A 224,422-nucleotide genomic window follows, 5' to 3' on the forward strand; every position below is an offset into this window, starting at 1 on the left:
AAACTTCTGCTATTCGATTTGCTTTATACATACATGTATTATGTAATCAGTTAAAATCAGCTGGAAAGTAGGATGGAATAACATTTAAAAATTGTTCTGCTTCACATACCCCATCCCCAACTACAATATTACACACGAATGATCTTGCAGCCATCATGAAGTTACTAGACTGCTTTACTAGACTCCTTTCATAGAAAGCAGTCTTAATTCAGTTGTCCACAGACTTGAGCTGGAGGACGTTAAGTCAGATCTCTCCTCTACTACCATTACCATCCCTTCTCCCTCTCTCCCCCGATCTCCATCCATATATCTCTCTCCCTATCTTTCTCAAGTTGTCTGTTTCTGACCATCTCTCCGTCTCCCTGTCTACTCCCTCTCCCTCTGTCTGTCTCTTCTCTTTTCCCCTTTGTCTTCCCTATCTCTCTCCCTCTCTCATCTGCCGGTCTATTCACGTATTTGAATCAAGAGCATATAACTGATACAAATCACTCGATCATTCGATGATTGTTTTATTGAATTGTCCAGTTATCATATCTAATCTAACGTATACACGCATTCAGATGATATGGCATATATCAAGAGTTCATTATAACATGCTGATATGGTGTAATAACATCATGATTCACATACATGAATCGTGCAATATGTTAATGGGTACACAAACTGTAAATATTCGATGAGGAAGAAAAAATGCTCAGTTGCAACTGAAGAAACCTGGCCACCAGTGCATGCATCCCAACATTTTTCTTTCTTTTACAACCTGATGCAGTAACATGAATACAGTATACCACCAGCCCTCATATTGTCACAATTTTTAAGGTTTTCTTGAAAAGACTGCCAAGCACACATTTGGTGTATTTTCCTTGAAAGCAGGAGAAAAATAGGAAAAAGATGCTTGACAGTCTTTTTTTTTCATATCATAGTGATTTGATAAATCACTTAAAGACAATGATGAGCAAAAATGTATGTCACTCAAAATTTATTGATGTTGACCACACAATTGCTGTCCCATTCTTCATAGTCTACACATTTGTACATGTATTGTGAAGTATGGTCCCAACAGGTCCCATATGATTTGTGATCAAGAGCAAGTTGACACCTGCATTTGACTTTGAGTCAGCACAGAATTAATACTGCAAGTTTATGTATTATTTCAATGATACTCATCATCCAGAGATAATCACCTCTAATACATGAAAAATTAACCCTATTCTAACTGGGGGGGGGGGGGGTCAAATTGACCCCCCCCCCTCGACGTTTCGCGCCACGATTCCGCAACGCGCAAAGATTTTGCCGCGTTGTTTCATGACTTTTTTCATTGAAGTCTCCCGCATATTTTGAGACCAAATTTGCGACGTCCGGGTACACCGTTCTGAAGTTATGCAATGTTTTGCATATGCATGTCAACCCGAAAACCGATCAAATTCATGATTTCGTGTGCAAATCCAAAGCAAACTGTGTTTTTTTGTTTAATTAATATAAATTAGATTATTCCAACTTTTAATAATTGAAATAAATCAATTTTAATGTAGATAAGCTTGAAAAAGTGCCTCCAACAAATTTTTGCAAAAAAAACAATAGAAAACAAAAGATCGAAAAAACAATAAAATACATAAGAAATTAACAAAACAATAAAAAACAAAAGAAAATGATTTTGATTGCACTATTTTTTTACAAGAAAATTGTTTGATGTGTCTTGAGGAACTCTGACACAAAAATTTAATAATCCTTCACAGTCTTTTTGATGGAGTTATAGGTAAAAATATGATTTCATGCGTTAATTTGCATAATTAATTTATCAAAAAATATGAAATCAACATTTTTCTATTGTATGACCATGTAATCTTGTAGTTGACATCCGGCTCTATGTTCAGGCAAAATTTTGCGGCGATCGCGCGATCGGCGGCCGAGATCTGAAGGGGGGGTCAAATAGCCCAGTTAGAATAGGGTTAACTAAGATGCTTTCTAAGCATAAGAAAAAATATGCTATCATCTTCATTGAAGAAAAATATATTGTTTAATTAGTGTCTCTTAAAAATGCAGTGTTTTATTTAAATCAAAAATTAGGATTGGTCACAAATTCCCACACGACACTCCAACTCTTTAAATACAGACTGTACATGACATTCTTTTTGAAATGAGTATCAAAAGTACTGAATGCTGTTCTTTCAAGAAGCATTTCCATTGAAAGCAAATATGGCTGTCTTATTTAATAAGTTACCATCTCCAGTAGGGATCAAACTTTAATATGCATGCCCATGAGTTGTAACACTTAACGATACAGTACTTGCAGCAACTTTTAATTCCTTTTCATTTTGTTTACTTTTGTTTGTTACCAGTCAGGGATCATACAAATGGCCCATTCTCAGTAAAAGCGTTCAAATACGGAATTTTGGTGTCGCCGACATTCCATGACAGTTTACGGTTCCCTGAAACCTATTAGATACTATTTAAATGTTTATAATATATCACGAGGACCTTATTTGTTAAAATTAAACACGATCAAATGCGGTTGTCTGCCTTTTTGTACAAAATTTTGCTGTTAAACTTCGTTAAGACCCCCAAAACGCAGTGTCGCCGGCTATTTTAGAATTATGTTTTATTGCTCCTCTCCGTCCACAAACACACTTTCCAAATATCATTTTCATGGACGATGAGCATATCATATGTGCTAATCACAATACTCAAAAAGTTCCAAAATTTTTATTGACTTCTTTTTTATAGCCTTTTGAAACCTGTCGCCAAGTTCACCGCCAGATACGTTACCAGTTTCTTTAGTGTTACAGCATTGCGAAAATAACAAGACTATGCAATGACCCTGTGTATATGAAACCCTGAGGATATACTTCGTACATTGCAAGTACTTAGATTTTTTGTGCAACAGCTATTTATTGAGAGTACGGTACAATGTTTGAAATATCGGTTTTCTACATTTTTATTTGGACAGATACGTTACATACATTTCACGCCACCCACTGCGACAGATATTGCAATGTCAGACAAATTGTATGTTACACATTACTCCTCGGAATGACGCATTGATTCAACATTAAAGTTTAGTACAAGTGAGAAATATTTGGTAGATATTGCTCTCATAATAACATCATCGACCATATACGTTACCACAGATACGTTACCGCAGATACGTGACCGAATTTTGCTCATTGGTCTTGTGCTTTCAGGGGATCAAATCTGGTCAAAATTCATCCCTACACATTACATGCTTCGTTTTGTTGGACCTCAGGATTATATTCTTACACCAAAAGGACAGAGAGGTGAAAAAGGGCAACGCTTCCACATGATTTTTCTTTCTGCGTTAGTGTCTCACAACTTAATGCCACGTTTTCCGACAGACGTTACCACATAATCAAAATGCTGGAAAAAAATTGTAAATGTTTTGACAAGCAAATCGTTGTGTGCTCACAAACTCCAAAGTTCTATTCTATAAAACCCAGCCACTTTCATATTCTATGCAACAACTTTGAACGTTTATTTTACAAGACGAAGCTATGATTCAGCATATCAGTTTTTTGCTTTTCAGATTTAGCAGATACGTTACGTATAATTCAGGGCACCCACGGTGACAAATAATGTTATGTAAAACAACGTGTTCATAAAAAAATTCTGCATAGAATGACACTTCCATAAAAAATTAAAGTTATGTTCAAATGAAGAATATTCAGTAGAAATTGCTCTGTAACATCACCGACAGATTCATTTACGGTATGCCAGATACGTTACCAAACTTTGAAAGAGTAAAAAGTAGTTTATGAAAAGCTTCCGAGAAAAGTTTCAGTGTTCTGTTGCATATTTATTCCAGTGTTTTTCAACATATGAAGAACTACTCAAGATTCATTGATAAGTTGAACAATTATTTATTAATTTTCATTAAAAGGGGTGAGCCAAATACGTTACCATAGGCCAAACAACTTTTTAGTATATCGAGTTCATAGAGACTGTACCTACTTCCTTCTAAGTGCCTGCAAAAATATATTTTTTAAACCTTGTTTGCATTATCCATCAAAACTTAATGAATATTTACAGTCAGATGGATAAATACATTCAGACGTAAGATGAGAATATTCTGTGAATGAAGAACTCAGCTTTCACATTTAGGCCTCTTTTCCACTACATTTCATAGTTTAAATATTACGTACAATGTTTGAAATGGTTAATTTTGGCTTACATCATTCATTTTTACATCAATTCATAAGGTAAATAATTAAACAGGTGATATTTATTAATTCATACACAACTAAAATTATTACTTATATTTTACCAGATACGTTACCAAAGGCGATTCGATGTTTTTCAATAGTTATTTCCCAAGGAAAGCAATTCATATTTGTTTCCTGTGGAAATTCCAGATCGGATCTTTCCCTTTGCATGATTTGTGGGATTCGAAACTTAATTTGTAAGCGAAATTTGTTAAAAATACAAAGTGAATCTTAAGATTATATTTCATTTCAGCAAAAAACATATTTCAACCTTCCAAACAGAAATAATTTCTACCAATTAGCAAGGGATGACAACATCTTTACCTCTTGAAAAACCCCAATATCTTTAGGGGGGACAGATGTCTTTTCCTGAACAGAAATTGGATCAAAACAATAAATTTAATTCAAAGTTAGGAGTCCATTACAACATGTAAATTTGCGGTAACGTGTCTGATTGGTGATCAAAAATCATATATGATGCTCTATTTCAATTCATTTTTACTCAATGAATGGCCATCATTTAGCATGTTCCACTTTTTGTTTCGTATTTGACCGGTTTTGAAGTTACCGAAAACACATCTTTCAATGTATTACTTTGTGGTTGATTTTTCGGTTTTACTCACATGGAATTGAACACTTAATCTGAGAATGGCCCAAATACATGTATGAAAAGTTGAAAGGAGTCTTTAAAGAATCTAATCCTCTTACTTTTCTACAAAAATTCCTTTAACAACAAGGACAACACAAAATGTTACAGGAATACACCATGCAGTACAACTGTACTCCCTTTACAGAACAAAATTTTTGTTTCCATCAAAATTTTGATGACTTACATTTCTGAATTCTGATCTTGTGTAGCCTGCCAATTTAAACTTAAATAGGGTATTGTCTACAATTTCTGCCACATTTCAGAGACCTATCAATGGCAATTACATAAAAAAGCAATTTCCCAAAGGAAAGTATTAAACTTCCAGGCACATTTCGAGTAATAGAAGAGAATAATGATAATCTTCCTAATTGCTATATGGACGTAACTAAGGTTTGATGTTGGCAGATCCTCTGTAATAAAGCTGCGTACATTGTAGAAGGTATTCATGACTAAATGGGAGAGTGAGTGGACAACTGAACTGTAATGTCAACCTAGCAGTAAATCACTAAAGCTGGTGCAATTCAGTTGCAAACATTTACATTATAAGAAGCATAACATGATCTTAATGTAATAATATAAAAATAGGCATGCACTAACAATAGAATAATTAGATTATACATGAACGTTTAAAGGTCCTGTTTACCTTTGGGAGCAGTGATTTAAAAATTTTTCAAGGTATCACATTTGATGCATATGTGTAGGTCAGTTGTATCACAAAACATCCTACCACATAAAATTTTTGCAATAAAACCTAAATTATAAGGAGTTATCACCTTTTTTCTCATTACACCATAACTGTACATGGTTTAGTCTGGAAACATTTTCATTATAACTATTGTTTACATTTTGTATATTTTACAATACTTAACATCACTTATACTAGTTCAAATTTCTACATTGGTTGTTTCTATCCCTAATTCACATTTTAAAACTACATGTATTTTGAAGCACTAATGCTGGGCTTTTGTTTTATATGCAAATAGTAAATCATTCTTTTAACATAAGATTAGTTAGCTACAGTGTATGTGTAACTCTATCCAAATCTCATTTTAGAATGGAAATAGTGAAAGCAGAAGAGTGAAATCTAAAGAATGATTTCAGCAAAGATGAAAATATGTGCAGTTTTACCTGATGAAGGGCCTTATTTCAGTTGAAGTACAGCTGAGAAGACTTGTGGTAATTGATACCATAATACACATGCCAAATTGTATGACAGTGGAAAAGGAAGAAGAGCTGGTATATGAATCTACTCATATCTTCCGTCAATGTGAGCTTTTGCAGAACTTTCATTACTTTTTAATCTACAGTTGAACAGTACATACAAAACAACAGGCACAAGAAAGCCAGAAAGAAGCTTTTGCTTTATATAATAAATTGTCTAAGCAAAAGCAAAAATCTGGTGAAATAATATTGTCTCAAAGTGGAGAAGGAAGAGACCTGGGTCCTGTTTCATAAAACTTGTTATCAGTGATGATTGCCACATTTCTGTGACAAATTTGCTCTTAGCCAATCAGATGTAAGGATTTCAGTAGCTTATAACAACTATGACAACTTGTCACTGATAATAAGTTTTACGATACTGGGGCCCTAGTGTGTAAGAATCTACTCAAAGTTCAACTAATGTGAAAAATATTTCAGTGAAGGAAAATGAGACTGCTAAAAACTTAAAGAAGAAAGATACATGCATTACAGTTTGTGTCATTAAAATTTCATGAGCAAGAATGAGTTTTTCTTTTCCTGTATCAATACGTTGCTGAGAGCTTATATTGGCTTGTCATGCCTGAAGAAAGCACATACACGCGTACCGTCATCAAATTTGGTTCAAGTATGTTTATTCGTTTGTTTGTTTTTTTTTTGCACCATTTTATGCCTGCTTAAATTTAACCTTTGAGTATGACATGGAATTTCAACCCACTGTAATCAAACTACAAAGAGATATCATGATCCCAGTGGAAAATTGCCTTCTCAAATAATACTCTTTTGAAACATTTTCCTCTTCAGGTGTGCTCAATCTGGTACTGTATACGCCATATATTTCGCGAATCTAAATTTTCGTGAATCTGAAATTCCCGACGAGTTCGCGGGTGGTTAAATTCGCGATCGTTGAGACTTGTACTGAATGGAGAAATGTACACGCATACGTCACATCCACATCTCGATCAGAGTCAATATTTTCGCATGTCTTTAATTTCGTGAATAGCACCCGACTCGCGAAATTTGCGAAAATAAAAACCTCGAGAAATATTCGGCGTATACAGTACTTGCCTGTAACTTTCTAAGCTTTAACATCAGTATTTATTCAATCCCTCTAAGAAAACCACACACAGAATAGGTTAAGGGCACAAAAGTCACTTGCTCCTGTGGTAAATTAACAGTCACAGATTAATGCTTAGAAGAATGCAAATATGATGACATATTTGAAAAATGCAAATTCACTTTTCCTTTGAAACCGAATTTCACTACAGTATCTCCTGTATAAAAGTTTAGTGATAAAATATTCTTAAGAATGAATAATAGAAATTTTTAAACACATTGCTATGGTATCTGGAAAGACTTATTGTGACAGAATGCCCAATATCCTGAATGAAGTCGGGCGATTTATATGCCATTAAAAGGTTCAAATCCTGGACAGCTACTTAATGACAAACTTCAGAAAAAAGAATAATAATGTTGGGTGGAATCTCAAGCCCTTCATTATCACAAGCTGTAAATAGACTGTTGATTGTGGGGAGGTTACTTGAGGGTCAGGATACGTATATGCTGTCTCATCCACGTGATGCTCCGCTCCTTGAAGACAGGATTCTTTATCAGATTATCAGCATCTCGCAGCAACTCAGTAGTCATCTTCTCACCTGCAGGACATCAGGTTTTAAGGAGGACACATGCAAAATCAAAGCATTCACTTGTTTCTCTCCTCGAAATCATATTTTCTTCCTGTCCATTAGCCATTTCTTATGTCTGTAAATATAAGTACTAAAATGCTGAGCATGGATAACACAGCCCATCTTTTGGGGAAAAAGGAATACTTTTTATTATTCATGATAGGAAGAACAAAATGTATATATTATTCTGTTTTTGTCAAGATTATTACTTCAATTCATTCTGTCAATCCTTTCATTTTCCCTCTGTGAATCAAACATCTCATAACATGCTGGTTTCACCATTAAATCTCCATGTACGGGAAATCTTACCAAAATAATACCAGCATTAAAATCAAGACATTACATGTAAATAAAGCAACAACAATAAAAATAAACACCTCAAAACACAATCATGGAATGTCCCATACCTTTTCACGCCAAACCTTCTCATACTGAGTGTAATGATATTTTCAACAGTTTTATCATTACTAATGATATTATTAATAGCTTTATCATTCTGTTGCTGTTGTATTGAGGCAAAATCCTTTCTTGGTCATTTCACAATTCTTATTTTTAATAAGGACTCCAAAAATTTAGGAACACATCTCTTTATGATGATTGTGTTAATGATATTTTCAACAGTTTTATCATTACTAATAATATTTTCAACAGTTTTATCATTCTGTTGCTGTTAGTACTGTGGCAGAATCCTTGGGTGATTTCACAAATCTTCCCTTATGGACTCCAAAAAGTTATGAACATTTCTCTTTAAGATGATAACATAAACACAATTGATACTAAATATATATCCCGGTACTTTGGGCAGTCACTTCTCTTATCCCACGGCATTCAACCACTAGTAGTCAAAGAGTGCAGTTCACACTGCAAATCTACTCACCATACAACTTCTCCACATCTTCTGGTGGCACACTGTGTGGGGGACCTGTGGGTGAACAAAGATACCATGGCAGGTGGTTGACAAGGCATCAAACAAGGGAATTATGCCTTTACACAGCAGCCTTACTTAAGGGCAAAATATTTCATGTATTCACAGCTTGCGCTATCATTTACTATTTTTACACATAATACATCACAAAATAGAGATACAAATCATACTTTGCCAGATGATTCATCACTTTCTGTGCAAGTTACACAGTATAATGCAATGTAAGCTAGAAGCAACCAACACTGCCTGGAAACCACATTTTCACAATGTTTTATCGAGTAGTGTCTTAGAGTTGGAGGCAAGGTTTGTATATAATTGTTGCTGTTTTGTCCACTGAAAATATTGTAACTTTTTGTAAAATTCATGCACCATAATTGAGTATGCAGCTTAAAAATAAGTCATACAAAGTGTGCTACAAAGTAAAATAGCATTAGAAATCATACAAATTAAAAAAAAAAAAAAAAACCTCACAAAAAACAAACCAATTAATGGCTTCATCATAATTTCATCTTACCCCGGGCGGCAGTCAGATGGTAAAACGGTCTATCTCGAAAATTGCTGTTCTGAGAAAAATGACTTTAAAGTTTAGAGGTTTGAGCTTTTTTAGGAGATGGGTATAATGCATTTTTAGCAATGGGACAAGAAGAAGCATATTAAACACTGATAACTGAAGAATTTTGTGCTTACTTGGGGTTTTAATTATAAAATAAATGAGATTTTTGTGCAGATAGACTGTTTAACCACATCACATGTATACATTCCCGCTACACATCATAAGATGGTAAAATGGTCTATCTTCTAGATAGACCACAAACACTATAGGCGCGGTCAGACTGGCAAAAGATCGCGAAGTTTAAGATCACGATCTTTAAGATCTCGAAGTTTTGCCAGTGTGACCGCAAACTTCCCGCGAAATTTCTCGATCTGTTTGCGGGTGGTGCCTCCGAAGCGCGAGGCCATTGTCATGCACAGATGTGCATTGTTACGTCACAATCACTAGCCATCGGACGGCGCACTCTTGCTTGCGCGCATACCAATGGCCCAAACTTCGCGATCTTAAACTTCTCGATCTTTTGCCAGTCTGACTGCGCCTTATGTAAACTGGTCTAACTCGAAGATAGACCATTTTACCATCTGACAGCGATGATTTAAAAAATCTCAGTTAAGAAGGTTATATGGTTTATGTAAAAGATAGCTCGTTTTACCTCCAAACGATATTACCGACAATGGGCTAACTCAAAGATAGACTGTTCTACCATCAAATCTGAAGGAAAAATACAAAAAAAAAGTACCAAGATAGCGGAAATTATCTCTAAAACAAGACATGATGGGATTTTCTCGATAGCACCATTAGAAAGAGCACCCTTACATGTCCCGGAAAGTGAATTTACCTCAAAAAGTCAAATTTTCGAGTTAGACCGTTTTATCATCTGATGGCCGGGCCCTCCCCCTTTACACAAAACACTTGACATTATACTAACCTTTCATTTCATCTGTGTTGTAATAAAATACTTCATGCAGTATGCGTCCACCTGGGGCTAGCATTGACAGCAAAAGATCACTGTACCTGTTAAAACAAACAAACAAACACAAAAACAACTACTATGGAACCTGTTTAAAAGGTCATCAGATGAAGACCAATATACAGATACTATGCACAGGCAGTTTTTATGGGTACATTCATTAACACATAAAAAGTTCCAAAGGGGAAACAAAGTCAGAGGTCTTTGTAGACAGATGGTCTTTTCAAACAGGTGATCATTAAAAGCAGGTTTGACAGTAGATTAAGTTGACATGTTGAGAAGTAGAAGCGTGCTACACAGTTCAAATGTCTAGTCATGCTGATATGCCTATATGCATACTTCAGTGACCAGAAACAGTTGAAGAAAAAAACAAAAACAAAACAAAAATATTGCTCTGCTAGAATAGTCAGGAGCAGGGAAATGACAACTGTTACAACAGAGATGTTGCAATTTTGCACTCATGACAAATATCACCTGGCCGGTAGCCATAATTCATTATTTGCACAATGCATTATGCTTGTGGAAGCAATTACCAACACATCGTGACTGAGTAATTAACTGCATAATTGACACAACCCAGACCTGTTATTCAGTATAATCTTTGATAAGGTCTTCTTTGCAAACTCTCCAGACGTAGATCAAAGTTCAAGTGAAGATGAGGCTAGGCGTCAGAAAGTCCTTCCACCAAGTTGAGGACGATTCATGCCAGTCTGAAATAATGAAGATTGTACTGGACTCTGCTTGAAGATTTTTCTTTTTTTAAAAATTTGTTCAAAGATCACACACACCCTCTCATATTCACTGATTAAACTGGCCAAGTCTACGAGGTAAGCATCATGCCTGCCATTAGAACTTCAACATGCAGACACATTACTTATTACATTCATACATTGATTTATAACACATAGGGGTTTATTTGAGCCTGAGACAACTTCCTCCACCTAATCCTGATGGTGCTTTGCAATAGGAGCTGGCATCTCGAATCCCTTTGACCCGTTAAGTCGAGTCCCAGGTAAACTCAGGCAAGCGTCTATGGGAAATGCGTGTTGTAGCAATTAACGGGTTAAGGAAGAGAGCCCACACATAATACTTCAACCATTTACAAACCTCGTGACTAGAGATTTTTTTATTTTTTGGTGTCATAATTTTACATGGTCCACTATCTGAAGTTTGACTTCATTCTAATCTAGATGAAAGATGCAGTTCAAGAAGTGTGTGACGAAAACCCCACCAAACATAATCACTTCACCAAACATTATCACTTCACACTCTGAAGTTAACCCATTCCTTACGGGCACCTGGTATACCAGGTTCATGTGGGAGCAACTGATAAACGGGAACCTGGTATACCAGGTTTCCAAAATGAAGACAAGAGTGTCTGCTTTACTGGCCTAAATTCATGTTTCTTTGTGTTAAAATGCCCAGAAAAGTGGGTTTGATAAAAAGATCAGAGTTTATAGTATCAGCATTTGTTCCCCTTCTGTTTGAAAAATGTGTATTTCACAGTATTATGTACCTTTTTCCAGATTTAGTTTTTCGCTTGTTCTGCTATAAACTTGTACGAACATGTACACAGCGATCAAGGCTGAGATCAGTTAGATATCTGAGTTCGCTGACCCCAGTCACCTCATTCAGGTACCTGGTTTTGTGTAGAACAAAAGATTCTGTGAGCTCATCAGCGCATGCTCTATTCATACTTCGCACCCGATCGATATTTCCATTGTTCACTGGCACATGTAGTTGACCGTGGAAATGAGGATACAATGTACTGCTTGACTGCCTTCACACAGGTGGATTACCAACCTGTCTGCCTCTCTGTCGACAGGCAATAAGAATCTCGTTTGGGGGCATTAAAGGCACTCAGAGAATTGCGGAATGAACGGGTTAACTTGAATTCAGATAAAAATACTGCATCTCTAAATTCAAAAATAGAAAGAAACTAGAGAAGCACTCTGAGAGCGCAGACCTCCGCCAAGCATGCAGCTCATTTTCCACCACTAATCTTGTTCTTCCATTAGAGATATCAGTGATTTCCACCCATACGTACTTACAGCATTGTGTGCTGAAAGTCGCCTGATTTCCCAACATAGAAGCCTTTGTTACATCATAAAACCTCAGCTGCACCGCGCGCCTCGCCCTAGCAGAAACTAGAGCACGCAATTTAGTGCGCGCATGCAAACCTAAACTATGCGCAGCCTGAACTCCCAAGTTCATTGACCCTATCTGCCAAAATATCAAAAATCCTACATAAATTCCCCCAAAATTTTCGGATCACTACCAAACGTTAACTGTTTGTTACTTGTGTCATTCTCAACCTTTCCTGCAAGTTTCATCCCAATCCGTTCACTACTTTTTGAGTTATTTTGCACACAGTCAAACTAACTAACTAATTAACTAACAAACAAACAAACAAACCAATGGTAACGAAAACATAACCTCCTCCCTTGGCGGAGGTAAATATAGGAAGATTAAATAGATAGCAAGAATTGCTCACCTCTGTCTGTCACAGGGATCAATGGCAACCAAGGAACCCCTGTCCCACACTGCATCAAAGTTGCCAGCAAAATCCCTGCATAGATTTATGAAATTCGGGATAAATGATATCAGAACATGAAATTCTAGTCAGAAGTTCAAGGCTTAAGTACTTGCTTATAATGTTCATCAAAAGCAACAGTTCAAAACTGGTTTAGAAACAAATACACACAGTGACTCATTACCATAATTCCAAGAAAAAAAAAAACAAAACAGTTATTGAAGCCAAGAAAACTGGGATTCAGTGAAAGACATATGAAATTTGTTCTACAATCATACTACCTCATGTCTGAATTTCAAAGTATTACACAGACTTAAAGATTTTTCTTTTGATTTGTGAAGCATTGGACTTTGGGGCTTTTTCACTGACCTTCTGCAATAAATTCTTGGTCTCCTTCATGCATCACCACCTCCAACCTTCAAAGCCAATTTTTCTGACAATTGAGCGACTTTGGTAACCAAACTTCTATATGTTTTTGGCAATAATGTACCGACTTACTTGCTGAAGTGAAACAAATCACACTTGAACAACTTGATCTTGCCATCTTCAGTCTACAGAAAAGAGAGGAAAGAAAAAAAATAATCTTTATTTACAATGAACTGGCACAAAATTATTTGAAGTCCATTCAACAAACACATGCAGTTGAGTTGAGAAATAATATGTTGAGAAATTAATATTCTTGTCAAGTTCAGCATTACAATCTTATTGAATATTGTCTGTTGCTTACTTCCATCTTACTTTCCCCCTAAATGCAGGCAAAATCTAAAGCTATTCTTTGCACACTTTAACAGTTGTAGTTGGACATAAACATAATGCACAAACACACACACGACACACATGCACAGTTGTACCATACCCACACACAAACTGTCAAAAATGAAAGGTGATAGAACACTGTATTGCACTAATATCTGCTATAAAAGTGCACGAAGAAAATATTGATGTCTTACTGGTATAGCATGGGTCCATACAGATTAGACTTGGAACAAGCTCACTGCACATTGATTTCAAACCTAGATCCCAAACATAGTGTAAATGTTGCAGAAATTACCTAACTTCCCCCCCCCCCCCCCCAAGTACACACAAATGTATGTGAAGTACATTTCACAAAAAAGATGGTGGAAAGACTGTCTTATGTTATCCTCATTAGAAAACATAAAGGAACCTCTAAAATTTGACACCTTTGGCACTGGAATATTAAATCAAGTTAACACAATGGCATCAAACCATCATTTATTTCATACCTGGTACAGCTTTCCTCCTTCCAGTCCTGGAACATCGCTCTCTTTGAAGGACAGTTTCTGCTCATCAAAGAACTCCTTGATAGCTTGTTCTACTCCCTCCAACCCAACCACCTCATGACCTTCATCCACCAGCCTGTATATTCATGGACAGAGAGCACAAATAGTATGATTCATTTAAACACAATAAAATCTAATCACCCCAGCTGGCTGCTTGTCTACTAATCTGTCAATAGTTACGTTCAGACGGCGGCCCCTAACCTCGAGGTTTACTCTTGCCCCCTAACTACGACGTGTTTCCACACGACGAATCTTAACCTCGAGGTTACGAAACCTACTAATCTGTCAATAGTTACGTTCAGACGGCGGCCCCTAACCTCGAGGTTAGGAAACCTCGAGGTTTACTCTTGCCCCCTAACTACGACGTGTTTCCACACGACGAATCTTAACCTCGAGGTTACGAAACCTCGAGGGTAAGCTTCTGCCCCCCCCCCCCCCCCCCCCCCCCCCCCGTAACTACGAGTGGGTCCCACTCGATGTTAAAACCGAAAGTTTCAGCCCACACTGCTAACAAGGTGTGTATTTCTTCTTTATTCCAACCAAGGAGCTTGTTCCAACCCTGTCGGACTCGCTTACCGGTACTCCTTTTCCCACCAGCGGCACCAGCTTCCTCTGTCATGGTATGCCTTTATGAAGATATTCGTCGAAAACAAATTTTTAGCGTCGGAGAAGAAAATAGAATACAGTAGCGAGTTGTTCAGTTTCAGAGATCAAGCGCAAGGGAAGAAAAGATGATGTTGTTGTGATGTGCGTCATAGGTTTTTCACCTCGCGCGCACGTGTAGTGTATTTGTGGTGTATTTACGTTTGGGAGGTTGACCTGGAAGCAGAGGGAAATTGTGGGGGCTGGAGTTCACAGCTAGGTCACTCTTAAAGGTAGGGAATCCCATTTGCATGCCTTAAATGAAGAGTTGTATAAATACAGTGGCATGTTGAAGAGAGTATCATTTTAGAAACTCCTATAAAGTATTGAAAGTGGAAGGTAACATGTAGTACATTTTTATTGACCGTTAGATTTTAAATTGAATTTTTTTCGGGGCTCACCGTAAATTCCAGTACATTATTAGGCTACCTTTGCAGACCCATGCACTGCATGTGTGTCCATCATGTATATTTTGTGAAGAAAGTTCATCAAAACTTACAAACATTTCTATATACATTCTTGCCACACACTCTATATGTTATTACATCAGCTCTTATACTTTTAGATTTGTGTTTATAGATAAAAAATACAGAAGACTGCAACAAAAAGGCTTAAGTGTGGCTGACACACAGAACTACTGAGAAGTTGTGTTCTGTGCATTATTCAAATTGTAGATAACTGTAGACTTCCAAATTTCTCAACAGTGGCCTAAACAAGTCCCCTAGCTGGGGTTCATATTCAATGTTTTGCTGCATGTTGGGAGGTCTGTAAAAGGTATCCCCTACCTTTAACTTCAAGTTTGTTGTTTTCTGTGTCCACACGGTGCTTAACTACGAGTGGGGACCCCCCGCGGCTCATGGTTAGAGCGCTAACCATAAGATTTCTCGTGGCTCGAAACATCGAGCAAACCTCGAGGTTTCCTAACCTCAAGGTTAAGGGCTCCCGTCTCAACATAACTAATGAATTAACAACTTATATAGTCCATGATATGTGCCACAGGCTTCAACTGCACCACTCACTGATGGTGACACACTAACCTGCTCAAAATGCAGAACTTGGAGTGCACCTTACTGATGATGTTTTCTCAATCTTTGTAAAAAAAAAAAAAAAAAAAAAAAAAAAAAAATCCTTAAAGCATGTCAGTGTTGCACTCTTAATTTCCCAAGCCCATAATTCATATTTCTCTTTTTGTGTGTCTTTTTCCTGAAACATTCCTCATAATAAATCTGCCTGCAATATTGTCTGATGCAAATTATGGGGAAAAGCAGTGTAAATATAACTATGAATACATTAATTGACTTCATATTTTGGAGATGGACCACAAACACTAGGTCTGCCTTTTGACAGGCAGAGTATTGATTGCCAAAGACTAATTATGAAGCTATAAAGCTTGCTGCCCCAGAGTTGACAGTCAACAAATATGTCTGAAATAAAGTGTAGTTTCAAGATATCAGGTAATAATCTCAGTGCCCATGTAGTTGCCTTACAAATGAAATGAATTTTGACAACAGAAGTTGTTAAGATTGTCTGCTCAGATTTGATTGAGATCTGGTAATGAAGAAGTTTCTACAGTGCCTCGCATCACATACCATTTCATGTCCAGAGTCTTGCCACAGAGCGGCACAAAGACTCGGCTAGGTGTCTTCACAAGGAGTTTGTCCTTGAAATCCAGTAAGGCTCTGGCAGAAAACAAAAACAATAATAATTATACACAAATAAAGAGCAACATACACAAGTAAACCCAATCATTAAGCCAACATTTTCCTGTTTTACAAATGATGAACATTTTGATATGAATGTCCTCGATTGTATTTAATCAGCACTTACTCATATTAAGAAATATATAACTTTACGCATAGAGAATGTGCATTTTTGACGACAGAATTCATTTTGGACTCACTCCTAATCAGAGAACAGGGGTTGTTATAATGCCAATCCATTATGAATTAAAAAAAAAAAAAGTCATGCAATATTTGCCAGATTGAAATATCATTTGTTCAACATGACAGTAACTGAAATTAAAACAAAATAGAGAGAAGCCAATTAATGGATCTGCTTTTCACTTTGAGCAAACTGAAAGTTTGGGCTCTACTGTGATTAGTCAATACTGCACAGTCATCCCAGGTCATAATTTTGAGAGGGTTTGAAAAAAGGACAGAAAAATTACATGATGTAATGAATTGGCAAATCTAGTTTCAGTCCCACTTGAACACATCAAACATCAGTGGCAACTGTTCATTTCTACACAAAATTGATGATAGTTCTGTATTTGTTTTGGTTTTTTTTTTGTGTGTGTGTTTATTAATAGATGGCAGGAGAAAGCTGCTGATAAATCAACTCACTCGTGGATGTGGCTCCGATGAAAGCCAGTCCTCCCAGCGGCCCATCCTTCCTCCCATTCTTGTAGCTGCGGCATGAGTACAGACGTCTTTGTCCTGATGGCCTAAAGATGCAAAGCTCCTGCGGACCATAAAAAGGACAACTTTAGGCATTCTCACGATAGAGGTCTCCCAACATCCCAAAATTTCTGTATGGGTCTTGTGATCATTAATCATCCATCACCCACTACCCAACCTTACTTGCATACTGTGAGGTACTTATAATTTCTTGACCAACATTTCATGAAAATGATTGTCCCTGTACTCCGTATGTCTGGCTTCAAAAACCAAGTATACAGAACCAGTACAAACATGTTATGAAACTCCTCTAAACAGACATATTTTTTTTTTTTTTTTTCTGTCTAAGCTCAATGGTTACTGTTTTCTCTGGTAGCCCAATAGGGCTACAAAAATCATTAAATCCGATATCTCGTGGACAGGGGATAAAGAAAAGTAGTGGCCTGAAATAAACAGTAAACATAACAATTTACTTTGAATCTTAACCATTTGAGGACAAGTCCCAAGTATAATCGGGCAGGTGTCTATGGGAAATGCGTGTTATTGCGAAATCAGTCAGTCCTCGATGGGTTAACCCAATGACGACGGTTTGATTTTGCTGCAAAACACATTTCCAATAGACACCTGCCCAAGTATACTTGGGACTCGTCCGATCAACGGGTTGAGTGCCAGATCAGACCACCAAAGCACAGGATAGCCTTTACCGGTATTTAAATTTGGTGGCTTAACACCACTTTGATTTTATATTGGCCCTCGTAGCTCGGCCACCAGACACCACTAATACTAGTGTATCCCTGTCATTGTAATGTCACCCCTGCACTGGTTAAGTGTAGCCTGTATTGACTGAAAGATCGGTCTGCATCTGGTCACTGGGGATATGTTCCGCGGAGACTCCCGCAGAATCCCCTCCTATCAGAAGAGAGCAGAGTAAGTCAAAAAATGATAAAAGACTCCTCCAGACAGACGGCTTTTTCTGTCTAAGCCTGTAGCAGAGTAGGGCATTTCCGGGCCTACTACTACACACATACATATGTGACCCGCTACAACAAAAAGGTCCTAAAGTCGCGCACGGTCGAAGCCGTGAAAATCGAGTTTGAAGTCAGAGCATTAAAATTGGTCAAAACTTACGATTTTCTGATTTCGATATATTATTGGAGTCTAACATGTCTTCTATCATCTGTCGAAATTTTGAAGCAAAATGATCAAAGCAAAGACCAAAAACTAGCGTTTTTCTGAGCCATATTTTTTGGCGTTTCAACGAAGCAGAAACTGGTTCGAAAATTTGGATTGAGCGCCACAGATAGGTTCCGCCCCTAACAACGACCAGAGTGATCTCATTGGTCAGTTTGCTGCTTGCTGCTAACCGAAGCGTGAAGCTCGCACACTGCCCAGTCGACTGGTGCGTGCGGGCGGGGTGCGCTATGCTCAGCCGCTTCTCACATCCTGGTCACTGATTGGTTGGTGAGGAGACCGCCGACGCTGATGTGTTTGAATGAACTCTTCGGGGGTTGCTAGGGCTTACCTTCTATTGTTCAGAGGTGAAAACTGACTTGCGTGTCCCTGATCGCGATTGCGTCGAAAGGAAGACTTTTAGGGCGCTTTTCTCGAAACAGTGATTTTCCAGACGCCTCGACATGCTCTCTTTTAAACATCGATATCTCCGCAGCCGATTATTTTTATAAAATATGTTATATATCAATTTAAAGCAGAAAGATTAGGAAATTATATGATGCAATTTTCAAATAAACGACCTCCCCCGACTTTAGGATCATTTTGTTGTAGCGGGTCACATATATTGTGCATTTTAATTGTCATATTATTGAAAAAACAAAAACAAATTAAACAATTAGAATACTATTTGACATTTCACGCAGTCTCAAAGTACAAAATTATACCGTGTATTGCCGTACCGCAGTGTGGGGATACCCCGGTATAAAACACATCAACATGTGCACAAACCTGTAGAGGAACCTCCTTCTCTTGTCTGATGCTGATGTTTACTGTGTGATTGTGAAAGCTTCACGTTACTTTATTAGAATCAAGCCCGAGTCAAATCATCTCAACTCACGATGAGTAACGGTGTATCATAATCGCATGTTATAGAAAAAATGGCTATCCTGGGTTTTAGGGGTCTAAATTATTTTGGGCTTCTAACTTCAGCACAGGCATAGATACGGACTATGGAAAGCCAAATAGGATTAGGGTTAGGGTTATAGGGTTAGGGTTAGATCTATAGGGTTAGGGTTAGGGTTTAGGTTAGGGTTAGGGTTATGGTGAAACCATTTTGGCTTTCCATAGTCCGTATCTATGCCTGTGCTGAAGTTAGCAGCCCAAAATAATTTAGACCCCTAAAACCCAGGATAGCCCCTGAATGACCCGAGTCTTGACCGACGAGACGTAAACAATGTCTAATTCCGCGAAAAACTTCTCATTTATAGTAGGGTAGCCTAATGACATTTGCTGGGTCAGTTTCAAAAACTGACCCAGCAAATGTCATTACTATAAATGAGAAGTTTTTTCGCGGAATTAGACATACTTGACGGTCACACCTGAGTCCTGACATCCGCGGGGCCGGGGATTAGACATACTTGACGGTCAAACCCGAGTCCCGACATCCGCGCGGCCGCGGGGCCGGGGAGTAGAAAACCAATCGACAATCAACGATGGCCACAGTGAGCCAGTCCAGGCCGACCAGACTCCGTGCCAAGCTTCGCGACAGTAGTGCTGTGTACGAATCGCAGTTACAAAGTTACGCAAAGTTATCAGAGAATAGGCTACCTCGCACCGATAATATACATAGGGCTGGAAAGTGCACAATTGCTATGGAAACAGCACATAATTCTCCTCCTTTAAATTAGACACACTGTACCTTATCCGAGCAATCACACAGTACGAAGAGCAACGTCGATATTCAGGCTGGTTGAAAGCAGCTTGTGTCGTTCGGTTTCGTTATGTTGCATAACATAATACCTGTCTACGTCGTCTATCATCTCTCCCTCTTGAACTCCGCATGTAGGTGTGAGCCTGCGCCATGCGCCTTTTTTGGGCCTTGAGCTCCTAGCTAGCTAGGCGCTAGCTCGCGGCGCGTTGGTCCTCCCCCTGCTTCCCCGCCGGCGCCACGCTCGGCTAATTCGCCCGTACTAGTATTACTAGTACACAAAATGTGCGCGCGCCTAATGTAAACAGTTTCGTACCCTAGAAATTTTAGCCAACTCATTGTCGAGACATCAATATACACGTTATGTAGACCCCATAGGACCTACTGAGTACCAGTACTGTATGGACACGATGTTGAATATGAAAATTATTAGGACGGATCGCGGAATAGATCTGATAGAGGTGGTGATATACCCTGGGGTGATACGCAGGGACAGAATTCCGTAAAGGAAGGGGGGGGGGGGGGGGGGCGGGGGTGGGGGTGGGCGGCACCTCCTTAACAAAATTAAAGGGGCGGGCCCGCCCTCTCCATTGTTTTCTTTGTATTGTAGCAGAGCTGTACTGCGTTACCATGGTGACAACAGTGCACTGCTCCGTCCCTTGTCCTGAGAGTGAAAAATGTGCAAACCCTCCTGCAGCTTGTGTTTACATTGATTTAGGAAAAGAGAAGGAAAGTATGTTTAAAACTAGGACGGGTGCCTGATATTGTATTTGTACATTTTCTTATTATGATATAGGCAGTAGAAGTGGGCACTGCAAAATGTCATATTGCAGCACAGCACCACAGCTGACAGTTGCCCGCTCTGCCTGACCTTTTGATAAAGTACCCCTTTGGCCCAAAGCCTCATTATCACTATGATCATAACAAATCACCACTTCTTAGGGAAGAACACCGTTACTGACCCCTCACTCTTTAGTGTTTCCGGGGTCGTTTTTTCTTCCAAGTTCAGGGCAAATAGATCTCATTGTATTCCTATGCATGAATGAAAATAGGCATAAGATGACAGGGAAATATACCAGTTGCTGTCTAATTGACGCATCCTAAAGCCAGGCAGCTAAAAACAAAATCTGACCCCAGACTGGACGGAGACTTCGTGTGCATCTTTGACCCCTCAAGAGGAAGTGAGTTTGACCACGACCTCCACTTCGCTGTCATGACCGAGCCATATAAAAACCCTGAAAACTTGGACATTGACTGCAGATTATGCTTCCCGATATCAGCTCGTCTAGCTGATTTTTCTCCACAACTTCATGACTTTTTAGCTGAAAACTTTTAGAGGACTTTGTTTCGTTTGGCAGTCCTTGCTTTTCTGCCCATGCCTCGACAGCCTGGAGATAAGCATTTTTCCTGGGAGGAGAACAGCAGCGCAGCCCAAAATCAGTTTATTACAATCGGCAATTGGAAACTGTTGACTCTACATAATAACACGTGTATTAAGAGGATAATGTCCGCTCAATCTCTTCCGATGACTGCCACGATGCGGCACCTACATCGTTTCAGTCAACTCTGACTCTTTGCTCCATAGCCTCGTTCACGTCGAGCATCCAGTCGACCGTCATCTTAGCTGTTCCGGCCGCTTCATCTCGATCCGGACCCGTCCTGCTCGCGTTTTCGCCCGATCTCGCTCATCTTTGACGATGCCGTCCTCGCACCTTTAGTGACGCACGCCATTCAGTGGACTTTCGCAGAACATTCCGGACTTAACATAAACTGGAGATTTCTCTCCCCGGTACACCGTGTTAGATTATTGGTGGTGAATGTTTATCAATATTTGGAATTTCCTAATTCGGATAATATCTGTGGATCCACATTATTGAGCTTGATGTTGAACAAATCAAGAGGGGTAATGTACATCTGTTCAATTTATACCTGGTTGTAAGCATTATTCTGAATGCCAGAATAATATAAGAGTTTTGTCTGTCACTACAACGCTATAACTGACAGAATGTCGATACAGGTATGATCCTGATCGATTGTAAATAAAGTCCGTTCGATTGAGAAGGCCATTGCAAATGTAAAATGAACTGTCTAATATGCGATATGTGTTTGCTTTAACCTCGTTGTCTCGTAAAATATATATATATATAAAAAATAGGGGAATTGGTTATTGACCCTTGCGCATGCATCTTAAGCAAAACAATAATAAGCACTTACACAACTACAACAATACCAATTCTTCCTAAAGTATTCTTTTGTGTTAGATACAAATAGGGGGGGGGGGAGCCTAAATGTGAAATGGGGGTGTAAAAAATGTAATGAGCATGCACATCTTTTATTGTTACATAGAGTTGTTGAATCCTAACTAACAATGTCACGGTCTCTTAGGTTGAGTTTGTATATCACTGAGCAGAGAAAGCCAGAGGATTTTTGTAACTTTTTAATGTTACAGCCAAAGAGTTGTACGCTTACAAAGTGGGTGACATTTTAAAGGGATCGTACAGTTTTGGTTGAGACCTAATTTCAGGTTTCTAACATTTTTTGGTGAGATAATGAGAAACCTCTTATGAAATATGAAAGAGCATGTAACTCCACGAGGAATTAAAAACGTTAATTTGATGAAAATTGGTTTTGAATTGGCTGAGATATCCAAAACAGAGCGATTCTCAAAAGTGTGGGACACACCTTTCATTACGATCGCTTTGTCTTACTTTGTTTTTGGATGTTTCAGTCATTCCGAAAACGATTTTCATCAATTAAACTCTGAATTCCTCTTAAAATGGTATGCTCTGTACTATTTCATAAGTGTTTTCTTGGTATCTCGCGAAAAGTTAAAAGTCCAATTCTCATCTCCACCAATACTGTACTATCCCTTTAAGAGACTAATATTGTTTTGTTTTGTTTTGTTTTGCACGTGTTGCACGTAAAATCATGTGGAAATATAAACTATCATAACCTTCTAATTGCTTTTCAATAAAACTTTTACCCCTCTGTTTGTATGTCTTTTATCATCATTAGTCAAAATGAATAGATACATGATCATTAATGCCCTATTATTGTTAATTCTGTTTTATTTTGTCTCATTTCTTAACATCTTAACTATTCTTCCGTCGCTGAGGGTCGCTGGGGGCATGTTTTTCTGGTCGTCCGTCCGTCATAACTTCCGTCCGAAATTGGTCGTGTGGATAGCGTATGAGGTGTATGTGACATGATTGGACAAAGCTGCTCTTATCAAGGTTGAATACACACGCTCAAGGTCAAAGGTCATATGTCATGGTCAAATTCTTAAAATTTCACTTTTCCCCATTATTTCAAGCATGCAATTTTCATAAAACGTCATGACTACTCTCTAAAAAGAGAAGCGTGACAAATTTCACTCTTGAAGGAGTGAATAACAGAATTGAGTGAGTTTCGAGTGAAATTGCAGTGAATTTTGAGTAAAAATGTTCATTATCACTAATTTTGGAGTGACCTCAGGGATCACTCCAAAATCTTCGAGTGATCTTTGAGGTCACTCCAAAATTGGTGAAAATGAACACTCGAAATTCACTCTTTTCTGTTATTCACTCCTTCAAGAGTGAAGGTTTTCACTCTTCTCTTTTTTAGAGAGTACAAGTATTATGCAAAGTAAAAATTCTCCGATTCACTCAACTCCATTCAGGTAGGTATAAGTTAGACCCCCCCCCCCCAAAAAAAAAAAAGAAAAAAGAAGAAAAAAAAAGAAGAAGATATTTATGTAGTAAAATAAACGCCAGCATGCATATTGTTGTTGAAATGGGACACTTTTAGAGGTGCCTGAAAATGACTTCCTTTTTTTTCTCTCTCTCTCTCTCTCTCATTGTACCCCTCAGTCGGTCAGGGCAACTGTACAACGGAGCGCCCGGGGTTAATCCAGGAGCAGCTTTGACTTTGCATAATGCTACCTCAATTTTGAATTCTATTTCTTGTACGCGTATGGTGCATGCATGGTGCATATAAAGGTGGGTACACTTCCACTTTTATAGGGACCACTTTCTTTTACTTTGTTATTAGATATCTGTCTCAGCCATTTCAGGAACGACATTCATCCAATAAACCTTGAACCTAGAATTGCATTTTCTTTAATATTTCATATGGTTTCTAATAATCTCGCAAAAAGTTAAAATCTGTTTCCCCATCTTAACTTAAAATATACCTTCCCTTTAATGCTGTGTACTATAATATATATATATATATATATATATATATATATATATATATATATATAGGTTCGATATATGAAATACCAAAGCATTGGCCAAATCAAACAGCGACACCCCGCCAGGAGTTCACTTAGCCGAAAATTGAATTGTAAATGGGAGAAAAAGGTTTGTCCTAATGCCGCTCCCTTCATCAGTGTCCGGGAGCGGAAGGTAAAAAAAAAAGGTTAATTGTTCATTCTTTTATAACGCAAGTTGCGGAAATAAATGGCATGTAATGAAAGAAATGAAATCATATGAACAATGAATATGGACTTGCATTTTACTTTATTATAATAACTGCAAACGCTTAATATTTCACCCTTCTACTCACATCCAGGCAACTAGTGGCTGTTAATGCGGATTGTCCACATTCTCTGTAAGTCTTTCGGATCTAGATTCAAGAACAGAAGTGTTATGTCGTATTATCTTTAACTGCCTATATACTGCAGCAGCGAAATAAAAGTACATTAACATGATTAAGGAAATGCGATGAGGGCATACATATTTTAAGAAGTATACTTTGGGGTATTTTTCTTTTCTTCACTAGATAACTTTGCAATACTGATCGTGATATCGTATGCGATTGTTATTAGCAGATAACGACTGTTCTAGGACTCGAAAGCTAACGAATACGTAAGTGATAGACGTCGAAGGACTTTTTCTGATATTTCACTTCCCATTTTCACAGACTTTCGCAGGAAAAGGAGTATAACCTTGAACAGGCAAAAATGAACTTTTATACTGCTTATGCGCATGCATTGAACTTTGTTATCTGGTAAGACTACGCTAAGCCAAACCATATTCTACCCATAGATATAACCCTAACCTTAATCCAAATCCTCACATCAAACTAAACCTAAAACACTATCACAACCCTAACCCTATAAGTCCTTGGAGAATTTTGGTAATACTGAAGCAATTGTCGCAAATTGGAGCAAATGTGTCACCGCAGAGAAAAAGATATTTGAACCCTGATGGACGAGGTTAATAAAAGAGTCTGTGAAATAACCTTTTTATAAAAAAAAAAAAAATGAAATATAGTACATATAAATACACACTAACTTGTCTATCCCATAATCTATATTTAAGGATTATGAAACAACAACAACAACAACAACAACAACAACAACAACAACAACAGCAACAACAAGAACAACAACAAATAAATGGATGTCTGCTGAGTGTTCTTGGCAAGGATTAAGTTGGAGCTATCGGCCGACTAATGCTGACCTTACTCCAGTCTTGGACTAATCACAGGCTACACCTCTTTCTTTGTTGGCTCTGCATTACTTACAGCAGCACATCAAGTGAATGAAAAGTTTGAGAACAAAGTATTCCGGCGGACAATGAGAGAGGCTTTGACAGCTTATCTTGCCGATATAGGGGAAAATTTGACGTGATTCAAGTTATCCTCGTAGCTTGGTCCTTAACAAGTGAAGACCATAACATCAGAAGAGACCTCCACCAACAGCGTCTATTCAGGCGAGTATACCACAGACGTAGAATAATAATAATGTATAGCATGAATGATTTAAAAGGGTATCGTAACCTGTGTTGTGTTCCATCCTGTACAAACCATAAGAAAATCACAGCATTTGCGTTGTTGCTAGTACTAGTAATCAGGTATCATGGACAGATGATTACACTATGAGAAATCGTCAACCGATGCGTCTTTGGCGTGAAGTTAATGGAGACCCTCCCTCCTTCAAATCAATGCAGACGGATCATTACCCAAATTGAACCTTATAATTCCACATAGCTCATCATAATATTTAAAACATAATTACGTATGTACAACCTTACTTTTTCAGAACCCGCAATCACCAATCACATGAATATTCTAGTAAATTTCGGGGAATTATCCAAACAGTTAAAGCAATAAGATTATAACATCAGTAAACTCTTTCATACAACTCTAAATAACATACTAATACATCTTCGACGCCCGAGCTTCGACGCTCTTTTACAATTCAATTTTCTGTGTTTACTTTTGTATGTCAAAATCTCAATTTCCAATTTACTACATGTATTTTCTATTGTACATGAAAACTGGCCGAAAAGAGCTATCGAGTGATTTACTAAAACCTTAAAAAAACAAGAAAAAAAAAAACCCCACAATCACCATTCTAATGAAAATTCCTGGACATTTCTTGGCATTACCAAACAGTTAAAGCAATGAAATCATAACATCAGCAAACTCTTTCACACAACTCTCAATCAGTATACACCTTCGATGTCCGAGCTTCAACCCTCTTTCACAATTGAATTTTCTGTGTTTCTTTAAGACAGATGCCAACATCTCAATCTCCAATTTCGTATGTGAAAATTATACACGAAAACTGGGAAAGCACTATCGATTGATTTATGAAACCCCATAATGCAAGAACATCAGGACAGTTGAGACCTTTCCATTCGCTTTCACTAACTGGCCATCAATGCACTTTTAAGGAATGGAAGTCTTGATTCAGTGATGTCCTCGAAAATTTTACAATGACATGATTTTGTTTTTACATATCTTTTATGTGGTAATTTTAAACTGTGGTTGTTATTGTGTGTGTGTTTTATTCATTTTTTTTTACTGAGTTTCCTTATAGGGAAAATATTTGAATACAGTTTTGTTGCAATACCGAATTACTTTGCCAAACGTGAATAACTATTGCCGAAATGGCACTACTGACTTTTGAAGTGCATTTCTATGCTGTTTGCCTATTTCTAGTAACCCAAGTGAGCAACAATATGCATATTAGGTAATCATTCTTGTTTGGCCTTGATCTTTGCCAAACGACAGGAGTAACTAAAACAGCTCCTAATTCCACAGCAGAGCAGAACGGAACACGAAATCGCAACACACATAATGTCAATCATGTAAATCTGGAAGAAAGACATGCTTTGAGTCCGAGGACGCAGGTGGTCACCGCCATGTTTGATCACGTGCTCGACCCAAAATGCGGCAGTCTCGGCGGGACTCATTGGTCGGTCTCGAAAGATTGCAGACAGTCGCCTGGCGGTAGCTTGATATGCAGGGTTAAATAGCACCTCCTCCAGCTGCTCAATGATATGGTCCGGACTGAGTCTGTCCATGTCTATTTGGGTGCCGAGGCCGCTGCTCAACACTCTCACACCGACATCGTGCTGGTCGCCACCTAGGGGCACGACAACGAGAGGAACGCCGTGGTAAAGGGCTTCGTAGAAGGCGTTATTACCGCCATGGTATAAAAGAACCCGGGTTTTCGGGTGTCCAAGGAGATCGTTGAGGGGTAACCACGGTAACGCCATGATGTTGTCCGGTAGTTCACGCGGAGGGAGTTCCTTCAGTTGAAAAATGATTTTCTGGGGCAGTCGACTGAACGCCTCTAAGAACATGTTGATAAACTTCGGACGTGTCGACGTGATTTTGGCAAAGTATGAACCAAGAGAGAATATAATGACCCCATACTGTCCTGAACTCATCATGAACTCTTCCAAATCATTGTCCAGAGAATTTGCTGGTCTGGTCGTTAGACCACCAACTGGTATGATATTTGGCATCAACGCAAATGGAAACTCCACTGAGAAATCAGAGTTAATGAAGTATAGATCGACATGATTGCTTATTGTTGACGTTAGATCATTATGCAGGTCATACCTAGACACTAAGTCTGCAAAAGGATCATGGAATACCATTTTGTCGAACATGAAGACGAATGATAGGTAGGCAAAGACATTTCTGCATCTCTCGATGAACGACATGGAGGAAGAATGCATGGTCTTCAGTAGGCTCACTGGTTGGTAGGAAGGTACAAAGGGGGAACCTGCTTCCTTGAAGATGTACGGAATGGGTGTCATCGGAGCCAGAACCAAAACAGGTACATCTTTGGTGCCCCTGTGCCTCTCCAAGTATGATTTTATGTAAACTCCACAAACCCATACAACGTCAACGACGAAGCCGTCATACTCGCTCAGACGTGTGAGTAGCTCCTCGTCTATGATCACAGCCTCGCATGCCTCGTGGTTAATGGCACTAAGAAGATGGAGCAAGCGCATCATCTCTGATAATTTGGAGTCGGCGAAAGCGATGTCGCACAGACGGGCATGGCTATCATCCACTTTTTCCTTCAATCCGGGCAAGTGGAAGACCTCAAAATTGATGAGGCTGGAGTTGGCAAGTTTGGCGGCGGGCTCGAGATACGCGTCAGCTACCATGTACTTCACATCGTGGCCTCTGCTTGCCAGAGTCTTTCCCAGGGGTACCAACGAGAGGAAATGGCTTCCGTCGCCGAAGCCTCCTGACAGGAGAATCTTGGCCGTTTCCGAAGGAATGCAGCCACATATTAACAACAAGCAGACGTTCAATGAAGCTCTCATAATGGTTGAAAGATACATTTTGTTATATTTGGTATGTCTTTGCACTTATATCAGAATCCGAACACTATCGCAGGTATATGGCGGAATAAGGCGAGATTTTCTCGACGACATATAAAGAGGCAAGGCTGATGTCTTCATCTTGATACAGTGTAGAGAGTTCAAAACATATTCGGAAACGCCAATACAATGTATTCTGCTTATAGAGTAATCCTCACTGTGATATATGTTACTCTTTGCTGCTCGCAAGGCAAGCAGATAATGGGAAAAGGAACACAAACAGCCAACATACCAGTTACGTAATCGTGGTATTCATGTTGGCAAACGCTTTGGTTGGCCAGAAGTGGAACACTGCCAAATGATCAAGGTGATAAGACTAAGGCACCGAGTGGCTTTAGGGTGGAAGCCAAAATGGTTAGAGAATGGTAGCTCAATGTACATATAGCTTTTAATCATATCCCTCCTTTATAAGCTTAGATGAACTTATTGTTGGGTTTATTTCCTCTTGCACATGTACGTAGCATGGGTCAAGCTTTCATTCGTGTAATCTGGATAAGAATGCTCAACTAGAGGTATTAAGATTCTATACAAATCTGATCACTCAACGCATATATGCCTACTCTAACGAACAAGACAGGTTCCTGTACATGCTGTATGCCCATGCTGTGCGTCTTCGATCTATAGACAAGCGTATCAATGAGATTGTCCAGATACATGTACACTCAAATACACACACACACACACACACACACACACACACCATGAGGATTACAGGTGCAGATGGTTGTACACGGTATACTCACTTACACACATTGCATAATTAAATACATAATATGCCATAATATATATATATATATATATATATATAAAGGCAAATAATTTTATCACATTATCATGTAAATAAGTGTACCGTGTACAGCCACCTGTACATTACTTTCCTCATATTTTCGAAAAATGAAATAAAGTTTGAATTGAATTGAATTGAATATTCATCGTTGCCATTGTTATCAATAGCATTGATCAACCAACTCTTTAATGCTAGCTGAACGATTTTGACTTGGTAAATATAATTTGTGTCTTACGTAGCTTAACAAAAGCATCATGCCTCGGGATCCGGGCGCCAGCCGACATAAGTGTGTTGTGGAACCTCGGTGGAGCGGTACTTTGCCCGAACCACACACTAGTACGTCTGCGTAGCGTGTCCACGCGTTTTTTTTTTTTATTTTTTTTTTATTTTTTTTTTAGCAGTCACGTACAAATTTTATCCAATCATCGTTGATACACCACCTTGTATCGTGTTATGAGACAAGTCGATATAAATGTCATTGCGCCAGTACAACTGTCCTTGTGGCTGGTATATATTTTAAGCACTTACAAAAATCATCTTCCTTTGGTCAATAATGTACATTCTATAAGCTAATTACTATAACAAGAGACGATATCATTAAGTTTATTGAAATTTCTTGAAAGGGATAGTGTCATGTTTACACCCGTTACTTTATTCTGCATGTTAGGAATACAGACACGAAAATTTAAAGTTGTCATTGGGAAATTTCGAGCACCATGACATCATCCCCTTTTTTGTTCCAATAAATTTGCATACTCATTATTGATGTGACCAACAGAGCTTTCTTATGAAGATTATACATTCTATAATGTTATTTTGTTGTCTCCAGGAAACATTCTGTTTGAGTAACTTTACACTATTGAGGCAACTGGGTGAACCTGCTAAAACGTGAGTCGACTTCATGTTCATGATTCCATGCAGACAAAATTATTCCTTAATTCTTTGGCCTCCTCCCTCATTTTTTTCTTTCTTTCTCTCTCTCCATATTCCAAAATTAGTTCATAATATGAAAAATAATGAATGCGCAAATGTATTCCAATCTCTGCCTTTAGCTTATCAATCTTTCATTTTTCTTCTATATTAGCAAAAAAAAAAAAAAAAAATCTTTTTGTTCAGATTACACCTAATGACAAAGTGGGAATTGTTGAACACATCAGTGACAGCGAAATTTGAGTTAAGTACAGGCAACCCGTTCAAGAGTGTTGTGCTGTGCAAGAGTCATGCAAGAGTGCTGTGCTGTGCAAGAGTCATGGATCCCACCGGCAGGGGTCCTATAAGATGAATTAGCTCTCTTGCTTTTTGTCCGATTTCAATGAAACTGTTACTCCTCTGCACTTTGTTTATTTATTTGTTCATTTGTTTGTTGTTTTCTTAACATCATAACAATTTTGTCTGTTTTGTCTCACTTTCGGAAATGTCAATTGTCAATTAACTTTTTTTCTTCGTTTCTTTTCAGGCCGGGGAGTGCCGTTTTGACAAATATAAGTCATCGGTCTTTGCTTCTTCCTCATGCACAGGCCTATATATATATATATATATATATATATATATATATATATATATATATACATATATATATATATAGAGAGAGAGAGAGAGAGAATCTGTGAATGTCTTATACTTATGAAGGGTGCATACGTGCATATTGTGCATTAGATAATGCTTCGATGGCCCCTGTAATGTCGTAAATTGTATACCTCTCGATGGTGTTTTGTTACTTTTTTTTTTACTCAAGTTGTGGAAATAGATGACATAAAACGAAATTAACAATAAATAGTAAAAAATGGTAGAGTTGTGTTTTAATCTAATTCACTTTAATTTCATACAAATTCTTAATTTCACCGTCCACTCACATTCAGTTGACTTTGAAAACGGAAAGATTTTGTCCACATTCTCCGCAAGTGGTTTGGATTAAGACTTGAGAACAAAAGTACTGTTGTTGTAGTGTCTTTTTCTGCTTGGATGTGCTGCTGCGCAGAATCAAAGTAAAAGGACACAATAGAATGTAATGGTGATATATATTTATATAATACATTTTTTTTACAGTCTTTTGGATACTTTTCTTCTCTTCACTGAGCAGCTTTACAATCCGTGATAGCTTGCCGAATATGTCATTGTTATGATTAGACAGCAACAGTTCTGGAGGAATCGAAAGTTAAGCGATAGATAGGCGAGTGTCGTCGAAGGACTTTTCCGATATAGATTTTCTTAATATAGGCGTTACATTTTCACACGCTTTGGGGGGGGGGGGGGTGGGTGGGGAAGGAATAGCACTGAATAGACCAATAAACTTTCTTTTTGCTTTTTCTGCATGCTTGTACGCATGCTATGGGGTGTGTAGATTGGGTGAATCGAATTTTTGTTATGAAAGACCAAATTCATTGTGTGTCGGCCTCTGTATGATTACAAAAAGATGTTTGCTTTTCTTCACCTATTGTAGAGAAGAGATATTTGACCTACAAAAAAAGAAGTGTCTGCGAAACAAGTTCTGCATGAAAAGACAACTGAATGATATGAAATATATCATTTATCACACACACTTTTGTTTGTGTGACAATTCATATTCAAGGATTTTGACACCTCGAAGACAACATAAAAATTCCTGCGTGACTGCTGGGTGTTATTGGCAGGGATTAAGTTGGAACTATTGTACGACTAATGCTGACCTTGCTCCAGTTTGGGGCTGCACGGATACATCTCTTTCTTCGTTGATTCCCGGATTCTTTACAAACCAATTATTACTTAACGGGGATAATTATGCTCTCACGTAAGCTGTAATGATTACCCGTGCTGTATATACGTCTTCTATAGTGAGGAAAAAGGGTCAATGCAACTGCCCAAACACACACACACACACACACACACACACACAAACGAACACTCGGCATAAGTAGTGCAGATGTATGTGCAGATGGTTGTACACAGTAATACTTATTTACAATGTGAATGTTTGTTTTTACTCTTTCCTCAATCAAACAAGACTATATATCATTTGACATGACAACAAAAACAACGAAAGGAAGTTTGAAAGACGTGCTCCAATATCTCATTTCTATTCACTGTGGTTTTGATCACTGTTCGCGTTGCGTGAGTCTTTTATTGTTATAGTCGTTAGGTTTTATGTCGTTGTACTTTTTACATAGTTTTTATCATGCTGTTATCATTATTGTCTTGATTCTTACAAGGGACATTGATGTATCTGTGAATAAATTCTTAATTATTCTAAACATGGATTCAAAAGTTAGTTCAGAATTGTTCTCTTCTAAGGAAAAATATGTGCTCTAGCCAATATTTCATTGTATAAAAACAGCAAAATGTATACATGAATAAAATTGACGTATACCGGAACTTTCTTCATACTGTTTTTGCCATAACATTTGCCATAAACAAAGCATATTTGAAATATCGTTGTCCAGACCTTTATGTACAACCTAAAGTAGTTTCATGAGGACGACAAAAAAGTCAAAGCCTGTTTTTTAATCTAATTAATAATTAAGATAATTTTTTTTTATATTAACTTACTCGCGAGTTCTTAATTCAAGTCGTTTGTTCGACTACTCGGAGATTAAACATGCACAAACAATACTGAAAGCGATGGTAATGCTTATAAAGACCTGGCAAATGATGAAAAGTGCCTATTACGCCTCTGCGGGACACATAACACTCATAATGCTTATTTCAAGCATTACTTGTTTCAAATGACACCATGAAATCAGCTCGTCCACACAGTTCACTTTGCCACAATATGTATAACATCATTTAAATCACATAGAATCACATCATATCACATTAAAAACAGAAAATGTTTTTGTCTTTACATTTAAGGTCATCATCTCTCCCAATCGACACTCATCAAATGTCAACTTTATAATAACTGTTTCTTGTACATTCTGTTGGGAAAAAAAAAGCGAAAATAAAGTTTAAATTTGAATTTGAATTCGAATCATCACTCTGCCTTCATCACTACGAGACTATAGTTATAGCTACAACTGCTAGATTATTTCAGTCACATACTAAACATTTTCAAATATTTTTAGTGATTAAACTTTGAACGAATCCGAAGTGACAAAACAAACCTTTGGAGTATTATGAGTAAAATATCAGAATCACTTTTGCAAGCAGTTTTCGTCCTATAAATCATTTTATGATAGTTTATTAAGACGTAATTTACAAATGATGACAAAAAAGAGAACTTCATAAAAAAGTGTTTATTTCAGAATTTTGTTGTTTCACAAGATCAACTGCGATTACCCTGAAAAAAGAGACATTATCGCAATGAACTTGTTCAGAAATCCTTGCCGTTTGATCCCCGTACAGCAATAATGTCAAGCACCTTTCTTTCAGTACAATTTTCATCATGAAGTATTGTTCTACCATTCGTTTTATTATTCTCATGAGAACATAAACTTATTCAAGTGTCATTCCCGCTTGGCTTTCAAACGATTTTTAGAACAACAGCAATACCTAATTGCACGGATAACTATGAAAGAAATTGTCATTATACATATAATGGCAGCAGTGGCAATATCGAGCATGTAAATCTGATAGAAGGGTATGTCAAGGGTCGGTGGACGCAAGTGTTCCCCTCCATGTTTGATCACGTGCTCGATCCAAAATGCAGCGGTATCGGCCGGCTTCATCGGTCGGTCTCGGAAGGTGGCGGACAGTCGTTTGGCGGTAGCCCGATACTTAGGATTGGACAACACCTCGTTGAGCTGTTCGTATATGTGTTCTGTGCTGAGTCTGTTCTTATCTATTTTCGTGCCAAGACCCTTGCTTAGAACCCTTACTGCCACGTCGTGTTGGTCACCTGCCAACGGCATGACAACCAGAGGAACTCCATGATACAAAGCTTCATAATAACCATTGTTGCCACCATGGTACAGGACTGCAAGTGTTTTGGGATGCCCCATGAGATCGTTGAGGGGTAACCATGGTAACGCTTTGATGTTGTCAGGTAGTTGTCTCGGAGGAAGTTTCTTCAAGTGCATGATGACTTTCTGTGGAATTTGACTGAAGGCTTCTATAAACAGGTCGACCACGTCAGGGTGTGTTGTTGTGATTTCGGCAAAGTACGAACCGAGTGAGAAAACAATAACTCCATGTTCCCCGGAACTTTCCATGAATTCCTCGAGATCCTCGTCTAGAAGATTCGCAGGCCTTGACGTCACCCCACCAACTGGTATGACGTTTGGCATTACTGAAAACGGAAACTCCACGGAGAAGTCAGAGTTGATAAAATACAGATCTACGTGCACACTTATGCTCGACGTAAGCTCGGGGTCCAAATTGTAGTCAGACACCAACTGGAAGTAAGGACTCAGGAAAATTTCTCTGTTAAGTGAAGTAATAAAATAAAGATAAAAGAATGCATTTTTGCACCTTTCCAAAAATGACATACTAGCAGAAGAAGAGAAGCTTGTCCCAGCTACGGGTTGATAGGAAGGTATGAAAGGGGAACCTGACTGATCGAAGATAAACGGAATCGGAACCATTGGCGCGAAAATCGCAATTGGGATGTCTTTGGTGTCCTTGTGCCCCTCGAGATAGGATTTGACGAAAACTCCACAGGGCCAGGCGACATCAAGAACGTAGGCATCGTACCATCGCATTCGCTCAAGGAGTTCGGGATCCTCAAACACACCCCTACACGCTTGACCATTAATGATATTCATCCGTTGAAACAATTGCTTCTGTTTAGAGAGCGTTGACTCTGTGAACGTGACTTCACCCAAGCGACCGTACATCTCATTCATTTTCTCTTTCAGGCCAGGAAAGTGGAAGACTTCAAAGTTAAAGAATTCCGAGTCAGAAATATCGACTGCTTTGTGCAGGTATTCATCGGCCACCAAGAAGGTCACGTTATGCCCTTTTTGTAATAGGCTCCTACCGATTGGTACAATGGAGAAATAGTGGCTGCCGTCACCAAAAACGCCGGACAGCAGTATGTTTGCCGATTCCACCTGCAATGATGCACATACCAGAACCAGACTTTTCAACAAAAAGCAGTTCCAAGTTGATGTCCATCTGCTCACCACAGACTTCATGATGCTTGCTTTAAACTATCTGAGCTGACAGGATACAAGAAGATACTGTACGTTGTCTCGAATATCACTGGCGAAAGCGTGATAGGATGTATGTGATTAGAAACTGTATTCTAACGTTCTTTTATTATCCGTACATCTTGGCGTGAAAAAGCATTCAGTGACCAGACTTTGAACTTGCTGTACTTTGACCCTGTAAATATACGTATACGATCTCACTCTACAAATTTACACGAAAAAATATTCGGATCGTGACATTGTTGTACTTGGTAAAAAAAAAAAGAAGCAAAAAAAAAAAACAAAAAAACATCGAGAGAAAGGCTAGCTATTGAGTTCGTTTATGATAAATGACGTTTATCTGACCTTATATCTCTTATTAGGTCACGTCACACGGGGTAGACGTGCAAAAAAAAAACAACAACCTGCGGATATGATAATTATGATAACATGTAGGTCTACTTGTAATTTTATCTGCTGATTTGTGTGCTCGTCCGATGAATCTTATATTTTTGTACAGTGCGTATTGTTCCGACTGATGGCTTGCTTTGCTAACAGTTAATTGACTCTTCGCAATTGGTTGTTTTCACCTTTTGAAAATCCACCTATATCAATTATTTTCACGGCAATACAACGAACGTTTCATTTCTATTCTTTTGATAAACATGAGTTGTTCTGCATTTGCATTATCTGACAACTCGACAAAGAACTAGTTTGTTAGTCTTATGTTAATCATGTATATCGTTTGCATGATGTATTAGTTGCCAGATATTTCGGCTTAATTAGAAGTACATAATCCGTGTGTGAAATCTGAAATGTGCTTAACTCAACCGACATTCTCTTCATAATTATCGAAATATACTATATACAATAGAATTATACAGAACCTTAAGTGAAATTGGACATAATAAGAATCTAAGAATTCCAAAGGGTTATGGGCTGTCTTTTCACAAAGCCTTTACTATCGGTCACAATCGCATAAAATTACGGAGACTTGGTGACATCAGTGCCTCACTGGGTCTCCCATGCCGACCTGCGACAGAATTCATTGGATCGACATCGAAAGGAAAATATTGAATTCATACCATCAAATGAGTGTAGAATCATAATATGATGGAAAAGATGACTATAAATATGAGGGGATGCTATTACTGAGTAATGGACGCAGGTGTTGGCTCGGTCGGTGTTGTGTAACACCGCCCTCAATCAAATGGCTCGGGTTCGGGGGCACGGGTTCGAATCCAAATGAGTCTTACAGAGCAATGTTGTGTGTTATCATCGAAAGGAAAATATTGAATTCATACCATTAAATGAGTGTAGAATCATAATATGATGAAAAATATGACTATAAATATGAGGGGATGCTATTACTGAGTAATGGACGCAGGTGTTGGCTCGGTCGGTGTTGTGTAACACCGCCCTCAATCAAATGGCTCGGGTTCGGGGGGCACGGGTTCGAATCCAAATGGGTCTTACAGAGCAATGTTGTGTGTTATCATAATATTATGTCGTCCTCTCTATCTAGCAGAGGCAAAACACTGTCCCTCGGACAGGAAATAAAATGGAGGTCCCCTGTGTGAGTGAATCACAACCCATACAAGAAAGATATCCCTTTAGGGCGGACGTCCACTTGGGAGCGGACAAGCCCCGGAAGGGTTGCGGAAGCAAATTTTGTCATTTCGGCATCCTGTCCGCGACAGACGCGGAATAACTTTGTGAATCGGCTTGTCCTGGGACATTCCTAGGACTGTCCGCGGACTGACTGCGGACATTCCTAGCAATCACTCCGGAAGAGCGCGAAATACCTCGGAATATGCTAATCGTAGCCGGGCAGCGCGGAAACATCTAGGATTACACCAGGAATGAACGCGGACAATCAGGATGCCTTTCGGACAACACAAGTTAGGCATGCGGACAAACTGCGGGCAATACCAGGAAAATGGAAAAGTATAAATTTGGCGCTGAATTTGACTTTTCCTAATTGATATATGGACTGCCAGCCGTCATTGATGCTCCTTGTTGTGCTTCCGCAGTAGCTGTTGATATTATATTGATATGATTTGTCAATATTATTTTATAAATGTGACCACCAAAAGTCGAAGAATAGGATTGTCTGCAAGTTGGCTGACGACTCATTTTTTTTTGTTTTAATTTGTCTCATCTCGGAGAACAATCTTTTCTCTGCCTACAGTCACATGGATGATATTCGCAAACTTTTTGAACCATATATACTCCCTAAAAAAATCGAGTGAAAATATTCACTCTTAAAGGAGTGAATTAAAAAAAGAATGAATTTAGAGTGAAATTGGAGTGAATTTTGAGTGAAAATGTTCCTTTTCACTCGTTTTAAAGTGACCTCAGAGATCACTCCAAAATGAACATTTTCACTCAAAATTCACTCCAATTTCACTCTAAATCCACTCTTTTTTGAATTCACTCCTTAAGAGTGAATATTTTCACTCAATTTTTTTTAGAGAGTATATATATATATATATATAGAGAGAGAGAGAGAGAGAGAGAGAGAGAGATTAGTCCACGTGTTGGCAAGATAAAAAGATAAGTAACAAAACTGCAGCAGAGTTCATGCTGTATTCACCAATGGTTTATTTCTTCACAAGAAATAAACCGTTGGTGAATACAGCATGAACTTTGTTGCAGTTTTGTGCTTTATCCATCGTGAAGTATATACATGTTTTGTCTGATACTTCTGCAGAGCTTGCCAGAATGATCCTAATCATTAAATTTGTTTTTCTTTCTCTCATTTTTACCCTTGTGCATCTCTAACTCTCTCTTATTTTGATCACTTGTGAACATTTTGCAATGATGCAAGTCCGAGAATTTTTTTTTCATGCTTAGAGCTTACTAGCCTATTGTCAATGAAATGTAAAAATGGGGAAATATCTTCAACCTACTTTAATTTACTGTCAAATAGGACAATCGAGTTTATTTGCAACTAAAACAAAAAGAGAAGATAAAATTATTAGGTTATAACAACTACGAAAATCATTCATGTAAAGAACATTTCTAAAATGATTTGTGATGCTTAATGTGTACTTAAATATATACACTCAGCAAAAAAATAAGACAGAAATTCAACACTTTTTCGAGTTCATAATTTATTGCTTTTTCTCTCATTTCACTTGAATTTTGAATTGACAGAAAATTCTTCATTTTCCTCCGTCATCTTTAGCTTTCATTGTTATTTTGGGCTTCAAAGATATTACATTGTAATGAGACCACAGGTATATCTTTGCAATTAAATTCATGCTTTTTAGTGTGAGGAATTTGTCTTTTGTTCTAATATGTTGTATCATTAGAAAGCATTTACGTGTGAATAACAACTTGTTCATGTTTATATAATATATTAACATTTCGGCAAAAATTCTATGCTTTTTTTTTTTCTGAGTGTACTTCCACCTACTTTTGTGATTTTTCAGCTGGGCTGTCACATGGGACAACCTAGTTCGTTTGCAAATAAAATACGAAAACAACATAAAGGAAAATGTACCATAGTAAGTAACAGGAACCAGGAAAGTCACTCAGATGAAAAATAATTTCTGAAAAGATCAAATCAACATAAACTTACTAGGAAGTTAGGGGGCTGATTTCACTTCTTTCTGGTTGCTTTTGGCACAGTCTCTACTACCTTCTTCTTTGCCTTCTGGGACCGAAAATCCTTAGATTTAACTGTTCTTCATCATTAGAATAAAGGTGTGCCTGTGATGGGGATATTTGCATGGGGGCCTCGCCTCCCTTCTTGCTCATTTTGCGTTTCATTGGCATGACGCTCGCTGAAAGTGTCGACATTTTCGTGTCTGGATCACAAAATTTCCGCATCGGTTCCGGACACTTGCATATATAGATCCGCATCGGCTCCGCGCTGTCCTAAAACATTCCTGGTGTCTTCCGCTTTCATTCGCGAAGCTTCCCCACACCGCGGGATTCTTTCCGGAGCGTGTGCGGAAGGAGCGGAAGGGTTCCGGACAAGCGGGACATCCTCAGGACATCGTCAGGACAAGTCGCCGAAGGTGTCAGGAAGTTCATTTCCGCGTCCAAATTTTGGTCTCGATCAAAATTTGGACGCGGAAATTTTTCTCTCTCCCAAAGGTGCCGAAACGCCCGGACATGTTTAGGACAGTGAGCGGACACGTTCAGGAACGTGCGGACAGGTTGCCGAAGGAGTGCGGAATACCAAATTTGCATTCCGGGTCTTGTCCGCGTCTTGTCCGCGCCCTAGTGGACGCCTGGTCTTCTTTGTCCGCGTCTTGTCCGCGCCCTAGTGGACGCCTGGTCTTTAGACCAGGCGTCCACTAGGGCGCGGACAAGACGCGGACAGCTCCGGAATGCAAATTTGGTATTCCGCACTCCTTCGGGAACCTGTCCGCACGTTCCCGGTCCCAGAAGGCAAAGAATAAGGTAGTAGAGACTGTGCCAAAAGCAACCAGAAAGAAGTGAAATCAGCCCCCTAACTTCCTAGTAAGTTTGTTTTGATTTCATCTTTTCAGAAATTATTTTTCATCTGGGTGACTTTCCTGGTTCCTATTACTTACTATAGTACATTTTCCTTTATGTTGTTTTCGTATCTTATTTGCAAACAAACTAGGTTGTCCCATGTGACAGCCCAGCTGAAAAATCACAAAAGTAGGTGGAAGTACACTCAGAAAAAAAGCATAGATTTTTTGGCCAAATGTTAATGTATTACATAAACATGAACAAGTTGTTATTCATACGTAAATGCTTTCTAATGATACAACATATTAGAACAAAAGACAAATTCATCACACTGAAAAGCATGAATTCAGTTGCAAAGATATACCTGTGGTCTCATTACAATGTAATATATATCTTTGAAGCCCAAAATAACAATGAAAGCTAAAGATGATTGAGGAAAATGAAGAATTTTCTGTCACTTCAAAAAAATTCAAGTGAAATGAGAGAAAAGGCAATAAATCATGAACTCGAAAAAGTGTTAAATTTCTGTCTTATTATTTTTTTTTTTGCTGAGTGTATATATTTAAGTACACATTAAGCATCACAAATCATTTCAGAAATATTCTTTACCTGAATGATTTTCGTTGTTGTTATTATCTAATATTTTTTCTTCTCTTTTTGTTTTAGTTGCAAATAAACTCGATTGTCCAATTTGACAGCCCAGCTGAACCCCCCCCCCCCAAATAAAAAAAGTAAATTAAAGTAGGTTAAAAATATTTCCCTATTTTTACACTTCATTGACAATAGGCTAGTAAGCTCTAAGCATGAAAAAAAAATTCTCGGACTTGAAAATGTTCAAAAGTGATCAAAATAAGAGAGGGTTAGAGATGCACAAGGGTAAATATCAGAGAAAGAAAAAAATTATTGATTAGGATCATTTTGGCATGCTCTACAGAAGTATCAGACAAAACATGTGTATACTTCACGATGGATAAAGCACATGTCTTAAAAAAAGGGAATAAAGAATATATATATATATATATATATATATATACATATAAGTAACAAAACTGCAACAAAGTTCATGCTGTATTCACCAACGGTTTATTTCTTGTGAAGAAATAAACCGTTGGTGAATACAGCATGAACTTTACAAAGTTCATGCTGTATTCACCAACGGTTTATTTCTTGTGAAGAAATAAACCGTTGGTGAATACAGCATGAACTTTGTTGCAGTTTTGTTACTTATCTTTTCATCTTGCCCACACGTGGGCTACCTTATCAGCATGATTATATATATATATATATATATATGTATATACATTTACATTTTTATGTATATATATATATATATATATATATATATATGGTTCAAAAAGTTTGCGAATATCATCCATGTGACTGTAGGCAGAGGAAAAAATTGTTCTCCCAGATGAGACAAATTAAAAAAAAAAAAAAAATGAGTCGTCAGCCGACATGCAGACAATACTATTCTTCGACTTTTGGTGGTCACATTTATCAAATGATATTGACCAATCATATTAATATAATATCAGCCGCTACTGCGGAAGCACAACAAGGAGCATCAACGACGGCTAGCAGTCATATGAGGAAAAGTCAAAGTCAGCGCCAAATTTATACCTTTCCATTTTCCTGGTATTGTCCGCAGTTTGTCCGCATGCCTAACTTGTGTTGTCCGGAAGGCATCCTGATTGTCCGCGTTCATTCCTGGTGTTATCCTAGATGTTTCCACGCTGCCCGGCTACGATTAGCATATTCCGAGGTATTTCGCGCTCTTCCGGAGAGATTCCTAGGAATGTCCGCGGACAGTCCGCGGACAGTCCTAGGAATGTCCCAGGACAAGCCGATTCACAAAGTTATTCCGCGTCTGTCGCGGACAGGATGCCGAAATAACAAAATTTGCTTCCGCAACCCTTGCGGGGCTTGTCCGCGCCCAAGTGGACGTCCGCCCTTATGGGGAATGAATAAAACTTTGAATGTTATCTCGTGAATGTTTTGCAGCATTCCGGTACATACCACAGGAACTGTGCCAAGGTGTCCCATCTCTTGCGACAATTACCTCCGAATAGTCTGTCGGTGTTGTTTATCGCAACAAATTGACAGTGAAAGATCAAATTCTCTAACAAGAATTGCGAATGCATTTGAACTCCAATAGTATTTAATGAAATGTATATCAAATGCTGTGGAAAACGTGTTTGTACCTAGCCACACTAGTCACAAAACCTCTGTCATGTTATCGGACCCTAAAATTAACCGATTTGTGTATCATTAACCTCTGCTAACCTCAGAGAGAGTCGATATAAAGAAAACGACGACCAAATTTCGAAATTTGATATGTAATACAGCTAAATCTTGAAGAAAAAACACAAAACAAACTAAAGTATACTCGCCCATAAGTTCGCAATAGATAGAATATTTTCAAGGGCCCGTACAGGGCGTACTTACACAAGTCATCATTTTACCATGCGTGCATGTTGTTGTTTGTTTTGTTTGTTTGTTGTTGGTTTTTTTTTTCATTTCCATCTGAGGAGATGGCTGGATAGCCCATATTCAGCTATGCTAAGTTGGTCTTCCATAGGGTCCAGTTGGATGTGAGTTGGGACCACTTCACCGGGTTAAACACCCTGCTCTTTGCGATGAATGAATGAAGCGGGATCTTTTACGTGCACGAGCTGTGACTCTCTCAGACACGGGACCTCCATTTTATGTCCTATCCGAGGGACAGAGTGTTTTGCTTCTTGCTAGAGGGGACGGTATGTTTACACACACCATCGCTCAGTCCAGACTCGGGTTCGAACCCGGGTCCTTAGGATCATGAGGCAGACGCGCTACCGACTGAGCGAACTCACCGCCCGTGTGTAGACGATCCCAAAGATTTTGTCTATTTTTGCATTTAAGCTCGTCCACGGTGTTATTGTTCGACATAGAGCAAGTACTGAGAAGAAATAAGAGCCATAGAGATGTATCATAGTACAATTGTAGTGGTGTTTTGGTACTGCAATCTGTTTTATTGCAACGCATTGATGCATATTTCATTGCCATACATTGCGTTTAATCTTTGTGTTCGATCGAAGTTTTCAACATCAATCTCAAATCACAATTTTTGCAAGAGATCCCAGATATCTTTGATGAAAGTAACCTTGCACATCGCTCATGAAATATGCGCATACTACTGAAAGTTCAGTATAATTTGTTTCATATATCTTGAACGGCTTCATCGTCTCTGTTTAAGTTTGTTTCAATTTCAAAGCTACGCTCGTCAGTCTGCATGTAATCTTAAATACTGTCAAGAGGAAATCAGCGATTTATTGAACTTAAAATTTATGTTTCATTAAAATAAACATCATAACACTTGTACATAACAAACAAGTGCCAGAGAACGAGTAAACCAACATGCAATACAATGTAACATGTGAAGGTTATGAATGATGCATGACAATTACAAAAGACATGTCTTGTCAGGGTAGTAAGAAGCTAGTCCACGTAAATATCAATATCGGTACTTAAAGCATGTTGGAATATCACTCTCGCTTCACTTTTCCGTGTCGAATTCTACGGCAACAACAGCGTTCAACTAAACAAACAATGAAATAGTACACAACGGCAACGAATAGAAAAGCAACACCAGCTACATCAAGCATGTAAATCCGATAGAATGGCATATCAAGAGTTGGTGGGCGCAAGTGTTCCCCTCCATGTTTGATCACGTGCTCAATCCAAAATGCAGCCGTATCGGCCGGCTTCATCGGTCGGTCTCGGAAGATGGCGGACAGTCGTTTGGCGGTAGCCCGATATTTAGGATTGGACAACACTTCCTTTAACTGTTCGTATGTGTTCTGTACTGAGTCTGTTCTTATCTATTTTCGTGCTAAGGCCTTTGCTGAGGACCCTTACTGCCACGTCATATTGGTCACTTGCTAGAGGCATGACGACGAGGGGAACTCCATGATACAAAGCTTCGTAATAGCCATTGTTGCCACCATGGTATAGGACTGCTCGTGTTTTTGGATGCCCCATGAGATCGTTGAAGGGTAACCATGGTAACGCCGTGATGTTGTCAGGCAGTTTCCTTGAGGGAAGTTTCTTCAAGTGCATGATGACTTTGTGAGGAATCCGACTAGAAGCTTCTATAAACAAGTCGACCACGTCAACAACTCCATGTTCCCCGGAACTTTCCATGAACTCCTTCAGATCCTCGTCTAGAAGATTTCCAGGTCTTGACGTCACACCACCAACTGGTATGACGTTTGGCATATAACGAAAATGGATACTACCCAGAGAAGTCAGAGTTGATGAAATAGACATCTACGTGCTCACTAACTTATTCTCCACGTAAGACCGGGGTCTAACTCGTAGTCAGATACTAACTTCTTGTAAGGACCCAGGAAAAATGTTTTTACTTACTGCGTTGGTTAAAAAGTAGAAGAATACACTTCTGCATCGTTCAGAGAATGATGTCAAAGAAGAGAAAGTGGTCACAGCGACGGGTTGATAATAACGTACGAAAGGGGTACCTGATTGTTCGAAGATAAACGGAATCGGAACCATTGGAGCGAAAATCGCAATTGGAATATCTTTGGTGTCCTTGTGCCTCTCGAGATAGGATTTGACGAAAACTCCACAGGGCCAGACGATATCCAGAACGTAGGCATCGTAAGATCGCATTCGCTCCAGGAGTTCGTGATCCTCAAACACAGCCCTACATGCCTGACCATTAACAATGTTGAGAGGTTTGCGCAATTTCTTCTGCTGAGATATTGTAGGTTCTTTGCTGAGCACAATATCACCTAAATGACTGTAGCTGTCATCCATTTTTTTCTTAAAGTCCAGGAAGGTCGAAAACTTCAAAATTAAAAAGTTTCGAATCGGAAAAATCAACAGCTTTCTGCAGGTACTCATTGGCCACCAAGAGGGTCACGTTATGCCCCTTTTGTAATAGGCTCCTACCGATTGGTACGATGGATATAAAATGGCTGCCGTCGCCCAGACCACCGGAGAGTAGAATGTTTGCCGATTTCACCGGCAAAATTGAAATGAAATACCACACCCAGCAGCAATAACCCATCGCATGCTGGTATCCGTTCTCCCAAATCAATCCAGTGCATTATGACTGGCACCTTATACCATTCAATCTGGCATTAATCAGGTGGATTAACTAGATTAATATTTCAGATGTTGTGATGAAATCTACGTTATTGCAGGCTGTTTTTATTGTATATTCATTTTATAGTTGCCGTCGTTAACCGAGCAAAGTTTCGACCCTTTGTACAAACTCACCCTACTCTAAATAAATGGGGGAAAAACAAAACTAAATGAATGAAATTCTGCCATTGAACTGGAGGTCACTTTGTGTGCATGGCCTTTTGTGCGTGTTTGTGTGTGCGTGTGGGTGTGTATTTATGTGTATTCATTGTACAAGACAATCCGATCACGGGTATGTTGTATACTATTGCGATAGAGGCTATTACGTTCAATAAAATAATCATAAATGTGCTGCTACATGTACTTAATAATTGTAGCCAGGCTTGTACGTACAAGTAAATTGTACGTCATTCTCTCCTTCGCATTGTTATGGTCAAACATCCGGGTATTAAGCGATGGCTGGAGTGCAAAACAAACTACAGTGTAACAACGTAATTTCAAGACGAAATTATCAACTTTTCTTCTCTATAATTGGCTTTGAAATTCCATGAAACTGTCAGAAATAGTAAATCTTAACATTTCTCCTCGCCACAAAGAAATGTTATTAATAAATTACGTAAAGAATGGTAAATCGGGGATTTTGAACGCCGACGGACGCCGTGTCGTCTAATCACCACGTAGATTTGTAAACTGCTGCATGCTTCATGCACGCATGGCATTTACACCCGTCACATCTCCGCACATGTACAGGAGAGCTATTTGCTTTCACTCCAGCTACACCGGAAGTGACGTATACACAACCATGTGAATCCTTTTGTAAGGGGGGGGGGGGTAACATCTTCAGTGTGAGTTTTCCTTCATTACATCGTCAAATATATAAATTGTAAGCAAATTACAAAATGAATTGATTGTCAGTCAAATGGAAATACGTGTTTATATTTTAGTGAAGATGAACGATCAAGCACAAACGATCAAGCCAAACTTTTCGTGCTGCTTTGTTGTTATATTCAGTCAAATTTTGCATCGAGTTTTTAATACAAGAGGGCCCCAAACTCTACAAGCATTGTCTTTTTAGTGGGTCCCTCCTTTTTTTCACACAGTGCATATTGACAATTCTTTCATTTTCGTTACCTCTGCAACAATTGCAATGTATTGATACTGTTAGTTTTTCCCATTATTGTCGTTTTCTTTGTACAAATTTACATGCATTGTTTCTGTCACTCAAGAAAGTGAGATTTATGTTTATATTACTTTATTGTGGAAAAACGAATAAATTCGAACTTGAACTTGAACTTGAACAAAGTAATCTTTACGTTACGTAATATAGGGTTGTGTAACAAGTCCTTGCCCCCCCCCAAAAAAAAAAGAAAAAAAGAAAAGGGAAAAAGATAAAAGCCGAAATATATCAGGATTAATGCTAATGGTGAAAGAAATATTTCATCTCATTTCATTTATTTCCCATTTCGAATACAAAATCAAGAACAATCATAAACGGGTCCTAGTTATTGTCTGAATAGACATCAACATGTGACTTAGAAAAAGGTAAGAAACTTTATTCAAAGTTAGGGCCGTACATGGTACTTAATCAACGTTTATGAAATAATGGGTCATTACGTTGGCTGTATGAAGTGGAGGGTTCTGCTAAAAAACTTAGCTTGTATATTACAGTCCCGCTCTTTGAAGCAAACACACACACACACATCCAAGGATTTTAGCAACCCTTGCTGCTCATTATATATAACAAAGAAATAAATGAGAACAGAAGTCGAGATCTAATATGCCACATTCAGGAAATGCGGAAGTATATGATCGATGGGGGGGGGGGGAATAATGGAAATACAAGACAAATCAGAAGTTAAAAATAAGAAAACAGCAACAAGTTTAACATAATCTTCGCAGTGCATGAATTGCTTTCGGCCAGTCAGGAAGGCCATCAATGATGAGAAAAATGTATGTACATGTCAACTATCAACAACGGGACCAGAATATAAGCAAAATCGCTTGTAAGAGTATTAATGATGAATGTATAGTGTTAAAAAGAGAGGTGTTAAAAACATTCAGATGATTAGATCTGATAACATTCTTATTAAAAAGAACGTTTAAACCGGCTTAGTGTAGCTGAATGGCCTATCCAGCCATCTTCTCAGATGGAAATGAACAAGCAAACCTTATTTCATTATAAATTAGCTGACCCTTCAGAAAAATGAACTATTAAATCATTTTCGGATTAACGAACCTTCGGAATACCGAACTTTATGTCCTTTTCTGATTAGCGAACATTCGGAGATCGCAATAAATAACATTACCCGTTTTCATCAGTCTCAACAGTGTTGATTTTCTGTCAATGCAAATAGAACATCGAATACTAATTCCGCTAAATCGAATAGTATAGCGTGCGAGTGAGTTTGAACGTCAACAACAATGGTTTTAGTGTCTTCAGACACGAACAGAAGAGAATCAGATGATTCATTTTCCCAGTATAGAACTTCTTTGTGAAACCAAAGACTATTTTGTCAACCACGACGATGTCCCTTTAACATCTCTTGCGTGCAGTTCTGTTGAAGAACCTGAATGCCCCCCCCCCCCTTTTTTTTTTTCCTGGTCTGTTTGTGTAAGCATTCGAGGTGACTTTGCTGCAAAATCTAATTAGTTATTGCGGACACCTTTTATGACGCAAATATTATTTGATCACTCTGGATTGAAGAACAAAAGAGCTAGCTTCCCTCTTGCCTTTACTGCATTGTGTCCGTAGGTGTTGTTCTGCAAGCTTTATACCCCCTAAATAGATTTCCAGCATCCATCCTTATACTGCAGTAAATCGGGAATATTTTCCCAAATTGAATGATACTAGCTTGACAAAAATCAATACGTTGTGGTAAATGAGAGAAATATCTTTGCAAACTTAGAATCATTTACATACAGAGGGATGCCAGCGGTAAAACTGTTGTCGTCCTTCAATCTTGATTAATATATCAAAAAAAAAAATAACGCATGCACCATAACACGACTGTTCAAGTGACACGAATTCTTTATGTGGATATGAAACACGATATGTATAGTACAAAGACGCTGTGTGGTGTATTTCAAAGAATTTTGCTTGATTGTTTATCTTCATTTTCGTTTTTTCGAAAACTTATTTTCAGATGTGAGACACACATAGTACACTGTATAGACATAGATTGCACTTAATTTGGTTTAGGTGGTTGGCGAAAATTTAGACATTGAAAGTTTGTGACATCAATTCACAAAAACAACAAAATAACTGTAACATCCCGAAATAGAACGCGCGTATAGTTTCGTGCAGGATCACATTAAGATTACCCTTACAATATACATGAATATTGTGCTGATCCCGTGTCAGGCTGTGGTTAAACTGCCCCAGACATTGCGCACATTCACTATATAGTCCCAAACATTCTTTTTTTTTTTTTTTTTGATAATGGCAATTTGTTATCAAAAATAGGTTACGAATTGTTCATTGCTCGTCTGAATACATTCGTTTCTGTGAATGGGGTTTAATAACTTGCTTTTTCAGTCTTGTTTTGAACAGGAAAAGGCTTTGTCGGAGTATGCCACGCAATGCTAGTTATTTGCTGGTGTGTGCACTGTACACACTAAGACACGGGGCTGGAGGGTTGATAAGGGCTGGTTGAAATAAACACACCGCATTGTCATTCCTTCACAAACCTCTCCCGTTCCTACTGCAGTTGCATTAATATCATAATTATTATTGTAATACAATCTAAGTAACGAATATATTGATGATAACATTATAACATCATTATTATCAGTGATGATGAATGCTTCCTTCAAGACATCATTGACAATGACACCAAAATTACATTATGGTCTGTGGTGCTCAAATAAATGCGGATTTTCCCCAGATCACATCTTTGCTGGATGCAAGCCCATGGCATGCTAATTTTGGGACTATTTATAGTAACACAGCTAGGTTGTTTGAAATGCGACCATAATAAGCATGCACATGATTACTCAATTTTCATTCCTGCTTGGGTTTCGAACGATTTTTAGAACAACAACAATATTTTATTGCACGGGAAACAATGAGAGAAATTAGGAAAATGCATGCGAAAGCAACACCAGCAATATCAAGCATGTAAATTTGATAGAATGGCATATCAAGAGTTGGTGGGCGCAAGTGTTCCCCTCCATGTTTGATCACGTGCTCGATCCAAAATGCAGCCGTATCGGCCGGCTTCATCGGTCGGTCTCGGAAGATGGCGGACAGTCGTTTGGCGGTAGCCCGATACTTAGGATTGGACAATACCTCGTTGAGCTGTTCGTATATGTGTTCTGTGCTGAGTCTGTTCTTATCTATTTTTGTGCCGAGGCCCTTCCTAACCACTTTCGTTGCCACGTCATGCTGGTCGGCTGCTAATGGCATGACTACGAGGGGAACTCCATGATACAAAGCTTCGTAATAGCCATTGTTGCCGCCATGGTATAGGACTGCACGTGTTTTGGGATGCCCCATGAGATTGTTGAGGGGTAACCATGGTAACGCTTTGATGTTGTCTGGTAGTTCCTCTGAAGGAAGTTTCTTCAAGTGCATGATGACTTTCTGAGGTATGCGACTGAAAGCGTTTAAAAACATCTTCACGACTTCAGGGTGCGTTGTCGTAATTTCGGCAAAGTACGTTCCCAGTGAGAAAATAACGACTCCATGGCGTCCGGAACTCTGCGTGAATTCTTCTAGATCCTTGTCAAGTGGATTTGCCGGCCTTGACGTCACCCCACCAACTGGTATGACATTTGGCATGAGTGAAAATGGAAACTCCCCGGAGAAGTCAGAGTTAATGAAATATAAGTCCACATGCTCACTGATTCTTGACTGAAGATCGGGATCCAAATCGTAATCAGACACCAAATTGTGAAAGCGACGTAATGTCTCTTTGTTTAGTAAAAACGTGAAAGCTAAGTAAACGAATGTGTTTTTGCACCTTTCAAAGAATGACATAGAGGAAGAGAGTGCAGTAGTTGGGACAGGTTGATATGACGGTAGGAATGGGGAACCTGCCTGTTCGAATATGAATGGAACAGGAACCATCGGCCCAAAAATCGCAATAGGAATATCTTTTTTATTTTTGTGCTTCTCAAGATAGGATTTCACAAACACTCCACAAGGCCAAACAACATCAACAACGTAGGCATCGTAGCAATGCATTCTCTCAAGGAGCTCGGGATCCTCGAAAATACTCCGACACGCTTGACCATAAATGGTGTTGAGACGTTGGAATAGTTGCGTGTGTTGAAATATGGACTGTGCAAAAGTAACTTCGCCTAGGCGATCGAAGATACCATCCATTTTCTCTCTCAGACCAGGAAAATGGAAGACTTCAATATTAAACTTTTCTGAGTCAGTGATATTGGTAGCTTTACGGAGATACTCATCTGCTACCAAGAGGGTAACATTGTGCCCCTTATGCAGTAGGCTCCTACCGATGGGTATGATCGAGAGTAAATGGCTTCCCTCGCCGAAAGCACCGGACAACAGAATATTTGCCGATTCCACCTGTAGAGAAGCGTATAAAATTGCAAGACCCAGAATCAACGAGCGATGATACACTGGTATCGATCCTCTTACTGTCAAGTGCATTATGCTGGCAGTGCTGTACAATCTGACATGGAAAAGGTAGATAGACCAGAATATGTTATACGAAGTTGCGATAGAACGTACAGTATCATTACAGGCTGTTAATTCCCGCATTCATATGCTTATGCGTACATTTCGAAGTCGGTATTATTGAACAGACTTTGAACCCACTATACTGTACCTCAACTCTGAAAAGATTTCCGGCGGTGTTTTGAAGGTCGATCTATGCAGCCTTTTGTGTGTGTGCGTTCAGTGTACACAGGGTTTGGGCATACGAACGTTGTGCGATTGTACTGAGATAAAACATCAAAAGGAGGCTATCATTTTTTTTTCAGAATTCTGTGCGGTGCTGGTGTGTCTATGTCACTCTTTCCTTCTCTGCATAATATTTGTGTAATGAGACAGATTTGCCTTATCTATTTATGCCACAGGTCCTCCCTTTATAAGCATTAATTGGCAGTACAAATGACCCTCTTTTATGATTATCAATACTATAAACAGCGTGAGAATAACCAAAGGTAAATCCCCTCAAATGCAATAGAAAATACAGCATTGCATGGAAAGAAAAATAAGTATGAAGTAAGCCTAACTGCTCCTAGTTACACTTCAAAATGTATGGTTTGTCGAAGTGACCCCCCCCCCCAAAAAAAAAAAAAAATCAATATAAAACGGAAAGGTAATATCGGAATTTGTTATCAAGGGCAGGCAAAAGAAAATATAAGATAAGAGTATTGTATTGGAGGGTGGTGTTTATTTGCAAACGCCAGGAATTTGAAAAAAATGGATGATTCTATTTAAAAAAAAACAACAACAAAAGTTGTCCATTATTTCAAGTACTCACCAACTTGAAAAGATCCATTAAGAGATTGGGAATTTTACATCATTTATCTCCATTCAATTTTCCCTCTTTTACAATTATGACAACTTGGTTTAGAAAGAACCAGATTGTTACAGAGATATGAAAGTGAAATCTAAAATATACTGGAAGTTGTCCTCGAACTGTACTGTTTTTGCTGCAGTAAATGCAATAACACAATAAGCCGATCCCAACAAGGCATATTGCATGGGATAAAATTCCCGGAGTGGCCGGATTTCATGAAGCAGAGTGTGATCATAACTTTTTCCAACTTGTAGTGGAAACATTGAAAAATATCTTTGCCAGCCTTGTCGCAAAGAATGTATAACCTCTCGCTAGGAATATGCCAAGGAAGAAGGAAGGGAAGTGGCATGGGGAAAGGTTGATAGGATAATACAAATTGTACAAGCCTTTCTGGTCCGTCTCAGAATGTGTCTCTGAGTTTGACATAATGACGTCATGGCGCAAAACAATGGAGCGATACAGAACACCACAACGAAGATCTGCTTTCTGACCTGACCATCGAACCAGCAGGCTTTTATTTCCCCTAAGCGGGTCACGCTTAATCGCATACAAATGTATATACCCTCCAAAACACAGCTCACCACCTTTTCAAGTGGAAGATGAAAGACAGCCCTGTTTCTGATGGCAGTCATGAAGATCAGACAGTAAAGCACATTGTGAACGAGTGACCACCCCGTCGCTTCCACAAGAGACTTGGCAAAATGCGCTAGACAGCTGGGGATGCACTGGACTGGCTGACCAATCTCGACTTACATCTGTAGTTTTAGCCAAACATTTACCTGACTACAAGTCATGTCAAAGAAGAAGAAAAGAAAAACGCAATGAGAATGTCTTTGGTGTTTCTGCGAATATCGATATAGGAGTCCACAAACGTTCCGAAAGGGTAGATGACATCAAGCTTAATTGTCCTAAACTTCACGGATGCATACTTCAAGGGCGGTGTTGGTCACACAAAAGAGAACGAAGCTGTAGTTTCTGTGCTGGGAGCTGTAGCTGCAACCATGGATGGAATGCTGATGATGCAACAGTGCCAGTGATGCACAAGACACACCTACTGATTTCTTGACTAACTTTCTTGACTGTGTACTTCCAAGAGCGATTGATGCTGTCTGCATGCGACGACGCAACCTCACCTCACCCTTGCCTTCTATAGACTCTACAGAAGATTTAACTGGTGTCGTCATTTTAGTGCCGCCAAGGAAAACCATGAAAAATTGCCGAGAAGAAAAATGAAGTGTCTCATAGAAAGAGGAGAGCCAGCATGTTAGACAGCAAAAAACCTTCAACACCCGGTATTCACAGGCATTTTTGCATGCAAGTAGACGACACTTGTCATGCTTTTACGCCAAGGTATGCAAATGCCGCGTTTCGACATCGCACCAGAACTAGTAATCACCCGTTGAAAAAAAAAAGGAACTTACGGAGTCATGGCCCATGGGAACAAACAGAAATATGTACATAAAAACAAAACACACATACACACAAAAGCAAACAGACAAACAAAAAACAAATTACAACAGTAAAAATAAAACAGCAAGCAAATTGGGAAAGTAAAAAAGAAAACAGGCACACACGAAACAACTTAGCTAATCAACAAACAGAGAAAACGTCAAAAAGTAATGAAACAGTAACAGATATCAAATACATATCAAACATAAAGAAAGAAAAAAAAACAAAGAAATAAAACAAAATGAAAAAATGAACAGCGAAAAACAACACAGGCGGTCAGAATAATGTATAAACAACAAACAGGCTAGCAAAACAGACAAATAGACAAAATACGCACCCAACAGAAATATGCAGAAAAAAAAAACCCGGACATGGGTCTATTTACACGCTGGTTGTATGGCACTTGATCAGCGTATGGCGTGCTCCAACATTGGGCGAGTTGGTGGGGAGGCGTAGTTCTTGGCAATGTCCCTAGCCGATGATGAGCGGTGTGCACGAAAGCCCAAGTTTCCTGGCGAGGTCGTAGGCTATGATTAAAGTTTGTATAAGCGAGAAAAATATCGCGAGAGGATACAAGCATGCGACATGGTTCGACTCAGGCCGCAGAGGAACGGCGACATGAAAGACGCGAAGGCGGTGGTCACAACACCCGATCACCACGAAGGCGGCGGTGATCGAGCTTCTCACCCACATCGCGCTAGTACCCAGGGGGGGGGGGGGGGGTCGTTGCCCATTCCCAAGTGGTCTCCCATCCAAGTACTGACCAGGCCCTACGCTGCTTTACTACGGTGTTCGGACGAGAACCGGTATATTCAGCGTGGTATGGTCGTAGGCAACATACCTACAGAATTTAGCTCATTTATACTTGTCCTCAACCTCACGGACGAACGGATTGACAGTACGCCCCGTCTCTGCCACCAGAGGGAGCTTGAAGGCATCGGCCAATGAAAGCGAAGCTGTAGTGACTGTGAAGGGCTGTAACCATGGATGGGATGCTGATGGTGTAACAGTGCCTATGATTCACACGACACACCTGCTGATGGAGGTGTGGGCCTGATTTTCTGGACTGCGCGTTCTACGTTCCGAGGTGCCATGGATGCTGCCCGAATGTCACGACGCGGCCCCGCATCAATCTTGCCTTCTAGAGAAGGAAAATGATGATGACTGTTTTGGGAGTCATTCCAAGCATATGAATTCTTGCTTTGTTTGCTATGAATTCACTGCCAGAGAAGGCTGAGAGATGGCCAGGAGTGCCACCAGCTTCCCCGGCCGAACATTCCATGTTGATAGCTGTCCCAGGCACGGGCCAGCGCCTTGCAATTTTTCCTGGTGACAGTTACTACCGTAACAGCAGTTATAACTATGCGTGACGCCATAATCGTGCTCTGACAGTCTCCGGTGGGCTGTCTTGAAGTGGATCCTGATTCAGGCACCAAATTGTCTGCCATGATGCCAAAACGTCTGCGATGATGTGTCCACAGGACGAGGCGCAGGAGGCGATTGGGCCCCTTTGGACTTCATTCAAAATAATTAGGACAGGACTAGACTGGTGTCTTTATTTTATTGCCGACTAGGAAAAACCATGAAAAATTGCCGAGAAGAAAAATGAAGTGTCTCATAAAAAGAGGAGAGCAGGTAGTTTAGACAGCAAAAAGCCTACAACACCCGGTATTCCCAAGCGGTCTCCCATCCAAGTACTGACCAGGCCCTACGCTGCTTTACTACGGTGTTCGGACGAGAACCGGTATATTCAGCGTGGTATGGTCGTAGGCAACACACCTACAGAATTTAGCTCATTTATGCTTGTCCTCAACCTCACGGACGAACGGATTGACAGTACGCCCCGTCTCTGCCACCAGAGGGAGCTTGAAGGCATTGACCAATGAAAGCAAAGCTGTAGTGACTGTGAAGGACTGTAACCAAGGATGGCATGCTGATGGTGTAACAGTGCCTATGATGCACACGACACACCTGCTGATGGAGGTGTGGGCCTGACTTTCTTGACTGCGCGCTGTACGTTCCGAGGGGCCATGGATATTGAACAAATGGCACGACGCGGCCCCTCATCAGTCTTGTCTTTTAGAGAAGGAAAATGATGATGACTGTTTGGGAGGCATTCCAGGCATATGAATTCTTGCTTTGTTTGCTATGAATTCACTGCCAGAGAAGGTCGAGATATGGCCAGGAGTGCCACCAGCTTCCCCTGCCGAACATTCCATGTTGATAGCTGTCCCAGGCACGGGCCAGCGCCTTGCAATTTTTCCTGGTGACAGTTACTACCGTAACAGCAGTTATAACTATGCGTGACGTCATAATCGTGCTCTGACAGTCTCCGGTGGGCTGTCTCTAAGTGGATCCTGATTGAGACATCAAATTGTCTGGCATGATGCCAAAACGTCTGCGATGCTGTATCTACAGAACGAGGCGTAGGAGGCGATGTTGTCCCTTTGGACTTCATTCAAAATAATTAGGACAGGACTAGACTGGTGTCTTTATTTTATTGCCGACTAGGAAAAACCATGAAAAATTGCCGAGAAGAAAAATGAAGTGTCTCATAAAAAGAGGAGAGCAGGTAGTTTAGACAGCAAAAAGCCTACAACACCCGGTATTCCCAAACGGTCTCCCATCCAAGTACTGACCAGGCCCTACGCTGCTTTACTACGGTGTTCGGACGAGAACCGGTATATTCAGCGTGGTATGGTCGTAGGCAACATACCCACAGAATTTAGCTCATTTATGCTTGTCCTCAACCTCACGGACGAACGGATTGACAGTCTGCCACCAGAGGGAGCTTGAAGGCATTGACCAATGAGAGCGAAGATGTAGTGACTGTCAAGGGCTGTAACCATGGATGGGATGCTGATGGTGTAACAGTGCCTATGATGCACACGACACACCTGCTGATGGAGGTGTGGGCCTGATTTTCTGGACTGCGCGCTCTCCGTTCCGAGGGGCCATGGATGCTGCCCGAATGTCACGATGCGGCCCGGCATCAATCTTGTCTTCTAGAGAAGGAAAATGATGATGACTGTTTTATGAGGCATTCCAAGCATATGAATTCTTGCTTTGTTTGCTATGAATTCACTGCCAGAGAAGGCTGAGAGATGGCCAGGAGTGCCACCAGCTTCCCCTGCCGCACATTCCATGTTGATAGCTGTCCCAGGCACGGGCCAGCGCCTTGCAATTTTTCCTGGTGACAGTTACTACCGTAACAGCAGTTATAACTATGCGTGACGTCATAATTGTGCTCTGACAGTCTCCGGTGGGCTGTCTTGAGGTGGATCCTGATTCAGGCACCAAATTGTCTGGCATGATGCCAAAACGTCTGCGATGATGTATCTACAGGACGAGGCGGAGGAGGCGATGTTGTCCCTTTGGACTTCATTCAAAATAATTAGGACAGGGCTAGACAGGTGCCTTTATTTTATTGCCGACTAGCAAAAACCATGAAAAATTGCCGAGAAGAAAAATGAAGTGTCTCATAAAAAGAGGAGAGCAGGTAGTTTAGACAGCAAAAAGCCTACAACACCCAGTATTCCCAAACGGTCTCCCATCCAAGTACTGACCAGGCCCTACGCTGTTTTACTACGGTGTTCGGACGAGAACCGGTATATTCAGCGTGGTATGGTCGTAGGCAACATACCTACAGAATTTAGCTCATTTATGCTTGTCCTCAACCTCACGGACGAACGGATTGACAGTACGCCCCGTCTCTGCCACCAGAGGGAGCTTGAAGGCATTGACCAATGAGAGCGAAGATGTAGTGACTGTCAAGGGCTGTAACCATGGATGGGATGCTGATGGTGTAACAGTGCCTATGATGCACACGACACACCTGCTGATGGAGGTGTGGGCCTGATTTTCTGGACTGCGCGCTCTGCGTTCCGAGGGGCCATGGATGCTGCCCGAATGTCACGATGCGGCCCGGCATCAATCTTGTCTTCTAGAGAAGGAAAATGATGATGACTGTTTTGGGAGGCATTCCAAGCATATGAATTCTTGCTTTGTTTGCTATGAATTCACTGCCAGAGAAGGCCGAGATATGGCCAGGAGTGCCACCAGCTTCCCCTGCCGCACATTCCATGTTGATAGCTGTCCCAGGCACGGGCCAGCGCCTTGCATTTTTTCCTGGTGACAGTTACTACCGTAACAGCAGTTATAACTATGCGTGACGTCATAATCGTGCTCTGACAGTCTCCGGTGGGCTGTCTTTAAGTGGATCCTGATTGAGGCGCCAAATTGTCTGGCATGATGCCAAAACGTCTGCGGTGCTGTATCTACCGGACGAGGCGGAGGAGGCGATGTTGTCCCTTTGGACTTCATTCAAAATAATTAGGACATGACTAGACTGGTGTCTTTATTTTATTGCCGACTAGGAAAAACCATGAAAAATTGAAGAGAAGAAAAATGAAGTGTCTTATAAAAAGAGGAGAGCAGGTAGTTTAGACAGCAAAAACCCTACAACACCCGGTATTCCCAAGCGGTCTCCCATCCAAGTACTGACCAGGCACTACGCTGCTTTACTACGGTGTTCGGACGAGAACCGGTATATTCAGCGTGGTATGGTCGTAGGCAACATACCTACAGAATTTAGCTCATTTATGCTTGTCCTCAACCTCACGGACGAACGGATTGACAGTACGCCCCGTCTCTGCCACCAGAGGGAGCTTGAAGGCATTGACCAATGAAAGCAAAGCTGTAGTGACAGTGAAGGACTGTAACCAAGGATGGCATGCTGATGGTGTAACAGTGCCTATGATGCACACGACACACCTGCTGATGGAGGTGTGGGCCTGACTTTCTTGACTGCGCGCTGTACGTTCCGAGGGGCCATGGATATTGAACGAATGGCACGACGCGGCCCCTCATCAGTCTTGTCTTTTAGAGAAGGAAAATGATGATGACTGTTTGGGAGGTATTCCAAGCATATGAATTCTTGCTTTGTTTGCTATGAATTCACTGCAAGAGAAGGCCGAGATATGGCCAGGAGTGCCACCAGCTTCCCCTGCCGAACATTCCATGTTGATAGCTGTCCCAGGCACGGGCCAGCGCCTTGCAATTTTTCCTGGTGACAGTTACTACCGTAACAGCAGTTATAACTATGCGTGACGTCATAATCGTGCTCTGACAGTCTCCGGTGGGCTGTCTCTAAGTGGATCCTGATTGAGGCATCAAATTGTCTGGCATGATGTCAAAACGTCTGCGATGCTGTATCTACAGAACGAGGCGTAGGAGGCGATGTTGTCCCTTTGGACTTCATTCAAAATAATTAGGACAGGAGTAGACTGGTGTCTTTATTTTATTGCCGACTAGGAAAAACCATGAAAAATTGCCGAGAAGAAAAATGAAGTGTCTCATAAAAAGAGGAGAGCAGGTAGTTTAGACAGCAAAAAGCCTACAACACCCGGTATTCCCAAACGGTCTCCCATCCAAGTACTGACCAGGCCCTACGCTGCTTTACTACGGTGTTCGGACGAGAACCGGTATATTCAGCGTGGTATGGTCGTAGGCAACATACCCACAGAATTTAGCTCATTTATGCTTGTCCTCAACCTCACGGACGAACGGATTGACAGTACGCCCCGTCTCTGCCACCAGAGGGAGCTTGAAGGCATTGACCAATGAGAGCGAAGATGTAGTGACTGTCAAGGGCTGTAACCATGGATGGGATGCTGATGGTGTAACAGTGTCTATGATGCACACGACACACCTGTTGATGGAGGTGTGGGCCTGATTTTCTGGACTGCGCGCTCTCCGTTCCGAGGGGCCATGGATGCTGCCCGAATGTCACGATGCGGCCCGGCATCAATCTTGTCTTCTAGAGAAGGAAAATGATGATGACTGTTTTATGAGGCATTCCAAGCATATGAATTCTTGCTTTGTTTGCTATGAATTCACTGCCAGAGAAGGCTGAGAGATGGCCAGGAGTGCCAGCAGCTTCCCCTGCCGCACATTCCATGTTGATAGCTGTCCCAGGCACGGGCCAGCGCCTTGCAATTTTTCCTGGTGACAGTTACTACCGTAACAGCAGTTATAACTATGCGTGACGTCATAATTGTGCTCTGACAGTCTCCGGTGGGCTGTCTTGAGGTGGATCCTGATTCAGGCACCAAATTGTCTGGCATGATGCCAAAACGTCTGCGATGATGTATCTACAGGACGAGGCGGAGGAGGCTATGTTGTCCCTTTGGACTTCATTCAAAATAATTAGGACAGGACTAGACTGGTGCCTTTATTTTATTGCCGACTAGCAAAAACCATGAAAAATTGCCGAGAAGAAAAATGAAGTGTCTCATAAAAAGAGGAGAGCAGGTAGTTTAGACAGCAAAAAGCCTACAACACCCAGTATTCCCAAACGGTCTCCCATCCAAGTACTGACCAGGCCCTACGCTGCTTTACTACGGTGTTCGGACGAGAACCGGTATATTCAGCGTGGTATGGTCGTAGGCAACACACCTACAGAATTTAGCTCATTTATGCTTGTCCTCAACCTCACGGACGAACGGATTGACAGTACGCCCCGTCTCTGCCACCAGAGGGAGCTTGAAGGCATTGACCAATGAGAGCGAAGATGTAGTGACTGTGAAGGGCTGTAACCATGGATGGGATGCTGAGGGTGTAACAGTGCCTATGATGCACACGACACACCTGCTGATGGAGGTGTGGGCCTGATTTTCTGGACTGCGCGCTCTGCGTTCCGAGGGGCCATGGATGCTGCCCGAATGTCACGACGCGGCCCCGCATCAATCTTGCCTTCTAGAGAAGGAAAATGATGATGACTGTTTTATGAGGCATTCCAAGCATATGAATTCTTGCTTTGTTTGCTATGAATTCACTGCCAGAGAAGGCTGAGAGATGGCCAGGAGTGCCACCAGCTTCCCCGGCCGAACATACCATGTTGATAGCTGTCCCAGGAAAGGGGCCAGCGCCGTGCAATTTTTCCTGGTGACAGTTACTACCGTAACAGCAGTTATAACTATGCGTGACGTCATAATTGTGCTCTGACAGTCTCCGGTGGGCTGTCTTGAGGTGGATCCTGATTCAGGCACCAAATTGTCTGCCATGATGCCAAAACGTCTGCAATGATGTGTCTACAGGACGAGGCGCAGGAGGCGATTGGGCCCCTTTGGACTTCATTCAAAATAATTAGGACAGGACTAGACTGGTGCCTTTATTTTATTGCCGACTAGGAAAAACCATGAAAAATTGCCGAGAAGAAAAATGAAGTGTCTCATAAAAAGAGGAGAGCATCTAGTTTAGACAGCAAAAAGAATACAACACCCGGTATTCCCAAGCGGTCTCCCATCCAAGTACCGACCAGGCCCTACGCTGTTTACTACGGTGTTCGGACGAGAACCGGTATATTGAGCGTGGTATGGTCGTAGGCAACATACCGACAGAATTTAGCTCATTTATGCTTGTCCTCAACCTCACGGACGAACGGATTGACAGTACGCCCCTTCTCTGCCACCAGAGGGAGCTTGAAGGCATTGACCAATGAAAGCAAAGCTGTAGTGACAGTGAAGGACTGTAACCAAGGATGGCATGCTGATGGTGTAACAGTGCCTATGATGCACACGATACACCTGCTGATGGAGGTGTGGGCCTGACTTTCTTGACTGCGCGCTGTACGTTCCGAGGGGCCATGGATGCTGCCCGAATGTCACGATGCGGCCCGGCATCAATCTTGCCTTCTAGAGAAGGAAAATGATGATGACTGTTTTGGGAGGCATTCCAAGCATATGAATTCTTGGTTTGTTTGCTATGAATTCACTGCCAGAGAAGGCTGAGAGATGGCCAGGAGTGCCAGCAGCTTCCCCTGCCGCACATTCCATGTTGATAGCTGTCCCAGGCACGGGCCAGCGCCTTGCAATTTTTCCTGGTGACAGTTACTACCGTAACAGCAGTTATAACTATGCGTGACGTCATAATTGTGCTCTGAGAGTCTCCGGTGGGCTGTCTTGAGGTGGATCCTGATTCAGGCACCAAATTGTCTGCCATGATGCCAAAACGTCTGCGACGCTGTATCTACAGGACGAGGCGGAGGAGGCGATGTTGTCCCTTTGGACTTCATTCAAAATAATTAGGACAGGACTAGACTGGTGTCTTTATTTTATTGAAGACTAGGAAAAACCATGAAAAATTGCCGAGAAGACAAAAATGTAGTGTCTCATAAATAGAGGAGAGCAGGTAGTTTAGACAGCAAAAAGCCTACAACACCCGGTATTCCCAAACGGTCTCCCATCCAAGTACTGACCAGGCCCTACGCTGCTTTACTACGGTGTTCGGACGAGAACCGGTATATTCAGCGTGGTATGGTCGTAGGCAACATACCTACAGAATTTAGCTCATTTATGCTTGTCCTCAACCTCACGGATGAACGGATTGACAGTACGCCCCGTCTCTGCCACCAGAGGGAGCTTGAAGGCATTGACTAATGAGAGCGAAGATGTAGTGACTGTCAAGGGCTGTAACCATGGATGGGATGCTGATGGTGTAACAGTGCCTATGATGCACACGACACACCTGCTGATGGAGGTGTGGGCCTGATTTTCTGGACTGCGCGCTCTCCGTTCCGAGGGGCCATGGATGCTGCCCGAATGTCACGATGCGGCCCGGCATCAATCTTGTCTTCTAGAGAAGGAAAATGATGATGACTGTTTTATGAGGCATTCCAAGCATATGAATTCTTGCTTTGTTTGCTATGAATTCAATGCCAGAGAAGGCTGAGATATGGCCAGGAATGCCACCAGCTTCGTCTGCCGCACATTCCATGTTGATATCTCTCCCAGGCACGGGCCAGCGCCGTGCAATTTTTCCTGGTGACAGTTACTACCGTAACAGCAGTTATAACTATGCGTGACGTCATAATCGTGCTCTGACAGTCTCCGGTGGGCTGTCTTGAAGTGGATCCTGATTGAGGCGCCAAATTGTCTGGCATGATGCCAAAACGTCTGCGGTGCTGTATCTACAGGACGAGGCGGAGGAGGCGATGTTGTCCCTTTGGACTTCATTCAAAATAATTAGGACATGACTAGACTGGTGTCTTTATTTTATTGCCGACTAGGAAAAACCATGAAAAATTGAAGAGAAGAAAAATGAAGTGTCTTATAAAAAGAGGAGAGCAGGTAGTTTAGACAGCAAAAAGCCTACAACACCCGGTATTCCCAAGCGGTCTCCCATCCAAGTACTGACCAGGCCCTACGCTGCTTTACTACGGTGTTCGGACGAGAACCGGTATATTCAGCGTGGTATGGTCGTAGGCAACATACCTACAGAATTTAGCTCATTTATGCTTGTCCTCAACCTCACGGACGAACGGATTGACAGTACGCCCCGTCTCTGCCACCAGAGGGAGCTTGAAGGCATTGACCAATGAAAGCAAAGCTGTAGTGACAGTGAAGGACTGTAACCAAGGATGGCATGCTGATGGTGTAACAGTGCCTATGATGCACACGACACACCTGCTGATGGAGGTGTGGGCCTGACTTTCTTGACTGCGCGTTGTACGTTCCGAGGGGCCATGGATATTGAACGAATGACACGACGCGGCCCCTCATCAGTCTTGTCTTTTAGAGAAGGAAAATGATGATGACTGTTTGGGAGGTATTCCAAGCATATGAATTCTTGCTTTGTTTGCTATGAATTCACTGCCAGAGAAGGCCGAGATATGGCCAGGAGTGCCACCAGCTTCCCCTGCCGAACATTCCATGTTGATAGCTGTCCCAGGCACGGGCCAGCGCCTTGCAATTTTTCCTGGTGACAGTTACTACCGTAACAGCAGTTATAACTATGCGTGACGTCATAATCGTGCTCTGACAGTCTCCGGTGGGCTGTCTCTAAGTGGATCCTGATTGAGGCATCAAATTGTCTGGCATGATGCCAAAACGTCTGCGATGCTGTATCTACAGAACGAGGCGGAGGAGGCGATGTTGTCCCTTTGGACTTCATTCAAAATAATTAGGACAGGACTAGACTGGTGTCTTTATTTTATTGCCGACTAGGAAAAACCATGAAAAATTGAAGAGAAGAAAAATGAAGTGTCTTATAAAAAGAGGAGAGCAGGTAGTTTAGACAGCAAAAAGCCTACAACACCCGGTATTCCCAAGCGGTCTCCCATCCATGTACTGACCAGGCCCTACGCTGCTTTACTACGGTGTTCAGACGAGAACCGGTATATTCAGCGTGGTATGGTCGTAGGCAACATACCTACAGAATTTAGCTCATTTATGCTTGTCCTCAACCTCACGGACGAACGGATTGACAGTACGCCCCGTCTCTGCCACCAGAGGGAGCTTGAAGGCATTGACCAATGAGAGCGAAGATGTAGTGACTGTGAAGGGCTGTAACCATGGATGGGATGCTGATGGTGTAACAGTGCCTATGATGCACACGACACACCTGCTGATGGAGGTGTGGGCCTGATTTTCTGGACTGCGCGCTCTCCGTTCCGAGGGGCCATGGATGCTGCCCGAATGTCACGATGCGGCCCGGCATCAATCTTGTCTTCTAGAGAAGGAAAATGATGATGACTGTTTTGGGAGGCATTCCAAGCATATGAATTCTTGCTTTGTTTGCTATGAATTCACTGCCAGAGAAGGTTGAGAGATGGCCAGGAGTGCCACCAGCTTCCCCTGCCGAACATTCCAGGTTGATATCTCTCCCAGGCACGGTCCAGCGCCGTGCAATTTTTCCTGGTGACAGTTACTACCGTAACAGCAGTTATAACTATGCGTGACGTCATAATTGTGCTCTGACAGTCTCCGGTTGGCTGTCTTGAGGTGGATCCTGATTCAGGCACCAAATTGTCTGCCATGATGCCAAAACGTCTGCGATGATGTGTCTACAGGACGAGGCGCAGGAGGCGATTGGGCCCCTTTGGACTTCATTCAAAATAATTAGGACAGGAGTAGACTGGTGTCTTTATTTTATTGCCGACTAGGAAAAACCATGAAAAATTGCCGAGAAGAAAAATAAAGAGTGTCATAATAAGAGGAGAGCAGGTAGTTTAGATAGCAAAAAGCCTACAACACCCGGTATTCCCAAGCAGTCTCCCATCCAAGTACTGACCAGGCCCTACGCTGCTTTACTACGGTGTTCGGACGAGAACCGGTATATTCAGCGTGGTATGGCCGTAGGCAACATACCTACAGAATTTAGCTCATTTATGCTTGTCCTCAACCTCACGGACGAACGGATTGACAGTACGCCCCGTCTCTGCCACCAGAGGGAGCTTGAAGGCATTGACCAATGAAAGCAAAGCTGTAGTGACAGTGAAGGACTGTAACCAAGGATGGCATGCTGATGGTGTAACAGTGCCTATGATGCACACGACACACCTGCTGATGGAGGTGTGGGCCTGACTTTCTTGACTGCGCGCTGTACGTTCCGAGGGGCCATAGATATTGAACGAATGGCACGACGCGGTCCCTCATCAGTCTTGTCTTTTAGAGAAGGAAAATGATGATGACTGTTTGGGAGGCATTCCAAGCATATGAATTCTTGCTTTGTTTACTATGAATTCACTGCCAGAGAAGGCCGAGATATGGCCAGGAGTGCCACCAGCTTCCCCTGCCGAACATTCCAGGTTGATAGCTGTCCCAGGCACGGGCCAGCGCCTTGCAATTTTTCCTGGTGACAGTTACTACCGTAACAGCAGTTATAACTATGCGTGACGTCATAATCGTGCTCTGACAGTCTCCGGTTGGCTGTTTTAAGTGGATCCTGATTGAGGCACCAAATTGTCTGGCATGATGCCAAAACGTCTGCAACGCTGTATCTACAGGACGAGGCGGAGGAGGCGATGTTGTCCCTTTGGACTTCATTCAAAATAATTAGGACAGGACTAGACTGGTGTCTTTATTTTATTGCCGACTAGGAAAAACCATGAAAAATTGCCGAGAAGAAAAATGAAGTGTCTTATAAAAAGAGGAGAGCAGGTAGTTTAGACAGCAAAAAGCCTAAAACACCCGGTATTCCCAAGCGGTCTCCCATCCAAGTACTGACCAGGCCCTACGCTGCTTTACTACGGTGTTCGGACGAGAACCGGTATATTCAGCGTGGTATGGTCGTAGGCAACATACGTACAGAATTTAGCTCATTTATACTTGTCCTCAACCTCACGGACGAACGAATTGACAGTACGCCCCGTCTCTGCCACCAGAGGGAGCTTGAAGGCATTGACCAATGAGAGCGAAGATGTAGTGACTGTGAAGGGCTGTAACCATGGATGGGATGCTGATGGTGTAACAGTGCCTATGATGCACACGACACACCTGCTGATGGAGGTGTGGGCCTGATTTTCAGGACTGCGCGCTCTCCGTTCCGAGGGGCCATGGATGCTGCCCGAATGTCACGATGCGGCCCGGCATCAATCTTGTCTTCTAGAGAAGGAAAATGATGATGACTCTTTTATGAGGCATTCCAAGCATACGAATTCTTGCTTTGTTTGCTATGAATTCACTGCCAGAGAAGGCTGAGAGATGGCCAGGAGTGCCACCAGCTTCCTCTGCCGCACATTCCATGTTGATATCTCTCCCAGGCACGGGCCAGCGCCGTGCAATTTTTCCTGGTGACAGTTACTACCGTAACAGCAGTTATAACTATGCGTGACGTCATAATCGTGCTCTGACAGTCTCCGGTGGGCTGTCTTTAAGTGGATCCTGATTGAGGCGCCAAATTGTCTGCCATGATGCCAAAACGTCTGCGGTGCTGTATCTACAGGACGAGGCGGAGGAGGCGATGTTGTAACTTTGGACTTCATTCAAAATAATTAGGACATGACTAGACTGGTGTCTTTATTTTATTGCCGACTACGAAAAACCATGAAAAATTGAAGAGAAGAAATATGAAGTGTCTTATAAAAAGAGGAGAGCAGGTAGTTTAGACAGCAAAAAGCCTAAAACACCCGGTATTCCCAAGCGGTCTCCCATCCAAGTACTGACCAGGCCCTACGCTGCTTTACTACGGTGTTCGGACGAGAACCGGTATATTCAGCGTGGTATGGTCGTAGGCAACATACCTACAGAATTTAGCTCATTTATGCTTGTCCTCAACTTCACGGACGAACGGATTGACAGTACGCCCCGTCTCTGCCACCAGAGGGAGCTTGAAGGCATTGACCAATGAGAGCGAAGATGTAGTGACTGTGAAGGGCTGTAACCATGGATGGGATGCTGAGGGTGTAACAGTGCCTATGATGCACACGACACACCTGCTGATGGAGGTGTGGGCCTGATTTTCTGGACTGCGGGCTGTACGTTCCGAGGGGCCATAGATATTGAACGAATGGCACGACGCGGTCCCTCATCAGTCTTGTCTTTTAGAGAAGGAAAATGATGATGACTGTTTGGGAGGCATTCCAGGCATATGAATTCTTGCTTTGTTTACTATGAATTCACTGCCAGAGAAGGCCGAGATATGGCCAGGAGTCTCACCAGCTTCCCCTGCCGAACATTCCAGGTTGATAGCTGTCCCAGGCACGGGCCAGCGCCTTGCAATTTTTCCTGGTGACAGTTACTACCGTGACAGCAGTTATAACTATGCGTGACGTCATAGGCGCCGGAAGTGGGGGGGCAGGGGGGGCGGCCGCCCCCCCAATCCAAAAAGTGGGGGGGCAAAACGCATTTTTGCCCCCCCAAAAAGCCCCCCCCCCCAAAGAAAAAAAATAAAATAAATGAATAAATAAATAAATAAAAATAAATAAAATAAATAAATAAATAAACAAATAAATAAAAATAGATAAGATAGATATGTCTATAAATGAATAAACGCGAAAAAACATAGCTACAAACGGCAGTTTTTGGACTGTAAAATGTCAAAATTTCTATGCTCGCTCGCTCCGCTCGCTCGCATTCAATCGCTATGCCATTCTCCTAATGTTGCTGCCAGTAATTGCCAGCAGTTGCGCCTGGCCCGCCCCCCCCCCTTAATTTCCAAAGCTAAAAAAAATATATATATATATATATAGCTATACAAACGGCAGTTTGTTGACTATAAAATGTCAAAATTAATTGTCAAATTTATTCGTTATGCCATTTTCCTAACGTTACAGCAAGTAATTGCCAGTAGTTGAGCCCCGTGCGCCTCCCCCTTAATTTCCAAAGTGAAAAACATAGCTACAACGGCAGTTTTTGGATTGTAGAATGTCAAAATTTTCAAGCTCGCTCGCTTCGCTTGCTCGCATTGAATCATTATGCCATTCTCCTAATGTTGCAGCCAGTAATTGCCAGCAGTTGCGCCCGATGCGCCCCCATTAATTTCCAAAGCGAAAGATATAGCTACAAACGCCAGTTTCGGGACTGTAGAATGTCAAAATTTTCATGCTCGCTCGCTTCGCTCGCTCGCATTGAATGGTTATGCCATTCTCCTAATGTTGCTGCCAGTAATTGCCAGCAGTTGCGCCCGATGAGCCCCCATTAATTTCCAAAGCGAAAGATATAGCTACAAACGCCAGTTTTGGGACTGTAGAATGGCAAAATTTTCAAGCTCGCTCGCTCACATTGAATGGTTATGCCATTCTCCTAATGTTGCCGCCAGTAATTGCCATAATATACGCCCGATGCCCCCCCCCCCTTAGTTTCCAAAGCGAAAGATATAGCTACAAACGGCAGTTTTGGGACTGTAAAAATCAATGTCAAAATTTTCAAGCTCTCTCGCTCCGCTCGCTCGTATTTTATTGTTATGCAATTCTCCTGATGTTGCTGACAGTATATAATTTGTCGTTTCACACCGTCATTCCATGATCCATGTAAGGAAAACTTACAATGTTGCTCAATGACTGCGTTGTTGAATGTATCACATTCCGTAATGTATTGTAGTCCCATTATTGCGCACGCACACACGCACATGCATACACACTGTCAAAATTACTTTTCCACAAGGTGCCCACCCCCAATGTTTCGACCCACCGTACGCCACTTTACATGTATATATATATATATATATATATATATATACACACACACACACAAACACACACATATATGTATGTATATATATATATATATATATATATATAGATAGATGTGTGTGTGTGTGTATGTGTCTATTGTGTAACATATTATGTATGGTCTATCGTGAGCCCCCTCCAATATTTGCCCCCCCAATCCAAAACTGCTTCCGGCGCGCCTGCGTGACGTGATAATCGTGCTCTGACTTTCTTGACTGCGCGCTGTACGTTCCGAGGGGCCATGGATATTGAACGAATGGCACGACGCGGTCCCTCATCAGTCTTGTCTTTTAGAGAAGGAAAATGATGATGACTGTTTGGGAGGCATTCCAAGCATATGAATTCTTGCTTTGTTTACTATGAATTCACTGCCAGAGAAGGCCGAGATATGGCCAGGAGTGCCACCAGCTTCCTCTGCCGCACATTCCATGTTGATATCTCTCCCAGGCACGGGCCAGCGCCGTGCAATTTTTCCTGGTGACAGTTACTACCGTAACAGCAGTTATAACTATGCGTGACGTCATAATCGTGCTCTGACAGTCTCCGGTGGGCTGTATTGAAGTGGATCCTGATTGAGGCACCAAATTGTCTGCCATGATGCCAAAAGTGTCTCATAAAAAGAGGAGAGCAGGTAGTTTAGACAGCAAAAAGCCTACAACACCCGGTATTCCCAAGCGGTCTCCCATCCAAGTACTGACCAGGCCCTACGCTGCTTTACTACGGTGTTCGGACGAGAACCGGTATATTCAGCGTGGTATGGTCGTAGGCAACATACCCACAGAATTTAGCTCATTTATGCTTGTCCTCAACCTCACGGACGAACGGATTGACAGTACGCCCCGTCTCTGCCACCAGAGGGAGCTTGAAGGCATTGACCAATGAGAGCGAAGATGTAGTGACTGTGAAGGGCTGTAACCATGGATGGGATGCTGATGGTGTAACAGTGCCTATGATGCACACGACACACCTGCTGATGGAGGTGTGGGCCTGATTTTCTGGACTGCGCGCTCTCCGTTCCGAGGGGCCATGGATGCTGCCCGAATGTCACGATGCGGCCCGGCATCAATCTTGTCTTCTAGAGAAGGAAAATGATGATGACTGTTTTATGAGGCATTCCAAGCATATGAATTCTTGCTTTGTTTACTATGAATTCACTGCCAGATAAGGCTGAGAGATGGCCAGGAGTGCCACCAGCTTCCTCTGCCGCACATTCCATGTTGATAGCTGTCCCAGGCACGGGCCAGCGCCGTGCAATTTTTCCTGGTGACAGTTACTACCGTAACAGCAGTTATAACTATGCGTGACGTCATAATCGTGCTCTGACAGTCTCCGGTGGGCTGTCTTGAGGTGGATCCTGATTCAGGCACCAAATTGTCTGCCATGATGCCAAAACGTCTGCGACGCTGTATCTACAGGACGAGGCGGAGGAGGCGATTGGGCCCCTTTGGACTTCATTCAAAATAATTAGGACAGGACTAGACTGGTGTCTTTATTTTATTGCCGACTAGGAAAAACCATGAAAAACTGCCGAGAAGAAAACTGAAGTGTCTCATAAAAAGAGGAGAGCAGGTAGTTTAGACAGCAAAAAGCCTACAACACCCGGTATTCCCAAGCGGTCTCCCATCCAAGTACTGACCAGGCCCTACGCTGCTTTACTACGGTGTTCGGACGAGAACCGGTATATTCAGCGTGGTATGGTCGTAGGCAACATACCTACAGAATTTAGCTCATTTATGCTTGTCCTCAACCTCACGGACGAACGGATTGACAGTACGCCCCGTCTCTGCCACCAGAGGGAGCTTGAAGGCATTGACCAATGAGAGCGAAGATGTAGTGACTGTGAAGGGCTGTAACCATGGATGGGATGCTGATGGTGTAACAGTGCCTATGATGCACACGACACACCTGCTGATGGAGGTGTGGGCCTGATTTTCTGGACTGCGCGCTCTGCGTTCCGAGGGGCCATGGATGCTGCCCGAATGTCACGATGCGGCCCGGCATCAATCTTGTCTTCTACAGAAGGAAAATGATGATGACTGTTTTGGGAGGCATTCTAAGCATATGAATTCTTGCTTTGTTTGCTATGAATTCACTGCCAGAGAAGGCCGAGATATGGCCAGGAGTGCCACCAGCTTCCCCTGAAGAACATTCCAGGTTGATAGCTGTCCCAGGCACGGGCCAGCGCCTTGCATTTTTTCCTGGTCACAGTTACTACCGTAACAGCAGTTATAACTATGCGTGACGTCATAATCGTGCTCTGACAGTCTCCGGTGGGCTGTCTTTAAGTGGATCCTGATTGAGGCGCCAAATTGTCTGCCATGATGCCAAAACGTCTGCGACGCTGTATCTACAGGACGAGGCGGAGGAGGCGATGTTGTCCCTTTGGACTTCATTCAAAATAATTAGGACATGACTAGACTGGTGTCTTTATTTTATTGCCGACTAGGAAAAACCATGAAAAATTGAAGAGAAGAAAAATGAAGTGTCTTATAAAAAGAGGAGAGCAGGTAGTTTAGACAGCAAAAAGCCTACAACACCCGGTATTCCCAAGCGGTCTCCCATCCAAGTACTGACCAGGCCCTACGCTGCTTTACTACGGTGTTCGGACGAGAACCGGTATATTCAGCGTGGTATGGTCGTAGGCAACATACCTACAGAATTTAGCTCATTTATGCTTGTCCTCAACCTCACGGACGAACGGATTGACAGTACGCCCCGTCTCTGCCACCAGAGGGAGCTTGAAGGCATTGACCAATGAGAGCGAAGCTGTAGTGACTGTGAAGGGCTGTAACCATGGATGGGATGCTGAGGGTGTAACAGTGCCTATGATGCACACGACACACCTGCTGATGGAGGTGTGGGCCTGATTTTCTGGACTGCGCGCTCTGCGTTCCGAGGGGCCATGGATGCTGCCCGAATGTAACCATGCGGCCCGGCATCAATCTTGTCTTCTAGAGAAGGAAAATGATGATGACTGTTTTGGGAGGCATTCCAAGCATATGAATTCTTGCTTTGTTTGCTATGAATTCACTGCCAGAGAAGGCTGAGAGATGGCCAGGAGTGCTACCAGCTTCCCCTGCCGCACATTCCATGTTGATATCTGTCCCAGGCACGGGCCAGTGCTGTGCAATTTTTCCTGGTGACAGTTACTACCGTGACAGCAGTTATAACTATGCGTGACGTGATAATCGTGCTCTGACTTTCTTGACTGCGCGCTGTACGTTCCGAGGGGCCATGGATATTGAACGAATGGCACGACGCGGTCCCTCATCAGTCTTGTCTTTTAGAGAAGGAAAATGATGATGACTGTTTGGGAGGCATTCCAAGCATATGAATTCTTGCTTTGTTTACTATGAATTCACTGCCAGAGAAGGCCGAGATATGGCCAGGAGTGCCACCAGCTTCCTCTGCCGCACATTCCATGTTGATATCTCTCCCAGGCACGGGCCAGCGCCGTGCAATTTTTCGTGGTGACAGTTACTACCGTAACAGCAGTTATAACTATGTGTGACGTCATAATCGTGCTCTGACAGTCTCCGGTGGGCTGTCTTGAAGTGGATCCTGATTGAGGCACCAAATTGTCTGCCATGATGCCAAAAGTGTCTCATAAAAAGAGGAGAGCAGGTAGTTTAGACAGCAAAAAGCCTACAACACCCGGTATTCCCAAACGGTCTCCCATCCAAGTACTGACCAGGCCCTACACTGCTTTACTACGGTGTTCGGATGAAAACCAGTATATTCAGCATGGTATGGTCGTAGGCAACATACCTACAGAATTTAGCTCATTTATGCTTGTCCTCAACCTCACGGACGAACGGATTGACAGTACGCCCCGTCTCTGCCACCAGAGGGAGCTTGAAGGCATTGACCAATGAGAGCGAAGATGTAGTGACTGTGAAGGGCTGTAACCATGGATGGGATGCTGATGGTGTAACAGTGCCTATGATGCACACGACACACCTGCTGATGGAGGTGTGGGCCTGATTTTCAGGACTGCGCGCTCTCCGCTCCGAGGGGCCATGGATGCTGCCCGAATGTCACGATGCGGCCCGGCATCAATCTTGTCTTCTAGAGAAGGAAAATGATGATGACTGTTTTATGAGGCATTCCAAGCATATGAATTCTTGCTTTGTTTGCTATGAAGGTGTTTGCCTGACTTTCTTGACTGCGCGCTGTACGTTTCGAGGGGCCATGGATACTGAACGAATGGCACGACGCGGTCCCTCATCAGTCTTGTCTTTTAGAGAAGGAAAATGATGATGACTGTTTGGGAGGCATTCCAAGCATATGAATTCTTGCTTTGTGTACTATGAATTCACTACCAGAGAAGGTCGAGATATGGCCAGGAGTGCCACCAGCTTCCTCTGCCGCACATTCCATGTTGATATATCTCCCAGGCACGGGCCAGCGCCGTGCAATTTTTCCTGGTGACAGTTACTACCGTAACAGCAGTTATAACTATGCGTGACGTCATAATCGTGCTCTGACATTCTCCGGTGGGCTGTCTTGAAGTGGATCCTGATTCAGGCACCAAATTGTCTGCCATGATGCCAAAACGTCTGCGATGCTGTATCTACAGGACGAGGCGGAGGAGGCGATGTTGTCCCTTTGGACTTCATTCAAAATAATTAGGACAGGACTAGACTGGTGTCTTTATTTTATTGCCGACTAGGAAAAACCATGAAAAATTACCGAGAAGAAAAATGAAGTGTCTCATAAAAAGAGGAGAGCAGGTAGTTTAGACAGCAAAAAGCCTACAACACCCGGTATTCCCAAGCGGTCTCCCATCCAAGTACTGACCAGGCCCTACGCTGCTTTACTACGGTGTTCGGACGAGAACCGGTATATTCAGCGTGGTATGGTCGTAGGCAACATACCTACAGAATTTAGCTCATTTATGCTTGTCCTCAACCTCACGGACGAACGGATTGACAGTACGCCCCGTCTCTGCCACCAGAGGGAGCTTGAAGGCATTGACCAATGAGAGCGAAGATGTAGTGACTGTGAAGGGCTGTAACCATGGATGGGATGCTGATGGTGTAACAGTGCCTATGATGCACACGACACACCTGCTGATGGAGGTGTGGGCCTGATTTTCTGGACTGCGCGCTCTCCGTTCCGAGGGGCCATGGATGCTGCCCGAATGTCACGATGCGGCCCGGCTTCAATCTTGTCTTCTAGAGAAGGAAATTGATGATGACTGTTTTGGGAGGCATTCCAAGCATATGAATTCTTGCTTTGTTTGCTATGAATTCACTGCCAGATAAGGCTGAGAGATGGCCAGGAGTGCCACCAGCTTCCTCTGCCGCACATTCCATGTTGATAGCTGTCCCAGGCACGGGCCAACGCCTTGCAATTTTTCCTGGTGACAGTTACTACCGTAACAGCAGTTATAACTATGCGTGACGCTATAATCGTGCTCTGACAGTCTCCGGTGGGCTGTCTTGAAGTGGATCCTAATTCAGGCACCAAATTGTCTGCCATGATGCCAAAACGTCTGCGATGCTGTATCTACAGGACGAGGCGGAGGAGGCGATGTTGTCCCTTTGGACTTCATTCAAAATAATTATTACAGGACTAGACTGGTGTCTTTATTTTATTGCCGACTAGGAAAAACCATGAAAAATTGCCGAGAAGAAAGATGAAGTGTCTTATAAAAAGAAGAGAACAGGTAGTTCAGACAGCAAAAAGCCTACAACACCCGGTATTCCCAAGCGGTCTCCCATCCAAGTACTGACCAGGCCCTACGCTGCTTTACTACGGTGTTCGGACGAGAACCGGTATATTGAGCGTGGTATGGTCGTAGGCAACATACCTACAGAATTTAACTCATTTATGCTTGTCCTCAACCTCACGGACGAACGGATTGACAGTACGCCCCGTCTCTGCCACCAGAGGGAGCTTGAAGGCATCGGCCAATGAAAGCGAAGCTGTAGTGACTATGAAGGGCTGTAACCATGGGTGGGATGCTGATGGTGTAACAGTGCCTACGATGGACACGACACACCTGCTGATGGAGGTGTGGGCCTGATTTTCTGGACTGCGCGTTCTGCGTTCCGAGGTGCCATGGATGCTGCCCGAATGTCACGACGCGGCCCCGCATCAATCTTGCCTTCTAGAGAAGGAAAATGATGATGACTGTTTTATGAGGCATTCCAAGCATATGAATTCTTGCTTTGTTTGCTATGAATTCACTGCCAGAGAAGGCTGAGAGATGGCCAGGAGTGCCACCAGCTTCCCCTGCCGAACATTCCATGTTGATAGCTGTCCCAGGCACGGGCCAGCGCCGTGCAATTTTTCCTGGTGACAGTTACTACCGTAACAGCAGTTATAGCTATGCGTGACGTCATAATTGTGCTCTGACAGTCTCCGGTGGGCTGTCTTGAGGTGGATCCTGATTCAGGCACCAAATTGTCTGCCATGATGCCAAAACGTCTGCGATGATGTGTCTACAGGACGAGGCGCAGGAGGCGATTGGGCCCCTTTGGACTTCATTCAAAATAATTAGGACAGGACTAGACTAGTGTCTTTATTTTATTGCCGACTAGGAAAAACCATGAAAAATTGCCGAGAAAAAAAATGAAGTGTCTCATAAAAAGAGGAGAGCAGGTAGTTTAGACAGCAAAAAGCCTACAACACCCGGTATTCCCAAGCGGTCTCCCATCCAAGTACTGACCAGGCCCTAGACTGCTTTACTACGGTGTTCGGACGAGAACCGGTATATTCAGCGTGGTATGGTCGTAGGCAACATACCTACAAAATTTAGCTCATTTATGCTTGTCCTCAACCTCACGGACGAATGGATTGACAGTACGCCCCGTCTCTGCCACCAGAGGGAGCTTGAAGGCATTGAGCAATGAGAGCGAAGATGTAGTGACTGTCAAGGGCTGTAACCATGGATGGGATGCTGATGGTGTAACAGTGCCTATGATGCACACGACACACCTGCTGATGGAGGTGTGGGCCTGATTTTCAGGACTGCGCGCTCTCCGTTCCGAGGGGCCATGGATGCTGCCCGAATGTAACCATGCGGCCCGGCATCAATCTTGTCTTCTAGAGAAGGAAAATGATGATGACTGTTTGGGAGGCATTCCAAGCATATGAATTCTTGCTTTGTTTGCTATGAATTCACTGCCAGAGAAGGCTGAGAGATGGCCAGGAGTGCCACCAGCTTCCCCTGCCGCACATTCCATGTTGATAGCTGTCCCAGGCACGGGCCAGCGCCGTGCAATTTTTCCTGGTGACAGTTACTACCGTAACAGCAGTTATAACTATGCGTGACGTCATAATCGTGCTCTGACAGTCTCCGGTGGGCTGTCTTGAGGTGGATCCTGATTCAGGCACCAAATTGTCTGCCATGATGCCAAAACGTCTGCGACGCTGTATCTACAGGACGAGGCGGAGGAGGCGATTGGGCCCCTTTGGACTTCATTCAAAATAATTAGGACAGGAGTAGACTGGTGTCTTTATTTTATTGCCGACTAGGAAAAACCATGAAAAACTGCCGAGAAGAAAAATGAAGTGTCTCATAAAAAGAGGAGAGCAGGTAGTTTAGACAGCAAAAAGCCTACAACACCCGGTATTCCCAAGCGGTCTCCCATCCAAGTACTGACCAGGCCCTACGCTGCTTTACTACGGTGTTCGGACGAGAACCGGTATATTCAGCGTGGTATGGTCGTAGGCAACATACCTACAGAATTTAGCTCATTTATGCTTGTCCTCAACCTCACGGACGAACGGATTGACAGTACGCCCCGTCTCTGCCACCAGAGGGAGCTTGAAGGCATTGACCAATGAGAGCGAAGATGTAGTGACTGTGAAGGGCTGTAACCATGGATGGGATGCTGATGGTGTAACAGTGCCTATGATGCACACGACACACCTGCTGATGGAGGTGTGGGCCTGATTTTCTGGACTGCGCGCTCTCCGTTCCGAGGGGCCATGGATGCTGCCCGAATGTCACGATGCGGCCCGGCTTCAATCTTGTCTTCTAGAGAAGGAAAATGATGATGACTGTTTTGGGAGGCATTCCAAGCATATGAATTCTTGCTTTGTTTGCTATGAATTCACTGCCAGATAAGGCTGAGAGATGGCCAGGAGTGCCACCAGCTTCCTCTGCCGCACATTCCATGTTGATAGCTGTCCCAGGCACGGGCCAACGCCTTGCAATTTTTCCTGGTGACAGTTACTACCGTAACAGCAGTTATAACTATGCGTGACGCTATAATCGTGCTCTGACAGTCTCCGGTGGGCTGTCTTGAAGTGGATCCTAATTCAGGCACCAAATTGTCTGCCATGATGCCAAAACGTCTGCGATGCTGTATCTACAGGACGAGGCGGAGGAGGCGATGTTGTCCCTTTGGACTTCATTCAAAATAATTATTACAGGACTAGACTGGTGTCTTTATTTTATTGCCGACTAGGAAAAACCATGAAAAATTGCCGAGAAGAAAGATGAAGTGTCTTATAAAAAGAAGAGAACAGGTAGTTCAGACAGCAAAAAGCCTACAACACCCGGTATTCCCAAGCGGTCTCCCATCCAAGTACTGACCAGGCCCTACGCTGCTTTACTACGGTGTTCGGACGAGAACCGGTATATTGAGCGTGGTATGGTCGTAGGCAACATACCTACAGAATTTAACTCATTTATGCTTGTCCTCAACCTCACGGACGAACGGATTGACAGTACGCCCCGTCTCTGCCACCAGAGGGAGCTTGAAGGCATCGGCCAATGAAAGCGAAGCTGTAGTGACTATGAAGGGCTGTAACCATGGGTGGGATGCTGATGGTGTAACAGTGCCTACGATGGACACGACACACCTGCTGATGGAGGTGTGGGCCTGATTTTCTGGACTGCGCGTTCTGCGTTCCGAGGTGCCATGGATGCTGCCCGAATGTCACGACGCGGCCCCGCATCAATCTTGCCTTCTAGAGAAGGAAAATGATGATGACTGTTTTATGAGGCATTCCAAGCATATGAATTCTTGCTTTGTTTGCTATGAATTCACTGCCAGAGAAGGCTGAGAGATGGCCAGGAGTGCCACCAGCTTCCCCTGCCGAACATTCCATGTTGATAGCTGTCCCAGGCACGGGCCAGCGCCGTGCAATTTTTCCTGGTGACAGTTACTACCGTAACAGCAGTTATAGCTATGCGTGACGTCATAATTGTGCTCTGACAGTCTCCGGTGGGCTGTCTTGAGGTGGATCCTGATTCAGGCACCAAATTGTCTGCCATGATGCCAAAACGTCTGCGATGATGTGTCTACAGGACGAGGCGCAGGAGGCGATTGGGCCCCTTTGGACTTCATTCAAAATAATTAGGACAGGACTAGACTAGTGTCTTTATTTTATTGCCGACTAGGAAAAACCATGAAAAATTGCCGAGAAAAAAAATGAAGTGTCTCATAAAAAGAGGAGAGCAGGTAGTTTAGACAGCAAAAAGCCTACAACACCCGGTATTCCCAAGCGGTCTCCCATCCAAGTACTGACCAGGCCCTAGACTGCTTTACTACGGTGTTCGGACGAGAACCGGTATATTCAGCGTGGTATGGTCGTAGGCAACATACCTACAAAATTTAGCTCATTTATGCTTGTCCTCAACCTCACGGACGAATGGATTGACAGTACGCCCCGTCTCTGCCACCAGAGGGAGCTTGAAGGCATTGAGCAATGAGAGCGAAGATGTAGTGACTGTCAAGGGCTGTAACCATGGATGGGATGCTGATGGTGTAACAGTGCCTATGATGCACACGACACACCTGCTGATGGAGGTGTGGGCCTGATTTTCAGGACTGCGCGCTCTCCGTTCCGAGGGGCCATGGATGCTGCCCGAATGTAACCATGCGGCCCGGCATCAATCTTGTCTTCTAGAGAAGGAAAATGATGATGACTGTTTGGGAGGCATTCCAAGCATATGAATTCTTGCTTTGTTTGCTATGAATTCACTGCCAGAGAAGGCTGAGAGATGGCCAGGAGTGCCACCAGCTTCCCCTGCCGCACATTCCATGTTGATAGCTGTCCCAGGCACGGGCCAGCGCCGTGCAATTTTTCCTGGTGACAGTTACTACCGTAACAGCAGTTATAACTATGCGTGACGTCATAATCGTGCTCTGACAGTCTCCGGTGGGCTGTCTTGAGGTGGATCCTGATTCAGGCACCAAATTGTCTGCCATGATGCCAAAACGTCTGCGACGCTGTATCTACAGGACGAGGCGGAGGAGGCGATTGGGCCCCTTTGGACTTCATTCAAAATAATTAGGACAGGAGTAGACTGGTGTCTTTATTTTATTGCCGACTAGGAAAAACCATGAAAAACTGCCGAGAAGAAAAATGAAGTGTCTCATAAAAAGAGGAGAGCAGGTAGTTTAGACAGCAAAAAGCCTACAACACCCGGTATTCCCAAGCGGTCCCCCATCCAAGTACTGACCAGGCCCTACGCTGCTTTACTACGGTGTTCGGACGAGAACCGGTATATTCAGCGTGGTATGGTCGTAGGCAACATACCTACAGAATTTAGCTCATTTATGCTTGTCCTCAACCTCACGGACGAACGGATTGACAGTACGCCCCGTCTCTGCCACCAGAGGGAGCTTGAAGGCATTGACCAATGAGAGCGAAGATGTAGTGACTGTGAAGGGCTGTAACCATGGATGGGATGCTGATGGTGTAACAGTGCCTATGATGCACACGACACACCTGCTGATGGAGGTGTGGGCCTGATTTTCTGGACTGCGCGCTCTCCGTTCCGAGGGGCCATGGATGCTGCCCGAATGTCACGATGCGGCCCGGCTTCAATCTTGTCTTCTAGAGCAGGAAAATGATGATGACTGTTTTGGGAGGCATTCCAAGCATATGAATTCTTGCTTTGTTTGCTATGAATTCACTGCCAGATAAGGCTGAGAGATGGCCAGGAGTGCCACCAGCTTCCTCTGCCGCACATTCCATGTTGATAGCTGTCCCAGGCACGGGCCAACGCCTTGCAATTTTTCCTGGTGACAGTTACTACCGTAACAGCAGTTATAACTATGCGTGACGTCATAATCGTGCTCTGACAGTCTCCGGTGGGCTGTCTTTAAGTGGATCCTGATTGAGGCGCCAAATTGTCTGCCATGATGCCAAAACGTCTGCGACGATGTATCTACAGGACGAGGCGGAGGAGACGTTGTTGTCCCTTTAGACTTCATTCAAAGTAATTAGGACATGACTAGATTGGTGTCTTTATTTTATTGCCGACTAGGAAAAACCATGAAAAATTGAAGAGAAGAAAAATGAAGTGTCTTATAAAAAGAGGAGAGCAGGTAGTTTAGACAGCAAAAAGCCTACAACACCCGGTATTCCCAAGCGGTCTCCCATCCAAGTACTGACCAGGCCCTACGCTGCTTTACTACGGTGTTCGGACGAGAACCGGTATATTCAGCGTGGTGTGGTCGTAGGCAACATACCTACAGAATTTAGCTCATTTATGCTTGTCCTCAACCTCACGGACGAACGGATTGACAGTACGCCCCGTCTCTGCCACCAGAGGGAGCTTGAAGGCATTGACCAATGAGAGCGAAGATGTAGTGACTGTGAAGGGCTGTAACCATGGATGGGATGCTGATGGTGTAACAGTGCCTATGATGCACACGACACACCTGCTGATGGAGGTGTGGGCCTGATTTTGTGGACTGCGCGCTCTGCGTTCCGAGGGGCCATGGATGCTGCCCGAATGTCACGATGCGGCCCGGCATCAATCTTGTCTTCTACAGAAGGAAAATGATGATGACTGTTTTGGGAGGCATTCCAAGCATATGAATTCTTGCTTTGTTTGCTATGAATTCACTGCCAGAGAAGGCCGAGATATGGCCAGGAGTGCCACCAGCTTCCCCTGAAGAACATTCCCGGTTGATAGCTGTCCCAGGCACGGGCCAGCGCCTTGCTTTTTTTCCTGGTCACAGTTACTACCGTAACAGCAGTTATAACTATGCGTGACGTCATAATCGTGCTCTGACAGTCTCCGGTGGGCTGTCTTTAAGTGGATCCTGATTGAGGCGCCAAATTGTCTGCCATGATGCCAAAACGTCTGCGACGCTGTATCTACAGGACGAGGCGGAGGAGGCGATGTTGTCCCTTTGGACTTCATTCAAAATAATTAGGACATGACTAGACTGGTGTCTTTATTTTATTGCCGACTAGGAAGAACCATGAAAAATTGAAGAGAAGAAAAATGAAGTGTCTTATAAAAAGAGGAGAGCAGGTAGTTTGGACAGCAAAAAGCCTACAACACCCGGTATTCCCAAGCGGTCTCCCATCCAAGTACTGACCAGGCCCTACGCTGCTTTACTACGGTGTTCGGACGAGAACCGGTATATTCAGCGTGGTATGGTCGTAGGCAACATACCTACAGAATTTAGCTCATTTATGCTTGTCCTCAACCTCACGGACGAACGGATTGACAGTACGCCCCGTCTCTGCCACCAGAGGGAGCTTGAAGGCATTGACCAATGAGAGCGAAGATGTAGTGACTGTGAAGGGCTGGAACCATGGATGGGATGCTGAGGGTGTAACAGTGCCTATGATGCACACGACACACCTGCTGATGGAGGTGTGGGCCTGATTTTGTGGACTGCGCGCTCTGCGTTCCGAGGGGCCATGGATGCTGCCCGAATGTAACCATGCGGCCCGGCATCAATCTTGTCTTCTAGAGAAGGAAAATGATGATGACTGTTTTGGGAGGCATTCCAAGCATATGAATTCTTGCTTTGTTTGCTATGAATTCACTGCCAGAGAAGGCTGAGAGATGGCCAGGAGTGCTAGCAGCTTCCCCTGCCGCACATTCCATGTTGATATCTGTCCCAGGCACGGGCCAGCGCCGTGCAATTTTTCCTGGTGACAGTTACTACCGTGACAGCAGTTATAACTATGCGTGACGTCATAATTGTGCTCTGACAGTCTCCGGTGGGCTGTCTTGAGGTGGATCCTGATTCAGGCACCAAATTGTCTGCCATGATGCCAAAACGTCTGCGATGATGTGTCTACAGGACGAGGCGCAGGAGGCGATTGGGCCCCTTTGGACTTCATTCAAAATAATTAGGACAGGACTAGACTAGTGTCTTTATTTTATTGCCGACTAGGAAAAACCATGAAAAATTGTCGAGAAAAAAAATGAAGTTTCTCATAAAAAGAGGAGAGCAGGTAGTTTAGACAGCAAAAAGCCTACAACACCCGGTATTCCCAAACAGTCTCCCATCCAAGTACTGACCAGGCCCTACACTGCTTTACTACGGTGTTCGGACGAGAACCGGTATATTCAGCGTGGTATGGTCGTAGGCAACATACCTACAGAATTTAGCTCATTTATGCTTGTCCTCAACCTCACGGACGAACGGATTGACAGTACGCCCCGTCTCTGCCACCAGAGGGAGCTTGAAGGCATTGACCAATGAGAGCGAAGATGTAGTGACTGTGAAGGGCTGTAACCATGGATGGGATGCTGATGGTGTAACAGTGCCTATGATGCACACGACACACCTGCTGATGGAGGTGTGGGCCTGATTTTCTGGACTGCGCGCTCTGCGTTCCGAGGGGCCATGGATGCTGCCCGAATGTCACGATGCGGCCCGGCATCAATCTTGTCTTCTACAGAAGGAAAATGATGATGACTGTTTTGGGAGGCATTCCAAGCATATGAATTCTTGCTTTGTTTGCTATGAATTCACTGCCAGAGAAGGCCGAGATATGGCCAGGAGTGCCACCAGCTTCCCCTGAAGAACATTCCAGGTTGATAGCTGTCCCAGGCACGGGCCAGCGCCTTGCATTTTTTCCTGGTCACAGTTACTACCGTAACAGCAGTTATAACTATGCGTGACGTCATAATCGTGCTCTGACAGTCTCCGGTGGGCTGTCTTTAAGTGGATCCTGATTGAGGCGCCAAATTGTCTGCCATGATGCCAAAACGTCTGCGACGCTGTATCTACAGGACGAGGCGGAGGAGACGATGTTGTCCCTTTAGACTTCATTCAAAGTAATTAGGACATGACTAGACTGGTGTCTTTATTTTATTGCCGACTAGGAAAAACCATGAAAAATTGAAGAGAAGAAAAATGAAGTGTCCTATAAAAAGAGGAGAGCAGGTAGTTTAGACAGCAAAAAGCCTACAACACCCGGTATTCCCAAGCGGTCTCCCATCCAAGTACTGACCAGGCCCTACGCTGCTTTACTACGGTGTTCGGACGAGAACCGGTATATTCAGCGTGGTATGGTCGTAGGCAACATACCTACAGAATTTAGCTCATTTATGCTTGTCCTCAACCTCACGGACGAACGGAGTGACAGTACGCCCCGTCTCTGCCACCAGAGGGAGCTTGAAGGCATTGACCAATGAGAGCGAAGATGTAGTGACTGTGAAGGGCTGTAACCATGGATGGGATGCTGATGGTGTAACAGTGCCTATGATGCACACGACACACGTGCTGATGGAGGTGTGGGCCTGATTTTCTGGACTGCGCGCTCTGCGTTCCGAGGGGCCATGGATGCTGCCCGAATGTCACAATGCGGCCCGGCATCAATCTTGTCTTCTAGAGAAGGAAAATGATGATGACTGTTTTGGGAGGCATTCCAAGCATATGAATTCTTGCTTTGTTTGCTATGAATTCACTGCCAGAGAAGGCCGAGATATGGCCAGGAGTGGCACCAGCTTCCCCTGAAGAACATTCCAGGTTGATAGCTGTCCCAGGCACGGGCCAGCGCCTTGCATTTTTTCCTGGTCACAGTTACTACCGTAACAGCAGTTATAACTATGCGTGACGTCATAATCGTGCTCTGACAGTTTCCGGTGGGCTGTCTTGAAGTGGATCCTGATTCAGGCACCAAATTGTCTGCCATGATGCCAAAACGTCTGCGACGCTGTATCTACAGGACGAGGCGGAGGAGGCGATGTTGTCCCTTTGGACTTCATTCAAAATAATTAGGACATGACTAGACTGGTGTCTTTATTTTATTGCCGACTAGGAAAAGCCATGAAAAATTGAAGAGAAGAAAAATGAAGTGTCTTATAAAAAGAGGAGGGCAGGTAGTTTAGACAGCAAAAAGCCTACAACACCCGGTATTCCCAAGCGGTCTCCCATCCAAGTACTGACCAGGCCCTACGCTGCTTTACTACGGTGTTCGGACGAGAACCGGTATATTCAGCGTGGTATGGTCGTAGGCAACATACCTACAGAATTTAGCTCATTTATGCTTGTCCTCAACCTCACGGACGAACGGATTGACAGTACGCCCCGTCTCTGCCACCAGAGGGAGCTTGAAGGCATTGACCAATGAGAGCGAAGATGTAGTGACTGTCAAGGGCTGTAACCATGGATGGGATGCTGAGGGTGTAACAGTGCCTATGATGCACACGACACACCTGCTGAGGGAGGTGTGGGCCTGATTTTCTGGACTGCGCGCTCTGCGTTCCGAGGGGCCATGGATGCTGCCCGAATGTAACCATGCGGCCCGGCATCAATCTTGTCTTCTAGAGAGGGAAAATGATGATGACTGTTTTGGGAGGCATTCCAAGCATATGAATTCTTGCTTTGTTTGCTATGAATTCACTGCCAGAGAAGGCTGAGAGATGGCCAGGAGTGCTACCAGCTTCCCCTGCCGCACATTCCATGTTGATAGCTGTCCCAGGCACGGGCCAGCGCCGTGCAATTTTTCCTGGTGACAGTTACTACCGTAACAGCAGTTATAACTATGCGTGACGTCATAATTGTGCTCTGACAGTCTCCGGTGGGCTGTCTTGAGGTGGATCCTGATTCAGGCACCAAATTGTCTGCCATGATGCCAAAACGTCTGCGACGCTGTATCTACAGGACGAGGCGGAGGAGGCGATTGGGCCCCTTTGGACTTCATTCAAAATAATTAGGACAGGACTAGACTGGTGTCTTTATTTTATTGCGGACTAGGAAAAACCATGAAAAACTGCCGAGAAGAAAAATGAAGTGTCTCATAAAAAGAGGAGAGCAGGTAGTTTAGACAGCAAAAAGCCTACAACACCCGGTATTCCCAAGCGGTCTCCCATCCAAGTACTGACCAGGCCCTACGCTGCTTTACTACGGTGTTCGGACGAGAACCGGTATATTCAGCGTGGTATGGTCGTAGGCAACATACCTACAGAATTTAGCTCATTTATCCTTGTCCTCAACCTCACGGACGAACGGATTGACAGTACGCCCCGTCTCTGCCACCAGAGGGAGCTTGAAGGCATTGACCAATGAGAGCGAAGATGTAGTGACTGTGAAGGGCTGTAACCATGGATGGGATGCTGATGGTGTAACAGTGCCTATGATGCACACGACACACCTGCTGATGGAGGTGTGGGCCTGATTTTCTGGACTGCGCGCTCTGCGTTCCGAGGGGCCATGGATGCTGCCCGAATGTCACGATGCGGCCCGGCATCAATCTTGTCTTCTACAGAAGGAAAATGATGATGACTGTTTTGGGAGGCATTCCAAGCATATGAATTCTTGCTTTGTTTGCTATGAATTCACTGCCAGAGAAGGCCGAGATATGGCCAGGAGTGCCACCAGCTTCCCCTGAAGAACATTCCAGGTTGATAGCTGTCCCAGGCAAGGGCCAGCGCCTTGCATTTTTTCCTGGTCACAGTTACTACCGTAACAGCAGTTATAACTATGCGTGACGTCATAATCGTGCTCTGACAGTCTCCGGTGGGCTGTCTTTAAGTGGATCCTGATTGAGGCGCCAAATTGTCTGCCATGATGCCAAAACGTCTGCGACGCTGTATCTACAGGACGAGGCGGAGGAGGCGATGTTGTCCCTTTGGACTTCATTCAAAGTAATTAGGACATGACTAGACTGGTGTCTTTATTTTATTGCCGACTAGGAAAAACCATGAAAAATTGAAGAGAAGAAAAATGAAGTGTCTTATAAAAAGAGGAGAGCAGGTAGTTTAGACAGCAAAAAGCCTACAACACCCGGTATTCCCAAGCGGTCTCCCATCCAAGTACTGACCAGGCCCTACGCTGCTTTACTACGGTGTTCGGACGAGAACCGGTATATTCAGCGTGGTATGGTCGTAGGCAACATACCTACAGAATTTAGCTCATTTATGCTTGTCCTCAACCTCACGGACGAACGGAGTGACAGTACGCCCCGTCTCTGCCACCAGAGGGAGCTTGAAGGCATTGACCAATGAGAGCGAAGATGTAGTGACTGTGAAGGGCTGTAACCATGGATGGGATGCTGATGGTGTAACAGTGCCTATGATGCACACGACACACCTGCTGATGGAGGTGTGGGCCTGATTTTCTGGACTGCGCGCTCTGCGTTCCGAGGGGCCATGGATGCTGCCCGAATGTCACGATGCGGCCCGGCATCAATCTTGTCTTCTACAGAAGGAAAATGATGATGACTGTTTTGGGAGGCATTCCAAGCATATGAATTCTTGCTTTGTTTGCTATGAATTCACTGCCAGAGAAGGCCGAGATATGGCCAGGAGTGCCACCAGCTTCCCCTGAAGAACATTCCAGGTTGATAGCTGTCCCAGGCACGGGCCAGCGCCTTGCATTTTTTCCTGGTCACAGTTACTACCGTAACAGCAGTTATAACTATGCGTGACGTCATAATCGTGCTCTGACAGTCTCCGGTGGGCTGTCTTTAAGTGGATCCTGATTGAGGCGCCAAATTGTCTGCCATGATGCCAAAACGTCTGCGACGCTGTATCTACAGGACGAGGCGGAGGAGGCGATGTTGTCCCTTTGGACTTCATTCAAAATAATTAGGACATGACTAGACTGGTGTCTTTATTTTATTGCCGACTAGGAAAAACCATGAAAAATTGAAGAGAAGAAAAATGAAGTGTCTTATAAAAAGAGGAGAGCAGGTAGTTTAGACAGCAAAAAGCCTACAACACCCGGTATTCCCAAGCGGTCTCCCATCCAAGTACAGACCAGGCCCTACGCTGCTTTACTACGGTGTTCGGACGAGAACCGGTATATTCAGCGTGGTATGGTCGTAGGCAACATACCTACAGAATTTAGCTCATTTATGCTTGTCCTCAACCTCACGGACGAACGGATTGACAGTACGCCCCGTCTCTGCCACCAGAGGGAGCTTGAAGGCATTGACCAATGAGAGCGAAGATGTAGTGACTGTGAAGGGCTGTAACCATGGATGGGATGCTGAGGGTGTAACAGTGCCTATGATGCACACGACACACCTGCTGAGGGAGGTGTGGGCCTGATTTTCTGGACTGCGCGCTCTGCGTTCCGAGGGGCCATGGATGCTGCCCGAATGTAACCATGCGGCCCGGCATCAATCTTGTCTTCTAGAGAGGGAAAATGATGATGACTGTTTTGGGAGGCATTCCAAGCATATGAATTCTTGCTTTGTTTGCTATGAATTCACTGCCAGAGAAGGCTGAGAGATGGCCAGGAGTGCTACCAGCTTCCCCTGCCGCACATTCCATGTTGATATCTGTCCCAGGCACGGGCCAGTGCTGTGCAATTTTTCCTGGTGACAGTTACTACCGTGACAGCAGTTATAACTATGCGTGACGTGATAATCGTGCTCTGACTTTCTTGACTGCGCGCTGTACGTTCCGAGGGGCCATCGATATTGAACGAATGGCACGACGCGGTCCCTCATCAGTCTTGTCTTTTAGAGAAGGAAAATGATGATGACTGTTTGGGAGGCATTCCAAGCATATGAATTCTTGCTTTGTTTACTATGAATTCACTGCCAGAGAAGGCCGAGATATGGCCAGGAGTGCCACCAGCTTCCTCTGCCGCACATTCCATGTTGATATCTCTCCCAGGCACGGGCCAGCGCCGTGCAATTTTTCGTGGTGACAGTTACTACCGTAACAGCAGTTATAACTATGCGTGACGTCATAATCGTGCTCTGACAGTCTCCGGTGGGCTGTCTTGAAGTGGATCCTGATTGAGGCACCAAATTGTCTGCCATGATGCCAAAAGTGTCTCATCAAAAGAGGAGAGCAGGTAGTTTAGACAGCAAAAAGCCTACAACACCCGGTATTCCCAAACGGTCTCCCATCCAAGTACTGACCAGGCCCTACACTGCTTTACTACGGTGTTCGGATGAAAACCAGTATATTCAGCGTGGTATGGTCGTAGGCAACATACCTACAGAATTTAGCTCATTTATGCTTGTCCTCAACCTCACGGACGAACGGATTGACAGTACGCCCCGTCTCTGCCACCAGAGGGAGCTTGAAGGCATTGACCAATGAGAGCGAAGATGTAGTGACTGTGAAGGGCTGTAACCATGGATGGGATGCTGATGGTGTAACAGTGCCTATGATGCACACGACACACCTGCTGATGGAGGTGTGGGCCTGATTTTCTGGACTGCGCGCTCTCCGTTCCGAGGGGCCATGGATGCTGCCCGAATGTCACGATGCGGCCCGGCATCAATCTTGTCTTCTAGAGAAGGAAAATGATGATGACTGTTTTATGAGGCATTCCAAGCATATGAATTCTTGCTTTGTTTGCTATGAATTCACTGCCAGAGAAGGCTGAGAGATGGCCAGGAGTGCCACCAGCTTCCTCTGCCGCACATTCCAAGTTGATATCTCTCCCAGGCACGGGCCAGCGCCGTGCAATTTTTTCCTGGTGACAGTTACTACCGTAACAGCAGTTATAACTATGCGTGACGTCATAATCGTGCTCTGACAGTCTCTGGTGGGCTGTCTTGAGGTGGATCCTGATTCAGGCACCAAATTGTCTGCCATGATGCCAAAACGTCTGCGACGCTGTATCTACAGGACGAGGCGGAGGAGGCGATGTTGTCCCTTTGGACTTCATTCAAAATAATTAGGACAGGACTAGACTGGTGTCTTTATTTTATTGCCGACTAGGAAAAACCATGAAAAATTGCCGAGAAGAAAAATGAAGTGTCTCATAAAAAGAGGAGAGCAGGTAGTTTAGACAGCAAAAAGCCTACAACACCCGGTATTCCCAAGTGGTCTCCCATCCAAGTACTGACCAGGCCCTACGCTGCTTTACTACGGTGTTCGGACGAGAACCGGTATATTCAGCGTGGTATGGTCGTAGGCAACATACCCACAGAATTTAGCTCATTTATGCTTGTCCTCAACCTCACGGACGAACGGATTGACAGTACGCCCCGTCTCTGCCACCAGAGGGAGCTTGAAGGCATTGACCAATGAGAGCGAAGATGTAGTGACTGTGAAGGGCTGTAACCATGGATGGGATGCTGATGGTGTAACAGTGCCTATGATGCACACGACACACCTGCTGATGGAGGTGTGGGCCTGATTTTCAGGACTTCGCGCTCTCCGCTCCGAGGGGCCATGGATGCTGCCCGAATGTCACGATGCGGCCCGGCATCAATCTTGTCTTCTAGAGAAGGAAAATGATGATGACTGTTTTATGAGGCATTCCAAGCATATGAATTCTTGCTTTGTTTGCTATGAAGGTGTTTGCCTGACTTTCTTGACTGCGCGCTGTACGTTTCGAGGGGCCATGGATACTGAACGAATGGCACGACGCGGTCCCTCATCAGTCTTGTCTTTTAGAGACGGAAAATGATGATGACTGTTTGGGAGGCATTCCAAGCATATGAATTCTTGCTTTGTTTACTATGAATTCACTACCAGAGAAGGTCGAGATATGGCCAGGAGTGCCACCAGCTTCCTCTGCCGCACATTCCATGTTGATATATCTCCCAGGCACGGGCCAGCGCCGTGCAATTTTTCCTGGTGACAGTTACTACCGTAACAGCAGTTATAACTATGCGTGACGTCATAATCGTGCTCTGACATTCTCCGGTGGGCTGTCTTGAAGTGGATCCTGATTCAGGCACCAAATTGTCTGCCATGATGCCAAAACGTCTGCGATGCTGTATCTACAGGACGAGGCGGAGGAGGCGATGTTGTCCCTTTGGACTTCATTCAAAATAATTAGGACAGGACTAGACTGGTGTCTTTATTTTATTGCCGACTAGGAAAAACCATGAAAAATTACCGAGAAGAAAAATGAAGTGTCTCATAAAAAGAGGAGAGCAGGTAGTTTAGACAGCAAAAAGCCTACAACACCCGGTATTCCCAAGCGGTCTCCCATCCAAGTACTGACCAGGCCCTACGCTGCTTTACTACGGTGTTCGGACGAGAACCGGTATATTCAGCGTGGTATGGTCGTAGGCAACATACCTACAGAATTTAGCTCATTTATGCTTGTCCTCAACCTCACGGACGAACGGATTGACAGTACGCCCCGTCTCTGCCACCAGAGGGAGCTTGAAGGCATTGACCAATGAGAGCGAAGATGTAGTGACTGTCAAGGGCTGTAACCATGGATGGGATGCTGATGGTGTAACAGTGCCTATGATGCACACGACACACCTGCTGATGGAGGTGTGGGCCTGATTTTCTGGACTGCGCGCTCTCCGTTCCGAGGGGCCATGGATGCTGCCCGAATGTCACGATGCGGCCCGGCATCAATCTTGTCTTCTAGAGAAGGAAAATGATGATGACTGTTTTGGGAGGCATTCCAAGCATATGAATTCTTGCTTTGTTTGCTATGAATTCACTGCCAGAGAAGGCTGAGAGAAGGCCAGGAGTGCCACCAGCTTCCCCTGCCGCACATTCCATGTTGATAGCTGTCCCAGGCACGGGCCAGCGCCGTGCAATTTTTCCTGGTGACAGTTACTACCGTAACAGCAGTTATAACTATGCGTGACGTCATAATCGTGCTCTGACAGTCTCCGGTGGGCTGTCTTGAGGTGGATCCTGATTCAGGCACCAAATTGTCTGCCATGATGCCAAAACGTCTGCGACGCTGTATCTACAGGACGAGGCGGAGGAGGCGATGTTGTCCCTTTGGACTTCATTCAAAATAATTAGGACAGGACTAGACTGGTGTCTTTATTTTATTGCCGACTAGGAAAAACCATGAAAAACTGCCGAGAAGAAAAATGAAGTGTCTCATAAAAAGAGGAGAGCAGGTAGTTTAGACAGCAAAAAGCCTACAACACCCGGTATTCCCAAGCGGTCTCCCATCCAAGTACTGACCAGGCCCTACGCTGCTTTACTACGGTGTTCGGACGAGAACCGGTATATTCAGCGTGGTATGGTCCTAGGCAACATACCCACAGAATTTAGCTCATTTATGCTTGTCCTCAACCTCACGGACGAACGGATTGACAGTACGCCCCGTCTCTGCCACCAGAGGGAGCTTGAAGGCATTGACCAATGAGAGCGAAGATGTAGTGACTGTCAAGGGCTGTAACCATGGATGGGATGCTGATGGTGTAACAGTGCCTATGATGCACACGACACACCTGCTGATGGAGGTGTGGGCCTGATTTTCTGGACTGAGCGCTCTCCGTTCCGAGGGGCCATGGATGCTGCCCGAATGTCACAATGCGGCCCGGCATCAATCTTGTCTTCTAGAGAAGGAAAATGATGATGACTGTTTTATGAGGCATTCCAAGCATATGAATTCTTGCTTTGTTTGCTATGAATTCACTGCCAGAGAAGGCTGAGAGTTGGCCAGGAGTGCCACCAGCTTCCTCTGCCGCACATTCCAAGTTGATATCTCTCCCAGGCACGGGCCAGCGCCGTGCAATTTTTCCTGGTGACAGTTACTACCGTAACAGCAGTTATAACTATGCGTGACGCTATAATCGTGCTCTGACAGTCTCCGGTGGGCTGTCTTGAAGTGGATCCTGATTCAGGCACCAAATTGTCTGCCATGATGCCAAAACGTCTGCGATGCTGTATCTACAGGACGAGGCGGAGGAGGCGATGTTGTCCCTTTGGACTTCATTCAAAATAATTAGGACAGGACTATACTGGTGTCTTTATTTTATTGCCGACTAGGAAAAACCATGAAAAACTGCCGAGAAGAAAAATGAAGTGTCTCATAAAAAGAGGAGAGCAGGTAGTTTAGACAGCAAAAAGCCTACAACACCCGGTATTCCCAAGCGGTATCCCATCCAAGTACTGACCAGGCCCTACGCTGCTTTACTACGGTGTTCGGACGAGAACCGGTATATTCAGCGTGGTATGGTCGTAGGCAACATACCTACAGAATTTAGCTCATTTATGCTTGTCCTCAACCTCACGGACGAACGGATTGACAGTACGCCCCGTCTCTGCCACCAGAGGGAGCTTGAAGGCATTGACCAATGAGAGCGAAGATGTAGTGACTGTGAAGGGCTGTAACCATGGATGGGATGCTGATGGTGTAACAGTGCCTATGATGCACACGACACACCTGCTGATGGAGGTGTGGGCCTGATTTTCTGGACTGCGCGCTCTGCGTTCCGAGGGGCCATGGATGCTGCCCGAATGTCACGATGCGGCCCGGCATCAATCTTGTCTTCTACAGAAGGAAAATGATGATGACTGTTTTGGGAGGCATTCCAAGCATATGAATTCTTGCTTTGTTTGCTATGAATTCACTGCCAGAGAAGGCCGAGATATGGCCAGGAGTGCCACCAGCTTCCCCTGAAGAACATTCCAGGTTGATAGCTGTCCCAGGCACGGGCCAGCGCCTTGCATTTTTTCCTGGTCACAGTTACTACCGTAACAGCAGTTATAACTATGCGTGACGTCATAATCGTGCTCTGACAGTCTCCGGTGGGCTGTCTTTAAGTGGATCCTGATTGAGGCGCCAAATTGTCTGCCATGATGCCAAAACGTCTGCGACGCTGTATCTACAGGACGAGGCGGAGGAGGCGATGTTGTCCCTTTGGACTTCATTCAAAATAATTAGGACATGACTAGACTGGTGTCTTTATTTTATTGCCGACTAGGAAAAACCATGAAAAATTGAAGAGAAGAAAAATGAAGTGTCTTATAAAAAGAGGAGAGCAGGTATAGTTTAGACAGCAAAAAGCCTACAACACCCGGTATTCCCAAGCGGTCTCCCATCCAAGTACTGACCAGGCCCTACGCTGCTTTACTACGGTGTTCGGACGAGAACCGGTATATTCAGCGTGGTATGGTCGTAGGCAACATACCTACAGAATTTAGCTCATTTATGCTTGTCCTCAACCTCACGGACGAACGGATTGACAGTACGCCCCGTCTCTGCCACCAGAGGGAGCTTGAAGGCATTGACCAATGAGAGCGAAGATGTAGTGACTGTGAAGGGCTGTAACCATGGATGGGATGCTGAGGGTGTAACAGTGCCTATGATGCACACGACACACCTGCTGATGGAGGTGTGGGCCTGATTTTCTGGACTGCGCGCTCTGCGTTCCGAGGGGCCATGGATGCTGCCCGAATGTAACCATGCGGCCTGGCATCAATCTTGTCTTCTAGAGAAGGAAAATGATGATGACTGTTTTGGGAGGCATTCCAAGCATATGAATTCTTGCTTTGTTTGCTATGAATTCACTGCCAGAGAAAGCTGAGAGATGGCCAGGAGTGCTAGCAGCTTCCCCTGCCGCACATTCCATGTTGATATCTGTCACAGGCACGGGCCAGCGCCGTGCAATTTTTCCTGGTGACAGTTACTACCGTGACAGCAGTTATAACTATGCGTGACGTCATAATTGTGCTCTGACAGTCTCCGGTGGGCTGTCTTGAGGTGGATCCTGATTCAGACACCAAATTGTCTGCCATGATGCCAAAACGTCTGCGATGATGTGTCTACAGGACGAGGCGCAGGAGGCGATTGGGCCCCTTTGGACTTCATTCAAAATAATTAGGACAGGACTAGACTAGTGTCTTTATTTTATTGCCGACTAGGAAAAACCATGAAAAATTGCCGAGAAAAAAAATGAAGTGTCTCATAAAAAGAGGAGAGCAGGTAGTTTAGACAGCAAAAAGCCTACAACACCCGGTATTCCCAAGCGGTCTCCCATCCAAGTACTGACCAGGCCCTAGACTGCTTTACTACGGTGTTCGGACGAGAACCGGTATATTCAGCGTGGTATGGTCGTAGGCAACATACCTACAAAATTTAGCTCATTTATGCTTGTCCTCAACCTCACGGACGAATGGATTGACAGTACGCCCCGTCTCTGCCACCAGAGGGAGCTTGAAGGCATTGAGCAATGAGAGCGAAGATGTAGTGACTGTCAAGGGCTGTAACCATGGATGGGATGCTGATGGTGTAACAGTGCCTATGATGCACACGACACACCTGCTGATGGAGGTGTGGGCCTGATTTTCAGGACTGCGCGCTCTCCGTTCCGAGGGGCCATGGATGCTGCCCGAATGTAACCATGCGGCCCGGCATCAATCTTGTCTTCTAGAGAAGGAAAATGATGATGACTGTTTGGGAGGCATTCCAAGCATATGAATTCTTGCTTTGTTTGCTATGAATTCACTGCCAGAGAAGGCTGAGAGATGGCCAGGAGTGCCACCAGCTTCCCCTGCCGCACATTCCATGTTGATAGCTGTCCCAGGCACGGGCCAGCGCCGTGCAATTTTTCCTGGTGACAGTTACTACCGTAACAGCAGTTATAACTATGCGTGACGTCATAATCGTGCTCTGACAGTCTCCGGTGGGCTGTCTTGAGGTGGATCCTGATTCAGGCACCAAATTGTCTGCCATGATGCCAAAACGTCTGCGACGCTGTATCTACAGGACGAGGCGGAGGAGGCGATTGGGCCCCTTTGGACTTCATTCAAAATAATTAGGACAGGAGTAGACTGGTGTCTTTATTTTATTGCCGACTAGGAAAAACCATGAAAAACTGCCGAGAAGAAAAATGAAGTGTCTCATAAAAAGAGGAGAGCAGGTAGTTTAGACAGCAAAAAGCCTACAACACCCGGTATTCCCAAGCGGTCCCCCATCCAAGTACTGACCAGGCCCTACGCTGCTTTACTACGGTGTTCGGACGAGAACCGGTATATTCAGCGTGGTATGGTCGTAGGCAACATACCTACAGAATTTAGCTCATTTATGCTTGTCCTCAACCTCACGGACGAACGGATTGACAGTACGCCCCGTCTCTGCCACCAGAGGGAGCTTGAAGGCATTGACCAATGAGAGCGAAGATGTAGTGACTGTGAAGGGCTGTAACCATGGATGGGATGCTGATGGTGTAACAGTGCCTATGATGCACACGACACACCTGCTGATGGAGGTGTGGGCCTGATTTTCTGGACTGCGCGCTCTGCGTTCCGAGGGGCCATGGATGCTGCCCGAATGTCACGATGCGGCCCGGCATCAATCTTGTCTTCTACAGAAGGAAAATGATGATGACTGTTTTGGGAGGCATTCCAAGCATATGAATTCTTGCTTTGTTTGCTATGAATTCACTGCCAGAGAAGGCCGAGATATGGCCAGGAGTGCCACCAGCTTCCCCTGAAGAACATTCCAGGTTGATAGCTGTCCCAGGCACGGGCCAGCGCCTTGCATTTTTTCCTGGTCACAGTTACTACCGTAACAGCAGTTATAACTATGCGTGACGTCATAATCGTGCTCTGACAGTCTCCGGTGGGCTGTCTTTAAGTGGATCCTGATTGAGGCGCCAAATTGTCTGCCATGATGCCAAAACGTCTGCGACGATGTATCTACAGGACGAGGCGGAGGAGACGATGTTGTCCCTTTAGACTTCATTCAAAGTAATTAGGACATGACTAGATTGGTGTCTTTATTTTATTGCCGACTAGGAAAAACCATGAAAAATTGAAGAGAAGAAAAATGAAGTGTCTTATAAAAAGAGGAGAGCAGGTAGTTTAGACAGCAAAAAGCCTACAACACCCGGTATTCCCAAGCGGTCTCCCATCCAAGTACTGACCAGGCCCTACGCTGCTTTACTACGGTGTTCGGACGAGAACCGGTATATTCAGCGTGGTATGGTCGTAGGCAACATACCTACAGAATTTAGCTCATTTATGCTTGTCCTCAACCTCACGGACGAACGGATTGACAGTACGCCCCGTCTCTGCCACCAGAGGGAGCTTGAAGGCATTGACCAATGAGAGCGAAGATGTAGTGACTGTGAAGGGCTGTAACCATGGATGGGATGCTGATGGTGTAACAGTGCCTATGATGCACACGACACACCTGCTGATGGAGGTGTGGGCCTGATTTTCTGGACTGCGCGCTCTGCGTTCCGAGGGGCCATGGATGCTGCCCGAATGTCACGATGCGGCCCGGCATCAATCTTGTCTTCTACAGAAGGAAAATGATGATGACTGTTTTGGGAGGCATTCCAAGCATATGAATTCTTGCTTTGTTTGCTATGAATTCACTGCCAGAGAAGGCCGAGATATGGCCAGGAGTGCCACCAGCTTCCCCTGAAGAACATTCCCGGTTGATAGCTGTCCCAGGCACGGGCCAGCGCCTTGCTTTTTTTCCTGGTCACAGTTACTACCGTAACAGCAGTTATAACTATGCGTGACGTCATAATCGTGCTCTGACAGTCTCCGGTGGGCTGTCTTTAAGTGGATCCTGATTGAGGCGCCAAATTGTCTGCCATGATGCCAAAACGTCTGCGACGCTGTATCTACAGGACGAGGCGGAGGAGGCGATGTTGTCCCTTTGGACTTCATTCAAAATAATTAGGACATGACTAGACTGGTGTCTTTATTTTATTGCCGACTAGGAAGAACCATGAAAAATTGAAGAGAAGAAAAATGAAGTGTCTTATAAAAAGAGGAGAGCAGGTAGTTTGGACAGCAAAAAGCCTACAACACCCGGTATTCCCAAGCGGTCTCCCATCCAAGTACTGACCAGGCCCTACGCTGCTTTACTACGGTGTTCGGACGAGAACCGGTATATTCAGCGTGGTATGGTCGTAGGCAACATACCTACAGAATTTAGCTCATTTATGCTTGTCCTCAACCTCACGGACGAACGGATTGACAGTACGCCCCGTCTCTGCCACCAGAGGGAGCTTGAAGGCATTGACCAATGAGAGCGAAGATGTAGTGACTGTGAAGGGCTGGAACCATGGATGGGATGCTGAGGGTGTAACAGTGCCTATGATGCACACGACACACCTGCTGATGGAGGTGTGGGCCTGATTTTGTGGACTGCGCGCTCTGCGTTCCGAGGGGCCATGGATGCTGCCCGAATGTCACGATGCGGCCCGGCATCAATCTTGTCTTCTACAGAAGGAAAATGATGATGACTGTTTGGGGAGGCATTCCAAGCATATGAATTCTTGCTTTGTTTGCTATGAATTCACTGCCAGAGAAGGCTGAGAGATGGCCAGGAGTGCTAGCAGCTTCCCCTGCCGCACATTCCATGTTGATATCTGTCCCAGGCACGGGCCAGCGCCGTGCAATTTTTCCTGGTGACAGTTACTACCGTGACAGCAGTTATAACTATGCGTGACGTCATAATTGTGCTCTGACAGTCTCCGGTGGGCTGTCTTGAGGTGGATCCTGATTCAGGCACCAAATTGTCTGCCATGATGCCAAAACGTCTGCGATGATGTGTCTACAGGACGAGGCGCAGGAGGCGATTGGGCCCCTTTGGACTTCATTCAAAATAATTAGGACAGGACTAGACTAGTGTCTTTATTTTATTGCCGACTAGGAAAAACCATGAAAAATTGTCGAGAAAAAAAATGAAGTTTCTCATAAAAAGAGGAGAGCAGGTAGTTTAGACAGCAAAAAGCCTACAACACCCGGTATTCCCAAACGGTCTCCCATCCAAGTACTGACCAGGCCCTACACTGCTTTACTACGGTGTTCGGACGAGAACCGGTATATTCAGCGTGGTATGGTCGTAGGCAACATACCTACAGAATTTAGCTCATTTATGCTTGTCCTCAACCTCACGGACGAACGGATTGACAGTACGCCCCGTCTCTGCCACCAGAGGGAGCTTGAAGGCATTGACCAATGAGAGCGAAGATGTAGTGACTGTGAAGGGCTGTAACCATGGATGGGATGCTGATGGTGTAACAGTGCCTATGATGCACACGACACACCTGCTGATGGAGGTGTGGGCCTGATTTTCTGGACTGCGCGCTCTGCGTTCCGAGGGGCCATGGATGCTGCCCGAATGTCACGATGCGGCCCGGCATCAATCTTGTCTTCTACAGAAGGAAAATGATGATGACTGTTTTGGGAGGCATTCCAAGCATATGAATTCTTGCTTTGTTTGCTATGAATTCACTGCCAGAGAAGGCCGAGATATGGCCAGGAGTGCCACCAGCTTCCCCTGAAGAACATTCCAGGTTGATAGCTGTCCCAGGCACGGGCCAGCGCCTTGCATTTTTTCCTGGTCACAGTTACTACCGTAACAGCAGTTATAACTATGCGTGACGTCATAATCGTGCTCTGACAGTCTCCGGTGGGCTGTCTTTAAGTGGATCCTGATTGAGGCGCCAAATTGTCTGCCATGATGCCAAAACGTCTGCGACGCTGTATCTACAGGACGAGGCGGAGGAGACGATGTTGTCCCTTTAGACTTCATTCAAAGTAATTAGGACATGACTAGACTGGTGTCTTTATTTTATTGCCGACTAGGAAAAACCATGAAAAATTGAAGAGAAGAAAAATGAAGTGTCTTATAAAAAGAGGAGAGCAGGTAGTTTAGACAGCAAAAAGCCTACAACACCCGGTATTCCCAAGCGGTCTTCCATCCAAGTACTGACCAGGCCCTACGCTGCTTTACTACGGTGTTCGGACGAGAACCGGTATATTCAGCGTGGTATGGTCGTAGGCAACATACCTACAGAATTTAGCTCATTTATGCTTGTCCTCAACCTCACGGACGAACGGATTGACAGTACGCCCCGTCTCTGCCACCAGAGGGAGCTTGAAGGCATTGACCAATGAGAGCGAAGATGTAGTGACTGTGAAGGGCTGTAACCATGGATGGGATGCTGATGGTGTAACAGTGCCTATGATGCACACGACACACCTGCTGATGGAGGTGTGGGCCTGATTTTCTGGACTGCGCGCTCTGCGTTCCGAGGGGCCATGGATGCTGCCCGAATGTCACGATGCGGCCCGGCATCAATCTTGTCTTCTACAGAAGGAAAATGATGATGACTGTTTTGGGAGGCATTCCAAGCATATGAATTCTTGCTTTGTTTGCTATGAATTCACTGCCAGAGAAGGCCGAGATATGGCCAGGAGTGCCACCAGCTTCCCCTGAAGAACATTCCCGGTTGATAGCTGTCCCAGGCACGGGCCAGCGCCTTGCTTTTTTTCCTGGTCACAGTTACTACCGTAACAGCAGTTATAACTATGCGTGACGTCATAATCGTGCTCTGACAGTCTCCGGTGGGCTGTCTTTAAGTGGATCCTGATTGAGGCGCCAAATTGTCTGCCATGATGCCAAAACGTCTGCGACGCTGTATCTACAGGACGAGGCGGAGGAGGCGATGTTGTCCCTTTGGACTTCATTCAAAATAATTAGGGCATGACTAGACTGGTGTCTTTATTTTATTGCCGACTAGGAAGAACCATGAAAAATTGAAGAGAAGAAAAATGAAGTGTCTTATAAAAAGAGGAGAGCAGGTAGTTTAGACAGCAAAAAGCCTACAACACCCGGTATTCCCAAGCGGTCTCCCATCCAAGTACTGACCAGGCCCTACGCTGCTTTACTACGGTGTTCGGACGAGAACCGGTATATTCAGCGTGGTATGGTCGTAGGCAACATACCTACAGAATTTAGCTCATTTATGCTTGTCCTCAACCTCACGGACGAACGGATTGACAGTACGCCCCGTCTCTGCCACCAGAGGGAGCTTGAAGGCATTGACCAATGAGAGCGAAGATGTAGTGACTGTGAAGGGCTGTAACCATGGATGGGATGCTGAGGGTGTAACAGTGCCTATGATGCACACGACACACCTGCTGATGGAGGTGTGGGCCTGATTTTCTGGACTGCGCGCTCTGCGTTCCGAGGGGCCATGGATGCTGCCCGAATGTAACCATGCGGCCCGGCATCAATCTTGTCTTCTAGAGAAGGAAAATGATGATGACTGTTTTGGGAGGCATTCCAAGCATATGAATTCTTGCTTTGTTTGCTATGAATTCACTGCCAGAGAAGGCTGAGAGATGGCCAGGAGTGCTAGCAGCTTCCCCTGCCGCACATTCCATGTTGATATCTGTCCCAGGCACGGGCCAGCGCCGTGCAATTTTTCCTGGTGACAGTTACTACCGTGACAGCAGTTATAACTATGCGTGACGTCATAATTGTGCTCTGACAGTCTCCGGTGGGCTGTCTTGAGGTGGATCCTGATTCAGGCACCAAATTGTCTGCCATGATGCCAAAACGTCTGCGATGATGTGTCTACAGGACGAGGCGCAGGAGGCGATTGGGCCCCTTTGGACTTCATTCAAAATAATTAGGACAGGACTAGACTAGTGTCTTTATTTTATTGCCGACTAGGAAAAACCATGAAAAATTGTCGAGAAAAAAAATGAAGTTTCTCATAAAAAGAGGAGAGCAGGTAGTTTAGACAGCAAAAAGCCTACAACACCCGGTATTCCCAAACGGTCTCCCATCCAAGTACTGACCAGGCCCTACACTGCTTTACTACGGTGTTCGGACGAGAACCGGTATATTCAGCGTGGTATGGTCGTAGGCAACATACCTACAGAATTTAGCTCATTTATGCTTGTCCTCAACCTCACGGACGAATGGATTGACAGTACGCCCCGTCTCTGCCACCAGAGGAAGCTTGAAGGCATTGAGCAATGAGAGCGAAGATGTAGTGACTGTCAAGGGCTGTAACGATGGATGGGATGCTGATGGTGTAACAGTGCCTATGATGCACACGACACACCTGCTGATGGAGGTGTGGGCCTGATTTTCAGGACTGCGCGCTCTCCGTTCCGAGGGGCCATGGATGCTGCCCGAATGTCACGATGCGGCCCGGCATCAATCTTGTCTTCTAGAGAAGGAAAATGATGATGACTGTTTTATGAGGCATTCCAAGCATATGAATTCTTGCTTTGTTTGCTATGAATTCACTGCCAGAGAAGGCTGAGAGATGGCCAGGAGTGCCACCAGCTTCCTCTGCCGCACATTCCAAGTTGATATCTCTCCCAGGCACGGGCCAGCGCCGTGCAATTTTTTCCTGGTGACAGTTACTACCGTAACAGCAGTTATAACTATGCGTGACGTCATAATCGTGCTCTGACAGTCTCTGGTGGGCTGTCTTGAGGTGGATCCTGATTCAGGCACCAAATTGTCTGCCATGATGCCAAAACGTCTGCGACGCTGTATCTACAGGACGAGGCGGAGGAGGCGATGTTGTCCCTTTGGACTTCATTCAAAATAATTAGGACAGGACTAGACTGGTGTCTTTATTTTATTGCCGACTAGGAAAAACCATGAAAAATTGCCGAGAAGAAAAATGAAGTGTCTCATAAAAAGAGGAGAGCAGGTAGTTTAGACAGCAAAAAGCCCACAACACCCGGTATTCCCAAGTGGTCTCCCATCCAAGTACTGACCAGGCCCTACGCTGCTTTACTACGGTGTTCGGACGAGAACCGGTATATTCAGCGTGGTATGGTCGTAGGCAACATACCCACAGAATTTAGCTCATTTATGCTTGTCCTCAACCTCACGGACGAACGGATTGACAGTACGCCCCGTCTCTGCCACCAGAGGGAGCTTGAAGGCATTGACCAATGAGAGCGAAGATGTAGTGACTGTCAAGGGCTGTAACCATGGATGGGATGCTGATGGTGTAACAGTGCCTATGATGCACAAGACACACCTGCTGATGGAGGTGTGGGCCTGATTTTCAGGACTGCGCGCTCTCCGCTCCGAGGGGCCATGGATGCTGCCCGAATGTCACGATGCGGCCCGGCATCAATCTTGTCTTCTAGAGAAGGAAAATGATGATGACTGTTTTATGAGGCATTCCAAGCATATGAATTCTTGCTTTGTTTGCTATGAAGGTGTTTGCCTGACTTTCTTGACTGCGCGCTGTACGTTTCGAGGGGCCATGGATACTGAACGAATGGCACGACGCGGTCCCTCATCAGTCTTGTCTTTTAGAGAAGGAAAATGATGATGACTGTTTGGGAGGCATTCCAAGCATATGAATTCTTGCTTTGTTTACTATGAATTCACTACCAGAGAAGGTCGAGATATGGCCAGGAGTGCCACCAGCTTCCTCTGCCGCACATTCCATGTTGATATATCTCCCAGGCACGGGCCAGCGCCGTGCAATTTTTCCTGGTGACAGTTACTACCGTAACAGCAGTTATAACTATGCGTGACGTCATAATCGTGCTCTGACATTCTCCGGTGGGCTGTCTTGAAGTGGATCCTGATTCAGGCACCAAATTGTCTGCCATGATGCCAAAACGTCTGCGATGCTGTATCTACAGGACGAGGCGGAGGAGGCGATGTTGTCCCTTTGGACTTCATTCAAAATAATTAGGACAGGACTAGACTGGTGTCTTTATTTTATTGCCGACTAGGAAAAACCATGAAAAATTACCGAGAAGAAAAATGAAGTGTCTCATAAAAAGAGGAGAGCAGGTAGTTTAGACAGCAAAAAGCCTACAACACCCGGTATTCCCAAGCGGTCTCCCATCCAAGTACTGACCAGGCCCTACGCTGCTTTACTACGGTGTTCGGACGAGAACCGGTATATTCAGCGTGGTATGGTCGTAGGCAACATACCTACAGAATTTAGCTCATTTATGCTTGTCCTCAACCTCACGGACGAACGGATTGACAGTACGCCCCGTCTCTGCCACCAGAGGGAGCTTGAAGGCATTGACCAATGAGAGCGAAGATGTAGTGACTGTCAAGGGCTGTAACCATGGATGGGATGCTGATGGTGTAACAGTGCCTATGATGCACACGACACACCTGCTGATGGAGGTGTGGGCCTGATTTTCTGGACTGCGCGCTCTCCGTTCCGAGGGGCCATGGATGCTGCCCGAATGTCATGATGCGGCCCGGCATCAATCTTGTCTTCTAGAGAAGGAAAATGATGATGACTGTTTTGGGAGGCATTCCAAGCATATGAATTCTTGCTTTGTTTGCTATGAATTCACTGCCAGAGAAGGCTGAGAGAAGGCCAGGAGTGCCACCAGCTTCCCCTGCCGCACATTCCATGTTGATAGCTGTCCCAGGCACGGGCCAGCGCCGTGCAATTTTTCCTGGTGACAGTTACTACCGTAACAGCAGTTATAACTATGCGTGACGTCATAATCGTGCTCTGACAGTCTCCGGTGGGCTGTCTTGAGGTGGATCCTGATTCAGGCACCAAATTGTCTGCCATGATGCCAAAACGTCTGCGACGCTGTATCTACAGGACGAGGCGGAGGAGGCGATGTTGTCCCTTTGGACTTCATTCAAAATAATTAGGACAGGACTAGACTGGTGTCTTTATTTTATTGCCGACTAGGAAAAACCATGAAAAACTGCCGAGAAGAAAAATGAAGTGTCTCATAAAAAGAGGAGAGCAGGTAGTTTAGACAGCAAAAAGCCTACAACACCCGGTATTCCCAAGCGGTCTCCCATCCAAGTACTGACCAGGCCCTACGCTGCTTTACTACGGTGTTCGGACGAGAACCGGTATATTCAGCGTGGTATGGTCCTAGGCAACATACCCACAGAATTTAGCTCATTTATGCTTGTCCTCAACCTCACGGACGAACGGATTGACAGTACGCCCCGTCTCTGCCACCAGAGGGAGCTTGAAGGCATTGACCAATGAGAGCGAAGATGTAGTGACTGTCAAGGGCTGTAACCATGGATGGGATGCTGATGGTGTAACAGTGCCTATGATGCACACGACACACCTGCTGATGGAGGTGTGGGCCTGATTTTCTGGACTGAGCGCTCTCCGTTCCGAGGGGCCATGGATGCTGGCCGAATGTCACGATGCGGCCCGGCATCAATCTTGTCTTCTAGAGAAGGAAAATGATAATGACTGTTTTATGAGGCATTCCAAGCATATGAATTCTTGCTTTGTTTGCTATGAATTCACTGCCAGAGAAGGCTGAGAGTTGGCCAGGAGTGCCACCAGCTTCCTCTGCCGCACATTCCAAGTTGATATCTCTCCCAGGCACGGGCCAGCGCCGTGCAATTTTTCCTGGTGACAGTTACTACCGTAACAGCAGTTATAACTATGCGTGACGCTATAATCGTGCTCTGACAGTCTCCGGTGGGCTGTCTTGAAGTGGATCCTGATTCAGGCACCAAATTGTCTGCCATGATGCCAAAACGTCTGCGATGCTGTATCTACAGGACGAGGCGGAGGAGGCGATGTTGTCCCTTTGGACTTCATTCAAAATAATTAGGACAGGACTATACTGGTGTCTTTATTTTATTGCCGACTAGGAAAAACCATGAAAAACTGCCGAGAAGAAAAATGAAGTGTCTCATAAAAAGAGGAGAGCAGGTAGTTTAGACAGCAAAAAGCCTACAACACCCGGTATTCCCAAGCGGTATCCCATCCAAGTACTGACCAGGCCCTACGCTGCTTTACTACGGTGTTCGGACGAGAACCGGTATATTCAGCGTGGTATGGTCGTAGGCAACATACCTACAGAATTTAGCTCATTTATGCTTGTCCTCAACCTCACGGACGAACGGATTGACAGTACGCCCCGTCTCTGCCACCAGAGGGAGCTTGAAGGCATTGACCAATGAGAGCGAAGATGTAGTGACTGTCAAGGGCTGTAACCATGGATGGGATGCTGATGGTGTAACAGTGCCTATGATGCACACGACACACCTGCTGATGGAGGTGTGGGCCTGATTTTCTGGACTGCGCGCTCTGCGTTCCGAGGGGCCATGGATGCTGCCCGAATGTCACGATGCGGCCCGGCATCAATCTTGTCTTCTACAGAAGGAAAATGATGATGACTGTTTTGGGAGGCATTCCAAGCATATGAATTCTTGCTTTGTTTGCTATGAATTCACTGCCAGAGAAGGCCGAGATATGGCCAGGAGTGCCACCAGCTTCCCCTGAAGAACATTCCAGGTTGATAGCTGTCCCAGGCACGGGCCAGCGCCTTGCATTTTTTCCTGGTCACAGTTACTACCGTAACAGCAGTTATAACTATGCGTGACGTCATAATCGTGCTCTGACAGTCTCCGGTGGGCTGTCTTTAAGTGGATCCTGATTGAGGCGCCAAATTGTCTGCCATGATGCCAAAACGTCTGCGACGCTGTATCTACAGGACGAGGCGGAGGAGGCGATGTTGTCCCTTTGGACTTCATTCAAAATAATTAGGACATGACTAGACTGGTGTCTTTATTTTATTGCCGACTAGGAAAAACCATGAAAAATTGAAGAGAAGAAAAATGAAGTGTCTTATAAAAAGAGGAGAGCAGGTAGTTTAGACAGCAAAAAGCCTACAACACCCGGTATTCCCAAGCGGTCTCCCATCCAAGTACTGACCAGGCCCTACGCTGCTTTACTACGGTGTTCGGACGAGAACCGGTATATTCAGCGTGGTATGGTCGTAGGCAACATACCTACAGAATTTAGCTCATTTATGCTTGTCCTCAACCTCACGGACGAACGGATTGACAGTACGCCCCGTCTCTGCCACCAGAGGGAGCTTGAAGGCATTGACCAATGAGAGCGAAGATGTAGTGACTGTGAAGGGCTGTAACCATGGATGGGATGCTGAGGGTGTAACAGTGCCTATGATGCACACGACACACCTGCTGATGGAGGTGTGGGCCTGATTTTCTGGACTGCGCGCTCTGCGTTCCGAGGGGCCATGGATGCTGCCCGAATGTAACCATGCGGCCCGGCATCAATCTTGTCTTCTAGAGAAGGAAAATGATGATGACTGTTTTGGGAGGCATTCTAAGCATATGAATTCTTGCTTTGTTTGCTATGAATTCACTGCCAGAGAAAGCTGAGAGATGGCCAGGAGTGCTAGCAGCTTCCCCTGCCGCACATTCCATGTTGATATCTGTCCCAGGCACGGGCCAGCGCCGTGCAATTTTTCCTGGTGACAGTTACTACCGTGACAGCAGTTATAACTATGCGTGACGTCATAATTGTGCTCTGACAGTCTCCGGTGGGCTGTCTTGAGGTGGATCCTGATTCAGGCACCAAATTGTCTGCCATGATGCCAAAACGTCTGCGATGATGTGTCTACAGGACGAGGCGCAGGAGGCGATTGGGCCCCTTTGGACTTCATTCAAAATAATTAGGACAGGACTAGACTAGTGTCTTTATTTTATTGCCGACTAGGAAAAACCATGAAAAATTGTCGAGAAAAAAAATGAAGTTTCTCATAAAAAGAGGAGAGCAGGTAGTTTAGACAGCAAAAAGCCTACAACACCCGGTATTCCCAAACGGTCTCCCATCCAAGTACTGACCAGGCCCTACACTGCTTTACTACGGTGTTCGGACGAGAACCGGTATATTCAGCGTGGTATGGTCGTAGGCAACATACCTACAGAATTTAGCTCATTTATGCTTGTCCTCAACCTCACGGACGAATGGATTGACAGTACGCCCCGTCTCTGCCACCAGAGGGAGCTTGAAGGCATTGAGCAATGAGAGCGAAGATGTAGTGACTGTCAAGGGCTGTAACGATGGATGGGATGCTGATGGTGTAACAGTGCCTATGATGCACACGACACACCTGCTGATGGAGGTGTGGGCCTGATTTTCAGGACTGCGCGCTCTCCGTTCCGAGGGGCCATGGATGCTGCCCGAATGTAACCATGCGGCCCGGCATCAATCTTGTCTTCTAGAGAAGGAAAATGATGATGACTGTTTGGGAGGCATTCCAAGCATATGAATTCTTGCTTTGTTTGCTATGAATTCACTGCCAGAGAAGGCTGAGAGATGGCCAGGAGTGCCACCAGCTTCCCCTGCCGCACATTCCATGTTGATAGCTGTCCCAGGCACGGGCCAGCGCCGTGCAATTTTTCCTGGTGACAGTTACTACCGTAACAGCAGTTATAACTATGCGTGACGTCATAATCGTGCTCTGACAGTCTCCGGTGGGCTGTCTTGAGGTGGATCCTGATTCAGGCACCAAATTGTCTGCCATGATGCCAAAACGTCTGCGACGCTGTATCTACAGGACGAGGCGGAGGAGGCGATTGGGCCCCTTTGGACTTCATTGAAAATTAATTAGGACAGGACTAGACTGGTGTCTTTATTTTATTGCCGACTAGGAAAAACCATGAAAAACTGCCGAGAAGAAAAATGAAGTGTCTCATAAAAAGAGGAGAGCAGGTAGTTTAGACAGCAAAAAGCCTACAATACCCGGTATTCCCAAGCGGTCTCCCATCCAAGTACTGACCAGGCCCTACGCTGCTTTACTACGGTGTTCGGACGAGAACCGGTATATTCAGCGTGGTATGGTCGTAGGCAACATACCTACAGAATTTAGCTCATTTATGCTTGTCCTCAACCTCACGGACGAACGGATTGACAGTACGCCCCGTCTCTGCCACCAGAGGGAGCTTGAAGGCATTGACCAATGAGAGCGAAGATGTAGTGACTGTGAAGGGCTGTAACCATGGATGGGATGCTGATGGTGTAACAGTGCCTATGATGCACACGACACACCTGCTGATGGAGGTGTGGGCCTGATTTTCTGGACTGCGCGCTCTGCGTTCCGAGGGGCCATGGATGCTGCCCGAATGTCACGATGCGGCCCGGCATCAATCTTGTCTTCTAGAGAAGGAAAATGATGATGACTGTTTTGGGAGGCATTCCAAGCATATGAATTCTTGCTTTGTTTGCTATGAATTCACTGCCAGAGAAGGCCGAGATATGGCCAGGAGTGCCACCAGCTTCCCCTGAAGAACATTCCAGGTTGATAGCTGTCCCAGGCACGGGCCAGCGCCTTGCATTTTTTCCTGGTCACAGTTACTACCGTAACAGCAGTTATAACTATGCGTGACGTCATAATCGTGCTCTGACAGTCTCCGGTGGGCTGTCTTTAAGTGGATCCTGATTGAGGCGCCAAATTGTCTGCCATGATGCCAAAACGTCTGCGACGCTGTATCTACAGGACGAGGCGGAGGAGGCGATGTTGTCCCTTTGGACTTCATTCAAAGTAATTAGGACATGACTAGACTGGTGTCTTTATTTTATTGCCGACTAGGAAAAACCATGAAAAATTGAAGAGAAGAAAAATGAAGTGTCCTATAAAAAGAGGAGAGCAGGTAGTTTAAAAAGCCTACAACACCCGGTATTCCCAAGCGGTCTCCCATCCAAGTACTGACCAGGCCCTACGCTGCTTTACTACGGTGTTCGGACGAGAACCGGTATATTCAGCGTGGTATGGTCGTAGGCAACATACCTACAGAATTTAGCTCATTTATCCTTGTCCTCAACCTCACGGACGAACGGATTGACAGTACGCCCCGTCTCTGCCACCAGAGGGAGCTTGAAGGCATTGACCAATGAGAGCGAAGATGTAGTGACTGTGAAGGGCTGTAACCATGGATGGGATGCTGATGGTGTAACAGTGCCTATGATGCACACGACACACGTGCTGATGGAGGTGTGGGCCTGATTTTCTGGACTGCGCGCTCTGCGTTCCGAGGGGCCATGGATGCTGCCCGAATGTCACGATGCGGCCCGGCATCAATCTTGTCTTCTACAGAAGGAAAATGATGATGACTGTTTTGGGAGGCATTCCAAGCATATGAATTCTTGCTTTGTTTGCTATGAATTCACTGCCAGAGAAGGCCGAGATATGGCCAGGAGTGGCACCAGCTTCCCCTGAAGAACATTCCCGGTTGATAGCTGTCCCAGGCACGGGCCAGCGCCTTGCATTTTTTCCTGGTCACAGTTACTACCGTAACAGCAGTTATAACTATGCGTGACGTCATAATCGTGCTCTGACAGTCTCCGGTGGGCTGTCTTTAAGTGGATCCTGATTGAGGCGCCAAATTGTCTACCATGATGCCAAAACGTCTGCGACGCTGTATCTACAGGACGAGGCGGAGGAGGCGATGTTGTCCCTTTGGACTTCATTCAAAATAATTAGGACATGACTAGACTGGTGTCTTTATTTTATTGCCGACTAGGAAAAGCCATGAAAAATTGAAGAGAAGAAAAATGAAGTGTCTTATAAAAAGAGGAGGGCAGGTAGTTTAGACAGCAAAAAGCCTACAACACCCGGTATTCCCAAGCGGTCTCCCATCCAAGTACTGACCAGGCCCTACGCTGCTTTACTACGGTGTTCGGACGAGAACCGGTATATTCAGCGTGGTATGGTCGTAGGCAACATACCTACAGAATTTAGCTCATTTATCCTTGTCCTCAACCTCACGGACGAACGGATTGACAGTACGCCCCGTCTCTGCCACCAGAGGGAGCTTGAAGGCATTGACCAATGAGAGCGAAGATGTAGTGACTGTGAAGGGCTGTAACCATGGATGGGATGCTGAGGGTGTAACAGTGCCTATGATGCACACGACACACCTGCTGAGGGAGGTGTGGGCCTGATTTTCTGGACTGCGCGCTCTGCGTTCCGAGGGGCCATGGATGCTGCCCGAATGTAACCATGCGGCCCGGCATCAATCTTGTCTTCTACAGAAGGAAAATGATGATGACTGTTTTGGGAGGCATTCCAAGCATATGAATTCTTGCTTTGTTTGCTATGAATTCACTGCCAGAGAAGGCCGAGATATGGCCAGGAGTGCCACCAGCTTCCCCTGAAGAACATTCCAGGTTGATAGCTGTCCCAGGCACGGGCCAGCGCCTTGCATTTTTTCCTGGTCACAGTTACTACCGTAACAGCAGTTATAACTATGCGTGACGTCATAATCGTGCTCTGACAGTCTCCGGTGGGCTGTCTTTAAGTGGATCCTGATTGAAGCGCCAAATTGTCTGCCATGATGCCAAAACGTCTGCGACGCTGTATCTACAGGACGAGGCGGAGGAGGCGATGTTGTCCCTTTGGACTTCATTCAAAATAATTAGGACATGACTAGACTGGTGTCTTTATTTTATTGCCGACTAGGAAAAACCATGAAAAATTGAAGAGAAGAAAAATGAAGTGTCTTATAAAAAGAGGAGAGCAGGTAGTTTAGACAGCAAAAAGCCTACAACACCCGGTATTCCCAAGCGGTCTCCCATCCAAGTACAGACCAGGCCCTACGCTGCTTTACTACGGTGTTCGGACGAGAACCGGTATATTCAGCGTGGTATGGTCGTAGGCAACATACCTACAGAATTTAGCTCATTTATGCTTGTCCTCAACCTCACGGACGAACGGATTGACAGTACGCCCGTCTCTGCCACCAGAGGGAGCTTGAAGGCATTGACCAATGAGAGCGAAGATGTAGTGACTGTGAAGGGCTGTAACCATGGATGGGATGCTGAGGGTGTAACAGTGCCTATGATGCACACGACACACCTGCTGAGGGAGGTGTGGGCCTGATTTTCTGGACTGCGCGCTCTGCGTTCCGAGGGGCCATGGATGCTGCCCGAATGTAACCATGCGGCCCAGCATCAATCTTGTCTTCTAGAGAGGGAAAATGATGATGACTGTTTTGGGAGGCATTCCAAGCATATGAATTCTTGCTTTGTTTGCTATGAATTCACTGCCAGAGAAGGCTGAGAGATGGCCAGGAGTGCTACCAGCTTCCCCTGCCGCACATTCCATGTTGATATCTGTCCCAGGCACGGGCCAGTGCTGTGCAATTTTTCCTGGTGACAGTTACTACCGTGACAGCAGTTATAACTATGCGTGACGTGATAATCGTGCTCTGACTTTCTTGACTGCGCGCTGTACGTTCCGAGGGGCCATGGATATTGAACGAATGGCACGACGCGGTCCCTCATCAGTCTTGTCTTTTAGAGAAGGAAAATGATGATGACTGTTTGGGAGGCATTCCAAGCATATGAATTCTTGCTTTGTTTACTATGAATTCACTGCCAGAGAAGGCCGAGATATGGCCAGGAGTGCCACCAGCTTCCTCTGCCGCACATTCCATGTTGATATCTCTCCCAGGCACGGGCCAGCGCCGTGCAATTTTTCGTGGTGACAGTTACTACCGTAACAGCAGTTATAACTATGCGTGACGTCATAATCGTGCTCTGACAGTCTCCGGTGGGCTGTCTTGAAGTGGATCCTGATTGAGGCACCAAATTGTCTGCCATGATGCCAAAAGTGTCTCATAAAAAGAGGAGAGCAGGTAGTTTAGACAGCAAAAAGCCTACAACACCCGGTATTCCCAAACGGTCTCCCATCCAAGTACTGACCAGGCCCTACACTGCTTTACTACGGTGTTCGGATGAAAACCAGTATATTCAGCGTGGTATGGTCGTAGGCAACATACCTACAGAATTTAGCTCATTTATGCTTGTCCTCAACCTCACGGACGAACGGATTGACAGTACGCCCCGTCTCTGCCACCAGAGGGAGCTTGAAGGCATTGACCAATGAGAGCGAAGATGTAGTGACTGTGAAGGGCTGTAACCATGGATGGGATGCTGATGGTGTAACAGTGCCTATGATGCACACGACACACCTGCTGATGGAGGTGTGGGCCTGATTTTCTGGACTGCGCGCTCTCCGTTCCGAGGGGCCATGGATGCTGCCCGAATGTCACGATGCGGCCCGGCATCAATCTTGTCTTCTAGAGAAGGAAAATGATGATGACTGTTTTATGAGGCATTCCAAGCATATGAATTCTTGCTTTGTTTGCTATGAATTCACTGCCAGAGAAGGCTGAGAGATGGCCAGGAGTGCCACCAGCTTCCTCTGCCGCACATTCCAAGTTGATATCTCTCCCAGGCACGGGCCAGCGCCGTGCAATTTTTTCCTGGTGACAGTTACTACCGTAACAGCAGTTATAACTATGCGTGACGTCATAATCGTGCTCTGACAGTCTCTGGTGGGCTGTCTTGAGGTGGATCCTGATTCAGGCACCAAATTGTCTGCCATGATGCCAAAACGTCTGCGACGCTGTATCTACAGGACGAGGCGGAGGAGGCGATGTTGTCCCTTTGGACTTCATTCAAAATAATTAGGACAGGACTAGACTCTTGTCTTTATTTTATTGCCGACTAGGAAAAACCATGAAAAATTGCCGAGAAGAAAAATGAAGTGTCTCATAAAAAGAGGAGAGCAGGTAGTTTAGACAGCAAAAAGCCTACAACACCCGGTATTCCCAAGTGGTCTCCCATCCAAGTACTGACCAGGCCCTACGCTGCTTTACTACGGTGTTCGGACGAGAACCGGTATATTCAGCGTGGTATGGTCGTAGGCAACATACCCACAGAATTTAGCTCATTAATGCTTGTCCTCAACCTCACGGACGAACGGATTGACAGTACGCCCCGTCTCTGCCACCAGAGGGAGCTTGAAGGCATTGACCAATGAGAGCGAAGATGTAGTGACTGTCAAGGGCTGTAACCATGGATGGGATGCTGATGGTGTAACAGTGCCTATGATGCACACGACACACCTGCTGATGGAGGTGTGGGCCTGATTTTCAGGACTGCGCGCTCTCCGCTCCGAGGGGCCATGGATGCTGCCCGAATGTCACGATGCGGCCCGGCATCAATCTTGTCTTCTAGAGAAGGAAAATGATGATGACTGTTTTATGAGGCATTCCAAGCATATGAATTCTTGCTTTGTTTGCTATGAAGGTGTTTGCCTGACTTTCTTGACTGCGCGCTGTACGTTTCGAGGGGCCATGGATACTGAACGAATGGCACGACGCGGTCCCTCATCAGTCTTGTCTTTTAGAGAAGGAAAATGATGATGACTGTTTGGGAGGCATTCCAAGCATATGAATTCTTGCTTTGTTTACTATGAATTCACTACCAGAGAAGGTCGAGATATGGCCAGGAGTGCCACCAGCTTCCTCTGCCGCACATTCCATGTTGATATATCTCCCAGGCACGGGCCAGCGCCGTGCAATTTTTCCTGGTGACAGTTACTACCGTAACAGCAGTTATAACTATGCGTGACGTCATAATCGTGCTCTGACATTCTCCGGTGGGCTGTCTTGAAGTGGATCCTGATTCAGGCACCAAATTGTCTGCCATGATGCCAAAACGTCTGCGATGCTGTATCTACAGGACGAGGCGGAGGAGGCGATGTTGTCCCTTTGGACTTCATTCAAAATAATTAGGACAGGACTAGACTGGTGTCTTTATTTTATTGCCGACTAGGAAAAACCATGAAAAATTGAAGAGAAGAAAAATGAAGTGTCCTATAAAAAGAGGAGAGCAGGTAGTTTAGACAGCAAAAAGCCTACAACACCCGGTATTCCCAAGCGGTCTCCCATCCAAGTACTGACCAGGCCCTACGCTGCTTTACTACGGTGTTCGGACGAGAACCGGTATATTCAGCGTGGTATGGTCGTAGGCAACATACCTACAGAATTTAGCTCATTTATGCTTGTCCTCAACCTCACGGACGAACGGAGTGACAGTACGCCCCGTCTCTGCCACCAGAGGGAGCTTGAAGGCATTGACCAATGAGAGCGAAGATGTAGTGACTGTCAAGGGCTGTAACCATGGATGGGATGCTGATGGTGTAACAGTGCCTATGATGCACACGACACACGTGCTGATGGAGGTGTGGGCCTGATTTTCTGGACTGCGCGCTCTGCGTTCCGAGGGGCCATGGATGCTGCCCGAATGTCACGATGCGGCCCGGCATCAATCTTGTCTTCTAGAGAAGGAAAATGATGATGACTGTTTTGGGAGGCATTCCAAGCATATGAATTCTTGCTTTGTTTGCTATGAATTCACTGCCAGAGAAGGCCGAGATATGGCCAGGAGTGGCACCAGCTTCCCCTGAAGAACATTCCCGGTTGATAGCTGTCCCAGGCACGGGCCAGCGCCTTGCATTTTTTCCTGGTCACAGTTACTACCGTAACAGCAGTTATAACTATGCGTGACGTCATAATCGTGCTCTGACAGTCTCCGGTGGGCTGTCTTTAAGTGGATCCTGATTGAGGCGCCAAATTGTCTACCATGATGCCAAAACGTCTGCGACGCTGTATCTACAGGACGAGGCGGAGGAGGCGATGTTGTCCCTTTGGACTTCATTCAAAATAATTAGGACATGACTAGACTGGTGTCTTTATTTTATTGCCGACTAGGAAAAGCCATGAAAAATTGAAGAGAAGAAAAATGAAGTGTCTTATAAAAAGAGGAGGGCAGGTAGTTTAGACAGCAAAAAGCCTACAACACCCGGTATTCCCAAGCGGTCTCCCATCCAAGTACTGACCAGGCCCTACGCTGCTTTACTACGGTGTTCGGACGAGAACCGGTATATTCAGCGTGGTATGGTCGTAGGCAACATACCTACAGAATTTAGCTCATTTATGCTTGTCCTCAACCTCACGGACGAACGGATTGACAGTACGCCCCGTCTCTGCCACCAGAGGGAGCTTGAAGGCATTGACCAATGAGAGCGAAGATGTAGTGACTGTGAAGGGCTGTAACCATGGATGGGATGCTGAGGGTGTAACAGTGCCTATGATGCACACGACACACCTGCTGAGGGAGGTGTGGGCCTGATTTTCTGGACTGCGCGCTCTGCGTTCCGAGGGGCCATGGATGCTGCCCGAATGTAACCATGCGGCCCGGCATCAATCTTGTCTTCTAGAGAGGGAAAATGATGATGACTGTTTTGGGAGGCATTCCAAGCATATGAATTCTTGCTTTGTTTGCTATGAATTCACTGCCAGAGAAGGCTGAGAGATGGCCAGGAGTGCTACCAGCTTCCCCTGCCGCACATTCCATGTTGATAGCTGTCCCAGGCACGGGCCAGCGCCGTGCAATTTTTCCTGGTGACAGTTACTACCGTAACAGCAGTTATAACTATGCGTGACGTCATAATTGTGCTCTGACAGTCTCCGGTGGGCTGTCTTGAGGTGGATCCTGATTCAGGCACCAAATTGTCTGCCATGATGCCAAAACGTCTGCGACGCTGTATCTACAGGACGAGGCGGAGGAGGCGATTGGGCCCCTTTGGACTTCATTCAAAATAATTAGGACAGGACTAGACTGGTGTCTTTATTTTATTGCCGACTAGGAAAAACCATGAAAAACTGCCGAGAAGAAAAATGAAGTGTCTCATAAAAAGAGGAGAGCAGGTAGTTTAGACAGCAAAAAGCCTACAACACCCGGTATTCCCAAGCGGTCTCCCATCCAAGTACTGACCAGGCCCTACGCTGCTTTACTACGGTGTTCGGACGAGAACCGGTATATTCAGCGTGGTATGGTCGTAGGCAACATACCTACAGAATTTAGCTCATTTATCCTTGTCCTCAACCTCACGGACGAACGGATTGACAGTACGCCCCGTCTCTGCCACCAGAGGGAGCTTGAAGGCATTGACCAATGAGAGCGAAGATGTAGTGACTGTGAAGGGCTGTAACCATGGATGGGATGCTGATGGTGTAACAGTGCCTATGATGCACACGACACACCTGCTGATGGAGGTGTGGGCCTGATTTTCTGGACTGCGCGCTCTGCGTTCCGAGGGGCCATGGATGCTGCCCGAATGTCACGATGCGGCCCGGCATCAATCTTGTCTTCTACAGAAGGAAAATGATGATGACTGTTTTGGGAGGCATTCCAAGCATATGAATTCTTGCTTTGTTTGCTATGAATTCACTGCCAGAGAAGGCCGAGATATGGCCAGGAGTGCCACCAGCTTCCCCTGAAGAACATTCCAGGTTGATAGCTGTCCCAGGCAAGGGCCAGCGCCTTGCATTTTTTCCTGGTCACAGTTACTACCGTAACAGCAGTTATAACTATGCGTGACGTCATAATCGTGCTCTGACAGTCTCCGGTGGGCTGTCTTTAAGTGGATCCTGATTGAGGCGCCAAATTGTCTGCCATGATGCCAAAACGTCTGCGACGCTGTATCTACAGGACGAGGCGGAGGAGGCGATGTTGTCCCTTTGGACTTCATTCAAAGTAATTAGGACATGACTAGACTGGTGTCTTTATTTTATTGCCGACTAGGAAAAACCATGAAAAATTGAAGAGAAGAAAAATGAAGTGTCTTATAAAAAGAGGAGAGCAGGTAGTTTAGACAGCAAAAAGCCTACAACACCCGGTATTCCCAAGCGGTCTCCCATCCAAGTACTGACCAGGCCCTACGCTGCTTTACTACGGTGTTCGGACGAGAACCGGTATATTCAGCGTGGTATGGTCGTAGGCAACATACCTACAGAATTTAGCTCATTTATGCTTGTCCTCAACCTCACGGACGAACGGAGTGACAGTACGCCCCGTCTCTGCCACCAGAGGGAGCTTGAAGGCATTGACCAATGAGAGCGAAGATGTAGTGACTGTGAAGGGCTGTAACCATGGATGGGATGCTGATGGTGTAACAGTGCCTATGATGCACACGACACACCTGCTGATGGAGGTGTGGGCCTGATTTTCTGGATTGCGCGCTCTTCGTTCCGAGGGGCCATGGATGCTGCCCGAATGTCACGATGCGGCCCGGCATCAATCTTGTCTTCTACAGAAGGAAAATGATGATGACTGTTTTGGGAGGCATTCCAAGCATATGAATTCTTGCTTTGTTTGCTATGAATTCACTGCCAGAGAAGGCCGAGATATGGCCAGGAGTGCCACCAGCTTCCCCTGAAGAACATTCCAGGTTGATAGCTGTCCCAGGCACGGGCCAGCGCCTTGCATTTTTTCCTGGTCACAGTTACTACCGTAACAGCAGTTATAACTATGCGTGACGTCATAATCGTGCTCTGACAGTCTCCGGTGGGCTGTCTTTAAGTGGATCCTGATTGAGGCGCCAAATTGTCTGCCATGATGCCAAAACGTCTGCGACGCTGTATCTACAGGACGAGGCGGAGGAGGCGATGTTGTCCCTTTGGACTTCATTCAAAATAATTAGGACATGACTAGACTGGTGTCTTTATTTTATTGCCGACTAGGAAAAACCATGAAAAATTGAAGAGAAGAAAAATGAAGTGTCTTATAAAAAGAGGAGAGCAGGTAGTTTAGACAGCAAAAAGCCTACAACACCCGGTATTCCCAAGCGGTCTCCCATCCAAGTACAGACCAGGCCCTACGCTGCTTTACTACGGTGTTCGGACGAGAACCGGTATATTCAGCGTGGTATGGTCGTAGGCAACATACCTACAGAATTTAGCTCATTTATGCTTGTCCTCAACCTCACGGACGAACGGATTGACAGTACGCCCCGTCTCTGCCACCAGAGGGAGCTTGAAGGCATTGACCAATGAGAGCGAAGATGTAGTGACTGTGAAGGGCTGTAACCATGGATGGGATGCTGATGGTGTAACAGTGCCTATGATGCACACGACACACCTGCTGAGGGAGGTGTGGGCCTGATTTTCTGGACTGCGCGCTCTGCGTTCCGAGGGGCCATGGATGCTGCCCGAATGTAACCATGCGGCCCGGCATCAATCTTGTCTTCTAGAGAGGGAAAATGATGATGACTGTTTTGGGAGGCATTCCAAGCATATGAATTCTTGCTTTGTTTGCTATGAATTCACTGCCAGAGAAGGCTGAGAGATGGCCAGGAGTGCTACCAGCTTCCCCTGCCGCACATTCCATGTTGATATCTGTCCCAGGCACGGGCCAGTGCTGTGCAATTTTTCCTGGTGACAGTTACTACCGTGACAGCAGTTATAACTATGCGTGACGTGATAATCGTGCTCTGACTTTCTTGACTGCGCGCTGTACGTTCCGAGGGGCCATGGATATTGAACGAATGGCACGACGCGGTCCCTCATCAGTCTTGTCTTTTAGAGAAGGAAAATGATGATGACTGTTTGGGAGGCATTCCAAGCATATGAATTCTTGCTTTGTTTACTATGAATTCACTGCCAGAGAAGGCCGAGATATGGCCAGGAGTGCCACCAGCTTCCTCTGCCGCACATTCCATGTTGATATCTCTCCCAGGCACGGGCCAGCGCCGTGCAATTTTTCGTGGTGACAGTTACTACCGTAACAGCAGTTATAACTATGCGTGACGTCATAATCGTGCTCTGACAGTCTCCGGTGGGCTGTCTTGAAGTGGATCCTGATTGAGGCACCAAATTGTCTGCCATGATGCCAAAAGTGTCTCATAAAAAGAGGAGAGCAGGTAGTTTAGACAGCAAAAAGCCTACAACACCCGGTATTCCCAAACGGTCTCCCATCCAAGTACTGACCAGGCCCTACACTGCTTTACTACGGTGTTCGGATGAAAACCAGTATATTCAGCGTGGTATGGTCGTAGGCAACATACCTACAGAATTTAGCTCATTTATGCTTGTCCTCAACCTCACGGACGAACGGATTGACAGTACGCCCCGTCTCTGCCACCAGAGGGAGCTTGAAGGCATTGACCAATGAGAGCGAAGATGTAGTGACTGTGAAGGGCTGTAACCATGGATGGGATGCTGATGGTGTAACAGTGCCTATGATGCACACGACACACCTGCTGATGGAGGTGTGGGCCTGATTTTCTGGACTGCGCGCTCTCCGTTCCGAGGGGCCATGGATGCTGCCCGAATGTCACGATGCGGCCCGGCATCAATCTTGTCTTCTAGAGAAGGAAAATGATGATGACTGTTTTATGAGGCATTCCAAGCATATGAATTCTTGCTTTGTTTGCTATGAATTCACTGCCAGAGAAGGCTGAGAGATGGCCAGGAGTGCCACCAGCTTCCTCTGCCGCACATTCCAAGTTGATATCTCTCCCAGGCACGGGCCAGCGCCGTGCAATTTTTTCCTGGTGACAGTTACTACCGTAACAGCAGTTATAACTATGCGTGACGTCATAATCGTGCTCTGACAGTCTCTGGTGGGCTGTCTTGAGGTGGATCCTGATTCAGGCACCAAATTGTCTGCCATGATGCCAAAACGTCTGCGACGCTGTATCTACAGGACGAGGCGGAGGAGGCGATGTTGTCCCTTTGGACTTCATTCAAAATAATTAGGACAGGACTAGACTCTTGTCTTTATTTTATTGCCGACTAGGAAAAACCATGAAAAATTGCCGAGAAGAAAAATGAAGTGTCTCATAAAAAGAGGAGAGCAGGTAGTTTAGACAGCAAAAAGCCTACAACACCCGGTATTCCCAAGTGGTCTCCCATCCAAGTACTGACCAGGCCCTACGCTGCTTTACTACGGTGTTCGGACGAGAACCGGTATATTCAGCGTGGTATGGTCGTAGGCAACATACCCACAGAATTTAGCTCATTTATGCTTGTCCTCAACCTCACGGACGAACGGATTGACAGTACGCCCCGTCTCTGCCACCAGAGGGAGCTTGAAGGCATTGACCAATGAGAGCGAAGATGTAGTGACTGTCAAGGGCTGTAACCATGGATGGGATGCTGATGGTGTAACAGTGCCTATGATGCACACGACACACCTGCTGATGGAGGTGTGGGCCTGATTTTCAGGACTGCGCGCTCTCCGCTCCGAGGGGCCATGGATGCTGCCCGAATGTCACGATGCGGCCCGGCATCAATCTTGTCTTCTAGAGAAGGAAAATGATGATGACTGTTTTATGAGGCATTCCAAGCATATGAATTCTTGCTTTGTTTGCTATGAAGGTGTTTGCCTGACTTTCTTGACTGCGCGCTGTACGTTTCGAGGGGCCATGGATACTGAACGAATGGCACGACGCGGTCCCTCATCAGTCTTGTCTTTTAGAGAAGGAAAATGATGATGACTGTTTGGGAGGCATTCCAAGCATATGAATTCTTGCTTTGTTTACTATGAATTCACTACCAGAGAAGGTCGAGATATGGCCAGGAGTGCCACCAGCTTCCTCTGCCGCACATTCCATGTTGATATATCTCCCAGGCACGGGCCAGCGCCGTGCAATTTTTCCTGGTGACAGTTACTACCGTAACAGCAGTTATAACTATGCGTGACGTCATAATCGTGCTCTGACATTCTCCGGTGGGCTGTCTTGAAGTGGATCCTGATTCAGGCACCAAATTGTCTGCCATGATGCCAAAACGTCTGCGATGCTGTATCTACAGGACGAGGCGGAGGAGGCGATGTTGTCCCTTTGGACTTCATTCAAAATAATTAGGACAGGACTAGACTGGTGTCTTTATTTTATTGCCGACTAGGAAAAACCATGAAAAATTACCGAGAAGAAAAATGAAGTGTCTCATAAAAAGAGGAGAGCAGGTAGTTTAGACAGCAAAAAGCCTACAACACCCGGTATTCCCAAGCGGTCTCCCATCCAAGTACTGACCAGGCCCTACGCTGCTTTACTACGGTGTTCGGACGAGAACCGGTATATTCAGCGTGGTATGGTCGTAGGCAACATACCTACAGAATTTAGCTCATTTATGCTTGTCCTCAACCTCACGGACGAACGGATTGACAGTACGCCCCGTCTCTGCCACCAGAGGGAGCTTGAAGGCATTGACCAATGAGAGCGAAGATGTAGTGACTGTCAAGGGCTGTAACCATGGATGGGATGCTGATGGTGTAACAGTGCCTATGATGCACACGACACACCTGCTGATGGAGGTGTGGGCCTGATTTTCTGGACTGCGCGCTCTCCGTTCCGAGGGGCCATGGATGCTGCCCGAATGTCACGATGCGGCCCGGCATCAATCTTGTCTTCTAGAGAAGGAAAATGATGATGACTGTTTTGGGAGGCATTCCAAGCATATGAATTCTTGCTTTGTTTGCTATGAATTCACTGCCAGAGAAGGCTGAGAGAAGGCCAGGAGTGCCACCAGCTTCCCCTGCCGCACATTCCATGTTGATAGCTGTCCCAGGCACGGGCCAGCGCCGTGCAATTTTTCCTTGTGACAGTTACTACCGTAACAGCAGTTATAACTATGCGTGACGTCATAATCGTGCTCTGACAGTCTCCGGTGGGCTGTCTTGAGGTGGATCCTGATTCAGGCACCAAATTGTCTGCCATGATGCCAAAACGTCTGCGACGCTGTATCTACAGGACGAGGCGGAGGAGGCGATGTTGTCCCTTTGGACTTCATTCAAAATAATTAGGACAGGACTAGACTGGTGTCTTTATTTTATTGCCGACTAGGAAAAACCATGAAAAACTGCCGAGAAGAAAAATGAAGTGTCTCATAAAAAGAGGAGAGCAGGTAGTTTAGACAGCAAAAAGCCTACAACACCCGGTATTCCCAAGCGGTCTCCCATCCAAGTACTGACCAGGCCCTACGCTGCTTTACTACGGTGTTCGGACGAGAACCGGTATATTCAGCGTGGTATGGTCCTAGGCATCATACCCACAGAATTTAGCTCATTTATGCTTGTCCTCAACCTCACGGACGAACGGATTGACAGTACGCCCCGTCTCTGCCACCAGAGGGAGCTTGAAGGCATTGACCAATGAGAGCGAAGATGTAGTGACTGTCAAGGGCTGTAACCATGGATGGGATGCTGATGGTGTAACAGTGCCTATGATGCACACGACACACCTGCTGATGGAGGTGTGGGCCTGATTTTCTGGACTGAGCGCTCTCCGTTCCGAGGGGCCATGGATGCTGCCCGAATGTCACGATGCGGCCCGGCATCAATCTTGTCTTCTAGAGAAGGAAAATGATGATGACTGTTTTATGAGGCATTCCAAGCATATGAATTCTTGCTTTGTTTGCTATGAATTCACTGCCAGAGAAGGCTGAGAGTTGGCCAGGAGTGCCACCAGCTTCCTCTGCCGCACATTCCAAGTTGATATCTCTCCCAAGCACGGGCCAGCGCCGTGCAATTTTTCCTGGTGACAGTTACTACCGTAACAGCAGTTATAACTATGCGTGACGCTATAATCGTGCTCTGACAGTCTCCGGTGGGCTGTCTTGAAGTGGATCCTGATTCAGGCACCAAATTGTCTGCCATGATGCCAAAACGTCTGCGATGCTGTATCTACAGGACGAGGCGGAGGAGGCGATGTTGTCCCTTTGGACTTCATTCAAAATAATTAGGACAGGACTATACTGGTGTCTTTATTTTATTGCCGACTAGGAAAAACTATGAAAAACTGCCGAGAAGAAAAATGAAGTGTCTCATAAAAAGAGGAGAGCAGGTACTTTAGACAGCAAAAAGCCTACAACACCCGGTATTCCCAAGCGGTATCCCATCCAAGTACTGACCAGGCCCTACGCTGCTTTACTACGGTGTTCGGACGAGAACCGGTATATTCAGCGTGGTATGGTCGTAGGCAACATACCTACAGAATTTAGCTCATTTATGCTTGTCCTCAACCTCACGGACGAACGGATTGACAGTACGCCCCGTCTCTGCCACCAGAGGGAGCTTGAAGGCATTGACCAATGAGAGCGAAGATGTAGTGACTGTCAAGGGCTGTAACCATGGATGGGATGCTGATGGTGTAACAGTGCCTATGATGCACACGACACACCTGCTGATGGAGGTGTGGGCCTGATTTTCTGGACTGCGCGCTCTGCGTTCCGAGGGGCCATGGATGCTGCCCGAATGTCACGATGCGGCCCGGCATCAATCTTGTCTTCTACAGAAGGAAAATGATGATGACTGTTTTGGGAGGCATTCCAAGCATATGAATTCTTGCTTTGTTTGCTATGAATTCACTGCCAGAGAAGGCCGAGATATGGCCAGGAGTGCCACCAGCTTCCCCTGAAGAACATTCCAGGTTGATAGCTGTCCCAGGCACGGGCCAGCGCCTTGCATTTTTTCCTGGTCACAGTTACTACCGTAACAGCAGTTATAACTATGCGTGACGTCATAATCGTGCTCTGACAGTCTCCGGTGGGCTGTCTTTAAGTGGATCCTGATTGAGGCGCCAAATTGTCTGCCATGATGCCAAAACGTCTGCGACGCTGTATCTACAGGACGAGGCGGAGGAGGCGATGTTGTCCCTTTGGACTTCATTCAAAATAATTAGGACATGACTAGACTGGTGTCTTTATTTTATTGCCGACTAGGAAAAACCATGAAAAATTGAAGAGAAGAAAAATGAAGTGTCTTATAAAAAGAGGAGAGCAGGTAGTTTAGACAGCAAAAAGCCTACAACACCCGGTATTCCCAAGCGGTCTCCCATCCAAGTACTGACCAGGCCCTACGCTGCTTTACTACGGTGTTCGGACGAGAACCGGTATATTCAGCGTGGTATGGTCGTAGGCAACATACCTACAGAATTTAGCTCATTTATGCTTGTCCTCAACCTCACGGACGAACGGATTGACAGTACGCCCCGTCTCTGCCACCAGAGGGAGCTTGAAGGCATTGACCAATGAGAGCGAAGATGTAGTGACTGTGAAGGGCTGTAACCATGGATGGGATGCTGAGGGTGTAACAGTGCCTATGATGCACACGACACACCTGCTGATGGAGGTGTGGGCCTGATTTTCTGGACTGCGCGCTCTGCGTTCCGAGGGGCCATGGATGCTGCCCGAATGTAACCATGCGGCCCGGCATCAATCTTGTCTTCTAGAGAAGGAAAATGATGATGACTGTTTTGGGAGGCATTCCAAGCATATGAATTCTTGCTTTGTTTGCTATGAATTCACTGCCAGAGAAAGCTGAGAGATGGCCAGGAGTGCTAGCAGCTTCCCCTGCCGCACATTCCATGTTGATATCTGTCCCAGGCACGGGCCAGCGCCGTGCAATTTTTCCTGGTGACAGTTACTACCGTGACAGCAGTTATAACTATGCGTGACGTCATAATTGTGCTCTGACAGTCTCCGGTGGGCTGTCTTGAGGTGGATCCTGATTCAGGCACCAAATTGTCTGCCATGATGCCAAAACGTCTGCGATGATGTGTCTACAGGACGAGGCGCAGGAGGCGATTGGGCCCCTTTGGACTTCATTCAAAATAATTAGGACAGGACTAGACTAGTGTCTTTATTTTATTGCCGACTAGGAAAAACCATGAAAAATTGTCGAGAAAAAAAATGAAGTTTCTCATAAAAAGAGGAGAGCAGGTAGTTTAGACAGCAAAAAGCCTACAACACCCGGTATTCCCAAACGGTCTCCCATCCAAGTACTGACCAGGCCCTACACCGCTTTACTACGGTGTTCGGACGAGAACCGGTATATTCAGCGTGGTATGGTCGTAGGCAACATACCTACAGAATTTAGCTCATTTATGCTTGTCCTCAACCTCACGGACGAATGGATTGACAGTACGCCCCGTCTCTGCCACCAGAGGGAGCTTGAAGGCATTGAGCAATGAGAGCGAAGATGTAGTGACTGTCAAGGGCTGTAACGATGGATGGGATGCTGATGGTGTAACAGTGCCTATGATGCACACGACACACCTGCTGATGGAGGTGTGGGCCTGATTTTCAGGACTGCGCGCTCTCCGTTCCGAGGGGCCATGGATGCTGCCCGAATGTAACCATGCGGCCCGGCATCAATCTTGTCTTCTAGAGAAGGAAAATGATGATGACTGTTTGGGAGGCATTCCAAGCATATGAGTTCTTGCTTTGTTTGCTATGAATTCACTGCCAGAGAAGGCTGAGAGATGGCCAGGAGTGCCACCAGCTTCCCCTGCCGCACATTCCATGTTGATAGCTGTCCCAGGCACGGGCCAGCGCCGTGCAATTTTTCCTGGTGACAGTTACTACCGTAACAGCAGTTATAACTATGCGTGACGTCATAATCGTGCTCTGACAGTCTCCGGTGGGCTGTCTTGAGGTGGATCCTGATTCAGGCACCAAATTGTCTGCCATGATGCCAAAACGTCTGCGACGCTGTATCTACAGGACGAGGCGGAGGAGGCGATTGGGCCCCTTTGGACTTCATTGAAAATAATTAGGACAGGACTAGACTGGTGTCTTTATTTTATTGCCGACTAGGAAAAACCATGAAAAACTGCCGAGAAGAAAAATGAAGTGTCTCATAAAAAGAGGAGAGCAGGTAGTTTAGACAGCAAAAAGCCTACAACACCCGGTATTCCCAAGCGGTCTCCCATCCAAGTACTGACCAGGCCCTACGCTGCTTTACTACGGTGTTCGGACGAGAACCGGTATATTCAGCGTGGTATGGTCGTAGGCAACATACCTACAGAATTTAGCTCATTTATGCTTGCCCTCAACCTCACGGACGAACGGATTGACAGTACGCCCCGTCTCTGCCACCAGAGGGAGCTTGAAGGCATTGACCAATGAGAGCGAAGATGTAGTGACTGTGAAGGGCTGTAACCATGGATGGGATGCTGATGGTGTAACAGTGCGTATGATGCACACGACACACCTGCTGATGGAGGTGTGGGCCTGATTTTCTGGACTGCGCGCTCTGCGTTCCGAGGGGCCATGGATGCTGCCCGAATGTCACGATGCGGCCCGGCATCAATCTTGTCTTCTAGAGAAGGAAAATGATGATGACTGTTTTGGGAGGCATTCCAAGCATATGAATTCTTGCTTTGTTTGCTATGAATTCACTGCCAGAGAAGGCCGAGATATGGCCAGGAGTGCCACCAGCTTCCCCTGAAGAACATTCCCGGTTGATAGCTGTCCCAGGCACGGGCCAGCGCCTTGCATTTTTTCCTGGTCACAGTTACTACCGTAACAGCAGTTATAACTATGCGTGACGTCATAATCGTGCTCTGACAGTCTCCGGTGGGCTGTCTTTAAGTGGATCCTGATTGAGGCGCCAAATTGTCTACCATGATGCCAAAACGTCTGCGACGCTGTATCTACAGGACGAGGCGGAGGAGGCGATGTTGTCCCTTTGGACTTCATTCAAAATAATTAGGACATGACTAGACTGGTGTCTTTATTTTATTGCCGACTAGGAAAAGCCATGAAAAATTGAAGAGAAGAAAAATGAAGTGTCTTATAAAAAGAGGAGGGCAGGTAGTTTAGACAGCAAAAAGCCTACAACACCCGGTATTCCCAAGCGGTCTCCCATCCAAGTACTGACCAGGCCCTACGCTGCTTTACTACGGTGTTCGGACGAGAACCGGTATATTCAGCGTGGTATGGTCGTAGGCAACATACCTACAGAATTTAGCTCATTTATGCTTGTCCTCAACCTCACGGACGAACGGATTGACAGTACGCCCCGTCTCTGCCACCAGAGGGAGCTTGAAGGCATTGACCAATGAGAGCGAAGATGTAGTGACTGTGAAGGGCTGTAACCATGGATGGGATGCTGAGGGTGTAACAGTGCCTATGATGCACACGACACACCTGCTGAGGGAGGTGTGGGCCTGATTTTCTGGACTGCGCGCTCTGCGTTCCGAGGGGCCATGGATGCTGCCCGAATGTAACCATGCGGCCCGGCATCAATCTTGTCTTCTAGAGAGGGAAAATGATGATGACTGTTTTGGGAGGCATTCCAAGCATATGAATTCTTGCTTTGTTTGCTATGAATTCACTGCCAGAGAAGGCTGAGAGATGGCCAGGAGTGCTACCAGCTTCCCCTGCCGCACATTCCATGTTGATAGCTGTCCCAGGCACGGGCCAGCGCCGTGCAATTTTTCCTGGTGACAGTTACTACCGTAACAGCAGTTATAACTATGCGTGACGTCATAATTGTGCTCTGACAGTCTCCGGTGGGCTGTCTTGAGGTGGATCCTGATTCAGGCACCAAATTGTCTGCCATGATGCCAAAACGTCTGCGACGCTGTATCTACAGGACGAGGCGGAGGAGGCGATTGGGCCCCTTTGGACTTCATTCAAAATAATTAGGACAGGACTAGACTGGTGTCTTTATTTTATTGCCGACTAGGAAAAACCATGAAAAACTGCCGAGAAGAAAAATGAAGTGTCTCATAAAAAGAGGAGAGCAGGTAGTTTAGACAGCAAAAAGCCTACAACACCCGGTATTCCCAAGCGGTCTCCCATCCAAGTACTGACCAGGCCCTACGCTGCTTTACTACGGTGTTCGGACGAGAACCGGTATATTCAGCGTGGTATGGTCGTAGGCAACATACCTACAGAATTTAGCTCATTTATCCTTGTCCTCAACCTCACGGACGAACGGATTGACAGTACGCCCCGTCTCTGCCACCAGAGGGAGCTTGAAGGCATTGACCAATGAGAGCGAAGATGTAGTGACTGTGAAGGGCTGTAACCATGGATGGGATGCTGATGGTGTAACAGTGCCTATGATGCACACGACACACCTGCTGATGGAGGTGTGGGCCTGATTTTCTGGACTGCGCGCTCTGCGTTCCGAGGGGCCATGGATGCTGCCCGAATGTCACGATGCGGCCCGGCATCAATCTTGTCTTCTACAGAAGGAAAATGATGATGACTGTTTTGGGAGGCATTCCAAGCATATGAATTCTTGCTTTGTTTGCTATGAATTCACTGCCAGAGAAGGCCGAGATATGGCCAGGAGTGCCACCAGCTTCCCCTGAAGAACATTCCAGGTTGATAGCTGTCCCAGGCAAGGGCCAGCGCCTTGCATTTTTTCCTGGTCACAGTTACTACCGTAACAGCAGTTATAACTATGCGTGACGTCATAATCGTGCTCTGACAGTCTCCGGTGGGCTGTCTTTAAGTGGATCCTGATTGAGGCGCCAAATTGTCTGCCATGATGCCAAAACGTCTGCGACGCTGTATCTACAGGACGAGGCGGAGGAGGCGATGTTGTCCCTTTGGACTTCATTCAAAGTAATTAGGACATGACTAGACTGGTGTCTTTATTTTATTGCCGACTAGGAAAAACCATGAAAAATTGAAGAGAAGAAAAATGAAGTGTCTTATAAAAAGAGGAGAGCAGGTAGTTTAGACAGCAAAAAGCCTACAACACCCAATATTCCCAAGCGGTCTCCCATCCAAGTACTGACCAGGCCCTACGCTGCTTTACTACGGTGTTCGGACGAGAACCGGTATATTCAGCGTGGTATGGTCGTAGGCAACATACCTACAGAATTTAGCTCATTTATGCTTGTCCTCAACCTCACGGACGAACGGAGTGACAGTACGCCCCGTCTCTGCCACCAGAGGGAGCTTGAAGGCATTGACCAATGAGAGCGAAGATGTAGTGACTGTGAAGGGCTGTAACCATGGATGGGATGCTGATGGTGTAACAGTGCCTATGATGCACACGACACACCTGCTGATGGAGGTGTGGGCCTGATTTTCTGGACTGCGCGCTCTTCGTTCCGAGGGGCCATGGATGCTGCCCGAATGTCACGATGCGGCCCGGCATCAATCTTGTCTTCTACAGAAGGAAAATGATGATGACTGTTTTGGGAGGCATTCCAAGCATATGAATTCTTGCTTTGTTTGCTATGAATTCACTGCCAGAGAAGGCCGAGATATGGCCAGGAGTGCCACCAGCTTCCCCTGAAGAACATTCCAGGTTGATAGCTGTCCCAGGCACGGGCCAGCGCCTTGCATTTTTTCCTGGTCACAGTTACTACCGTAACAGCAGTTATAACTATGCGTGACGTCATAATCGTGCTCTGACAGTCTCCGGTGGGCTGTCTTTAAGTGGATCCTGATTGAGGCGCCAAATTGTCTGCCATGATGCCAAAACGTCTGCGACGCTGTATCTACAGGACGAGGCGGAGGAGGCGATGTTGTCCCTTTGGACTTCATTCAAAATAATTAGGACATGACTAGACTGGTGTCTTTATTTTATTGCCGACTAGGAAAAACCATGAAAAATTGAAGAGAAGAAAAATGAAGTGTCTTATAAAAAGAGGAGAGCAGGTAGTTTAGACAGCAAAAAGCCTACAACACCCGGTATTCCCAAGCGGTCTCCCATCCAAGTACAGACCAGGCCCTACGCTGCTTTACTACGGTGTTCGGACGAGAACCGGTATATTCAGCGTGGTATGGTCGTAGGCAACATACCTACAGAATTTAGCTCATTTATGCTTGTCCTCAACCTCACGGACGAACGGATTGACAGTACGCCCCGTCTCTGCCACCAGAGGGAGCTTGAAGGCATTGACCAATGAGAGCGAAGATGTAGTGACTGTGAAGGGCTGTAACCATGGATGGGATGCTGAGGGTGTAACAGTGCCTATGATGCACACGACACACCTGCTGAGGGAGGTGTGGGCCTGATTTTCTGGACTGCGCGCTGTACGTTCCGAGGGGCCATAGATATTGAAAGAATGGCACGACGCGGTCCCTCATCAGTCTTGTCTTTTAGAGAAGGAAAATGATGATGACTGTTTGGGAGGCATTCCAGGCATATGAATTCTTGCTTTGTTTACTATGAATTCACTGCCAGAGAAGGCCGAGATATGGCCAGGAGTCCCACCAGCTTCCCCTGCCGAACATTCCAGGTTGATAGCTGTCCCAGGCACGGGCCAGCGCCTTGCAATTTTTCCTGGTGACAGTTACTACCGTGACAGCAGTTATAACTATGCGTGACGTGATAATCGTGCTCTGACTTTCTTGACTGCGCGCTGTACGTTCCGAGGGGCCATGGATATTGAACGAATGGCACGACGCGGTCCCTCATCAGTCTTGTCTTTTAGAGAAGGAAAATGATGATGACTGTTTGGGAGGCATTCCAAGCATATGAATTCTTGCTTTGTTTACTATGAATTCACTGCCAGAGAAGGCCGAGATATGGCCAGGAGTGCCACCAGCTTCCTCTGCCGCACATTCCATGTTGATATCTCTCCCAGGCACGGGCCAGCGCCGTGCAATTTTTCGTGGTGACAGTTACTACCGTAACAGCAGTTATAACTATGCGTGACGTCATAATCGTGCTCTGACAGTCTCCGGTGGGCTGTCTTGAAGTGGATCCTGATTGAGGCACCAAATTGTCTGCCATGATGCCAAAAGTGTCTCATAAAAAGAGGAGAGCAGGTAGTTTAGACAGCAAAAAGCCTACAACACCCGGTATTCCCAAACGGTCTCCCATCCAAGTACTGACCAGGCCCTACACTGCTTTACTACGGTGTTCGGATGAAAACCAGTATATTCAGCGTGGTATGGTCGTAGGCAACATACCTACAGAATTTAGCTCATTTATGCTTGTCCTCAACCTCACGGACGAACGGATTGACAGTACGCCCCGTCTCTGCCACCAGAGGGAGCTTGAAGGCATTGACCAATGAGAGCGAAGATGTAGTGACTGTGAAGGGCTGTAACCATGGATGGGATGCTGATGGTGTAACAGTGCCTATGATGCACACGACACACCTGCTGATGGAGGTGTGGGCCTGATTTTCTGGACTGCGCGCTCTCCGTTCCGAGGGGCCATGGATGCTGCCCGAATGTCACGATGCGGCCCGGCATCAATCTTGTCTTCTAGAGAAGGAAAATGATGATGACTGTTTTATGAGGCATTCCAAGCATATGAATTCTTGCTTTGTTTGCTATGAATTCACTGCCAGAGAAGGCTGAGAGATGGCCAGGAGTGCCACCAGCTTCCTCTGCCGCACATTCCAAGTTGATATCTCTCCCAGGCACGGGCCAGCGCCGTGCAATTTTTTCCTGGTGACAGTTACTACCGTAACAGCAGTTATAACTATGCGTGACGTCATAATCGTGCTCTGACAGTCTCTGGTGGGCTGTCTTGAGGTGGATCCTGATTCAGGCACCAAATTGTCTGCCATGATGCCAAAACGTCTGCGACGCTGTATCTACAGGACGAGGCGGAGGAGGCGATGTTGTCCCTTTGGACTTCATTCAAAATAATTAGGACAGGACTAGACTCTTGTCTTTATTTTATTGCCGACTAGGAAAAACCATGAAAAATTGCCGAGAAGAAAAATGAAGTGTCTCATAAAAAGAGGAGAGCAGGTAGTTTAGACAGCAAAAAGCCTACAACACCCGGTATTCCCAAGTGGTCTCCCATCCAAGTACTGACCAGGCCCTACGCTGCTTTACTACGGTGTTCGGACGAGAACCGGTATATTCAGCGTGGTATGGTCGTAGGCAACATACCCACAGAATTTAGCTCATTTATGCTTGTCCTCAACCTCACGGACGAACGGATTGACAGTACGCCCCGTCTCTGCCACCAGAGGGAGCTTGAAGGCATTGACCAATGAGAGCGAAGATGTAGTGACTGTCAAGGGCTGTAACCATGGATGGGATGCTGATGGTGTAACAGTGCCTATGATGCACACGACACACCTGCTGATGGAGGTGTGGGCCTGATTTTCAGGACTGCGCGCTCTCCGCTCCGAGGGGCCATGGATGCTGCCCGAATGTCACGATGCGGCCCGGCATCAATCTTGTCTTCTAGAGAAGGAAAATGATGATGACTGTTTTATGAGGCATTCCAAGCATATGAATTCTTGCTTTGTTTGCTATGAAGGTGTTTGCCTGACTTTCTTGACTGCGCGCTGTACGTTTCGAGGGGCCATGGATACTGAACGAATGGCACGACGCAGTCCCTCATCAGTCTTGTCTTTTAGAGAAGGAAAATGATGATGACTGTTTGGGAGGCATTCCAAGCATATGAATTCTTGCTTTGTTTACTATGAATTCACTACCAGAGAAGGTCGAGATATGGCCAGGAGTGCCACCAGCTTCCTCTGCCGCACATTCCATGTTGATATATCTCCCAGGCACGGGCCAGCGCCGTGCAATTTTTCCTGGTGACAGTTACTACCGTAACAGCAGTTATAACTATGCGTGACGTCATAATCGTGCTCTGACATTCTCCGGTGGGCTGTCTTGAAGTGGATCCTGATTCAGGCACCAAATTGTCTGCCATGATGCCAAAACGTCTGCGATGCTGTATCTACAGGACGAGGCGGAGGAGGCGATGTTGTCCCTTTGGACTTCATTCAAAATAATTAGGACAGGACTAGACTGGTGTCTTTATTTTATTGCCGACTAGGAAAAACCATGAAAAATTACCGAGAAGAAAAATGAAGTGTCTCATAAAAAGAGGAGAGCAGGTAGTTTAGACAGCAAAAAGCCTACAACACCCGGTATTCCCAAGCGGTCTCCCATCCAAGTACTGACCAGGCCCTACGCTGCTTTACTACGGTGTTCGGACGAGAACCGGTATATTCAGCGTGGTATGGTCGTAGGCAACATACCTACAGAATTTAGCTCATTTATGCTTGTCCTCAACCTCACGGACGAACGGATTGACAGTACGCCCCGTCTCTGCCACCAGAGGGAGCTTGAAGGCATTGACCAATGAGAGCGAAGATGTAGTGACTGTCAAGGGCTGTAACCATGGATGGGATGCTGATGGTGTAACAGTGCCTATGATGCACACGACACACCTGCTGATGGAGGTGTGGGCCTGATTTTCTGGACTGCGCGCTCTCCGTTCCGAGGGGCCATGGATGCTGCCCGAATGTCACGATGCGGCCCGGCATCAATCTTGTCTTCTAGAGAAGGAAAATGATGATGACTGTTTTGGGAGGCATTCCAAGCATATGAATTCTTGCTTTGTTTGCTATGAATTCACTGCCAGAGAAGGCTGAGAGAAGGCCAGGAGTGCCACCAGCTTCCCCTGCCGCACATTCCATGTTGATAGCTGTCCCAGGCACGGGCCAGCGCCGTGCAATTTTTCCTTGTGACAGTTACTACCGTAACAGCAGTTATAACTATGCGTGACGTCATAATCGTGCTCTGACAGTCTCCGGTGGGCTGTCTTGAGGTGGATCCTGATTCAGGCACCAAATTGTCTGCCATGATGCCAAAACGTCTGCGACGCTGTATCTACAGGACGAGGCGGAGGAGGCGATGTTGTCCCTTTGGACTTCATTCAAAATAATTAGGACAGGACTAGACTGGTGTCTTTATTTTATTGCCGACTAGGAAAAACCATGAAAAACTGCCGAGAAGAAAAATGAAGTGTCTCATAAAAAGAGGAGAGCAGGTAGTTTAGACAGCAAAAAGCCTACAACACCCGGTATTCCCAAGCGGTCTCCCATCCAAGTACTGACCAGGCCCTACGCTGCTTTACTACGGTGTTCGGACGAGAACCGGTATATTCAGCGTGGTATGGTCCTAGGCAACATACCCACAGAATTTAGCTCATTTATGCTTGTCCTCAACCTCACGGACGAACGGATTGACAGTACGCCCCGTCTCTGCCACCAGAGGGAGCTTGAAGGCATTGACCAATGAGAGCGAAGATGTAGTGACTGTCAAGGGCTGTAACCATGGATGGGATGCTGATGGTGTAACAGTGCCTATGATGCACACGACACACCTGCTGATGGAGGTGTGGGCCTGATTTTCTGGACTGAGCGCTCTCCGTTCCGAGGGGCCATGGATGCTGCCCGAATGTCACGATGCGGCCCGGCATCAATCTTGTCTTCTAGAGAAGGAAAATGATGATGACTGTTTTATGAGGCATTCCAAGCATATGAATTCTTGCTTTGTTTGCTATGAATTCACTGCCAGAGAAGGCTGAGAGTTGGCCAGGAGTGCCACCAGCTTCCTCTGCCGCACATTCCAAGTTGATATCTCTCCCAAGCACGGGCCAGCGCCGTGCAATTTTTCCTGGTGACAGTTACTACCGTAACAGCAGTTATAACTATGCGTGACGCTATAATCGTGCTCTGACAGTCTCCGGTGGGCTGTCTTGAAGTGGATCCTGATTCAGGCACCAAATTGTCTGCCATGATGCCAAAACGTCTGCGATGCTGTATCTACAGGACGAGGCGGAGGAGGCGATGTTGTCCCTTTGGACTTCATTCAAAATAATTAGGACAGGACTATACTGGTGTCTTTATTTTATTGCCGACTAGGAAAAACTATGAAAAACTGCCGAGAAGAAAAATGAAGTGTCTCATAAAAAGAGGAGAGCAGGTACTTTAGACAGCAAAAAGCCTACAACACCCGGTATTCCCAAGCGGTATCCCATCCAAGTACTGACCAGGCCCTACGCTGCTTTACTACGGTGTTCGGACGAGAACCGGTATATTCAGCGTGGTATGATCGTAGGCAACATACCTACAGAATTTAGCTCATTTATGCTTGTCCTCAACCTCACGGACGAACGGATTGACAGTACGCCCCGTCTCTGCCACCAGAGGGAGCTTGAAGGCATTGACCAATGAGAGCGAAGATGTAGTGACTGTCAAGGGCTGTAACCATGGATGGGATGCTGATGGTGTAACAGTGCCTATGATGCACACGACACACCTGCTGATGGAGGTGTGGGCCTGATTTTCTGGACTGCGCGCTCTGCGTTCCGAGGGGCCATGGATGCTGCCCGAATGTCACGATGCGGCCCGGCATCAATCTTGTCTTCTACAGAAGGAAAATGATGATGACTGTTTTGGGAGGCATTCCAAGCATATGAATTCTTGCTTTGTTTGCTATGAATTCACTGCCAGAGAAGGCCGAGATATGGCCAGGAGTGCCACCAGCTTCCCCTGAAGAACATTCCAGGTTGATAGCTGTCCCAGGCACGGGCCAGCGCCTTGCATTTTTTCCTGGTCACAGTTACTACCGTAACAGCAGTTATAACTATGCGTGACGTCATAATCGTGCTCTGACAGTCTCCGGTGGGCTGTCTTTAAGTGGATCCTGATTGAGGCGCCAAATTGTCTGCCATGATGCCAAAACGTCTGCGACGCTGTATCTACAGGACGAGGCGGAGGAGGCGATGTTGTCCCTTTGGACTTCATTCAAAATAATTAGGACATGACTAGACTGGTGTCTTTATTTTATTGCCGACTAGGAAAAACCATGAAAAATTGAAGAGAAGAAAAATGAAGTGTCTTATAAAAAGAGGAGAGCAGGTAGTTTAGACAGCAAAAAGCCTACAACACCCGGTATTCCCAAGCGGTCTCCCATCCAAGTACTGACCAGGCCCTACGCTGCTTTACTACGGTGTTCGGACGAGAACCGGTATATTCAGCGTGGTATGGTCGTAGGCAACATACCTACAGAATTTAGCTCATTTATGCTTGTCCTCAACCTCACGGACGAACGGATTGACAGTACGCCCCGTCTCTGCCACCAGAGGGAGCTTGAAGGCATTGACCAATGAGAGCGAAGATGTAGTGACTGTGAAGGGCTGTAACCATGGATGGGATGCTGAGGGTGTAACAGTGCCTATGATGCACACGACACACCTGCTGATGGAGGTGTGGGCCTGATTTTCTGGACTGAGCGCTCTCCGTTCCGAGGGGCCATGGATGCTGCCCGAATGTCACGATGCGGCCCGGCATCAATCTTGTCTTCTAGAGAAGGAAAATGATGATGACTGTTTTATGAGGCATTCCAAGCATATGAATTCTTGCTTTGTTTGCTATGAATTCACTGCCAGAGAAGGCTGAGAGTTGGCCAGGAGTGCCACCAGCTTCCTCTGCCGCACATTCCAAGTTGATATCTCTCCCAAGCACGGGCCAGCGCCGTGCAATTTTTCCTGGTGACAGTTACTACCGTAACAGCAGTTATAACTATGCGTGACGCTATAATCGTGCTCTGACAGTCTCCGGTGGGCTGTCTTGAAGTGGATCCTGATTCAGGCACCAAATTGTCTGCCATGATGCCAAAACGTCTGCGATGCTGTATCTACAGGACGAGGCGGAGGAGGCGATGTTGTCCCTTTGGACTTCATTCAAAATAATTAGGACAGGACTATACTGGTGTCTTTATTTTATTGCCGACTAGGAAAAACTATGAAAAACTGCCGAGAAGAAAAATGAAGTGTCTCATAAAAAGAGGAGAGCAGGTACTTTAGACAGCAAAAAGCCTACAACACCCGGTATTCCCAAGCGGTATCCCATCCAAGTACTGACCAGGCCCTACGCTGCTTTACTACGGTGTTCGGACGAGAACCGGTATATTCAGCGTGGTATGGTCGTAGGCAACATACCTACAGAATTTAGCTCATTTATGCTTGTCCTCAACCTCACGGACGAACGGATTGACAGTACGCCCCGTCTCTGCCACCAGAGGGAGCTTGAAGGCATTGACCAATGAGAGCGAAGATGTAGTGACTGTCAAGGGCTGTAACCATGGATGGGATGCTGATGGTGTAACAGTGCCTATGATGCACACGACACACCTGCTGATGGAGGTGTGGGCCTGATTTTCTGGACTGCGCGCTCTTCGTTCCGAGGGGCCATGGATGCTGCCCGAATGTCACGATGCGGCCCGGCATCAATCTTGTCTTCTACAGAAGGAAAATGATGATGACTGTTTTGGGAGGCATTCCAAGCATATGAATTCTTGCTTTGTTTGCTATGAATTCACTGCCAGAGAAGGCCGAGATATGGCCAGGAGTGCCACCAGCTTCCCCTGAAGAACATTCCAGGTTGATAGCTGTCCCAGGCACGGGCCAGCGCCTTGCATTTTTTCCTGGTCACAGTTACTACCGTAACAGCAGTTATAACTATGCGTGACGTCATAATCGTGCTCTGACAGTCTCCGGTGGGCTGTCTTTAAGTGGATCCTGATTGAGGCGCCAAATTGTCTGCCATGATGCCAAAACGTCTGCGACGCTGTATCTACAGGACGAGGCGGAGGAGGCGATGTTGTCCCTTTGGACTTCATTCAAAATAATTAGGACATGACTAGACTGGTGTCTTTATTTTATTGCCGACTAGGAAAAACCATGAAAAATTGAAGAGAAGAAAAATGAAGTGTCTTATAAAAAGAGGAGAGCAGGTAGTTTAGACAGCAAAAAGCCTACAACACCCGGTATTCCCAAGCGGTCTCCCATCCAAGTACTGACCAGGCCCTACGCTGCTTTACTACGGTGTTCGGACGAGAACCGGTATATTCAGCGTGGTATGGTCGTAGGCAACATACCTACAGAATTTAGCTCATTTATGCTTGTCCTCAACCTCACGGACGAACGGATTGACAGTACGCCCCGTCTCTGCCACCAGAGGGAGCTTGAAGGCATTGACCAATGAGAGCGAAGATGTAGTGACTGTGAAGGGCTGTAACCATGGATGGGATGCTGAGGGTGTAACAGTGCCTATGATGCACACGACACACCTGCTGATGGAGGTGTGGGCCTGATTTTCTGGACTGCGCGCTCTGCGTTCCGAGGGGCCATGGATGCTGCCCGAATGTAACCATGCGGCCCGGCATCAATCTTGTCTTCTAGAGAAGGAAAATGATGATGACTGTTTTGGGAGGCATTCCAAGCATATGAATTCTTGCTTTGTTTGCTATGAATTCACTGCCAGAGAAAGCTGAGAGATGGCCAGGAGTGCTAGCAGCTTCCCCTGCCGCACATTCCATGTTGATATCTGTCCCAGGCACGGGCCAGCGCCGTGCAATTTTTCCTGGTGACAGTTACTACCGTGACAGCAGTTATAACTATGCGTGACGTCATAATTGTGCTCTGACAGTCTCCGGTGGGCTGTCTTGAGGTGGATCCTGATTCAGGCACCAAATTGTCTGCCATGATGCCAAAACGTCTGCGATGATGTGTCTACAGGACGAGGCGCAGGAGGCGATTGGGCCCCTTTGGACTTCATTCAAAATAATTAGGACAGGACTAGACTAGTGTCTTTATTTTATTGCCGACTAGGAAAAACCATGAAAAATTGTCGAGAAAAAAAATGAAGTTTCTCATAAAAAGAGGAGAGCAGGTAGTTTAGACAGCAAAAAGCCTACAACACCCGGTATTCCCAAACGGTCTCCCATCCAAGTACTGACCAGGCCCTACACCGCTTTACTACGGTGTTCGGACGAGAACCGGTATATTCAGCGTGGTATGGTCGTAGGCAACATACCTACAGAATTTAGCTCATTTATGCTTGTCCTCAACCTCACGGACGAATGGATTGACAGTACGCCCCGTCTCTGCCACCAGAGGGAGCTTGAAGGCATTGAGCAATGAGAGCGAAGATGTAGTGACTGTCAAGGGCTGTAACGATGGATGGGATGCTGATGGTGTAACAGTGCCTATGATGCACACGACACACCTGCTGATGGAGGTGTGGGCCTGATTTTCAGGACTGCGCGCTCTCCGTTCCGAGGGGCCATGGATGCTGCCCGAATGTAACCATGCGGCCCGGCATCAATCTTGTCTTCTAGAGAAGGAAAATGATGATGACTGTTTGGGAGGCATTCCAAGCATATGAATTCTTGCTTTGTTTGCTATGAATTCACTGCCAGAGAAGGCTGAGAGATGGCCAGGAGTGCCACCAGCTTCCCCTGCCGCACATTCCATGTTGATAGCTGTCCCAGGCACGGGCCAGCGCCGTGCAATTTTTCCTGGTGACAGTTACTACCGTAACAGCAGTTATAACTATGCGTGACGTCATAATCGTGCTCTGACAGTCTCCGGTGGGCTGTCTTGAGGTGGATCCTGATTCAGGCACCAAATTGTCTGCCATGATGCCAAAACGTCTGCGACGCTGTATCTACAGGACGAGGCGGAGGAGGCGATTGGGCCCCTTTGGACTTCATTGAAAATAATTAGGACAGGACTAGACTGGTGTCTTTATTTTATTGCCGACTAGGAAAAACCATGAAAAACTGCCGAGAAGAAAAATGAAGTGTCTCATAAAAAGAGGAGAGCAGGTAGTTTAGACAGCAAAAAGCCTACAACACCCGGTATTCCCAAGCGGTCTCCCATCCAAGTACTGACCAGGCCCTACGCTGCTTTACTACGGTGTTCGGACGAGAACCGGTATATTCAGCGTGGTATGGTCGTAGGCAACATACCTACAGAATTTAGCTCATTTATGCTTGCCCTCAACCTCACGGACGAACGGATTGACAGTACGCCCCGTCTCTGCCACCAGAGGGAGCTTGAAGGCATTGACCAATGAGAGCGAAGATGTAGTGACTGTGAAGGGCTGTAACCATGGATGGGATGCTGATGGTGTAACAGTGCCTATGATGCACACGACACACCTGCTGATGGAGGTGTGGGCCTGATTTTCTGGACTGCGCGCTCTGCGTTCCGAGGGGCCATGGATGCTGCCCGAATGTCACGATGCGGCCCGGCATCAATCTTGTCTTCTACAGAAGGAAAATGATGATGACTGTTTTGGGAGGCATTCCAAGCATATGAATTCTTGCTTTGTTTGCTATGAATTCACTGCCAGAGAAGGCCGAGATATGGCCAGGAGTGCCACCAGCTTCCCCTGAAGAACATTCCAGGTTGATAGCTGTCCCAGGCACGGGCCAGCGCCTTGCATTTTTTCCTGGTCACAGTTACTACCGTAACAGCAGTTATAACTATGCGTGACGTCATAATCGTGCTCTGACAGTCTCCGGTGGGCTGTCTTTAAGTGGATCCTGATTGAGGCGCCAAATTGTCTGCCATGATGCCAAAACGTCTGCGACGCTGTATCTACAGGACGAGGCGGAGGAGGCGATGTTGTCCCTTTGGACTTCATTCAAAGTAATTAGGACATGACTAGACTGGTGTCTTTATTTTATTGCCGACTAGGAAAAACCATGAAAAATTGAAGAGAAGAAAAATGAAGTGTCCTATAAAAAGAGGAGAGCAGGTAGTTTAGACAGCAAAAAGCCTACAACACCCGGTATTCCCAAGCGGTCTCCCATCCAAGTACTGACCAGGCCCTACGCTGCTTTACTACGGTGTTCGGACGAGAACCGGTATATTCAGCGTGGTATGGTCGTAGGCAACATACCTACAGAATTTAGCTCATTTATGCTTGTCCTCAACCTCACGGACGAACGGAGTGACAGTACGCCCCGTCTCTGCCACCAGAGGGAGCTTGAAGGCATTGACCAATGAGAGCGAAGATGTAGTGACTGTGAAGGGCTGTAACCATGGATGGGATGCTGATGGTGTAACAGTGCCTATGATGCACACGACACACGTGCTGATGGAGGTGTGGGCCTGATTTTCTGGACTGCGCGCTCTGCGTTCCGAGGGGCCATGGATGCTGCCCGAATGTCACGATGCGGCCCGGCATCAATCTTGTCTTCTAGAGAAGGAAAATGATGATGACTGTTTTGGGAGGCATTCCAAGCATATGAATTCTTGCTTTGTTTGCTATGAATTCACTGCCAGAGAAGGCCGAGATATGGCCAGGAGTGGCACCAGCTTCCCCTGAAGAACATTCCAGGTTGATAGCTGTCCCAGGCACGGGCCAGCGCCTTGCATTTTTTCCTGGTCACAGTTACTACCGTAACAGCAGTTATAACTATGCGTGACGTCATAATCGTGCTCTGACAGTCTCCGGTGGGCTGTCTTTAAGTGGATCCTGATTGAGGCGCCAAATTGTCTACCATGATGCCAAAACGTCTGCGACGCTGTATCTACAGGACGAGGCGGAGGAGGCGATGTTGTCCCTTTGGACTTCATTCAAAATAATTAGGACATGACTAGACTGGTGTCTTTATTTTATTGCCGACTAGGAAAAGCCATGAAAAATTGAAGAGAAGAAAAATGAAGTGTCTTATAAAAAGAGGAGGGCAGGTAGTTTAGACAGCAAAAAGCCTACAACACCCGGTATTCCCAAGCGGTCTCCCATCCAAGTACTGACCAGGCCCTACGCTGCTTTACTACGGTGTTCGGACGAGAACCGGTATATTCAGCGTGGTATGGTCGTAGGCAACATACCTACAGAATTTAGCTCATTTATGCTTGTCCTCAACCTCACGGACGAACGGATTGACAGTACGCCCCGTCTCTGCCACCAGAGGGAGCTTGAAGGCATTGACCAATGAGAGCGAAGATGTAGTGACTGTGAAGGGCTGTAACCATGGATGGGATGCTGAGGGTGTAACAGTGCCTATGATGCACACGACACACCTGCTGAGGGAGGTGTGGGCCTGATTTTCTGGACTGCGCGCTCTGCGTTCCGAGGGGCCATGGATGCTGCCCGAATGTAACCATGCGGCCCGGCATCAATCTTGTCTTCTAGAGAGGGAAAATGATGATGACTGTTTTGGGAGGCATTCCAAGCATATGAATTCTTGCTTTGTTTGCTATGAATTCACTGCCAGAGAAGGCTGAGAGATGGCCAGGAGTGCTACCAGCTTCCCCTGCCGCACATTCCATGTTGATATCTGTCCCAGGCACGGGCCAGTGCTGTGCAATTTTTCCTGGTGACAGTTACTACCGTGACAGCAGTTATAACTATGCGTGACGTGATAATCGTGCTCTGACTTTCTTGACTGCGCGCTGTACGTTCCGTGGGGCCATGGATATTGAACGAATGGCACGACGCGGTCCCTCATCAGTCTTGTCTTTTAGAGAAGGAAAATGATGATGACTGTTTGGGAGGCATTCCAAGCATATGAATTCTTGCTTTGTTTACTATGAATTCACTGCCAGAGAAGGCCGAGATATGGCCAGGAGTGCCACCAGCTTCCTCTGCCGCACATTCCATGTTGATATCTCTCCCAGGCACGGGCCAGCGCCGTGCAATTTTTCGTGGTGACAGTTACTACCGTAACAGCAGTTATAACTATGCGTGACGTCATAATCGTGCTCTGACAGTCTCCGGTGGGCTGTCTTGAAGTGGATCCTGATTGAGGCACCAAATTGTCTGCCATGATGCCAAAAGTGTCTCTTAAAAAGAGGAGAGCAGGTAGTTTAGACTGCAAAAAGCCTACAACACCCGGTATTCCCAAACGGTCTCCCATCCAAGTACTGACCAGGCCCTACACTGCTTTACTACGGTGTTCGGATGAAAACCAGTATATTCAGCATGGTATGGTCGTAGGCAACATACCTACAGAATTTAGCTCATTTATGCTTGTCCTCAACCTCACGGACGAACGGATTGACAGTACGCCCCGTCTCTGCCACCAGAGGGAGCTTGAAGGCATTGACCAATGAGAGCGAAGATGTAGTGACTGTGAAGGGCTGTAACCATGGATGGGATGCTGATGGTGTAACAGTGCCTATGATGCACACGACACACCTGCTGATGGAGGTGTGGGCCTGATTTTCAGGACTGCGCGCTCTCCGCTCCGAGGGGCCATGGATGCTGCCCGAATGTCACGATGCGGCCCGGCATCAATCTTGTCTTCTAGAGAAGGAAAATGATGATGACTGTTTTATGAGGCATTCCAAGCATATGAATTCTTGCTTTGTTTGCTATGAAGGTGTTTGCCTTTCTTGACTGCGCGCTGTACGTTTCGAGGGGCCATGGATACTGAACGAATGGCACGACGCAGTCCCTCATCAGTCTTGTCTTTTAGAGAAGGAAAATGATGATGACTGTTTGGGAGGCATTCCAAGCATATGAATTCTTGCTTTGTTTACTATGAATTCACTACCAGAGAAGGTCGAGATATGGCCAGGAGTGCCACCAGCTTCCTCTGCCGCACATTCCATGTTGATATATCTCCCAGGCACGGGCCAGCGCCGTGCAATTTTTCCTGGTCACAGTTACTACCGTAACAGCAGTTATAACTATGCGTGACGTCATAATCGTGCTCTGACATTCTCCGGTGGGCTGTCTTGAAGTGGATCCTGATTCAGGCACCAAATTGTCTGCCATGATGCCAAAACGTCTGCGATGCTGTATCTACAGGACGAGGCGGAGGAGGCGATGTTGTCCCTTTGGACTTCATTCAAAATAATTAGGACAGGACTAGACTGGTGTCTTTATTTTATTGCCGACTAGGAAAAACCATGAAAAATTACCGAGAAGAAAAATGAAGTGTCTCATAAAAAGAGGAGAGCAGGTAGTTTAGACAGCAAAAAGCCTACAACACCCGCTATTCCCAAGCGGTCTCCCATCCAAGTACTGACCAGGCCCTACGCTGCTTTACTACGGGTGTTCGGACGAGAACCGGTATATTCAGCGTGGTATGGTCGTAGGGAACATATCTACAGAATTTAGCTCATTTATGCTTGTCCTCAACCTCACGGACGAACGGATTGACAGTACGCCCCGTCTCTGCCACCAGAGGGAGCTTGAAGGCATTGACCAATGAGAGCGAAGATGTAGTGACTGTCAAGGGCTGTAACCATGGATGGGATGCTGATGGTGTAACAGTGCCTATGATGCACACGACACACCTGCTGATGGAGGTGTGGGCCTGATTTTCTGGACTGCGCGCTCTCCGTTCCGAGGGGCCATGGATGCTGCCCGAATGTCACGATGCGGCCCGGCATCAATCTTGTCTTCTAGAGAAGGAAAATGATGATGACTGTTTTGGGAGGCATTCCAAGCATATGAATTCTTGCTTTGTTTGCTATGAATTCACTGCCAGAGAAGGCTGAGAGATGGCCAGGAGTGCCACCAGCTTCCCCTGCCGCACATTCCATGTTGATAGCTGTCCCAGGCACGGGCCAGCGCCGTGCAATTTTTCCTGGTGACAGTTACTACCGTAACAGCAGTTATAACTATGCGTGACGTCATAGTCGTGCTCTGACAGTCTCCGGTGGGCTGTCTTGAGGTGGATCCTGATTCAGGCACCAAATTGTCTGCCATGATGCCAAAACGTCTGCGACGCTGTATCTACAGGACGAGGCGGAGGAGGCGATGTTGTCCCTTTGGACTTCATTCAAAATAATTAGGACAGGACTAGACTGGTGTCTTTATCTTATTGCCGACTAGGAAAAACCATGAAAAACTGCCGAGAAGAAAAATGAAGTGTCTCATAAAAAGAGGAGAGCAGGTAGTTTAGACAGCAAAAAGCCTACAACACCCGGTATTCCCAAGCGGTCTCCCATCCAAGTACTGACCAGGCCCTACGCTGCTTTACTACGGTGCTCCGACGAGAACCGGTATATTCAGCGTGGTATGGTCCTAGGCAACATACCCACAGAATTTAGCTCATTTATGCTTGTCCTCAACCTCACGGACGAACGGATTGACAGTACGCCCCGTCTCTGCCACCAGAGGGAGCTTGAAGGCATTGACCAATGAGAGCGAAGATGTAGTGACTGTCAAGGGCTGTAACCATGGATGGGATGCTGATGGTGTAACAGTGCCTATGATGCACACGACACACCTGCTGATGGAGGTGTGGGCCTGATTTTCTGGACTGAGCGCTCTCCGTTCCGAGGGGCCATGGATGCTGCCCGAATGTCACGATGCGGCCCGGCATCAATCTTGTCTTCTAGAGAAGGAAAATGATGATGACTGTTTTATGAGGCATTCCAAGCATATGAATTCTTGCTTTGTTTGCTATGAATTCACTGCCAGAGAAGGCTGAGAGTTGGCCAGGAGTGCCACCAGCTTTCTCTGCCGCACATTCCATGTTGATATCTCTCCCAGGCACGGGCCAGCGCCGTGCAATTTTTCCTGGTGACAGTTACTACCGTAACAGCAGTTATAACTATGCGTGACGCTATAATCGTGCTCTGACAGTCTCCGGTGGGCTGTCTTGAAGTGGATCCTGATTCAGGCACCAAATTGTCTGCCATGATGCCAAAACGTCTGCGATGCTGTATCTACAGGACGAGGCGGAGGAGGCGATGTTGTCCCTTTGGACTTCATTCAAAATAATTAGGACAGGACTAGACTGGTGTCTTTATTTTATTGCCGACTAGGAAAAACCATGAAAAACTGCCGAGAAGAAAAATGAAGTGTCTCATAAAAAGAGGAGAGCAGGTAGTTTAGACAGCAAAAAGCCTACAACACCCGGTATTCCCAAGCGGTCTCCCATCCAAGTACTGACCAGGCCCTACGCTGCTTTACTACGGTGTTCGGACGAGAACCGGTATATTCAGCGTGGTATGGTCGTAGGCAACATACGTACAGAATTTAGCTCATTTATACTTGTCCTCAACCTCACGGACGAACGGATTGACAGTACGCCCCGTCTCTGCCACCAGAGGGAGCTTGAAGGCATTGACCAATGAGAGCGAAGATGTAGTGACTGTGAAGGGCTGTAACCATGGATGGGATGCTGATGGTGTAACAGTGCCTATGATGCACACGACACACCTGCTGATGGAGGTGTGGGCCTGATTTTCAGGACTGCGCGCTCTCCGTTCCGAGGGGCCATGGATGCTGCCCGAATGTCACGATGCGGCCCGGCATCAATCTTGTCTTCTAGAGAAGGAAAATGATGATGACTGTTTTATGAGGCATTCCAAGCATATGAATTCTTGCTTTGTTTGCTATGAATTCACTGCCAGAGAAGGCTGAGAGATGGCCAGGAGTGCCACCAGCTTCCTCTGCCGCACATTCCATGTTGATATCTCTCCCAGGCACGGGCCAGCGCCGTGCAATTTTTCCTGGTGACAGTTACTACTGTAACAGCAGTTATAACTATGCGTGACGTCATAATCGTGCTCTGACAGTCTCCGGTGGGCTGTCTTTAAGTGGATCCTGATTGAGGCGCCAAATTGTCTGCCATGATGCCAAAACGTCTGCGGTGCTGTATCTACAGGACGACGCGGAGGAGGCGATGTTGTCCCTTTGGACTTCATTCAAAATAATTAGGACATGACTAGACTGGTGTCTTTATTTTATTGCCGACTACGAAAAACCATGAAAAATTGAAGAGAAGAAAAATGAAGTGTCTTATAAAAAGAGGAGAGCAGGTAGTTTAGACAGCAAAAAGCCTAAAACACCCGGTATTCCCAAGCGGTCTCCCATCCAAGTACTGACCAGGCCCTACACTGCTTTACTACGGTGTTCGGACGAGAACCGGTATATTCAGCGTGGTATGGTCGTAGGCAACATACCTACAGAATTTAGCTCATTTATGCTTGTCCTCAACCTCACGGACGAACGGATTGACAGTACGCCCCGTCTCTGCCACCAGAGGGAGCTTGAAGGCATTGACCAATGAGAGCGAAGATGTAGTGACTGTGAAGGGCTGTAACCATGGATGGGATGCTGAGGGTGTAACAGTGCCTGTGATGCACACGACACACCTGCTGATGGAGGTGTGGGCCTGATTTTCTGGACTGCGCGCTGTACGTTCCGAGGGGCCATAGATATTGAAAGAATGGCACGACGCGGTCCCTCATCAGTCTTGTCTTTTAGAGAAGGAAAATGATGATGACTGTTTGGGAGGCATTCCAGGCATATGAATTCTTGCTTTGTTTACTATGAATTCACTGCCAGAGAAGGCCGAGATATGGCCAGGAGTCCCACCAGCTTCCCCTGCCGAACATTCCAGGTTGATAGCTGTCCCAGGCACGGGCCAGCGCCTTGCAATTTTTCCTGGTGACAGTTACTACCGTGACAGCAGTTATAACTATGCGTGACGTGATAATCGTGCTCTGACTTTCTTGACTGCGCGCTGTACGTTCCGAGGGGCCATGGATATTGAACGAATGGCACGACGCGGTCCCTCATCAGTCTTGTCTTTTAGAGAAGGAAAATGATGATGACTGTTTGGGAGGCATTCCAAGCATATGAATTCTTGCTTTGTTTACTATGAATTCACTGCCAGAGAAGGCCGAGATATGGCCAGGAGTGCCACCAGCTTCCTCTGCCGCACATTCCATGTTGATATCTCTCCCAGGCACGGGCCAGCGCCGTGCAATTTTTCCTGGTGACAGTTACTACCGTAACAGCAGTTATAACTATGCGTGACGTCATAATCGTGCTCTGACAGTCTCCGGTGGGCTGTATTGAAGTGGATCCTGATTGAGGCACCAAATTGTCTGCCATGATGCCAAAAGTGTCTCATAAAAAGAGGAGAGCAGGTAGTTTAGACAGCAAAAAGCCTACAACACCCGGTATTCCCAAGCGGTCTCCCATCCAAGTACTGACCAGGCCCTACGCTGCTTTACTACGGTGTTCGGACGAGAACCGGTATATTCAGCGTGGTATGGTCGTAGGCAACATACCCACAGAATTTAGCTCATTTATGCTTGTCCTCAACCTCACGGACGAACGGATTGACAGTACGCCCCGTCTCTGCCACCAGAGGGAGCTTGAAGGCATTGACCAATGAGAGCGAAGATGTAGTGACTGTCAAGGGCTGTAACCATGGATGGGATGCTGATGGTGTAACAGTGCCTATGATGCACACGACACACCTGCTGATGGAGGTGTGGGCCTGATTTTCTGGACTGCGCGCTCTCCGTTCCGAGGGGCCATGGATGCTGCCCGAATGTCACGATGCGGCCCGGCATCAATCTTGTCTTCTAGAGAAGGAAAATGATGATGACTGTTTTATGAGGCATTCCAAGCATATGAATTCTTGCTTTGTTTACTATGAATTCACTGCCAGATAAGGCTGAGAGATGGCCAGGAGTGCCACCAGCTTCCTCTGCCGCACATTCCATGTTGATAGCTGTCCCAGGCACGGGCCAGCGCCTTGCAATTTTTCCTGGTGACAGTTACTACCGTAACAGCAGTTATAACTATGCGTGACGCTATAATCGTGCTCTGACAGTCTCCGGTGGGCTGTCTTGAAGTGGATCCTGATTCAGGCACCAAATTGTCTGCCATGATGCCAAAACGTCTGCGATGCTGTATCTACAGGACGAGGCGGAGGAGGCGATGTTGTCCCTTTGGACTTCATTCAAAATAATTATTACAGGACTAGACTGGTGTCTTTATTTTATTGCCGACTAGGAAAAACCATGAAAAATTGCCGAGAAGAAAGATGAAGTGTCTTATAAAAAGAAGAGAACAGGTAGTTCAGACAGCAAAAAGCCTACAACACCCGGTATTCCCAAGCGGTCTCCCATCCAAGTACTGACCAGGCCCTACGCTGCTTTACTACGGTGTTCGGACGAGAACCGGTATATTGAGCGTGGTATGGTCGTAGGCAACATACCTACAGAATTTAACTCATTTATGCTTGTCCTCAACCTCACGGACGAACGGATTGACAGTACGCCCCGTCTCTGCCACCAGAGGGAGCTTGAAGGCATCGGCCAATGAAAGCGAAGCTGTAGTGACTATGAAGGGCTGTAACCATGGGTGGGATGCTGATGGTGTAACAGTGCCTACGATGGACACGACACACCTGCTGATGGAGGTGTGGGCCTGATTTTCTGGACTGCGCGTTCTGCGTTCCGAGGTGCCATGGATGCTGCCCGAATGTCACGACGCGGCCCCGCATCAATCTTGCCTTCTAGAGAAGGAAAATGATGATGACTGTTTTATGAGGCATTCCAAGCATATGAATTCTTGCTTTGTTTACTATGAATTCACTGCCAGAGAAGGCTGAGAGATGGCCAGGAGTGCCACCAGCTTCCCCTGCCGAACATTCCATGTTGATAGCTGTCCCAGGCACGGGCCAGCGCCGTGCAATTTTTCCTGGTGACAGTTACTACCGTAACAGCAGTTATAGCTATGCGTGACGTCATAATTGTGCTCTGACAGTCTCCGGTGGGCTGTCTTGAGGTGGATCCTGATTCAGGCACCAAATTGTCTGCCATGATGCCAAAACGTCTGCGATGATGTGTCTACAGGACGAGGCGCAGGAGGCGATTGGGCCCCTTTGGACTTCATTCAAAATAATTAGGACAGGACTAGACTAGTGTCTTTATTTTATTGCCGACTAGGAAAAACCATGAAAAATTGCCGAGAAAAAAAATGAAGTGTCTCATAAAAAGAGGAGAGCAGGTAGTTTAGACAGCAAAAAGCCTACAACACCCGGTATTCCCAAGCGGTCTCCCATCCAAGTACTGACCAGGCCGTAGACTGCTTTACTACGGTGTTCGGACGAGAACCGGTATATTCAGCGTGGTATGGTCGTAGGCAACATACCTACAGAATTTAGCTCATTTATGCTTGTCCTCAACCTCACGGACGAATGGATTGACAGTACGCCCCGTCTCTGCCACCAGAGGGAGCTTGAAGGCATTGAGCAATGAGAGCGAAGATGTAGTGACTGTCAAGGGCTGTAACCATGGATGGGACGCTGATGGTGTAACAGTGCCTATGATGCACACGACACACCTGCTGATGGAGGTGTGGGCCTGATTTTCAGGACTGCGCGCTCTCCGTTCCGAGGGGCCATGGATGCTGCCCGAATGTAACCATGCGGCCCGGCATCAATCTTGTCTTCTAGAGAAGGAAAATGATGATGACTGTTTGGGAGGCATTCCAAGCATATGAATTCTTGCTTTGTTTGCTATGAATTCACTGCCAGAGAAGGCTGAGAGATGGCCAGGAGTGCCACCAGCTTCCCCTGCCGCACATTCCATGTTGATAGCTGTCCCAGGCACGGGCCAGCGCCGTGCAATTTTTCCTGGTGACAGTTACTACCGTAACAGCAGTTATAACTATGCGTGACGTCATAATCGTGCTCTGACAGTCTCCGGTGGGCTGTCTTGAGGTGGATCCTGATTCAGGCACCAAATTGTCTGCCATGATGCCAAAACGTCTGCGACGCTGTATCTACAGGACGAGGCGGAGGAGGCGATTGGGCCCCTTTGGACTTCATTCAAAATAATTAGGACAGGGCTAGACTGGTGTCTTTATTTTATTGCCGACTAGGAAAAACCATGAAAAACTGCCGAGAAGAAAACTGAAGTGTCTCATAAAAAGAGGAGAGCAGGTAGTTTAGACAGCAAAAAGCCTACAACACCCGGTATTCCCAAGCGGTCCCCCATCCAAGTACTGACCAGGCCCTACGCTGCTTTACTACGGTGTTCGGACGAGAACCGGTATATTCAGCGTGGTATGGTCGTAGGCAACATACCTACAGAATTTAGCTCATTTATGCTTGTCCTCAACCTCACGGACGAACGGATTGACAGTACGCCCCGTCTCTGCCACCAGAGGGAGCTTGAAGGCATTGACCAATGAGAGCGAAGATGTAGTGACTGTGAAGGGCTGTAACCATGGATGGGATGCTGATGGTGTAACAGTGCCTATGATGCACACGACACACCTGCTGATGGAGGTGTGGGCCTGATTTTCTGGACTGCGCGCTCTGCGTTCCGAGGGGCCATGGATGCTGCCCGAATGTCACGATGCGGCCCGGCATCAATCTTGTCTTCTACAGAAGGAAAATGATGATGACTGTTTTGGGAGGCATTCCAAGCATATGAATTCTTGCTTTGTTTGCTATGAATTCACTGCCAGAGAAGGCCGAGATATGGCCAGGAGTGCCACCAGCTTCCCCTGAAGAACATTCCAGGTTGATAGCTGTCCCAGGCACGGGCCAGCGCCTTGCATTTTTTCCTGGTCACAGTTACTACCGTAACAGCAGTTATAACTATGCGTGACGTCATAATCGTGCTCTGACAGTCTCCGGTGGGCTGTCTTTAAGTGGATCCTGATTGAGGCGCCAAATTGTCTGCCATGATGCCAAAACGTCTGCGACGCTGTATCTACAGGACGAGGCGGAGGAGACGATGTTGTCCCTTTGGACTTCATTCAAAGTAATTAGGACATGACTAGACTGGTGTCTTTATTTTATTGCCGACTAGGAAAAACCATGAAAAATTGAAGAGAAGAAAAATGAAGTGTCTTATAAAAAGAGGAGAGCAGGTAGTTTAGACAGCAAAAAGCCTACAACACCCGGTATTCCCAAGCGGTCTCCCATCCAAGTACTGACCAGGCCCTACGCTGCTTTACTACGGTGTTCGGACGAGAACCAGTATATTCAGCGTGGTATGGTCGTAGGCAACATACCTACAGAATTTAGCTCATTTATGCTTGTCCTCAACCTCACGGACGAACGGATTGACAGTACGCCCCGTCTCTGCCACCAGAGGGAGCTTGAAGGCATTGACCAATGAGAGCGAAGATGTAGTGACTGTGAAGGGCTGTAACCATGGATGGGATGCTGAGGGTGTAACAGTGCCTGTGATGCACACGACACACCTGCTGATGGAGGTGTGGGCCTGATTTTCTGGACTGCGCGCTGTACGTTCCGAGGGGCCATAGATATTGAAAGAATGGCACGACGCGGTCCCTCATCAGTCTTGTCTTTTAGAGAAGGAAAATGATGATGACTGTTTGGGAGGCATTCCAGGCATATGAATTCTTGCTTTGTTTACTATGAATTCACTGCCAGAGAAGGCCGAGATATGGCCAGGAGTCCCACCAGCTTCCCCTGCCGAACATTCCAGGTTGATAGCTGTCCCAGGCACGGGCCAGCGCCTTGCAATTTTTCCTGGTGACAGTTACTACCGTGACAGCAGTTATAACTATGCGTGACGTGATAATCGTGCTCTGACTTTCTTGACTGCGCGCTGTACGTTCCGAGGGGCCATGGATATTGAACGAATGGCACGACGCGGTCCCTCATCAGTCTTGTCTTTTAGAGAAGGAAAATGATGATGACTGTTTGGGAGGCATTCCAAGCATATGAATTCTTGCTTTGTTTACTATGAATTCACTGCCAGAGAAGGCCGAGATATGGCCAGGAGTGCCACCAGCTTCCTCTGCCGCACATTCCATGTTGATATCTCTCCCAGGCACGGGCCAGCGCCGTGCAATTTTTCCTGGTGACAGTTACTACCGTAACAGCAGTTATAACTATGCGTGACGTCATAATCGTGCTCTGACAGTCTCCGGTGGGCTGTATTGAAGTGGATCCTGATTGAGGCACCAAATTGTCTGCCATGATGCCAAAAGTGTCTCATAAAAAGAGGAGAGCAGGTAGTTTAGACAGCAAAAAGCCTACAACACCCGGTATTCCCAAGCGGTCTCCCATCCAAGTACTGACCAGGCCCTACGCTGCTTTACTACGGTGTTCGGACGAGAACCGGTATATTCAGCGTGGTATGGTCGTAGGCAACATACCCACAGAATTTAGCTCATTTATGCTTGTCCTCAACCTCACGGACGAACGGATTGACAGTACGCCCCGTCTCTGCCACCAGAGGGAGCTTGAAGGCATTGACCAATGAGAGCGAAGATGTAGTGACTGTCAAGGGCTGTAACCATGGATGGGATGCTGATGGTGTAACAGTGCCTATGATGCACACGACACACCTGCTGATGGAGGTGTGGGCCTGATTTTCTGGACTGCGCGCTCTCCGTTCCGAGGGGCCATGGATGCTGCCCGAATGTCACGATGCGGCCCGGCATCAATCTTGTCTTCTAGAGAAGGAAAATGATGATGACTGTTTTATGAGGCATTCCAAGCATATGAATTCTTGCTTTGTTTACTATGAATTCACTGCCAGATAAGGCTGAGAGATGGCCAGGAGTGCCACCAGCTTCCTCTGCCGCACATTCCATGTTGATAGCTGTCCCAGGCACGGGCCAGCGCCTTGCAATTTTTCCTGGTGACAGTTACTACCGTAACAGCAGTTATAACTATGCGTGACGCTATAATCGTGCTCTGACAGTCTCCGGTGGGCTGTCTTGAAGTGGATCCTGATTCAGGCACCAAATTGTCTGCCATGATGCCAAAACGTCTGCGATGCTGTATCTACAGGACGAGGCGGAGGAGGCGATGTTGTCCCTTTGGACTTCATTCAAAATAATTATTACAGGACTAGACTGGTGTCTTTATTTTATTGCCGACTAGGAAAAACCATGAAAAATTGCCGAGAAGAAAGATGAAGTGTCTTATAAAAAGAAGAGAACAGGTAGTTCAGACAGCAAAAAGCCTACAACACCCGGTATTCCCAAGCGGTCTCCCATCCAAGTACTGACCAGGCCCTACGCTGCTTTACTACGGTGTTCGGACGAGAACCGGTATATTGAGCGTGGTATGGTCGTAGGCAACATACCTACAGAATTTAACTCATTTATGCTTGTCCTCAACCTCACGGACGAACGGATTGACAGTACGCCCCGTCTCTGCCACCAGAGGGAGCTTGAAGGCATCGGCCAATGAAAGCGAAGCTGTAGTGACTATGAAGGGCTGTAACCATGGGTGGGATGCTGATGGTGTAACAGTGCCTACGATGGACACGACACACCTGCTGATGGAGGTGTGGGCCTGATTTTCTGGACTGCGCGTTCTGCGTTCCGAGGTGCCATGGATGCTGCCCGAATGTCACGACGCGGCCCCGCATCAATCTTGCCTTCTAGAGAAGGAAAATGATGATGACTGTTTTATGAGGCATTCCAAGCATATGAATTCTTGCTTTGTTTACTATGAATTCACTGCCAGAGAAGGCTGAGAGATGGCCAGGAGTGCCACCAGCTTCCCCTGCCGAACATTCCATGTTGATAGCTGTCCCAGGCACGGGCCAGCGCCGTGCAATTTTTCCTGGTGACAGTTACTACCGTAACAGCAGTTATAGCTATGCGTGACGTCATAATTGTGCTCTGACAGTCTCCGGTGGGCTGTCTTGAGGTGGATCCTGATTCAGGCACCAAATTGTCTGCCATGATGCCAAAACGTCTGCGATGATGTGTCTACAGGACGAGGCGCAGGAGGCGATTGGGCCCCTTTGGACTTCATTCAAAATAATTAGGACAGGACTAGACTAGTGTCTTTATTTTATTGCCGACTAGGAAAAACCATGAAAAATTGCCGAGAAAAAAAATGAAGTGTCTCATAAAAAGAGGAGAGCAGGTAGTTTAGACAGCAAAAAGCCTACAACACCCGGTATTCCCAAGCGGTCTCCCATCCAAGTACTGACCAGGCCGTAGACTGCTTTACTACGGTGTTCGGACGAGAACCGGTATATTCAGCGTGGTATGGTCGTAGGCAACATACCTACAGAATTTAGCTCATTTATGCTTGTCCTCAACCTCACGGACGAATGGATTGACAGTACGCCCCGTCTCTGCCACCAGAGGGAGCTTGAAGGCATTGAGCAATGAGAGCGAAGATGTAGTGACTGTCAAGGGCTGTAACCATGGATGGGACGCTGATGGTGTAACAGTGCCTATGATGCACACGACACACCTGCTGATGGAGGTGTGGGCCTGATTTTCAGGACTGCGCGCTCTCCGTTCCGAGGGGCCATGGATGCTGCCCGAATGTAACCATGCGGCCCGGCATCAATCTTGTCTTCTAGAGAAGGAAAATGATGATGACTGTTTGGGAGGCATTCCAAGCATATGAATTCTTGCTTTGTTTGCTATGAATTCACTGCCAGAGAAGGCTGAGAGATGGCCAGGAGTGCCACCAGCTTCCCCTGCCGCACATTCCATGTTGATAGCTGTCCCAGGCACGGGCCAGCGCCGTGCAATTTTTCCTGGTGACAGTTACTACCGTAACAGCAGTTATAACTATGCGTGACGTCATAATCGTGCTCTGACAGTCTCCGGTGGGCTGTCTTGAGGTGGATCCTGATTCAGGCACCAAATTGTCTGCCATGATGCCAAAACGTCTGCGACGCTGTATCTACAGGACGAGGCGGAGGAGGCGATTGGGCCCCTTTGGACTTCATTCAAAATAATTAGGACAGGGCTAGACTGGTGTCTTTATTTTATTGCCGACTAGGAAAAACCATGAAAAACTGCCGAGAAGAAAACTGAAGTGTCTCATAAAAAGAGGAGAGCAGGTAGTTTAGACAGCAAAAAGCCTACAACACCCGGTATTCCCAAGCGGTCCCCCATCCAAGTACTGACCAGGCCCTACGCTGCTTTACTACGGTGTTCGGACGAGAACCGGTATATTCAGCGTGGTATGGTCGTAGGCAACATACCTACAGAATTTAGCTCATTTATGCTTGTCCTCAACCTCACGGACGAACGGATTGACAGTACGCCCCGTCTCTGCCACCAGAGGGAGCTTGAAGGCATTGACCAATGAGAGCGAAGATGTAGTGACTGTGAAGGGCTGTAACCATGGATGGGATGCTGATGGTGTAACAGTGCCTATGATGCACACGACACACCTGTTGATGGAGGTGTGGGCCTGATTTTCTGGACTGCGCGCTCTGCGTTCCGAGGGGCCATGGATGCTGCCCGAATGTCACGATGCGGCCCGGCATCAATCTTGTCTTCTACAGAAGGAAAATGATGATGACTGTTTTGGGAGGCATTCCAAGCATATGAATTCTTGCTTTGTTTGCTATGAATTCACTGCCAGAGAAGGCCGAGATATGGCCAGGAGTGCCACCAGCTTCCCCTGAAGAACATTCCAGGTTGATAGCTGTCCCAGGCACGGGCCAGCGCCTTGCATTTTTTCCTGGTCACAGTTACTACCGTAACAGCAGTTATAACTATGCGTGACGTCATAATCGTGCTCTGACAGTCTCCGGTGGGCTGTCTTTAAGTGGATCCTGATTGAGGCGCCAAATTGTCTGCCATGATGCCAAAACGTCTGCGACGCTGTATCTACAGGACGAGGCGGAGGAGACGATGTTGTCCCTTTGGACTTCATTCAAAGTAATTAGGACATGACTAGACTGGTGTCTTTATTTTATTGCCGACTAGGAAAAACCATGAAAAATTGAAGAGAAGAAAAATGAAGTGTCTTATAAAAAGAGGAGAGCAGGTAGTTTAGACAGCAAAAAGCCTACAACACCCGGTATTCCCAAGCGGTCTCCCATCCAAGTACTGACCAGGCCCTACGCTGCTTTACTACGGTGTTCGGACGAGAACCAGTATATTCAGCGTGGTATGGTCGTAGGCAACATACCTACAGAATTTAGCTCATTTATGCTTGTCCTCAACCTCACGGACGAACGGATTGACAGTACGCCCCGTCTCTGCCACCAGAGGGAGCTTGAAGGCATTGACCAATGAGAGCGAAGATGTAGTGACTGTGAAGGGCTGTAACCATGGATGGGATGCTGATGGTGTAACAGTGCCTATGATGCACACGACACACCTGCTGATGGAGGTGTGGGCCTGATTTTCTGGACTGCGCGCTCTGCGTTCCGAGGGGCCATGGATGCTGCCCGAATGTCACGATGCGGCCCGGCATCAATCTTGTCAACTACAGAAGGAAAATGATGATGACTGTTTTGGGAGGCATTCCAAGCATATGAATTCTTGCTTTGTTTGCTATGAATTCACTGCCAGAGAAGGCCGAGATATGGCCAGGAGTGCCACCAGCTTCCCCTGAAGAACATTCCCGGTTGATAGCTGTCCCAGGCACGGGCCAGCGCCTTGCTTTTTTTCCTGGTCACAGTTACTACCGTAACAGCAGTTATAACTATGCGTGACGTCATAATCGTGCTCTGACAGTCTCCGGTGGGCTGTCTTTAAGTGGATCCTGATTGAGGCGCCAAATTGTCTGCCATGATGCCAAAACGTCTGCGACGCTGTATCTACAGGACGAGGCGGAGGAGGCGATGTTGTCCCTTTGGACTTCATTCAAAATAATTAGGACATGACTAGACTGGTGTCTTTATTTTATTGCCGACTAGGAAGAACCATGAAAAATTGAAGAGAAGAAAAATGAAGTGTCTTATAAAAAGAGGAGAGCAGGTAGTTTAGACAGCAAAAAGCCTACAACACCCGGTATTCCCAAGCGGTCTCCCATCCAAGTACTGACCAGGCCCTACGCTGCTTTACTACGGTGTTCGGACGAGAACCGGTATATTCAGCGTGGTATGGTCGTAGGCAACATACCTACAGAATTTAGCTCATTTATGCTTGTCCTCAACCTCACGGACGAACGGATTGACAGTACGCCCCGTCTCTGCCACCAGAGGGAGCTTGAAGGCATTGACCAATGAGAGCGAAGATGTAGTGACTGTGAAGGGCTGTAACCATGGATGGGATGCTGAGGGTGTAACAGTGCCTATGATGCACACGACACACCTGCTGATGGAGGTGTGGGCCTGATTTTCTGGACTGCGCGCTCTGCGTTCCGAGGGGCCATGGATGCTGCCCGAATGTCACCATGCGGCCCGGCATCAATCTTGTCTTCTAGAGAAGGAAAATGATGATGACTGTTTTGGGAGGCATTCCAAGCATATGAATTCTTGCTTTGTTTGCTATGAATTCACTGCCAGAGAAGGCTGAGAGATGGCCAGGAGTGCTAGCAGCTTCCCCTGCCGCACATTCCATGTTGATATCTGTCCCAGGCACGGGCCAGCGCCGTGCAATTTTTCCTGGTGACAGTTACTACCGTGACAGCAGTTATAACTATGCGTGACGTCATAATTGTGCTCTGACAGTCTCCGGTGGGCTGTCTTGAGGTGGATCCTGATTCAGGCACCAAATTGTCTGCCATGATGCCAAAACGTCTGCGATGATGTGTCTACAGGACGAGGCGCAGGAGGCGATTGGGCCCCTTTGGACTTCATTCAAAATAATTAGGACAGGACTAGACTAGTGTCTTTATTTTATTGCCGACTAGGAAAAACCATGAAAAATTGTCGAGAAAAAAAATGAAGTTTCTCATAAAAAGAGGAGAGCAGGTAGTTTAGACAGCAAAAAGCCTACAACACCCGGTATTCCCAAACGGTCTCCCATCCAAGTACTGACCAGGCCCTACACTGCTTTACTACGGTGTTCGGACGAGAACCGGTATATTCAGCGTGGTATGGTCGTAGGCAACATACCTACAGAATTTAGCTCATTTATGCTTGTCCTCAACCTCACGGACGAATGGATTGACAGTACGCCCCGTCTCTGCCACCAGAGGGAGCTTGAAGGCATTGAGCAATGAGAGCGAAGATGTAGTGACTGTCAAGGGCGGTAACGATGGATGGGATGCTGATGGTGTAACAGTGCCTATGATGCACACGACACACCTGCTGATGGAGGTGTGGGCCTGATTTTCAGGACTGCGCGCTCTCCGTTCCGAGGGGCCATGGATGCTGCCCGAATGTAACCATGCGGCCCGGCATCAATCTTGTCTTCTAGAGAAGGAAAATGATGATGACTGTTTGGGAGGCATTCCAAGCATATGAATTCTTGCTTTGTTTGCTATGAATTCACTGCCAGAGAAGGCTGAGAGATGGCCAGGAGTGCCACCAGCTTCCCCTGCCGCACATTCCATGTTGATAGCTGTCCCAGGCACGGGCCAGCGCCGTGCAATTTTTCCTGGTGACAGTTACTACCGTAACAGCAGTTATAACTATGCGTGACGTCATAATTGTGCTCTGACAGTCTCCGGTGGGCTGTCTTGAGGTGGATCCTGATTCAGGCACCAAATTGTCTGCCATGATGCCAAAACGTCTGCGACGCTGTATCTACAGGACGAGGCGGAGGAGGCGATTGGGCCCCTTTGGACTTCATTCAAAATAATTAGGACAGGACTAGACTGGTGTCTTTATTTTATTGCCGACTAGGAAAAACCATGAAAAACTGCCGAGAAGAAAAATGAAGTGTCTCATAAAAAGAGGAGAGCAGGTAGTTTAGACAGCAAAAAGCCTACAACACCCGGTATTCCCAAGCGGTCTCCCATCCAAGTACTGACCAGGCCCTACGCTGCTTTACTACGGTGTTCGGACGAGAACCGGTATATTCAGCGTGGTATGGTCGTAGGCAACATACCTACAGAATTTAGCTCATTTATCCTTGTCCTCAACCTCACGGACGAACGGATTGACAGTACGCCCCGTCTCTGCCACCAGAGGGAGCTTGAAGGCATTGACCAATGAGAGCGAAGATGTAGTGACTGTGAAGGGCTGTAACCATGGATGGGATGCTGATGGTGTAACAGTGCCTATGATGCACACGACACACCTGCTGATGGAGGTGTGGGCCTGATTTTCTGGACTGCGCGCTCTGCGTTCCGAGGGGCCATGGATGCTGCCCGAATGTCACGATGCGGCCCGGCATCAATCTTGTCTTCTACAGAAGGAAAATGATGATGACTGTTTTGGGAGGCATTCCAAGCATATGAATTCTTGCTTTGTTTGCTATGAATTCACTGCCAGAGAAGGCCGAGATATGGCCAGGAGTGCCACCAGCTTCCCCTGAAGAACATTCCAGGTTGATAGCTGTCCCAGGCAAGGGCCAGCGCCTTGCATTTTTTCCTGGTCACAGTTACTACCGTAACAGCAGTTATAACTATGCGTGACGTCATAATCGTGCTCTGACAGTCTCCGGTGGGCTGTCTTTAAGTGGATCCTGATTGAGGCGCCAAATTGTCTGCCATGATGCCAAAACGTCTGCGACGCTGTATCTACAGGACGAGGCGGAGGAGGCGATGTTGTCCCTTTGGACTTCATTCAAAATAATTAGGACATGACTAGACTGGTGTCTTTATTTTATTGCCGACTAGGAAGAACCATGAAAAATTGAAGAGAAGAAAAATGAAGTGTCTTATAAAAAGAGGAGAGCAGGTAGTTTAGACAGCAAAAAGCCTACAACACCCGGTATTCCCAAGCGGTCTCCCATCCAAGTACTGACCAGGCCCTACGCTGCTTTACTACGGTGTTCGGACGAGAACCGGTATATTCAGCGTGGTATGGTCGTAGGCAACATACCTACAGAATTTAGCTCATTTATGCTTGTCCTCAACCTCACGGACGAACGGATTGACAGTACGCCCCGTCTCTGCCACCAGAGGGAGCTTGAAGGCATTGACCAATGAGAGCGAAGATGTAGTGACTGTGAAGGGCTGTAACCATGGATGGGATGCTGAGGGTGTAACAGTGCCTATGATGCACACGACACACCTGCTGATGGAGGTGTGGGCCTGATTTTCTGGACTGCGCGCTCTGCGTTCCGAGGGGCCATGGATGCTGCCCGAATGTCACCATGCGGCCCGGCATCAATCTTGTCTTCTAGAGAAGGAAAATGATGATGACTGTTTTGGGAGGCATTCCAAGCATATGAATTCTTGCTTTGTTTGCTATGAATTCACTGCCAGAGAAGGCTGAGAGATGGCCAGGAGTGCTAGCAGCTTCCCCTGCCGCACATTCCATGTTGATATCTGTCCCAGGCACGGGCCAGCGCCGTGCAATTTTTCCTGGTGACAGTTACTACCGTGACAGCAGTTATAACTATGCGTGACGTCATAATTGTGCTCTGACAGTCTCCGGTGGGCTGTCTTGAGGTGGATCCTGATTCAGGCACCAAATTGTCTGCCATGATGCCAAAACGTCTGCGATGATGTGTCTACAGGACGAGGCGCAGGAGGCGATTGGGCCCCTTTGGACTTCATTCAAAATAATTAGGACAGGACTAGACTAGTGTCTTTATTTTATTGCCGACTAGGAAAAACCATGAAAAATTGTCGAGAAAAAAAATGAAGTTTCTCATAAAAAGAGGAGAGCAGGTAGTTTAGACAGCAAAAAGCCTACAACACCCGGTATTCCCAAACGGTCTCCCATCCAAGTACTGACCAGGCCCTACACTGCTTTACTACGGTGTTCGGACGAGAACCGGTATATTCAGCGTGGTATGGTCGTAGGCAACATACCTACAGAATTTAGCTCATTTATGCTTGTCCTCAACCTCACGGACGAATGGATTGACAGTACGCCCCGTCTCTGCCACCAGAGGGAGCTTGAAGGCATTGAGCAATGAGAGCGAAGATGTAGTGACTGTCAAGGGCTGTAACGATGGATGGGATGCTGATGGTGTAACAGTGCCTATGATGCACACGACACACCTGCTGATGGAGGTGTGGGCCTGATTTTCAGGACTGCGCGCTCTCCGTTCCGAGGGGCCATGGATGCTGCCCGAATGTAACCATGCGGCCCGGCATCAATCTTGTCTTCTAGAGAAGGAAAATGATGATGACTGTTTGGGAGGCATTCCAAGCATATGAATTCTTGCTTTGTTTGCTATGAATTCACTGCCAGAGAAGGCTGAGAGATGGCCAGGAGTGCCACCAGCTTCCCCTGCCGCACATTCCATGTTGATAGCTGTCCCAGGCACGGGCCAGCGCCGTGCAATTTTTCCTGGTGACAGTTACTACCGTAACAGCAGTTATAACTATGCGTGACGTCATAATTGTGCTCTGACAGTCTCCGGTGGGCTGTCTTGAGGTGGATCCTGATTCAGGCACCAAATTGTCTGCCATGATGCCAAAACGTCTGCGACGCTGTATCTACAGGACGAGGCGGAGGAGGCGATTGGGCCCCTTTGGACTTCATTCAAAATAATTAGGACAGGACTAGACTGGTGTCTTTATTTTATTGCCGACTAGGAAAAACCATGAAAAACTGCCGAGAAGAAAAATGAAGTGTCTCATAAAAAGAGGAGAGCAGGTAGTTTAGACAGCAAAAAGCCTACAACACCCGGTATTCCCAAGCGGTCTCCCATCCAAGTACTGACCAGGCCCTACGCTGCTTTACTACGGTGTTCGGACGAGAACCGGTATATTCAGCGTGGTATGGTCGTAGGCAACATACCTACAGAATTTAGCTCATTTATCCTTGTCCTCAACCTCACGGACGAACGGATTGACAGTACGCCCCGTCTCTGCCACCAGAGGGAGCTTGAAGGCATTGACCAATGAGAGCGAAGATGTAGTGACTGTGAAGGGCTGTAACCATGGATGGGATGCTGATGGTGTAACAGTGCCTATGATGCACACGACACACCTGCTGATGGAGGTGTGGGCCTGATTTTCTGGACTGCGCGCTCTGCGTTCCGAGGGGCCATGGATGCTGCCCGAATGTCACGATGCGGCCCGGCATCAATCTTGTCTTCTACAGAAGGAAAATGATGATGACTGTTTTGGGAGGCATTCCAAGCATATGAATTCTTGCTTTGTTTGCTATGAATTCACTGCCAGAGAAGGCCGAGATATGGCCAGGAGTGCCACCAGCTTCCCCTGAAGAACATTCCAGGTTGATAGCTGTCCCAGGCAAGGGCCAGCGCCTTGCATTTTTTCCTGGTCACAGTTACTACCGTAACAGCAGTTATAACTATGCGTGACGTCATAATCGTGCTCTGACAGTCTCCGGTGGGCTGTCTTTAAGTGGATCCTGATTGAGGCGCCAAATTGTCTGCCATGATGCCAAAACGTCTGCGACGCTGTATCTACAGGACGAGGCGGAGGAGGCGATGTTGTCCCTTTGGACTTCATTCAAAGTAATTAGGACATGACTAGACTGGTGTCTTTATTTTATTGCCGACTAGGAAAAACCATGAAAAATTGAAGAGAAGAAAAATGAAGTGTCTTATAAAAAGAGGAGAGCAGGTAGTTTAGACAGCAAAAAGCCTACAACACCCGGTATTCCCAAGCGGTCTCCCATCCAAGTACTGACCAGGCCCTACGCTGCTTTACTACGGTGTTCGGACGAGAACCGGTATATTCAGCGTGGTATGGTCGTAGGCAACATACCTACAGAATTTAGCTCATTTATGCTTGTCCTCAACCTCACGGACGAACGGAGTGACAGTACGCCCCGTCTCTGCCACCAGAGGGAGCTTGAAGGCATTGACCAATGAGAGCGAAGATGTAGTGACTGTGAAGGGCTGTAACCATGGATGGGATGCTGATGGTGTAACAGTGCCTATGATGCACACGACACACCTGCTGATGGAGGTGTGTGCCTGATTTTCTGGACTGCGCGCTCTGCGTTCCGAGGGGCCATGGATGCTGCCCGAATGTCACGATGCGGCCCGGCATCAATCTTGTCTTCTACAGAAGGAAAATGATGATGACTGTTTTGGGAGGCATTCCAAGCATATGAATTCTTGCTTTGTTTGCTATGAATTCACTGCCAGAGAAGGCCGAGATATGGCCAGGAGTGCCACCAGCTTCCCCTGAAGAACATTCCAGGTTGATAGCTGTCCCAGGCACGGGCCAGCGCCTTGCATTTTTTCCTGGTCACAGTTACTACCGTAACAGCAGTTATAACTATGCGTGACGTCATAATCGTGCTCTGACAGTCTCCGGTGGGCTGTCTTTAAGTGGATCCTGATTGAGGCGCCAAATTGTCTGCCATGATGCCAAAACGTCTGCGACGCTGTATCTACAGGACGAGGCGGAGGAGGCGATGTTGTCCCTTTGGACTTCATTCAAAATAATTAGGACATGACTAGACTGGTGTCTTTATTTTATTGCCGACTAGGAAAAACCATGAAAAATTGAAAAGAAAAATGAAGTGTCTTATAAAAAGAGGAGAGCAGGTAGTTTAGACAGCAAAAAGCCTACAACACCATGTTGATATCTGTCCCAGGCACGTGCCAGTGCTGTGCAATTTTTCCTGGTGACAGTTACTACCGTGACAGCAGTTATAACTATGCGTGACGTGATAATCGTGCTCTGACTTTCTTGACTGCGCGCTGTACGTTCCGAGGGGCCATGGATATTGAACGAATGGCACGACGCGGTCCCTCATCAGTCTTGTCTTTTAGAGAAGGAAAATGATGATGACTGTTTGGGAGGCATTCCAAGCATATGAATTCTTGCTTTGTTTACTATGAATTCACTGCCAGAGTAGGCCGAGATATGGCCAGGAGTGCCACCAGCTTCCTCTGCCGCACATTCCATGTTGATATCTCTCCCAGGCACGGGCCAGCGCCGTGCAATTTTTCGTGGTGACAGTTACTACCGTAACAGCAGTTATAACTATGCGTGACGTCATAATCGTGCTCTGACAGTCTCCGGTGGGCTGTCTTGAAGTGGATCCTGATTGAGGCACCAAATTGTCTGCCATGATGCCAAAAGTGTCTCATAAAAAGAGGAGAGCAGGTAGTTTAGACAGCAAAAAGCCTACAACACCCGGTATTCCCAAACGGTCTCCCATCCAAGTACTGACCAGGCCCTACACTGCTTTACTACGGTGTTCGGATGAAAACCAGTATATTCAGCGTGGTATGGTCGTAGGCAACATACCTACAGAATTTAGCTCATTTATGCTTGTCCTCAACCTCACGGACGAACGGATTGACTGTACGCCCCGTCTCTGCCACCAGAGGGAGCTTGAAGGCATTGACCAATGAGAGCGAAGATGTAGTGACTGTGAAGGGCTGTAACCATGGATGGGATGCTGATGGTGTAACAGTGCCTATGATGCACACGACACACCTGCTGATGGAGGTGTGGGCCTGATTTTCTGGACTGCGCGCTCTCCGTTCCGAGGGGCCATGGATGCTGCCCGAATGTCACGATGCGGCCCGGCATCAATCTTGTCTTCTAGAGAAGGAAAATGATGATGACTGTTTTATGAGGCATTCCAAGCATATGAATTCTTGCTTTGTTTGCTATGAAGGTGTTTGCCTGACTTTCTTGACTGCGCGCTGTACGTTTCGAGGGGCCATGGATACTGAACGAATGGTACGACGCGGTCCCTCATCAGTCTTGTCTTTTAGAGAAGGAAAATGATGATGACTGTTTGGGAGGCATTCCAAGCATATGAATTCTTGCTTTGTTTACTATGAATTCACTACCAGAGAAGGTCGAGATATGGCCAGGAGTGCCACCAGCTTCCTCTGCCGCACATTCCATGTTGATATATCTCCCAGGCACGGGCCAGCGCCGTGCAATTTTTCCTGGTGACAGTTACTACCGTAACAGCAGTTATAACTATGCGTGACGTCATAATCGTGCTCTGACATTCTCCGGTGGGCTGTCTTGAAGTGGATCCTGATTCAGGCACCAAATTGTCTGCCATGATGCCAAAACGTCTGCGATGCTGTATCTACAGGACGAGGCGGAGGAGGCGATGTTGTCCCTTTGGACTTCATTCAAAATAATTAGGACAGGACTAGACTGGTGTCTTTATTTTATTGCCGACTAGGAAAAACCATGAAAAATTACCGAGAAGAAAAATGAAGTGTCTCATAAAAAGAGGAGAGCAGGTAGTTTAGACAGCAAAAAGCCTACAACACCCGGTATTCCCAAGCGGTCTCCCATCCAAGTACTGACCAGGCCCTACGCTGCTTTACTACGGTGTTCGGACGAGAACCGGTATATTCAGCGTGGTATGGTCGTAGGCAACATACCTACAGAATTTAGCTCATTTATGCTTGTCCTCAACCTCACGGACGAACGGATTGACAGTACGCCCCGTCTCTGCCACCAGAGGGAGCTTGAAGGCATTGACCAATGAGAGCGAAGATGTAGTGACTGTCAAGGGCTGTAACCATGGATGGGATGCTGATGGTGTAACAGTGCCTATGATGCACACGACACACCTGCTGATGGAGGTGTGGGCCTGATTTTCTGGACTGCGCGCTCTCCGTTCCGAGGGGCCATGGATGCTGCCCGAATGTCACGATGCGGCCCGGCATCAATCTTGTCTTCTAGAGAAGGAAAATGATGATGACTGTTTTGGGAGGCATTCCAAGCATATGAATTCTTGCTTTGTTTGCTATGAATTCATTGCCAGAGAAGGCTGAGAGAAGGCCAGGAGTGCCACCAGCTTCCCCTGCCGCACATTCCATGTTGATAGCTGTCCCAGGCACGGGCCAGCGCCGTGCAATTTTTCCTGGTGACAGTTACTACCGTAACAGCAGTTATAACTATGCGTGACGTCATAATCGTGCTCTGACAGTCTCCGGTGGGCTGTCTTGAGGTGGATCCTGATTCAGGCACCAAATTGTCTGCCATGATGCCAAAACGTCTGCGACGCTGTATCTACAGGACGAGGCGGAGGAGGCGATGTTGTCCCTTTGGACTTCATTCAAAATAATTAGGACAGGACTAGACTGGTGTCTTTATTTTATTGCCGACTAGGAAAAACCATGAAAAACTGCCGAGAAGAAAAATGAAGTGTCTCATAAAAAGAGGAGAGCAGGTAGTTTAGACAGCAAAAAGCCTACAACACCCGGTATTCCCAAGCGGTCTCCCATCCAAGTACTGACCAGGCCCTACGCTGCTTTACTACGGTGTTCGGACGAGAACCGGTATATTCAGCGTGGTATGGTCCTAGGCAACATACCCACAGAATTTAGCTCATTTATGCTTGTCCTCAACCTCACGGACGAACGGATTGACAGTACGCCCCGTCTCTGCCACCAGAGGGAGCTTGAAGGCATTGACCAATGAGAGCGAAGATGTAGTGACTGTCAAGGGCTGTAACCATGGATGGGATGCTGATGGTGTAACAGTGCCTATGATGCACACGACACACCTGCTGATGGAGGTGTGGGCCTGATTTTCTGGACTGCGCGCTCTCCGTTCCGAGGGGCCATGGATGCTGCCCGAATGTCACGATGCGGCCCGGCATCAATCTTGTCTTCTAGAGAAGGAAAATGATGATGACTGTTTTGGGAGGCATTCCAAGCATATGAATTCTTGCTTTGTTTGCTATGAATTCATTGCCAGAGAAGGCTGAGAGAAGGCCAGGAGTGCCACCAGCTTCCCCTGCCGCACATTCCATGTTGATAGCTGTCCCAGGCACGGGCCAGCGCCGTGCAATTTTTCCTGGTGACAGTTACTACCGTAACAGCAGTTATAACTATGCGTGACGTCATAATCGTGCTCTGACAGTCTCCGGTGGGCTGTCTTGAGGTGGATCCTGATTCAGGCACCAAATTGTCTGCCATGATGCCAAAACGTCTGCGACGCTGTATCTACAGGACGAGGCGGAGGAGGCGATGTTGTCCCTTTGGACTTCATTCAAAATAATTAGGACAGGACTAGACTGGTGTCTTTATTTTATTGCCGACTAGGAAAAACCATGAAAAACTGCCGAGAAGAAAAATGAAGTGTCTCATAAAAAGAGGAGAGCAGGTAGTTTAGACAGCAAAAAGCCTACAACACCCGGTATTCCCAAGCGGTCTCCCATCCAAGTACTGACCAGGCCCTACGCTGCTTTACTACGGTGTTCGGACGAGAACCGGTATATTCAGCGTGGTATGGTCCTAGGCAACATACCCACAGAATTTAGCTCATTTATGCTTGTCCTCAACCTCACGGACGAACGGATTGACAGTACGCCCCGTCTCTGCCACCAGAGGGAGCTTGAAGGCATTGACCAATGAGAGCGAAGATGTAGTGACTGTCAAGGGCTGTAACCATGGATGGGATGCTGATGGTGTAACAGTGCCTATGATGCACACGACACACCTGCTGATGGAGGTGTGGGCCTGATTTTCTGGACTGAGCGCTCTCCGTTCCGAGGGGCCATGGATGCTGCCCGAATGTCACGATGCGGCCCGGCATCAATCTTGTCTTCTAGAGAAGGAAAATGATGATGACTGTTTTATGAGGCATTCCAAGCATATGAATTCTTGCTTTGTTTGCTATGAATTCACTGCCAGAGAAGGCTGAGAGTTGGCCAGGAGTGCCACCAGCTTCCTCTGCCGCACATTCCAAGTTGATATCTCTCCCAGGCACGGGCCAGCGCCGTGCAATTTTTCCTGGTGACAGTTACTACCGTAACAGCAGTTATAACTATGCGTGACGCTATAATCGTGCTCTGACAGTCTCCGGTGGGCTGTCTTGAAGTGGATCCTGATTCAGGCACCAAATTGTCTGCCATGATGCCAAAACGTCTGCGATGCTGTATCTACAGGACGAGGCGGAGGAGGCGATGTTGTCCCTTTGGACTTCATTCAAAATAATTAGGACATGACTAGACTGGTGTCTTTATTTTATTGCCGACTAGGAAAAACCATGAAAAATTGAAGAGAAGAAAAATGAAGTGTCTTATAAAAAGAGGAGAGCAGGTAGTTTAGACAGCAAAAAGCCTACAACACCCGGTATTCCCAAGCGGTCTCCCATCCAAGTACTGACCAGGCCCTACGCTGCTTTACTACGGTGTTCGGACGAGAACCGGTATATTCAGCGTGGTATGGTCGTAGGCAACATACCTACAGAATTTAGCTCATTTATGCTTGTCCTCAACCTCACGGACGAACGGATTGACAGTACGCCCCGTCTCTGCCACCAGAGGGAGCTTGAAGGCATTGACCAATGAGAGCGAAGATGTAGTGACTGTCAAGGGCTGTAACCATGGATGGGATGCTGATGGTGTAACAGTGCCTATGATGCACACGACACACCTGCTGATGGAGGTGTGGGCCTGATTTTCTGGACTGCGCGCTCTCCGTTCCGAGGGGCCATGGATGCTGCCCGAATGTCACGATGCGGCCCGGCATCAATCTTGTCTTCTAGAGAAGAAAAATGATGATGACTGTTTTATGAGGCATTCCAAGCATATGAATTCTTGCTTTGTTTGCTATGAATTCACTGCCAGAGAAGGCTGAGAGATGGCCAGGAGTGCCACCAGCTTCCTCTGCCGCACATTCCAAGTTGATATCTCTCCAAGGCACGGGCCAGCGCCGTGCAATTTTTTCCTGGTGACAGTTACTACCGTAACAGCAGTTATAACTATGCGTGACGTCATAATCGTGCTCTGACAGTCTCCGGTGGGCTGTCTTGAGGTGGATCCTGATTCAGGCACCAAATTGTCTGCCATGATGCCAAAACGTCTGCGACGCTGTATCTACAGGACGAGGCGGAGGAGGCGATGTTGTCCCTTTGGACTTCATTCAAAATAATTAGGACAGGACTAGACTGGTGTCTTTATTTTATTGCCGACTAGGAAAAACCATGAAAAATTGCCGAGAAGAAAAATGAAGTGTCTCATAAAAAGAGGAGAGCAGGTAGTTTAGACAGCAAAAAGCCTACAACACCCGGTATTCCCAAGTGGTCTCCCATCCAAGTACTGACCAGGCCCTACGCTGCTTTACTACGGTGTTCGGACGAGAACCGGTATATTCAGCGTGGTATGGTCGTAGGCAACATACCCACAGAATTTAGCTCATTTATGCTTGTCCTCAACCTCACGGACGAACGGATTGACAGTACGCCCCGTCTCTGCCACCAGAGGGAGCTTGAAGGCATTGACCAATGAGAGCGAAGATGTAGTGACTGTCAAGGGCTGTAACCATGGATGGGATGCTGATGGTGTAACAGTGCCTATGATGCACACGACACACCTGCTGATGGAGGTGTGGGCCTGATTTTCTGGACTGCGCGCTCTCCGTTCCGAGGGGCCATGGATGCTGCCCGAATGTCACGATGCGGCCCGGCATCAATCTTGTCTTCTAGAGAAGGAAAATGATGATGACTGTTTTATGAGGCATTCCAAGCATATGAATTCTTGCTTTGTTTGCTATGAATTCACTGCCAGAGAAGGCTGAGAGATGGCCAGGAGTGCCACCAGCTTCCTCTGCCGCACATTCCATGTTGATATCTCTCCCAGGCACGGGCCAGCGCCGTGCAATTTTTCCTGGTGACAGTTACTACCGTAACAGCAGTTATAACTATGCGTGACGTCATCATCGTGCTCTGACAGTCTCCGGTGGGCTGTCTTTAAGTGGATCCTGATTGAGGCACCAAATTGTCTGCCATGATGCCAAACCGTCTGCGATGCTGTTTCTACAGGACGAGGCGGAGGAGGCGATGTTGTCCCTTTGGACTTCATTCAAAATAATTAGGACATGACTAGACTGGTGTCTTTATTTTATTGCCGACTAGGAAAAACCATGAAACATTGCCGAGAAGAAAAATGAAGTGTCTCAGAAAAAGAGGAGAGCAGGTAGTTTAGACAGCAAAAAGCCTACAACACCCGGTATTCCCAAGCGGTCTCCCATCCAAGTACTGACCAGGCCCTACGCTGCTTTACTACGGTGTTCGGACGAGAACCGGTATATTCAGCGTGGTATGGTCGTAGGCAACATACCTACAGAATTTAGCTCATTTATGCTTGTCCTCAACCTCACGGACGAACGGATTGACAGTACGCCCCGTCTCTGCCACCAGAGGGAGCTTGAAGGCATTGACCAATGAGAGCGAAGATGTAGTGACTGTCAAGGGCTGTAACCATGGATGGGATGCTGATGGTGTAACAGTGCCTATGATGCACACGACACACCTGCTGATGGAGGTGTGGGCCTGATTTTCTGGACTGCGCGCTCTCCGTTCCGAGGGGCCATGGATGCTGCCCGAATGTCACGATGCGGCCCGGCATCAATCTTGTCTTCTAGAGAAGGAAAATGATGATGACTGTTTTATGAGGCATTCCAAGCATATGAATTCTTGCTTTGTTTGCTATGAATTCACTGCCAGAGAAGGCTGAGAGATGGCCAGGAGTGCCACCAGCTTCCTCTGCCGCACATTCCAAGTTGATATCTCTCCCAGGCACGGGCCAGCGCCGTGCAATTTTTTCCTGGTGACAGTTACTACCGTAACAGCAGTTATAACTATGCGTGACGTCATCATCGTGCTCTGACAGTCTCCGGTGGGCTGTCTTGAGGTGGATCCTGATTCAGGCACCAAATTGTCTGCCATGATGCCAAAACGTCTGCGACGCTGTATCTACAGGACGAGGCGGAGGAGGCGATGTTGTCCCTTTGGACTTCATTCAAAATAATTAGGACAGGACTAGACTGGTGTCTTTATTTTATTGCCGACTAGGAAAAACCATGAAAAATTGCCGAGAAGAAAAATGAAGTGTCTCATAAAAAGAGGAGAGCAGGTAGTTTAGACAGCAAAAAGCCTACAACACCCGGTATTCCCAAGCGGTCTCCCATCCAAGTACTGACCAGGCCCTACGCTGCTTTACTACGGTGTTCGGACGAGAACCGGTATATTCAGCGTGGTATGGTCGTAGGCAACATACCCACAGAATTTAGCTCATTTATGCTTGTCCTCAACCTCACGGACGAACGGATTGACAGTACGCCCCGTCTCTGCCACCAGAGGGAGCTTGAAGGCATTGACCAATGAGAGCGAAGATGTAGTGACTGTCAAGGGCTGTAACCATGGATGGGATGCTGATGGTGTAACAGTGCCTATGATGCACACGACACACCTGCTGATGGAGGTGTGGGCCTGATTTTCTGGACTGCGCGCTCTCCGTTCCGAGGGGCCATGGATGCTGCCCGAATGTCACGATGCGGCCCGGCATCAATCTTGTCTTCTAGAGAAGGAAAATGATGATGACTGTTTTATGAGGCATTCCAAGCATATGAATTCTTGCTTTGTTTGCTATGAATTCACTGCCAGAGAAGGCTGAGAGATGGCCAGGAGTGCCAGCAGCTTCCTCTGCCGCACATTCCAAGTTGATATCTGTCCCAGGCACGGGCCAGCGCCGTGCAATTTTTTCCTGGTGACAGTTACTACCGTAACAGCAGTTATAACTATGCGTGACGTCATAATCGTGCTCTGACAGTCTCCGGTGGGCTGTCTTGAGGTGGATCCTGATTCAGGCACCAAATTGTCTGCCATGATGCCAAAACGTCTGCGACGCTGTATCTACAGGACGAGGCGGAGGAGGCGATGTTGTCCCTTTGGACTTCATTCAAAATAATTAGGACAGGACTAGACTGGTGTCTTTATTTTATTGCCGACTAGGAAAAACCATGAAAAACTGCCGAGAAGAAAAATGAAGTGTCTCATAAAAAGAGGAGAGCAGGTAGTTTAGACAGCAAAAAGCCTACAACACCCGGTATTCCCAAGCGGTCTCCCATCCAAGTACTGACCAGGCCCTACGCTGCTTTACTACGGTGTTCGGACGAGAACCGGTATATTCAGCGTGGTATGGTCGTAGGCAACATACCTACAGAATTTAGCTCATTTATCCTTGTCCTCAACCTCACGGACGAACGGATTGACAGTACGCCCCGTCTCTGCCACCAGAGGGAGCTTGAAGGCATTGACCAATGAGAGCGAAGATGTAGTGACTGTGAAGGGCTGTAACCATGGATGGGATGCTGATGGTGTAACAGTGCCTATGATGCACACGACACACCTGCTGATGGAGGTGTGGGCCTGATTTTCTGGACTGCGCGCTCTGCGTTCCGAGGGGCCATGGATGCTGCCCGAATGTCACGATGCGGCCCGGCATCAATCTTGTCTTCTACAGAAGGAAAATGATGATGACTGTTTTGGGAGGCATTCCAAGCATATGAATTCTTGCTTTGTTTGCTATGAATTCACTGCCAGAGAAGGCCGAGATATGGCCAGGAGTGCCACCAGCTTCCCCTGAAGAACATTCCAGGTTGATAGCTGTCCCAGGCAAGGGCCAGCGCCTTGCATTTTTTCCTGGTCACAGTTACTACCGTAACAGCAGTTATAACTATGCGTGACGTCATAATCGTGCTCTGACAGTCTCCGGTGGGCTGTCTTTAAGTGGATCCTGATTGAGGCGCCAAATTGTCTGCCATGATGCCAAAACGTCTGCGACGCTGTATCTACAGGACGAGGCGGAGGAGGCGATGTTGTCCCTTTGGACTTCATTCAAAATAATTAGGACATGACTAGACTGGTGTCTTTATTTTATTGCCGACTAGGAAGAACCATGAAAAATTGAAGAGAAGAAAAATGAAGTGTCTTATAAAAAGAGGAGAGCAGGTAGTTTAGACAGCAAAAAGCCTACAACACCCGGTATTCCCAAGCGGTCTCCCATCCAAGTACTGACCAGGCCCTACGCTGCTTTACTACGGTGTTCGGACGAGAACCGGTATATTCAGCGTGGTATGGTCGTAGGCAACATACCTACAGAATTTAGCTCATTTATGCTTGTCCTCAACCTCACGGACGAACGGATTGACAGTACGCCCCGTCTCTGCCACCAGAGGGAGCTTGAAGGCATTGACCAATGAGAGCGAAGATGTAGTGACTGTGAAGGGCTGTAACCATGGATGGGATGCTGAGGGTGTAACAGTGCCTATGATGCACACGACACACCTGCTGATGGAGGTGTGGGCCTGATTTTCTGGACTGCGCGCTCTGCGTTCCGAGGGGCCATGGATGCTGCCCGAATGTCACCATGCGGCCCGGCATCAATCTTGTCTTCTAGAGAAGGAAAATGATGATGACTGTTTTGGGAGGCATTCCAAGCATATGAATTCTTGCTTTGTTTGCTATGAATTCACTGCCAGAGAAGGCTGAGAGATGGCCAGGAGTGCTAGCAGCTTCCCCTGCCGCACATTCCATGTTGATATCTGTCCCAGGCACGGGCCAGCGCCGTGCAATTTTTCCTGGTGACAGTTACTACCGTGACAGCAGTTATAACTATGCGTGACGTCATAATTGTGCTCTGACAGTCTCCGGTGGGCTGTCTTGAGGTGGATCCTGATTCAGGCACCAAATTGTCTGCCATGATGCCAAAACGTCTGCGATGATGTGTCTACAGGACGAGGCGCAGGAGGCGATTGGGCCCCTTTGGACTTCATTCAAAATAATTAGGACAGGACTAGACTAGTGTCTTTATTTTATTGCCGACTAGGAAAAACCATGAAAAATTGTCGAGAAAAAAAATGAAGTTTCTCATAAAAAGAGGAGAGCAGGTAGTTTAGACAGCAAAAAGCCTACAACACCCGGTATTCCCAAACGGTCTCCCATCCAAGTACTGACCAGGCCCTACACTGCTTTACTACGGTGTTCGGACGAGAACCGGTATATTCAGCGTGGTATGGTCGTAGGCAACATACCTACAGAATTTAGCTCATTTATGCTTGTCCTCAACCTCACGGACGAATGGATTGACAGTACGCCCCGTCTCTGCCACCAGAGGGAGCTTGAAGGCATTGAGCAATGAGAGCGAAGATGTAGTGACTGTCAAGGGCTGTAACGATGGATGGGATGCTGATGGTGTAACAGTGCCTATGATGCACACGACACACCTGCTGATGGAGGTGTGGGCCTGATTTTCAGGACTGCGCGCTCTCCGTTCCGAGGGGCCATGGATGCTGCCCGAATGTAACCATGCGGCCCGGCATCAATCTTGTCTTCTAGAGAAGGAAAATGATGATGACTGTTTGGGAGGCATTCCAAGCATATGAATTCTTGCTTTGTTTGCTATGAATTCACTGCCAGAGAAGGCTGAGAGATGGCCAGGAGTGCCACCAGCTTCCCCTGCCGCACATTCCATGTTGATAGCTGTCCCAGGCACGGGCCAGCGCCGTGCAATTTTTCCTGGTGACAGTTACTACCGTAACAGCAGTTATAACTATGCGTGACGTCATAATTGTGCTCTGACAGTCTCCGGTGGGCTGTCTTGAGGTGGATCCTGATTCAGGCACCAAATTGTCTGCCATGATGCCAAAACGTCTGCGACGCTGTATCTACAGGACGAGGCGGAGGAGGCGATTGGGCCCCTTTGGACTTCATTCAAAATAATTAGGACAGGACTAGACTGGTGTCTTTATTTTATTGCCGACTAGGAAAAACCATGAAAAACTGCCGAGAAGAAAAATGAAGTGTCTCATAAAAAGAGGAGAGCAGGTAGTTTAGACAGCAAAAAGCCTACAACACCCGGTATTCCCAAGCGGTCTCCCATCCAAGTACTGACCAGGCCCTACGCTGCTTTACTACGGTGTTCGGACGAGAACCGGTATATTCAGCGTGGTATGGTCGTAGGCAACATACCTACAGAATTTAGCTCATTTATCCTTGTCCTCAACCTCACGGACGAACGGATTGACAGTACGCCCCGTCTCTGCCACCAGAGGGAGCTTGAAGGCATTGACCAATGAGAGCGAAGATGTAGTGACTGTGAAGGGCTGTAACCATGGATGGGATGCTGATGGTGTAACAGTGCCTATGATGCACACGACACACCTGCTGATGGAGGTGTGGGCCTGATTTTCTGGACTGCGCGCTCTGCGTTCCGAGGGGCCATGGATGCTGCCCGAATGTCACGATGCGGCCCGGCATCAATCTTGTCTTCTACAGAAGGAAAATGATGATGACTGTTTTGGGAGGCATTCCAAGCATATGAATTCTTGCTTTGTTTGCTATGAATTCACTGCCAGAGAAGGCCGAGATATGGCCAGGAGTGCCACCAGCTTCCCCTGAAGAACATTCCAGGTTGATAGCTGTCCCAGGCAAGGGCCAGCGCCTTGCATTTTTTCCTGGTCACAGTTACTACCGTAACAGCAGTTATAACTATGCGTGACGTCATAATCGTGCTCTGACAGTCTCCGGTGGGCTGTCTTTAAGTGGATCCTGATTGAGGCGCCAAATTGTCTGCCATGATGCCAAAACGTCTGCGACGCTGTATCTACAGGACGAGGCGGAGGAGGCGATGTTGTCCCTTTGGACTTCATTCAAAGTAATTAGGACATGACTAGACTGGTGTCTTTATTTTATTGCCGACTAGGAAAAACCATGAAAAATTGAAGAGAAGAAAAATGAAGTGTCTTATAAAAAGAGGAGAGCAGGTAGTTTAGACAGCAAAAAGCCTACAACACCCGGTATTCCCAAGCGGTCTCCCATCCAAGTACTGACCAGGCCCTACGCTGCTTTACTACGGTGTTCGGACGAGAACCGGTATATTCAGCGTGGTATGGTCGTAGGCAACATACCTACAGAATTTAGCTCATTTATGCTTGTCCTCAACCTCACGGACGAACGGAGTGACAGTACGCCCCGTCTCTGCCACCAGAGGGAGCTTGAAGGCATTGACCAATGAGAGCGAAGATGTAGTGACTGTGAAGGGCTGTAACCATGGATGGGATGCTGATGGTGTAACAGTGCCTATGATGCACACGACACACCTGCTGATGGAGGTGTGTGCCTGATTTTCTGGACTGCGCGCTCTGCGTTCCGAGGGGCCATGGATGCTGCCCGAATGTCACGATGCGGCCCGGCATCAATCTTGTCTTCTACAGAAGGAAAATGATGATGACTGTTTTGGGAGGCATTCCAAGCATATGAATTCTTGCTTTGTTTGCTATGAATTCACTGCCAGAGAAGGCCGAGATATGGCCAGGAGTGCCACCAGCTTCCCCTGAAGAACATTCCAGGTTGATAGCTGTCCCAGGCACGGGCCAGCGCCTTGCATTTTTTCCTGGTCACAGTTACTACCGTAACAGCAGTTATAACTATGCGTGACGTCATAATCGTGCTCTGACAGTCTCCGGTGGGCTGTCTTTAAGTGGATCCTGATTGAGGCGCCAAATTGTCTGCCATGATGCCAAAACGTCTGCGACGCTGTATCTACAGGACGAGGCGGAGGAGGCGATGTTGTCCCTTTGGACTTCATTCAAAATAATTAGGACATGACTAGACTGGTGTCTTTATTTTATTGCCGACTAGGAAAAACCATGAAAAATTGAAAAGAAAAATGAAGTGTCTTATAAAAAGAGGAGAGCAGGTAGTTTAGACAGCAAAAAGCCTACAACACCATGTTGATATCTGTCCCAGGCACGTGCCAGTGCTGTGCAATTTTTCCTGGTGACAGTTACTACCGTGACAGCAGTTATAACTATGCGTGACGTGATAATCGTGCTCTGACTTTCTTGACTGCGCGCTGTACGTTCCGAGGGGCCATGGATATTGAACGAATGGCACGACGCGGTCCCTCATCAGTCTTGTCTTTTAGAGAAGGAAAATGATGATGACTGTTTGGGAGGCATTCCAAGCATATGAATTCTTGCTTTGTTTACTATGAATTCACTGCCAGAGTAGGCCGAGATATGGCCAGGAGTGCCACCAGCTTCCTCTGCCGCACATTCCATGTTGATATCTCTCCCAGGCACGGGCCAGCGCCGTGCAATTTTTCGTGGTGACAGTTACTACCGTAACAGCAGTTATAACTATGCGTGACGTCATAATCGTGCTCTGACAGTCTCCGGTGGGCTGTCTTGAAGTGGATCCTGATTGAGGCACCAAATTGTCTGCCATGATGCCAAAAGTGTCTCATAAAAAGAGGAGAGCAGGTAGTTTAGACAGCAAAAAGCCTACAACACCCGGTATTCCCAAACGGTCTCCCATCCAAGTACTGACCAGGCCCTACACTGCTTTACTACGGTGTTCGGATGAAAACCAGTATATTCAGCGTGGTATGGTCGTAGGCAACATACCTACAGAATTTAGCTCATTTATGCTTGTCCTCAACCTCACGGACGAACGGATTGACTGTACGCCCCGTCTCTGCCACCAGAGGGAGCTTGAAGGCATTGACCAATGAGAGCGAAGATGTAGTGACTGTGAAGGGCTGTAACCATGGATGGGATGCTGATGGTGTAACAGTGCCTATGATGCACACGACACACCTGCTGATGGAGGTGTGGGCCTGATTTTCTGGACTGCGCGCTCTCCGTTCCGAGGGGCCATGGATGCTGCCCGAATGTCACGATGCGGCCCGGCATCAATCTTGTCTTCTAGAGAAGGAAAATGATGATGACTGTTTTATGAGGCATTCCAAGCATATGAATTCTTGCTTTGTTTGCTATGAAGGTGTTTGCCTGACTTTCTTGACTGCGCGCTGTACGTTTCGAGGGGCCATGGATACTGAACGAATGGTACGACGCGGTCCCTCATCAGTCTTGTCTTTTAGAGAAGGAAAATGATGATGACTGTTTGGGAGGCATTCCAAGCATATGAATTCTTGCTTTGTTTACTATGAATTCACTACCAGAGAAGGTCGAGATATGGCCAGGAGTGCCACCAGCTTCCTCTGCCGCACATTCCATGTTGATATATCTCCCAGGCACGGGCCAGCGCCGTGCAATTTTTCCTGGTGACAGTTACTACCGTAACAGCAGTTATAACTATGCGTGACGTCATAATCGTGCTCTGACATTCTCCGGTGGGCTGTCTTGAAGTGGATCCTGATTCAGGCACCAAATTGTCTGCCATGATGCCAAAACGTCTGCGATGCTGTATCTACAGGACGAGGCGGAGGAGGCGATGTTGTCCCTTTGGACTTCATTCAAAATAATTAGGACAGGACTAGACTGGTGTCTTTATTTTATTGCCGACTAGGAAAAACCATGAAAAATTACCGAGAAGAAAAATGAAGTGTCTCATAAAAAGAGGAGAGCAGGTAGTTTAGACAGCAAAAAGCCTACAACACCCGGTATTCCCAAGCGGTCTCCCATCCAAGTACTGACCAGGCCCTACGCTGCTTTACTACGGTGTTCGGACGAGAACCGGTATATTCAGCGTGGTATGGTCGTAGGCAACATACCTACAGAATTTAGCTCATTTATGCTTGTCCTCAACCTCACGGACGAACGGATTGACAGTACGCCCCGTCTCTGCCACCAGAGGGAGCTTGAAGGCATTGACCAATGAGAGCGAAGATGTAGTGACTGTCAAGGGCTGTAACCATGGATGGGATGCTGATGGTGTAACAGTGCCTATGATGCACACGACACACCTGCTGATGGAGGTGTGGGCCTGATTTTCTGGACTGCGCGCTCTCCGTTCCGAGGGGCCATGGATGCTGCCCGAATGTCACGATGCGGCCCGGCATCAATCTTGTCTTCTAGAGAAGGAAAATGATGATGACTGTTTTGGGAGGCATTCCAAGCATATGAATTCTTGCTTTGTTTGCTATGAATTCATTGCCAGAGAAGGCTGAGAGAAGGCCAGGAGTGCCACCAGCTTCCCCTGCCGCACATTCCATGTTGATAGCTGTCCCAGGCACGGGCCAGCGCCGTGCAATTTTTCCTGGTGACAGTTACTACCGTAACAGCAGTTATAACTATGCGTGACGTCATAATCGTGCTCTGACAGTCTCCGGTGGGCTGTCTTGAGGTGGATCCTGATTCAGGCACCAAATTGTCTGCCATGATGCCAAAACGTCTGCGACGCTGTATCTACAGGACGAGGCGGAGGAGGCGATGTTGTCCCTTTGGACTTCATTCAAAATAATTAGGACAGGACTAGACTGGTGTCTTTATTTTATTGCCGACTAGGAAAAACCATGAAAAACTGCCGAGAAGAAAAATGAAGTGTCTCATAAAAAGAGGAGAGCAGGTAGTTTAGACAGCAAAAAGCCTACAACACCCGGTATTCCCAAGCGGTCTCCCATCCAAGTACTGACCAGGCCCTACGCTGCTTTACTACGGTGTTCGGACGAGAACCGGTATATTCAGCGTGGTATGGTCCTAGGCAACATACCCACAGAATTTAGCTCATTTATGCTTGTCCTCAACCTCACGGACGAACGGATTGACAGTACGCCCCGTCTCTGCCACCAGAGGGAGCTTGAAGGCATTGACCAATGAGAGCGAAGATGTAGTGACTGTCAAGGGCTGTAACCATGGATGGGATGCTGATGGTGTAACAGTGCCTATGATGCACACGACACACCTGCTGATGGAGGTGTGGGCCTGATTTTCTGGACTGCGCGCTCTCCGTTCCGAGGGGCCATGGATGCTGCCCGAATGTCACGATGCGGCCCGGCATCAATCTTGTCTTCTAGAGAAGGAAAATGATGATGACTGTTTTGGGAGGCATTCCAAGCATATGAATTCTTGCTTTGTTTGCTATGAATTCATTGCCAGAGAAGGCTGAGAGAAGGCCAGGAGTGCCACCAGCTTCCCCTGCCGCACATTCCATGTTGATAGCTGTCCCAGGCACGGGCCAGCGCCGTGCAATTTTTCCTGGTGACAGTTACTACCGTAACAGCAGTTATAACTATGCGTGACGTCATAATCGTGCTCTGACAGTCTCCGGTGGGCTGTCTTGAGGTGGATCCTGATTCAGGCACCAAATTGTCTGCCATGATGCCAAAACGTCTGCGACGCTGTATCTACAGGACGAGGCGGAGGAGGCGATGTTGTCCCTTTGGACTTCATTCAAAATAATTAGGACAGGACTAGACTGGTGTCTTTATTTTATTGCCGACTAGGAAAAACCATGAAAAACTGCCGAGAAGAAAAATGAAGTGTCTCATAAAAAGAGGAGAGCAGGTAGTTTAGACAGCAAAAAGCCTACAACACCCGGTATTCCCAAGCGGTCTCCCATCCAAGTACTGACCAGGCCCTACGCTGCTTTACTACGGTGTTCGGACGAGAACCGGTATATTCAGCGTGGTATGGTCCTAGGCAACATACCCACAGAATTTAGCTCATTTATGCTTGTCCTCAACCTCACGGACGAACGGATTGACAGTACGCCCCGTCTCTGCCACCAGAGGGAGCTTGAAGGCATTGACCAATGAGAGCGAAGATGTAGTGACTGTCAAGGGCTGTAACCATGGATGGGATGCTGATGGTGTAACAGTGCCTATGATGCACACGACACACCTGCTGATGGAGGTGTGGGCCTGATTTTCTGGACTGAGCGCTCTCCGTTCCGAGGGGCCATGGATGCTGCCCGAATGTCACGATGCGGCCCGGCATCAATCTTGTCTTCTAGAGAAGGAAAATGATGATGACTGTTTTATGAGGCATTCCAAGCATATGAATTCTTGCTTTGTTTGCTATGAATTCACTGCCAGAGAAGGCTGAGAGTTGGCCAGGAGTGCCACCAGCTTCCTCTGCCGCACATTCCAAGTTGATATCTCTCCCAGGCACGGGCCAGCGCCGTGCAATTTTTCCTGGTGACAGTTACTACCGTAACAGCAGTTATAACTATGCGTGACGCTATAATCGTGCTCTGACAGTCTCCGGTGGGCTGTCTTGAAGTGGATCCTGATTCAGGCACCAAATTGTCTGCCATGATGCCAAAACGTCTGCGATGCTGTATCTACAGGACGAGGCGGAGGAGGCGATGTTGTCCCTTTGGACTTCATTCAAAATAATTAGGACATGACTAGACTGGTGTCTTTATTTTATTGCCGACTAGGAAAAACCATGAAAAATTGAAGAGAAGAAAAATGAAGTGTCTTATAAAAAGAGGAGAGCAGGTAGTTTAGACAGCAAAAAGCCTACAACACCCGGTATTCCCAAGCGGTCTCCCATCCAAGTACTGACCAGGCCCTACGCTGCTTTACTACGGTGTTCGGACGAGAACCGGTATATTCAGCGTGGTATGGTCGTAGGCAACATACCTACAGAATTTAGCTCATTTATGCTTGTCCTCAACCTCACGGACGAACGGATTGACAGTACGCCCCGTCTCTGCCACCAGAGGGAGCTTGAAGGCATTGACCAATGAGAGCGAAGATGTAGTGACTGTCAAGGGCTGTAACCATGGATGGGATGCTGATGGTGTAACAGTGCCTATGATGCACACGACACACCTGCTGATGGAGGTGTGGGCCTGATTTTCTGGACTGCGCGCTCTCCGTTCCGAGGGGCCATGGATGCTGCCCGAATGTCACGATGCGGCCCGGCATCAATCTTGTCTTCTAGAGAAGAAAAATGATGATGACTGTTTTATGAGGCATTCCAAGCATATGAATTCTTGCTTTGTTTGCTATGAATTCACTGCCAGAGAAGGCTGAGAGATGGCCAGGAGTGCCACCAGCTTCCTCTGCCGCACATTCCAAGTTGATATCTCTCCAAGGCACGGGCCAGCGCCGTGCAATTTTTTCCTGGTGACAGTTACTACCGTAACAGCAGTTATAACTATGCGTGACGTCATAATCGTGCTCTGACAGTCTCCGGTGGGCTGTCTTGAGGTGGATCCTGATTCAGGCACCAAATTGTCTGCCATGATGCCAAAACGTCTGCGACGCTGTATCTACAGGACGAGGCGGAGGAGGCGATGTTGTCCCTTTGGACTTCATTCAAAATAATTAGGACAGGACTAGACTGGTGTCTTTATTTTATTGCCGACTAGGAAAAACCATGAAAAATTGCCGAGAAGAAAAATGAAGTGTCTCATAAAAAGAGGAGAGCAGGTAGTTTAGACAGCAAAAAGCCTACAACACCCGGTATTCCCAAGTGGTCTCCCATCCAAGTACTGACCAGGCCCTACGCTGCTTTACTACGGTGTTCGGACGAGAACCGGTATATTCAGCGTGGTATGGTCGTAGGCAACATACCCACAGAATTTAGCTCATTTATGCTTGTCCTCAACCTCACGGACGAACGGATTGACAGTACGCCCCGTCTCTGCCACCAGAGGGAGCTTGAAGGCATTGACCAATGAGAGCGAAGATGTAGTGACTGTCAAGGGCTGTAACCATGGATGGGATGCTGATGGTGTAACAGTGCCTATGATGCACACGACACACCTGCTGATGGAGGTGTGGGCCTGATTTTCTGGACTGCGCGCTCTCCGTTCCGAGGGGCCATGGATGCTGCCCGAATGTCACGATGCGGCCCGGCATCAATCTTGTCTTCTAGAGAAGGAAAATGATGATGACTGTTTTATGAGGCATTCCAAGCATATGAATTCTTGCTTTGTTTGCTATGAATTCACTGCCAGAGAAGGCTGAGAGATGGCCAGGAGTGCCACCAGCTTCCTCTGCCGCACATTCCATGTTGATATCTCTCCCAGGCACGGGCCAGCGCCGTGCAATTTTTCCTGGTGACAGTTACTACCGTAACAGCAGTTATAACTATGCGTGACGTCATCATCGTGCTCTGACAGTCTCCGGTGGGCTGTCTTTAAGTGGATCCTGATTGAGGCACCAAATTGTCTGCCATGATGCCAAACCGTCTGCGATGCTGTTTCTACAGGACGAGGCGGAGGAGGCGATGTTGTCCCTTTGGACTTCATTCAAAATAATTAGGACATGACTAGACTGGTGTCTTTATTTTATTGCCGACTAGGAAAAACCATGAAACATTGCCGAGAAGAAAAATGAAGTGTCTCAGAAAAAGAGGAGAGCAGGTAGTTTAGACAGCAAAAAGCCTACAACACCCGGTATTCCCAAGCGGTCTCCCATCCAAGTACTGACCAGGCCCTACGCTGCTTTACTACGGTGTTCGGACGAGAACCGGTATATTCAGCGTGGTATGGTCGTAGGCAACATACCTACAGAATTTAGCTCATTTATGCTTGTCCTCAACCTCACGGACGAACGGATTGACAGTACGCCCCGTCTCTGCCACCAGAGGGAGCTTGAAGGCATTGACCAATGAGAGCGAAGATGTAGTGACTGTCAAGGGCTGTAACCATGGATGGGATGCTGATGGTGTAACAGTGCCTATGATGCACACGACACACCTGCTGATGGAGGTGTGGGCCTGATTTTCTGGACTGCGCGCTCTCCGTTCCGAGGGGCCATGGATGCTGCCCGAATGTCACGATGCGGCCCGGCATCAATCTTGTCTTCTAGAGAAGGAAAATGATGATGACTGTTTTATGAGGCATTCCAAGCATATGAATTCTTGCTTTGTTTGCTATGAATTCACTGCCAGAGAAGGCTGAGAGATGGCCAGGAGTGCCACCAGCTTCCTCTGCCGCACATTCCAAGTTGATATCTCTCCCAGGCACGGGCCAGCGCCGTGCAATTTTTTCCTGGTGACAGTTACTACCGTAACAGCAGTTATAACTATGCGTGACGTCATCATCGTGCTCTGACAGTCTCCGGTGGGCTGTCTTGAGGTGGATCCTGATTCAGGCACCAAATTGTCTGCCATGATGCCAAAACGTCTGCGACGCTGTATCTACAGGACGAGGCGGAGGAGGCGATGTTGTCCCTTTGGACTTCATTCAAAATAATTAGGACAGGACTAGACTGGTGTCTTTATTTTATTGCCGACTAGGAAAAACCATGAAAAATTGCCGAGAAGAAAAATGAAGTGTCTCATAAAAAGAGGAGAGCAGGTAGTTTAGACAGCAAAAAGCCTACAACACCCGGTATTCCCAAGCGGTCTCCCATCCAAGTACTGACCAGGCCCTACGCTGCTTTACTACGGTGTTCGGACGAGAACCGGTATATTCAGCGTGGTATGGTCGTAGGCAACATACCCACAGAATTTAGCTCATTTATGCTTGTCCTCAACCTCACGGACGAACGGATTGACAGTACGCCCCGTCTCTGCCACCAGAGGGAGCTTGAAGGCATTGACCAATGAGAGCGAAGATGTAGTGACTGTCAAGGGCTGTAACCATGGATGGGATGCTGATGGTGTAACAGTGCCTATGATGCACACGACACACCTGCTGATGGAGGTGTGGGCCTGATTTTCTGGACTGCGCGCTCTCCGTTCCGAGGGGCCATGGATGCTGCCCGAATGTCACGATGCGGCCCGGCATCAATCTTGTCTTCTAGAGAAGGAAAATGATGATGACTGTTTTATGAGGCATTCCAAGCATATGAATTCTTGCTTTGTTTGCTATGAATTCACTGCCAGAGAAGGCTGAGAGATGGCCAGGAGTGCCAGCAGCTTCCTCTGCCGCACATTCCAAGTTGATATCTGTCCCAGGCACGGGCCAGCGCCGTGCAATTTTTTCCTGGTGACAGTTACTACCGTAACAGCAGTTATAACTATGCGTGACGTCATAATCGTGCTCTGACAGTCTCCGGTGGGCTGTCTTGAGGTGGATCCTGATTCAGGCACCAAATTGTCTGCCATGATGCCAAAACGTCTGCGACGCTGTATCTACAGGACGAGGCGGAGGAGGCGATGTTGTCCCTTTGGACTTCATTCAAAATAATTAGGACAGGACTAGACTGGTGTCTTTATTTTATTGCCGACTAGGAAAAACCATGAAAAATTGCCGAGAAGAAAAATGAAGTGTCTCATAAAAAGAGGAGAGCAGGTAGTTTAGACAGCAAAAAGCCTACAACACCCGGTATTCCCAAGCGGTCTCCCATCCAAGTACTGACCAGGCCCTACGCTGCTTTACTACGGTGTTCGGACGAGAACCGGTATATTCAGCGTGGTATGGTCGTAGGCAACATACCCACAGAATTTAGCTCATTTATGCTTGTCCTCAACCTCACGGACGAACGGATTGACAGTACGCCCCGTCTCTGCCACCAGAGGGAGCTTGAAGGCATTGACCAATGAGAGCGAAGATGTAGTGACTGTCAAGGGCTGTAACCATGGATGGGATGCTGATGGTGTAACAGTGCCTATGATGCACACGACACACCTGCTGATGGAGGTGTGGGCCTGATTTTCTGGACTGCGCGCTCTCCGTTCCGAGGGGCCATGGATGCTGCCCGAATGTCACGATGCGGCCCGGCATCAATCTTGTCTTCTAGAGAAGGAAAATGATGATGACTGTTTTATGAGGCATTCCAAGGATATGAATTCTTGCTTTGTTTGCTATGAATTCACTGCCAGAGAAGGCTGAGAGATGGCCAGGAGTGCCACCAGCTTCCTCTGCCGCACATTCCAAGTTGATATCTCTCCCAGGCACGGGCCAGCGCCGTGCAATTTTTTCCTGGTGACAGTTACTACCGTAACAGCAGTTATAACTATGCGTGACGTCATAATCGTGCTCTGACAGTCTCTGGTGGGCTGTCTTGAGGTGGATCCTGATTCAGGCACCAAATTGTCTGCCATGATGCCAAAACGTCTGCGACGCTGTATCTACAGGACGAGGCGGAGGAGGCGATGTTGTCCCTTTGGACTTCATTCAAAATAATTAGGACAGGACTAGACTGGTGTCTTTATTTTATTGCCGACTAGGAAAAACCATGAAAAATTGCCGAGAAGAAAAATGAAGTGTCTCATAAAAAGAGGAGAGCAGGTAGTTTAGACAGCAAAAAGCCTACAACACCCGGTATTCCCAAGTGGTCTCCCATCCAAGTACTGACCAGGCCCTACGCTGCTTTACTACGGTGTTCGGACGAGAACCGGTATATTCAGCGTGGTATGGTCGTAGGCAACATACCCACAGAATTTAGCTCATTTATGCTTGTCCTCAACCTCACGGACGAACGGATTGACAGTACGCCCCGTCTCTGCCACCAGAGGGAGCTTGAAGGCATTGACCAATGAGAGCGAAGATGTAGTGACTGTCAAGGGCTGTAACCATGGATGGGATGCTGATGGTGTAACAGTGCCTATGATGCACACGACACACCTGCTGATGGAGGTGTGGGCCTGATTTTCTGGACTGCGCGCTCTCCGTTCCGAGGGGCCATGGATGCTGCCCGAATGTCACGATGCGGCCCGGCATCAATCTTGTCTTCTAGAGAAGGAAAATGATGATGACTGTTTTATGAGGCATTCCAAGCATATGAATTCTTGCTTTGTTTGCTATGAATTCACTGCCAGAGAAGGCTGAGAGATGGCCAGGAGTGCCACCAGCTTCCTCTGCCGCACATTCCATGTTGATATCTCTCCCAGGCACGGGCCAGCGCCGTGCAATTTTTCCTGGTGACAGTTACTACCGTAACAGCAGTTATAACTATGCGTGACGTCATCATCGTGCTCTGACAGTCTCCGGTGGGCTGTCTTTAAGTGGATCCTGATTGAGGCACCAAATTGTCTGCCATGATGCCAAACCGTCTGCGATGCTGTTTCTACAGGACGAGGCGGAGGAGGCGATGTTGTCCCTTTGGACTTCATTCAAAATAATTAGGACATGACTAGACTGGTGTCTTTATTTTATTGCCGACTAGGAAAAACCATGAAACATTGCCGAGAAGAAAAATGAAGTGTCTCAGAAAAAGAGGAGAGCAGGTAGTTTAGACAGCAAAAAGCCTACAACACCCGGTATTCCCAAGCGGTCTCCCATCCAAGTACTGACCAGGCCCTACGCTGCTTTACTACGGTGTTCGGACGAGAACCGGTATATTCAGCGTGGTATGGTCGTAGGCAACATACCTACAGAATTTAGCTCATTTATGCTTGTCCTCAACCTCACGGACGAACGGATTGACAGTACGCCCCGTCTCTGCCACCAGAGGGAGCTTGAAGGCATTGACCAATGAGAGCGAAGATGTAGTGACTGTCAAGGGCTGTAACCATGGATGGGATGCTGATGGTGTAACAGTGCCTATGATGCACACGACACACCTGCTGATGGAGGTGTGGGCCTGATTTTCTGGACTGCGCGCTCTCCGTTCCGAGGGGCCATGGATGCTGCCCGAATGTCACGATGCGGCCCGGCATCAATCTTGTCTTCTAGAGAAGGAAAATGATGATGACTGTTTTATGAGGCATTCCAAGCATATGAATTCTTGCTTTGTTTGCTATGAATTCACTGCCAGAGAAGGCTGAGAGATGGCCAGGAGTGCCACCAGCTTCCTCTGCCGCACATTCCAAGTTGATATCTCTCCCAGGCACGGGCCAGCGCCGTGCAATTTTTTCCTGGTGACAGTTACTACCGTAACAGCAGTTATAACTATGCGTGACGTCATCATCGTGCTCTGACAGTCTCCGGTGGGCTGTCTTGAGGTGGATCCTGATTCAGGCACCAAATTGTCTGCCATGATGCCAAAACGTCTGCGACGCTGTATCTACAGGACGAGGCGGAGGAGGCGATGTTGTCCCTTTGGACTTCATTCAAAATAATTAGGACAGGACTAGACTGGTGTCTTTATTTTATTGCCGACTAGGAAAAACCATGAAAAATTGCCGAGAAGAAAAATGAAGTGTCTCATAAAAAGAGGAGAGCAGGTAGTTTAGACAGCAAAAAGCCTACAACACCCGGTATTCCCAAGCGGTCTCCCATCCAAGTACTGACCAGGCCCTACGCTGCTTTACTACGGTGTTCGGACGAGAACCGGTATATTCAGCGTGGTATGGTCGTAGGCAACATACCCACAGAATTTAGCTCATTTATGCTTGTCCTCAACCTCACGGACGAACGGATTGACAGTACGCCCCGTCTCTGCCACCAGAGGGAGCTTGAAGGCATTGACCAATGAGAGCGAAGATGTAGTGACTGTCAAGGGCTGTAACCATGGATGGGATGCTGATGGTGTAACAGTGCCTATGATGCACACGACACACCTGCTGATGGAGGTGTGGGCCTGATTTTCTGGACTGCGCGCTCTGCGTTCCGAGGGGCCATGGATGCTGCCCGAATGTCACGATGCGGCCCGGCATCAATCTTGTCTTCTACAGAAGGAAAATGATGATGACTGTTTTGGGAGGCATTCCAAGCATATGAATTCTTGCTTTGTTTGCTATGAATTCACTGCCAGAGAAGGCCGAGATATGGCCAGGAGTGCCACCAGCTTCCCCTGAAGAACATTCCAGGTTGATAGCTGTCCCAGGCAAGGGCCAGCGCCTTGCATTTTTTCCTGGTCACAGTTACTACCGTAACAGCAGTTATAACTATGCGTGACGTCATAATCGTGCTCTGACAGTCTCCGGTGGGCTGTCTTGAGGTGGATCCTGATTCAGGCACCAAATTGTCTGCCATGATGCCAAAACGTCTGCGACGCCGTATCTACAGGACGAGGCGGAGGAGGCGATGTTGTCCCTTTGGACTTCATTCAAAATAATTAGGACAGGACTAGACTGGTGTCTTTATTTTATTGCCGACTAGGAAAAACCATGAAAAATTGCCGAGAAGAAAAATGAAGTGTCTCATAAAAAGAGGAGAGCAGGTAGTTTAGACAGCAAAAAGCCTACAACACCCGGTATTCCCAAGCGGTCTCCCATCCAAGTACTGACCAGGCCCTACGCTGCTTTACTACGGTGTTCGGACGAGAACCGGTATATTCAGCGTGGTATGGTCGTAGGCAACATACCCACAGAATTTAGCTCATTTATGCTTGTCCTCAACCTCACGGACGAACGGATTGACAGTACGCCCCGTCTCTGCCACCAGAGGGAGCTTGAAGGCATTGACCAATGAGAGCGAAGATGTAGTGACTGTCAAGGGCTGTAACCATGGATGGGATGCTGATGGTGTAACAGTGCCTATGATGCACACGACACACCTGCTGATGGAGGTGTGGGCCTGATTTTCTGGACTGCGCGCTCTCCGTTCCGAGGGGCCATGGATGCTGCCCGAATGTCACGATGCGGCCCGGCATCAATCTTGTCTTCTAGAGAAGGAAAATGATGATGACTGTTTTATGAGGCATTCCAAGGATATGAATTCTTGCTTTGTTTGCTATGAATTCACTGCCAGAGAAGGCTGAGAGATGGCCAGGAGTGCCACCAGCTTCCTCTGCCGCACATTCCAAGTTGATATCTCTCCCAGGCACGGGCCAGCGCCGTGCAATTTTTTCCTGGTGACAGTTACTACCGTAACAGCAGTTATAACTATGCGTGACGTCATAATCGTGCTCTGACAGTCTCTGGTGGGCTGTCTTGAGGTGGATCCTGATTCAGGCACCAAATTGTCTGCCATGATGCCAAAACGTCTGCGACGCTGTATCTACAGGACGAGGCGGAGGAGGCGATGTTGTCCCTTTGGACTTCATTCAAAATAATTAGGACAGGACTAGACTGGTGTCTTTATTTTATTGCCGACTAGGAAAAACCATGAAAAATTGCCGAGAAGAAAAATGAAGTGTCTCATAAAAAGAGGAGAGCAGGTAGTTTAGACAGCAAAAAGCCTACAACACCCGGTATTCCCAAGTGGTCTCCCATCCAAGTACTGACCAGGCCCTACGCTGCTTTACTACGGTGTTCGGACGAGAACCGGTATATTCAGCGTGGTATGGTCGTAGGCAACATACCCACAGAATTTAGCTCATTTATGCTTGTCCTCAACCTCACGGACGAACGGATTGACAGTACGCCCCGTCTCTGCCACCAGAGGGAGCTTGAAGGCATTGACCAATGAGAGCGAAGATGTAGTGACTGTCAAGGGCTGTAACCATGGATGGGATGCTGATGGTGTAACAGTGCCTATGATGCACACGACACACCTGCTGATGGAGGTGTGGGCCTGATTTTCTGGACTGCGCGCTCTCCGTTCCGAGGGGCCATGGATGCTGCCCGAATGTCACGATGCGGCCCGGCATCAATCTTGTCTTCTAGAGAAGGAAAATGATGATGACTGTTTTATGAGGCATTCCAAGCATATGAATTCTTGCTTTGTTTGCTATGAATTCACTGCCAGAGAAGGCTGAGAGATGGCCAGGAGTGCCACCAGCTTCCTCTGCCGCACATTCCATGTTGATATCTCTCCCAGGCACGGGCCAGCGCCGTGCAATTTTTCCTGGTGACAGTTACTACCGTAACAGCAGTTATAACTATGCGTGACGTCATCATCGTGCTCTGACAGTCTCCGGTGGGCTGTCTTTAAGTGGATCCTGATTGAGGCACCAAATTGTCTGCCATGATGCCAAACCGTCTGCGATGCTGTTTCTACAGGACGAGGCGGAGGAGGCGATGTTGTCCCTTTGGACTTCATTCAAAATAATTAGGACATGACTAGACTGGTGTCTTTATTTTATTGCCGACTAGGAAAAACCATGAAACATTGCCGAGAAGAAAAATGAAGTGTCTCAGAAAAAGAGGAGAGCAGGTAGTTTAGACAGCAAAAAGCCTACAACACCCGGTATTCCCAAGCGGTCTCCCATCCAAGTACTGACCAGGCCCTACGCTGCTTTACTACGGTGTTCGGACGAGAACCGGTATATTCAGCGTGGTATGGTCGTAGGCAACATACCTACAGAATTTAGCTCATTTATGCTTGTCCTCAACCTCACGGACGAACGGATTGACAGTACGCCCCGTCTCTGCCACCAGAGGGAGCTTGAAGGCATTGACCAATGAGAGCGAAGATGTAGTGACTGTCAAGGGCTGTAACCATGGATGGGATGCTGATGGTGTAACAGTGCCTATGATGCACACGACACACCTGCTGATGGAGGTGTGGGCCTGATTTTCTGGACTGCGCGCTCTCCGTTCCGAGGGGCCATGGATGCTGCCCGAATGTCACGATGCGGCCCGGCATCAATCTTGTCTTCTAGAGAAGGAAAATGATGATGACTGTTTTATGAGGCATTCCAAGCATATGAATTCTTGCTTTGTTTGCTATGAATTCACTGCCAGAGAAGGCTGAGAGATGGCCAGGAGTGCCACCAGCTTCCTCTGCCGCACATTCCAAGTTGATATCTCTCCCAGGCACGGGCCAGCGCCGTGCAATTTTTTCCTGGTGACAGTTACTACCGTAACAGCAGTTATAACTATGCGTGACGTCATCATCGTGCTCTGACAGTCTCCGGTGGGCTGTCTTGAGGTGGATCCTGATTCAGGCACCAAATTGTCTGCCATGATGCCAAAACGTCTGCGACGCTGTATCTACAGGACGAGGCGGAGGAGGCGATGTTGTCCCTTTGGACTTCATTCAAAATAATTAGGACAGGACTAGACTGGTGTCTTTATTTTATTGCCGACTAGGAAAAACCATGAAAAATTGCCGAGAAGAAAAATGAAGTGTCTCATAAAAAGAGGAGAGCAGGTAGTTTAGACAGCAAAAAGCCTACAACACCCGGTATTCCCAAGCGGTCTCCCATCCAAGTACTGACCAGGCCCTACGCTGCTTTACTACGGTGTTCGGACGAGAACCGGTATATTCAGCGTGGTATGGTCGTAGGCAACATACCCACAGAATTTAGCTCATTTATGCTTGTCCTCAACCTCACGGACGAACGGATTGACAGTACGCCCCGTCTCTGCCACCAGAGGGAGCTTGAAGGCATTGACCAATGAGAGCGAAGATGTAGTGACTGTCAAGGGCTGTAACCATGGATGGGATGCTGATGGTGTAACAGTGCCTATGATGCACACGACACACCTGCTGATGGAGGTGTGGGCCTGATTTTCTGGACTGCGCGCTCTCCGTTCCGAGGGGCCATGGATGCTGCCCGAATGTCACGATGCGGCCCGGCATCAATCTTGTCTTCTAGAGAAGGAAAATGATGATGACTGTTTTATGAGGCATTCCAAGCATATGAATTCTTGCTTTGTTTGCTATGAATTCACTGCCAGAGAAGGCTGAGAGATGGCCAGGAGTGCCACCAGCTTCCTCTGCCGCACATTCCAAGTTGATATCTGTCCCAGGCACGGGCCAGCGCCGTGCAATTTTTTCCTGGTGACAGTTACTACCGTAACAGCAGTTATAACTATGCGTGACGTCATAATCGTGCTCTGACAGTCTCCGGTGGGCTGTCTTGAGGTGGATCCTGATTCAGGCACCAAATTGTCTGCCATGATGCCAAAACGTCTGCGACGCTGTATCTACAGGACGAGGCGGAGGAGGCGATGTTGTCCCTTTGGACTTCATTCAAAATAATTAGGACAGGACTAGACTGGTGTCTTTATTTTATTGCCGACTAGGAAAAACCATGAAAAATTGCCGAGAAGAAAAATGAAGTGTCTCATAAAAAGAGGAGAGCAGGTAGTTTAGACAGCAAAAAGCCTACAACACCCGGTATTCCCAAGCGGTCTCCCATCCAAGTACTGACCAGGCCCTACGCTGCTTTACTACGGTGTTCGGACGAGAACCGGTATATTCAGCGTGGTATGGTCGTAGGCAACATACCCACAGAATTTAGCTCATTTATGCTTGTCCTCAACCTCACGGACGAACGGATTGACAGTACGCCCCGTCTCTGCCACCAGAGGGAGCTTGAAGGCATTGACCAATGAGAGCGAAGATGTAGTGACTGTCAAGGGCTGTAACCATGGATGGGATGCTGATGGTGTAACAGTGCCTATGATGCACACGACACACCTGCTGATGGAGGTGTGGGCCTGATTTTCTGGACTGCGCGCTCTCCGTTCCGAGGGGCCATGGATGCTGCCCGAATGTCACGATGCGGCCCGGCATCAATCTTGTCTTCTAGAGAAGGAAAATGATGATGACTGTTTTATGAGGCATTCCAAGGATATGAATTCTTGCTTTGTTTGCTATGAATTCACTGCCAGAGAAGGCTGAGAGATGGCCAGGAGTGCCACCAGCTTCCTCTGCCGCACATTCCAAGTTGATATCTCTCCCAGGCACGGGCCAGCGCCGTGCAATTTTTTCCTGGTGACAGTTACTACCGTAACAGCAGTTATAACTATGCGTGACGTCATAATCGTGCTCTGACAGTCTCTGGTGGGCTGTCTTGAGGTGGATCCTGATTCAGGCACCAAATTGTCTGCCATGATGCCAAAACGTCTGCGACGCTGTATCTACAGGACGAGGCGGAGGAGGCGATGTTGTCCCTTTGGACTTCATTCAAAATAATTAGGACAGGACTAGACTGGTGTCTTTATTTTATTGCCGACTAGGAAAAACCATGAAAAATTGCCGAGAAGAAAAATGAAGTGTCTCATAAAAAGAGGAGAGCAGGTAGTTTAGACAGCAAAAAGCCTACAACACCCGGTATTCCCAAGCGGTCTCCCATCCAAGTACTGACCAGGCCCTACGCTGCTTTACTACGGTGTTCGGACGAGAACCGGTATATTCAGCGTGGTATGGTCGTAGGCAACATACCCACAGAATTTAGCTCATTTATGCTTGTCCTCAACCTCACGGACGAACGGATTGACAGTACGCCCCGTCTCTGCCACCAGAGGGAGCTTGAAGGCATTGACCAATGAGAGCGAAGATGTAGTGACTGTGAAGGGCTGTAACCATGGATGGGATGCTGATGGTGTAACAGTGCCTATGATGCACACGACACACCTGCTGATGGAGGTGTGGGCCTGATTTTCTGGACTGCGCGCTCTGCGTTCCGAGGGGCCATGGATGCTGCCCGAATGTCACGATGCGGCCCGGCATCAATCTTGTCTTCTACAGAAGGAAAATGATGATGACTGTTTTGGGAGGCATTCCAAGCATATGAATTCTTGCTTTGTTTGCTATGAATTCACTGCCAGAGAAGGCCGAGATATGGCCAGGAGTGCCACCAGCTTCCCCTGAAGAACATTCCAGGTTGATAGCTGTCCCAGGCAAGGGCCAGCGCCTTGCATTTTTTCCTGGTCACAGTTACTACCGTAACAGCAGTTATAACTATGCGTGACGTCATAATCGTGCTCTGACAGTCTCCGGTGGGCTGTCTTGAGGTGGATCCTGATTCAGGCACCAAATTGTCTGCCATGATGCCAAAACGTCTGCGACGCTGTATCTACAGGACGAGGCGGAGGAGGCGATGTTGTCCCTTTGGACTTCATTCAAAATAATTAGGACAGGACTAGACTGGTGTCTTTATTTTATTGCCGACTAGGAAAAACCATGAAAAATTGCCGAGAAGAAAAATGAAGTGTCTCATAAAAAGAGGAGAGCAGGTAGTTTAGACAGCAAAAAGCCTACAACACCCGGTATTCCCAAGCGGTCTCCCATCCAAGTACTGACCAGGCCCTACGCTGCTTTACTACGGTGTTCGGACGAGAACCGGTATATTCAGCGTGGTATGGTCGTAGGCAACATACCCACAGAATTTAGCTCATTTATGCTTGTCCTCAACCTCACGGACGAACGGATTGACAGTACGCCCCGTCTCTGCCACCAGAGGGAGCTTGAAGGCATTGACCAATGAGAGCGAAGATGTAGTGACTGTCAAGGGCTGTAACCATGGATGGGATGCTGATGGTGTAACAGTGCCTATGATGCACACGACACACCTGCTGATGGAGGTGTGGGCCTGATTTTCTGGACTGCGCGCTCTCCGTTCCGAGGGGCCATGGATGCTGCCCGAATGTCACGATGCGGCCCGGCATCAATCTTGTCTTCTAGAGAAGGAAAATGATGATGACTGTTTTATGAGGCATTCCAAGGATATGAATTCTTGCTTTGTTTGCTATGAATTCACTGCCAGAGAAGGCTGAGAGATGGCCAGGAGTGCCACCAGCTTCCTCTGCCGCACATTCCAAGTTGATATCTCTCCCAGGCACGGGCCAGCGCCGTGCAATTTTTTCCTGGTGACAGTTACTACCGTAACAGCAGTTATAACTATGCGTGACGTCATAATCGTGCTCTGACAGTCTCTGGTGGGCTGTCTTGAGGTGGATCCTGATTCAGGCACCAAATTGTCTGCCATGATGCCAAAACGTCTGCGACGCTGTATCTACAGGACGAGGCGGAGGAGGCGATGTTGTCCCTTTGGACTTCATTCAAAATAATTAGGACAGGACTAGACTGGTGTCTTTATTTTATTGCCGACTAGGAAAAACCATGAAAAATTGCCGAGAAGAAAAATGAAGTGTCTCATAAAAAGAGGAGAGCAGGTAGTTTAGACAGCAAAAAGCCTACAACACCCGGTATTCCCAAGTGGTCTCCCATCCAAGTACTGACCAGGCCCTACGCTGCTTTACTACGGTGTTCGGACGAGAACCGGTATATTCAGCGTGGTATGGTCGTAGGCAACATACCCACAGAATTTAGCTCATTTATGCTTGTCCTCAACCTCACGGACGAACGGATTGACAGTACGCCCCGTCTCTGCCACCAGAGGGAGCTTGAAGGCATTGACCAATGAGAGCGAAGATGTAGTGACTGTCAAGGGCTGTAACCATGGATGGGATGCTGATGGTGTAACAGTGCCTATGATGCACACGACACACCTGCTGATGGAGGTGTGGGCCTGATTTTCTGGACTGCGCGCTCTCCGTTCCGAGGGGCCATGGATGCTGCCCGAATGTCACGATGCGGCCCGGCATCAATCTTGTCTTCTAGAGAAGGAAAATGATGATGACTGTTTTATGAGGCATTCCAAGCATATGAATTCTTGCTTTGTTTGCTATGAATTCACTGCCAGAGAAGGCTGAGAGATGGCCAGGAGTGCCACCAGCTTCCTCTGCCGCACATTCCATGTTGATATCTCTCCCAGGCACGGGCCAGCGCCGTGCAATTTTTCCTGGTGACAGTTACTACCGTAACAGCAGTTATAACTATGCGTGACGTCATCATCGTGCTCTGACAGTCTCCGGTGGGCTGTCTTTAAGTGGATCCTGATTGAGGCACCAAATTGTCTGCCATGATGCCAAACCGTCTGCGATGCTGTTTCTACAGGACGAGGCGGAGGAGGCGATGTTGTCCCTTTGGACTTCATTCAAAATAATTAGGACATGACTAGACTGGTGTCTTTATTTTATTGCCGACTAGGAAAAACCATGAAACATTGCCGAGAAGAAAAATGAAGTGTCTCAGAAAAAGAGGAGAGCAGGTAGTTTAGACAGCAAAAAGCCTACAACACCCGGTATTCCCAAGCGGTCTCCCATCCAAGTACTGACCAGGCCCTACGCTGCTTTACTACGGTGTTCGGACGAGAACCGGTATATTCAGCGTGGTATGGTCGTAGGCAACATACCTACAGAATTTAGCTCATTTATGCTTGTCCTCAACCTCACGGACGAACGGATTGACAGTACGCCCCGTCTCTGCCACCAGAGGGAGCTTGAAGGCATTGACCAATGAGAGCGAAGATGTAGTGACTGTCAAGGGCTGTAACCATGGATGGGATGCTGATGGTGTAACAGTGCCTATGATGCACACGACACACCTGCTGATGGAGGTGTGGGCCTGATTTTCTGGACTGCGCGCTCTCCGTTCCGAGGGGACATGGATGCTGCCCGAATGTCACGATGCGGCCCGGCATCAATCTTGTCTTCTAGAGAAGGAAAATGATGATGACTGTTTTATGAGGCATTCCAAGCATATGAATTCTTGCTTTGTTTGCTATGAATTCACTGCCAGAGAAGGCTGAGAGATGGCCAGGAGTGCCACCAGCTTCCTCTGCCGCACATTCCAAGTTGATATCTCTCCCAGGCACGGGCCAGCGCCGTGCAATTTTTTCCTGGTGACAGTTACTACCGTAACAGCAGTTATAACTATGCGTGACGTCATCATCGTGCTCTGACAGTCTCCGGTGGGCTGTCTTGAGGTGGATCCTGATTCAGGCACCAAATTGTCTGCCATGATGCCAAAACGTCTGCGACGCTGTATCTACAGGACGAGGCGGAGGAGGCGATGTTGTCCCTTTGGACTTCATTCAAAATAATTAGGACAGGACTAGACTGGTGTCTTTATTTTATTGCCGACTAGGAAAAACCATGAAAAATTGCCGAGAAGAAAAATGAAGTGTCTCATAAAAAGAGGAGAGCAGGTAGTTTAGACAGCAAAAAGCCTACAACACCCGGTATTCCCAAGCGGTCTCCCATCCAAGTACTGACCAGGCCCTACGCTGCTTTACTACGGTGTTCGGACGAGAACCGGTATATTCAGCGTGGTATGGTCGTAGGCAACATACCCACAGAATTTAGCTCATTTATGCTTGTCCTCAACCTCACGGACGAACGGATTGACAGTACGCCCCGTCTCTGCCACCAGAGGGAGCTTGAAGGCATTGACCAATGAGAGCGAAGATGTAGTGACTGTCAAGGGCTGTAACCATGGATGGGATGCTGATGGTGTAACAGTGCCTATGATGCACACGACACACCTGCTGATGGAGGTGTGGGCCTGATTTTCTGGACTGCGCGCTCTCCGTTCCGAGGGGCCATGGATGCTGCCCGAATGTCACGATGCGGCCCGGCATCAATCTTGTCTTCTAGAGAAGGAAAATGATGATGACTGTTTTATGAGGCATTCCAAGCATATGAATTCTTGCTTTGTTTGCTATGAATTCACTGCCAGAGAAGGCTGAGAGATGGCCAGGAGTGCCAGCAGCTTCCTCTGCCGCACATTCCAAGTTGATATCTGTCCCAGGCACGGGCCAGCGCCGTGCAATTTTTTCCTGGTGACAGTTACTACCGTAACAGCAGTTATAACTATGCGTGACGTCATAATCGTGCTCTGACAGTCTCCGGTGGGCTGTCTTGAGGTGGATCCTGATTCAGGCACCAAATTGTCTGCCATGATGCCAAAACGTCTGCGACGCTGTATCTACAGGACGAGGCGGAGGAGGCGATGTTGTCCCTTTGGACTTCATTCAAAATAATTAGGACAGGACTAGACTGGTGTCTTTATTTTATTGCCGACTAGGAAAAACCATGAAAAATTGCCGAGAAGAAAAATGAAGTGTCTCATAAAAAGAGGAGAGCAGGTAGTTTAGACAGCAAAAAGCCTACAACACCCGGTATTCCCAAGCGGTCTCCCATCCAAGTACTGACCAGGCCCTACGCTGCTTTACTACGGTGTTCGGACGAGAACCGGTATATTCAGCGTGGTATGGTCGTAGGCAACATACCCACAGAATTTAGCTCATTTATGCTTGTCCTCAACCTCACGGACGAACGGATTGACAGTACGCCCCGTCTCTGCCACCAGAGGGAGCTTGAAGGCATTGACCAATGAGAGCGAAGATGTAGTGACTGTCAAGGGCTGTAACCATGGATGGGATGCTGATGGTGTAACAGTGCCTATGATGCACACGACACACCTGCTGATGGAGGTGTGGGCCTGATTTTCTGGACTGCGCGCTCTCCGTTCCGAGGGGCCATGGATGCTGCCCGAATGTCACGATGCGGCCCGGCATCAATCTTGTCTTCTAGAGAAGGAAAATGATGATGACTGTTTTATGAGGCATTCCAAGGATATGAATTCTTGCTTTGTTTGCTATGAATTCACTGCCAGAGAAGGCTGAGAGATGGCCAGGAGTGCCACCAGCTTCCTCTGCCGCACATTCCAAGTTGATATCTCTCCCAGGCACGGGCCAGCGCCGTGCAATTTTTTCCTGGTGACAGTTACTACCGTAACAGCAGTTATAACTATGCGTGACGTCATAATCGTGCTCTGACAGTCTCTGGTGGGCTGTCTTGAGGTGGATCCTGATTCAGGCACCAAATTGTCTGCCATGATGCCAAAACGTCTGCGACGCTGTATCTACAGGACGAGGCGGAGGAGGCGATGTTGTCCCTTTGGACTTCATTCAAAATAATTAGGACAGGACTAGACTGGTGTCTTTATTTTATTGCCGACTAGGAAAAACCATGAAAAATTGCCGAGAAGAAAAATGAAGTGTCTCATAAAAAGAGGAGAGCAGGTAGTTTAGACAGCAAAAAGCCTACAACACCCGGTATTCCCAAGTGGTCTCCCATCCAAGTACTGACCAGGCCCTACGCTGCTTTACTACGGTGTTCGGACGAGAACCGGTATATTCAGCGTGGTATGGTCGTAGGCAACATACCCACAGAATTTAGCTCATTTATGCTTGTCCTCAACCTCACGGACGAACGGATTGACAGTACGCCCCGTCTCTGCCACCAGAGGGAGCTTGAAGGCATTGACCAATGAGAGCGAAGATGTAGTGACTGTCAAGGGCTGTAACCATGGATGGGATGCTGATGGTGCAACAGTGCCTATGATGCACACGACACACCTGCTGATGGAGGTGTGGGCCTGATTTTCAGGACTGCGCGCTCTCCGCTCCGAGGGGCCATGGATGCTGCCCGAATGTCACGATGCGGCCCGGCATCAATCTTGTCTTCTAGAGAAGGAAAATGATGATGACTGTTTTATGAGGCATTCCAAGCATATGAATTCTTGCTTTGTTTGCTATGAATTCACTGCCAGAGAAGGCTGAGAGATGGCCAGGAGTGCCACCAGCTTCCTCTGCCGCACATTCCATGTTGATATCTCTCCCAGGCACGGGCCAGCGCCGTGCAATTTTTCCTGGTGACAGTTACTACCGTAACAGCAGTTATAACTATGCGTGACGTCATCATCGTGCTCTGACAGTCTCCGGTGGGCTGTCTTTAAGTGGATCCTGATTGAGGCACCAAATTGTCTGCCATGATGCCAAACCGTCTGCGATGCTGTATCTACAGGACGAGGCGGAGGAGGCGATGTTGTCCCTTTGGACTTCATTCAAAATAATTAGGACATGACTAGACTGGTGTCTTTATTTTATTGCCGACTAGGAAAAACCATGAAACATTGCCGAGAAGAAAAATGAAGTGTCTCAGAAAAAGAGGAGAGCAGGTAGTTTAGACAGCAAAAAGCCTACAACACCCGGTATTCCCAAGCGGTCTCCCATCCAAGTACTGACCAGGCCCTACGCTGCTTTACTACGGTGTTCGGACGAGAACCGGTATATTCAGCGTGGTATGGTCGTAGGCAACATACCTACAGAATTTAGCTCATTTATGCTTGTCCTCAACCTCACGGACGAACGGATTGACAGTACGCCCCGTCTCTGCCACCAGAGGGAGCTTGAAGGCATTGACCAATGAAAGCAAAGCTGTAGTGACAGTGAAGGACTGTAACCAAGGATCGCATGCTGATGGTGTAACAGTGCCTATGATGCACACGACACACCTGCTGATGGAGGTGTGGGCCTGACTTTCTTGACTGCGCGCTGTACGTTCCGAGGGGTCATGGATATTGAACGAATGGCACGAAGCGGCCCCTCTTCAGTCTTGTCTTTTAGAGAAGGAAAATGATGATGACTGTTTGGGATGTATTCCAAGCATATGAATTCTTGCTTTGTTTGCTATGAATTCACTGCCAGAGAAGGTCGAGATATGGCCAGGAGTGCCACCAGCTTCCCCTGCCGAACATTCCATGTTGATAGCTGTCCCAGGCACGGGCCAGCGCCTTGCAATTTTTCCTGGTGACAGTTACTACCGTAACAGCAGTTATAACTATGCGTGACGTCATAATCGTGCTCTGACATTCTCCGGTGGGCTGTCTTTAAGTGGATCCTGATTGAGGCACCAAATTGTCTGCCATGATGCCAAAACGTCTGCGATGCTGTACCTACAGAACGAGGCGGAGGAGGCGATGTTGTCCCTTTGGACTTCATTCAAAATAATTAGGACAGGACTAGACTGGTGTCTTTATTTTATTGCCGACTAGGAAAAACCATGAAAAACTGCCGAGAAGAAAAATGAAGTGTCTCATAAAAAGAGGAGAGCAGGTAGTTTAGACAGCAAAAAGCCTACAACACCCGGTATTCCCAAGCGGTCTCCCATCCAAGTACTGATCAGGCCCTACTCTGCTTTACTACGGTGTTCGGACGAGAACCGGTATATTCAGCGTGGTATGGTCGTAGGCAACATACCTACAGAATTTAGCTCATTTATGCTTGTCCTCAACCTCACGGACGAACGGATTGACAGCACGCCCCATCTCTGCCTCCAGAGGGAGCTTGAAGGCATTGACCAATGAAAGCGAAGCTGAAGTCCCCTCCGATGCGCGAGAGGTGTTTACCGTGCCAGGACCTGTTATTGACGCCTCTAAATCTGATATATCAATAAGTGATAAGTTAAGGGGAAAAAGGGGGATCGAGAGGAAACACACATAATGAAAACATAACAAACAAATCAAATGAAACAAAACAAAAAGCTATAACATAGCAGAAAAAATGGGTTGACAACGGACGTGGGATTAGAGCTGTTCACACACAAAATAAACCATGCACGTTATGTTAAGTTAAAACGTTCATGCAGCTAAAATTAAAATGGAACTATTTCAAAACGAAAGGAAGCGCACACTGTGAGGAGAACAAATAGGTTAGGTGAAAAATGCAGTTAACAGAATATAACATAACCGACGAAATGTGGGGTGTTTTTAATTAGTTTTCCCCCGCCGTTGGTACTGATGTCGTTTTCATCTCACATTCTGTGCGTCGTCATACATAATAATTATGTCCGTGCAGTGTTTGTGACGTGCAGCCAGGGAATGGAGAAGGCATCAAACGAGAAACTGGATGCCCCTAGGCTTTCCCGAAAGATTCAAATTTCCCTTTCCCTCCCCAGGACTGCTTGGCACATATTACTGCGAGTTATTCTTATTAGGTGATCCGAGTATCCTCTCGGATCACCTTCTGTATCTGTACGGATTCTTTGTTGGTTCTTCTTCTTTCTTTATTTCTGGACAAAATTTGTGTATCGATTAGCTCAGAAAGTGTTCTTTCTATCAATGTCAAAATTATACCATCTATGTATCATGTCCCAAAGACGACGGGTCAAATAAAATCATAGTGATCAGTCGACCGTGACGTCACTATGACGTCATTATATAAAAACACATTTTCATTCATATCTCATTAATGGAATGGAATTTTTCAATGAAATTTACGTCACATATATTTCAAGTTATGCACATTTTACTCATATTATCAAAATTCATATTTTCTCTGAAAACGTGCGCATACGCGCGCGTTGAAATATTTGTATGCTCAAATTTTTTTGCACACGTTTCAGACCATTTGGAGCATTTTTTGAAAAATTGAAAAATTCGGACGGACGCGTACGCGCGCACGCATATACGCACGCACAGCTCATATGCAATAGAAATTTCCCTTTTTTTCACACTGATCGGATGTCTGAAATGTCAAGGAATATTTCTACCAAGTTTCAAGTCAATCCGACTCAATATGACGTCATACGGGCCCGTCAAAGTTGAAATTCCGCGCCCGCGTCAATGGCGATATACAGTGCAACTATGCAAAAAAACCGCCAATTTTAAATCCGATTTTACTCGTCAGGATGGACGGTGACCCCCCATTTTCTTTACATATTCTGAAAGCTGATGAGTTATACATGTCATTTCATGGGTCAGCGATGCTGAAAAAATGATTAAAAGATATCAAATATCTTAATAAAGTAAAAAAAGTAAATTTTCAAAATGACGTCATCAAATTTTAAGTTCATTCGAGCGTATCTCACTAATCCTTTGCCAATGTTCACCGAGATTTCAGTATGTTGTAGCTTATTAAATGCTCTTTCATTAATGTAATAACAGCATTTTGCTGAGATGACGGCATCACCTCGTAAAAATGGATTGAATGTAATCTTGTCAAATTTGACCAGTTTACGTGTTATCTCTATGGGAGTGCAGTTTTTCTGGAAATGAAAATTGACATGGCTATCTTTATCGAGCACTAGCTCACTTATGCTTCAGTGAATTTCTCCCAGATTTTAATATGTTGTAGCTGAGACTTTGTGCTATTGTAAATGTGCCCTTTGTTTTTTCATACGATGTCTGCATCACGTCAAAAAACTTGGTTGAAATTAAAGCTTATCTTCGATGTATTGAAATATTTCTTTCTTTCTGCAACTTTCTTTGCAATAACTCAAGAAAAACATTTCCTATCACCCCCATAGTTTGCACATGTTTAGTTCATGTCACGTACATTATTTGATAAAATAACAACTACTTGATCAGACGCCATCTTGGGTATGTAAATTAGGGTCAAAGGTCATAAATATTTCATCCTGTATCTTTGTGAATACATGTCCTATCTTTCCCATATTTTGCACACGTAAAGACCATGTTACAAGGATCATTTCACAAAATAACCACTTTTTGCTCAGATGCCATCTTGTCTGTGCAAAGTGGGGTCAAAGGTCATATGTACTTTTTTCTTTATCTTCGTTATGACGTGTTATCTCTATGGGAGGGAATTTTTCTAGATGTGAAAATTGACATGATTGTCTTTATCGAGTACTAGCTCACTTACCCTTTCGTGAATTTCTCCCAGTTTTAATATGTTGTAGCTACGACTGCGCGCTATCGCATTGTCCCTTTTGTTTTTTCATACAACGTCGGCATCACGGCTAAAAACTTGGTTGAAATTAAAGCTTATCTTCGATGTATTGAGATATTTCTTTCTGCAACTTTCTTTGCAATAACTCAAGAAAGACAGGCCGTATCAGCCCCATATTTTGCACATGTTTAGTTCATGTCACGTACATTATTTCAAAAAATAACAACTACGGAATTGATCGGACACCATCTTGGGTATGTAAATTAGGGCCAAGGTCATAAATGTTTTATCCTGTAAATACCTGTATCTTGGTGAATACATGTCCTATCTTTCCCATATTTCGCACACGTAAAGACCATGTTACAAGGATCATTTCTTAAGGTATCACTTTTTGTTGAGACGCCATCTTGGGTGTGCAAAGTGGGGTTAAAGGTCAAATATACTTCATTCTGTATCTTCGTTAGTGTATACGGTATTCGGTACCAAAGATGGCAGGTCTGACTCCCGTTTCTAAATGAGAATCAAAACATCACACGGCCAATGTCCCCTCAACACCGATGAAACCTGTATGGTCATGATTATTTGGATCAGGACTAACATCATTGATTTCCGCACAGATCGGATCACCTTATTTGTCAGTGTTGACAAATTCCAAGTCTAGTTTTTTTTTCTTCTTCTTCTTTTTTCTTCTTTATGACAGATGAATAATGATAATTCAAAAGCATTTATTATCACAAAGAATGAATGTAATAATGTGCATGTTAACTGCAAAATGCACATTTCTGTCCATTTTTTCTTTGAAATTTGAAATCTGATGTTGTTGCGTTTTCATTATATCAATGCGGTGGTGTTAATATACTCAGTAGACAATTTCAGATCGTTTCATATTTTTGGCCTCTTTCAAGAATTATTGTATAATTGCTCTCTGCGAGGAAAGGTGAAATAGGGCTTGCATGGATATTTTACCTGCACGCAGTGATTTTGTTAGTTTCAACCTCTGCTCATTGAATTTGGTGCATTGGAAAAACAAATGTTGCACTGTCTCTGGCAGCTTGCAGTGGTCACATAGACTGTTTGCATGTTTGTTGAGTTTGAAAAGCGTTTCATTCAGAAAACAGCTTCCTACTCTGAGCCTGTTCAGAATGGTTTCTTCTCTCCTATTTCTTGCATTACTTTCATATTTTGTTTTAATGGTAAGTTGGATTTCAAACAGGAAGCGTCCACGGGCTGATGATGTCCATTCGTTTTGCCATGTATGCATAATTATGTTGCTGGTAGTTTTTTCGTTTGATCTCTTGCTTATTTGGCGGAACATTGTAAGTAATTGGTAGGGATAGAGCATATTTTGCCAGCGAGTCCGCTTTCTCGTTTCCGCTTATCCCAACATGAGACGGTATCCATTCGAAATGAATGTGTGAACCCGCTTTTGATAGTTCAGTATATAATTCTAAGATGTTTGTCATGATACATAATGGATTGTTTTCCATTGCTTGTGCAGTGAGCTTAAAGAATCTGTTAGAATTACATACTTTGAGCTTGGATTTGATTTATCGCTGTGGCTCTGGTTCCACTGGAGTGCCATGAGCAGTGCAATTTGCTCCGCTCTGTAGGTTCATACGGGAGATAGTCTTTTTGCTATTTCTACTTTATGACTGGGTATATAAACAGCAGCACTGCTTTCTCCCTTCGATGACTTTGACCCGTCTGTGTAAATTCTGGTATAATCCCTCCATTTTGTGTAGATGTATTCGTCAGCCTCAGCCTTTGCTTCGAAAGTGATTGTATTTTTCTTATTGATTGTTTCGTGTAGCTGCGTTGACACTGATGGCGGTATTAAGTGCCATGGAGGGGTATCTAATAGGTTTTTTGTTTCGATATTTTCATCCGAGGTGTCTGCGGTGCGTATGACGAATGGTACTTCTTCTCCTCAGTTAGTTGTTCTATACTGCCAGCAGTCTTGTAAGCTGTCTCTTGTTGGGTGGTTTGGGATATGGGCAATGCTCACTCTGAAGTTATAGACTTATAGGCTTTAGCTTATTTAAGCTTGTCCTCAAGCACGCCCCGGCTCTGCCACCAGAGGGAGCTCAAGGTCATTGACCAATGAAAGCGAAGCTGTAGTGATTGTGAGAGGCTGTAACCATGGATGGAATGCTGATGGCTATGATGCACAAGACACACCTGTTAATGGAGGTGTGGGCCTGACTTTCTTGACTGCGCGCTGTGCATTGGTTCCTGACCAGATTTTGTGGTCTTATGATAATTTCTGTCGCAAGGAGGCGCTGTTAGCACAAACGCGAGCACACAAACCCCCTTTTCTTCTACAATTTCATCAAGTTTCATGAAAATGATATGGTTTTGCATGTACAGCATGACATTCATGAACCCCACCTTATCAGGGCACCCCGGATAGGTTTATAGCCAGATTTTTGGGGTCCTAGGATGATTTCTATCATAGATGGGGGGTGCTGCCAGCACAAAAGGAGCACACGACCCTTCGCCCCTTTATATTGTTTTTCTGCAATAAGTAAGGCCGTGTTTATGCTTTCCCTTTTCGGGCCAGAATCAGCGTTTTGAAACGTGATTAGAAACTTCGATAGAAACGCTGATTCAAAACGCCGATCCACGAAACGCGCAAAAAGGTGCGTTTACAATCGACGTTTCTGGCTAATCACGTTTGACGGGGAAGCATAACCGCAACAGCGTTTCTAAACGCGTTTAGAGTGACGTCATGTAAACATAGGCGTAGCCAGGATTTCATCTTAGGGGGGGCGGTTAGTCTGCGAGGGAGCGAAGCGACCGAGCCCGAGCGAGCGGAGCGAGCGAGGGGGGGAGGGTGTCCCCCCTCCCACGGTAAGAACTTTTTTGCATTTGGATGTTGTAAATGGTGCAATTTGATGCATGTTTTTGCGCGTTTTATCGACGTGAAACAGTCCCACTTGTTTATGGTAGCAGTTTATTTTGATGTAGATTATTATTGAACAATTTGCCTATAAAAGGGTATAATTTAGAAACACTTCTTGTATTAATTCTTTTCACTGAATATCATGAACGCGATTGAACCCGAGAGTGAGCGGAGCGAGCGAGGGGGTAGGGGAGGGTGTGGGAGGGGGGTGTCCCCCCTCCCACGATAAGAACTTTTTGCATTTTGATGTTGCAAATGGTGCAATTTGATGCATGTTTTTGCGCGTTTTATCGACGTGAAACAGTCCCACTTGTTTAAGATAGCAGTATATTTTAGTGTAGATTATTATTGAACAATTTGCCTATAAAATGGTATAATTCAAATATTCTTTTCACTGAATATCATGAACGCGACTGAACCCGAACGAGCGGAGGGAGCGAGGGGGTAGGGGAGGGTGTGGGAGGGGGGTTTCCCCCCTCCCACGGTGAGAACTTTTTACATTTTGATTTTGCAAATGGTGCAATTTGATGCATGTGAAACAGTCCCACTTGTTTAAAGGGAAGGTAAACCCAAAGAGCAATGTGGATTGAGTGAAAGCAGCAACATTAGTAGAACACATCAGTGAAAGTTTGAGAAAAATCGGACAATCGATGCAAAAGTTATGAATTTTTAAAGTTTTGGTGTTAGAACCGCTGGATGAGGAGACTACTAGAGGATATGACGTATGAGTGGACAACAATACAAAGAAAATATAAAGGATATTCAACAAAAATTCACTTTTCTAGAATTATGAAAGAGCAGTGGACCAACCGCTTTCAGAAAGCAGGGGGAATAATTGCTACCCTTAACATATGTCAATATCAAGTTGATGGAATTTGTAATTTTCATGAAAAATGGATTTTTGTAGTATTTTCTTTATATTTTCTTGATATTGTAGTCCACTCATACGTCATAACCTCTAGTAGTCTCCTCATCTAGCGGTTCCAACACCAAAACTTTAAAAATTCATAACTTTTGCATCGATTGTCCGATTTTCTTCAAACTTTCACTGATGTGTTCTACTAATGTTGCTGCTTTCACTCAATCCACATTGTTCTTGGGGTTTATCTTCCCTTTAAGATTGCAGTATATTTTAGAGTAGATTATCATTGAACAATTTGCCTATAAAATGGTATAATTCCAATACACTTCTTGTATTAATTCTTTTCACTGAATATCATGAACGCGACTGAACCCGAGCGAGCGGAGCGAGCGAGGGGGTATAGGGGAGGGTGTGGGAGGGGGGTTTCCCCCCTCCCACGGTGAGAACTTTTTACATTTTGATTTTGCAAATGGTGCAATTTGATGCATGTTTTAACGACGTGAAACAGTCCCACTTGTTTAAGATTGCAGTATATTTTATATCATGAACGCGACTGAACCCGAGCGAGCGGAGCGAGCGAGGGGGAGGGGAGGGTGTGGGAGGGGGGTGTCCCCCCTCCCACGATAAGAACTTTTTGCATTTTGATGTTGCAAATGGTGCAATTTGATGCATGTTTTTGCGCGTTTTATTGACGTGAAACAGTCCCTCTTGTTTAAGGTAGCAGTATATTTTAGTGTAGATTATTATTGAACAATTTGCCTATAAAATGGTATAATTCAAATACACTTCTTGTATTAATTCTTTTCACTGAATATCATGAACGCGACTGAACCCGAGCGAGCGGAGCGAGCGAGGGGGTAGGGGAGGGTGAGAGGGGAACCCCCCTCCCACGGTGAGAACTTTTAACATTTTGATTTTGCAAATGGTGCAATTTGATGCATGTATTTGCGTGTTTTAACGACGTGAAATAGTCCCACTTGTTTAAGATTGCAGTATATTTTAGTGTAGATTATTATTGAACAATTTGCCTATAAAATGGTATAATTCCAATACACTTCTTGTATTAATTCTTTTCACTGAATATCATGAACGCGACTGAACCCGAGCGAGCGGAGCGAGCGAGGGGGTAGGGGAGGGTGTGGGAGGGGGGTTTCCCCCCTCCCACGGTGAGAAGTTTTTGCATTTTGGTTTTGCAAATGGTGCAATTTGATGCATGTTTTTGCGTGTTTTAACGACGTGAAACAGTCCCACTTGTTTTAGAATGCAGTATATTTTAGTGTAGATTATTATTGAACAATTTGCCTATAAAATGGTATAGAATTCCAATACATCTTGTGTTAATTCTTTTCACTGAATATCATGAACGCGACTGAACCCGAGCGAGCGGAGCGAGCGAGGGGGTAGGGGAGGGTGTGGGAGGGGGGTTTCCCCCCTCCCACGGTGAGAAGTTTTTACATTTTGGTTTTGCAAATGGTGCAATTTGATGCATGTTTTTGCGTGTTTTAACGACGTGAAACAGTCCCACTTGTTTTAGATTGCAGTATATTTTAGTGTAGATTATTATTGAACAATTTGCCTATAAAATGGTATAATTCCAATACTCTTCTTGTATTAATTCTTTTCACTGAATATCATGAACGCGACTGAACCCGAGCGAGCGGACCGAGCGAGGGGGTAGGGGAGGGTGTGGGAGGGGGGTGTCCCCCCTCCCACGGTGAGAAGTTTTTACACTTTGGTTTTGCAAATGGTGCAATTTGATGCATGTTTTTGCGTGTTTTAACGACGTGAAACAGTCCCACTTGTTTTAGATTGCAGTATATTTTAGTGTAGATTATTATTGAACAATTTGCCTATAAAATGGTATAATTCCAATACACTTCTTGTATTAATTCTTTTCACTGAATATCATGAACGCGACTGAACCCGAGCGAGCGGAGCCAACGAGGGGGGAGGGGAGGGTGTGGGAGGGGGGTGTCCCCCCTCCCACGGTAAGAACTTTTTGCATTTTGATTTTGCAAATGGTGCAATTTGATGCATGTTTTTGCGCGTTTTATTGACGTGAAACAGTCCCACTTGTTTAAGGTAGCAGTATATTTTAGTGTAGATTATTATTGAACAATTTGCCTATAAAATGGTATAATTTAGATACACTTCTTGTATTAATTCTTTTCACTGTATATCACGAACTCGACTGAACCCGAGCGAGCGGAGCGAGCGAGGGGGTAGGGGAGGGGGTGGGAGGGGGTGTCCCCCCTCCTACGGTGAGAACTTTTTGCATTTTGATGTTGCAAATGGTGCAATTTGATGCATGTTTTTGCGTGTTTTAACGAGTTGAAACAGTCCCACTTGTTTAAGGTTGCCGTATATTTTATTGTAGATTATTATTGAACAATTTGCCTATAAAACAGTATAATTCAAACACACTAGTCTTCTTGTATTAATTCTTACACTGAATATCATGAACGCTGTCTGTTCAGCAATCAAACAGAGAAAGCATGCACACGAGGGTGTAGATATCCCCTCCCACACGAAGGTGATTTTGCGTTTTCAGACCTGAAATTCAGCGATCTGGTGCAAATTTTTGGTGCAACACTTTTTCATCGAAGTGTTAAAATCGCGGAATTTAGCTCTTATTCCGAATGTGCACCATCTGTGCGTATGTATAAAGTCTAGTGAGGTAGAACTTAGGGGAAGGGGGATTCCCCCTCCCGCTCGCGGAGCTTTTGCGTTTTTAGAATTGAAATAAAGCGATCTTGGTATAGCCACAGTCTACTTCTTTGCATGGCGGGGGGGGGGGAACAGGAAGAAGGCGTTGGCGAGTGTTATCTCCACTCTTCCCTTCCGATGGAGCTTGTATCTTTTTAAGGCTGTTTATGAAATTGAGATATCTCGTATACGCATAATAAGCATATTTGATGGAATCAACATTTGGGTAATCAAAAAAAAAAATGATGGGGGGGGGGGGCTGAGGGAGGAAAGGGTCAATTAAAAGGGGAAATTCCCCTTATACATGAGGGAACCTTCAGTTTTAGGAATATTAGTGAAAAGTCTTGTGCACTCAGAATTATTCAGAATTTTTTTTTAATCTAAAAAGTGTACTTAGCTAGGGAAAGCGGCAAAGAGGGGGAGGGTTTGGGAGGGGGTATCCCCCTCCCAAGCACGAGAGATTTTGCATATTTTGAATTGAAATTCAACGATCTGGTGCACACTTTGAGTGAAATATTCAAAAAAATATATCTTATTTGATGAAAGGTTGCAAAGGAGACCCGCTTCATGTGCATGCATACAGTATACACGCATTTTTTTTTTCCGCCTCCCAACTCCTCGGTCCAAATCTTAGGGGGGGCGACCGCCCCCATCCCCCCCCCCCCCCCCCCCTGGCTACGCCAGTGCATGTAAACGCCTTTCCGGTCCACGTGAAAAAGCGCGCGCCGCCCGGCCTGCCAGCTACCCTGGCCTGTGCATTTTCCCATGTACTGTGGGGCGGACAATGACAATCACACCGTCCGCCTCACGTTCCACACATTGTAAACGCTACTGATTCTATGACAAGCCGCATCAGGCGTTTTCACATTAGCCCGATGTTTCGAAATAGCGCGCTATTTTCTGACTTGGGAAATTAACCCGATAATGAAATAGGACGCTATTTGATAATGTGAACACAAATTAGCGCCCTAATTGTATCGCTCTGACCGAGAAAATTTCTCGAGTCCAACTCGGGAAATTTCTGAAATAGCGGGATAGTAGCGCGCTATTTGATAATGTGAAAACGACTCGAGAAATTAGCGCGATGCATCCCAGCATGCCTATAGTGCGTGTGACCCGATCGATCGAGGCAAACTGCACACAAATCATGAGGAATTTTTGAGAGGGCACACACATTACTGATGCTGTTTGCACATACTCAGCTGTCGAATTAGCTCGAAAAAAAAAAATTCGGGCTAATTCTCATCGGGCTGTGTGAATAAGAAATGAAACAGCGCTCTAATTCGCAATCGCGAGAAATATCTCGAGCTTGGATTTTTATCGGGCTGATGTGAAAACGCCTACTGTCGCTGGTTTCGGTATCTTTTAGAGTACAAAATGATCACATGTTGAAAATTGCAAGGATTGACAAAAATGGTCCTAAAATCATTACACATTAACCAAAATTAACGAACTTGGTGTCATTGTATTCGAAAAAATGGCCTTTCCAATAGTTAGGCCATGGGGTGAGCCGGTTTTTTCGCTTGTTTCGTTCCGACAACTGCGGCACTAAAATTTCTCCACAGCTACGTGTAAACAAATAACCAAAGAGGCTACAGGAGAAAGTTCGACACAAACCCTCCTGTAGTATTTTGGTAATTTAGGGGGAAACAGTGAACTTTTTTGTCACTGAGGAGCTGAATATGTACACTTTGCCGTGTACGATATTCATCGGCGAACGATCATGTGATGTATGTTATCCAATCCGAATCGAGAATTATTGTTTCCGAGTCAAAATGGCCGCCCCCTGTGAGCCTGTCGACGCGTCTACGTCGTCTGCTCTGCCGAAACTTTTAATATGCGTTATTATGCATGTAACATCGATGAAGTTTGAAAATTTCACGGCTATGACAAACCTAAGAGAGACGAAACCTATTTTGTGTGCCAAAGAGTGGATCAAATTGAGTGGAGGAGACCGTGAAATCGCAGACCAGAACGAAGTGATTCAGCTGCTCAGGGGGATTGACTGCAACCTACATAGTGGGGCAGATTATGTGAAAAAGATGCTCACATCCGGCGGAAAGTATGAAATTTTGCATATAGGGGTATTCTGAGGCGCTGATTTCAAAAATTGCCGGATCCAAGAGATCATCTGACCACGGGGTCGGCCGCCATTTTGAATTCCAATATGGCCGCCGTCAAAGATCCCTATCTTCAGTTCTGAATGACATTAGCCATTGGAATTTGATATATAAAAGCATGGTGATATGATGACTTCAATAACAGACTTATTTGATATATCTGACATTAAGCTACACGGCAGCCAATTTGAATTTTTATACATATTTGCTATGTTGGAGTGTTGAAAATCTCTATCTCGGGTTTGTAAATTAGGCTACCTGATGGAGCGCGTTTGTAACTGATAGAGTGCGCGCTGATGTATTTACATTGTGACGTCAGTGAAAGGTGCATTATGCTTCCTTTTTGCTGCACTTTTCGACATGCCCGTGAATGTTAGTCGTGATGTTTGTCTTCGTAGCCACATTGGAATTCAAAATAGCAGGCATTGCGTTTGTCAGACACATCACATCAGTTAATATTTTAACTCAGTATGTTAAAATTCTTGTTTACACCTAATTTCAGGGTCACACACCACTTAGAAATCGGGATAGGAATTTTGAATATTTCGTCGAGGCGGCCATATTGGAATTCAAAACGGCGGCCATTCGATGTTTGTCAGACACTCCGAATCAATCTGTTATCAAATTCAATGTGTCAAAACGCTCATGTGTACCAAATTTTGGTGCCACAGGTCATTCAGAACTGAAGATAGGGATCTTTGAATTTGTTTTGTGATGGCGGCCAAGTTAGAATTCAAAATGGCGGCCGACCCCGTGGTCAGATCTCTTGGATCCGGCAATATTTGAAATCAGCGCCCCAAAATACCCCTATATGCAAAATTTCATACTTTCCCCGGATGTGAGCATTTCGACCAATTTTTTTTACATATCTGCCCTACTAACATAGGATAATTTACAGGTTAGTTTACGTGCGTACCGGTACAGTCGTAGCAGTCGACACTGCAGTGCAGTCTCTCTCATATGCGTAATGTTAATGACCATGATGTCTTAGATATCTTGAATTTCACCTTGGCATGGCATAGCGCCGTTATAATGTAGCCTGGATGTAATTTCACATGTTGTTCTATGTACAGCCCAGGTTAGGTTGATGTAGCTGATCAGTGATATTGTTTTGTAAAAATCTTGACACACAGGACTGGATTGAAAAAAGGTCTAAACTGCATAATCATGGCCATGGAGTATTAATATTGAAAGTCCATCCTGTCTCTCTCACCCCGAAATTGGCGAATCCCCCCTCAAAACACTAGCATCTCATTAAATTAACTTATTAATATTTGATATAAATAGGTCTAAAAAAAACAACAATGACAATAACATTCAACATGAAACTCCCTAAAACATATGGTTACCATTATGTTGTGCCAAATTATAAAGCAGTGGGTGGTGGTGATAATGAAAGGCCAAGGATTACTAGTATTAATGATGATAAGGCAGTTGTATTCATAATTATGATAATTGATATTGTGATGAGGTGCTGAAAGCTGAAGATGTAATTTAAAATCAGTAATTGCACTGCAAGTACAAGTTGAAGTAGTTGATGATGACAATGATCATGAGTTGTTAATGATTAATTTGCTATGGTTAATCTGATACCTGGCATAGTACTAGGGCCTATTGGTAATTACAAGATTCAAATATTGGCAGTCAATAGTCTACCGTACATTTATTGAGTGTAAATGTTCAACCTATCCCCCTAGCGTTTAGCCTTTTTTTCCCTCTAACAAAATCCAGCGGCTAATCATTGCTATTCATTTCTCCATTGTATTAAATAGGATTCCATGAAACGTGCTACAAGAGATTTATGATTTATAGATAGCAAACGCCTGAATCTCGCTAGGAAACGAAAGCTGAAGGAGGAGCCTGGTCCGTCAGCAGGAGCTCGCTCGCATTTAATCGTTATCCCATTCTCCTGATGTTGCTGTCAGTAATTGCCAGCAATTGCGCCCGGTGCGCCCCCTCCCCTTAATTTCCAAAGCGAAATAAATATAGCTACAAACGGCAGTTTGGGGACGGTAAAATGTCAAAATTTTCAAGCTCCCTGGCTTCGCTCGCTCGCATTTAATCCTTATGCCATTCTCCTGATGTTGCTGTCAGTAATTGCCAGCAGTTGCGCCCGGTGCGCCCCTCCCCTTAATTTCCAAAGCGAAAAAAATATAGCTACAAACGGCAGGTTGGGGACTGTAAAATGTCAACATTTTCAAGCTCGCTCGCTTGGCTCGTTCGCATTTAATCGTTATGCCATTCTCCTGATGTTACTGCAGGCAACTGCCAGCAGTTGCGCCCGGTGCAACCCCCTTAATTTTAATTTCCAAAGCAAACAAATATATATATATATATATATATATATATATATATATATATATATATATATGAAGAGCTTGCAACCAAAAGGCGCTAAATCCATTGAAAAATGATGGATTTAGCGCCTTTTGGAAGCAAGCTCTTCATATATATATATATATATATATATATATATATATATATATATATATATATATGTATAGCTAAAAACGGCAGTTTCGGGACTGTAAAATGTCAAAATTTCAAGCTCGCTCGCTCCGCTCGCTCGCATTTAATTGTGCCGTTATGCAATTCTGATGTTGCTGCCATGAGGTGCCCCCCTGTACAGCCCACTAATGTCAAAATCGACCACTAATGTCAAAACAACCACTAATGTCATAACACGTCGACGACAAATGTCATAACAACCACTAATGTCATAACACATCGACGACAAATGTCATAATAACCACTAATGTCATAACACGTCGACGACAAATGTCATAATGACCACTAATGTCATAACACGTCGACGACAAATGTCAAAATTTCCATTTTTACTGCAAATGTCATAACACGTCGACGACAAATGTCAAAATCGCCAAATTTTAGTACAAATGTCATAACGCGTCACAGGGGTATATCCAGGAATTCCGTAAAGGGGAGGCGCCTTTACAAAATCAAAGGCTGGCGAGACCCTTCCCCCCCCCCCCCAATTTTCTTATTTATATTTCTGTTGCGTTAACAAAATATAGACAGGGGGCACCAGAGGGGGATGCGCCCCTCTCGATCCCCGATTGCGTCAACCGCAAATGTCAAAATTGGGTTAATCACAAATGTCATAACACGTCGACCACAAATGTCAAAACGCGTCACAGGGGCGGATCCAGGAATTCCGTAAAGGGTAAGTGCCTTTACAAACTGAAAGGCCAGCAAAAACCGTTCCCTTTCTTTTCCTTGTTCTTTTTTCTTTCTTTTGTTTAACAAAAACAGAGACGGGGAGGGGCCGCCGCGCCCCCTCTAGATCCGGCACTGCGTCAACCACAAGTTAATACCAAAACCCATCATTTGCATGATAGAGGCGGATCCAGGAATTCTGTAAAAGGGAGGCGCCTTTACAAAATCAAAGGCTGGCGAGACCCTTCCCCCCCCCCCCATTTTCTTATTTTTATTTCTGTTGCGTTAACAAAATATAGACAGGGGCACCAGAGGGGGATGCGCCCCTCTCGATCCGCGATTGCGTCAACCGCAAATGTCAAAATTGGGTTAATCACAAAATGTCATAACATGTCGACCATAAATGTCATAACGCGTCACATGGACGGATCCAGGAATTACGTAAAGGGGGGGGGGGTGGGGGCACCTTTACATAATAAAAGCCTGGCGCACCCCCCATCTTTTTGTTATTATTTATGTTGTTTTGAAGAAAAAAAAGAGAGGGGGGGGGCACCAGAGGAGGATGCGCCCGTCTCGACCCCCCACAACTGACAAATGTCAAAACTCACTACTTGTAATACAGGGGCGGATCCAGGAATTACGTAAAGGGGGGGGGGCACCTTTACTAAAGCCTGGCGCATCCCCCATCTTTTTGTTATTATTTATGTTGCTTTGAAGATTTTATTTTCTTTTTATTTATGTTGGGTTGTTGGGTCTTTTTTAAAGAAAGGGGGCACATGAGAGGGATCCGCCCCTCACGATCCATGATTGCCTAAACCACAAATGTCATAATTCCTGGATCCAGGAATTCCGTAAAGGGGAGGCGCTTTTACAAAATCAAAGATGCCGCACCCCTCCCCCCATTTTTCCCTTTTTAGTTTTATTGTTTTCACTAAAGAGAGAGAGAGGGGGGGGGGTACCAGAGGGGGATGGGCCCCCTTTTTGATCCGCGATTGCGTCACCCACAAATGTCAAAACTCATTGCTTGTAATACAGGGACGGATCCAGGAATTACGTAAAAGGGGGGGGGGCACCTTTACATAATTAAAGCTGCCGCACCCCACCCTCATTTTTCCCCTTTTTAGTTTTATTGTTTAACTAAAGAGAGAGGGGGGCACCAGAGGGGGATGCGCCCCCTTCTCGATCCGCGATTGCGCAAACCACAAATGTCAAAACTCACTACTTGTAATACAGGGGCGGATCCAGGAATTACGTAAAGGGGGGGGGGCACCTTTACTAAAGCCTGACGCACCCCCCATCTTTTTGTTATTATTTATGTTGTTTTGAAGATTTTTTTTTTCTTTTTATTTATGTTGGGTTGTCGGGTCTTTTTTAAAGAAAGGGGGCACATGAGAGGGATCCGCCCCTCACGATCCATGATTGCCTTAACCACAAATGTCATAATTCCTGGATCCAGGAATTCCGTAAAGGGGAGGCGCCTTTACAAAATTAAATCTGCCATACCCCCTCCCCATTTTCCCCTTTTTAGTTTTATTGTTTTAACTGAAAGAGAGAGAGAGAGAAGGGGGCACCAGAGAGGATGCGCCCCCTTCTCGATCCGCGATTGCGTCAACCACAAATGTCAAAACTTATTGCTAGTAAAACATGGGCGGATCCAGGAATTACGTAAAGGGGGGGGGTGGGGGCACCTTTACATAATAAAAGCCTGGCGCACCCCCATCTTTTTGTTATTATTTATGTTGTTTTGAAGAAAAAAAGAGAGGGGGGGGGGGCACCAGAGGAGGATGCGCCCGTCTCGACCCCCCCCCCCATTACCTCAACCACAATGTCAAAACTCATTGCTTGCATTACAGGGGCGGATCCAAGAATTCCGTAAAGGGGAGCTAGGCGCCTTTACAAAATTAAAACATGCCGCTCCCCCTATTTTTTTCATTTCATTTCTGTTGTTTTAACAACAACAAAAAATAGATAGGGGGCACCAGAGGGGGATGCTCCCCCTCTCGATACGCGATTGCGTCAACGACAAATGTCAAAACTCATTGCTTACATTACAGGGGCCGCGGCGGCGGGTCCAGGAAGTCCGTAAACATAAACAGAAATAAATAAGTTGTGGGGGGTTACGCCAGCCTTTCATTTTGAAAAGACGTCTTTGCGGAATTCCTGGACCCGCCCCTGTAATGCAAGCAATGAGTTTTGACATTTGTGGTTGACGCAATCGCGGATCGAGAGGGGACTCATACCTCTCTGGTGCCCCCTTTCTATCTTTGTTGTTGTTGTTGTTGTTGTTAAAACACAGAAATAAAAAAAAAAGTAGGGGTGCGGTAGCTATTTTGTTAGGTGATCCGAGAATCCTCTCGGATCACCTTCTGTATCTGTACGGATTCTTTGTTGGTTCTTCTTCTTCTTCTTCTTCTTCTTCTTCTTCTTTATTTCTGGACAAAATTTGTGTAGAGGTTAGCTCAGAAAGTCCTCTTCCTATCAATTTCAAAATTATACCATATATGTATCATGTCCCAAAGACGACAGATCTAATGTATAATAGTGATCAGTCGACCGTGACGTCACTGTGACGTCATTATATGAAAACACATTCTCAATCATATCTCACTAATGAAATAGAGTTTTTCAATGAAATTTACGTCACATATATTTCAAGTTATGCGCATTCTACTCATATTCTCAAAATTCATATTTTCTCTTAAAACGTGCGCGTACGCGCGCGTTGAAATATTTGTATGCTCAAATCGAGCTCAAATTTTTTTTGCACACGTTTCAGACCATTTGCAGCATTTTTTGAAAAATTGAAAAAATTGGACGGACGCGTACGCGCGCGCACATATACGCACGTACAGCTCATATGCAACAGAAATTTCCCGATTTTTTACATTTATCGGATGTCTGAAAAGTCAAGGAACATTTCTAGCAAGTTTCAAGTCAATCCGACTCAATATGACGTCATACGGGACTGTCAAAGTTGAAATTCCGCGCGCGCGTCAATGGCGATATACAGTACAACAATGCCCAAAAACCGCCAATTTTAAATCCGATTTTACTCGTCAGGATGGACGGTGACCCCCCATTTTCTTTACATATTCTGAAAGCTGATGAGTTGTACATGTCAGTTTATGGGTTGGCGATACTGAAAAAGTGATTAAAAGATATCAAATTTCTTAATAAAGTAAAAAAAGTAAATTTTCAAAATGACGTCATCAATTTTCAAGTATACTTGGGCGTATCTCACTTATCCTCTGCCAATTTTCACTCAGATTTCAGTATGTTGTAGCTTATTAAATGTTCTTTCATTAATGTAATAACAACATTTTGATTGGATGGCGGCATCACCTCGTAAAAATGGATTAAAAGTAATCTTGTCAAATTTGACCAGTTTACGTGTTATCTCTATGGGAGAGCAGTTTTTCTGGCAGTGAAAATTGACATGACTATCTTTTTCGAGCATTAGCTCACTTATGCTTCGGTGAATTTTTCCCAGATTTTAGTATGTTGTAGCTGAGACTTTGGGCTATCGTAAGTGTGCCCTCCATTTTTTCATACGAGGCCGGCATCACGTCGAAAAACTTGGTTGAAAATGGCACGTGGCTTCGATGCAGCGTCATTTTGCTTAATACACAGGGCCTATGGAGCATGAAATAGGTCATTGCATAGCGCATCCGACTCGTAATCCTAAGGTCCCTGGTTCGAGCCTCACCCTTGCCAATATTTTTTTATTTTTTTTTTCCAAACTCTTTTTTCTTCTTTTTCTTCATTTAGTCTTAATCTCCCTTCCTAACTTTATCTTTTTCTGATTTTTTAATGCTTCTCCTTCAAATTTCTATAAAATAACATAATTTTTTCTTTATTTTTCTTTCTTTCTACTACATTCTGTGCAATAGATGAAGAACAACAATGGTTATCAATCCCATATTTTGCACATGTTTAGTTCATGTCACGTACATTATTTCATAAAATAACAACTTCTTGATCGGACACCATCTTGGGTATGTAAATTAGGGTCAAAGGTCATAAATGTTTCATCCTGTATCTTGGTGAATACATGTCCTATCTTTACCATATTTTGCACACGTAAAGACCATGTTACAAGGATCATTTCACAAAATAACCACTTTTTGCTCAGATGCCATCTTGGCTGTGCAAAGTGGGGTCAAAGGTCATATGTACTTCTTCCTGTATCTTCGTTATGACGTGTTATCTGTATGGGAGGGAATTTTTCTAGATGTGAAAATTGACATGATTGTCTTTATCGACGACTAGCTCACTTACCCTTCGGTGAATTTCTTCCAGATTTTAGTATGTTGTAGCCAATTTAATACTCTTTAAGTTTTGTTCATCAAAATTTTAATCGGATGATGTCTTCACCTCGTGAAAATGGATATAATGTAACCTTGTCAAATTTACCCAGTTTACGTGTTATCTCTATGGGAGGGAATTTTTCTGGAAATGAAAATTGACATGACGGTCTTTATCGAGCACTAGCTCACTTACTCCTCGGTGAATTTCTCCCAGATTTTAATATGTTGTAGCTGAGACTTTGGGCTATCGTCGGTATTCGCTCCATCTTTTCATACGACGCCGAGATCACGTCAAAAAACTTGGTTGAAATCAAACTTATCTTCGATGTATTGAGATATTTCTTTCTTTCTGCAACTTTCTTTGCAATAACTCTAGAAAAACAGCCCCTATCACCCCCATATTTTGCACATGTTTAGTTTATGTCACGTACATTATTTCATAAAATAACAACTACTTGATCAGACACCATCTTGGGTATGTAAATTAGGGTCAAAGGTCATAAATGTTTCAACCTGTATCTTGGTGAATACATGTCCTATCTTTCCAATATTTTGCACACGCAAAGACCATGTTACAAGAATCATTTCACAAAATAACCACTTTTTGCTCAGATGCCATCTTGGCTGTGCAAAGTTGGGTCAATGGTCAAATGTACTTCATTCTGTATCTTCGTTATAGTTTATACCAGGGAGGTACCTCCCTGGTTTATACCGAATTTGGTACCAAAGATGGTAGACCTGACTCTCTTTTGTAAATGAGAATCCAAATATCACACGGCCAATGTCTCTAAACACAGATGAAACCTATATGGTCATGCCTATTGCGATCAGGACTCGAATCATTGATTAAAAAAAAAAAATCGGATCACCTAATTTGTCAGTCTTGACAAATTCCGAGTCTAGTTGTTGTTGTTGTTGTTGTAAAATCAACACATATGAAATAAAAAAAAATTAGGGGGTGGGGCAGGTTTTAATTTTGTAAAGGCGCCTCCCCTTTACGGAATTCCTGGATCCGCCCCTGTAATGCAAGCAATGAGCTTTGACATTTTGTGGTTGACGCAATCGCGGATCGAGACGGCGCATCCCCCCTCTGGTGCCCCCTTAAAAAACAACATAAATAAAAAGAAAAACGTCTTCAAAACAACATAAATAATAACAAAAAGATGGGGGATGCGCCAGGCTTTAGTCAAGGTGCCCCCCCCCCCCCCCTTTACGCAATTCCTGGATCCGCCCCTGTATTACAAGCAATGAGTTTGGACATTTGTGGTTTACACAGTCGCGGATCGAGAAGGGGCGCGCATCCCCCTCTGGTGCCCCCCCCCCCCTCTCTCTCTCTCTCTCTCTCTCTCTCTCTTTAGTTAAAACAATAAAACTAAAAAGGGGAAATATGGGGGTGGGGTGCGGCAGCTTTAATTTTGTAAAGGCGCCTCCCCTTTACGGAAATCCTGGATCCGCCTCTGTAATGCAAGCAATGAGTTTTGACATTTGTGGTCGACGTAATCGCGGATCGAGACGGGCGCACCTCCCTCTGGTGCCCCCCCCCCTTTTTTTTCCCCTTCAGAACAACAATAATAATAACAAAAAGATGGGGGATGCGCCAGGCTTTAATTATGTAAAGGTGCCCCCCCCCCCCCCCTTTACGCAATTCTTGGATCCGCCCCTGTATTACAAACAATGAGTTTTTACATTTGTGGTTGACGCAATCGCGGATCGAGAAGGGGGCGCATCCTCTCTGGTGCCCCCTTCTCTCTCTCTCTCTTTCATTTAAAACAATAAAACTAAAAAGGGGAAAATGGGAAGGGGGTTCGGCAGCTTTAATTTTGTAAAGGCGCCTCCCCTTTACGGAATTCCTGTATCCGCCCCAGTAATGCAAGCAATGAGTTTTGACATTTGTGGTTAACACAATCATGGATGGAAAGGGCACACATCCCCTTATGGTGCCCCCTTCTATTTTTTAACAGCATAAATAAAAAGAAAAAATGGGGAGGGGGTGTGGAAGCCTTTGACTTTGTAAAGGCGCCACCCTTTACGGAATTCCTGGATCCGTCTCTGTAATGCAAATGATGGGTTTTGACATTAACTTGTGGTTGACGCAGTGGCCGATCTAGAGGGGGCGCTGCGGCCCCTCCTCGTCTCTGTTTTTGTTAAAAAAAAGAAAGAAAAAAGAAAAAGGGGAGGGGTTTTGCTGGCCTTTGCGTTTGTAAAGGCACCTCCCCTTTACGGAATTCCTGGATCCGCCCCTGTGACGTGTTATGACATTTGTGGTCCACGTGTTATGACATTTGTGATTAACCCAATTTTGACATTTGCTGTTTACGCAATCGCGGATCGAGAGGGGGCGCATCCCCCTCTGGTGCCCTCTCTCTATATTTTGTTAACAGAAATAAAAATAAGAAAATGGGGGGGGGTGGTGGGGGGTCTCGCCAGCCTTTGATTTTGTAAAGGCGCCTCCCCTTGACGGAATTCCTGGATATGCCCCTGTGACGCGTTATGACATTTGCAGTAAAATTTGGAAATTTTGACATTTGTCGTCGACGTGTTACGACATTAGTGGTTAATCCGATTTTGACATTATTTTGTCGTCGACGTGTTATGACATTTGCAGTAAAAATGGAAATTTTGACATTTGTCGTCGACGTGTTATGACATTAGTGGTTAATCCGATTTTGACATTTGTCGTCGACGTGTTATGAATTAGTGGTCATTATGACATTTGTCGTCGACGTGTTATGACATTAGTGGTTGTTATGACATTTGTCGTCGACGTGTTATGACATTAGTGGTTGTTATGACATTTGTCGTCGACGTGTTATGACATTAGTGGTTATTTTGACATTAGTGGTCGATTTTGACATTAGTGGGCTCTACACCCCCCCCCCCCCAATGTCTTGACCCACGGTACGCCACTGTTCCTGATCATCGTGCGCTACCCCTTAAATTTTAGACGTTTCATAATTTGCGCGCATGCTTATGGCCAGTGTGTATGCACTCCTGTATATATCGCCTATCAAACCTCTTTTTGCATTTCTCTGAAAGCATACATATTAACTAGCTGTCCCAAATAATTCACAATTAAGATGAATATGAAACTCACATAGAACAGTAAATGCACTGGTGGACAGCTATTCCTCTCACTTATCAAATTCATAATCTATTATAATCAATTGTTAGATATCAATATGCGTACCATTATGCCATGCAAGAAGTATTTGTGTTCCTTGAAGTATAAGTATTGTTATGGCAACCACAAGGCACTTACAACCTCCCTTTACGTATATGTGTCAGTCTGCAACCTATACTAATGATATACTAATAATCTCACGACTCCGATTGGGATCACACAAACAATATCATTTTAAATTTGTCTAAGCCTGAAATATCGGAATAATGCATGATGTCGAGTATCAATTATTGTTAATCTTTTTATTTTCTTACTGAACACCTGAATCGTTATTAGTCAATGATACTGAATCATGAACAGAATAATCACTGACAACTATATATATACTGACTTCCTCTACAAAGTTAGATCACTGTATATCAATACAACGCCATCGGCATTCACTTCTCCATCTCTCATCACTGTAGCACCTATACACCCACACTGAGCACAGCTGCAGATCACTAAACACTCCTGGTGTGAGAGCATCAGACCTGAACTCCTGAATCACAGTGTCGCTACGATCCAACTTCCTATGACTATCATTCACTCTCTTACTTTCTTACAAATACAGGATCACACACGGAGTACGGAAGTGACCACAATACTAACATGTACAGGATAAAGATGAAAAGATGCAAATCTTTTGATTAGTTCTTACCGAATTGGCGAGCATTCATACATGTACACGTAGTTCCAACACGAAATCTTCTGATTGAACTGGGTATGAACGTCTTTCGCAACACCTTTGCGTGCAATGTCTGTCGATGTCTGTGCTGGTGCAGAGAGAGTGGTCTAGGCTATTTCCCAAACACCGACCACGTGTAAAACAAGGGGGTTTTATTGTGGATTGTTTATGTTAGCTGCGAATCGAGGTCTTTGGGGTTTTCCTAGATTAGCTAATTCAGACCTGTTTTACGCAATGATTAGTCTTGCCTTGTCATATTCGAAGACAATGATCACATTCGATAAGCATCACTTCAGTAATTAGCTGCAGTGACACCAATCGTGATGGCCTGCCAAAAATGTGTAAGTCATCATATTAGGCCTATTAGGTTGGCATATTCTGGGCGGACCGCGCTTGTGTTGGATATATATGTAGGTGTGAATACTAGCAGTACTATACATTCATGATAAGTTATTCTCCATGGTCAACTCTCGATCTACTCAGGATTGTTTTCGTCCATCCTCACTGGATTGTTTTTATTTGTGTGTTCATGTTTCTTGTTGTTGGTTCTTTTTCTTGAGCCCCCTTTACTACATATTCGCTTAATGTTTCGTGACCATTTATTTGTTATGAATATTCTCTCGAGCAACGTAATTATTTCAACCCCTGTGGCTGTCACTCCCTGCCTACATTTTGTTTGTTTGTTTAATTTGATTTGTATTTCCACATTCAATCAAATACAAATTGAATACAATGTCAAAAGCACGTACAGAAATAATAACAAGTGCAGTGATTTAGAATGATAATAGCCCTATATAACATTGCACATCAAATAAGCAGACTGACACAAGTAATTGTATTGAGCAGTATTAATATACAGAAACATGCAATATTATGTATAGTATTTTTCAGCTCGTCAGCAGAGATAATTGATGCAGGAGACCATGATCGTGAGCGATTGAGCTTGAAATGGATGGGGCCTTATAAAAAGATTATCCGGAGACACAAGTGCATGATCAGGTGGGTGCAGTGCAGTTGCAGGTGTGGTGCAGAATGCAGTTGCTTGAAGAGAGATATAGAGATTGAAAAGAAATAACATTCACGCTAACCTAGATTGTATCAAATACATGTACCGCTTATTAGTGTAACTTTTAAAGATTATAATAGCAACGCGAGACAGACATCGCTTATGCCCAATTGTCAGTTCGTACAGAGTGTTTCGGCAGCACTCCTGGGCCCCCATTTCATAAAAAGTTGATATGATAGCAACTCTTGCTGGAATGGCAACTGTCATGGTAACGACAAGAATTCAGCTTCCGATTGGCTGGGTTGCTACTGGACGTTGCCATTCCACCAATTTAGAGTTTGTTATCCTAACATCTTTTATGAAATTCGGCTCTGAAAATCGAGCTCTAAATGCCCTGTATGAATGGGGTATAATAACCTCATATGTAATTTGTCATCTGAATACATGTCTGAATTGAGCGAATGCAGCATTATCAAACACATCTGCGAAATTTGAGAACAATATATAAGACGTAATTATCCGTTCAAAAGTTATGAATCTATAAAGTTTCAGTGCCACCATTCGTGGATGAGAAGACTACGATAGTTAATATTGTGGCCTCACTACTGGACGACGATGTGAAGAAAACATGAAGACAATTTCACAAAACTTTGTTTTTTGTGCAAAGGGCACATTCCCTCGATTTGCTTACTAATACTAAGGGTGATATTGTTCCCCTTGCTTTCTGAAAGAGGGAAATCAATTGCTCTTTCACTTTGCCAGTAATATGAAAATATGTTGAATTGTTTTTATACTTCTTTATATTACCGTGTCTTGCAGTGACGTCACAATTTGTAGTCTTCTCTTACTGTGATGGCAGCACTGAAATTTTAAAAATTCGTAACTTTTGAACTGATTGTCCCATTCCTCAAACATTCACTGATGTGTTGTAGCAATATTGTTTCATTCCCTCAAATCACACATAGATTTCGGGGCGAACTAGTCATTGAAATATGGAGGGGAGGATTTAACAGCTTCGTTATTATTTATTTTTCAGTGTTTACTTATCACACACTGAATAGACGATCATAAACCCCCAGCTGTTGGTATTGTCAGAGTTTTTTATTTTTATTTTAAAATAAGATAGTTTAATAAATTTCACTTCAATATTAAGACATGGTATGCACAGAATATGTAAGCTTAAAGAGGCGTCAAAGCTGCAGATGGACTCCGAGTAAGGCCAGATTGAAAAAAAAATCGAAAATATGATTTTAACAGATTATTCAATCTTAGATATGATGAGGTCAATGGGTCGCAGAACCGCACCGAGACACTGAAGGTCACCTGAGGTCAAGGGAGGCTGACATGAACATGCAGAAAGAAATCTTGTTTGAAAATGAACATTATGTTTACAACGGCCTTTCCAGACCTTTATCTACAAAGACCCCGTGGAAGGAGGCCTCCTGGGAGTTGAAAAGGCCTACCGCTCATCTTCTGACTTCTCTTCCAGTGACTATTTCTGCATACAGAAAGATGTTTTGCTCATAACATGATGCAAAAACTCAGCGTCCACCCAGCGTTTTACCAATTACATTTGTGTGTAGTGTATTGCCTATAACTCTATTAAATTGCTTACTAGGTTAACTTTTTGTTTTCTGTTTGTTTCCATATTACAGAAAGAAAAAAAAAACCAAGAGCAAAAGAATGAAATAAAGTACATTGTGTAAAGAACAAACAGATCTATTTCACAAGTGGGGGCGCTGTGGCATAGTAGATAAAGACTCCCGACTCCCGATCGGAGGACCCGAGTTCGAATCACGAACAACACTTCATTCTTATAAAATGACTACTATAGTATATCGAATTTATTGAAAATCATGTCTCACATCAGAATTTGAAAGCAAAATATTTAGTTTGTATTTTTATATTAACACCTGAAATGCACTTGATAATACTGATAATTACTTGTTAAAGCACATTTAGCAAAATATTACGAGACATTTTTTTTTTTTTTTTTAGATTACGTACTATTGCTTGATCCATGTATATTCGGTTACAGCTCGTTATTCCGAAGGTTCGTTATTCCGAAGGCTCTTTAGTCCGAAGATTCGTTGTTCCGAAGTTTCGTTATTCCGAATTTCATTTTCGGATTAACGAATCTTCGGAATAACGAACCTTCGGAATAATGCCACAAATGTTCGGATTAATGAACCTCTATAGGTATAGGGAATTTGTGTGTCTCGGATTAACGAACCTTCGGAATAACGAACCTTCGGAATAGCGAACCTTCGGAATAACGAGCAGCACCCGTATATTCACACACACCACGATGCACCTGGCAAGATAACCGGCATAATATTTTCCACTTTGTTTTTCTTGTTTCCTCCTTCTTCAATACCCAAATTCCAAGTTCACCATCATTTCCAGCATAGACCTAGAACGATGCACGGTCTGCTGCATTTTTCCCTAGGTGAATACTTCTTTTATCTGGTATTTATCAGTCGTCGTTGATAACAAATTTGCAAGTTGTATGTACATATTGTGTGTGTGTGTGTGTGTGTGTGTGTGTGTGTGTGTGTGTGTGTGTGTGTGGTTGTTCATTTTTGTCAGTTATGTTTGAAAACAGTTAGGCCTATCAATGACGGC

The 224,422-nt window shown here is 45.8% G+C and overlaps 4 protein-coding genes, 146 non-coding genes and 4 pseudogenes across 150 annotated transcripts; all 154 read right to left on the reverse strand.

The window, feature by feature from the left end:
• Positions 1-6,725: 6,725 nt before the first annotated feature.
• On the reverse strand, positions 6,726-20,049 carry LOC140226833 (probable thiopurine S-methyltransferase). The gene is made up of 9 exons (XM_072307260.1): positions 19,938-20,049; positions 17,015-17,132; positions 16,262-16,351; positions 13,974-14,106; positions 13,228-13,280; positions 12,691-12,765; positions 10,155-10,240; positions 8,626-8,670; positions 6,726-7,718 (listed from the first exon to the last, which is right to left on the reverse strand). The coding sequence occupies exons 2-9, from the start codon at positions 17,086-17,088 to the stop codon at positions 7,600-7,602; spliced, it is 675 nt and encodes a 224-aa protein (XP_072163361.1). The 5' UTR covers positions 17,089-17,132; positions 19,938-20,049; the 3' UTR covers positions 6,726-7,599.
• A 6,865-nt stretch (positions 20,050-26,914) lies between these two features.
• LOC140227467 (UDP-glucuronosyltransferase 2B1-like) lies at positions 26,915-28,507 on the reverse strand. Its single transcript, XM_072307871.1, has one exon. The coding sequence runs from the start codon at positions 28,505-28,507 to the stop codon at positions 26,915-26,917; it is 1,593 nt and encodes a 530-aa protein (XP_072163972.1).
• A 5,262-nt stretch (positions 28,508-33,769) lies between these two features.
• On the reverse strand, positions 33,770-35,398 carry LOC140226835 (UDP-glucuronosyltransferase 2B1-like). The gene has a single exon (XM_072307262.1). The coding sequence runs from the start codon at positions 35,396-35,398 to the stop codon at positions 33,770-33,772; it is 1,629 nt and encodes a 542-aa protein (XP_072163363.1).
• Positions 35,399-43,365: 7,967 nt separating this feature from the next.
• LOC140227468 (UDP-glucuronosyltransferase 2A2-like) lies at positions 43,366-44,909 on the reverse strand (annotated as a pseudogene).
• A 4,077-nt stretch (positions 44,910-48,986) lies between these two features.
• On the reverse strand, positions 48,987-50,603 carry LOC140227469 (UDP-glucuronosyltransferase 2B9-like). The gene has a single exon (XM_072307872.1). The coding sequence runs from the start codon at positions 50,601-50,603 to the stop codon at positions 48,987-48,989; it is 1,617 nt and encodes a 538-aa protein (XP_072163973.1).
• Positions 50,604-53,647: 3,044 nt separating this feature from the next.
• Positions 53,648-53,763, reverse strand: LOC140228184 (5S ribosomal RNA; annotated as a pseudogene).
• Positions 53,764-54,582: 819 nt separating this feature from the next.
• LOC140228133 (5S ribosomal RNA) lies at positions 54,583-54,701 on the reverse strand. The gene has a single exon (XR_011901137.1). It is a non-coding gene; the product is annotated as a 5S ribosomal RNA (ribosomal RNA).
• An 818-nt stretch (positions 54,702-55,519) lies between these two features.
• On the reverse strand, positions 55,520-55,638 carry LOC140228108 (5S ribosomal RNA). Its single transcript, XR_011901113.1, has one exon. It is a non-coding gene; the product is annotated as a 5S ribosomal RNA (ribosomal RNA).
• An 808-nt stretch (positions 55,639-56,446) lies between these two features.
• Positions 56,447-56,565, reverse strand: LOC140228160 (5S ribosomal RNA). The gene has a single exon (XR_011901163.1). It is a non-coding gene; the product is annotated as a 5S ribosomal RNA (ribosomal RNA).
• Positions 56,566-57,384: 819 nt separating this feature from the next.
• LOC140228177 (5S ribosomal RNA) lies at positions 57,385-57,503 on the reverse strand. Its single transcript, XR_011901179.1, has one exon. It is a non-coding gene; the product is annotated as a 5S ribosomal RNA (ribosomal RNA).
• An 818-nt stretch (positions 57,504-58,321) lies between these two features.
• Positions 58,322-58,440, reverse strand: LOC140228109 (5S ribosomal RNA). The gene has a single exon (XR_011901114.1). It is a non-coding gene; the product is annotated as a 5S ribosomal RNA (ribosomal RNA).
• Positions 58,441-59,259: 819 nt separating this feature from the next.
• LOC140228150 (5S ribosomal RNA) lies at positions 59,260-59,378 on the reverse strand. The gene has a single exon (XR_011901153.1). It is a non-coding gene; the product is annotated as a 5S ribosomal RNA (ribosomal RNA).
• An 820-nt stretch (positions 59,379-60,198) lies between these two features.
• LOC140228183 (5S ribosomal RNA) lies at positions 60,199-60,316 on the reverse strand (annotated as a pseudogene).
• An 821-nt stretch (positions 60,317-61,137) lies between these two features.
• Positions 61,138-61,256, reverse strand: LOC140228111 (5S ribosomal RNA). Its single transcript, XR_011901116.1, has one exon. It is a non-coding gene; the product is annotated as a 5S ribosomal RNA (ribosomal RNA).
• Positions 61,257-62,075: 819 nt separating this feature from the next.
• LOC140228144 (5S ribosomal RNA) lies at positions 62,076-62,194 on the reverse strand. Its single transcript, XR_011901148.1, has one exon. It is a non-coding gene; the product is annotated as a 5S ribosomal RNA (ribosomal RNA).
• An 818-nt stretch (positions 62,195-63,012) lies between these two features.
• On the reverse strand, positions 63,013-63,131 carry LOC140228155 (5S ribosomal RNA). Its single transcript, XR_011901158.1, has one exon. It is a non-coding gene; the product is annotated as a 5S ribosomal RNA (ribosomal RNA).
• Positions 63,132-63,950: 819 nt separating this feature from the next.
• Positions 63,951-64,069, reverse strand: LOC140228157 (5S ribosomal RNA). Its single transcript, XR_011901160.1, has one exon. It is a non-coding gene; the product is annotated as a 5S ribosomal RNA (ribosomal RNA).
• An 817-nt stretch (positions 64,070-64,886) lies between these two features.
• Positions 64,887-65,005, reverse strand: LOC140228158 (5S ribosomal RNA). The gene has a single exon (XR_011901161.1). It is a non-coding gene; the product is annotated as a 5S ribosomal RNA (ribosomal RNA).
• Positions 65,006-65,824: 819 nt separating this feature from the next.
• On the reverse strand, positions 65,825-65,943 carry LOC140228159 (5S ribosomal RNA). Its single transcript, XR_011901162.1, has one exon. It is a non-coding gene; the product is annotated as a 5S ribosomal RNA (ribosomal RNA).
• Positions 65,944-68,528: 2,585 nt separating this feature from the next.
• Positions 68,529-68,647, reverse strand: LOC140228156 (5S ribosomal RNA). The gene has a single exon (XR_011901159.1). It is a non-coding gene; the product is annotated as a 5S ribosomal RNA (ribosomal RNA).
• Positions 68,648-69,466: 819 nt separating this feature from the next.
• LOC140228168 (5S ribosomal RNA) lies at positions 69,467-69,585 on the reverse strand. Its single transcript, XR_011901170.1, has one exon. It is a non-coding gene; the product is annotated as a 5S ribosomal RNA (ribosomal RNA).
• An 819-nt stretch (positions 69,586-70,404) lies between these two features.
• Positions 70,405-70,523, reverse strand: LOC140228180 (5S ribosomal RNA). Its single transcript, XR_011901181.1, has one exon. It is a non-coding gene; the product is annotated as a 5S ribosomal RNA (ribosomal RNA).
• A 998-nt stretch (positions 70,524-71,521) lies between these two features.
• Positions 71,522-71,640, reverse strand: LOC140228175 (5S ribosomal RNA). The gene has a single exon (XR_011901177.1). It is a non-coding gene; the product is annotated as a 5S ribosomal RNA (ribosomal RNA).
• Positions 71,641-72,630: 990 nt separating this feature from the next.
• On the reverse strand, positions 72,631-72,749 carry LOC140228187 (5S ribosomal RNA). Its single transcript, XR_011901185.1, has one exon. It is a non-coding gene; the product is annotated as a 5S ribosomal RNA (ribosomal RNA).
• Positions 72,750-73,568: 819 nt separating this feature from the next.
• Positions 73,569-73,687, reverse strand: LOC140228145 (5S ribosomal RNA). The gene has a single exon (XR_011901149.1). It is a non-coding gene; the product is annotated as a 5S ribosomal RNA (ribosomal RNA).
• An 819-nt stretch (positions 73,688-74,506) lies between these two features.
• On the reverse strand, positions 74,507-74,625 carry LOC140228162 (5S ribosomal RNA). The gene has a single exon (XR_011901165.1). It is a non-coding gene; the product is annotated as a 5S ribosomal RNA (ribosomal RNA).
• Positions 74,626-75,443: 818 nt separating this feature from the next.
• Positions 75,444-75,562, reverse strand: LOC140228188 (5S ribosomal RNA). Its single transcript, XR_011901186.1, has one exon. It is a non-coding gene; the product is annotated as a 5S ribosomal RNA (ribosomal RNA).
• An 819-nt stretch (positions 75,563-76,381) lies between these two features.
• LOC140228146 (5S ribosomal RNA) lies at positions 76,382-76,500 on the reverse strand. The gene has a single exon (XR_011901150.1). It is a non-coding gene; the product is annotated as a 5S ribosomal RNA (ribosomal RNA).
• Positions 76,501-77,319: 819 nt separating this feature from the next.
• Positions 77,320-77,438, reverse strand: LOC140228164 (5S ribosomal RNA). Its single transcript, XR_011901166.1, has one exon. It is a non-coding gene; the product is annotated as a 5S ribosomal RNA (ribosomal RNA).
• An 818-nt stretch (positions 77,439-78,256) lies between these two features.
• On the reverse strand, positions 78,257-78,375 carry LOC140228102 (5S ribosomal RNA). Its single transcript, XR_011901109.1, has one exon. It is a non-coding gene; the product is annotated as a 5S ribosomal RNA (ribosomal RNA).
• Positions 78,376-79,194: 819 nt separating this feature from the next.
• LOC140228124 (5S ribosomal RNA) lies at positions 79,195-79,313 on the reverse strand. Its single transcript, XR_011901129.1, has one exon. It is a non-coding gene; the product is annotated as a 5S ribosomal RNA (ribosomal RNA).
• An 819-nt stretch (positions 79,314-80,132) lies between these two features.
• LOC140228189 (5S ribosomal RNA) lies at positions 80,133-80,251 on the reverse strand. The gene has a single exon (XR_011901187.1). It is a non-coding gene; the product is annotated as a 5S ribosomal RNA (ribosomal RNA).
• An 819-nt stretch (positions 80,252-81,070) lies between these two features.
• Positions 81,071-81,189, reverse strand: LOC140228161 (5S ribosomal RNA). Its single transcript, XR_011901164.1, has one exon. It is a non-coding gene; the product is annotated as a 5S ribosomal RNA (ribosomal RNA).
• An 819-nt stretch (positions 81,190-82,008) lies between these two features.
• Positions 82,009-82,127, reverse strand: LOC140228190 (5S ribosomal RNA). The gene has a single exon (XR_011901188.1). It is a non-coding gene; the product is annotated as a 5S ribosomal RNA (ribosomal RNA).
• An 819-nt stretch (positions 82,128-82,946) lies between these two features.
• Positions 82,947-83,065, reverse strand: LOC140228191 (5S ribosomal RNA). The gene has a single exon (XR_011901189.1). It is a non-coding gene; the product is annotated as a 5S ribosomal RNA (ribosomal RNA).
• An 819-nt stretch (positions 83,066-83,884) lies between these two features.
• On the reverse strand, positions 83,885-84,003 carry LOC140228192 (5S ribosomal RNA). Its single transcript, XR_011901190.1, has one exon. It is a non-coding gene; the product is annotated as a 5S ribosomal RNA (ribosomal RNA).
• An 819-nt stretch (positions 84,004-84,822) lies between these two features.
• LOC140228193 (5S ribosomal RNA) lies at positions 84,823-84,941 on the reverse strand. Its single transcript, XR_011901191.1, has one exon. It is a non-coding gene; the product is annotated as a 5S ribosomal RNA (ribosomal RNA).
• An 819-nt stretch (positions 84,942-85,760) lies between these two features.
• Positions 85,761-85,879, reverse strand: LOC140228119 (5S ribosomal RNA). The gene has a single exon (XR_011901124.1). It is a non-coding gene; the product is annotated as a 5S ribosomal RNA (ribosomal RNA).
• A 998-nt stretch (positions 85,880-86,877) lies between these two features.
• On the reverse strand, positions 86,878-86,996 carry LOC140228166 (5S ribosomal RNA). Its single transcript, XR_011901168.1, has one exon. It is a non-coding gene; the product is annotated as a 5S ribosomal RNA (ribosomal RNA).
• An 820-nt stretch (positions 86,997-87,816) lies between these two features.
• On the reverse strand, positions 87,817-87,935 carry LOC140228068 (5S ribosomal RNA). Its single transcript, XR_011901076.1, has one exon. It is a non-coding gene; the product is annotated as a 5S ribosomal RNA (ribosomal RNA).
• Positions 87,936-88,925: 990 nt separating this feature from the next.
• On the reverse strand, positions 88,926-89,044 carry LOC140228194 (5S ribosomal RNA). The gene has a single exon (XR_011901192.1). It is a non-coding gene; the product is annotated as a 5S ribosomal RNA (ribosomal RNA).
• Positions 89,045-89,863: 819 nt separating this feature from the next.
• On the reverse strand, positions 89,864-89,982 carry LOC140228136 (5S ribosomal RNA). The gene has a single exon (XR_011901140.1). It is a non-coding gene; the product is annotated as a 5S ribosomal RNA (ribosomal RNA).
• Positions 89,983-90,801: 819 nt separating this feature from the next.
• On the reverse strand, positions 90,802-90,920 carry LOC140228113 (5S ribosomal RNA). The gene has a single exon (XR_011901118.1). It is a non-coding gene; the product is annotated as a 5S ribosomal RNA (ribosomal RNA).
• An 821-nt stretch (positions 90,921-91,741) lies between these two features.
• Positions 91,742-91,860, reverse strand: LOC140228196 (5S ribosomal RNA). The gene has a single exon (XR_011901193.1). It is a non-coding gene; the product is annotated as a 5S ribosomal RNA (ribosomal RNA).
• Positions 91,861-92,679: 819 nt separating this feature from the next.
• Positions 92,680-92,798, reverse strand: LOC140228165 (5S ribosomal RNA). The gene has a single exon (XR_011901167.1). It is a non-coding gene; the product is annotated as a 5S ribosomal RNA (ribosomal RNA).
• An 818-nt stretch (positions 92,799-93,616) lies between these two features.
• On the reverse strand, positions 93,617-93,735 carry LOC140228103 (5S ribosomal RNA). The gene has a single exon (XR_011901110.1). It is a non-coding gene; the product is annotated as a 5S ribosomal RNA (ribosomal RNA).
• An 819-nt stretch (positions 93,736-94,554) lies between these two features.
• On the reverse strand, positions 94,555-94,673 carry LOC140228197 (5S ribosomal RNA). Its single transcript, XR_011901194.1, has one exon. It is a non-coding gene; the product is annotated as a 5S ribosomal RNA (ribosomal RNA).
• An 819-nt stretch (positions 94,674-95,492) lies between these two features.
• LOC140228199 (5S ribosomal RNA) lies at positions 95,493-95,611 on the reverse strand. The gene has a single exon (XR_011901196.1). It is a non-coding gene; the product is annotated as a 5S ribosomal RNA (ribosomal RNA).
• Positions 95,612-96,430: 819 nt separating this feature from the next.
• On the reverse strand, positions 96,431-96,549 carry LOC140228127 (5S ribosomal RNA). The gene has a single exon (XR_011901132.1). It is a non-coding gene; the product is annotated as a 5S ribosomal RNA (ribosomal RNA).
• An 819-nt stretch (positions 96,550-97,368) lies between these two features.
• LOC140228126 (5S ribosomal RNA) lies at positions 97,369-97,487 on the reverse strand. The gene has a single exon (XR_011901131.1). It is a non-coding gene; the product is annotated as a 5S ribosomal RNA (ribosomal RNA).
• Positions 97,488-98,306: 819 nt separating this feature from the next.
• LOC140228200 (5S ribosomal RNA) lies at positions 98,307-98,425 on the reverse strand. The gene has a single exon (XR_011901197.1). It is a non-coding gene; the product is annotated as a 5S ribosomal RNA (ribosomal RNA).
• An 819-nt stretch (positions 98,426-99,244) lies between these two features.
• LOC140228128 (5S ribosomal RNA) lies at positions 99,245-99,363 on the reverse strand. Its single transcript, XR_011901133.1, has one exon. It is a non-coding gene; the product is annotated as a 5S ribosomal RNA (ribosomal RNA).
• Positions 99,364-100,183: 820 nt separating this feature from the next.
• LOC140228112 (5S ribosomal RNA) lies at positions 100,184-100,302 on the reverse strand. Its single transcript, XR_011901117.1, has one exon. It is a non-coding gene; the product is annotated as a 5S ribosomal RNA (ribosomal RNA).
• A 990-nt stretch (positions 100,303-101,292) lies between these two features.
• Positions 101,293-101,411, reverse strand: LOC140228201 (5S ribosomal RNA). Its single transcript, XR_011901198.1, has one exon. It is a non-coding gene; the product is annotated as a 5S ribosomal RNA (ribosomal RNA).
• Positions 101,412-102,230: 819 nt separating this feature from the next.
• On the reverse strand, positions 102,231-102,349 carry LOC140228137 (5S ribosomal RNA). Its single transcript, XR_011901141.1, has one exon. It is a non-coding gene; the product is annotated as a 5S ribosomal RNA (ribosomal RNA).
• An 819-nt stretch (positions 102,350-103,168) lies between these two features.
• Positions 103,169-103,287, reverse strand: LOC140228114 (5S ribosomal RNA). Its single transcript, XR_011901119.1, has one exon. It is a non-coding gene; the product is annotated as a 5S ribosomal RNA (ribosomal RNA).
• An 819-nt stretch (positions 103,288-104,106) lies between these two features.
• LOC140228202 (5S ribosomal RNA) lies at positions 104,107-104,225 on the reverse strand. The gene has a single exon (XR_011901199.1). It is a non-coding gene; the product is annotated as a 5S ribosomal RNA (ribosomal RNA).
• Positions 104,226-105,044: 819 nt separating this feature from the next.
• On the reverse strand, positions 105,045-105,163 carry LOC140228129 (5S ribosomal RNA). The gene has a single exon (XR_011901134.1). It is a non-coding gene; the product is annotated as a 5S ribosomal RNA (ribosomal RNA).
• Positions 105,164-105,982: 819 nt separating this feature from the next.
• LOC140228125 (5S ribosomal RNA) lies at positions 105,983-106,101 on the reverse strand. The gene has a single exon (XR_011901130.1). It is a non-coding gene; the product is annotated as a 5S ribosomal RNA (ribosomal RNA).
• Positions 106,102-106,913: 812 nt separating this feature from the next.
• Positions 106,914-107,032, reverse strand: LOC140228203 (5S ribosomal RNA). The gene has a single exon (XR_011901200.1). It is a non-coding gene; the product is annotated as a 5S ribosomal RNA (ribosomal RNA).
• Positions 107,033-107,851: 819 nt separating this feature from the next.
• LOC140228204 (5S ribosomal RNA) lies at positions 107,852-107,970 on the reverse strand. The gene has a single exon (XR_011901201.1). It is a non-coding gene; the product is annotated as a 5S ribosomal RNA (ribosomal RNA).
• Positions 107,971-108,789: 819 nt separating this feature from the next.
• Positions 108,790-108,908, reverse strand: LOC140228120 (5S ribosomal RNA). Its single transcript, XR_011901125.1, has one exon. It is a non-coding gene; the product is annotated as a 5S ribosomal RNA (ribosomal RNA).
• Positions 108,909-109,905: 997 nt separating this feature from the next.
• LOC140228167 (5S ribosomal RNA) lies at positions 109,906-110,024 on the reverse strand. The gene has a single exon (XR_011901169.1). It is a non-coding gene; the product is annotated as a 5S ribosomal RNA (ribosomal RNA).
• An 820-nt stretch (positions 110,025-110,844) lies between these two features.
• LOC140228186 (5S ribosomal RNA) lies at positions 110,845-110,963 on the reverse strand. Its single transcript, XR_011901184.1, has one exon. It is a non-coding gene; the product is annotated as a 5S ribosomal RNA (ribosomal RNA).
• A 990-nt stretch (positions 110,964-111,953) lies between these two features.
• Positions 111,954-112,072, reverse strand: LOC140228205 (5S ribosomal RNA). The gene has a single exon (XR_011901202.1). It is a non-coding gene; the product is annotated as a 5S ribosomal RNA (ribosomal RNA).
• An 819-nt stretch (positions 112,073-112,891) lies between these two features.
• LOC140228206 (5S ribosomal RNA) lies at positions 112,892-113,010 on the reverse strand. Its single transcript, XR_011901203.1, has one exon. It is a non-coding gene; the product is annotated as a 5S ribosomal RNA (ribosomal RNA).
• An 819-nt stretch (positions 113,011-113,829) lies between these two features.
• Positions 113,830-113,948, reverse strand: LOC140228207 (5S ribosomal RNA). The gene has a single exon (XR_011901204.1). It is a non-coding gene; the product is annotated as a 5S ribosomal RNA (ribosomal RNA).
• An 819-nt stretch (positions 113,949-114,767) lies between these two features.
• LOC140228208 (5S ribosomal RNA) lies at positions 114,768-114,886 on the reverse strand. Its single transcript, XR_011901205.1, has one exon. It is a non-coding gene; the product is annotated as a 5S ribosomal RNA (ribosomal RNA).
• An 819-nt stretch (positions 114,887-115,705) lies between these two features.
• On the reverse strand, positions 115,706-115,824 carry LOC140228122 (5S ribosomal RNA). The gene has a single exon (XR_011901127.1). It is a non-coding gene; the product is annotated as a 5S ribosomal RNA (ribosomal RNA).
• Positions 115,825-116,822: 998 nt separating this feature from the next.
• LOC140228169 (5S ribosomal RNA) lies at positions 116,823-116,941 on the reverse strand. Its single transcript, XR_011901171.1, has one exon. It is a non-coding gene; the product is annotated as a 5S ribosomal RNA (ribosomal RNA).
• An 820-nt stretch (positions 116,942-117,761) lies between these two features.
• LOC140228198 (5S ribosomal RNA) lies at positions 117,762-117,880 on the reverse strand. The gene has a single exon (XR_011901195.1). It is a non-coding gene; the product is annotated as a 5S ribosomal RNA (ribosomal RNA).
• Positions 117,881-118,870: 990 nt separating this feature from the next.
• LOC140228210 (5S ribosomal RNA) lies at positions 118,871-118,989 on the reverse strand. The gene has a single exon (XR_011901207.1). It is a non-coding gene; the product is annotated as a 5S ribosomal RNA (ribosomal RNA).
• Positions 118,990-119,808: 819 nt separating this feature from the next.
• LOC140228138 (5S ribosomal RNA) lies at positions 119,809-119,927 on the reverse strand. The gene has a single exon (XR_011901142.1). It is a non-coding gene; the product is annotated as a 5S ribosomal RNA (ribosomal RNA).
• Positions 119,928-120,746: 819 nt separating this feature from the next.
• LOC140228115 (5S ribosomal RNA) lies at positions 120,747-120,865 on the reverse strand. Its single transcript, XR_011901120.1, has one exon. It is a non-coding gene; the product is annotated as a 5S ribosomal RNA (ribosomal RNA).
• An 819-nt stretch (positions 120,866-121,684) lies between these two features.
• Positions 121,685-121,803, reverse strand: LOC140228212 (5S ribosomal RNA). The gene has a single exon (XR_011901208.1). It is a non-coding gene; the product is annotated as a 5S ribosomal RNA (ribosomal RNA).
• An 819-nt stretch (positions 121,804-122,622) lies between these two features.
• Positions 122,623-122,741, reverse strand: LOC140228151 (5S ribosomal RNA). Its single transcript, XR_011901154.1, has one exon. It is a non-coding gene; the product is annotated as a 5S ribosomal RNA (ribosomal RNA).
• Positions 122,742-123,559: 818 nt separating this feature from the next.
• On the reverse strand, positions 123,560-123,678 carry LOC140228213 (5S ribosomal RNA). Its single transcript, XR_011901209.1, has one exon. It is a non-coding gene; the product is annotated as a 5S ribosomal RNA (ribosomal RNA).
• Positions 123,679-124,497: 819 nt separating this feature from the next.
• LOC140228214 (5S ribosomal RNA) lies at positions 124,498-124,616 on the reverse strand. The gene has a single exon (XR_011901210.1). It is a non-coding gene; the product is annotated as a 5S ribosomal RNA (ribosomal RNA).
• An 819-nt stretch (positions 124,617-125,435) lies between these two features.
• LOC140228215 (5S ribosomal RNA) lies at positions 125,436-125,554 on the reverse strand. The gene has a single exon (XR_011901211.1). It is a non-coding gene; the product is annotated as a 5S ribosomal RNA (ribosomal RNA).
• Positions 125,555-126,373: 819 nt separating this feature from the next.
• LOC140228154 (5S ribosomal RNA) lies at positions 126,374-126,492 on the reverse strand. The gene has a single exon (XR_011901157.1). It is a non-coding gene; the product is annotated as a 5S ribosomal RNA (ribosomal RNA).
• An 819-nt stretch (positions 126,493-127,311) lies between these two features.
• Positions 127,312-127,430, reverse strand: LOC140228123 (5S ribosomal RNA). The gene has a single exon (XR_011901128.1). It is a non-coding gene; the product is annotated as a 5S ribosomal RNA (ribosomal RNA).
• Positions 127,431-128,427: 997 nt separating this feature from the next.
• On the reverse strand, positions 128,428-128,546 carry LOC140228170 (5S ribosomal RNA). The gene has a single exon (XR_011901172.1). It is a non-coding gene; the product is annotated as a 5S ribosomal RNA (ribosomal RNA).
• Positions 128,547-129,366: 820 nt separating this feature from the next.
• Positions 129,367-129,485, reverse strand: LOC140228209 (5S ribosomal RNA). The gene has a single exon (XR_011901206.1). It is a non-coding gene; the product is annotated as a 5S ribosomal RNA (ribosomal RNA).
• A 990-nt stretch (positions 129,486-130,475) lies between these two features.
• On the reverse strand, positions 130,476-130,594 carry LOC140228216 (5S ribosomal RNA). The gene has a single exon (XR_011901212.1). It is a non-coding gene; the product is annotated as a 5S ribosomal RNA (ribosomal RNA).
• An 819-nt stretch (positions 130,595-131,413) lies between these two features.
• On the reverse strand, positions 131,414-131,532 carry LOC140228139 (5S ribosomal RNA). Its single transcript, XR_011901143.1, has one exon. It is a non-coding gene; the product is annotated as a 5S ribosomal RNA (ribosomal RNA).
• Positions 131,533-132,351: 819 nt separating this feature from the next.
• On the reverse strand, positions 132,352-132,470 carry LOC140228135 (5S ribosomal RNA). Its single transcript, XR_011901139.1, has one exon. It is a non-coding gene; the product is annotated as a 5S ribosomal RNA (ribosomal RNA).
• Positions 132,471-133,289: 819 nt separating this feature from the next.
• LOC140228217 (5S ribosomal RNA) lies at positions 133,290-133,408 on the reverse strand. The gene has a single exon (XR_011901213.1). It is a non-coding gene; the product is annotated as a 5S ribosomal RNA (ribosomal RNA).
• Positions 133,409-134,227: 819 nt separating this feature from the next.
• Positions 134,228-134,346, reverse strand: LOC140228116 (5S ribosomal RNA). The gene has a single exon (XR_011901121.1). It is a non-coding gene; the product is annotated as a 5S ribosomal RNA (ribosomal RNA).
• Positions 134,347-135,165: 819 nt separating this feature from the next.
• On the reverse strand, positions 135,166-135,284 carry LOC140228218 (5S ribosomal RNA). The gene has a single exon (XR_011901214.1). It is a non-coding gene; the product is annotated as a 5S ribosomal RNA (ribosomal RNA).
• An 819-nt stretch (positions 135,285-136,103) lies between these two features.
• LOC140228152 (5S ribosomal RNA) lies at positions 136,104-136,222 on the reverse strand. The gene has a single exon (XR_011901155.1). It is a non-coding gene; the product is annotated as a 5S ribosomal RNA (ribosomal RNA).
• An 818-nt stretch (positions 136,223-137,040) lies between these two features.
• On the reverse strand, positions 137,041-137,159 carry LOC140228219 (5S ribosomal RNA). The gene has a single exon (XR_011901215.1). It is a non-coding gene; the product is annotated as a 5S ribosomal RNA (ribosomal RNA).
• An 819-nt stretch (positions 137,160-137,978) lies between these two features.
• On the reverse strand, positions 137,979-138,097 carry LOC140228220 (5S ribosomal RNA). The gene has a single exon (XR_011901216.1). It is a non-coding gene; the product is annotated as a 5S ribosomal RNA (ribosomal RNA).
• Positions 138,098-138,916: 819 nt separating this feature from the next.
• On the reverse strand, positions 138,917-139,035 carry LOC140228222 (5S ribosomal RNA). Its single transcript, XR_011901218.1, has one exon. It is a non-coding gene; the product is annotated as a 5S ribosomal RNA (ribosomal RNA).
• A 998-nt stretch (positions 139,036-140,033) lies between these two features.
• LOC140228176 (5S ribosomal RNA) lies at positions 140,034-140,152 on the reverse strand. Its single transcript, XR_011901178.1, has one exon. It is a non-coding gene; the product is annotated as a 5S ribosomal RNA (ribosomal RNA).
• Positions 140,153-141,138: 986 nt separating this feature from the next.
• Positions 141,139-141,258, reverse strand: LOC140228182 (5S ribosomal RNA; annotated as a pseudogene).
• Positions 141,259-142,077: 819 nt separating this feature from the next.
• LOC140228174 (5S ribosomal RNA) lies at positions 142,078-142,196 on the reverse strand. Its single transcript, XR_011901176.1, has one exon. It is a non-coding gene; the product is annotated as a 5S ribosomal RNA (ribosomal RNA).
• Positions 142,197-143,015: 819 nt separating this feature from the next.
• On the reverse strand, positions 143,016-143,134 carry LOC140228223 (5S ribosomal RNA). Its single transcript, XR_011901219.1, has one exon. It is a non-coding gene; the product is annotated as a 5S ribosomal RNA (ribosomal RNA).
• Positions 143,135-143,953: 819 nt separating this feature from the next.
• LOC140228173 (5S ribosomal RNA) lies at positions 143,954-144,072 on the reverse strand. Its single transcript, XR_011901175.1, has one exon. It is a non-coding gene; the product is annotated as a 5S ribosomal RNA (ribosomal RNA).
• A 997-nt stretch (positions 144,073-145,069) lies between these two features.
• LOC140228224 (5S ribosomal RNA) lies at positions 145,070-145,188 on the reverse strand. Its single transcript, XR_011901220.1, has one exon. It is a non-coding gene; the product is annotated as a 5S ribosomal RNA (ribosomal RNA).
• Positions 145,189-146,007: 819 nt separating this feature from the next.
• Positions 146,008-146,126, reverse strand: LOC140228148 (5S ribosomal RNA). Its single transcript, XR_011901151.1, has one exon. It is a non-coding gene; the product is annotated as a 5S ribosomal RNA (ribosomal RNA).
• An 819-nt stretch (positions 146,127-146,945) lies between these two features.
• On the reverse strand, positions 146,946-147,064 carry LOC140228178 (5S ribosomal RNA). The gene has a single exon (XR_011901180.1). It is a non-coding gene; the product is annotated as a 5S ribosomal RNA (ribosomal RNA).
• An 818-nt stretch (positions 147,065-147,882) lies between these two features.
• LOC140228106 (5S ribosomal RNA) lies at positions 147,883-148,001 on the reverse strand. The gene has a single exon (XR_011901111.1). It is a non-coding gene; the product is annotated as a 5S ribosomal RNA (ribosomal RNA).
• An 819-nt stretch (positions 148,002-148,820) lies between these two features.
• LOC140228117 (5S ribosomal RNA) lies at positions 148,821-148,939 on the reverse strand. The gene has a single exon (XR_011901122.1). It is a non-coding gene; the product is annotated as a 5S ribosomal RNA (ribosomal RNA).
• Positions 148,940-149,936: 997 nt separating this feature from the next.
• Positions 149,937-150,055, reverse strand: LOC140228225 (5S ribosomal RNA). The gene has a single exon (XR_011901221.1). It is a non-coding gene; the product is annotated as a 5S ribosomal RNA (ribosomal RNA).
• Positions 150,056-150,874: 819 nt separating this feature from the next.
• On the reverse strand, positions 150,875-150,993 carry LOC140228149 (5S ribosomal RNA). The gene has a single exon (XR_011901152.1). It is a non-coding gene; the product is annotated as a 5S ribosomal RNA (ribosomal RNA).
• An 819-nt stretch (positions 150,994-151,812) lies between these two features.
• On the reverse strand, positions 151,813-151,931 carry LOC140228181 (5S ribosomal RNA). Its single transcript, XR_011901182.1, has one exon. It is a non-coding gene; the product is annotated as a 5S ribosomal RNA (ribosomal RNA).
• Positions 151,932-152,749: 818 nt separating this feature from the next.
• LOC140228107 (5S ribosomal RNA) lies at positions 152,750-152,868 on the reverse strand. Its single transcript, XR_011901112.1, has one exon. It is a non-coding gene; the product is annotated as a 5S ribosomal RNA (ribosomal RNA).
• An 819-nt stretch (positions 152,869-153,687) lies between these two features.
• On the reverse strand, positions 153,688-153,806 carry LOC140228118 (5S ribosomal RNA). The gene has a single exon (XR_011901123.1). It is a non-coding gene; the product is annotated as a 5S ribosomal RNA (ribosomal RNA).
• An 819-nt stretch (positions 153,807-154,625) lies between these two features.
• LOC140228226 (5S ribosomal RNA) lies at positions 154,626-154,744 on the reverse strand. The gene has a single exon (XR_011901222.1). It is a non-coding gene; the product is annotated as a 5S ribosomal RNA (ribosomal RNA).
• Positions 154,745-155,563: 819 nt separating this feature from the next.
• On the reverse strand, positions 155,564-155,682 carry LOC140228130 (5S ribosomal RNA). The gene has a single exon (XR_011901135.1). It is a non-coding gene; the product is annotated as a 5S ribosomal RNA (ribosomal RNA).
• Positions 155,683-156,500: 818 nt separating this feature from the next.
• Positions 156,501-156,619, reverse strand: LOC140228069 (5S ribosomal RNA). Its single transcript, XR_011901077.1, has one exon. It is a non-coding gene; the product is annotated as a 5S ribosomal RNA (ribosomal RNA).
• Positions 156,620-157,438: 819 nt separating this feature from the next.
• On the reverse strand, positions 157,439-157,557 carry LOC140228070 (5S ribosomal RNA). Its single transcript, XR_011901078.1, has one exon. It is a non-coding gene; the product is annotated as a 5S ribosomal RNA (ribosomal RNA).
• An 819-nt stretch (positions 157,558-158,376) lies between these two features.
• Positions 158,377-158,495, reverse strand: LOC140228132 (5S ribosomal RNA). The gene has a single exon (XR_011901136.1). It is a non-coding gene; the product is annotated as a 5S ribosomal RNA (ribosomal RNA).
• Positions 158,496-159,313: 818 nt separating this feature from the next.
• Positions 159,314-159,432, reverse strand: LOC140228071 (5S ribosomal RNA). Its single transcript, XR_011901079.1, has one exon. It is a non-coding gene; the product is annotated as a 5S ribosomal RNA (ribosomal RNA).
• An 819-nt stretch (positions 159,433-160,251) lies between these two features.
• LOC140228072 (5S ribosomal RNA) lies at positions 160,252-160,370 on the reverse strand. Its single transcript, XR_011901080.1, has one exon. It is a non-coding gene; the product is annotated as a 5S ribosomal RNA (ribosomal RNA).
• Positions 160,371-161,751: 1,381 nt separating this feature from the next.
• On the reverse strand, positions 161,752-161,870 carry LOC140228171 (5S ribosomal RNA). The gene has a single exon (XR_011901173.1). It is a non-coding gene; the product is annotated as a 5S ribosomal RNA (ribosomal RNA).
• A 990-nt stretch (positions 161,871-162,860) lies between these two features.
• LOC140228073 (5S ribosomal RNA) lies at positions 162,861-162,979 on the reverse strand. Its single transcript, XR_011901081.1, has one exon. It is a non-coding gene; the product is annotated as a 5S ribosomal RNA (ribosomal RNA).
• Positions 162,980-163,798: 819 nt separating this feature from the next.
• On the reverse strand, positions 163,799-163,917 carry LOC140228140 (5S ribosomal RNA). The gene has a single exon (XR_011901144.1). It is a non-coding gene; the product is annotated as a 5S ribosomal RNA (ribosomal RNA).
• An 819-nt stretch (positions 163,918-164,736) lies between these two features.
• Positions 164,737-164,855, reverse strand: LOC140228141 (5S ribosomal RNA). Its single transcript, XR_011901145.1, has one exon. It is a non-coding gene; the product is annotated as a 5S ribosomal RNA (ribosomal RNA).
• Positions 164,856-165,674: 819 nt separating this feature from the next.
• On the reverse strand, positions 165,675-165,793 carry LOC140228075 (5S ribosomal RNA). The gene has a single exon (XR_011901083.1). It is a non-coding gene; the product is annotated as a 5S ribosomal RNA (ribosomal RNA).
• Positions 165,794-166,613: 820 nt separating this feature from the next.
• LOC140228221 (5S ribosomal RNA) lies at positions 166,614-166,732 on the reverse strand. The gene has a single exon (XR_011901217.1). It is a non-coding gene; the product is annotated as a 5S ribosomal RNA (ribosomal RNA).
• An 819-nt stretch (positions 166,733-167,551) lies between these two features.
• Positions 167,552-167,670, reverse strand: LOC140228076 (5S ribosomal RNA). The gene has a single exon (XR_011901084.1). It is a non-coding gene; the product is annotated as a 5S ribosomal RNA (ribosomal RNA).
• Positions 167,671-168,490: 820 nt separating this feature from the next.
• LOC140228077 (5S ribosomal RNA) lies at positions 168,491-168,609 on the reverse strand. The gene has a single exon (XR_011901085.1). It is a non-coding gene; the product is annotated as a 5S ribosomal RNA (ribosomal RNA).
• An 820-nt stretch (positions 168,610-169,429) lies between these two features.
• LOC140228079 (5S ribosomal RNA) lies at positions 169,430-169,548 on the reverse strand. The gene has a single exon (XR_011901086.1). It is a non-coding gene; the product is annotated as a 5S ribosomal RNA (ribosomal RNA).
• An 819-nt stretch (positions 169,549-170,367) lies between these two features.
• On the reverse strand, positions 170,368-170,486 carry LOC140228080 (5S ribosomal RNA). The gene has a single exon (XR_011901087.1). It is a non-coding gene; the product is annotated as a 5S ribosomal RNA (ribosomal RNA).
• Positions 170,487-171,305: 819 nt separating this feature from the next.
• LOC140228134 (5S ribosomal RNA) lies at positions 171,306-171,424 on the reverse strand. The gene has a single exon (XR_011901138.1). It is a non-coding gene; the product is annotated as a 5S ribosomal RNA (ribosomal RNA).
• Positions 171,425-172,242: 818 nt separating this feature from the next.
• On the reverse strand, positions 172,243-172,361 carry LOC140228081 (5S ribosomal RNA). Its single transcript, XR_011901088.1, has one exon. It is a non-coding gene; the product is annotated as a 5S ribosomal RNA (ribosomal RNA).
• An 819-nt stretch (positions 172,362-173,180) lies between these two features.
• On the reverse strand, positions 173,181-173,299 carry LOC140228082 (5S ribosomal RNA). Its single transcript, XR_011901089.1, has one exon. It is a non-coding gene; the product is annotated as a 5S ribosomal RNA (ribosomal RNA).
• Positions 173,300-174,680: 1,381 nt separating this feature from the next.
• On the reverse strand, positions 174,681-174,799 carry LOC140228172 (5S ribosomal RNA). Its single transcript, XR_011901174.1, has one exon. It is a non-coding gene; the product is annotated as a 5S ribosomal RNA (ribosomal RNA).
• A 990-nt stretch (positions 174,800-175,789) lies between these two features.
• LOC140228083 (5S ribosomal RNA) lies at positions 175,790-175,908 on the reverse strand. Its single transcript, XR_011901090.1, has one exon. It is a non-coding gene; the product is annotated as a 5S ribosomal RNA (ribosomal RNA).
• An 819-nt stretch (positions 175,909-176,727) lies between these two features.
• On the reverse strand, positions 176,728-176,846 carry LOC140228142 (5S ribosomal RNA). Its single transcript, XR_011901146.1, has one exon. It is a non-coding gene; the product is annotated as a 5S ribosomal RNA (ribosomal RNA).
• Positions 176,847-177,665: 819 nt separating this feature from the next.
• On the reverse strand, positions 177,666-177,784 carry LOC140228143 (5S ribosomal RNA). The gene has a single exon (XR_011901147.1). It is a non-coding gene; the product is annotated as a 5S ribosomal RNA (ribosomal RNA).
• An 819-nt stretch (positions 177,785-178,603) lies between these two features.
• LOC140228084 (5S ribosomal RNA) lies at positions 178,604-178,722 on the reverse strand. Its single transcript, XR_011901091.1, has one exon. It is a non-coding gene; the product is annotated as a 5S ribosomal RNA (ribosomal RNA).
• Positions 178,723-179,542: 820 nt separating this feature from the next.
• LOC140228074 (5S ribosomal RNA) lies at positions 179,543-179,661 on the reverse strand. The gene has a single exon (XR_011901082.1). It is a non-coding gene; the product is annotated as a 5S ribosomal RNA (ribosomal RNA).
• Positions 179,662-180,480: 819 nt separating this feature from the next.
• On the reverse strand, positions 180,481-180,599 carry LOC140228085 (5S ribosomal RNA). Its single transcript, XR_011901092.1, has one exon. It is a non-coding gene; the product is annotated as a 5S ribosomal RNA (ribosomal RNA).
• Positions 180,600-181,419: 820 nt separating this feature from the next.
• Positions 181,420-181,538, reverse strand: LOC140228087 (5S ribosomal RNA). Its single transcript, XR_011901094.1, has one exon. It is a non-coding gene; the product is annotated as a 5S ribosomal RNA (ribosomal RNA).
• An 820-nt stretch (positions 181,539-182,358) lies between these two features.
• LOC140228088 (5S ribosomal RNA) lies at positions 182,359-182,477 on the reverse strand. Its single transcript, XR_011901095.1, has one exon. It is a non-coding gene; the product is annotated as a 5S ribosomal RNA (ribosomal RNA).
• An 820-nt stretch (positions 182,478-183,297) lies between these two features.
• On the reverse strand, positions 183,298-183,416 carry LOC140228086 (5S ribosomal RNA). The gene has a single exon (XR_011901093.1). It is a non-coding gene; the product is annotated as a 5S ribosomal RNA (ribosomal RNA).
• Positions 183,417-184,235: 819 nt separating this feature from the next.
• On the reverse strand, positions 184,236-184,354 carry LOC140228089 (5S ribosomal RNA). The gene has a single exon (XR_011901096.1). It is a non-coding gene; the product is annotated as a 5S ribosomal RNA (ribosomal RNA).
• An 820-nt stretch (positions 184,355-185,174) lies between these two features.
• Positions 185,175-185,293, reverse strand: LOC140228090 (5S ribosomal RNA). The gene has a single exon (XR_011901097.1). It is a non-coding gene; the product is annotated as a 5S ribosomal RNA (ribosomal RNA).
• Positions 185,294-186,112: 819 nt separating this feature from the next.
• On the reverse strand, positions 186,113-186,231 carry LOC140228091 (5S ribosomal RNA). The gene has a single exon (XR_011901098.1). It is a non-coding gene; the product is annotated as a 5S ribosomal RNA (ribosomal RNA).
• Positions 186,232-187,051: 820 nt separating this feature from the next.
• LOC140228097 (5S ribosomal RNA) lies at positions 187,052-187,170 on the reverse strand. The gene has a single exon (XR_011901104.1). It is a non-coding gene; the product is annotated as a 5S ribosomal RNA (ribosomal RNA).
• Positions 187,171-187,989: 819 nt separating this feature from the next.
• LOC140228092 (5S ribosomal RNA) lies at positions 187,990-188,108 on the reverse strand. The gene has a single exon (XR_011901099.1). It is a non-coding gene; the product is annotated as a 5S ribosomal RNA (ribosomal RNA).
• Positions 188,109-188,928: 820 nt separating this feature from the next.
• Positions 188,929-189,047, reverse strand: LOC140228093 (5S ribosomal RNA). Its single transcript, XR_011901100.1, has one exon. It is a non-coding gene; the product is annotated as a 5S ribosomal RNA (ribosomal RNA).
• An 820-nt stretch (positions 189,048-189,867) lies between these two features.
• On the reverse strand, positions 189,868-189,986 carry LOC140228094 (5S ribosomal RNA). The gene has a single exon (XR_011901101.1). It is a non-coding gene; the product is annotated as a 5S ribosomal RNA (ribosomal RNA).
• An 820-nt stretch (positions 189,987-190,806) lies between these two features.
• Positions 190,807-190,925, reverse strand: LOC140228095 (5S ribosomal RNA). The gene has a single exon (XR_011901102.1). It is a non-coding gene; the product is annotated as a 5S ribosomal RNA (ribosomal RNA).
• An 819-nt stretch (positions 190,926-191,744) lies between these two features.
• LOC140228096 (5S ribosomal RNA) lies at positions 191,745-191,863 on the reverse strand. The gene has a single exon (XR_011901103.1). It is a non-coding gene; the product is annotated as a 5S ribosomal RNA (ribosomal RNA).
• An 820-nt stretch (positions 191,864-192,683) lies between these two features.
• On the reverse strand, positions 192,684-192,802 carry LOC140228110 (5S ribosomal RNA). Its single transcript, XR_011901115.1, has one exon. It is a non-coding gene; the product is annotated as a 5S ribosomal RNA (ribosomal RNA).
• Positions 192,803-193,621: 819 nt separating this feature from the next.
• Positions 193,622-193,740, reverse strand: LOC140228098 (5S ribosomal RNA). The gene has a single exon (XR_011901105.1). It is a non-coding gene; the product is annotated as a 5S ribosomal RNA (ribosomal RNA).
• An 820-nt stretch (positions 193,741-194,560) lies between these two features.
• Positions 194,561-194,679, reverse strand: LOC140228099 (5S ribosomal RNA). The gene has a single exon (XR_011901106.1). It is a non-coding gene; the product is annotated as a 5S ribosomal RNA (ribosomal RNA).
• Positions 194,680-195,499: 820 nt separating this feature from the next.
• LOC140228100 (5S ribosomal RNA) lies at positions 195,500-195,618 on the reverse strand. Its single transcript, XR_011901107.1, has one exon. It is a non-coding gene; the product is annotated as a 5S ribosomal RNA (ribosomal RNA).
• An 820-nt stretch (positions 195,619-196,438) lies between these two features.
• On the reverse strand, positions 196,439-196,557 carry LOC140228121 (5S ribosomal RNA). Its single transcript, XR_011901126.1, has one exon. It is a non-coding gene; the product is annotated as a 5S ribosomal RNA (ribosomal RNA).
• Positions 196,558-197,376: 819 nt separating this feature from the next.
• On the reverse strand, positions 197,377-197,495 carry LOC140228101 (5S ribosomal RNA). The gene has a single exon (XR_011901108.1). It is a non-coding gene; the product is annotated as a 5S ribosomal RNA (ribosomal RNA).
• Positions 197,496-198,313: 818 nt separating this feature from the next.
• Positions 198,314-198,432, reverse strand: LOC140228153 (5S ribosomal RNA). The gene has a single exon (XR_011901156.1). It is a non-coding gene; the product is annotated as a 5S ribosomal RNA (ribosomal RNA).
• Between the last annotated feature and the right edge of the window lie 25,990 nt (positions 198,433-224,422).

Source organism: Diadema setosum, chromosome 4 (assembly GCF_964275005.1).
Source record: "Diadema setosum chromosome 4, eeDiaSeto1, whole genome shotgun sequence".
Lineage (NCBI taxonomy): Eukaryota > Metazoa > Echinodermata > Echinoidea > Diadematoida > Diadematidae > Diadema > Diadema setosum.

Bases quoted from the DNA above. Each gene is read 5' to 3' on its own strand.
- LOC140226833 (XM_072307260.1), bottom strand. From the start codon at position 17,088: ATGCCGCAGCTACAAGAATGGGAGGAAGGATGGGCCGCTGGGAGGACT. The intron at 14,107-16,261 runs GTATGTGATGCG...ATGAATATACAG, and splicing joins AAGACTCTGGACATGAAATG to GCTGGTGGATGAAGGTCATG. The intron at 10,241-12,690 runs GTGAGCAATTCT...TTGTTTTAACAG, and splicing joins GATCCCTGTGACAGACAGAG to GTACAGTGATCTTTTGCTGT.
- LOC140227467 (XM_072307871.1), bottom strand. From the start codon at position 28,507: ATGAGAGCTTCATTGAACGTCTGCTTGTTGTTAATATGTGGCTGCATT.
- LOC140226835 (XM_072307262.1), bottom strand. From the start codon at position 35,398: ATGAAGTCTGTGGTGAGCAGATGGACATCAACTTGGAACTGCTTTTTG.
- LOC140227469 (XM_072307872.1), bottom strand. From the start codon at position 50,603: ATGCACTTGACAGTAAGAGGATCGATACCAGTGTATCATCGCTCGTTG.